The 288,358-nt window shown below is 45.9% G+C and overlaps 5 protein-coding genes across 10 annotated transcripts in view; 2 read left to right on the top strand and 3 right to left on the bottom strand.

Moving 5' to 3' along the window:
* cac (calcium voltage-gated channel subunit cacophony) overlaps positions 1-77,521 on the top strand; it is a 618,385-nt gene extending 540,864 nt beyond the window's left edge. The window contains exons 21-46 of the mRNA XM_070530231.1: positions 1-88; positions 1,284-1,420; positions 1,499-1,572; positions 2,569-2,668; positions 5,328-5,517; positions 5,585-5,691; positions 7,168-7,267; positions 7,392-7,552; positions 10,415-10,558; positions 12,940-13,141; positions 18,571-18,735; positions 29,332-29,442; positions 36,465-36,548; positions 36,889-37,005; positions 38,882-38,947; positions 41,828-41,919; positions 45,856-46,006; positions 47,286-47,413; positions 48,388-48,484; positions 48,999-49,104; positions 49,545-49,649; positions 50,294-50,403; positions 51,479-51,514; positions 56,228-56,379; positions 70,427-70,953; positions 76,875-77,521. The exon at positions 1-88 is cut by the window's left edge and continues 13 nt beyond it. Of these exons, the coding sequence (XP_070386332.1) occupies positions 1-88; positions 1,284-1,420; positions 1,499-1,572; positions 2,569-2,668; positions 5,328-5,517; positions 5,585-5,691; positions 7,168-7,267; positions 7,392-7,552; positions 10,415-10,558; positions 12,940-13,141; positions 18,571-18,735; positions 29,332-29,442; positions 36,465-36,548; positions 36,889-37,005; positions 38,882-38,947; positions 41,828-41,919; positions 45,856-46,006; positions 47,286-47,413; positions 48,388-48,484; positions 48,999-49,104; positions 49,545-49,649; positions 50,294-50,403; positions 51,479-51,514; positions 56,228-56,379; positions 70,427-70,953; positions 76,875-77,347 (3,823 nt within the window). The 3' untranslated portion in view covers positions 77,348-77,521. The remainder of the gene's footprint in view (positions 89-1,283; positions 1,421-1,498; positions 1,573-2,568; positions 2,669-5,327; positions 5,518-5,584; positions 5,692-7,167; positions 7,268-7,391; positions 7,553-10,414; positions 10,559-12,939; positions 13,142-18,570; positions 18,736-29,331; positions 29,443-36,464; positions 36,549-36,888; positions 37,006-38,881; positions 38,948-41,827; positions 41,920-45,855; positions 46,007-47,285; positions 47,414-48,387; positions 48,485-48,998; positions 49,105-49,544; positions 49,650-50,293; positions 50,404-51,478; positions 51,515-56,227; positions 56,380-70,426; positions 70,954-76,874) is intronic.
* Positions 77,522-123,767: 46,246 nt separating this feature from the next.
* On the bottom strand, positions 123,768-125,411 carry brn (beta-1,3-galactosyltransferase brn). Its single transcript, XM_065426442.2, has one exon. It carries the CDS (start codon positions 125,186-125,188, stop codon positions 123,863-123,865), a length of 1,326 nt encoding a protein of 441 aa, XP_065282514.1. The 5' UTR covers positions 125,189-125,411; the 3' UTR covers positions 123,768-123,862.
* A 673-nt stretch (positions 125,412-126,084) lies between these two features.
* Positions 126,085-152,360, top strand: LOC135897731 (retinoic acid receptor RXR-alpha-B-like). Of its 5 annotated transcripts, none has more exons than XR_010563128.1 (4): positions 126,085-126,724; positions 128,422-129,089; positions 134,646-134,769; positions 139,062-139,288. XR_010563128.1 is itself a non-coding variant. In XM_065426446.1 (4 exons), the coding sequence occupies exons 1-3, from the start codon at positions 126,336-126,338 to the stop codon at positions 139,310-139,312; spliced, it is 1,308 nt and encodes a 435-aa protein (XP_065282518.1). In that variant the 5' UTR covers positions 126,085-126,335; the 3' UTR covers positions 139,313-139,345; positions 150,781-152,360. The 5 variants fall into 5 exon arrangements, 4 of the variants coding, with proteins under 4 accessions (XP_065282518.1, XP_065282516.1, XP_065282517.1 ...); XM_065426446.1 differs by lacking the exon at positions 134,646-134,769 and adding an exon at positions 150,781-152,360 and having other exon boundaries at positions 139,062-139,345; XM_065426444.1 differs by lacking the exon at positions 134,646-134,769 and adding an exon at positions 145,909-152,360 and having other exon boundaries at positions 139,062-139,345.
* Positions 152,361-160,431: 8,071 nt separating this feature from the next.
* On the bottom strand, positions 160,432-232,131 carry LOC135897729 (ras-specific guanine nucleotide-releasing factor RalGPS1-like). Its single transcript, XM_065426440.2, has 13 exons — positions 231,630-232,131; positions 231,058-231,167; positions 228,101-228,151; positions 225,534-225,617; positions 221,576-221,761; positions 216,858-217,034; positions 208,822-208,985; positions 189,812-189,958; positions 188,193-188,225; positions 178,441-178,575; positions 170,639-170,726; positions 165,013-165,105; positions 160,432-160,720 (listed from the first exon to the last, which is right to left on the bottom strand). Exons 1-13 carry the CDS (start codon positions 231,700-231,702, stop codon positions 160,535-160,537), a joined length of 1,527 nt encoding a protein of 508 aa, XP_065282512.1. The 5' UTR covers positions 231,703-232,131; the 3' UTR covers positions 160,432-160,534.
* Positions 232,132-248,396: 16,265 nt separating this feature from the next.
* Positions 248,397-270,544, bottom strand: LOC135897735 (stearoyl-CoA desaturase 5-like). Of its 2 annotated transcripts, none has more exons than XM_065426450.1 (5): positions 270,385-270,544; positions 269,449-269,623; positions 265,736-265,866; positions 249,454-249,659; positions 248,397-249,209 (listed from the first exon to the last, which is right to left on the bottom strand). In XM_065426450.1, the coding sequence occupies exons 2-5, from the start codon at positions 269,612-269,614 to the stop codon at positions 248,759-248,761; spliced, it is 954 nt and encodes a 317-aa protein (XP_065282522.1). In that variant the 5' UTR covers positions 269,615-269,623; positions 270,385-270,544; the 3' UTR covers positions 248,397-248,758. The 2 variants fall into 2 exon arrangements, with proteins under 2 accessions (XP_065282522.1, XP_065282523.1); XM_065426451.2 differs by lacking the exon at positions 270,385-270,544 and adding an exon at positions 270,311-270,333.
* Between the last annotated feature and the right edge of the window lie 17,814 nt (positions 270,545-288,358).

Raw genomic sequence — 288,358 nt, 5'->3', positions numbered from 1 at the left:
CGTATTCTTGGCCATCGCTGTGGACAACCTGGCAAATGCCCAGGAATTGACAGCAGCCGAGGAGGAAGACGCAGAGGAGGAGAAGGAGGTGCGTATGCCGTGAGCGGCTGTATCCCTTGGCAGTCATGTTATATGAGAGTACGCAAAAGTTCAGATACCCGCCGTGGTTGCTCAGTGGCTATGCTGTTGGGCTGCGGAGCGCGAGGTCGCGGGATCGAATCCCAGCCACGGCGGCCGCATTTCGATGGGGGCGATAAGCGAAAACACCCGTTTATATTTAGATTTAGGTGCACCTTAAAGAACCCCAGGTGGTCGAAATTTGCGGACTCCTCCATTGCGGCGTGCCTCATAATCAGAAAGTGGTTTGGCACGTAAAACCCCATAATTTAATTTAAAAGTTAAGAGCTACTGGCGCGTCATTAGATCCACTCACTGTAATTGTGCAGGGAGAGAGAGAGATGCAAAGGAGAGAAAGGCAATGAGGTTACCCAGAGTTAAAGCCTCCAGTTTGCTACCTTGCACTAGGGGAATAGAAACGGGGAGTAAAGATGGAAAGTAGAGCGGGTACAAAAAGAAAGGCGCGAACAAAAAAAAAAATGGGGACGGGATGGGATCATTATAGTCTAAGAGGCCACTGGAGTTCTTTTATTTTCATTGTGCTAACCGTAGGGGTACAGCCTCCATTCACGGAGAGAATAATTGCTGTTCACTTTACTTGCCTTTCACGCCGGCCACCGTTCACAAGGTGACTGCTGGTCATGAGTGAAAATTAGTATAGTACCTTATGGAGGGTAGATGTACTATTAAGCTCTGTGGCTGTGCAGCTGCACTATATGCGTGGGCTGCTGGGGAGAACGCAGCGGTACAGTGTTTTTTGTCCTCTGTGCATACAGCCTGGGGCTGTCGAGTCAGCGCAGGCGTAAGTTTCCTTTAGACAGTACACACCGACAAGACCGATATTTCAAGCTATGAAGCGATGGCTTCATTAGAATTTCGATAAGAGATTGTTATGCACCTAGCACTTCTGTGGCGCAGAAAAGCCGTTCTTTGTGCAGGTGTTAACAAAATCGGGATCGTGGTAATATGTATAATTAACACCTGCTCAATCCAGCGCGATCAGCTATCCCTCTTGTCGCAGTCTTCTATTCCTTATCAACCGCGCGATGAGCAGTGCTTCAAGTGTCGTGTACCTCGGGTATGCCTCAACCCCCCGTTTCAGTACCCTAAAAATAGTTACTTTTGGTTCGCTAAATGGGTCTATTTTTATTGCACCACCTTTGCAGAGAGCTAAGGAGGAGCTGGAGAAGGAAATTGCTGATCTGCAAATGGCAACAACGGGTAGTCTAGATCCACCGCAAGTAAACATCTGCCCGCCGTCGCCTCAGAGCGCCGCGCCGGGCAAAGGGAAAACTTTCCCTTTGTAAGTGTCGCACAATTCTCTTACCCCGTGACAACGTTGGGCACAATAACATTGCCGCTCTTTTTGTGGTCTTTGCAGTCAAGAAAATCAGTTAGAAGCTGGATCTAAATTCAAGGGAACCAATGACAATAACAACATTGATGTTGATGAAGGTACGTAATTGCTTGCTTAGTAATATTCAGCAAAACGTATAGCGCGGGCAAACATTACGAAAGGGAGGGCACACTACACAGGTGCTGCGTGTCTTCAACATGACATGACACCTGCAGCGTTCAACCGCTATATTTTTCGTTTTGTTCTTTATCTTGTTGCTTTTATTGCGATAGCAATTGTATAAACACTTCAGGTGCATTTCTGCCGTCGGCGTCGCCGTGACGTTGCATATAAAGTCCAAGCGCGACAAAACCGACGCTGAGTGCCGCTTGCTGTATGTCCGAGTGAAAGCGCGCGAGGGTCAGCCGGCGATCGTGGCTCCTCCTCGCGCACACAACGGACGAAAGCGGGGAGGAAGCGCGTCGCCTTCCGTCGCGCACGAGGCTTGGGAGAGAGGGTAGAGAGCGGGGGAGGGTGCCTCCTACTCCGGGCGGGCCGGGCGGCCGCGTGCACCCGGCCGGGCCGCTGCATCTTGAAAGCCATCTGCGGCGGGTACAGAGTCCGCGCTGCGCTGTGTTTTCGCGCCTTACTTCGCGTTGATACGAGCGGCAGCACGAAGGTCAATTCGCTCGCTGCTGCTGCCGCGTTTCCTCACTGCAGCGTTTTGACAGCGAGTTTCCGCGCTCATCGAATGATATGTGTTCCTGCATGCTTGTGCGCGCGTGACACCGTGATTGCTAAGTTAGTTAGTAGGCCTGTGTTTACAAGTTGATACGACCGACAAAACTACTATCCTTACTTCGTATTACTGTCCACTAATTTGCTATCGCAATCGATGCTTCGCCTTTCGGGCGAAATTGTGACTTCTTATGCATCTGTGTACACCGTCGATTCTTTGCCGGATGAAAAAGTGTCTTAATTTAAACTACCTTGATAAAACCCGCTGTTGATTGTGACACTATCACTGTACTCGGATATGAGCCCTATACTATAGCATAGACTTCTTGCGTGCCAAGTACTGCGTCTATACCTCCATAAATTTGCTCAATTTGCAGATTATGCACCTCCTAGAGAGGATGACGATGAAGACGATATAACTGGTCCAAAGCCAATGATGCCGTACTCTTGCATGTTCGTCTGTTCTCCGACAAATCCGTGAGTCAAACATTCTTTTGGCGTGATCTATTGTGCTTGTTCTGTCTATTTGCACTTGTTCTGTCATTTAATACTGAGAAATTTACTCATGGAATGTCTCGAAGTGCAAGTTAGTTCAGCTTTTATTCAGCAAAAATATTTTGCTATTATAGGCAGTGGTGTTTAAGCGTGTTGAAGAACACCAAACTTTAGTTGCATTATTCCGTGCCGAGTCAGGGAAGCTTCGCTGCCTATATGTGTAAATTATGGCTGTATATAAAATTATTCGTTAAATAAATGGAGAGGTAAACTTATCTTCATTGATGGTTTTCAATAGTTAATAATATTTAATTATAAACACTTATCAATATCCATAAATATGAAACTCTTTAAACATTAGCTTTTAGATTCTATCACTTATGGCTTCTATAAGAAACAGTTCCCAACTCTTAGCGTTGCTTGAGTGCACCAGAAGCCCTGCCAACGGTCTAAAAGCGCAGAAACCGCGTGTTGATTCTATCCATTAATAATATCGCGTCTGATATTATTTGAAGCTCTCAGACGGTTGTCTTTATATTTAGAGCTTTACACTGAGAGCTTGTAGAGGCTTCGTACAGAAGTTTCCCAAGTCCGGTGGATGTGAACGGGGCAAGCGTGAACCTACACTCAGAAACAGTTAATCACTCTGAGAACATCGTGAACCCTAGGACGGGCTGTCAAACTCGGAATATTGAAAGCTATTGGCACAAAATGAAACGCCGTCTCGCGAGAAATTGTCAGATGGTCCCGTATGTGCTACTGGAGTCGTACCTGCCGTGGGTCCGGTGGATTTCGATTAGCCATCGTAAACGTCGCCGTGATCCGTACCTGAGGCTTCTCGAAGTCATTTCCCGTGGTAAGACTTCGCAGGCGTCACCGGTGCCATTCGCTTCTTTCTTTTTTCAACGGCCCAGCCACCAAAGTGATACATGGGCAGAGTTCGGGCTAGTTCGTGCCGTGCTCTCCGACCGCGATTCCTCTCTGTTCGCGTCCGCTGAAGATGCAGGGCCATGACCCCGAAACAACGGTTTTAATGGCCACAGCCACGTCATAAACAGCTCTGAAGGCCTACCAGTACACTTATTAGACGTCTCTGTACTCGTACCATGACCGAGACGACACGTGCAACTCGTACTAGACCCCGTGACACTGCCCCCTTGTCGCTCTTTGTATGCTTTACTGCACGACAAATATGCTTCATTGCACTACAGGGGGAATGTTTCATCACATCACATAACTTTATTGTGGTGAAGCTGATTAAAAAAAACCGCTTATGGAATGAATGCAAGACCCTTGCCCACTATTCCGAGGAACCAAGCCGAGGGGTGTGTTCACCAAGTGGCTGTAGTTAAAGAAGAACTGAGAGAGCGAATATATGCAAAGTTAACAAAAACCTGAAGGGAAAGAACCGTCGAAACGGGCTCACACTATCCCGAAGACGCAGTGGACGAACGGCAAGCTAAATGCGAGGATTTCTCAAAGCAATTTCGGCGACAATGATGGTCGCCAATTATTGAAAAATGTGAGCTGGCGTCGACACTTGGGGAGTAAATGGTTCCAACGAGAAAAAAAAATGCACGCAGTAACTTGTCTTAGTGTTGCCTAAGTATGCGTAAGCATTGTGTCACTTGCTCACCTCCACGCAGCCTGGTGTCATTATTATCAATGTTATGAAACTTGATCTGACTCGTATAAACGATAGCGCTGCGGCGACACGAACTGCTGCGGACGGTGGCACAAGGTGAATTTATGAGGCAAGAAAACTACTTCAGGTGGCGGCGCCAGGAGTGCTGATGATGTTCTGATTATCATAAGCCATTATCGCTCTTTAGCGCCTTATCCACCCGCGTAGAACCATTATCAACCGTCACCAACCGTACGGCGCGGCCGCGCGGGCCCTATCTTGAAAACGATTGCGACGGGGATGCACTGCGACGAGTGCTGATAGCTTCGTGCGCCCTGTGTTCTCGTCGCTTAGTTCGCGTTGAAGCGAGAGGCAGCACAAATGTCAATTCGCTCGCTGCTGCGGGCCCTGTCTTGAGGGCAACCGCCTTACGTGAGGGAGGACGCAGAGGCGGACGGACGGACGTATTTCCTAGTTTGGTAGGCATAGAAATGCTTGCGCATCTAAAACTCTTGTCTTTGTCTTGCCCTGTGGCTGGCTATGGAATCTTCGAGAGAAAGAGAGATAAACGGGGTCAGAAAGGCAGGGAGGTTAAATGTCGTTCTATACATCCCAGCTGATCGTGTTCAACCCTGTTGACACCATTGAGGTAGTCGGTCTAAGACAGTCACTTTTTAATGCGATAGCATGAATGGAGTGTTTAAGGTCACCCGTGACGTACACGCGCGCAGCTGTGGAGACGTCCCAATCATCACAAAATCTATATATGCGCTATATAATGCTTAGAGATAGCGGAGCCAAATTCAGGCCCAATTCTTTTTTTTTTGCGTGCGTGTGCGCGTGCGTGTATGTGTTCATAACTTTTGTATTAAAAATGTAGAGACTTTTTTTACTAATATTATCTGTCTTTACTGCCAAAGTGAAATTTCTTATTCCGTTGTGTTGAACAGTTGCGATGCGATGTCTGTGTTTCGAATGCTTTAATGTGACTGTGCATTTTGTTTTTCTCCTTCGTAGGATCCGACGAGCCGCCCATTTCATTGTTAATCTTCGTTACTTCGAGTTGTTCATCATGATCACCATAACGCTTAGTAGCATTGCCTTAGCCGCAGAAGACCCAGTGGAGGAAGACTCGACAAAGAATAGAATCTTGAACTACTTCGACTATGCGTTTACGGGGGTGTTCACTGTCGAGATGCTTCTAAAGGTAAAACTCTTCACCCGGCAACTTTTTTTGCACACGATGCACACGTTTTTTTTTTTTCAATTTTCAGATCGCCGATCAGGGCGTCATCTTTCATCCAGGAGCCTACTGCAGAGACTCCTGGAACATTTTAGATGCCATTGTTGTCATTTGCGCACTCATTGCCTTCGCATTTGCGTAAGTTTTTTCTGCTATGCGTAAGAAAAGAGCTTTCGTGACAGCATTTTTTGCTCTGTTTCTTTTTCTACTTTGAGACTAGAGTATTTAGATAGTTTCTGCAATTTCACAGCCGTGGACTTGGCTGTTGGCTGCACTTTTATAGGAATTTTGTTGCGCATGTGCTGTTCTTTGCCTTGATTAGGCATAAATCAGTGAGGCCGCATTTTCATTATGCGACAGTTTGCTGGCCGTCCCGCATGGCGTTCCCCTCGAGCTTTCATCTCCTTGAGCTTTTTGCTGAGAGATGAAGAGAGAGAGAGAGAGAAAGAGGCAGGCAGGTTGACAAATGCCGCGCCCGGTTGGCTACCCTTCACTTGGGGAATGGGGTGAGAAAAAGAAAGAGTCAGCGCGCACACACAGCCATAGGAAGGTTTACTTACATAATCGCCGGCGGTTGTCTCGCCTTCAAGAATTAAAATAGCGCTTTAGTGGATTTGCGCATGCATGAGCACCTCGACCAAGGTCCCAGAATTTCTTATCATCAAAATGCTCTTTCGTCAAAGTGGCTGAGATTAGCAGGAACAGAATCTCGTTAACAAATGAAAGAAGGCCAGTAACACCAAAACGTGTTCAATAATTTCTTCACCACCGCATGAACTGAATGCACCACTGTCGGCTATTTAGATGAGGAGTGAATAAGAGTTCGCAGATGTGACGCGCAACCACATGCGACGCAATAAAGTTGTATCGCGACGGGAGACTCCAGTTGGCAGGCGAAGTCGAAAGCAAAAGTCCAGTGAATAGAAGCGATAGTTGGTGACACCTGGTGCATTCCGTTGCCGAAGCGTAGTAATGCAGTGAGCAAAGCCGTGCGGCATCCGTTCTTGACAGCGGCATAGCCAGGCAGAGGTGTTTTTGGTGGGCCAAGCGCGCAGCTTTATCTGCGCTGACGTTAACGACAATTCCGCGGCGACCCGGCAGCTATACAAATTGCATAACGTGTCCGTTGTCGACACCTTGCCGATGAAACTGCCTCATTTCATGCACTAGCTTCTCGCGAGAACCGTGATGCAGGGTAAGCTGCAGAGAATGTAGGTCTCCATTAGAATCGCAAAAATCACCCATCGATTAGGTGGCTGTTAATTCACGTAACCGACGGTATCTTGAACAGCCATAATTCCTGCTGTGGTGAATGTCGTAGGGCGAAAATTTCAACTGTGAAAAGACCAAGCTCAGATAGTAAACCACAGTTCCGGTAGACCTGTTAGGTGTGCTAGAATCGTTCTTGTAAACATGTAACTGAAGCAACTAAAAACCTACTGACCGTAATCGCTTTCTCTTGTTTTAAGACATCACGGCCACTGGGTATTTTCAGTGTTACTATGCTTAAGTTATGCGTGGCGTGTATCGCGGATTACTCTTGTTCTATTTTCTACTTTTCAGTCTTAAACAAGTTGAACATAAGTGCGTAATTTGTTGTTATTATTATTACAGGGGAAGCTCCACAGGTCAGAACCTTAGCACCATCAAATCACTGAGGGTTCTACGAGTCTTGCGGCCACTAAAAACTATTAAACGCGTCCCCAAGCTAAAGGTAACATGCCTTCTCATTTATTCTGTTTCTGGTGCATTTGCTGAGCGCATAGCTTTCTGTCGTTTGTTGTCTTTCCGTACTGTTTAATGCGCGTGGTAACACAACTTATGATTCTTTTTTATAGGCCGTGTTCGACTGCGTAGTCACATCCCTCAAGAATGTGTTCAACATACTCATCGTGTACATTTTGTTCCAATTTATCTTTGCTGTGATATCCGTTCAACTATTCAATGGCAAGTTTCACTATTGCACTGACGCATCCAAGCTCACGCAAAGTGAATGCAAGTACGTACCCTATTAGTTCGTGTTGTTCAACTAACATTCATGAAAGCACTGAAAGGTTGGCGAGTTCGTGCGGATTCGTTATTGAAATGTGTAGCGCGACACAAGTAGATCACATGGAAAAGCAGGCACGCGTTTTCTATTTTAATGATCATCGCTATGCCGCACTGCGTATTTCATTGATAAACAATTCAGAAATTTCGTATTGCGCGTGTTGCTTGAAATTTTACAAAGCTTGAGCAGCGGGTCGTTTTTCATAGCCTTTCTGAGATACACATTCGTCAGCAATCAATGACCGCACCGTACTGTAAGAGTTAATCACTAATAACTGACACTATATTTCTCAAAATATAACTATGGGGCTGCTGTCTCTGACTGAGGCGCTCTGTGGCAATGGTCTAAGGAATTTGCAAGCACCCACATGCGCTTGCATGGATCCGCAGAAAGTGTACCGAGTTCCTGGGAACAGCCCACTCAAGTTAAAACCACAGAGTAGCACAGAATACTTCTAGGCAGCGACCGCCGCACGTATGTAGCACCCTTCGAAAAAACGTTTACAGGCCACTGCCTACCGGTGATCAGAACTGCTGCTTGCTACTGAATTCGCGGAACTGCCAAAACTGATCAACAAGGCGAAAATAAGTGATATTCGAAACTATAACGTGAGAAAGACTGAAAAGCCGTAAAAAATGGACCGAGCCTGAAATCAGTGAGAAAGAAACTTGCCATAGGACAAACCAAGATGTATGCACTGAAAGATAAGCAGGGTAATATCATCAGCAATCTCGAAGATATAGTAAAAGAAGCGGAAGAATTCTATACTGACCTGTACAATACCCAGAGGAGTCAGGATACCTCCATTAGAAAGAGTAATGAACAGGATACAGAAACTCCTCCTATAACTAGCGATGAGGTCAGAAGGGCCTTGCAAGACATGAAACGAGGAAGCGCGGCCGGAGAAGATGGAATAACAGTCGATTTAATTACAGATGGAGGAGACATAATGCTTTGAAAAATGGCGGCTCTTTATACGAAGTGTCTTCCGACTGCAAGGGTCCCAGAAAACTGGAAGAATGCAAACATTATACTAATCCACAAAAAGGGAGACATTAAAGAATTGAAAAATTATAGGCCCGTCAGCTTACTCCCAGTATTATATAAAATATTTACCAGAATAACCTCCAACAGAATAAGGGTATCACTGGACTTTAGTCAACCAAGGGAACAGGCTGGCTTCAGGAAGGGATACCTTACAATGGATCACATCCATGTCATCAATCAGGTTATCGAGAAATCCACAGAGTACAATAAGCCTCTCCGTGTGGCTTTCGTATATTACGAAACGGCATTTGGTTCAGTAGAGATACCAGCAGTAATAGAGGCATTACGTAATCAAGGAGTACAGAACGCTTACGTAAATACGTTGGAAATAATCTACAGAGGTTCAACAGCTACCTTAATTCTGAACAAGAACAGCAGGAAGGTACCTATAAAGATAGGGGTCAGACAGGGAGACACAATCTCTGCAATGCTATTCACTGCGTGCTTGGAAGAAGTAGTCAAGCTATTAAACTGGGAAGGCTTAGGAGTAAGGATCGACGGCGAATATCTCGGCAACCTTCTGTTTACCAATGGCATTGTACTGTTCAGCAACAATGCAGACGAGTTACAACAAATGATTGAGGACCTTAACAGAGAGAGTGTAAGAGTGGGGTTGAATATTAATATGCAGAAGACAAAGATAATGATGAATAGCTGGGCAAAGGAACAAGAGTTCAGGATCGCCAGCCAGCCTCTAGAGTCTGTGAAGGAGTACGTTTACATAGACCAAATAATCACCGGGAACCCTGATTATTAGAAGGAAATTCATAGAAGAATAAAAATGGGTTGGATCGCCTACGGCAGACATTGTCAGCTCCAGACTGGAAGCTTTCCATTATCATTGAAAAGGAGGGTGTACAATCAGTGCATTTTACCAGTGCTGATATATGGGGCAGGAAGTTGGAGACTGACGATGAAGCTTGAGAATAAATTAAGGACCGCGCAAAAGGCGATGGAACGAATATTGCTGGGCATACTGTTAACCGACAGAAAGAGAGCGGTTTGGATCAGAGAGTAAACGGGTATAGACGATATTCTAATTTACATCAAGAGAAAAAAAGGAGCTGGGCAGGTCATGTAATGCGCCGGTTATATAACCGTTGGACCATTAGTGTTACAGGATGGGTACCAAGAGACGGGAAACGCAAATGAGGACAGCAGAAGACTAGGTGGAGCGGTGGAATTAGGAAATTCACGGGCACTAGTGGGAATCGGTTGGCGCAGGACACGGGTAATTAGAGATCGCAGGGAGAGGCCCTTTGTCCTGCAGTGGACATAAAGTAGGATTATTGTTGTTGTTATTATTATTATTATTATTATTATTATTATTATTATTATTATTATTATTATTATTGTTGTTGTTGTTGTTGTTGTTGTTGTTGTTGTTGTTGTTGTTGTTGTTGTTGTTGTTGTTGTTGTTGTGCTCTGAAGCAGTGTTCTAGCATATCTAAGACTCAAGAGTGTGAAGACCATTTCCTCTATTTCTTTTGAGCTCTGGAACTCTATAGAGCCGTATGTCTTGTAGCCTGTATATATATATATATATATATATATATATATATATATATATATATATATATATATATATATATATATATATATATGTGTGTGTGTGTGTGTGTGTGTGTGTGTGTGTGTGTGTGTGTGTGTGTGTGTGTGTGTGTGTGTGTGTGTGTGTGTGTGTGTGTGTGTCGTGGTAGTGGTACGGCGGCATAGCGTACCCAACACTGAGGTGCATGCCCTTTCGCTATGCTTTCCGCCCAGGGGAGAATACTACGTGTTCAGCGACGCGGACAAGCCACCTAGGGTGGAGCGGCGTCAGTGGAAGCACCAGCCTTTTCATTACGACAACGTGATGGCGGCCATGCTGACCTTATTCACCGTGCAGACGGGCGAGGGCTGGCCACAGTGAGTAACCGGAAAACCCATTCGTCGTTTACTCTAGTAGCTTGAGGCTGAGCTGTTTGACGAAAACTGTGCGTAAAGATTGTTCTTTATTGGAACTGATGTGTGTCTGTCCGCAAACATCACGTGTTTACTGTGATTATGTTGACTTAAAGAAAAGAAGAAAGCACACACATGTATATGCCCTTTTTTGGTTCACGCATTCCCACATTTCAGATTGAATTAGAAAATGTTACATTGCATATTATAGTGCATATCTTTCGGTGTGCTGATCAAGAAGTTGAGTGGCACTTGCCGTTAAACAAGCTCGGTGGTGGGCGCTCTTGTTCGAAGCACGTGAAGCGCGCTCCACTGCAGTGTATACCGAGGACCACTTCAAAGTGGCCCTCGTTTTTTGCATTTTTCTGCATATATCTAAGAGGCATGTGCGCGGGCAACGATTTCCTGTGTTTGCCTTCTTGCGTGATTTTAGACTCTCTGACACAATAATATGACTTCTTCGAATCATTGATCACCTCTAATTAAGGCAAATAACGCATGCATTTGGGGTGCATGATGAGCCATTGCGACGGGGAAAGCATTATCGAATCTCTAGAAGCCAGGCTGACAGTTACTGTATTACGTGCATGGCTGTTGTATTGTGTTTGTGGAACATTAGCTCGCGTTGCCTGCTGCGTCTCTTATATGAGGCAGGTGCGGGCGGAGGCCAGGCAGGAGAGGGTGCGCACAGTGCGCCTTAGCCACGAACGGCAGGAAGACGCACCACAGGTGCTGGCTTCATTGACGGGCGGCCACGCGCCGCCGTAATAGTGGGCCGACTTTGTTTCAATGGACGATACGTTGGTCTGGAGTTCGAGTACTGTGAATAAATACAGTGGAATGTCGCCCATTGGACTCTGCATAATACGCTTTTCGGCATAGTACGAATGAAATTTCATGGGGTTATTGCGATCGCGTTTTCACTTTAAATTGGATAATACAACTGCAGAAGAGGGTTTTTACTGGTATGTTTACAACTGATAGCTTTATATTCTAGTGTGCTACCATAAAGTATATTCCAATGACCCAGGAACAACGGGTTAAGCCCCAGCCACACTGAGAAAAAACGCACGCGGCGCGCCGCCATCGGTAAAATGCTACTGCGGCAGTTTAACCACATCGACTGGCCGTGAGCCGCTGCTGAGTTGAGTGAGGAAACGGCGGTTTCTTTTTTTAAGTTCCAGAACTTTTTACGGGCATTGAAAAGAAGAAAGTTCAGCGCAAATTGGCGAGCTTTTTCGACGTTGCTAAATAAAAGTGCTTCAGAACAACATTCATTTGGGCTAGATGGTGCATACTTGAACTAGGAAAGAACAGTGCCAACTAAGACAATCACGAGCGGGAGAACGACACAGGATGGCGCTTGTCCTGCGTCATTCTCCCCTCATGATTGTCTTAATTGGCGCTATTCTTTCCTAGTTCAAATAAAAGTGCAGTGGCTGCGATTCGTGCGGCGGTGAGTGATGGTGCTCCGCATAATTTGTTATTCGGAGCAGTATCACATAAGCATGTGCTATTGAGTTTGTCATTGAATACGCCTATTTTCATACTTTTGGGAGGTTTCTCCGGATAACACGAGTATTAGATAATACGTTTGATTTTCCGGTTGCAGCGAAGGTAGTATCAACGAGATTCCACTGTATACTGTTTATGAATATAAAAATGATAGGACGTCGTTTCCCAAGTCGAACCGCACTGCCGACAGTACAAAGTGCGCTGCATGCATCGATCAGCAGTGTGTCAAACCACTTCACTTGTAAGAAAGGCTTACCAAAACCTGCCCAAGATACTGGTAACTGTGATGGAGAAGCTAGATAGACGGAGATGCTCGCATTAATGAGACGTTGGAGATGCTATAGCATGGCTGGTAGCCTTGCATGTTACTCTAGGTGTTGAATGAGAAAAATGGAACTACTGCGAACAGCTGAACTAATTGTAAACACGGTGCGAAATTAGGCAGTCGGTGTTCTTTGCATCGTCTGCACAACACCGCCTTGTGGACTCCACCACCGCCTTGTTCTACAGAAATAAAGAATGTGGTTAGTACAATTTATCGGCAGAAATAATGTAATAAAGTTAAGAAAGCTGGGTTGTGAATATGGACGCCTTCCCATTTCGTTGTCAAACGCGCGCGCTAAGCTTACGCACCAGAGTGCGGCAGTCAGAAAGTTTCCCAATTATCAGCCAAGTGTTCAAAAAGGCAGCGCCCAGCAAGCTTTATTATAACAGTTTTCTTCTCGAAAGGAAGTTTTGCAGCCCGCCTGTTTCTAAATGTTTACTTATAACGTGAGCGTTATGTAGCCTCTCCCGGCAGCTTCTGACGAGTTCGCTGTTCTCTTCTGCAGAGTGCTTCAGAACTCGATGGACTCCACGGACGAGGGCAAGGGGCCCCTGCCTAGATACCGAATTGAGATGTCCATTTTCTACGTCGTCTTCTTCATCGTGTTCCCTTTCTTCTTTGTAAATATCTTCGTAGCGCTCATCATCATCACTTTTCAAGAGCAGGGTGAGAAAGAGCTCGAAGAAGGCGAGCTTGATAAAAACCAGGTAAGCTATTTCGGTTTTTCTCAGTGAAAGTCAATAGATTTAAACGCCTTTATTACAAATTGCTCGGGACCTCCGAAATTCTTCGTTATACATATCACTTCGTTGTAAAGGTCGCGCACTTCAGCATTCCAAGCATGTTCAACAAGAGATAATCTTTATTTAACATGCATTCAAGAAAGTTGGTGAGATAAGTCACTAATATTTTGTGTACACTTCGTCTAAGGGACTGTGCGACCGCAGCCGAACTTAATGTGCAGAAGGTGAAGGTACGCTCCGCGGCGAAACGTGGGAGCTACGCAAGATAAAGCTGCAGATTGTCGCTATAGCCTCCCTTGCCATAAAAATTATCACTTTGTTTACAGGCTGTTTATCACTGTCGCCTTCGTTGAGATAATATGGCTAATAATATAATATGGCCGCCTAATATGGCTTTGAAGACATCGTCGGTCATCAGTTGCGGTAGAGTGAGGGAAGGAAAGGTTAACCAGACGGCACGTCCGGTTTGCTGCCCTGCACTGGGGGATGGGGTTGAAAAGAGATAAAGAACGGAAGAAAGAGAGCAGCAGCAGTCGCGCACACACTCCAAGGAACGCACCAAGTCTACAAACAGTCGCAGAGACCTGTCGTCTTGAAGTACTGTAACAACGCCTTCGTTGCTTTCTGAGCCAGCGACGCGCACGGCCATGGTCCAACAATGTTGACTTCTGAACACGGTCTTGAGTCTAGTCAGTTTAATGTTGTCCGGAGAGGGCGGCGCTGGACGTCATAACGATAACAGAAGCATAGGAGATGTTCAATATTTGCTTCGATGCTGCAGAAGTTGCATGTAGGTGTGTCAGATATTCCAATGCAGAGTGAATATGCTTTCGGGTATGCAACCCCGATCCAGAGGCGGCATTACAACGTTGCACTAGAGCATGGAATTCTTGATGACAGTTGCAGCTTTAGGGAAAGATTAAGTTTATGTAGGAGACACTTTAGAGAACTAGGAGACGACCAATAATCGTACGTGGTAGTCTGAGTGCGGAAATTAATTCTCCTTACATCGAGCGTTCTTCATAGTGGGATCACAACCACATGGGTTTCTTAATGGGCGGACGGGCCGTTTCACCGGCGAAGTCATTGCTAGTAATACTCGTATTTCATGACTGCCACTGAATTGTTATGTCGCGTTCTTTCTCACGAGTTTGATGGTAATCATTTCTTATCTCCTGCAGCAGTTGCTCGTGATTCTGTGGCGTAGGGCCAATTGCAAACCCTGACGGGCTTCCTTTGAATAGCAAAATATGACCCATTTGCGTGGTCTCTCTTGTAGGACATGTACTGCAGCACGCAGAGCAGCAATCTCTACCGCCGTCTATGTTATATGCAACAATTTCAATTTCATTGTGACTAGCATAGCCGGAATGACAGGCACCTATTGAGCTGGTAGATGCGATCGACCTATCAGTATAGACGTGCATTCGGTCCCCCTATCTATCATTTTGCAGGCGAAGCGCCTTTCCTTCTGAGTTGTTGATAAATTCAACTTCGCCTGCTATCTGCTAGCCGCCTGGTTAGCTCAGATGGTAGAGCGGCTGCCCGGAAAGGCGGTGGTCTGGGGTTCGAGTCCCGGACCAGGACTAATTTTTCTTCACCTGCGAAGCTTTAATTTCGAGGAACCCATACGAGTTTCCTTTGTAGCACTTAGCTACGTTTGGGTGGATGTCTTATTTTCCGTTTATTAATTACTCCTCTCAACCTTACGGGTTTCCGCAGAACTATTGCGAGAAACTCCTCCTATAACTAGCGATGAGGTCAGAAGGGCCTTGCAAGACGTGAAAAGGGGGAAAGCGGCAAGAGAAGATGGAATAACAGTCGATTTAATCAAAGATGGAGGAGACATAATGCTAGAAAAACTGGAGCCTCTCTATACGAAGTGTCTATCGACTGCAAGGGTCCCACAGAACTGGAAGAATGCAAACATTATACTAATCCACAAAAAGGGAGACGTTAAAGAACTGAAAAATTATAGGCCCATTAACTTACTCCCAGTATTACTATATAAAATATTTACCACAATAATCTCCAATAGAAAAAGGCAACACTGGACTTAGTCAACCAAGGGAAGACTGGCTTCAGGAAGGGGTACTCTACAATGGATCGGCAGAGTACAATAAGCCTCTCTATGTGACTTTCATAGATTACGAAAAGGCATTTGATTCAGTAGAGATACCAGCAGTCATAGAGGCATTATGCAATCAAGGAGTACAGACCGCTTACGTAAATACCTTGGAAAATATCTACAGAGATTCCACAGCCACCTTAATTCTACACAACAAAAGTAGGAAGATACCTATAAAGAAAGGGGTCAGACAAGGAGACACAATATCTCCAATGCTATTCACTGAGTGCTTGGGAGAAGTATTCAAGCTATTAAACTGGGAAGGCTTAGGAGTAAGGGTCGACGGCAAATACATCAGCAACCTTTGGTTTGCTGATGGCATTGTACTATTCAGTAACACTGCAGACGAGTTACAACAAATGATTGAGGACCTTAACAGGGGGAGTGTAAGAGTGGGGTTGAAGATTAATAAGCAGAATACAAAGATAATGATAAATAACCGAACAAGTGAACAAGAGTTCAGGATCGCAAGTCAGCCTCTAGAGTCTGTGAAGGAGTGCGTTTACCTAGGTCAGCTAATCACAGGGAACCCTGACCATGAGAAGAAAATTCACTGGAGAATAATAATGGGTTGGATTGCATATGGCAGACATCGTTAGCGCCCAAGTGGAAGCTTACCGTTATTATTGAAAAGGAAGGTATACAATCAGTGCATTTTACCGGTGCTGACATATGGGACAGAGACTTGGAGACTGACAAAGAAGCTTGAGAACAGTTAAGGACCGCGCAAAGAGCGATAGAACGAAGAATGCTACGCATAACTTTAACAGACAGAAAGAGTGTCTGAAGTAGAAGCTTAGCGCGAATAAAACCACAGACATGGTTGTCCGTGGTTTTATTCGCGCTAAGCTTCTACTTCAAATATGGACGACCAACTAGTCCAACAGTCAACTCTTCTAGAAAAAGAGTGGTTCGGATCAGAGAGAAAACGGGTGTAGACGTTATTCTAATGGACATAAAGAGGGAAAAATGGCGCTGGGCAGGTTATGTAAGGCGCAAATTAGATAATCGTTGGACCATTAGGGTGTCACAATGGGTACCAAGAGAAGGGAAGCGCAGTAGAGGACGGCAGAAGACTAGGTGGTGCGCCAAAATCAGGAAATTTGCGGATGCCAGTTGGAATCGGTTGGCGTAGGACAGATCGCAGGGAGAGGCCTTCGTCCTGCATAGACCTTCAACTAGCCTTGAGCTACAGGTCCGACAAGTGATTGTTACTTGTGTATAATAACTTGGAAAAAAATAAACATCTTTCTTTCTTAAAAGATTATGATGATGATGATGATGATGATGATGATGATTCATTCAATAGCAGCAGCGTCGTTTGTTTTATTCTTGGGTGATCGGCCTTCTTAGTTATCCCCGGAATAATAAGGTACACCTGTGGCTGCGGGAGACACCACAAGGGAGTTGAAGACTTCGCTGCTGGTGTATTCCCTGATGGAATACTGTCTTGATGAATTGCGACAACTTGGAAAATGTTACTCGAAGTCTTTGTGAGAGCAAGATGGCTAGCTGGTGAGCGGGAATGCGAGAAATATGTCGAATGCGCCCTGAGAAAATCAAGATTGATACATGTTGTAATTGGATTATATCTGGCAAGCACGATTATTGCAGAAGTTGAAGCACTTCGAGGCAGTCCCAGACAGGCGCGCAGTGCCTGGCCCTGTAAGCATTCCAATGAACGAACATTGGACTTGCGCACATTGGCCGGCACTGGCAGTCGGTAACCTAATAATCCTACAAATAAAGCACTGTATATATAACTGCAGCAAGTGGCGTACAGATGTTCTCCATGATTTTCCGCACATTAATTTTAGGACATGTGCAAAAAACAAGTATATTCCTCAGGTATGTGCAATGGGGGCTCCGTGAAAGGCTCCTGTTGATTACGATGCCTAAAAATCGACGACTCATTTCATAATTGATAGTCTGTCCGTTAATGTAGACTCGCTATGGCATCATGGGTTTGCGCGCGAATGCAATCAACGCACACTTATCGGTGGCTATCGTTAGGCCGTGTGTTTGAAGGGAGGCTGATATCATGGTTGCTGCCCGCTGCAGTCACACATGCACGATAACATCATGTCGTTGTCATCAACTGCAACGTATTCGTCATCCGTCGCACCCGCTACAGTGTTAGAACAAGCAGCGTACGAGTTGAGCAATTCTTGTAACAGTGTAGCAGGACATCGGCACGCTCTTCAAGTGCGACGCTAGAACTGCCGTTAGTGCTAGCGCAGAGCGCAGCTCAGTGACTCGCCTGAGGAGGGCCGAGGAGGCACCGCTACGTGGCGTTCGTTGTAAAGCAACAATTCAGCCGTCAGTAACGCCTAAATTCCTTCATGGCACAGGCAAATACGTTGTAGTGATCTTCGTTGTAGAGACGTTCACCGTACATAGAAAAGATATGAATTTGGCCGGCCCCTAATTAATTCTTATACTGGTCATTGCGTCGTAGAGGCGTCCGACTGTATTCCTGTCTTCGGTATTGTCATAATACCTAAATTTTTTCTTCAAGTTCACTCTTTGCGATGACATAAAAAGGTGCTCCAGGAAAATGGGTAGCGCGTATCATGTTCACCATCTCCCGTACTTGAACAGTCGTACTCAACTATGCGTTTTTTTTTAGCTGTACATGCCTTTTTTAATAGATTTATGTGTATCTTTATCTTCAACTAGACACTTTTCTAAATGTGCTCTCTTTTAGCGCTCAAAGAAGAAGCCTGACAAGGGTGACTTTCATCGATTAGTGGGGTCATCGATCGTCGTCAACATCAATGACGCGGTTGCATGTCTACTGGCACAAATGCTTCCTGAAAGGGTTGTAAAGGACAGAAACGTTGGAAAGGGTGGACAGAAACCCTTCTGCGTGAAGCTCTGCTCGATTCGCTTCTAGTATTTGACGACGACGTCACAACAGCGCCGTGTCGACTTGGTGCTATCCGCACTGAAGCCTTTGTGGCCTTATCACATTTACACTTTTCCACTGCTAGACTAACGCAGTAGCCTTACTTAGGCAACTGCCCACTTCTCTGCTTACAATTTCGCACAAGGATTTATGAAAGAAAAAGCATGGATTTACCATGTCCACGACAGCTTGAACAAGAAAGAACATCCAAGTTTCTTCCCGTTGAGTTAACTTGGCAGCCCATGCTTTCTTTTCCTAAGCTGCGTTCCACAACCGCCTCGTGCGCACGTTGCTGCGTACATTTTTGACGGTTGGGCGCAGCAACCGCAACGCACTTGTTCTTTTTTCCCGTTCCAGAAATCCTGTATAGATTTTGCCATTCAAGCCAAGCCACTGCAGAGGTATATGCCAAAGAACAAAGACAGTTTTAAATACAAAGTGTGGAAGATAGTCGTTTCAACTCCCTTTGAATACTTTATCATGGTATTAATTGTGCTCAACACCGTTCTGCTCATGATGAAGGTAAGTTGGAAGCTGCAACTTTCTTGTCCGACTGTGGTTTAACCCGCTGGACAGGCAACTGCTGCGAGGTCGCAGTGACCAGCGGCCGCGCGGCCCCGGCTCGCGACCACGTGGACTCGGGGTCGCGCGATCGCGCTTGCCGCAGCGGAGTCCCTGGTTGATGATGATGATGATGATGACAATGCGGCATGAGGCGGCGGGCGGCGGCCTGCATGAGGCCCCCTTGGTGTGTGCATCGGGGCCCGAATACGGCTGGGCTCGGCGGCCAAGGGCGCGCCGCCCCTGCATGCGGCCCCGCCCTGCTTCCTCCCTTACATATGTATATATGTACATATACATAGCGCTTGCTCTGTCATGGTCAGCCGGCGCGCACGCGCGCACTGCCCGCGGCCCAGGCGCACGCACAGCAGCACCAGCACAGCACACGCGCGCACCGCACGCCGCCTGAGCCGAGCTGCCCCCGTGCTAGGGGATCGCGGGCCCATGGCCACACTGCCATGCACGGCGTCCGAGCCATATTTCCACAGCGGACGACTCCGTGGCCAAAGCCTCGTATTCGCCAAGTGATGCCACTGATCAATTACCGGGATGAAGACTAGCCGGATTTGTTTTCTTTCTTGTACGTGAAGCACACAGGTTAACCGTCCCTGCTCTTCAAAAAATGACGGGTTCTTTCTTTCTTGTTAGTCGTGGAGTTGTTCGGTGCGCTGTATCGCGAAGTTCACGTGGCCGCACGTGGAGTTGAGGCCACCGCTGGATGAGGTTCACACGATGACGCGTTCGGAGCCAAAAGAGGCGCCAACACAAATTACGCAGCCCCTAGCTTTAGGCTTTGGTGCTTACGAAAGCAATTTTCATATACGGGTCTCCACATTTTTCCGAGCTCTATATTTTTCTGTATGATTGACTTTAAGAGGAAAACAGTCCCGTCTTGTTAAAGTCAATCCTACAATATTGCATGTTTGCTTTCTAACAAAAATTCAGGAAACAATGACTCGACCATTATACACAATGGTGGCATATACCCGTAGCCAAAAGTGTTTTCGAACGACGCGCCACACCTCCCATTGATTTATTAGTATTCCATAGCTATTTCCAAGAGACAAGAACCCTCGTTCTCACCCTCAATGGTTCCAAAAGCGGCACAGAGCTCGCACCATAGAGAACGTTCTAGGACCACATTGTGGAAAGGTGATGTTCGACGATTCTTTCAACTAACGTGACGCAACGTTCTGCGTGACGTCAGCTTGCGGCGAAGGGCACTCATTCACGTCGCGATGTTTCTGCCGCCTATCCTGTCATCACTTTTAATAACTATGCGCTGCGAAAATAATGCCGAAAGAAGAATGCGCCCAGGCACGATTCGTTTTGCAACTTTCTTTTTCTTTGCGTTAACCAATCAGTCTGAGCTGAAAGCAATATCACTAAAGATATTTTTACTGACCCTTCCATTTCCCAGTGCTCATTTGGACATGCACTGTTACAAGGAATCTACAACCGCCTGCGATTAGCTAATATTTAAACTAATTAAACGAAGCTACTAAAATGAAATAATTGAAATATCGACTGGTCATGTGATATGTGCACAGTGGTTGCAAGGTATATCCTTCTCAATTTTTGCGCCAGTACTTCAAGCTCATTATGTCTGAACTACCCTGTCCTTTCGGGACAAAGTCACTTGCGTGTTTACTGCAAGTTACACAAGTTCTAAGCGCTGTGGAGCAGCTCATTCCCACTTAGCTTCGATCAGTAATCGTGTTCTTTTTGGTCACCTCCAACTAAGCCTTTGTATTAATATTAGCAGTCCTTAGGATGCGATTCTCAGTCCTGGGAAAAGATAACAATGGTATTCTGCAATTACGTAAATTGAACCGCCCGCCAACTATTGTCAGCCGCGTACGATGACAGTGCGTGAGATGGCCCGCGACATCACGGGAACTTGTTGCACATGTTTCCATTGCACGCTGATTTGAATTTTCACGAGTTGTTTCCTTTCAAAGGAAGATCGAGCGCTTCTCGTTCGAGGCACTGATTCCGTGCTGTCATGCGCTGCCGTAGTATCCAACTTCGTTTTGCCAAAGTCTTAGATCAGTACACCAGTAGTGAGTGATTAACTTCTACTGATTGCGAGGTGCGCAGGCGCGTGTGGGTTTCGTGCATACATTGGCTGCACAAGTGTAGGAAGCACGAGTAGCTTCGTCAAGGTTCGAGCGCCGCGTGAACGCACAGCACCACAGTGTACTAACAAGCTCCGGCTGGCGCTGCGTGCGTCGTGGGCGGTGCCATGCGCGCGCGCGCAGCCCGTGACCATGGCATTGAGCTGGGCTGCTCCCCCAGCAGCATCTGCGGTACTCCGCGGAGGGTATGCCAGGCCCCGCAGCAGGTGTCACTTGTGCATCGCGTGCTTGCATGCCGACGCCCCGCCCAGAGGTTCAGCGCCCTGGTCTCACTGAGGACGTGCTCGACTTTGTCTCCATAGGAACTGAACCGTGTGCTCATTTGCGAGCCTTCGCACTCGAGTCGCCACTCTCGAATGTGAACCAACTCATAGCCTCGTGTCTGGCATGGGCGTTTCACTGCCGCTCAACACATCTCACGCAGAGCATGCTGTCGTGTTACGCTCTTCGGAGTTGCCCCAAGTGTCCGCGACTTAAAAGCTCCGACAGAGGGCGGCAGAAAAGCATCCCCCCCCCCGTAGTCGGTAATTTGACTCAAAAGAAGCTGGTTGCTTGGATGAGGCTATGTTGCGAATACAGTAGCAATTCACTCTTTTTGAGGAGTGTCACAACGAACGCAGACGGGCGAGCCGCTGTTGGGCAACCTATATGCTGACGTCAGTCGTTATAAATGTTAATAATAATAATATATGGGGTTTTACGTGCCAAAACCACTTTCTGATTATGAGGCACGCCGTAGTGGGGGACTCCGGAAATTTTGACCACCTGGGGTTCTTTAACGTGCACCTAAATCTAAGTACACGGGTGTTTTCGCATTTCGCCCCCATCGAAATGCGGCCGCCGTGGCCGGGATTCGATCCCGCGACCTCGTGCTCAGCAGCCTAACACCATAGCCACTGAGCAACCGCGGCGGGTTTATAAATGTTAGGACAGACCTGTCGGTTGTTTGAACCTGACTTCGAGAAGTGAATCTGGCAGCCACCTGTCGCTCGGCCCACCGAGGAAACAGAGCTTATCGGAGGCACTTCTAGCCATAAACGAAATGTGTTTCGCCGTGTTGAACATCCCACGTGCAGACCAGAGGATACTCATGGCAACTCCAAAAAGCGTAAGGCCATGTATACTGATCGATGCTGCATCATGTCGTGAGCCTTGCTATAGACATAAAGATACGCGCACATGAAAGCTTGTCGCGGAAGGAGCGACGTAACTTCACTTCAGGGATTGGTTATCAGACACTGCATGTTCTGCAGTAATACGGCTGAGGTCTGGAACAGATTATTGCCCATGTAAGATGGGTTACGCAGGCACGTAACAACGTATATTTTTAACAGCTAATAGCAAGAGTAGCCATACAGACACATGCTACATATCTGCCTCACCCACGCAGTTTACGCTGCAGCAGTGTAGGGACTTTACATTCCGTATTCAGAAACCAAGCCTCCTTAATTCTTTTTGAAATCCGCTGAGAAACGAAATGCTATATCTTTATTGACGCCCCACGTTTAAATGATATTTCACCTGTTCATACTGACCTGAAGACAACCGACTGGCACCTCATTAGAAAACGAAGTCACGGTGCCGGTGACCATCATTGTCATCCATGGGTGTACCCTCGCGCATTTTTGCCTCACAGTATCTGTCTTGCTGTATGTAGCAACATCCGTCTGCAGCAAAGAAACACACATTTGTTAAAACACTTTTATCTGCTCACCCTGCTTGTCACTCTGTTATATCTCGTCCTGTATGAGTCGCTCTCATTGAGCCATAGTTTGCAATCTTCGACAGTCAACGCGGTGAGCCTTTTACGTCCCACCCTTTGGTCGGCACGCACATAGTCTGAGCACTGTCTGAGCACCTGCAAAAACGGTTACTTCTAGAAGACATTATCCTGTCGTGAGTCATGCATGCGCACGGTAAAGCCGCATGTCAGAAGTGCGACTCAAACATGGACCTCAGGCTGGCTACTGTAGTAGCTGCATTACGAAAAGGTGTCTTGCTTTTTCAACGTTGAGACATTCATCGGCGTATCATGCTGGTGCATTGGCATGGCTGAACAGAGTTATAACTGCCTGTACAGGCTCAGACTTGGGGTCTATCCCGGCTTACATACAGGTAAAGGCTCATGGGCGATAGCCGTGCCCTTTATATGCTCGCTTCACGGCCTTCATCACAGCCCCGGATACTGCAATATCACTTCATTTCCTACGCTGGGATGTCAGCTATAGATAAAAAATAGTTATAATAACTGTCTGACCATAAACAGCTGCGAATGACTATCGTCCAGTATTTTTGTTTATCGTTAATATCGATTACTAGGCAGATATTGTTATTATGTGGCGCCCAGGAAACCCCTGTGATCGTCGTTTCATTAAATTCAAATGCATGGCAACGCTGCCAGACGCACATCATATAATGCCTTGCACGTGTAACCTCGTAAGGATCAAACCAAGGTCCATACTTCTAAACATTGAGCGTAATAAAGTCAAAATTACGCGCATAATTTTAATGTAATTATGCCTGAAACCCCTGCGTGGCAGCAGGAAAGCACTGTTGCTTCTTCGTATGATAACGCTATTCAGAAATTATTCGTCTCAGATGCATTCAACAAGGTGTAAAAGGTTGCTTTTTTTTTCTCTCGCTTATTTTCTTATGGACAGTCAATTCGCTTTATTACTTCAGTGCCGTTAAAATAAGGTGGCTTAGTAACAATAAGGTGGCTTAAACGAGCATCGTTTCAGTAAAGGCTAAAACGCTTAAAATGCCATTTTCGAAAAGAAATTGAGGACTGCAATTGCTTACAGGACTTAATTAATGTTTCCCTATCTTGCGTGTATTTGATTGGATGCTATGTACAGATACTATAATGCTTTGTTTTTTAAAGAAATCTATCCGCCCTGCTTCGCTGTCCCAGTCGCTACGACTGCAAAAGCACCGCTACGTGCTCTGGTTATGTTACTACACTATTTCAATTCGTTTTAATGCGAAATAATTTGGTAAAATAAACAAGTCAAGCTCGGTGGGAACAAGTCTACATACCAGTATGGTTACCAGGCAGGGGTGACAAAGTCAGAGGATACACTGAAACTTTCTTTCTTTTTTTTTGCAGGTTTCAATTTTCAAGCTCAACGTCTAATATATTAATATGTGTATATCGTGTCAATCTGCAGCAGAAGCAAAAAATAATCATTCGCTCTTTTTTGCCGCAGACAGCATCTTTCGATTTGTCGAATTATCGTGTGTTTTATTTCGAAACACCGCTTAAATTAAATGCTTGTTCACAGGAGCACTGCCAACTTTAGATGTTATTTTTGTTTTCGTGCAAATATCCTGGATATCTCTCGCCAAGAGATCGCGTGGACTGAGAATAGCTTTGCTGTCACTGCCGCAAATTCTGCCTGTAAGAGCTCAGGCAATCAAGGCATCCACTTCGCCTACAGTTTGTTCCCATTATGTCATGCCCTGTTCGTAATACGCAATAAGTAAACGCTATTTCATAGCGCAGCGCCAGCTCTCTTTGGTTGACGTTAGTTTTAAAAAAAGGAATTCTTTGTGTAAACTTTATAGTGTCCAAACTCAACAGCGCACTATTATTATTTTTTACACTTGCATAGTCCAAATTACATGGCACCCCAATCAAAAGTGTGCGCTTGTTTTGAAGCAATGGCAGCAGTTGTTTATCAGGCGTGTCAGCTGACGCCCATCTTGAATTATGTGCAGCACAACTAAACGTTGATTATGGACGAGTGAATTCGTTACGATGGTTCGCTATTGTTACAACCAGTAAAAAGAATATCCTTTGTTGTTCGCATTAAAAAAAGATGTAGGGCCAGTCATGACTAAGACAATTGTAATCGACAATTGTAATCGGGCACCGGAAACGCGTAAATAAAAGAACAACGAAATTTTACTGGTCCACAGATGTACATATTGTTTCGGTCACGCTTGCCGTGATGAATAATGACGGAAAGTTCGGGAGACTATAGTAGAGCGAGTAAATGTGAGGAGGATATTTACGATTAGGTTGGTTCCTGAATACGGGTGTAAGTAGACCTTGTCAGTGGAATAAATACGTCGACAACCCCATTAGATAAACGTTTGTTCACCGTCTCGTTGAAACATTACTCACAAAGTTGATTACGAATTAAGTGGCCATCTTAAGTGGCAACATATCTCACTTTCGAAACCTGTCTGTCTGTTCAACACGTGTTACGGAGCTTCGTTTTCACATTTGCGACTCTGAAGCAGAGTGTACACTGGTACTTCAAAAGTCCACAAGCCACTGCGCACGTGACCAGAGGTGTTTCTTTGGGCCACCACGCTTCAGCTGGCGCTTTGAATCTCGGGGCGGCTTCGAATGACAAAGAGCACACGTCATCCTTCGAACCGGAGATTTCGATTGCTGGGCATTCTACCCCAATGCTCGGTCCGCATTCAGCTCTGCTCACAAGCTCCAGTGGCTTCAGAGAGATCGGAAATGTTTGTACCCATGATTTGCGATGACCGCATAGTTGGAATGCATTTTGAAGCGTTCTACTGCGTATTTAGTTGTTGGGGTAAGCTTTGAGCACAAGGCCACAATGTGTACACAAATTATTCTTCAAGAAAAAGATAGGCCTTAACTGTTCAAAAGTACAGTCTGCTGCAAGGTCAAAAGTGTAGCAAGTGCCAAGTGATTTGCGAACATCTAGTGAATAAACCAAATTTAGTTTTTTCTTCGCATATAGAAACTCAAGTTTAATTGGAGCTCTTTACAATAGAGTTTGAACGACAGAATTCTACATGACCTAGTGCACATAATCTGCTACTCTGCTCTGGGAAAGGGAAAACAAAAGAGGGATGAAAGGTGATTGTGGCACACTTGTTAATAGTTTCATTTCTACCTGTGAGATTATTTAGGTGGATTCCCAATTATTCAAACGGGACGGTGGCAAACAAGAGTGAGTAAGCACACGTCTAGCCTGTTGGTCAGACATGTTTTCCTCGCCCCACTTTTCGCTTAACCAGTAGATGGGCGAATATGACGTTCCTGGCCGGGCCAATCAGCCAAACTCCGCCCGTGTTGTGCATGGCTCGCGCTCAGATATCAGGGCATCGATGTTTGTTGAGTGTGTGTCTGTGTGGCGGAAAGCCGCCACAACAAGTGTTGAGCGCTGTGCCTAGCTGCCGTGCCCTCACCACGCGTGGTCGGCGGCCCGGAATAAACGCGCACCTCAGCATGCTTCTCTGCCAGGCGCGATCGCCGCTTCTTCCCACGTTGCGCAGCTTGCTGCCCAGCACAAGCACACAACGGTGCACACGCGTTATCGCTCCGCTGAAAGCGCACGGGGGCCGCCGCCTCCCGCGGGCGCCGGAGGCCAGCCGCCAGAGGGCAGCGGCGCATTACGAGTCCGTAGTTGTAGCCTCCGAGGAGAGCATTGCTGTAGAAGGTTGTTTCTTTCTGTTTCATTTGCTTGGCTTTTGTTTTTCTTTCTCTTTCTCTGTGACCCTCCCCCGTGCTTATTCCTTGGTTGGGGTCCTGTGCATCTCTTCGTGGCCGGCGGCTAGTTTTACAATCAAAGCAAGACGCTGAAGAACACGCTCCACTACATGAACGCTGCCTTCACCGCGCTTTTCACGATTGAATGCGTTCTCAAGGTGGCCGCATTCGGAGTCCGGGTAAGGCTCCCGCCTTAGGCAGCGCTTGGCCGACTGGGACAGCCAGCGAACTCCGGCCGCGCTCCAGACGCGGAGCTCGCTGGTTGGACCCGTCGGCTTCTAGAACTGTGTAGCTCCTGTTGCAAGCTGGGCAGTGGGCGCCGCCCGAGAAGCACTTAGTGTCTTTTGCTGTGACGCTGCCCTGGGCTGCGCGCTGGTGACTAGCGCCTCTTGAACATGTCCGTCAGTGTCAGCTCAGTGGCGGTAGCACGACAGATGGCGCCACCGGCAGGCCTGCTCTGGACCCAGCCGCCCCTCCCAGGCAACAGACGCTGCCGCCTAGGTTGTGCAGCGGGCGCCCGCGCACGCATGCGGCGTTGCCTCTCCCCGTAGTGCGCAGAGAGAGCGCGGCCTCTGAGCGAGAGCTTGGCCGCGATCTCCCTGCACAGCAGCGGACGGGTAAGAGCAGGCCTGTGCAAGCAGCCCGATGCGCTCCTGTGCCGTGCGAGGGCGAAAAACCGCAGCTGCCCTCATGGTGTCGTCCGACAAAACAAAATGAAACTGAGCTAGCTTCCCTTGAACGAGGGTGCAATTTGCTGCATGTGACATGGTGAAAGTGTGACATGAGTTTGTGCTAGCAGCATTGTAAGCATCTTCTAGGACCTCGACGCTCGCCCCATGGAAGGCCCCGTCAGGAGTGGCGTCTCTACCTGCCCTACATGTACACACCGCCCCTCCCTACCCCCCGTCCATGCTTCACCTCTCTTTACCCTCTTTCATTTTCACATAACGCCGGTAGTTTTTAGTTCCCTCCGTGTTTCCGCTTTATTTCGTTCTCCTAAGTTGGCGTACGTTTTCGGTTCCCCTCAGTCTGCCCTTGGAAGAACCCTTACCACGGAGTTCTGAGGCGCTGTCCACCTATATAGCCTCCCTCTCTGCGTGCCTCTCTATCCGCGCCTGCCATCGAGCACCGAGGCGGTGCCGATGGCAGATGCCGCCGGGGCGCCTTCCCTCAGTAGACCGCGAGGGGTTGTGGCGGGCTAGTCACGGTAGGCCATGCCGAGCCATCCCGCTATGTGTCGACGCGCCTTCCCGGCTGCCGGGAGAAGCCGTTTCCCCTCAGTTCAAGCCCCGTTGGTCAGACGCCCTTTGTTCTGCTCTCTTGGGAACATCCCACTTACTGCCTGCCCATGTCCTGCACGCCAAACTGCATGCCAAGCATCTTCAGCACCTGCTGCCGTGTGGAGCACCCGCGACGGGTCGCCGGACGCTTGCCTGCCGCCCTGCTCGTTTCTTGAGCATGATCGCTGCACGTTATTGCTGCCGCCGTCATAAAAGAATGGCTCTTGGGAGGGGGGAGGGGGGAGCGCCTTCTGCGCACATGGCGCCGCCGACAAGGTTCCGAAGCGCCCCTTGGGTCTGCTCCCTCATGAGCAGAGGCTCACAGCGGCCCGTAGCGCTGCTACAGACGTGTCTCGACACCGATGTAGGAAGAACGTCACTCCCCAGCCGTGACGCATCCCCAGGAGAAAGCCTAGCGCTACGAGTCTGCTTGAGGTGCTCCACTGAAACGCGGTGCCTTCTACCAGCAAACGCTTGCAGCTACTCGGCAGTGTTTGATGCACATTAAGGTATACTTTGCTTTTTTTGTTTTATTTACAGACCAATTTAAGGTGTCTCCGACAACTTCTTCATTACGTGAACGAACAGCACTAGCCAGAAATAAGGGCTAAATTTGCAAAGCCTCTCAGAATTGGCCCACGTTGTATGTTACACGAACTCTGTTTGAGGTGCGACCTAAAGTCGTGCAGATCAAGACTGCTGTCCCTTGTCATATATCATGAATGTTTCGTTTGACGACAAATGTTAAGAAGTATAGCCGGACAATATGGAAGCCCAGATCAAGCTCACTGCTAGAATACGAAGTCAGTGGTTATTATATTACACGGCTCGCGTGCAGCGCACCTAGGCTTTCCCCTTTTTTTTTGGGGTAATTTTCACGCTGACTGTACTGGATGAGTGGTCTACAACTTGCGCTAGTAGCCATAGCAATAAAGATCGCATGGTGTACAACTTCCGACGCTTCAAAATTTCGCATTATTTCTTGGCTACTCCACAGTTTTCACCATAAGTAGAGAGAGAGAGAGAGAGAGAGGAATAGAAAACAGGAAATGCAGGGAGGTTAACCAAACGCACGTCCGGTTTGCTACCCTGCACTGGGGAAGGAGGTATGGGGGTGAAGAGAGAGAGAGGGGGGGGGAGAGATAGTGGTGTAAAAAGTAATGCGGTGTCAGCACTCTCAAGCGTGAGCCAGTATGGCATATGGGCGAAAGTATAGGTCACTTGCTTGCTTACAGAAAGCAAAGCACCGTGCATCTGTGGGTTCGCATCATTACGCAAAAGAGAAAGAAAGACCCTCGCACGAAAAAAAAAAGAGATGGCATATGAAGTTTTGTTCTAATTTAAATCGCAGGGAGTTTGCGAACAGCTTGCGAGGCACCTGCACAGTGTAGTATATTTTCCAGTGCGCACCCATGTGTACAGAGCCGCTAGCCAAGGGGCGTCTCGCGCAGAACCTGTGGTGCGGACGCTGCCTCCACGCCTCCGCCGGCCCCGCGACGAGGCGTCCTCGCGCGGCGCCCGCGGACGCGCGCATCGGAAGCAGCGTCCGCCGTCGGCCGTCGCCGGGCAAGGGCATCGTTGTTTTGTGGGGTCGCGCTCCTCCTCGGTGGCTCATTACCGCCCTTCTGGTTTCTTCCCTTCCCTCCTGGTGGACCTCTAGTTCCATTATGCCAGCGATTTATATTCCGACATACTAAGCTACTTAAACATGGCCTTCACTATCCTTTTCCTGCTGGAATGTATATTCAAGTTCATGGCTTATGGATGCAAGGTTTGGGAAAATCATATTTTTTATCGTTCCGTTCCGTTTCGTTTCTTTTTTCTCTCTTATTTCTGCTGTGGTTGACTGAAAGTGTGCGCAGCCCGAGAAACGCGCAGCTTCCTCGTATCGCCGCGCTTGCCGCCCTTTCTTTGCGCCTTTCTCAACTGCGATCCAACGCGAAGCGGTCCGCTGAATGGGGACCGCGTTCGCGTTGCGCTAACCTTGCTAGGAAGGTCAGGGACGCTTCTTTTATCGCCGGCCGCGTGCGCTGAGCTCCGTCCTTTACCCGCATCATGCCAAGTGGTTGGGAGATACATTTCATTGGCCACTGCTTTCGACGTGTCGCCGGCACGCCGCCTCTCGGCCGACCTTATCGGTCACTCGGAGCGACGTGTGGTATGGAGAGAGAAAGTGAAATCGATCGTTACAAAGTACGGCCACTTCCGGCTCTGTTAATGGGGCTGCAGCGTTTCTAGAATTTGTCCTTTCAAACGAGAAGCACCCCATTTGCCTAGTCTATGCACTAACTCGTTCCGAACGGATATCACAAAAGCTAAACTACGTTTCGTGAAAGTAGCCGCAAAATGTGCTACCTTTACACTGAGATCAAGCACAGTTGTGGAGCCGCGTACTTGGCAGCTGGCGTACGCGTTCAAGCTATTTGTAGTATTGTACGCTTTATGTAACACATTACACTTCTCTGGTAAAGACTAGCTCATGCAGCCGAAAAATAACGACGAACTGCAGCGTCCTCTACTGGCAAGAAGGGTTGGCTGAAAGGAAACTAAAGGCTAGCATTAAACCATGCTAAACTAGTGCATTGCTACTTTGAAACTCTGTCAGCGTTGGCTTGATGCGGGAAGGCGACTTAGTTGGCTGGATTTTCCCTTCACAATTTATTCCACATGCAGACTGCAGAACCGATGAAGTCATTACGTTGTGAACGAATCTCATTACCTTCCCACTTGTTCAAGCACTATTTTCTCCTACGAGGAATGGCTAGAAATATTGTTGGGCTCAAAATTCCTTTTATTTTTCGCATTCTGTGCAATCATTTCTTTTGTCATTCAATAAATGGCTTCTGCCGGTCGTTTCCACAGCTTGTAACGTCGTAGTAAGCGCTTCGGTGATTCGAAAATGGCGTCGTCATGCTTACTGCAATTTGGTCGCGTACCAGACGTGTAATTTTAGGCGAATGTGACTTTCTTTCGCTGTTTAGTAACTGTAATCTACCAATTCAGGTGTATTTAATACTTTCCTTTAGTGCCCCTTTATACAGAAGGCATCGTTAATTCCTATCGCCAAGGGTTGCCCATCTTCGAAAAAAATAGTTTTTGATATTAAGATTTCCGGCAGCATCCTGGGGAGGTATTCTGTAAGAGTCGACCTAGTCGACATGTCCATTTCGTCTGCTGCTGAAGTGCTAATTGGATGTGACGCCTGCTTGCTGCGTACGCGCAACCCAGCCCAGCCAATCAGAAATTCAACAGCAGACGTGTCCACTAGCTAGACTCTTACAGAGTACCTCCCCTGCACAGTGCGATAGCTGTGCCTCGCGCCGTTTATGGTGCGCCGTCGTAATTCCGGGCACGATAAAGGAATAGGCACCTGTCACAAAGCGAGGTCTGTTTCTCCTGGCAAGGTTAATTAGCATGGGCGGCTACAGGTTGCTGCTGTACATTACCACGCATCGATGACTGACTGTTTGTGTGAAAGGTATGTAAGGCGTGATGCCAGAGAGATCGTAATTGTGCCTTGGTCTAACGTGCAGAAAAGCACTAAGGTGTTCTTACGCCGCAGTCAACGGTTCCTGGGCGTAGTGCGTTTCCTTTTGTTCCCTTGCAAGCAGACTTCGTGCCCGGTCTTCAATGTATCAGAGCCGATTGGTATTTCGGGACTGATACGCAACCCTGTTGTGAAAGCAAAGGCGAGTAGCCGAAAATGTGTTCTTCTCAGCGCCCGCGGGAGCAAACAGCAGGATCAGGCAGTCGCCGCAGCAGATGCTAAGAATGCAACAAAAGCTGGTAAAATTTAAACCACCGTAGTCAACCGGGCAAGATGTTACATCTGAGCTTATTACTTCACTTGCCAAAACTGCAGGGTTTAGCTGTGCCATGTACGTTGTTGCGTCATGAACGCTGTGTTACGTGCGGTAATACTTGCACGCCATGCTTTCATACAGACAAAGAGGTAATGTTTTGTTATTCCTGCATTATTTCTGATTACTGGTTTCCTTCTGCGTTTTCCTGGGGTTTAAATTAGTTTACTTGTTAGTTTCAGTCAGGAATGCGCAATTATACGATCAATTTGTCCTTGCTGCTAGGTGTAACTCTATACAATAATATTAGCACTTGAAAAAGTTCACGGAACAATGTATCAGTCTCCTTCAAATTTGTGCGCATAGTAGTCAGCCGTGCAGAATTTCTTTGTAAGCCTCGAATTTTGTCGAAAACGAACTCCTGTGCCATTAGGAGAGATCCCCTCTCCTATTAGATGCTCTCAGGTAAGTGGGAAGAATGTAGGTACGTGGAAAGGTCTGAAAAAGTAATCGTCATTCTTATCGCATTTTTGTAAAACAGCCTGTTAGTGTATGGTGGGAGAAACAAACGAAATTAAAATATAATCCAATATAGTCACCTCTCCTCCCTCACACACAAATCATGAATTATACCATAAGATTTATCTAATTTGCGTATTTGTCTACACACGTTCTACTTAAGGGAGACCCGCTAAACTCATTCAAAACAAATATGCTCACTTCATTCTTTTTCGCTATGCACAGCTCAAACACACTAATCTTGGTAGTGTCTAAGGAGAAATGAATGCCTGTTTAGCGTACACTCAGTTTACAAGAGGTAATGACTGTGCAGGCATGGTATACTCAGGTGATCTTGTGGTAAACTACGTTAATGTTTCTCCCAGAGAATGTCCTCTTCCGCAAATAGAGGACAGTTGGTTTCTGCACCCGAAGTTTCCGTAGAACGCAGGACTACCTGATGTCACATTTTACTCCTAGTATGGAAACCTAACCTCAGAATGGTATTGGGAGTTTTACTTATCATGACCCACGTTCAGCCCACAGTGAAGACACGCGGCGCAGTGTAGAGAGTGTTCCTGTTTGCAGTTTCATAACGTTCAAACACGGAACCTTCCGCGTCCTAGAAGAAGAGGCCCTGTAAAGAAAGGTTATGTTTATTCTCTGATGTGCATAAATTAAACTGAGAAAAAAAACAATAACAACAGATTCAAACCAAAATATACAGAGAGGCTATGCACACGCATGAGGTGTGGCGACTTTCAGGCGCTGTTCAATTATTCGGGGCGGTCGACGAAGAACTAACGAGTAACTGACGCAGTAGCAGGTAATCCTTCATTCTGTCCTTTCGGGAAAGCGCACCCTTCCAACAAATTGTTCTTCGGCGATAAAGACACTGATGGCTTGCTGTATGCAATGACCTCCAGGTTCTGGTTTTGTTGCTTCAGCGATTCCACGCGTACACTCCGTATTAAAAGAAAATGCACACATCCACAACACATCTCATAACCTCCATATTCCATAATTCTGTATTACTATATGGGGTTACTGAGTGTGAAAGCTTCGGGGCAAATGAATTTTTCAATAAGGGTCGCGCTTGATTTGGTCCACGGTAATGTAACTATCACAAGGCAGGAGACCACAAGTTTCTTTGTTTTTTTGTTTTTTCTCCAGCAACCTTCTCTGTTGGCACGTCTATCACGTTTTCATAGCCTGTCGTTTAGGTATCTGCGCGTTAGCGCATCATTTCCTTCTCATTAGTTTTGTTTAAATACTGTCGACCCGGGTTTCAGAACTTAAGCACGAGTAATTTATTTTTAATTCATACAGCTTGCCCTGCGGCATTTATGTGAATCCAAATGAAGGCGTGCCGGCTCTCCCCTTGCGAGAATTGAACTCATTCAATTCAGGGGATCTTCAGCCCAACAAGTATAACCGCCAATTTGATCAGTTCGAGGCTTGGCAGCTCTTAAAATTTCCCCTACGCAGAGGACAGAACCACAAACGCAAAAATAGCCGCCCCAAGAACAAAACAGAGAGAAACAGCTCGTCCAACCAAAAAAATTTTGTGCACAAAAAAAAACAAGTAAAACAACATAGCTAGAAATAAAAAAATAAATAAGACACCATAATGAATCCGCTGTGCACTATGTAATAAGAACGCAGAATGAAGTTGCCTGGTGGTACATGGTGTAAAGCCTGAGGCTCAACAAGGCTTCAACAATATTGAAGGTCGCATCCCATCTAGAGCTTGCATGAAAGAAGACACTATCGGGTATTCACCAACATCGGTGTGCAAAATATTCCAATTGTTTGCGATTCGTAGAAAAAGATTTTTCTGACGGTGTTAGTATGAAACTATCGTTAAACGATTCTCTTAGGATGGTATGACCGTGTTCTAGGTGAGGTAGTAGCGCTGATGTACCTAGTTTTATTTACCAGGAACTTTATCATGGCAAAGCATGTAGGAAATTCTCAACTCTCAAGCTCAGTATCTTAGTGTCTCTAGCTTTCTAAGATGTGCCTTTAATAACAGAGCTGTAGGTGAACTCGGCCAACTGTAACTATTACACATGAACCTAACTGATTTTCTTTTCAAATTTTGACGAGCGTGTAGCTTTTTGCGCAGCAATTTTACACGACAGCAGTATATCCCCCCCCCCCCCAAACGCTCCTAATACACTTTGAGATTGTCCTTCGCGCTACTTTTAGTCCTGAGCGCTTGCGGGTTCTCCTGTCGCGAACTTAATGTTGATTCACTTAATGATAGCTCTCCTTCGCGAGAGCGAATAATGGACGAGACCCGATGCGCAGTCGACTGATTTGGCGGTTCCTGTCATTCTTGGCCGGCTAGCTCTGGCACAGACGTCGCGTTTATGTTCGTCTGTCGCTTTCGAATACCCCGACAGTTGCCATTTCACGACCGCATATAGTCTCGGTGCGTTGTTTTCACCGCGTATATTCTATTGAAATGAAACCATAATAATGCCTAATTACCCTACATGTTGTCATAACAATTATTTACAATTGTGACAGTGCATAGCGCGTCAATAAAAGTTAAATTTTCAATTCAATTCAATTCAAGTTTATTTGCATCTATAGATGTACAGATGATCAAGAATTAACTTCGTGCACAGTAAAGCGATCACCCTTTTACGTGCGAGCACCATTGAAATGCGTTAGCCAGTATAACTTTATATAGTTTCTTTTCTTTAGAGAACAACCACATCTTTCCCGTAAATTTGATCCCGGTTCAATTTTTCTAGCTTCTGTGTTTTGTTTTTCATGAAGCACTGAAGTTGAAACCGATGCCATTTGGCTCCACTACATAGGCGCCTTTCCGTTTTCTGCTGCCCGTGATCGGTGAGGAGAGAGGAACCAAGAGGATAGCACGCGAAGTTTCTGTCAAATCGTATCGGACAGGCGTGTTACACGTGCGCTACATACATACGCCCAGGAACCGTTGAACGTGACTGTGTCGGGATGGTCTTCAGTGCCTTCCTGTTGACGCAAAGAGACGCAAGGCAAGAGAGGCACGACGTTTGACCTCTCAGCCTCGTTCAAATGGCAAGGGCTTGAAACGCTACTGCGAGCTTTAAAAAAAAAAAAGGAAGAGAGGGCTGTTCATTTCGAGAGGAAGTAAGCAGTCGATATAAAACCGTTGCACATGCAGCAAAGTACTCTTGAGAAGCCAAGAGTTGCTTGCCAACTCTTGGGTTCTCTTTTATGTTTAGGGCTTCAGGAATGAGCCATGTTTCGTTTGGCGTTAATACCACTCTTGAATTGGAGTGCAACGGGCAGTGTATTTTTTACTATTATTGTTTATTATTATTAGATACCAGGAAATTGTTCTCACTTGCATGACTTTTGCGCATCTTCGAGGGTTGTTCAAAGCGTAGTGTCCCATGCATCTTCATTTCATCATTGAGACAGAACGACGAAAACATACGCGTTGTGGCAGCGGTGTGTCCTGTATCCGCATGCGCAAATGCTTGTGTCCCCGCAGGCTATAGTAGTCTGAGGAATTCGTGCATACCTGTCTGTGACACGCGTCACGAGCAATGATTTGTGGCAAAAATTATCTTCCCGTTGGAGAAATTTCGAAAAAAAAAAAAGAAGCACTTCCGGGCATTTATCGACGGCGGTGTGCAGAGGCTTACCGCTCGACCAGGGCACGTGCCTTCGCTGAGCTGCAAGAATTCGTTTTTTTTTTGTTTTTGTCACCACGCACACAGCTAGATGTGGCGAGGTCTTCCCAGGCGTTCAGTCTCAGCCATTACTGCAGGTATCCCGTTGCACGTTGCAAAATATAATTTGAAACACTTAATGTTGGTGCGACGCGTACAGTTCTGTACGAGGCTACACCCTTCAAAAACTGAAAAGATTACTGGTAGCTAGCGAATGCGAAGTTCGATGAGCACAGCGGCGTTCTTAATCGGCACAACACCCGCCCTTACACAAGGTTAATACTCTCGAAACAACTACAGAACTGATGTGTTTTTTTGTTTTGTTTTTTGTTCATTCACCATACAGTTTTGATCCCATATCGTAATAGTTTACTTTGACGAGATGTACCGCGCAATGAAAGTATCCAGGTTTCGAAGATGTAATCTGCAGCGTGAGGACGTTCGCCACTCTACGTGAAGAGGGCTCCAGCTTGAACTGTAGGGAGTCCTGCATTGTATTGTTTCACACTTACCTAAGTATCTATAATTCAACGAACTTTATACATATGAATGCGTGGAGCTTCCACTAAATGGCTTTTTTAAAAAAAAACGCATGGGGCACTGTTATTTGAACAACTCTGGTAAAACTGCCTTGCCTATCGTTTTTTCTGCGAGCCTGATAAATGTATATGAATGACGTGGAAAATTTGTATTTAAAAGTCAGACGCACTAAGAAAGTGCCGCGATGCATGAATGCATGTAAGTGTCATAATAGTTTGCCAGTCACTCACAATCGTCTCTCTTGCCCTTCTATTTCTACAAAAAAAAAGAACTTCTTCAAGAATCCATGGCATACTTTTGATTTCATCACCGTTATCGGAAGCATCATCGATGTTCTAGTCATGGAGACGGGGGTAAGTATGAACACTCGTCCTTGGAAATTACACTAGCTCTCGTAAGCGTGACTATAACTTTTATTTAAGTAAATCGTTACCGCTCTGTATCAAAAGTGGGCTTCTGTGGCCAAAAAATAATATCGTCAAACGAAACGCAATCTTTGGCACGAAACAAGTGAGTTCATTCACTTAGCACTGTAGAATTTCGTACATAACACTCCTCGTTCTTGGTTTCTTGTTGTTGTTTTTTTCTTGTTTAAATAACTTTCAAGTTAGGCCATATTTACCAGTGCTGGAGTTGCTATAAGGGATTTGAGAAACGTCATGTAGCACTCATCAGTCTGTCGTTACGTTTCAGCTGAATTTTTTCAGTGTGGGGTTCTTAAGGCTATTTCGAGCAGCCCGCCTGATCAAGCTTCTCAGGCAAGGCTACACCATACGAATTCTCCTTTGGACGTTTATTCAGTCTTTCAAAGTGAGTACCCACTCTGTGTATAATACTCGTGATCCTCGCACCAGACTGCTTGGCTACGCGAATGTCGGCGAGCTCGCGCTCCAAACGTGATGCAGTGGATGTTGGTTGCAAAATTAGTGATATGCAGCGAACTAGGAACGGAACTGCTGAAAGTAAACCGGCTCCATAATTTATGGCCCACAAAGCTTGAAAACGAAAATGCTGCGGTCGTTCACGCGGTTACGCTATCAGGGCACCCTCAGTGTTTTTAGTGGTAGTAGGATTCAGTGCACCGATGTCGCACTACGGGCACTATACGCAAGGATACTACGGATATTACCCAATAAGAGCTCGTCAGCACAGAAGATGGTAACGCTAGTTCATTGTTCGACAGCACTTGCGCAGTATACCACAAAGAAAATTTAGGAGGTATTGTGTGTTTTACTTACTCTAAATCTTGGTAAGTTTGCCTATTCGGGGGCAGAAATTATCAATTAAAAAGGAGTGCAAGTCGTATATTACAAATGTTTAGCATAAAGGAACTCAGAACTGGCTGATATAAACATGTTATATATAGGAGATTATGTGGACAATGAAAATATTGTCCTTTATATTCATTAGAATCGGACTCAATGTTAGCGATTGAACGAGTAACCTTACTTTTATATCGCCACAGAGGGTCGCGTAAAACTGCAGCCGCACTCCGCTCTGAATATTCGTGCAGTTCAGCGCCTATCGCCAGTAAAAAGTGCGCCGCCTGAGTCATCGTTTTCATTTCATTCTGGTGGCAGCCGCATGAAAATCGGTATTGCTGTCTGAAAACATGTAGGTGCGACTTAGGCAGCATTCACACCGGGGAATGACAAAGGTCCGCCCGCGACCGACGGCCATGGAGTGACGCACAGGGGCCGATGTGTCACTCCGGCAAGCGCGACGTCCGCCCCTCGCCGCACCAAAACGTCTCGCGACTGGTGCCGTTCTCGTCTGCTCGCGCAGCCACCTCCACGTCAAACAACAGTCAGCGTATTCCGACGTCTATTTCTTGCGCCGCTGATTGGTTTAGCAGCTTTGCGACTCCAGCTGCGGAGCTGGAAAAAGAACCGAGGCGCGAGCGATTTGCCCGAAACGATCGCGTTTTGTCCAAAGCGACTATTTGCGATTCGCCGGTGTGAATGCACGCGTGCGTGCGATGGCTTTCTTACAGCGCTATTTTTCAGCCCTGCATCGTGCATGACTTCCTTGTGCAGCAGCGGCGACTGGCGCTGCTGTCGACCGTTAGGCCGATTAATTAAAAATTAAACTATGGGGTCTTACGTGCCAAAACCACGATCTGATCATGAGGCACGCCGTAGTGGAGGACTCTATAAATTTCGACCAGCTGGGGTTCTTTAACGTGCACCTAAATCTACGTACACGGGTGTTTTCGCATTTCGCCCCCATCGAAATGCAGCCGCCGTGGCCGGGATTCGATCCCGCGACCTCGCGCTCAGCAGCCCAACACCATAGCCACTGAGCAATCGCGGCGGGTCCCGTTAGACCGATCTGTGGTCTATATATACTGTCCTCATCTTCGGTGCGAAATGCTCCTCGTAGGTCGACCATCCACTGCCTTGTCGCAAGGTCGCAGATTTGTGCGCGAACTTGTCCGTCATGTCCGCCGTAAACTCGTCTGTCTGTCAGCGAAACGAGCAGAGCCATATCAGCAAAACGAAATGAAAGCATAAAATTCTGGAAGCTCATTCTTTCGGTAGAAAGTGGCAGATACATCCACAGAGCACAGTCCCCTGCGTCTTCTGTCAAGCCGTCTGTCTGCTAAGACAGAGAAGTGTGTTTTCTGTCAAGTAACTTATTTACCGAAGTGGGTTTTAATTCTTCCTCTCTGTCTCCCTTCTTCTAGGCTTTGCCTTACGTTTGCTTGCTCATAGCGATGCTATTCTTCATCTACGCCATAATCGGCATGCAGGTGAGTCACATCCTTCTATTTCTTTTCTTTCTTCGTTTTCTTATTTTCCGCCCAAATAATGAAACTATACGGAGTCATTCGGCTAGGTAACTTGCGCAAAAATTATGCAATGGCATAGACGTTTGTCTGTGCTTGCTTGCGAACGTCAAGAATGCTGAAGCGCAAGATTTTTTGCGTAATAAAGGGAAGACTTTCTCTGCAAGTATATATCAATTGTGTCTTATCCTTATGCAAGCGGGAGAATATAATAATAATTTAAATATTAATGACTTGCCGTCAACGAATGCCTTGATAATAGGATACGGAAGGAAGCTACTGAAGTGTTTGTTTGTTTGTTCAGACCACAGAACCAAATTTATTTAGCACTGATTTGAGGCTTCCAGATTGGTAATCAACTTTACCTGAATGTTTTTCATGGCTCCATTGCATGCGAACGCTAACCTGCGTGCGATTTTTGCTAACACCCTACTAACATGCTCGGGAAGAAAGCTTTATAGCATTCTTTTGAATTACACCATCAAGATTAGATCGTACGATGTTTAAAACCAGTACTTGCCTCTACAAAGACACTAATGACTCCTGCGCATTTTTTTCTTTTTGCAATCTGCACACGCACTAGCCCCGAGAGAAAACTAAATGACGCGGTGTCTGCAATACCTGTCAGGAATATTTTGAAACACCGCAAGATTAAGTGTGCAGATTATTCCGAATTGTGCCCAAAATTTGGCCTGATTAAATGCTAGGTAATTTAACGTGCCTAAGTCATTATGAAGAAAACAAACAGTAACGCATGTGGACGACTTATTGGCAACTGCAGAAAGCGTGGCCGCGGGCGCGCAACAGTAAAGTGAACGATTTGTTGGCGGAGATCAGTTATCGAATCGTGAAAAAAAGCGAGCAGGTTTAGAGAGACAGTACCTTGATGGGCGGCAGTCTCATAATAGCCAATGAGTGTCTGTGCAAGAGCAGCAAACATAGCAGGTGCTGCGTGCTAATTTGCATAAAGAAAAGTGTGAACAAGAAAGTGTATGCCTTTAGTGCAACGAGGTAACGGCTTAATTGGCATTACAATAAATATTATGTAATTATATGTAAATTATACATTACATAATATTATACCTAATTAAGAACTATAAGAATTGCGATAAGAAATAATCACAAAGTACGCGATTTAATTAGTGGGGCTGATATTAAGTCGTTTCCCCGTGTAAAATGGTCACTCATCCATTTTCAAGGTATACCTAAAGACATACAGACTAAATTTCTGATCTCTAACGGCAAGATTACCTTAATTTTAAGTCCAATTGAAGGTAATTTCATGCTTGATTATTCTGTGCGCTCGATTCGAAAGCGGACTGCGTAAAGGGGAGCAGAAAATACACATGTTCAGCGAAACTTCTTTAGTTTCAGCGACAATCATAGCACGCAGTGCTTGCATTGAGGACTAGGATCATGCTTTACAGCTAGCATTGATATACATATCTATATAAAGTAACAAAGGTCCATTTCGCAGCACACCTGGACTTTCATCGCCTAATCGGAGTGGGCGCATTAACACTGAGCATATATGTACCTCGATGCTGCCGCGCAAATTAATGGCAAATCAGTTCTGCGAAAGTCCGCAAGGTCGAGGGAAGTACACGAAAAGGAAAAACTGGCATACACCCGAATTGTAGCACGAAGCTGCAAAAGAAATCCATACTGGTTTCTCAGAACAACAACAAAAGAAAAAGCCTCGCAGTTGAAGAAAAATTCGTCCTTGTCTGGGACTCGAACACGGGACCAACGCCTTTCCAGAGCAGCTTAATGTATGACAAAGACGCATTTATTTTCGGAGATGTATTATGATGAGTGCGTTTCATTCGGATACATATGTGGTATATTCCACACAGAAAAAGTATCAGAAGCCACTGTTCACTGTAATTATGAGCGTGAAAATCTGCTCGCCGTATTCTTGTCAAAGCAAAAAGCAGATTGTCTAGACGAATTAGAAACGCCTCCCAGAAGTAAGTCGCAAACATATGGATGAACAATTAAACTGCACCAGCGAAATGCTGGATGTTGTTTTCTTCTCATGTATTGGTATTCTGAAAGGGAAAGATTGTAATCCACCTGAATTGTAGCACGAAGCTACGAAGGACATCGGACCAAGACAAATTTTTCTTCGGCTGCGAAGCTTTCTTTCCGAGAAACGCGTACGGGTTTCTTTTGTAGCTTCGTGCTACAATTTAGGCGCATGACAATTTTCCCTTTCATGACACTTTCTCCACCTCCACCTTTCGGTATTCTGCAGAAATGATTTGCCATATTGGTATTCTATGTTGAATATTACCAAAATAACTGCCAAAAAGGGAAAAGAAATGTGCTTGAGGAGCAATCCGTATTGATTTCAGTGATGCCGGTGGCAGGGAAGTGTATTATACGTTATCAGCTCAACTCAGCTCAAAATTGATGATACCTGGACTAATCAATGTCCTCAGTTCTGCCAGATGGCAGTGCTTAGGTGACAAAATGTGCTGGCTAGGCAGTTCCTGGGGCTCCTCATGCCGCAAGACTTTGGGGGGATTCCGCGCTTCTTTAGGACGTACAGCTGTTGTTCCCCGCCATGGGTAAAGACAGAGCAGTACTAGAAAAGATGAGGGAAACCAGACTGACCTTTCCGAAAGGTCACATTGGCACCGCGAGGAAATAGACGCCACTCTAGTGCATAGGAGAAGTGCTTTTGTGTCTGTGTGATGTCTCACAAGCTGCCGAGCAGCCGTGGAGGGTCGCGCGCGGCCAGGCCACGGCTGCGCGCGGGTTTTCCCCAAGGCGGCGCGATACCGCAGTGCCTGCATCCCTTGTGACGCCCGTGTTTTGGTCTTGACCCCGTGCCCGCAGGTTTTCGGCAATATCAGGTTTGACCCTGACACAGAGATCAATCGGCACAACAACTTTCAGTCCTTCTTTCAGTCCTTAATACTGTTGTTTCGGTGAGTGCCCCTGGACGGCAGTGCACCGATGGCGCCTCTAGCTAGAAGCCTCGGCAGCAGCCGCAACGGGCCGGCAGCACGGTCCGTCCGCGTAGCAGCGGCGGCAGCGTAGCGTCCCCCCACATAGAGAGAAGGCGGCGCACACAAAATGCCGCCGACGGCGTAGGGTCTGTGTGTGCGTAGCAGCCGCGAATGCTCTCTGGCCCGAGGCGCCGAGAGCGCGTAGCGTTTGCCCTCCCCCACTTTGCCTCCCCGCCCACACTCCCTCGCGGCTTCCTCCGTGACGCTGTTTGTGTTTTTTGTCCAGGTCTTTGGAAATATTATGCTGGCGTCGGACAGTCAAATAACGAGGCACAATAACTTCCGAACTTTCTTTCAAGGTCTAATGCTTCTGTTCAGGCAAGTGGAATCCTAACCTAAGCACATGTATACCGGCTCCAAGGGCATCCACGCCTTTGCTGCACAAGCTGTTTGCGCTCACGCGTGCCATGTTAAGCCCTGTATCTGGCCACACGTTTGGGTCTTCCTAATTTTTTTTTTGCATTTCTGTGCATTCTTTTCTTTTCTATGTGTGCGCCTTCCGTTCCTTGTTTATTATGTTATACATTTATATATATATATCTATATACAAACATTACTCCATTCCAACGCGCTCTGCCCAAGACACCACCAGGCTGCTCCTCGAAGGAAGGCTTGCATGGCGCCTTCCGCAGTTACCGTTCGTTCGTGACACGTTTCGTTTCGATCGGCTGCCCGCGCAAAGCGCCCCACAGCCCATCGCCAGGCCTCTTTGCGCCGGTCGAGGAACCCACACTCCGCCAGTTTACAGGCGTCACATCCAAACTTCCAAGACCAGTCGCGCTGCAGAAGCGTCCAACTGGTTCGTAATCGTGAAGAACATCATTTCCACAGGTATCGAAATAGCCGACCAGTACTCCTCCAGTTTCAGTTCTAACGCATTCTTACAATATACTCTCTAGCTAGTTTTTTTTTTACCTAACACTCTCCCGACTTCCTTCGACCCCCACGAACACTGTAGTGCCGAGTGCTGTCCCGAGCCCGTGGTTTCCACTCGTGATTGAAGTGACCGGTGAGCGCGGCTCTGATGCAATTGCCTACAACGTTTTATGGCGTCAGCGCGCTTCTGTGCGGTAGATCATCACACGTCTCGGACGTGAGCCGGCCTACAAACAGATATTTTACAGAAAAGACGTCGCGCCGTGTTCTCAAAACAGAATTTTAAAAAATGCGATCGCGAGCAGCTTGAGCGATGTACTATAACCACAAGCAATGTACCACAAATGTGAGGGCAACGCAAGGCGGTCTTTTTCATTGACAACCGTAGTTCTTAACGGACAAGGAACTTTATGGTGTAGTGGTCGGGATTAAGTTAAACGAACGATCTGTTGAACGTTTTCTTTGTTTCTTTTTTTTTCTTCTTAATTTTATTGCGCGGTGCTAAAACCTCCGGAGTCAAGGTGTGTTTTTGCCCGGAAAACGGTGCCATGAAAACGGTGCCATGAAAACACTGCGAAAACGATGCTTCGGTAATTGCTGTTTCTGGCTCCTCAACATAACGCTACAGGCGCGGCGCAATCGCGTCCCTCTCACGTACCGAATTCTGCAATTATAGATTGCTAAATGTGGGATCTAATTCGGTGATACGGCGAGACCGCGCCCGTCTTCCCTTGTCTGGCCACAAACCTGGAAGGCAGGTTCTCTGAATCTGTGCTCGGTCTCGTCTATTCTTAATTCGCCCGTAATTTAGTAAGCCTTCAAAATTGAATCATTTCGTTGCCAGGAAAGGCCAGGGTGCCTTTATTTTCGTTAAGTGCTAATCTATCTAAGAGCAAAAGTCTTGCCTGTAACGTATTTGGGTGAAGTTTCAAACCAAGTAACTTTATGTGCGTGATAAAATCTCTAGTATTTTTTATAATTATTATTCGTAAGACGTTTTAGCGGCACACAAGCATTAACCGTTCTCTAAGTTGCAACCCTGGTAAAATGTTCTCGAAGTATAATTACAGCCGGCGCGAAAGTGTGCAGACGTTCCGAGCAGCATTAGGATGTGTTGGCCGGTTGGTTGGTTACTGCCACAGTGCGTTCAAATAATGGACGAAGGCACAGAAAGAGGGCAGATCAAAGTGGTGAGTTCTTAACGCTGCTCTGTCTTCTCCTCTTGCCTTCATCCGTTGTGCGAGCGTGCTGCGATGTGTACCCAAGCATCACACCATAACCACATACGACGTTTCCAGGGCAGTGTAGTAAAAAAATCTACGTCCTCTGAATGGTCTCCGCAAATATTGAATCGGCTTCACTTGAAACGCTTAACGCGTACCCGCGCTAGGCAAAGCCTCGCACTCAAGAGCAGCTGGCGCTAGGGTGGTTCATCGGATGGCTATCACTCCGTCGCGCGTGGGAACCTGGGTCGGCTCCATCGGCCGCGGACCCCTTAGGCGCCCAAGCGCCCCCGCAGTAGGATCCGCACTGGCCGCGCCGACGAGTCCCAGGTCACCTCGAGTGAGGCCGCCGGTCGCCTGCGCAGCGGGAAAGCGTGCGCCTGCTCTTTTCTCCGGTCGCCCTTGAGGTGCACGCTGGGGCTCCGAGAGGCGGGCAGTGCGCGCCCGAGGTCTGCGTTAGTTGCACTGTATAGGAACCCTAATGCGTAGGATGGGACACGACCATGTCTGCCCTCGGCGGCTCAGGCCTTCCACACCGCTTGAGCTTTGCTGCGCATGCTTCTCCGCTTCGTGCCTGGCTAACACCTCTGGCTGTCCACTGCATCCTGCTTAGCATGAACCACGCACACCGCTTCTGCACCCATGCACTGGCACAAACACGCGCGCGCGCAGAGCCCTTCTCATCCGGAGTCGCTTTAACCCGCGGCGCTCTGGCGATATCGGTTCGGTGTCCCACGTGACTGGACCGCCTAGCGCTGAGAGAAACTGCCGCGTGGGGTTCCTCTTGGCACCGAAGCATGAGAATGGCTCCGCGTGTGCGCCGACGCGCTGCACACTGATCACATAGAGTGCTGCTATCACGAAGCGCGCTCATTGCTTCGCAGTGTTGCGAGCAACGCAGCGGTGTAATACATTTCGGCATTGTACATTATTGTGGAGGCAAAAAAGGAAATTGGGTGACGTGACGTAGCTCGCTAGCAACTTGAATACCGTTGGCTAATGCAGTTTAAGTAATTATTATCCAAACGCCACCGTTACACTTCCTCCTTTCCTATAAAATTCGCGGAGCATTAGTGAGCTACAGCTCTGTCTGCATCCAACTTAAAAATTCCGCACGCGTATTTTCCCTAGCTGCGTTGCCGCAACGTCTGCATGATAAAACGTGTACCAGTAACCATGCTTGAGGTGAAGTAACCCTAACTGCAGGAGAAATGTATGTACAGAGGAAGTGAATATAACTCAGCACTTTTCGCACGTAATTCAGCAATTATGAAAGCCTGAGTCATTTTTCTTATTTGGAGGCAACTTGGAAAGTAGTTCGTGGATAACTTGCTCTCATTTTATGAAGGACAGATTGATGCGATAGGTTAACAGCGTTTGTGTGCTTTGAATTGGCGGAATATGTCGTAATACAGTTATTTCATGTGTCAAGAGAGCGGCCCGAATAAAAAAGACAATGTCTCCTTTAATGTTTATCGTTTCTTGCATCACGACTTCCCGCTATCGACCATAGTCAGTCGTTAAATAAAGCCACTAGCTCAAGCGTACGAAATAGTTTAAATAATAATGTAGCATCCGTTTATTCAGCACTTTGCACATAAGCACGAAACGTTAACTATGTGAGTGTATAATATTCAACGAGAACTGCGGACTAGTAAATATTGAAGAGCCGTATCTACGGACGCCAATTTTTATTCTGCACACTTAGCACCGCTTCGCTGGCCTAACATTTGCTTTGTCTACGGTACCTGTCCAGATGCGCCACTGGTGAAGCGTGGCAAGCTATCATGATGGCTTGCGTAAAGGGTCGCCCCTGCGACCCTCTTTCCAAGAAGGAGAAACCTGAGTGCGGCAGCAACATGGCCTACGCCTACTTTGTCAGCTTCATCTTCTTCTGCTCTTTCTTGGTACGTATCCCTCTGCGTCGTCTTGAGGAAGTGAGCGCCTCTGCTTCGCTTACAGAAGCGAAACCTCAAGACAATGTTTACGCGCACTTTATTCGCTTCGACGCTTCATGTTCTGCCTGCACTTCCTGTAAATCATTGACATCTGTCGATCGTAATCAGCATCACTTTATTCAGCGATAACAACGCTGCTGAGATTGCGAGGAAAGTATTGTAGATGGGTTGATTGCGCGAGCGCCTTTCAACACAACCTTCACTTGCGAAACTACAAACAAACTATACAAACATCTGGCTTTCATCCACTCGTACCAGCTGCTCCGTATGCGGAACTCCTACTTACCGAGTTCACGTACAAGACTAACCTGACGATGACAGCGTATTACCATCAGCCACACGTGACCAAAACTGGCGCAAGATCGTATATATGCCTACTATAGACCCATCTGGCACGAATAATGTGTAAAAAACTGACACTTTCGTTTTTTGTTGCGCCTCACTGATAACAAAAAGGAACAAGTAGGTTAGATGAGGCTTAGGTACCAATACAATGTAAGCAACCACATAGATGGCGTGATCACGTTGATAAGTGTCGAAATTACCCTATGGACTATCTCACAGTCAACCAAGACATACAATAACATATTATATATCCTCTTTAGCATGGAATACGAATGTGTGCGAGTCGCGGGTGGCATTTAAACATCTTTACGTAACGGCTTAAGATGCTTCCAACAGCAACAATCTGTTATTTTTTGCATATTGACGAAAAATGCTTATCACGTGCTCTAATGTCGCCATGTTGAATACTGCCGATCCTCCCACCGCCTGCATTTCGGCACTCCAGTGCAAAAAGTGACCACCTCACACATTCCCTCCTTTTTATTTATTGTCGTTGTCTTGGTGGGCGATTTCTCGGTACTGTAAATGCAGTTTTGGAGACGTGTAGTCGACGAGTGCGCTTTAAATATCTATTCTCTTGCAAACGGAGTTTTTCAGTTACAGTGCCTTGCACAGGCCACGCTGGGCCCACCACCTTCCGAAAATCGTCAGTGTTTGTCTTTTACAGCTTCTCTGGATAAATGAAGTACGTAGAAGCTTGTATAGTGTTTAAGCATTGTGGAGGCCATATGCTAGGTAACCTACGATCAGTGTGAATTTTAACGACGCTCTGCTCGTTACATTCGTCACCCTTTTATGGCATACTTCTTCGACGTCGTGGGATCGACGTAGTGTGCGGCTGTTAGCAATTCATATGGTAAACGACGCGTACTCTCATTTTCAGATGCTCAACCTGTTCGTCGCCGTCATTATGGACAATTTCGACTACCTGACGCGCGACTCATCCATTCTCGGGGCCCACCATTTAGACGAGTTTATACGGGTCTGGGCCGAGTATGACCCGAACGCCACGTGAGTTACCGCTTCCCCAGCAAGATCTAGTAGCTGTTGTAGCCGGACGGCGCCGGTCACTGGCGCCATCTTTCTTTTATAGCGTTATAGTTATGTCACCGTTAGATGCATTGGAGAACGTGTAGACGAAATGGAATGTGTAGACTAAAATTCATTGAGAGAATCATTGTAGTTAGTGCAGTTCAATTTAGAGGATACGTTGGGCATTTCAAGGGCCATGTGTGGGCAAAGTTAAGGTGTTCTGCATGATTAGGGACGTTGTGGCATGTTGTTAAAGTTGTGTTAAATACACTTTGATCTCTAGGAAGTTGTCAACAGTGTGTTTGTTTCAGAAATATACAGTTTCTTGAGATGAAAATATAGTGACATGCTCGAGAAAGTTTAAGGTTGTAGGTTCACTATATAATATCAAATTTGTGACAACTGGGTTTCGTATTCTAACCGGTCTGTGTATCAAACTTAATCGTTGTGGAAATAGCGTGCGTTAGGAGGAACATGCTGGAGAAATATCAAATATGAGGCTGCATTGGGGATGCGAAATTTTCAATGCGCCCGGCGCAGCCTTTATAACGCTTGTTCGAGCAGTAAATTAAATTTTAAAATTGCTGTTCTAAGGAAACGGGCTCACCGTTTCAATTGGAGACCTCGCGCACATATATGGGAGACCCTCTATGCTTATGATAATTGAAAATTTATTTTAGTACAGGAGTCTTCATTTGAGAGCGTTAATGGTAAGCGGTCACACGTTCTAAGATCGCGTTGCTGACGCAACAGCTGTGGGCGGCTCGTGCACGATATCTGGGAGCTGCTACCGGAACCGTAAACGCGTCTCTTTGGCGGTAAATTGCTTTGAGGCTGTGGCAAAGAGCGCACCGGGTGCCATGACCGCTCTGCCTCAGACTACTCTGTGTGGCTGGAATTTGGGTTTTGCTTCTGCAATGCTGTACAAATCTGCTACGTTTTTTGTTTTACAGGGGCTATATTCACTATACGGAAATGTATGACATGTTGCGTAACATGGACCCTCCCCTGGGTTTCGGGAACAAGTGCCCTTACCGACTGGCCTACAAGGTGAGTGCACAGCTCGTGCTCTTTTACGTTTGGAGCTCGCGTGCGACGAAACACGCCCGAAAACGCGTGCGCCAGCCTGGGTCCAGGACAAAGCTGTGTTAGCTGATGGAACTTCGTCCCACCACAGAGTGTTGGAAGGCAAAAACAAGGAAAACTTCACTGCGAAAGGGAAGCAATGTTTAATATAGTCGCGGTGGTTTCCTAGTACCAAAGCAGTGCTAGAAATGAACACAGAGAAATGTTTGCCTGCGTTGTTTCTCATGGGCGCGGTTTGGCTTTCGCGCTGCCTTGCTGCCATGAAAGAGCGTCGCGGGACACTAAGCCTGTGCGAACTTTATTTGTGTTCCAAACGGAGGGTATAGTCTGCTTAACCTCGCTATATTTTCTTCGCTTGTATCTCTCTCTCTTGATTTGTGCCCACGATTGCTGAAAGGATCAAGGAGGACCTATAGAAACAGAACTCGACATCATTCTTGCTCTTCCTTATCTGACCAAGTTCTCATCTTTCTTTCAGAAATTGATTCGTATGAACATGCCTGTGACTGAAGAAGGAAAAGTGAACTTCAGCACTACATTGTTTGCACTCATTCGAGAAAATCTGAGCATCAAAATGAGACCAGGTAAGGCCGATCGCTCAGATGCCTCAGTGTGAGCGATGCACAAAAAGAAGGGGCAAAAGAAAGCTGCGCATGTGGGACCTCATTCACGCAGGAAGTCCCAGCGCGAGGTGCTATGCGGACGAGTTCGTGCTGCTAGTTCTCATTGTCTTAAATTTTCCAAGTGGAGCTTCGAGCTCAAAATGAGTAAAGGTAGCGATTGCTAAATTTGCTTCGTATCATCAGAGGAGCTAAATTATTCACCCGCAGCAGAGACGAAGTGAAAAGTTGTGTTGGGAACCTTGACTCGCCATGCGCGAGCGTCGCAAAAACGAGAGCCGCGCCACTGTTCAGTGCACGCTTGAAAGATGGTTGTCCGCTATTTACGGCGGTGCGGCTTTTTCCTGCTGTGATTCGCGCACGAGTCTCGCTCACGAGTGCACACTGCATGCCCACCCTTGCAGCAGAGGAAATGGACCAGGCAGACAAAGAGCTCAAGGATACCATCCGCAAGTTGTGGCCGCTGCACGCGCGCAAAGTCACGGACAAATTCATGCCGCCTGATTCCGGTAAGTACCGCCACCTCGCACGTGGTGTCCGCGTGTTTGTGTGCCACTGTATAGTGAACAAACGCAAGCTTCACGCCCCAGCAAAACCGCAGTAACAATACTCTTTGGCGTAGCCAGCGTCCGCGGCGATGAAGTGCTATAGTTCCGCGACTGCGTGCCGAAATGTTTTCCATTCAAGTTGTTCGCTCTTGTCCTTGTTTTGTTCTGCTCGCCTCGTTCGCTAGACCTCACACCAGCCCTCGTCCTTACGGGTGCGAAAAATCGACCATTCATGTAAACATAAGAAAGTCATATTATGTTTCGCGATGTAGAGCAACGTGAGTGCACGCCGAATATATTCGATGTGGATCCATACGTATATCACACCTAGAGAAATGTTTGCCAGCTAAAATTTATTATGTTCGACGACGCAGATTAGCTGCCGCTCAGAGTTTGTTTTCCATTACTGGTTCCCCAAAATAAATTTCTCTCATAAGAAGTGTTCGCCATTGGCCTGTCGCATTTGTTAAAAATATCTTCGCTGTTGGCGGTTGGTCACTGCGTGTTCTTACGAATTGCTCTTGCGTACGAAGGATTTGCTAATACGGTCCCTGTTCTTTTTTTTTCTCCTCTTTAATCATTTCTTTCTTTTTCCACCTCTCTAGAATTGGGAGCAGGCAAGCTAACTGTCGGAAAAATCTATGGTGGTCTCCTTATTCTCGAAAACTGGAGAACCACAAGATTCGGACAGGCTCCCGGAGCAGGGAGTCTAACGGTAAGAATAGTGACTGCAGCTTTAGTGCAAAATAATTCCGTATAACGAAGACATTTTTGCGCGTCAAAAGAGCAAACCGCGAATATGGAAAATATTTTTGTATGTTTTCCTTTTGTTGCTTGTGCAGATGTGTACGAAAATAAATTATGATCGAAAAGCGAATTATTTGTTGTTTCAAATAATTGGCAGGAGCAACGACCGTAATTTTCTTTTGTCCGCGCTTAAAGTTCTACTTCGGGATTTCAGTGACTTTGGCCTTTTATGCTTGAGATCAACTAGATGTAATCGCCTGTGCCTGTCCCGCTCTGTGCCCTTACACTAACTGTAGTCTTAACAGTTGTCGTTGTCGCAAACGTTACAAATCACTGTATATTTCGACAGTATGATAAAATCTGCCTAAATGGGTGCATATTTCGACGAGTACAGTTACTCAGTTGCACTTACCTTTCTTCGTGGCGTCAAGGTGAAAGCGTGCGAAAAACGTCATCTGCATTTCGCACTTGCAAAGTTATAAAAAAGGAAAAAAGACGGTTACAGCGCCTCACTCCAAGCCAGTGAAGCGAAGAATCAGGTAACGTGCGCGACTTGGTGCGTACCTCTGTGTCTGGTTCTCCGGCAGCGCACACCAGGCACGAAGCCTGCCGCTATCAGGACGCCGAGAGTGAGGCAAAAACGACCCTTGACCCTGCCTTCACTGACCCTGTCTAGATGAGAGAGCGCCCCATAGCTGCGTCTCGTGCATCCTCTGACGCGCGGCTCCAGTGCCGCAGAGTGCGCTCGGCGCGCGCATAGGTAGAATGGCGAGAGACCTCCGGCCCGGCGCGTGGCACGGCGGCGGCGCAGCACCGGGTGCCCGCCCCGCCCGAGAGGCGCACCCGTGGCTGCGCCGCCGCGCGTGCCGCAGAGGAGAGCAGGCGCACGTGCACGAGGCGCCCTAGCGCGCCTTGCTCGTATCGGTGTGGTGTACAGTCGTCGCTTTGTGCTTGGTTTGCTGCTCTTGTTGCCTCGTTGTGCGTCTTTGCCCGAATGCCTCTGTAGTGGATCAATGTGGGCTCTCTGTGTTTCTTGTTTGCAGGAAAAGGCGAGTCCGCCATCGCCGCCAGATTCTCCGGTAGTATAGATATTGTTGCTCTTTTCCTCGCTTAAGAAAAACATGCCCCAGTGTCTATATAGTGTCTGTCACCCGCCCCCGGCGGCTCGGGCACGGCGAAAGAGCTCGACGTCACCGGCCGGCAGCTCCGCCGGTGCATCGAGCCGCTCGCCCCAGCCGCCGGGGGCAGTGAAGCCTTCATTGTTGGCTGTGTTACGCCTTGTCCCGAGTGGAGTGCCTCCGTCGGAACGCAGCCAAGGCTGGTCCGGCGCCCGTGCGGCACGACAGAGTCCCACCCACGCAGCTTGCGCGCGCTCTGCCCTGCCGCACGGTCGCCGGAAGTGTGTTAAGTAGTGTCATTACTGTTGCCGAGACATATATTGCATGAATGTTAACTCCCATGCTGTTCGATGTGGTCCAATATGGCGGTGCTGACAGGCAAAAAAAAAATGAGAGGGAGGCAGACGTGGAGAAACTTGGAGCACATGTAGCTGTTCTTTTGCATCAAAACAGGTCCGTAAAGTGAGAGAAAAGCCAAATTCACTCTTTGACTGCCTACTGCTGGCGTGCTGGAGATTGCACTCACGAAAATTCTTATGAGACTACCTGGGCGGTATACTCTAATTACAGGGTGACCATCGCTACTCTGGATGAATCAAATCATTCGCTCCTACGCCTCTGTACAACTTATGAACTCTTCTTCCCCTCAAATGGTGAGGGCAACTATGCCTCCTCCTGTTAACCGAAAGAAGCACTGCATAAATGACAGACGAAGCCCATTTCGTGGCCAATAAGTTTCTTTCTTAAGTCTCACCGCCTACCCACTCCTTTCCGACAACATGTAGCCATTTCTCATACGCCTATACTTGCAACAGGTGACATTACATAATAGATACAGGTAGCGTGTACAAATTTCAACTGAGAAAAATACCGCTGGGTATAATAGTATGTCATTTAGTCGTTAGAAGGGAGACAAGGTAGGCAGTGTAGTTTAACAATGTTTGCAGCTGCTCTTTAAACTACGCTCGGGTTAATCTCATAATCTGTTTGCACTTTGAACAGTTGGTCGCCGAACAGGCTTAGGCTAGCTCGGAAAGAAGGGCAACGAGTGACGACGTACTCCATAGTTTCAGCTGCAAGGATTACACGCGGCACTTTTGGTCATACCAATATTATATATGCTATGATCGAACTTATAGAACGACACTGGTAAAGTGCATACGAAATTTGAATCACTTAACGTGTGTGTACGTAGCCACTTTTGAATAACGCCATCGGCGTGAGACGTCACGGCCGGCGATACTCAATCAGCCACACACGACATGCTCATTACGTTCCGCAGCTAAGGCTGTAACCCATTTCTGTGATTCTTGTGGTATTTTACCTCGTTGTAACCGATGAACGCATATTCACACGCCAGAGTAAACTTTGCTCCTCGCCGCGCGCCCTGTGGAGCCCATCCATTCTCGTGAGTGCATTTTCGAACACGCCGCCCCGAGCTGCCGCAAGGCTCAACAGTGCGCCGTCATCATTCGGTGTTGCATTTCTGTTAATTGTTGTTTGGCTTGTATGTGGGTGTGCGCTGATTGGGCCCGAAAGTGTCTTGTGCTGGTGGTCGGAGGGCGTTGTTGAGTAGCAGTTAGCGGAGCGCCTAAATTAGCGTGAGGCAGGTGTCCTTGATACGCACATAACGAAGCGGGAACACAGCGTAAAGAAAATTTCTGACAAAGACTCCATTGTTGGGGGTATGAGTGACCACGAGCAACATTGGGCGCACCTTGCCTTCGGACGACAGGTGTAGATAGAGAGGTGTGAGAGACGGTAGCCATAGCCGCAGGTGCAGCGGTGGCCGCCGCGCGCCGTCAGCAGCGCCTTACGCCCGTTTCCGCGTGGCGGCCGCCGCTGCTCTGCGCCGTTGCTCGGCCCGTTAGTGAGGGCGCGCTCCTTGCGGGGGGCGTGCCCGTAGAAGAGTGCACTCGTGGCCACGCGGCGTGCTCGCCGCCGGGCAGAGAAGGCCCGCTCCCGAGCCGGGCGAGTGTGTCTGGCCTCGGGGGCGTCGGTGAGCGGATGGAACCTAGGGCATGCCCCCTTCTCCCGTAGCTCTAGCGTCTTTTCTCATTACCCTAGGGCTGCTCGTGCAGCGGTGCATGGCCCGTAGTCAGGCATGCCTGCATCTCCTAGTGCCTTGCGGACAGCCCTGCGTAGCCCTCTCCCGCAGGAGAAATCCACCTTTTCCTCTCCCGCTGGGCGCGCGGCTGCGGGCGCGCAGCCCCACCGCGCGCACGGCGTTCGACTGACGACCGCGCGCGCCACCCGCGATCGGATCGCGGCCGTTCGAAGCCGGCCCCAAAGGCCAGGCAGCGCGCGAGCATGCCTCTCGTCAGACCCGATTACGAGGCGGTCGTCGACAACCAGGAACGCCAAAGGTTATGCGCATATTTTACGTACGTTCTCCTTTATCAATTATCGATCAGTATGCGGTGGGGCTTTCTTTCTGGTCTTTATCTTGCTTTCAATCTCACGCTATGTTCTCTGTTGTCACTGAGTTATCTTAAACACCCTATATGAACTTTGTCTTGTGCGAGGGCTGCTTCACACGTCGCGAAACTAAACGCAAGTTCTTAAGCGGCGGCACTGTACGGAGTCCTTAATTCGACCGCAGATGCTTTGCCGTCATTAAAGCTCTCCGTCCGTCGCGAGCTCGCCTTGTGCGAAGCAGCCCTCATGCTCCGTTGCACGCAATGACCAACGCCAGCGCTGTGAATCCTACCGATCCTCGCCTTAGATCTCTGCACTGCAGGCCTTGGGTGCACATTATCAGTCGCGAGGACATGTTCGCCATTGGTAGTCTGCACAGCGCTGCCTATTTAATAGGCACTTCGAAAGAATCTACTGCAACGTAGCTCATACGTTAAAGGAGCTGTGAAATATTCAGCATTGAGATCTCAGTCGGAAACTCTGCAGAAACATTATCTGTACTATTGATGTACTTAGTGCCACACTGTATTAGTGTTTAAAGAAACACCAAAGTCATCACGTGCTGTAGCGGCGACTTTCGTCTCCGCTTAATGCATCTTGTGTTCGCGTTGGCCATAATAATTAGCATTTGCGAAGACCACGCATCAGGGATAACTCACTCATTGATAACAAATAAGCCACAACCAATTTTCAAAAAGCGTTTAAAGAATGTGTCAAAAAGTTAGTGTGAGAAATGAGCTTGTTCTTCAGCCACGTTACCCTCTACGCGCAGCAGAGCCCTGACGACGGTTTAAACGAGACACTGTATGGGAAAAAAAGAAAAATAAACGGCGCAATAGCTGACTTCAAAGCTATCGCCGTTCTTGGTGCAGATAAATAAAAGAGATTACTTACTGCGTCGTTCGCGTAAAGCTGTGGCCTACTAAGATTGCAAAATGTGCTAAAAGAAAGCACTACTATTTAAAACCTTTAAAATATGACTGATAAGTCTAAGGAGTGATGCAGAACTAAAATTCGCGTGGTACCTGCATTTGTCGTCGAGATACGCGTCTGTGAAAAAATGAAGCGAGGTGCGCAAGATTAGTCGCGCATACGCGTACAAACAGCTGCTAGAATAAATAAACAGTTTTATCGCGTAGGTTTACCCACGCTTTACACTTTACCACTCCCAGCAGCGACCAAGACCTAAGTATAGCGATTGCAAAAAGCAGACTAAGTACGCATGTAAGTTAATTTTCTATTGGATACTGTGACACCCGCAATTACACGGCGAGTACCACTGCCTACCTTTCACCGCTGCGCTTACTTAGTCATAGTGCTAATAATAAAAGGTGAGGGAGCAATAAAATCACTCGCTGATTTCAGGCATATCTTGCTGATGACATTCGCAACGATTTCTCGTGAAACTTCAAGCAGTGCTACAGCTCTTTCCTGAATTATGGCACATTAACGTTGATACTTTGCGCCAGCAAATAACGGAAGTAAGCATATTTTGCCGTTCCACATATCAGTAGCGGCTGTCTAGCAGAAATTCTAGTCAGCGCAAACAGATACCTTGGCAACTAGCATTCGCCAACGGCAACGCAAACCAAGTCCACATGAAACGTGTTACAATTCGCTACATGGCTCAAAAGTCAATAGTGGTCTTCTTTGCCACGGCTTTGCTGCATCGGAGCACCTGTTTTGTTCGTTTGTTTGTGTTTGTGTCTCTTTGATGTGTTCCTCCAAATATTTTTTTGTTTGTGGGACATGCAAGCTGAACCACTGATCTGCCTTCCCCTTGACATCCTAACTGACAGCCCTCGACATTTACTGCGTACACAGAGCACTGCCACTTTTGGAACAACGTATCTAGACTTTTTTGAATCGACAGTCGCACGCGTTTCATGTGAACGGACAACGCGGGCTACAGATTTATAAAACGAAGGTTTCACGAAAACATGACACGATGAAGTAAGCGTCACGCGCATGTTTAACAACGATTCGCTCGCCGGTTGGCGTGTACAGATGGCATTTCAAGTGGCACATGGCGAAAGCCAGTGCAGCATCAGCAGGTGGCACGTATCGGCACTTTCGCGTCCCGCACAGTATACGAAGGTGCCCATGCACGCCGCCCAGTAGGCGCAGTGTCGCACTGAAGGGGAAGGCAGCGTGGCGGCGCTTGCGGCGACGGCCGCGGCCAGCGGCAGCAGCTCTATACAGCGCGTGCGTATTTCCTCGCCGGGTCCTCCTCTGCCGACGCGTGCGCGGCCGCAGCGACCGTCCCTGCTCCAGCGCTTGATGGGCGCCGTGCGCAACTCCAACACCCGAGCCAGCCACGGCAGCCTGAACCAGGACGAGGTACACCTGGACGACGGACACCTACAGCCGCCTTCCAGGCACGGGTCGCTGCACCGATCGAGCCTCAGGTGAGTCATTGCTTCCGCCTACTGCGCGCCGGGCGTGGCGAGTGCGAAACAGGACGGCCAAGGCGAACTTGAGCCAGTGTTATGTGATTGGATTTGATTGGATTTAAAAGAGCCATCGATTCCCGCCGTGTTAGAGGCGGTAGAGATCGGCTGCATCGAAGAGGTCGGAGTTGTGAGTTGGTTAGCTGAGCATTGCCGTGAATTCTCCCCGCCAGTCCGCTTTTCTTGAAGACGAGGTTGGTGAATAAAGTCCGCAGCTAGTAGCTCCGCGACTTATATTTGTGTTGCCAGCGGTTCAATCTCCCCATTACTAAGGCCTGTTATCTTCCACGATGCTACCCACATCCTCCTTGTCTTTATTTTATATTAGTTTTTTATTTTTGCGCTGTAGCGGGCAGACTCAAGCTAGGAGTTCAGGAGTGACGATCTGCTTGCAATCTCGACGCAATTCACGTTCTGACTCGCCGCCACAGAAATTGTCCCCGTGAAGACATCGCCGCATATGTGGCGAACCTTCGCATAAGTCTTTGTGGCCTGTGGTAGCCTATGAGCATCACTTGAAGAAGAGGCTGCAGATCCATTGTATGTGCTGCTTTCCTCTCTTTTCCTTGTTGGGCGACCTGTTCCTTGCCGGCTGGCCTAATTGCGGTCAAGTTGCGGGCAAATGCATGAAAGGAGATGACCATCTACTCCAGCCGTGACTTTCTTTAGAAACTACTTTCAGCAGTGAAGCTGCGTGTATCACGACCTTCCTTTTCCTCAAAGCAGTCCGCAAAGCCCTCTTTTCGAGCGGAACCGAAACATCCTTTGTGCTGCACAAGTCCAGATGCTTAGGTGTGCTGTTTTTCCTGCTATGCTCACGAAGAGCGAGTGCGTCTAAATATAACGATGCCGTCTTCCCTTTGTCCGAAGACGAATTCGTGTCATTTGTCTTGAACCTGACTTTGATGCCAATTTTCTACGCCAATCGAAAGATTCGTGCAGTGTGTGTGTGCACTATGCTATAGGGTCACGACTCGTGTTCAAGTCATATTCACTTACAGTTATGTTATAGTCATCGCACAACTGTTGTTACTTAAGGAGGTGGTGGGTGGTGGTGGTGGTGCAGCAGGCGGGTTAGCCTGGCATACATAGCCGGCAATTGTTCCGCCTGAACCTCCTGTGAGTGCCACTCTGTGTGTCACCAGGTGTCGAAGAGCCCGGTGTCTCGCATGAAGACAATCAGCAGTCGTTGCACTCTCTTCCTGTTTGCCGTGGGCCCTCCGGGGAAAACGACGTCTTCAAAGGTCCTGTACAAAAGACCATTCTTCGGCAAGCTGTCGACCATCGCTTTTCTTTCTGTGTCGAACTGCAGGCAGCATAGCCAAATGAAATGTTCGATGTCGCTGATATCACCACAGAAGGCACAGAGCTGGGAAGCACATCGCCCAGTCTTGAATAACCAATCCTGGTACGCTGAGTTGGTTGTGATGTGGCACAGCAGCGTTGCTTCTTCGAGAGTCCATGGTCCATGCTTCTTCGAAGTCCATGGGTCACACAGGCTTGGTGTAGAGCCTGGTGGATCGCCCTAAAGTGAATGCGGATTGCATCGTTAGGGTTCTGAAAATCTTTGGCGCTCTTACTTTTGGGTCACGTGTTAGGGCTAGGAGTGCAAGAGGGTCAGCTTTTTCATTTCCTTCAATTCCTACGTGCGATGGGATCCCTTGAAATTTTACGTTAAATCTCTTGCTCATTAGAACTTTAATCAGTGCCAGAGATTGCCTTGTAAACTTCTCTCGGGGTACGCGACGGTTTAATTGTTGTAGCAATGACTTTGAGTCCATGAGCACCACGACGTCACGTGCGGAATAGGCGACAACAGCGCATGAAACTTAGTTTTTATTGAGTCACGCTCAAAACAGTAAACTGCATCTCTTGTTTCGTCACTGCTGTCAACGCCACTGATAGATAAAGCGCGTTCATCCCTGTCCTCACGGTTGTCATTCGTCTTTTTGTTCGTCAGGGTGATCACTGGTGCAAAATATGTTTTCTTTTTCTTAGCACCGCGTATGGAATTACAACCTTCCGTGCGTCATCAATCTGCATACGCACAGCAGTGCCACATACGGTCTTCAGATTCGGCCTGTTGGCGCTTGATTTTAACTACGCACGCGAGTAGAATTATGGCCAACGCCCCCACAAGGATAGAAATCTTTTTGAGCTGACACCTCTCCGAAAATACTTCCAGCAGCTCAAGCATGAGTTATGCAACCCGGAACAACGACATTGTTCTGTGGCGGCAAAACTCCACCTTATCAGTTTCATGTTCACTGAAGCACTTTATTATTAGTATCGACGTCGCTGCGTTCTGACATCACACTATGCCTCTTTCGCCACACTTTATTTAGACAATATGTATGAGGTCCTCCAATTCATCTATATTATGGTGCGCGGGTAACTGCTGATGATATTCTGAGGAACTTCATTATTCTCGAAGTTTCTGAGGCACGGTCCAAGAACCAAGTTTTATCGATGTCGGAGAGGTGGAATGGAACTTTCAGAGTTTTCGAAAATTGTCCCACCTATTGCTGTCGCTTACTCGATCGTGGTTCTCGAGCCAGTGACTAGACATTGCAGCAAACGGTCGGTTGATGCGACGACCTGAGCTGTAACGTGCCAAGGGAGACGACGCTTACAGCAGCATGGTCAGTGCAGGAAAGAACGAAGGTTTATTGAGAGCGTGGCTTATAAAGGCATGAATGCAGCGCGCTGTACAACTGCGCATCACAGATGCGCATCCGCGCTGATATAATCAGTACACACGTCCGATACATCCTCCCTCGGGCAACAAACAAAACAGATTGAGATACATATACACATTTGCCAAAACTTATGACACTTGCTTAAAATGTTCATCATAATGAAGCTTCTGGGGAGGCCGGACGACACGAGTCGACCTTCTAGTAGCATGCGTCGGTTGGATGCCAGGCGAAGGATCGCCGTCACTTGCTGGTAGCATTGATCCTACGGCTGTTTGTAGAGATGACGTCTCGGTGGCTTGCGCTGTTGGTTCAGCTGGTGCTGCAGGCGCCGGCGCACCAGAACTTTCGCATGGTGGAACCTCCTCGCAGTCGTCATCACTTTCACTGCTATACAGTTCACCCGTCCTAAGTAGATGTCGGCGGTTGCGCCGCAGAACACGTCGATCTTGCGTGCGTACCAAATAGGAACGTGGAGCATTTTCACCAACGACTTTCGCTTTTGGGGACCACGCAGTCGCATCCTGAAGCCTCACCTTCGTGCCTCTGCGCAGTATTGGCAAAGGCCTCCCGTCCTTGGCTTGGTGGTGCTTCCTCACAGGGATCCGGGACACCCTACCGAAGTCAGGAAGGTTAGAACGAAGTCGCCTTCTTTGCAGAAGCTCACCCGGAGAATGCCCATCTTCCAGTGGTGTTGAGCGATAGGCTAGTAAACCCAGCCAGAAGTCCTCCCTCGCCTCTCGAGTCTTTTTCAGGATGCGCTTTACGATTTGCACACCTTTCTCAGCCAAGCCGTTCGACTGCGGATAACGGGGGCTGGAGGTTACATGCTTGAAATCGTATGTTTTGGCAAATCTGGCAAATTCATGGCTTGAAAACTGGGGTCCGTTATCCGTGCAAACTTCTACAGGTACGCCGTACCTGGCGAACATGGCGCTAAGGGCTGCGATCGTAGTTGCTGCAGTTGTGTCGTCAAGTTTCTCAACCTCAGGGAAATTTGAAAAGGCGTCGTAAGCAACCACGTACGAATCTCCAGCATAAGAAAAGATATCTACGCCGACCCTATACCAAGCACATTTTGGAACTGGCCGCATTAAAAGTGGTTCATGCGGTTGCCTGTACGCGTAGACTGAGCTGTCGTCGCCTGTGCTCAAACAACTGTCTCTGCTTCTTCTGCACGAGAGGTACGCGGATAGTGCACATATTTATACAGATGGTTCCACAAACATCCAGTGTTCGTCCGGTGCTGTGGTCGTCCCAGCAAGAGGTATTACCATCAGCTTTAGGACTGACCACCCAACGACATCTACATCTGCGGAACTAGCTGCTCTTCGCGCTGCTCTTAGTTTCGTCAATCGGGAACCACCTCGACAATGGTCAATTTTCAGTGACTCAAAGGCAGCCCTCCAATCTGTGCTATCAGCTCTGCGTCGCGGGCCATTCGAACAGCTCGTGCTCGATATTCGATACCTGCTTCATACATCACATGAGAAAGGGCATCACGTGACGTTTCAGTGGCTGCCAAGTCACTGCGGCGTCATAGGAAATGAAGACGCTGATAAAGCCGCTCGGACAGCTCTTGAAGACACACAGGAAGAGGCCATACCACATTCGCGGTCCGACGCAGCCAGCAGACTTCAAGTGCTTGCACGGGAGATCACGCTCTCTCTATGGTGCACACCAAGCAGCCCGACCAACCGCAGCAATCATCAACACGACCTGCCCTCATTGATGCGTCTCTGTATGCCAACTGGACTCCGCCGAAGTGAGGCCACCCTGCTTTATCGCTTATGGCTAGGGGTGGCCTTCACGAAATCCTACTCGTTTCGCATTGGAATGGCCGATAACGCTCTCTGCAATGCCTGTCTTTGCGAGGAGACGCTGGAACACATTCTGTGCGACTGTCCTGAATATAATGTTCAGAGACAGTCCATGGCATCTGTTCTAGCGCACCTGGACAATAGACCATTGTCAGTTGCAACCATTTTCACACATCGCCGACAGAAGACATCGCAGCTGAAGGCGACGAAGGGACTACTTCGGTTTATGAAGGATACGGGCTTGGACAAGCGGCTGTGACAGTGATATCGCGTACTGCGCAAGAGTGACGGACTGTAACTGACGATGTGTTCGCTGTGTTATGTGCTCTCTCTCTCTCTCTCTCTCCTCCCATCTTTCATCTCCCCCATCCCGCTCCCATGTGTAGGGTAGCAAACCGGTTAAGCGAAACTGGTTAACCTCCCTGCCTTCCTTCTCCACTTTTTCCTTCCTACTTTCGGCAGGTTGCGCAGCTTTCTACTAGGGCAGCTATTTCGCCGTTCAGACCGGGCCAAAATACGAGAGTTCGGGCCCTCTCTTTGCACTTTTGCAACCCGAGGTGGCCAGCATGTATCCTGTTCAGGATGCTTTGTCTCATACTCCTCGGTATTACAACTTTCGAGCCCTTCAACACTATTCCATTAACGACTGACAGCTCTTTCGCAAAAGGCTTGAGTTCCCCGGTCACCGGCTGTCCGCTTGTTAAGCTCTTCCTCACGGCCTGTAAGTATACGTCACGAGACGTTTCTTGTTGCAGTAGCCGCTGCGTTTCAGAAGTGACCATGTAGCCCAAGGACTGCACCGCATGGATCTCCACGTCGTCGGTGGTACCAGAAGTGGTGCCAACTTGATCTTTGCCCTGGTCAGCCGTTGAGCGTGACAACATGTCAGCGAGAACCAGCTGTTTCCCGGGAATGTACTGCAAGACAAAGTTGTATTTTAGTAGCCGCAAAAAGAATCTTTGCACTCGCGGTGGCATGTCGGCGATTTCCTTTTGCGCGATCGCTATAAGCGGCTTATGGTCTGTTTCGATAAGCACTTTTCTTCCGTACACAAACTCGTGAAACCTTTCACAGCCAAAACAAATTCCGAGTGCCTCCTTTTCAATTTGTGCATAGCTTTGCTCGGCTCGGGTTAATACACGAGATGCATACGCTACCGGTCGCCATTCACCATTGTAGCCTTGCAATAATGCTGCACCGACACCTTCCTTTGATGCGTCGCACGTTATCTTAGTTTCTCGGTGCGGATCAAAGATTGCAAGCAGGGGGGCGGTAGTCAAAACTTGCGTTAAGATTTGCCACTCTTTCGCGTGGTTTTCCGTCCATTGGAACTCTGCGCGGGACTTGATAAGCTCTCGTAAAAGCGTCGTTCGCTCGGACAACAGTGGCACGAATTTGCTGAAATAGTTCAGCACTCCCAGCATCCGCTGGACGTCAGTCTTGGACGTTGGTGTCGGCATGTTCGCCAGGCTTTCGATAAGCTTTGGGTCAGGCGATATGCCCGTTCGGCTTATGACGTCACCAAGGAATTTGACTGATTTCACGCCGAACTTGCATTTCTGCGCGTTGAAAGTCAATCCTGCTTTCTCGGCAGCCTTAAGCACTTCCGTCAACCGTTCATCGTGTTCTTTTTTACTGGAACCCCAAACTAAAATGTCGTCAATGTATACCAGCACCCCAGGTAGGCCCTCGAATACTTGACTCATGGTTTGTTGAAATACCTCCGGTGCGGACGAAATGCCGAAAGGCAGACGCAGAAAACGGTATCTCCCAAACGGTGAAGAGAAAGTGCAGATCTTAGATGTGCGCTCGTCAAGCGGTATCTGATGATAGCCGGAGTTCGCGTCAAGACAGCTGAAGTACGCGGCATTGGTTAAACGGGCTTCCAAATCTTCGCGCCTAGGAAGCGGGAAATGCTGCCGCTTTATGTACTTGTTAACAGCTCTGGGGTCCATGCACACCCGTAGTGTGCCATCTTTCTTTTTTGCCAGAACTAAAGGACTGGCCCAGTCGGTAGGCTCGTTCACTTTGACAATTATGCCAGCACGCACCATTCTTTCAAGTTCCTTCTTTAGAGGCTCTTCCAGTGCCAAAGGAACTCGTCGAGCTGGTTGCACGACTGGCACCGCTTCAGGTTGCAGGACCATGCTGTATGCCTGCTGCAAACAACCGAGGCCCTCGAAGACATGCCTGAATTTCTTGAGAAGTCCTTCGTAGGAAATTTTGTCTACGGCGCCTACTTTACGCTGGACCAGCCCCAAAGCCTCACTAGCTTCTAGCCCGAGTATGGCCTGACGGCCATTTTTCACAACAAAAAATGTGACTGTAGCAGAAGTATTACGAAGCCTTACTTCCTGCGTAGACATTCCATAGCACGCTATGGTACCGCCGTTATACGCCCTCAGCACCGAATTCGTTGGCTTCAACTCTTCAGCTCCCCTCAGTTGGCGGTAAATTGACATGGGAAACAGGCTTGCCTGCGACCCCGTATCCACTTTAAAGCTTATCTCACGATTGCGAACTTGGGCTTTAACAGTCCAATCCCTTTCGTGACTAGATGTTGTGATCTCGAGAATGTCGAAGTCATCGTCTTGCTGTTTTTGGACTTCGCTGACTACCGCTGACGCGCAACTACTTGCAAAGTGGTTCAGCTTGTGGCACAAACGACACCTCTTGCCAAACGCTGGGCATTGCTTCGGTTTATGCCAGTGGTTGCACTTACGACAGTGAAATTGTTCGTTGCCTTGCTTCCGCTCTTTTGAGGGTGGCGCCGTGCGCCTCGATACGGCATCGACTCTGTCTTCCCCGCTACGCCATACTTCGTTTCGCTGTGCTGCAGTCTCCGCTGCTTTACACATTTGCTCTGCTTTTTGCAAAGTCAGTTGGCTGTCACGAAGCATTTTCTCCCGTAGTCTAGGATCGTGCGTGCCAAATACGATCTGGTCCCTTATCATGGATTCTTGCAAAACGCCAAAATTACACTGCGCTGCTTGCTTTTTCAGGTCACGAAAAAATTTTTCAAATGGTTCTCCCTCCGCTTGCTTTCTTGAACGGAATACATATCTCTCGTGCACTTCATTGCTCACTTCGGCGCAATAGGCATCAAATTTTCTCACCACTGTACTGTAGTCGGTCTTGTCTTCATCCATCGCGAACTGGAAGTTGTTGAAGACGTCCAGCGCGTCGTCACCCGCCATGCTCAGCAGGAGGGCTGCCTTCGATGCTTCCGTTTTCGGCTGGTCCTTTGACGCCGTTGCCTGCAGAAATAACTCAAATTTCTGCTTGAAACGCTTCCAGTTTTCCGTGACGTTACCCGTCAGCCGCAATGGCTGTGGTGCCTTCAGCAGGTCCATAACGCGTTCTTCGCGGGAACGGTTCCCCTCAGGCGTCGACAGGCAGCGCAGCAACTTCTGACACCATGTAACGTGCCAAGGGAGACGACGCTTACAGCAGCATGGTCAGTGCAGGAAAGAACGAAGGTTTATTGAGAGCGTGGCTTATAAAGGCATGAATGCAGCGCGCTGTACAACTGCGCATCACAGATGCGCATCCGCGCTGATATAATCAGTACACACGTCCGATACATGAGCGGAGCTCCAAGGAGGAACGGTGAGAGGACTTGGGGAACAAGAAGCAACCTCAACAACTTCTAAGGAGCTTCTTTATTCTCGAAGATTCCTAGCCGCGACGACAAATAAGTTGCGGCTAGTGGTGATGATACGTGCAGACGAGGAAGATGAAATGTAAACATTGTGCTTACAGTATGTTTTATATAATGATTATTATGAAAGATAACACATACCTATTGACAAAAACCCAATGACCCAAGTTGGTGTCAAATATATTTATTAAAGAGCGGCACGTACTCAGTGGCAAATACCCTGCGACCCAAGTTGGTGTCAAAGTCTGGTTCATTGAAGAGCACCATGTACCTAGAGTTACACACCCAGTGAGCTCATAGATATCCGGAAATTTATACTTCGTTATAAATTGGAATAATTCACCCGTTTCTTGGCAATCCCTCATAGTGGGTAGGAGCCACATACGTGATAGGAAACAACAACGACCCAAGCTCGCGTGAAAGAGAGTCATCGCAGAATGGCTCGTACCAAGTGGCACATACTGAGTGACCAAAGCTGACATCAGAGAGGTTCATTGAAGGGCTCCACATACCCGGAGTTACGCTCCCAGTAACCCAAGTTGGTCCGACGGTTGGTTTTCAACTCACTTGTATGCCCGGTGCTCTACCCATTTGACCATGGAATATATAGTGACCCAATGGCTGGTAAGAGGTTAGGTGCGGACACAGATATGTGGATACATTAAGACATAGAGACGTACCGCTAACTAGAGTAAGTATCTGAAAGATGCTAATAGGCATTAACGGGAAGACACGACGTCAAATTCGACGGGAGTTTTCCCCGCTTTTTGCGGTGTTATCAACTTACCATCCGACTTGACTTTCCCTGATATTGGACAGTGGCAATGTGCAATGTAAAGTAGGTCAGTATCGCTCTTGCTGCCTCTTGTCCAAGATGTCACTGGGCGACATATGCAATATCATGAGAGCCTGAACAAGAATGTTTAGTGGCAACCAGGATACCTTCGAGTTGTTTTCGTTGTAAAAGGAACGTCCATTTCCGAGACGCGGGTCGCACTTTTACAATTGCTAGTAGGTACAGCGAGGCGTGACTCCTCCATGACTCCCTTGAGTCTACGAAACCCAGCGAAGTGTTAGGGAGCACCTCCGGCTTGATGTTTCCATTATGCATTGTTTTCTGTCGCCGTTTAAAAGCATTACTGTGGCAGCGTAGCTTTGCGCGCTGTACGGAGATCGTTATTTCTGAATACAGCGTATGCGTGACCTTTTTTGGCAGCTTTAAGGACGCGAAATGCTTTGCGACAGCGACTTGTGGTTTGTTTCCTCGCCTTTCACATCTGCGCGCGCGGCTCATCAACGTCGTATTTTTGATGCGCTGTCGTCTCGCCGATATCTTGGGCTAAATTTAGTTTTCAACTATGCGCTACTTCTTGACTGCTGCCATGAAGTCCGCCTACAGTAAAAAAAAAAGCAAATTCAGCATGTGAGCTTCCTCGCAAAGCACGCTACTGGAAAACAACTCGCCTTGGTTTATGAAAACCTCACTCACGAGGTTTCCTTCGGCCGCACAGTATTTTTTTCGCGACCCACCGTCCGACAATAAAGTTCCAGGACTGCGCGTAGTTCATAGAGAGCGAAACGGGCTGCGAAAACGCCTTGACGTAGTTATTGGAGGCGATGCCCTCTCTTATCAAAGCTCACTCTTGATCGATCCATCATGTGACTGACGGTGTTTTTCAAGACATTCACTAAGAAATTTGAGCTCTTTCATCCGTAGCGTTCTCTAAGCCCTAAAAATTCATAAAACTTCTTTTCTGCCAAGCCCACAAATCGTACAGGCTTTCCTTAGAACTCCGTATGGAGTATCGTGCTTGTCATACGATTGCCCGTATGACACGAGTATGAGATTATCAGTTGAATTCAATTGATGGTCACCTATATTTCTGTTATTTTCCTCGCGTACAATTCGCCCAGGGATTTTTCTTTATTTTGTTAAGTTTCGCGTATGTACGCTGGACAGTGGCTGCGAACCCGTGGACTGGTACCTATAGTCGTCTAGGCAAAGCCAACTGCATGCAATCAACCTTGCGTGAATCTTTGTTCTCTAGCCACTTCTTTTCTAGTTTGTTTCTTTTTTTTATTGACAAACTGGTCGTACATTTGATACATGTCATTCTAAAAAAATTTGCACTCTTAAGGGTGTTGGCATTTCCTATGGGTAACAACCCTACCGTTAAGGTTTTACAAAACAAAGACGAGCTGTAACTAGACGTTCGATGAGGAAAGGCGCGGTTGAAAACTAATAATTCTGACGGCCTTGGATGCACTGAAATATGTAACAAGATAATTTGCCAACGGTAGCTTTCAAAGTTTACTTAATGCACTTTTTGTGTCGTCTATCACAGCTATTATCATTTTCACTTGCCAGAAAAAGTAGGCAAACAAGATACCTTCATTGGTCCCCACCAACGATTCAATTTTATCCCTCAAACGTGAGACGCCGAAATCTGCAATTATATCAGTCTCATTTCAGAGAATCGCGCGTCGCGGATATGGTCGGACGCTTCACGTATACGGCGATATGCAATGCTAGCGCGCTACACAGAATAGCCGTGCACCAGACTTAACACCTTATCAGCTGGCTATAGGGAATATCATGGCCAACCGAGGTGCCAATCTAATCGATAAAGGCCAGAATCGAGGACTGTCTTTCTCTTGTGCACTGCATCCATCGAGAATTTTCCTCGCAATTGCAGCAGAGTATATCACTTGCCGTGGTGACTTTGTGGCTATGTCATTGTGCTATTAAGAAGGAGGTCTCGCTTTGGATCCCCGGCTACGGCGATGGAGGCGATATCCTAAAATTGCGATGGTGACGAAGTGCGAGAACGCTCCTGTATCGTGCATACGGGAGGACGTTAAATAAACCCAGGTGTCCCGATTAATCCGACGTTGCCCGCTATGGTGTGCCTGATAACCAGATCGTAGTTTCGGCACATAAAACCCCAGAATTTAATTTTTTTTTTAGCAGCGCATCTTTTGTCACATAATCGCACTAGATATATTTTACAAAATGGAATCGGTCCTTGGAGAATGGCGGGTTTCAATTCGGCTGCACCAATACGTACTCCGAGCTCTTTATTTAGAAAGTTCGTTAGCGATTACATTGTTTTGCCATTGTTTTGATTTGCCGTGGAGGTTATATCCGCCGCTTCACATTACCCTGCTGAGGAGGCAGAATTGTGATATACGCCACAGAAAAAAAAATTCTCAAATTTGTTAGCATTTCCTTTAATACGTATGTAGTTCTTCCTCCGGACGATCTGGCTGCAGCAGATCGCGCACTTTCGCGGCCGTGTCTTCATGATGGGCTGCTAATTATTGTCATCTTGTTGGGTCGGCTAGTATATGTTCCCTTTCCTTATATATATATATATATATATATATATATATATATATATATGTTGCGAACGTTACCCTTTGAGATACGTTGGTGCATTGCAGTGCAGTTCCACAGGAGGGAGGGAAGAGAAAAGTAGAAGGCAAGGAGGTTAACCAGAATAACGTCCGGTTGGCTACCCTAGACCGGGGGAATGGGAAAGGGGAAAACAAAGATTACAGGGAGAGAGAGGAGGGAAGGAAAGAAGGAAATTGCGGCGAGTTCGCTGACGCGTGTGGTCTTACAGAAATTGCATTAAAAGTCACAGATGGTCGCACACACCCGTCGTCCTTAAGAAACACAAAAGCGCCTTCACCGCTTTATGGGCCGACGGGTGATGGGGGCGGTGTTCCAGCAGCACTTGCACAGAACGTGGCCGATTGTCCAGTTTTTGGATAGCTTTGACAAGTTCTTGTCTCTCTGGGGCATATCTTGGACAGTGGCACAGCAGGTGGTCGATGTTTTCTTCGGTGCCACATACCTCGCATGCTGCGCTGTCAGTAATTCCAGTTAATGTAGAGTATGCTTCCACAGATTGCCAAAGGGGCAATGTTCAAAATTCCTGGACATGGAATCGGGCACGGGAAGGGGCAATTTTAGCACAAGCAGCTTTGGTCACTGCGAAGGTCATCACCTTTGGTCATCATCTTACATCAAATTGTGGCATTCCCAGTAACTGTTCAAACTAAACCCCTCACAGTAGTAAGCTGGGTATATTCACTGAAACAGATATAGAATTGGTGATGTCTTCATCTTCAAGAATGACTGCCCTATATTTCTTTTGAAAATAACGAAACGTATTCACTATTTGACACCTAGTTATTAGCTTTTTTGTCACTTATATTACAGGACCAAAGGAAGCGCTCCTGGAATCTTATTATCTGACGGCATGTTGTTTGTCCATCTGAGAATTTCTTTTTCGAAGCCGGTCCCAATGCATATAGTATTACAGGTAGTACAATTATATTTTATGGTCGTATAGTACATTCAGAAGAAATCCTCAAAGTTTTCAGCTTTGACATAAAAATTACCTTACGCGCCTTTTCCCTCAAAATGCCATTTAGCTATTTTCTTTTCTTCGTCAAAATACTGCCCAGATAATATTTGAAAAAATGAGAAGTGTGTAAAAAACATAAAGAGAATGTACTTTCAGTACTGCACTAAACTATTCTAAAAATCTCTAGACATTCCTATTCCATTGTCTATCAGGCGTTTTATTGTACTCTCAGAATGTTTCGAGAATAGGCTGGCTTATGAACATCGCATATCTGTTATTGCGGAGTCTCTATGATATGCGGCGCGACTTGCCAAGATACTGCACTCAGTGTAGAGTTCGTATAAACTACACGCGTTCTAGTTATCTTTAAACTGGAGTCCTTCAGGGAGAGGTAATGCTAGCAAAGATACATATGTGAAGCAGTGCAATACGCTACCGCACTGGGTGCGACTACAGAACAGAGGCTACTGGGAGGTGTACCGCGTTACATTGTGCTATGGGATCTTATAATGACACATATATATTGTAAAATAGCGTCTGTTAGGTTCTCGTTTTCGTCATTTATATGTCGCAAACATCAAGAAAAAGTAGTAGATGCGAGTAACTAAGGTCATAATGCTAAGTACGACAGGTTACAATTACAAAATAAGTTAACCCGCTGTGGAGGGTTTCGACAAAATATCGCTCGTGGCACTTAGCACTGAACGCCACAGTACTTGTTCGTACTATGGGGTGCCAGTCGCCCGGAGAAGAGAACTTTCTTTATATGTTTAATATGTTTATATGTTTAAAAATTTCAATGCATCCGTGACTGTCTCCAAAGGTAGCTTCATCCGATAACCTTAACTGACACCTGATGGAGCTTCAGGGAAGATGACATTGATGGTTCAGCACTCCTTGTGGCTCTGGCTCTTTTTTGCTCGCCATCTGCACTGTTATGGTGCGAAGATTGTCCTGAAATTTCCCAAGCAAAGTTCATCCTGCGTGCGTTAAAGGACGAGACGCGAGGATGGAACAGGGTGTCTTTCATGGCGACAAACCGCGGTGACTGAAGGACTGAAGGCTATCAACACTGTGTAAACCGTGAGAACGTGCAGCTCGTGAGATTAGTATACAACATACGTTAAGGCATTTTATGGGTCGTTATACTTGCCCTCTCTCTAGCTTGTAGGTAGCACGTTACAGTGCGATTCGCCTTGCTAAAAGACTCACGCAATAAACGATATGCGATAACCGGGAAGCAGGCTTCTGCGCACAGCTGGAACGTTACCAGCAAGAAGGAGGTGCTCCAAGCGGAAGCGTACCGCTCTTGAATTTCCATTTCCCGCTCTGTGTTTTGAGCTTCGCCACAATAATGATAACGCTGTGGAGAAGCCCGCTTGCGGTACAATGCCGAAGCATCTGAGGGGCGGGTGTGTCTGAGTCGGTGCCACGTCTCTCTGCCCCCGACAGCATGGAGCGCAACGGCCAGTCATCGGAGAAGCCGTGGCAGCGGTCCCTGAGCTTCCTTCGTCGGGGTAGCAGCCGGCGGCACCGGCCCCAGGCGGGGCCCCCGCCGCTGCCGCCCACCGCCCCGCCGCCGGCCACCGAGAAGGTGGGCGCCGGCCCTGCGGGCGCCGGCTTGCCTGCCGCCGTTGCACGCTGCATGCGCCGCACCTGCACGCCTCCCGGGGGGGCCTCAGCCGCGCCGCCGCCGACGCCCCCAGGGCAGCACCCGCCGCACTGTGCACGCGAGCGCGAACTGCCGCCGCGCGAGCCCCCGCGCCTGACGCTGCGGCGCCGCGCGCAGGGCGACCGGCCGCCGGCCCGCCTGAGGCCAGACTCCATCGCCCTGGGGCCGTCGCCGCAAGGGAGCCGCTGTGCGTCGCCGCTGCGCCGGTCACCGTCGCCGCGACGGTCGGCCGCGGGGTTCTCGGACGCTGTCAGCGACCTGGTCGACAAGGTCAAGTACGAGACAAGTCGCCGGGGCCGAGCCAGAGGTACGCCGTCCACCCTGTCAACGCTTAGTACGCCTTCGCGTCCCCGCTAGACATACAAACAGATGACTCTGTCGACATCCCATCTCGTCCAAGAAATAACTACGCTGGTTGTAAAACGCTTCCAGTCTTACGCGTCCTTGAAGTTAAGCCAAGAGTAAGAAACACGCTTCAAACCACTAAAGTGTTACACTGAAGCGCACCAAATGTGTGACACCTTTAGCTGAAAACGCACTTGTGCGCGCGTGTGCTATCTTGCTCATGCGTTATTTTCTTTTAAATATGCTAGGAAAAAGACCACAAATATTGGCCGACATAGTGTGACCGAACTTTATCAAACAGTGCTGTTCACACAGACACTGTCCTTAGCTTCATAAAATGTCTATGTACATGCCTCTGAGAACCAGTAGAATCAGTAGATGATGTCATTAAGTGAAATCAGCGGGAAGCGTTTCATGCAGCGCAGTTTACGACGCAGCTACTCCATGAATTAAAGTAGCTCTCATCGTGAAGTACGTGAAAGAAATACAAGAAATCAACGGCACATTTTATTCATCACCTGAATATAAAATACACCTGCAGTAATTGTAACGATTTTCTACAAGGTCCTCAATGATAAATTTACATGTAAAGTGGCAGTTCATGAACTCTTCATCAATGTATCTGTTCAAGAAAAAATCGTACACGGTAGCTAGAAGTTCCTGCTTAGTTATCTTTATACGTAATTCCCATCAGCCAAGGATTCGTTACTTACTCAGCATCGCCGGTGTTCAGCAAGTAACGGAGAGCAACATCTCAATGATCCAAAGCATGGTGTCTTTGCACGCTGCCACGGCCAAGCGAATGCCATATCCATACAGTCCATATCCAGATTTTACGAGCAGAAACTTTTTTTTTTTTTGCGCAGTGTTCAAGGTATATGAAGATGCATCATATCTGCAGTTCATACGTGAGTGGTCCACTGTTGAGATATTTTTAGGCAAAATTGAAGCAAAGAAAAATTTTCGATCAGTAGGGTAAAGCGGGGTAAAATGAGACAAAAATTTGCAAACTGAGGTTAACGTTCAGCACAGTGTGTTGGCGGGCTAGTTGGTGCGAATCCATAATTGCTTTATGTCGTATTTCTTGTGTCCGTCGTTTTGCACTAAACAAACTAATTATCAGATTAATGTATCTGTTTTTTAACAACTGTGTCAAAAATTCAATGACTACATTGGGCTTTTGCCTTGGTCTGAGAAAATAGTGGCACTGGAATAGTTTAAGTACTAAATAAAAATTATTTTGGAAAAAGTATGCAATGTCTCCTTTTCCCCGTCCACCGGAGGAAAATAACACAGGTCGAGGGGGCCCGTAAAATGAGACAACCTCAAAACAATTCGCAGCTTCCAAACGAGGCACTTGTAGTAGGCCCCATGGGCCACCAAGCAGGGCCCCGTCGCTGCAACTTCTGCTTTGTATCCACACAGAGCCTGTTCTTCTTGAACACAAGAAGCTGACAGTTCCCTTTGGTACAAGTCATGTGACTGGCAGCTTTTTCTTGACCTGCTTGCACGCTGCATGGATAGCAAAAAGAAGGGTTCTCACTCGAAAGCTGTGACAAGGACAGACGGCACGACGGCGCGCCGCTGGAAGGAGGTGCTCCTCGTCTCATCTGTCCTTGTCAGTGCTTTCAGCTGGAAACCTTTCTTGCTATGTGCAACCAACAAGCTCAGGAACAGGAAAACACTATACTGAATGTATACTTGCGCCTTCGCTTCATTTGGCCTTCCTCTACGATTTCTACACTTTGGGCAAGAATGCATGCCGTCTGACAGCCTTTGCGAACCAATGGGCCTTGCGAGTAGACGAGGATGAAAATTAAGCTCAGCTCTGTATTCTCTCCTTCGGATTTTTTTTTTCTTGGCGCTGGAGAAATTTCGTGATTTTTTTATCACATTTAATATGATCGTCCTTGTTCACAGGGTTTATGCGAATGCCTCAGCAGGTTATATTTTGGCACATCGATAACATTCGGTGCAGCTCGAATAAAGTCGGATACGTGAGAAAATGTTCCAAAAGCCAGGGGAACTCATGCTTCAAAGTGTTGTTTTCACTGGCTTTCACTTGTTGTTGAGTAAAGCCAGTGAAAACAACACTTTGAAGCTCGAATAAAGTCATCCCCCTGATGAAAGGCTCCAGTGGCTCTTTGAATCTAATTTGCGGCTATTTAAGCACTCAATGTCTTTCTCTTGTACGTCCGGACCATCCTAGACAAGAGCATGAAAATTGTTTGGAGCTGTAACAAACAAGACGCTCCATGAAATTATTTTAAGGCTGCTTGGCACGTCTTGCCCCTTCCTTAGGATGTTGTTCAAATAATTGTACTACAGCGCATGTTCATATATAACATGCTGAAATTTCACGTAAGTGTAGCTGGTGAAGGCAACAAATCAAATAAAATAGAAACTTTCATTGACAAAGAACAGTACCAGTGCTGCAGTGTACACGCCCGAAAAAACGAACTGATTTCTGCGATTTTTTTTTGTCAGGCCACCAACTGACAGGCAATTGGTGCGCATATTATTTCCTCCGGTGTACCTCGCCCTATTATGACAATTTTCTAGTAGAGGAAAGTAGAGAAATAGTGTCACCTGTTCGCAAAATATTATGCCACTTTGACTGCGCAGTTTGAAGATGGGGAGCGTTAAGCTTAAAATGACCCGTCTTGTCCATGTCTCATTTTGCGCCGCCTTACCTTGTGGAAACTGGATCATTGCATGGCACCAGTCCGAAATTGCGCATTGGTCACGAGAGAGGCCATAAAGGAAATAAAAAAATATATATATCCAGACTGCAGTGAATCTGTTCTTGACTCAGATGCTGTTAACACAAGTTACGATATTTACTCGTGGGCACGTTTGGAGACTCCGACTTGATGTTCAGAACCCTGTGGTACTCCTGAAACGCTCGGAGAATATTAGGGCTACCTGAAAAACTGAAAACGCCTGGGCGACGCTAACATTACTTTCTTCTAGACTGTTTCCCGTATACAAGAGCATATGCCAGACTCAAATCTTGTCTCTTGGGTGTTTGCTAGTGGGGTGTACTTAATTTACTTTTAGCTCAACTTTCAACAAATTGATTGTAACTGTAGACTCTGTGAAAGCGACTTTTATATATACAACGAAGTATACAATCGAACAAATGTTTGGTGATTTAGAAACTTCTCGTGAATAAATTTGTTCATGTGAGAGTGAAATGGAAATTATACCACGGAATAAGGGAAAGAAATTCAAATTTCACTTAGAACATGGGGAAGATAAACGCGAAAATCTAGCAACACTTACCTGACCGAAGCCATGAAAAAAAGAATTAAAGAAAAATCAGACGCCCGCTTCAGCTAGCACTCACTTTAAGATCACAAGCACGATTTTCAATATATTCTACTGCTGTATATGTCTCTCTCTTTGTCGTTAAGTATTGTATATTCTCCAAGGTTATATTCTGTGTACATTTTGTGGTTAGGTTTGTTTCGTCTAGAAAAAAAAATAGCGACCATGGCATAGTTTTCGGAATGATCATTGGTGCAATCCCAGAAAGAGCTGCTCGTGTTTCTATCGTTCGTTCCTTTTTTTTCTTAACGTTAAGTCGTGTCTGGACTGAACTAAAGCGCGACAAACGAATGAACATGATCAGCCCATTGCCTATAGCCTGAGAAATGGTTTCCTGCATAAGTCTTCCGAGGCAATCAAAGAACTAATGCGGCCCGACCATCAAATGTGATTCGATGGCTGCTTGCGGAGGCACTTTTGAAGATGTCACTGTATTGAACTGCACCGAGCGCATTAAGTTTATACAACGCTATTACCTTGCATTTCGTCGTGGCACTGACGGAACACTAAAGAGAAAAACCGCGATGGGCTTGTGTTTCTACAGATTCTATTCTATAGATTCTATTATGTGAAAACAAAAGATACAGCCAACAAATGAGACTCAAGAGTGCGGTCTAACAGCTTTGAAAAACCTTCTTGAGGAGAGGCATAGCTCGGCGCTATTAGCAGATCTACATGCAGCTTACAGTCATTTCTAAAAGTGTTGTTCGTACGAGTGTTTTATTTTTATTGTCATTCTGCGCCGTGTGAGTTAGGGGGTAGCGCTATTCAGTTCACGCAGTTATATTGAGAGATTCTTTGTTATGTTGGCGGCGTTATTTATACTGTTACGTATAAAAATGCATATTATACGTAGACTATGTTACGCGTATAAGGTCATATACGTATATGTACAGTACGTTAATGTATACGTTACGTGCGCAGTATTATCAGTGTGTAGCGCCATATGCATAAAACACTAAGTCTTAATGAAAAAGGAACCAGCCGGAGCCGCAGTCGTGCGCAAACATCTCATCTCTATCATGCCAGTAAAAAATTTAAAAAAAACGTACCGCTTTCAGTGAGATTAGGGAGAGACCAAATTCTCCTTGCTCACATCATAGCGACGACCTCGAGTCTGGCTGCCTTGATGGTACGGGGTAGCGTACGAGTGCTTATTCGCCAGTTGCCTGCTCCTAAATTTCCCGTTCTACGTGACGCCGGCGGCTGAAAGAATGTTGCGCATCCGCCACCATGTCCGTGATCGGCGCTGGCTAACACTCCCAGGGCTAGGTAGAGTACGCATACGCAGTGGCGTAGCAACAGGGGGGGCCGGGGGGCCGTGGGCCCCAGGTGCACGGGGCCAGTAGGGGGGGTGTCATATACGTCTGAAGACACCCGAAAATTGTCGATATCCTCGCCTTCCTCGACTACACCCGGGGGGGGGGGGGGGGGGGGTGACAGAAGAGCGAAGGGCCCCGGGTGCCAGACGACCTAGCTACGCCACTGCGCATACACAAACGAACGAGAAAGCGTAAGGGGAGACAGCAGTCAACGTGCCCCTATTGGTATGGAACAGCGCACGCTTAATGCGGAAGATGTGGGTCCGGCTCCCACCGGCGGCAGAGTTGTGTTTTCGTCCACTTACATTTCCCTTTTCCTATTATCTCTGCATTTCGTTTAAAAGAACGCTTAACTTTCCTCGTGCTTTCCTGGGCTTCGCTGCCGGTTCGCGTCATGTAGTTGTAACAAACAAAAGACCGAGCCCCTCGGTTCCTCTTCTGGCTCAGAGGGCAGAATGTGCGACAATAGGCGGGCGACGATGCCACCCGCAAGTGTCCGCGCCTGTCTATCGCAGAGGATATGTCAGCTTCGAGGATTGTACGAGGTTGACTTGAGACACGCGCCCATCACAAGCAAAAAAAAAAGGGGAGGTGGGGAGGCAGCTTGGTCATTGAATTTCGTTTTCTTTTCTCTCCGTGCTCAGCTTCCCATGCTCAGTTTCCCGAAGGCCATACGCACAAACTGAAGCGTAGTGATGGTGAAATTGTTTTGTTTGCTTTTTCGCAGTTCTTGCTCGAAAAAAATTTTGCAAATAGAAATTACACTTCTGGTCCCGCTTCCCTCCGCTAATAACTTTTTTTTTCCTCGCGCGCAAATGCTAACTGACTTTCAGGAGTCAATGTAATCGCCCAGAGATGCGTCGACAATTGCCTTTGGCGTCCTTTCAACATCCGCTCCCTGTCAGCTGCACTGCTTTATCCGTACACTGAACCAGATGGTTACAGAGAGGGGAGAGGAGGCGGGTGTGTTGTTACACTAAGGCTGGAGGAAATTTCTTTCCGCAAACGCCTCAACTCTCTCCAGATGGATATCCGAAATATTTTGGGGCAGAAGAGCTGCCGTCGGCACGTGCGTGTTACCAGGGAATCTCCTCCCAAGGACTGAATGAACATTAAATGCTGCACGACGTCCGCGATCCGACGAGAGCCGGCGCATTCGGCACACGCTCTCTGTGCCTTCCCGCGTGGCGTGCACTGTCGACGACTAACCCGCCCTGTCTCCGTGTCGCAGCGCGGCTCCACGGCGACGAGTTCCTGCGGGACTCGCCCCTGCGCGGCCGCCGCGGGTCGGCGGAGTACCGCAGCAGCACGTGGCTGGGCCAGCGGTCGCGCAGCCCTTCGCCCAGCCGCGCGGGCGCCGGGGCCGAGCGCCACTACGGTGGCGCGCGGTCCGCGAGTCCCGCGGCATCGGCGCAGAGCCTGCCGGCCCAGCGGCGCCGGCTACCGCCAACGCCGGCCAAACCGTCGCGGCTACGGCTCGACGCACGATCCATGGAGGCCGGCATCAACTTCCCCAGCGTGTCGCAGTCGCCCACGCTGCCGGGCGCCCGCTCGCCGGCCGCCATCAACTTCCCCAAAGTGAACGCCTCGCCAACCCACTGCCCCCGACAGCTGCCCTCGCCGCTGCTGCCCAACGGCTACAAGCCGCGCCGCACGCCGCGCCGCCGGCGCAGTGGCGACATCGACGACGACGACTGGTGCTAGCCGCCGCCGCCCGTTGTCGCCGCCGCGCGCCTCCCGATGCAACAAAAATATCGCCGCCGAGATATAAGAAAATAAGAAAAAAAAGAAAAAAAAAGTTTTATTACCTGAACGAAAACGAAAAAAAAATCTACTGCGCAAATAAACTAAACAAGTTACATATAACGCACTGGCTCCTGTCTCAATCATCTGGCGGATGTGTGCGGGTACACGGCGTGTGCTTACTTGACCGCTTCGGATCAGGAGCGAAGGTTCGCTACGGCTGCACTTCCTCGGCGATTAGCGCTGCGGCGTTAATGCGGCGCCCGCTCTGCCTGCCGGTGAGTACGGGTTATGAATCGGCGTTCTTCCCAGCGAGGTCTCCAGACGGCGTCTCACGTGTCCGTTATACGACGCCTAACAGTTGGATGCCACAGCAATGCGCTTTGTAACTATACGCTCGCTTATTTACGTGTAGTTCAACGACGAGATTAATGAGGCGAATACGTATCACTTTATGCTGCTGCATCTCTCGTGCTAATGCACTCATTTATTATCGAGGGCCACTGACACAACCACTCAGGCGCCTCGATCCAAGCATTTTCGCTAGTCATGTAATTTGCGCGTGGTGACGAGAGGCGGCGGCCTGCACAGTTTTCGCTCCTGCGGTCGCCTTCATGAGCCACGCACGCAGAATTTTCTCTCGTTGTGTCGCAATTGCTTTTGTTCACCACTGTCTTCATCGGGTACCCGGCAGTATAATTCGTGTCGCTCTCAAGTAGCACGCCAAGTAATCCGCCAGGCAAAACTCTTCAGATGCCATTAAAGTCTCTCCAGTGAAGACAGCCACCGTTCAGTGCAAAAATAGTGCATGAAGCTTTCGGGAAGCTAAAACTACTACTGAGCGAGACTTTGTGTTATTTACATTGCATAACGTTGCTACAAGGAATGCTTATTCGCCAATTTCAGCGCAGCGCTAAACTTTAGTGACGCCAGAGTAACCTTTTATAAATTGTGAACTAAACTTAGTTTTCTTCAGTTGGAGCAGTAACACCGGAAATAAAATTACTCACGTCCGAAAAAAAAAAACGCAGCACGTAGCAATGTGGGCGTTATGTCTTGTGCATTGCACGAAAAATCAAAAACCGACACGATAACACGCACGTTGATGAAGCTGTGGAAAACGGAAGGTCGGCGTTGCGCGCTCTGAAAGCAAAATTATTCTTCAGTTGTGAAAAAATGTAGCAACGCGGCAAGTTTTTCGTTATTACCGTGCATAAATTTTTAGTGTTGACGACCATATGTTGGTGCGTCTTCCAAGTCGATTAATCCCGGCCACGGCGGCCGCATTTAGATGGGGGCGAAATGCGAAAACACCCGTGCACTTAGATTTAGGTGCACGTTAAAGAACCCCAGGAGGTCGAAATTTCTGGAGTCCTCCAATACGGCGTGCCTCATAATCAGAAAGTGGTTTTGGCATGTAAAACCCCATAGTTTAATTTTTTTCCAAGTCGATTCTTATATTTTTGCAAGCGTTGTGGTTGCAATGTGCTGATACTTCTGAAGTATCAGATTAGATGATTTCGTGACGACAAAGCAACCTTTAAGGTTATCCGCTTCTGTTGAATCCGAGTAATCAGATCCGACTTCGCTGTAACAAGAAAAAAAAAAGGCCAACCACACTGTAGTAGCTTTAAAAACAGCTTGCTTCCCCAGGCACAAAGCTAACGTTGCTCGCTGACATTGGCTCCTTCAATTTAACTTTCCTTTATCATTAATCTCAGAGCGTATTTCGAGTCCGGTGCAATGTGCTTATGTGCACGCCGCGTGGTAGTCATATGAAAATTCACCAGCAGTGAGTATCAAGGCACTGTTACGACTGGGGGTCCGAAGATGTGGAATGTTCAAGAGGGGAAATGAGGTTCAAGAGGGGTTCAAGAAATCAGGTTCAATCAGGTTCAAGACCGTTCGTCCTGTCCACTCCTTCGTGTTACGTCTCGTTTGAAGTCGCGGTTCTTTTCCTCTTTAAACATGTGGGAATTTACTTTACTCGTGGAGGAGTAAGGGAGCGTGGGGCTGGGCCCGATATCCAAGACGTTTTACACATGCGTTCATATTTACATATTTACAAGAAAATTCAAAGTTGTACAGAAAAAGCTCATGAAGAAGTTGTAGCATCTGCTCGCTACCGCCGTCCGTTGCTTTTTTTATTCCCTGCGTGCTCATTGTTCAGTCACTTCCCCCAATCCGACGTCAGGAGACCGATGACATCAGGTTCCACCAATCCGGAGGTCTGGTTCCCTCCGAAGGGAGCTTTGTCGGAAACACACACACATCACTGGGCACAAACAGGGGAAGGGGGATCGTACACTGACTCCGATCGTACACTAATTCCGTCCCCGGCGTAGACGTGCTAATTTGGGCGGCTGACAGGTGATGGCCCATGTCCTTGCACTATTTGCCCAAATCTCTCCTGACCGAGGTACTCCCGTGCTTGCCATCCGTTTTGAGAACCATTTTGACGAGGCCGTCGGTCCGTTCCTCATAATCGCGCTAGCCATGACCGGGGGTAGTCGCGCGGTGAACGGCCGACCACTACAGCACCAAGTGCGGAGGCGCTTCGCTTCAAGCTATAGGTTGTGTGACATAAGTAGCCGCCAGCGTTAAGGACTGGGAACTCCCACATTCTGTCTGCATTTCTTTTTCGGAATTTTGCTTCAGTGATCACTCATGGTGCATAACAGCGCAAAACTTGCCAACGCGCAATAGTTGAAATACGCGCACTGCCGCTTCGATAGCGAGACATCGGCGTTCTTCAAGACCCCGTAATCACAGCAGCCAGACTGCAGGCCAATCATGAAGTTAGGCTTGGTTGCTGGCTTCCGGAAACTGAAGTTACTGAGTAGAAAAGAAATTGTGAAGACTATTGTGGAATTGGACATTGTGCTACGCGATTCCGCTTCCGTTTTTCAAAGCGGGAAAAGAAAAAAAAGAAACGGCAGATGACATTTAAGTCCTTGAACCAACTGCGGTAGCGTGGAACGCTCTCAAAGCGAGCACATTTGCTCAATAGGTGTCAAGGTGATCGCCCTCGACAGGTACGGTGACAGGGATAGAAAAAAAGAGACGTCGCCAAGCGCACAGAGGGCTTGTCAATTAACCTTACCACGATCACTGTGCTCTCAAAATCTGTTGGGTCATTGTCGTAGAGCAAATGCTTGCGAGCAAGTATTTTTGTTACAGCGCACGTTATCTAGTCGTGGAGGCTTTGCACTTCACCTTTATCTACTGCAAAAGTTACGCATCGCATTCGTTCCGTCTGTATGCTATGTATGAATCGCCGCCGTTGTCATTTCGTCTGTATTAAAAAAAAAACTACGCTTTTTTTCTTTTGTCTAACTTATTTCACTCTCTCCTATGCACATACCCAGTGCATTCAAGGCGCAGCTCGCTAAAACGTTGGCATGAAAGGCGTTCATTGAAAAGCGGCACATTCAAAGCGCATTTATGGTGCAGCCTGCAAATGCATCGGGTTGCTGTGCTATAGGAACCCTTGTGACGCGGGTTCAATTCCGCTCAGCATCAGCGGAACTTAAGAGATCATTTTTGCCATTTTAGAATGGCACACGTTCAGTGGAACGTACCCAGTTACCGAAGTTGGCGTCACAGACGTTCATTGGGGAGAGGCGCACACCCGCTCGCACATACCCATTCACCGAAGTTGGCATCAAAGAGGTTCATTAAGACCGAATGGTTAACACTGAGACTGAGTGGTTCATACCATAGAGAGAGAGAGAGAGAGATAAGGAAGCCAGGAACGTTAACCAGTCAGGACTCCTGTTGGGTACCCTACGCTGTGGGAAGGGAGACAGAGAGGAGCGTATAGAGACGTAAACGGACATTACTAGAGTGAAAGACGCTTGTGCAAACCAGACGTTTTCAAAAAGCACAAAAGGTCAGTGCCTTCCAACATGGACCCAAACCTCCACACGGCGCGAAGGGACGCAAGGGCGAAATACGTCGAAAAGTACCTGGCCACAAAAAACACAACAGTATACACAGATGGTGCAGTATACGCCAAGCAAAGAGGCACAAACATAGTAAAGACAGCTGCGATAGTAATAAGCCAAGACTACAAAGAGATCAGCAGCGCGTCAATGAAGGACTGCTCGGTAACGGAAGCTGAGGAAATAGCCGTAGCTCTAGGGGCAGTGGAGGGCTACCGATCCGAAAGGTCCTTAACAATACTCACCGACTCGCAAACTACGTGTCGGAATTACATGAACGGCAGAATAGGACGCAGAGCGCTTCACATCCTCCGCTCCTGCAGGGCTAACAACAAAGTCAGGCATACAATTTTCTGGGTACCGGGACACGCTGGAATAGAAAGGAACCTAAGGGCGGACAAGACAGCTCGAGAGCACACAAACCGAGCGGCCACAAGCACCGATCCTGAGGAACCCATACCAGTCAACCCAAGCTACTCAGACATATTGAATTACTATAAGGGGGTCCGAATCAAATACCCTCCACCCCACAACAGCCTAAATCAGCATGAAGCAACCTCTTGGAGGAGGCTGCAAACAGGAACATATCCAAACCTAAACACACTAAGCAAGATGTTTCCCACCCAATATAGAGACATTTGCCCCTGGTGCGGCGCCAAGCCCACCTTATATCACGTTACATGGGAATGCGTTCAGAATCAGCAATTCCTTCAAATAAAAGACCCGAGTGTGGAGCAGTGGGAGAGGGTGCTTTCCAGCAGCGACCCGAAAGTCCAGCATGGACTAGTAAGGCACGCTCGCCGAGTAGCCACCCTCAGTGGTGCCCTGGAATAGGGGCGTCGACCCTGCGCAGATGGGGAAGAAGACCGTGAAGATGGCCGACCACATCTGCCACCGCTAATTTCTACCCAATTAGAGCAAATAAAGTTTTTCCTCCTCCTCCAAGCCGATGATCGGTGGGGAAGGTATTCTAGTATTGCCTGCTCACTCAGAGGACAGTCATCTAGTTTCCTGAATACGTCGGACATAAATTGTCTTTGTGCTTGAGATTGAGGACAGCGATACAATAAGTGGTCAATGTTCTCCTCACATCCACAGACATCACATGCAGGACTGTCAGTCATTCTAATCAGTGCAGAATAAGCTTTCTTAAAGGCAACTCCCAACCACAACCGACACAGAAGAGACGCTTCGCGTCAGTGCAGTCCAGCTGGAGGTCAGAATTGCTGCGAAGGGTTGAGTCTGTGCATCCTTGTGCGCCTTGTCTGTGCGGTATTCCACTCAGCTAACTAGAGTGAGCGTGCTAGAATGCGAAGCTGTCTCGCAGCGCCGGTCCTTGGGAGAGGTGGGGGACGCAGTGGTCTCCTTGGTTTGACGTCCGAGCTGCCTTATCTGCGTCATCATTTCCAATGATAGCGCAATTGCCTGGTATCCATTCAACAGCGGTATCATGGCCTTTTTCTGTGAAGTGATGGATAAGTTTCACGATTCCGCTCGTCAGCGGATCGTGAGTTCCATTACAATGCGTTGGCAGGTTAGTTGGCGCGAATCCATAATTACTTTGTTTAGCGCAACACAACGGACACGAGAAAGACGACAGGACAAGGCGCTACTCTCAACTGACATCATTTTATTGCGTCACTCCTTTATAGAGAGCAGAATCTAGAAGAACAAGCGCAGTGAGCACCATGTGCAGTAACCACCAACATCCGATCATCAGAGCGCACGCATGCGACAGAATAAAAAAAAAACATATTCAGCGCTGTACAAGGTTAAAGAAGGCACACTAATGCACTGTGACCGCAATGACTGTATGAAGAAAGCTTCCGATAGTGAGTTCCACGTCGGAGAAACGACTGCACACATCGCAAGGCCGGCCTTGAAAAGCAGAACACTGCCCATTTTCTAGGACTCTCTGTATTTATCCCATGAAGCGCATCGCGAAGAGCTGCAAGCTCTGCAGCTGTAGACGTAGTGATATGGTAAGCCTTGAACCGTTGGGTTATTCTCATTGTTGGTATAACTGCAGCACCACCGGAACTGGTTGATGTACGTAGTTGGGCCATTAGTATAAACATGTGTGCAGTCGCTATATTTATCGTGCAAGAAAAGTAATGTTGCTTTAGTGCAGTTAGCAGTAAGTCGGACTTTATGTGAAGTCCTGGTATTGTGAGGTTTACTTGAGTACGGCTCACACACCATGGAGGAATCGAAGGTCTGGCCGCAGGTGCGTTAGCTGGCCTAAGAGAGGCACGGTGCGCGAAGACAGTTGCACTGAATGTCGTGTGGGGCCATTCTACAGGGAGATTTGCAAGGTGGTGGGTAGTGGTCCGTTTGAAGTGTCTTATGTGCACACACATTGTTTCAATAATAATGTGCGTTCTAATAGTGTAATCTTGAGCGACTGCAATAACTTCAGTCGTTGACGAGCTCCGCAGTAAACCAAGCCATATCCTGAGGGCTTGGGATTGGATACCTTGGATTATATTCAGGTTAGTCCTCCAGGTGTTGGAGAAGACCGGTAGGCTGTACCGCAGGAATCCCATATAGAGGAGAGAGAGAGAGAGAATAAACATTTTTATTAGGTAAATGCAGCTTTGGAGAGGCGTTCTCATTCCAGAATGCTTTGAGCTCGGGCCGCGTCCTGGGCCCTCACAATCAGCCGTTGCTGATCCTCGAGGTCGGAGCTGGCCAAGGCTCTCTCCCAAAGCTCGTTGGTGTGGTAAGGGTTCGGAGGATTTAATGGTGCCGCTCTGCAACCCCCTACTATGTGCCTGAGGGACCCGGGCTCTGCGCAGAAGTGGCATTGCGGAGAGAATTGTGTAGGGGCTATGAGATGATTTCTGGTTGGGTGGGGGAATGTATTAACCTGTAGAGCTCGGAGGACTCGCTCCTGCTCTAGGTAGTGACTTGTGTGGGGGTGCACCAATAAAGAGGACCCTGTATAGCTGCAGCATAGAATGTATTGACACTCCCCAGGTATTTCCTGCCAGGAACCTAAACATATGGCGAATTCCCGTGAGACGTTTTCTCACATAATTCACATGAGGGGTCCAAGAGAGATTTTTGTCAATAAGCTGTACGAGATCAGTTGTCCGTTGACAAAATCACGTATGGGGTCATTGGTTTCCTGGTAAATGCCACCACTGCACGCTCTTCACATGATACTTGAAATCCTTATTCTCGAAGGTAGGATGGTGTGAAAGTGCCTGCCTTCTAAAGCCGCGCGCGAAGCTTAGGTCACGTCACACCCGACGTCCAAATACATATGTCGTCGGCAAAGATGGAGAACCTAACGGTGCATGGAAGGATGTTGGCGAGTCCAGTGAGTGTTAGATTGAAGACGGTTGGGCTCAGTATTCAGCCATGAGGGACCCCAGGGTTACTGTAATGCTGGGAGGTTGCGCCATCTTCGGTAAGTATGAAAAAGAATCTCTTTTGTAGGTAGCTACTAATCCAGAAATAGATCTTGCCGCCAAGTCCTACTATATCTAACGCGCTTAAAATCATTTCGCGTGTTACGCTATCGTATGCTCCTTTAACATCCAGAAACAGGGCATCAGATAATTGTTTGCGGGACTTCAGGGCCTCGACGTACGTCACCAAGTCGATAACGTTGTCTATGGAAGAACGGCCACTCCTGAAACCAGCCATTGCGTCTGGATTTACCTTGTAATATTCGAGGTACCATTCTAATCGTGCTAGAAACATCCTCTCCATTAGTTTTCAGATGCAGCTGGCAAGTCTACAGTCTGGCAAGTCTACAGGCGACTTGCCAGACTTGAGCAGCGGAATTAGGCGACTGGTCTTCCATTCCTGGGGAACTGTACCTGTCTGCCAGGAGCTGTTGAACAATAGCAGGAGCACTTTCCGAGCCTCTTCGCAAATATTACACGAAAGGCACGGTAGGTTATACCGTCGGGTCCTGGCGTTGGCGAATGCTTGCACAAGGCAAGTGCAGCTTCGAGTTTGTGGACGGTCCATGCGGGGATCGCAGTTTCGCCAGCAATCCTCCTGTAGAAATCGTCAGCAACGTCAATCTCTCTACATTGTTGAAGAAGGGCCAAAGACTTGAAATGGCGGCGATGCTGAGGCGTTCCACGGAGACCACGAACAGTTCTCCATGTGTGAGACAAGGGTTTCGTTGGATCCAAAAACTCGCAAAATTACATCCATCTTTGCGATGCGACTTTGTCCATGCGACGCTGAATTTTCTTTTGAGTTCTTCTGGCCGTCGTTTTCACATGACGTGATCTTATAGGTCTGCCTCCTGGGTGAATTTCAGAAGCAGCCGAGTCAGAGGACCATACGTCCAGCGCCTTAAGTCAGGTGGTCGACCTGGGTAGTAGCTCAGGCCGCGCAGCTGGCGGGTCGTGAAAGAGCGGAAAGATCCCCAGGAGGTGATCCAGCGTTGCCTCTGCAGGGTTGAGACAGTGCAGGAGGGACAAACCAGAGGGGGAAGCTATGCACTGGACGTCCAAGTAGCCCGAATTGCAGGAGTCAAGGCGATGTCTCCACTGTCCCTCCACCCGACACCACCGCTTTTTACACTGACGTCCTGTTCATCTCCGAGGGCAACGAACGTTGGGCAACTGCAGACGTCCATCGAAAGAATATAGGCACCTCACATTCTCGCACATTTACATCAGGCGATCATTGTCTTGATGTCACACATATATAGCTAATGGCCGTCTTACACGCTCTCACTGTAGCGACACAGCAACCACCCAAAGCACGACACCTAAGCTATCTTACAGACAGTCAGGCTGCCATACAATGTTTTCAAAAGCACACTCAACAGGGCACAGTAGATCACGCACGCAATCAAACAACAAGCGCTTCATTTAGCACAACACCACAACATCCAGGTCGGAATTCACTAGGTATCAGGACACACGGGTATTTTCGGGAACGATGCAGCCCACACCGCCGCGACGCCTCCGAGATCCTTCGACTCCCGTCTCCTCTCCTGCCCCAGTCTTCCCACCCACAAGCGCAATATCCAGAGGCAAATACATGCAGCCGTTCCTGCGGGTCCAGACCCATTACCTCGGGGCTTGCTCTCAGAGCCTGTGAATTGTGTCTTCGAGGCCAGGACCGGGAATACTTACACTCCCGACGTCCTGGCCAAGTGTAGACAGCTACTGGCCGGACGAACAAAAGGCGATACCAGCCACAGCGAGGACGACGTGGGCCAGACGGAAACGGGCATCCCTACTTGCCCCGTATGTCATTAGCAAGTCCAAGCTGACAGCCGCCGCCTCCTGTCGGAGTGCCCGGAAATACTGAGCACCTGAGTGGACCATCTGACGCCTGGCATCAGCACCTTTGAAGAATGTGTTTGACGGCGCGAGGATCATCGAGCCCAACTTCTGGGCTTGCTGGACTTCGCCCGAGCGGTCAACACACTTCCTCTCACCCGAGATGACTATAGTGTAATTAAGCAGACGCGCCCCTGTGTATGTGCCGACTAAGAGGAAGACGAAGGATCGTGCCGTGATCGCGATCGAGCCCCGAGTCTGCAGACGCACTAGCAGCGGCATCTCTTAAAGGCCCGGTACTGAGGATCCTAAAACCTTCGGCATAGGTCACTTCTGCAAGATTTTAAAAATTTTCCATTCAAGAAGAACACGCCAAATCATGTGAATTAGATAACGCCAATTTTCAGCACCTTACATATCCTTGGCACAGCGGATAGTGTGTAACAAGAAAATTTGAAGTTTCATTTACGCGTATGCGTTGCCGAATACCAAGGCTTAATTTGTATTCCCATAGGTCTGGTTTGGTACCTTCTCCTAGATGTTTCTACTGCAGTGGAGCCCTGGAATAGGGCCCACCCTTGCTGAAGAGAAGTCTCCAGTCGCCAGCGCCAAGAAGATGAAGACGACGGAGACCTCATAACCGCGAAACTCTCGAAAGACTCAAAAGTTTTCCCTCCCTCCCTCCCTCTACTGCAATGAACCCGAAACTATGGATCATTTCTTTATAGAGTGTCGTAGGTTTAACGTACATAGAAAACGACTTCTAGAAGGTCCCTACCGCCAACTTGGATTAACCATTACGCTACCTATCATTCTGTCTCTGAGGGCGTCGGCACTAGGACACTGTAATAGGAACGTACGTGATGCCGTATATAATTTTGTAATGGAAACAAGGAGACTTCCATGCTAATTTTACTGTTTTATTTTCCACAACAAGAAACCAAAAGTATTAACTTGTAACTTTAAGAAACTATATAGCATGAAAATTATTATTAACGATTAGAATTCATTTAATATCTCATTACGCAGATTACGCAGTTAGGGCGAGGCACGCAGAACGTTACAGCCGACAGTAACCGCGGACAGGAGAAGACGTTGTGACTTCTCCTGTCAATTATGGGAAGTACACGAATGTGCCAGAACTTCGTCCTTCTGGCTTCAAACGGCTTCGTGGCTTTGTAAGCTCATGATATTCGAGAAAGTACTGCGCAATAAATAATTAGATAAACATTTCAGTAACAAAAAATCCTATTTAGGTATTTATTCTTTTTCTACCCACTGCCGCCCGATTCATGGCCAATCCTCCGTAGTTGGTGGTGCTATAACTACAGGCACCAAACCAAACCCAACCAAACCAAAGCCCCGTGCTACGAACAGCCCTTGTAGTGCCTTGAGATACCTAGCGTTCCACAACGTTGTGAATGACAATAAACCTCGTCGCATTTGGTGGAGGTTGCTCAGATCCTTCGCCTCGTCCTGGAGCTCCGCACTCGAACCCTGCCAACAAGATCGCCCTGCACTACGCCTGATCCCGCCACTTCGTTGCCTGCACCACCGGCTGCCACTGTCATCTGCGCCGGCGTCCCTCGTCAACGCGACCCACCCATTTTCATTGGGACCGCCGAACACGACGTGGAAGACTGGCTGTTATTTTACGAAGGTGTAAGTGCCCATAACAAATGGGATGACCAGTCTAAGCTGGCCCACGTGCATTTCTACCTCGCCGACGTAGCCAGACTTTGGTTCTTCAACCCCGAATCCGATTTTACAAGCTGGTCCGCGTTTAAGACTCTTTTTGCCGAAGTGTTTGATCGCCCAGCTGTGCGTAAGCTACGCGCTGGACATTGTCTATGCCAGCGCGCACAGCAGCCATGGAGAGACATTCCCCAGCTACATCGAGGATGTTCTCGATTTGTGCAAGCGGGTAAATCCAAGCATGTCAGAGGATGACAAGTTCAAGCATATCCTAAAGGGCATCGAGGACAGTGCATTCCCGATTTTGCTGGCCAAAAGCCCAACTAGCGTATCCGTCCTGATTAACCTCTGCCAGAGCTATGACGAGCTGCGCCGCCAACGTTCCATCGCACGCCAGAACGTTCAGCAAGCCGATTCCGTCTCGAGCATCGCGGTTTCTACCGACATGACCAATTTGACCCTCTCGCAGCATATCAAAGATTTTATTCGTGAAGAGGTGGCCAGGCAGCTCTCGCTGCTACCTCACAGCGACGCACCTACGGCAGCTTTGCCTCCAACGCTGCAGCAAGCCATCCGGACTCAGATATCTGAAGCGCTTCCTGCAGATTCTACAGCCCCCCCCCCCCCAATCCTATGAGTGTGCCGCCGTCCCATACCGACTTTGCCACTCACCCTACGTCGCTGCCGCTCAGTTATGCAGCCGTGGTTGCACGGCCACCTGCGCCGACAGCTTTCTTTTCATCGCCCATGCACCGGGCTTCATTTCCAGTTGCCCGACCGTCACCACAGTTTTTTTGTCCCACCAAGACGTGACGCGCTCAAGACAACAGGCCTATCTCCTTCGTCTGCGGCATTGCTGGTCATGTGGCGCGCTTCTGTCGCCCCCGCGCCCCAACTACGCGCACCACCTTTGACACGCCCAGCTACACACCACAATACGCCGCCACGCTTCCATTTTCACCGCGTCATCTTGACAGTGATCACCGGTCGGAAACTCGGCGTTCCCCTTCCCCCCGTCGGCATTCGATTTCGTCCCTGCGTCGTCGAGCTCCCACTTAAGAGGGAAGCTGACTGGTGCAGTTCCTGAGGCAAGAACTGCAAATACATCGACGTTTTCAAGACCTCAATCTTCGCCGCAAAATGTTGTTACCGTTTTGTGGAGGGTATACCCGCAGTGGCACTAGTCGACACTTGAGCAGCCGTTTCCGTCATTCACGAGAACCTTTGTCGCAAGCTGCGAAAAGTGACTACAGCTCCCTCTGGCCTGGTGCTCGCCACTGCCAGCGCGCAGCGAATTCACCTTTCAGCTGTATGCACGGCCCGTGTCGTCATCAACGACGGTCTGTACATAATCGAGTGTTTCGTGCTACCATCGTGCTCTCACGACCTCATCCTTGGTTGGGATTTCCTGTCACGTCATCATGCTGTCGTTGACTGTTCGCGTGCAGAAGTGTCGCTTTTACCACTATGCGAATCATCATCATCATCATCATCATCATCATCATCATCATCAGCCTGGTTACGCCCACTGCAGGGCAAAGGCCTCTCCCATATTTCTCCAACAACCCCGGTCATGTACTAATTGTGGCCATGCCGTCCCTGCAAATTTCTTAATCTCATCCGCCCACCTAACTTTCTGCCGTCCCCTGCTACGCTTCCCTTCCGTTTGAATCCAGTCCGTAACCCTTAATGACCATCGGTTATCTTCCCTCCTCATTACATGTCCTTCCCATGCCCATTTCTTTTTCTTGATTTCAATTAAGATGTCATTAACTCGCGTTTGTTCCCTCACCCAATCTGCTCTTATCCCTTAACGTTACACCTATCATTCTTCTTTCCATAGCTCGTTGCGTCGTCCTCAATTTGAGTAGAACCCTTTTCGTAAGCCTCCAGGTTTCTGCCCCGTAGGTGAGTACTGGTAAGACACAGCTATTATACACTTTTCTTTTGAGGGATAATGGCAACCTGCTGTTCATGATCTGAGAATGCCTGCCAAACGCACCCCAGCCCATTCTTATTCTTCTGATTATTTCAGTCTCATGATCCGGATCCGCAGTCACTACCTGCCCTAAGTAGATGTATTCCCTTACGACTTCCAGTGCCTCGCTGCCTATTGTAAACTGCTGTTCTCTTCCGAGACTGTTAAACATTACTTTAGTTTTCTGCAGATTAATTTTTAGACCCACTCTTCTGCTTTGCCTCTCCAGGTCAGTGAGCATGCATTGCAGTTGGTCCCCTGAGTTACTAAGCAAGGCAATATCATCATGCGAATCACTACTGTGCGAATCACTACTGACCAGCTCTCATCACTTTGCCGACAAACTCACTGTTGATGCCGACACAACCATACCCCCTGAGTCGTCGATGGCTGTTGTCCTGTCGTCTGGTGCCGCATCTGACGCCACTGTAGTGTTCACGCCGTCCGATGTGTTTGCTCAGTGCAAGGGCACTGTTCTTCCGTTTGCCGTGCTCACTATAACATCTAGGTCAACTGTGATGCTTGTCACCAACTACTACCAATACCCGATCAGCCTACTGCGTGTAGAGGCCGTAGGATACTCCCGGGCGGTCAACTACGTTGACGATCTCGATGTTCCTACCGACTCCCTCCTTTACGTTGACGCCATCGCTTCGGTCTCAGACTCATCACCTTCAGTGGATTTTGACAACGCCATCGACCCTGCTCTTCCCCCATCTCATCGCCGCCAACTTCTCGCTCTCTTTCACAAGTTTCACTCTTATTTCGACTGTCATCAGACGTCATTGGGCCGTGCCACCGGTGTTGCTCACACCATCGACACCAGTTCCCACTTCCCCTTGCGACAGCAACCATATCGTGTCTCCGCCGAAGAGCGCCGAATCATCACAGAGCAAGTGGACGACATGCTCAAACGTAGAGTCATCCGTCCCTCTCAAAGTCCTTGGCCTTCACCTGTCGTATTGGTAAGAAAAAAAGATGGCTCCATTCGCTTTTGTGTCGACTACAGACGCTTAAACAAGATAACGAGAAAAGACTTTTATCCACTATCTCGGATCGATGACGCTCTATAGACTGTTTACAAGGCGCAGAATATTTCAGTTCCTTGGATCTACGCTCCGGGTACTGGCGAGTTCCGATGGCCGAACCTAGCTGACCATCCGAAAACCGCATTAGTTATACCCAATGGCCTCTACGAGTTTAACGTAATGCCCTTCGGTTGTGCAACACGCCTGCTACTTTTGAGCGCGTGATCGACACCATCTTTCGCGGCCACAAATGGAAGACCTGTTTATGTTACCTCGACGACATCGTCGTCTTCTCAACCGATTTTCCGACACACCTTCCTCGCCTGCATGACATTCTGACCTGTCTCGCATATGCCGGCCTACAGCTTAACCTCAATAAGTGCCGTTTTGCTGCAAGCAAGCTAACCATCTTGGGTCACGTTATCTCAAAAGACGGCGTCCTCCAGGACCCAGACAAGCTCCGCGCCATTGCAGACTTCCCAACGCCTACGTCTATCAAAACCCTCAGAAGTTTTATTGGCTTATGTTCCTATTTTCGTCGCTTCGTACGCAATTTCGCATCCATCATGGCGCCCTTGACAAGTTTACTTTCCGCCAGTAACGGCATAGCAGCGTGGTCACCTGAATGTGATGCATCATTTCAGCAGTTGCGCCACTTGTTGACCTCACCACCGTTTCTTCGCCACTACGACCGTGATGCTCCCACGGAAGTTCATACTGACGCCAGCGGAGTTGGCCTTGGCGCGGTCTTAGCGCAACGGAAAGCTGGCTATGATGAATACGTCGTTGCTTATGCGAGCCGTACTCTAAAGAAAGCAGAATTAAATTACACCTTCACAGAAAAGAAGTGCCTAGCGATCATTAGGGCACTAAGCAAGTTTCGCCCATACCTTTGCGGCCGTTCTTTCACCCTAGTTACTGACCACCATGCCCTTTGTTGGCTTTCTTCCTTGAAAGACCCGTCGGGACGCACGGGACGTTGGGCGCTTGTCTTGCAAGAGTACGACATCCGCGTCATGTACCGCTCCGGTCGCAAGCACTACGACGCTGATGTGCTCTCTCGCTCCCCACTGACGCCTGATTTGGCGTCTTTGTCAGCTTCCTCGTCCACCCTGTCACCGTTAACCATCACTGGCATGCTCACAGAGCAGCGCAAGGACCTAACACTTGTAATCTTACTTGACAACCTTGCCGCTCCATCTGATGTCCCTTCGACACGAGCACTGCGTCGCCAAGCAACCCACTTTTCCGTGCGGGACAACATTCTGTATCGCTGCAACTACATGCCCGACGGTCGGAAATGGTTCCTTGCTATACCTCGTCATATGCGCTCTGACATCTGCGCGTCATTTCACGCTGATCCTCTCAGCGCTCATGCCGGCGTCCTCAAAACTTACACAAGGTTGCGTCAGCGCTATTATTGGCGGGGCATGTACAACTTTGTGCAAAAGTACATTCAGTCTTGTACTACATGCCAACAAGGCAAGACACCTACCCAGCGTTTCACAAGACCGTTGCAGCCGCTACCATGCCCGTCTCGTCCGTTCGACCGCGTCGGCATTAACCTTTACGGACTGCTTCCATGCAGTGGGTGTGGAAATCGGTGGATTATTATTGGCGTAGATCACCTTACTCGCTACGATGAGACTGCAGCTGTGCCAGCAGCGACCGCCCGTGAAGTTGGTTTTTTTATCCTTCGCAATTTTGTTCTTCCCCACGGTGCTCCCCGAGAACTACTGAGTGATAGAGGCCGTGTCTTCCTGTCGGAGGGCATCCAAGCTCTCCTCGCTGAGTGCAGGATAATTCGCAAATCGACCGCGTACCATCCCCAAACCAACGGTCTGACCGAGCGGTTCAATCGCACACTTGGCGACATGTTGCGGATGTATATGTCATCCAACCACTTCAACTGGGACACCGTACTCCCCTTTGTTACGTTCGCATACAACACCGCGACGCAAACGACCGGCTTTTCCCCCTTTTTTATTGTGTATGGCCGTGAGCTTTCATGCCCTTTGGGCACCATACTGCCGTACCAACCTGACGCTACAGAGTATACTCCACTTTCCGAAGTCGCCAAATATGCTGAAGATTGCCGTCAGCTGGCACGCACGTGCCCTGACTAGTGAGACTCAAGAACGTCAAAAGACAAGACACGACCGTACTCATCAATCACCGCACGACTTTGCTCCTGGTTCGCTTGTGTGGCTACATAGATACCAGCCCACATTCCTGGCCTTTCTTCCAAGCTCCTGGCGCGTTATCACGGTCCATACCGTATCATCGAGGCCACTTCTCCGGTCAACTACATCATCGAGCCGCTCACAGTGTCAACAGACCAGCGTCGTCGTGGGCGAGAGACAGTACATATCAAGCAGTGGCGTAGCCAGAAATTTCGTTCGGGGGGGGCTCACGTTGCAGGTGGACCCCCTCCTTAAGAGGAAACATTAGGTCGTATGCGCCTATCTAAATACATGTAGAAGGAGAATTCGTTTTTCTCGACAACCACTGCACCATATTTGACGAGGTTTGTTGCATTTAAAAAAAAAATCTACATTCTAGTGACTGTTTGTTTCGAATTTTCGATTTAGGTCATCAATATTTTATTAAGAAGTGGCGAAAATCGAAAATTTTCAGAAAACGATGCAATTTGGTTTACAACTCTGTAAATCAGCAATTATAATTGATATCACAATTCTGTGAATTGCACATAATAGTACATCTACAATGGACAAAATTGATATGTTACACATGAGTCTCAAAAAATTAAGTATTATGGAAATACGGCTTTTGCAGAACCTATGCATATAACATAACCAATTCACGTAAGATACAAATTGACATATCGAATTTCTCCGCTTTGAATATTGTAATGGATGCCGTTTACAGAACCGCGATATCTGTTCTCGATGCAGAACTATTAATATTTAAACATCGTGCTTACATTTTTCTCGAACTTCCGAATTTTTCAAAATATTTTAAACAAAGTTCAGGCCCTAAATCGAAATTCCACTTCCAACAGACACTAGAATTTAACATACTCTCTCAAATGCAACAAATTTCATGAAAACCGATTCAGGAGTTATCTCAGAAAACCGTTTCTGCGTTTTACATGTATCTGAATAGGCCGCGTCGCAGATGGGCCCGAGCTAAAGCTTCCTCTTAAACAATTTGCCTAGGGGTCAAATACACGAATAATAACTGCATTGCCATTGCCAAAGATGCTGCAAACGAATTGCTGTACGCTACGCACTGTCAGTACAAGTAAAATATGTATTTTTTTATAAAAGAATATACTCATATGTGCCAAAAATTGTGGCCAACATAACTATTTATTAAGTAAAGAAAATATCACACGAACTTTAGAACTACGTCACTTCGAAGCCAGCAAAGCAGTGCATGCCGCTGATATGAAAAATGTAAAGGCCATGAAATGAACAAGTTGAGGACAAGTATGTTAATGACACTTTGTCATTCAAGATCCTTGTTTACATTCTTGTACATATGCAACGGCCAGTGAAAAATCTCTATGACGCTGCCATTTGTTCTAATGTATTTTGCAGCAGCAGCTGTCACCGGTCGTGTATCGTGAGTAATTGCACCGAAATTATAGTCGCAACAGAGACCACGTATAAAAACCAGGAGTTCTGCAGAATATTCGAGGGCGAGTCAAATGAAAGTGAGCCAATGCGAATATATAACAAACGGGGTACTTTAATAAAAAGTAGCCCCCATGAGCATTTAGACATTTGTCCCATTGACTAAAGAGTCGCGCAATTCCCGTCTCATAAAGCTCCTTGGGTTGTTGCTTCAAAACGTCTGCAACTGACTTTCACGACATCGTCCGAGCCGAATCTGGTTCCCTTGAGCTGTTTTTTCGATTGCCCCAAAATGTGGAAGCAGCAAAGTGACAGGTCCGAGCTGTATGGCGGATGCTGCAGCGTTTCCCGCTTGAACATTGCCAGTTTTGTATTAACCACGTCAGCGACGTGGGAATGGGCATTGTCGTGGAAGAAGATGACCCCATTCGTCAATTTTCCACGTAGTTTGTTGTTGATTGCGACACGCAGCCCATCCGGCGTTTCATAATATCGGAAACAATTGATAGTCTCTCAAGATTCAGCAAATTCTATCAGTAATGGCCCCTGACGATCGAAAAATAAAAGTCAACAACACCTTCCCGGCGGAAATGACGGCCTTTGCTTTCTTTGGAGAAGGTGAATTTGAATGTTTCCATTGTAAGCTTTGCCGTTGTGTTTCAGGCTCTTAGTAGTGGCATGATGGCTCGTCTCCGATCACAATTGCAGACAAGAAATCGTCACCTTTACTGTGACACCGGGTCAGATGAGTAAAGGCAGCGCTAATCTTCTCTGTATTCTGGCAGTGGTTCAAAATCTTGCGCATCCATTGCGCACATAAGAGCCGATAACCGAGATGTTCATGAATGATGGCGTGCACCAAACCGTGACTGATGTTCACACGCTCTGCCAGTTCATCGATGCTTATCCTCCGTTCTTGTTTCATCAGCTCATCAACCTTTGCAATTTTGTTAGGGGTGATTGCACGATGGCTATGGCCCGTTCTGGGATCGTCTTTGCAAATTTCACGTCCTTCTTGTAACCGTTTATTCCAACGCTTCACAATGGCCAATAAAATGCAATGTTCCATGTACACGGCAGTCATACGGTGACTAATTTCTTTTTGGGAAACACCTTCAGCTGTCAAAAACATCACAGCATTACGCTGCTTCACTTCTGGGGAGTCCATTACGGCACGCAATCATGTTCAACCCAGTGTATGAGAGCATTAAAGAAAATTTATCCTCACACCTGCGTGTCACTTTTGTAAATAAGAGATGCCTGTGTGCTACGCGCAGGCCTTGCAGATAATGAACTGAACCATAATTTCGCGGCGTGGGTAGGCTCACTTTCATTTGACTAGCCCTCGTACATTAGAAATGCTAAAATGCAATGGAATATACAAATGCGAAGATACAGCTTGATAAAGAGCAAAAAAGTGCCACTGGAAATGCCACTGCACGTACACACAAAACCTCGCAACAAGATATTTGAATATACGTATAAGTCTCCAATAAATCTACGTATCTGAGAAAACGTCACGGTACATAATGCGTCAAACAAGGCAAATAAACATGTTGCGCAATCACAGATTAACAGCATCCTAGATCCTGCCCCCATTTCATCCACTCCCCCCAATGTAACGCGCGCGACGGAAGGCGGCGCACTTGCTCCTCACTTTGTGAGCCAGAGTGAGCCACTATCGTCGGCTCACCATTCCCCCCCCCCCTCCCCCCACACGCTTTCACTCGCACATACAGCATGCGGCGCGGGGTCACGATGTTATCGCACTTGGACTTTATGCGGAACATGAGGGCGACGGCGATGGCAGGAATGCGCCTAGTGTCCGTATAATTGCTATCACACTATTATAATAAGAGTATCCGGCAGCTGAAGACGAAGAAGACGAGTTCTCGATCAGCTGCTACTCCTGCTTCGCTCTGGTTTTTTCGGTGAAATTTGTGCGTACCGACGCCCCTGTGGCGGGTACGATGTCAAAAGAAATGCCGGACATTCCGCCTCCTCTGCCGCCAAGGTTGGGGCCTGGCCTCCAAGATGCAAGTCGGTCTGCTGTGCCCGACCACCTAAACGCGACTCTGCCAAGGTCATCGAGCTGCTCGGACGTCGACGACATGGATTCTGACGGCGGATATACCGAGGTCACAAGTCGTCGGTTGAAGAGGAAACTTCGTAGGACATCAAGCGTGAGTGAGCTTAACTACAATAAGCCGCCCACACAGCAAGCGTACACAATCGCCTACGTCCCCGTCGCTGCTACAGGCAACCTCAATTCCCTCAATAGGCAAACTCTCACTGCCTATCTCGAGAGGCTGGCTCCAGGGCAAATCAGAGAGATCCGAATTAATCCCAGAAGAAACATACTTACTGTTGATGTAACTACACGAACCATCGTCGACACTTTGAAAGCTATAACTGAGCTAGGAAATATACTTGTCCGTTCATTCATCGTACATGGAGGCAGCACCACCGCCGGTGTTATCTACGATGTCGATACAGATATCGATAATGACGATCTCGCAACGCTAATCTCCTCGACTGTCCATATCACAGATATACACCGTTTGGGACGGTCGAGGTGCATAAAACTCATTTTTGAGGGAGAGACCTTACCAACACATGTAAAAGTGGGTTATGTGCGCCATCCTGTCCGTCCGTACATCCCTAGGCCCTTGCAGTGCCGTAAATGCCAGAAAATCGGGCATGTCAGTGCTGTGTGCATGAACAAGATGACATGTCCGCGTTGTGGTGGTGATCACGATGAGCTGACGTGTGCTGACTCTGACTTGAAGTGCCCTAACTGCGATGGGCCGCACAAGGCAACGTCGAAGGACTGTCCAAAATTAAAGACTGAAATGTCTGTGCTAAGGAAAATGGTACGAGATCGATCTACCCACAGAGAAGCGGCTACCAAGGTCCACCGTCGCCAGAGGCGCTCACGTAATCGCAGAAGGAGATCAGCATCGACCAGAAGACGATCAGCATCGACAACAGGACAACCTGTACTCCAGGAAAAGTCGTCGCGCGCTCCTGCATGTCCTCAAACGTCAGAGCCACCTTTAACCACGTCTCCTCTCCTGAACACCAAGGACACTACTATATGGCCTTCCCTGCCATCTAGGAGAACAGAAGTGCAGCCGGAACGCCAGCGTGACCATGAACCTTCATCGTCGGATGGGCAAATCAAGGCAATGCTTGCACAGATGATTCGTTCCTTGCGAATGCTGCTCATCGGAGTTCAGACGCCCGTTGCCAAGGCTGCGGTGCAAATTCTTGAGGCACTAGAACCAGTGCTTGCTGCTGTATAAAAGCTAGCAAACGCCATGGCATCATCAACTTCAAGGTTGTCACTACAGGAAAGGATAAGCAGTTCCGTAATATTTCAGTGGAACGCACGAGGTCTACGGGGTCGCCTGGGAGATTTTAAACAGAGAGTGCTCAAGCATCGGTTTCCAGTTATCGTAATATGCGAGCCGAATATGACATCGCCATTTAGACTCTCTGGATACGAACAATTCGCGTCTGGGATAAGTGGCAATACTAGCAAAGTTTTACTATGTGTGCGATGTGACCTGACGTATTCGCTAAACCAAGTTCCGGTGCATAACAGCAACGAGTACGTCTCTATAACACTGAAGCTAAAGCGCCGGATAATCTCGATCATTGGTGGCTATATTTCCCCCAGGGGAAGATTTGACTCTCTACACCTAAAACTTGTTCTTGACTCTTGCCAAGGACCTCATATTATTGTAGGTGATTTCAACGCGCACCACCAACTTTGGGGTAGTAGGATCACAAATATTCGAGGAAGACAACTTCTTGACTTCACAAGCAGCAATGCTCTCACCATCCTGAACGACGGCTCACCAACATATCTACGTGGAACAACGTACAGCAGCTGTCTCGATTTAGCTATCGCTTCACGATGCCTTTCGTCTTCTGCTGCCTGGTGCACAGATGCTGAAACGTACAGCAGTGATCACCTACCTACGTATGTACAACTGAGGTGGTTTACAAGATTTCCAAGTTCTCATACGCGACGCACTGACTGGGATGCCTTTCAGAACAAGCTAGAAGAATCCTGCAACTCTATAATTTCACCGAAAGAGATTGAAGAGCGAATTACAGCAGCAATGCACGCAACAACATGCATCATCCAAGCATCAAATTCAAGAACATCCGTCGACGTTGTATATGAAGAGCTGCGGGCTGTTCGTCGTCGCGCCGAGAGGAAATACAGGCGAACTAAATGGATATCCGACTTGAGGACGTCACGCCGTGTGCAAAAGAAAATTCAAAGACACTTAGACAAGCTCGACAGACAACGTTGGAGGTCCTTTTGCACCAGCCTGGACCCAAGAAAACCGTTGTCCACAATATGGCATGTTGTACGAGCACTACCATCTTCTCCACAACAGCTACGTCCCTTCCGAGCTTTGGCTATCATCCAGAAGCGCAGTGAGAAGGAAATCGCGGAAGATTTCTGCGTACACCTCTCTGGATCTACAACATCGGTAGCTTCAGTGCTCAGGTGCGCTCCTCCAACAATGGACGATCGTCTCGACCTCCCATTCACGCTGCAAGAGCTGCGTGCAGCGATTTCCTCTTCAAGACACTCAAGTGCGCCTGGTCCTGATGGTATTACCTATTCTACCTTGCGCCATCTAGGCCCTCGAGCGACTGAAGAGCTCCTGGCTTTATATAATCTCTCTTGGTCCTCGGGAACTGTGCCTGCACATTGGAAGACAAGCAAAATTGTGGCATTATTGAAACCAGGCAAGACACCCCATGCTATGCTTTCCTACAGACCTGTGGCGCTTGCCAGTTGCATAGGTAAAACCATGGAACGCATGGTTTTGACGCGCCTGGAGTGGTTTTTGGAGAACCGTAATATATATCCAGACGCAATGACAGGCTTCCGAAAGGGTAGGTCGTCAATCGACAGCGTCGTCGACCTAGTAACAACTGTTCAACATCAGAAACGTCGTCGTCGATTAACGGCTGCTGTCTTTCTAGATATCAAGGGTGCTTTTGATAACGTTCTACATGATGCAATTTTAAATGCCCTAGAAGAATGTGGCGTCGGCGGACGTATACATCAGTGGATAGCCAGCTATCTTCAAGGGAGAACAATATTCATGACAACTCCAGACGGTGAAACAATGAACCACCCCGTCTATCGTGGAGTGCCTCAAGGAGGTGTATTGAGCCCAACTTTATTTAATATCGTTCTGATTGGAATGGTCAAAGAACACGCACGCACAGTCTCGGTCTCTGTGTACGCAGACGACATCTGTATGTGGACCACGAGCTTAACGCGCTTGCAAGTGCAAACGAAGCTGCAGCGCGCGGTGTCAATAACGTCGACATACCTAAACAGTCGCGGACTGCAGCTCTCACCGGAAAAAAGTGTAACCATGGCATTTACACGGAAGTCAATGGCCTGCTACCCCGTCATGATTAATGGGAAGATTATACCTGCAGTAACCCACTTCAAGTTTCTCGGAGTCACCATCGACCGTGACTTATCTTGGTCGAAGCACCTCTCTGGATTAAGAAGAAAACTGGACAGCTTTACTCAGATCATTCGACATATGTCTGGAAATTCATGGGGGCCATCCAAGTCATCTCTTCTGCAGCTCTACCAGGCACTTTTTGTTGGCTACTTCCGCTACAGTGCGCCTGTACTTTCTCGGCTAAGTACAACTGCTATACGCACGCTTGAAAGTGCTCAGGCTCGCGCACTGCGAATTTGCCTAGGTCTACCACGATGTGCGTCTACTTGGGGCACTATTGCAGAGGCACGTGCGTGCCCAGCTCGAGTTTATCTGCAACATGAGCCATTGCGAGTACATCTAAGGCTACTGACTAGACACAGGAATCATCCACTCGCGAACATCACAAGGGTACGGCCTGTGTCCGCTTACTCAGAAGCCGTGTTGTCGCAGCAAGACTTATTGCCGTCGGACTTCGAACCATATGACATACCCAAAGTTCCACCCTGGACGATGGCAAAGCCAACGGTGAGACTCTCAATCCCTGGAATAACGAAGAAGTCGAAAATGCCGCTTGCTGGTCTCAAGCATTTCGCGCTATCATACATTGCTTACATGTATGGACATTATGAACATGTTTTTACAGATGGTTCCGTGACACAGACCTCTTCCGCGGCTGCCTACACGGTGCCAGGAATGGGGATCGCACAACGGTTCAAGACAGGACACAGGACGTCGTCTACAGCGGCTGAGTTGACCGGAATTCGAGAAGCAGTTCGCTGCATACTGCAACAGAGTCTCGAGAAGTGGACAGTGTTCTGTGATTCAAAACCAGCACTGCAACTCATCAGCAATTATATGAATGACAGAACCGCATATAGTCCTCTCCTTTATGACATCATGTCTCTGCTTACTGAGGCGTCTCATTCCGGGCACACCATCGTGCTGCAGTGGATTCCTGGCCATTGTGGAATAGCTGGAAATGAACAGGCTGACGCGGAAGCAAAAAAGGCGCACACTGACGGCACCATTGTAAAAATTCATTTTTCCCGGTATGACATTAACACCTTGCTCCATAACACCATTAAAACTTCTACGGCACGACATTGGGACAACCCCGAACATCGACAGGAGCGCCTATATAGACTTGACGCTGGACTACAATTCCGGCTTCCACTTCGGTTGCGGAGAAGCCAGGAAACACTCATTCATCGATTACGGCTGGGTGTGGCATACACCCACCGATACCTTCACAAGATTGGACAAGCACGGGACCCTGAATGTAGCGTCTGTCACGCTCTCGAGACAATAGCTCACGTACTTTGCGTGTGCCCTCAATATGCGACCGAACGAAGACAACTCAAATCTACTGTTGACAGCTTGGACTCCCGCCCCTTTTCAGAAGAAAAGCTTTTGGGCGCGTGGAGGAGTGTTGACTGTGCCCAACGTGCCATAAAAGCACTTTTGAACTTTTTAAGTGAGACTGGTTTAGATGATCGCCTCTAGAAGCTGTGAGACGTGTAGTCAGTGCGAGATGTGTTTGCGCAAAAACTTTTTGTGGCAAGATTACTTTTTGTAAGGACAAGATTGCTCTTAGTGTAGTGCGTCTCCAGTGCGCATCCGCATATTGGACAACGTGTATATAGTATGTCATTGTACCATATCATAATCATCCGCCACCTACCTTTCCCTGTATTTCCCACTTCCCCATTCCCCAGTGAGGAGTAGCAGGCTAGAGACACGCTCTCCAGGCCGACCTCTCCTCCTTTCTCTTCATTAAAATCGACTCCTCCTCCTCCTCCGGCAGCTGAAGCGTCCCATGGCCCATTACTTTCCGCAAAAGAAGTAACGAAATAGCACTTTCACCATGCGACAATTCGCTGCACCGCAACAACGCTTCTTTTTTCCTTTTGTGGGGCGGGGGCACCGTAATGAAAAAAAAAAAACGCGAAGTATGTTGGTCACAATAGAATGCCTATTTTGGGCAACTGATATGGCTATTAAAGGAATATCGAAGAAAACACGAGACGCTTGGTCCACCAAGAACCATGCGCATACTGCTCGGTATCCTACACCGGCAAGACAAGACTTTCTGGAGAGGTTGCGCTCAAGCGAACGCACTGCAATCCGTCGAGTCCGCACAGTGATGGCGGCTAGCGACCATTGTTTCTCTGTCTCGTCTGCTAGCTAGAAAGCGTCGAAAGCTCTGCCAGGCGAAAATGCACTCGGCCAGAGCAAACCGAACGCACACCGATGTGCGCCGCGCGGTGGTCGGGGCAACACGAGAAAAACGCGTGCGCTCTGGCTGGCTCTGGTAGCGCGCGGGTAGGGGAGCGAGAACAAAAAAAAATTGAAGAGGCTCAATGTGTCCTCGCGATTAAAAGACAAAGTAGAAAAATAAGTTTGAACGTAGTTGCCTTGGCTGGCTTTAGTGTCTTCACTGGATGCTTTGGCGCAGGTGAAAAAGAATGATATTTCTAATGTGACATGACGGCACGAATGAACCACCACAACGCTTCGTCTCATCGGGCCTCGCTGCGGGCTTTGTCAACTTGTCTGATAGCGTGTTCATTTGGCTTGTCTCGTTGTATGGCCCGATGAGCGACTTTGGAAAAGTCAGTGCACCTTTGGCGTCAAATATTTATGGGAGCATTAAACTTACAAAGTTCCGCAATTGAAAATCTAAAGCACACGTTTGGAAATGTCAATGTACCTTTCACATCAAACATTTATGAGAACTTTATGCCCATAAAGTTTCGGAATTGATATCCACGCGCTCCGTAAATTCCATGATAGTGTGAATTCCGCGGCCTCCGCGCAATTCCGCGGTGAGCCCGTTCGCCACCAAAACCTCCTTGAAACTTTGTGCACGGATGGGGCTGCTTGCGTTATGTGGCTCCCGGTGCATGGGCGTTGGCGCGAAATTCAGCCCAAGTTCGCAATTCTTGCGGTGAAATGGCTTGTCGGGCGTGAAAAAGACGCTCTAGACAAAATCCAGAATGATTTCTGGCGCCGGGGGTTGCTTTTGTCGGCGGTGCATGGACAGCACGAAAAAATTTCGGGGGGGGGCTGAAGCCCCATAAGCCCCCCCCCCCCCCTGGCTACGCCCCTGATATCAAGCGCCTGAAACCGTATTACGACCCGCTCATCATCTCCGTGCCCTGAGTCGCCAGGATGGACGTATACGCTTCGCTCCCGGGGCATTGTAATGAAGCAGACGCGCCCCTGCGTATGTGCCGACTGAAGAGGAAGACGAAGGACCGTGCCGTGATCGCGAGCGAGCCCCGCGCTACGGACAGCCCTTGCAGTGCCTTGAGATATCTAGCGTTCCACAACGTTGTGAACGACAATAAACCTCGTCGCAATAGCTATAGGACCTCCACTTTTAATAAAGCTTTCTGACTGACTGGACACGTCATCCAGAATTTCAATTCATGTCTATGATATAGCACGGATACGCTGTTCTAAAGTTCTATGTTTAGGTGACCTATGCCACATTCACGCGGGAGCTGCTCTTCGGAGCTTGCTAGAATCTACAGCAAGGAACGTCTCCCGCACATCTTTACGCCGCCGCCAAGCTGCGGATCGGATTTGGATTTGCATTCTCCACGGTCTGTGTATCCGTTTGAAGAGTTTCTCCGCTCTCTTTTCTGCTAGAGAAGTACTTTTACAAGATTTCAAACGGGGCAGCAGTCGTAAGACTTTATGCAATAATTTAAGCTTTCTTTTGATGAATATCCCGCACTAAATATAACGTCAAACCATACACCCGCACATAACGTTATACAATAAACTCAAACTATATGTCTGGCGAATTAGAGACACCTACGAAGAAATTTTCGCAACATATTTTCTAAATCGGCCGTTAAATGGCCGTTAAATACGGTAAAATGTGAGAAGTACGAGTAAGTTATTATTTTAATTAAGCTTGATTTCACCCATTCCTCAAGCAAGTGCATGCAAATTTGACTGCCTGGCACAAGCAGGTTGGGTTCGCCTTTGTGTGATCAAAGTACTCCGTGGCGCGTCGGCCATTAGTACGTAAAATGAAGGAGAAAGACGGCCGTATTCAACCGATGCGTTCCCGGTAAGTGTGAAACGCGCGCGTCCATCTTGCTGCCTGTGCTCTGTGTGCAGAATACCCACGCCTCATCAAGCTGCCTGCGTACGTATTTAAGTCCTCAGAGACCTACAAAAGACCCGGTAAAAAAAATTTGTTTTCAATTAAGAAGGAGCTCGCGCGTATTGCGCGCTTTCCATCAAGACTGCTCGCCAGCTAGACGGCGATACGCCCACCCACTCGTCGATCCCCGTTTCGCCTCCCGTTCCTTCCTCTGTTCTCTATTATGAATATACGCGCTGCTCAAGGCATGATCTCGCGCGACATGTTTTCGCGTCAAACAGCTGCCCTTTCGTCGCGGCGCCAGTCTGCCGAGTCGCGCCACTGCTGCGTGCAGCTGAAGCGACCTCGCCAGCTGCTGAAAAGGGCACGGAGCGCACGCCAGTAAGGAAAGGCATGCGCAAACTAGTCTGCATTTCGACAAAATAATCAATGTGGTGTGCTCGAAGCCGTTTAAATGCGGTTGCAAAAATTGAAAACGAATTTTTATTGAAATGAAAACAAAAGAAATAGATTTAGTCACCCTATAATGGTCCAACACTTTTATTATTATTTGATTTCAAAGCATTACGATATACACTTGAAATTAATGGGAAAGCGAGGAGCCGGCTGGCAACTGCTACCGGAGGGGGCACTACGCCTCATTATTAAAATTAAATTATGGGGTTTTACGTGCCGAAACCACTTTCTGAGGCACGCCGTAGTGGGGGACACCGGAAATTTCGACCACCGGGGGTTCTTTCACATGTACCTAAATCTAAGTACACGGGTGTTTTCGCCCCCATCGAAATGTGGCCGCCGTGGCCGGGATTCGATCCCGCGACCTCGTGCTCAGCAGCCTAACACCATAGCCACTGAGCAACCACGGCGGGTGCCTCATTATAGTAATAATAAGAAAAATATTGTTAGGTAAGAAGAAATAGCACACGCTCGGGAAATTTAGAGCGGATTTAACTCAAGAGAGTAAATAAAGTCCACATACATGCAGTTCAATACATACACACTGGAACATACAGAGACAAAAAGTGAGGACAAGTTGCACTACACACTATATATGCCGGGCCCCTGCAAATTTACGCGTGTGTATACGCCGAGTTCAGAACTCGCACACGAGGCCACGATGCGGTCCAAGATGAACGGGCCGTACAGATGAGAAAAATGCACAGATTACGTGATGCACACACACAGACGCAGCTGTCAAAAGCGAGCTTCATCACACAAGGCCCACAAAGATGAGCACTTCACTCATGTTGACAACAAGCGCACATAAGTGCAAATGGCGGAAGTGGGTTGCGCTTACATAACGCTACTCAATGCGATACCTATAGTACACGTTTAGTATCCCCGTATCATAGTCAGCGTTAAATGCCTGTTGCCTGTTAGAGTGTTCGGCGTTTGAGTAACGTGACACGCATGAGCTATATTATACAAGGTCAGGCTTAATATAATTGCGAACCGCTAGTGCGACAGACGCGAGTGCCCCCCCCCCCCCTCTCGTCTTTCGCGCTCCTCGCAGTGTAATGCTGTTCCACATTTGCCGCCCCGGCCATTCTGCAGCACGAGTTCCTATGCATCTACTTTCTCTCCCTTTTTTGCGCCCTGGAGATTGAACGGCTGGAAAATGTTCTCGGGTTCTCGGAGGCTGGGTTAGAAATGCGCGGGGTGACAGCACCGCTGTATTCCAGTATAACCGACTCCATGCGAAACTCTTTAGGGGCGCTTCTGCGGCGCATTTGCATGACGCCGCGATGCCCCACTTTAAGACTTCAAGATCACCTTCTTGTTCGAAAAACAACCGCTCGTCGCTCAGCAGGCACATGTAAAGCCACTCACTGCAGAGCGCCGAACACGGCATTGTCACGTTGATTCTTTCAACACGTTGCGCCCGAACTAACCTTTTCAAGAGTTATTTCTTTCCGCGCACAATAACAAAGAGATAAGGACAATCTGCCTTCTTTGAAGGTGACTGAAACCCTAGTAATATAACGCATACGTCGTTTAATGTTATTGGCATTCCTGTGTTGTCACCGTTATTCGGCCATGCTTTTTTCCTCCTTAATTTCGATCTGCATGCGCATTGCTGATATTTTACCCTTCTGGTTTAGATGCTTATGTCTTGAAATACTTCTTTTGTTTATTGGTGGATTTCATATTTTACATTCTTACGCTCAGAATTTTTCTATATATAGCCTTTCGTGCGCAAGTATTACATTTTTGTGTTTTCATGTTTCCGTATGTTGTTCTATTCGGTATAATGTGTGCGAAGCTTTGAGCTGCTCGTTCGTTTATATTTCGGTGCATTTGCACTTGCGTCAGTACCCCATGTTATTTACTGGCTTTTCTGAGCTTTGTGGTGTTCGTTCGGTGCAGGGTTGTTTATATTTGGCCTGATTTCACAGCCCGAGCATATGCCGCAGGAGTAAATCCATAGAGGCGTACGTAAACAGTGCAGTTACGCTTCGACGATCCTTCCTGATTCAGCTTCGCTTGCCGTCTCCGCCGGAGTAGTCGCCGTATACGCAGCCAAAGGACTGACATGTATACAGTACCCATTTAGTGATTCAGCGCCCAACGAAGCTCTACTTTCGTAATACTTCAAGTCGAGAACGGAAGAGCTTTTATGGTCACGGCATTGACAAAGATAACGTAACGCTATTTGATAAGCCGGACCTTCACGTGCTAAACCAGAATACAAATTTGTTATTTTACGCCTTATCATTTTCTGAAAAAGATTATATCGCCTACGCTTTTACTGAAATGTGACCAGAGCGCGCGCTTTATTTTATATAATCTTCCGCAATCGGTGCGGAATAAAAAGAAAAAGAAAAAGACATCAGGATCCCGGACCATATGGAATCGAAGTTGTGCGAAGCATTATTAATGACTGCTACAAGGGTCCTTCAGGAAAGGTAGCTTGGCAAAACTGGAAGCCAAGACTTCGTTCCGTCTCCATCGCCTGTAGCCTATTCAGATAGCCTGCCTGCATGCAGCATCGACCATTCGTTCCAAGCATGTTTGAGTGCGGCGCGCAAGCGCCTATTCACGTGGTGCGTTATCAAACCTCGCGTGCTCTCTTTGAAGGTCGAAAAATTTTAACCACAGCAGCAATCTTCGTTGAAAGCAATCAGTTGGATATTGCTGCATAGCCTTACAAACCCTTCAAATGAAGGTGTTGCATTTAAACGAATGATTTAAACGTTTGTAAATTATTTTTGTTAATTACTTACTTAAGCTTACAGTAAGAATAGTACTTTGGAGTTGCTGAAGAGGACAGTGGACAATGCTAGGTTGGTTGCGTTCGTGCGGCGTACACTTACTGCTACTTAAGGTTTGGCACAAGCTATAGTATATAGCAAAATCACTTCGGGAGCTGCGCTCGTTTTTTCCGGTAATTCTTGCAGTGTCTAAACACGAGCGCCATTGGTGTAGGAGGCTGCGCCAACAATATTTCATTTTCCGTAATTCACTCGAACTCCCTTTCACTCTGGCGCTTTCGAATTTTTGTTAGTGAGCACCGCGACTTAATAATTTGCTAATCCTTCGTCGTCTCGACGGCGGCAATGAGGCAACAAGCCGCCTTGATTTCGTGTGAACGATGCTTTAAAGAAAAACTCGCCAGGTTCGCGCACGTTCTGAAATATGTAACAGGAATGAAGTGAGGCCCACCTGAAAGATCCCTGCTTCATTTGTGTCAGGCGCTATCCGTATATTACCTGCGCCGTATAGCTTGCCAGTAACACGCATTCGACCTTTCTGCCTACGTGCCTTGGAAAGTTTGCAAGCAGTGCGTATATGCCTGGCCGGTGTATCACGCTGCACCACAACAAAGCCACAAATGCGGAAGCAGGCGCCTATCCTAGCGATGTATACTGCTCATGTGAACTTCTCCTTGTTTACCTGCGCCTTGGGCAGCCGTCACAAATATAGCCCTGTTAAAACACTAAGCGATACGCGGTTAGACGATTTTTCACGAGCCATCGCTCGTCACAAACACTTTATCCCTACGAGTTCTGTCGCAGCTAAAGTTTCAAACACGCCTGCATGGGTGTTCTCCAGAGTATTGGTGCGTCTTTCAATTCCTGGTCTCAGCAACAAATCAAGCATGTGGTGAGAGGAAACTCGCACTGTGACATCCCTGTATAGCATTTGCCTGGACAGAGCATGTCTACACCGATGGATCAAGGTCATCAGCTGCCTCCTCGGCTGCTTTCGTCATCCCGGTCATTCGTCGAAGCTTCAAACTCAACCACAAGACAACGTCTGCGGCTACGGCAATTACTGCCATTCGCGAGGCACGTCACTGCATCTCCCAGGAACCACTTCAGAAGTGAACTGTATTTTGTGAAGCTAAACTATAGCCCTACGGAGCCCGTATTCACAAAGAAAACTTGTTACGCTAAAACTGCTTGTAAGAGCAAATGACAGTTAATCGTGATGACGGACGTATTATTAGCGAAGGCGACCGGCCAATGGCAAAGAGCACCTAAGATTGAAAAGCTTTGTGAATTTGGCCTCAGATTACTGACTATTCTTAAACGAGGACCTTGTTGCATGTTGATTTTTTCGGAAGTGGTCGAACTTTACGAATTCGCCTTGCGAAATGGAGATAGATAGATAGATAGATAGATAGATAGATAGATAGATAGATAGATAGATAGATAGATAGATAGATAGATAGATAGATAGATAGATAGATAGATAGATAGATAGATAGATAGATAGATAGATAGATAGATAGATAGATAGATAGATAGATAGATAGATAGATAGATAGATAGATAGATAGATAGATCTCTGTAATGAATAGATAGATAGATAGATACATAGATAGATAGATAGATAGATAGATAGATAGATAGATAGATAGATAGATAGATAGATAGATAGATAGATAGATAGATAGATAGATAGATAGATAGATAGATAGATAGATAGATAGATAGATAGATAGATAGATAGATAGATAGATAGATAGATAGATAGATAGATAGATAGATAGATCTATCTCTGTAATGAATATTGGAGAGGCTTGTCGGATGGTATGCCTAGCATATGTTACTCCAGCAGGATATGATGATATGATAAGCACAGTGCACGTCACAGATACACAACACGCACAAAACACCACCACAGCACACAACACTCAAACAAAGTATATTAGTGAAACCGTGGTCTCTAAGGAAGGTTACGAGTGCCTCCGTGGCACGAGACGTACACGTAGTGTTCGTCCATGTGGCCCAAGTATCTGTCGTGTACATAGCTCAAGGCATGAAAGTCTTTGATAAATATTCAGTGCTGACATTAGGACTGCTCCTTCTAAAGTGAATAACCTGCAAATCAAATTAATTGGGCTATGCCTCCCCGTACATTGCACACAGGGCACAGTGGTCATATTATCCGTTTAAGTTTAATTGGGAGGTATTTAGTATTCGCGGTATTTAGCCGATCGCGATGTAAACATGCGAAATAGGCACCGCATATCATTTAAATGGGTTCTCAGACACTGCAGTATTCGTGGGAATGAGCTCGCCGATGCAAATGCGATTTCTGATTTCATTTGCGGTGACAAACACCAACACTGTGCTACACGACATGATGCTCGTCGCTTAGGCAAGATACTGGTCTCCGCCAGACCACCATCGTCCTCATCTTCGTTTACTTGATCCCAAACTCCGATTCAGGACACCACGCAGCATCCAAAGAAGCCACGAAAGACTTCTACATGGACTGAGCCTTGCGCAACCCTTACTCAACGCCACGGTGCCCAACACTCATCACTAATCTCAACACTCAATACTAATGACTCCACAGCACTGTAGAAGAAAGTCTGAAAAACACAAAATTATACTGTCACCTAATAGTACAGTTCCTGGTCAGTTGGTGGTGCATACATCGTGTAAATGCATTATCACATATAGTCAGAGCAGAACAGTCAACATATACATAATCTACAAACACATACATATATACAGCGACATTGAAATAAAAGGAACATTAAAAGCGTTAATAGCGGCCAACAATGCCGCTGTCTTCGAGAAAAGCTTTTAATGCTTTCAAAGCGCTCTTCTGCAAAGCCGTTGTTGGCCAAGCACCCAAAAGTTTCCTTAAACTTAGAGGTCTGCGGTCTAATGCACATTAGAGTTGATTTAAGTCGTCGTCTTGGTATACGTCGTGATGTGGGCAATCTAGGAGAAGGTGATGTATATCTTCATCTACAAATCTACAATCACATTCTGGAGTTTCCGCAATGCCAATTCTATGTAAGAAATTTTTTGTGTAGGCAGTGCCTAGCCCTAATCGATGAATAAGGGTTTTCATATTTCTGTCTAATGACAATGGAAATTTGAATTCAATAAACGGATCAATATGATACAAATCCGATCTCTTAGACTTCTGGTCAAACCATATATTTCTACACATATTGAAAGACGTTGCCCGTATAATACAGCGTAATTGATTCTTTGATATTGGGAGCGGGACCGCATCATCTGTCAGGTGTGCTTGTCGTGCTTCTTCATCGGCTGTTGTGTTGCTAGGAATGTTGCAATGTCCTGGTATCCACTGTAATGCTATTTCATGCTTCGCTTGGCTTGCCTTTGCGAGGTGTTTAAGTGTTTCGTATATTATACTATCACTGATTGTTTTCCCCTTTGTGCTGCAGAGTGATGTTAGAGCCGCCTGTGAATCGCTGAAGATTGCCCATTTTTACGCATCTCTTACTGACGTCATAAATTTTATCGCACATAGGATTGCGAATAGCTCAGCCGGTGTGGACGGTTTGCGTCCACAATGGCTGAAAGCACTTTGTGTGTATTCACGGGCTGCTTTCACGCTCGGAAAGACACTTTTATATAGCACGTATTGAGCAACAGAAAGCTGCACCGGGAGTTTTTCATGTTCCTCTACAATTGTCTAATTGACACTTTTAATCTAACTATAATATTTGAGAAGTGGATTGATTAATTAAGACTACTTATGTTGTTAGGTGGAATGCAAAACATTATCTGAGTATTTCCAAGTGACGGCAAACAACATTACCTTGGTTCTGTCGTAGCATTTGCATATCTTTAGATCTTGGTGCATGATAGTTGGGACACCCTGCATATGAAGAAAGTACTTCTTCGGATCCGGTGTTTAATAAATTGAAAGAAGTACAGGCGCACGTAGAAAAGCAAAAACAAGGATTTAATTTCGAACCTTCCGCCGGGGTTCGACCTTCATCAACAGTGCGATTGCAAGCACCCAGAGCTCAATTTATAATTTTCTCTGTATTATAAGAGTTAGGCAAATTAAAGAGAAAGCAAGAAAAAAAAAGCGTACGGCGTCATGAGTACCAGCACGCCTACATTCACTCAGGTAAAGAAAGTTGCAGTTTCGCCTGAAAGTCGAAGCATCGATTGCGATAGCAAATTAGTGGACAGCTATACGAAGTAAGAATAGTAGTTTCATCGGCCGTATAAGCTTGTAAACATAGGCATACTGACTAAATTAACAAGCATGCATGCGTACAAGGAAACATGAACACATCTCACTCGATGACCGCGGGAACTCGCTCTAGCGGAAAACGCTGGAGTGAGAAAGCGCGGCAGCAGCAGCGAGCGAATTGACCTGTGTGCTTCGTCTCGCATCAACGCAACCTAGGCCACTGAAACACAGCACGCGGCGGGCTCTGTCCCCGGCGCAGATGGCTTTCAAGATACAGCGGCCCGGGGTAGAACGCGCCCGCCTTCCCTACCCTCCCCTTGGAGCCTTGCGCGCGACGGAAGACGGTGCGCTTCTTCATCGCTTCACTACCTTGCGTGAGCGAGATTGAGCTGTTGTCGCCGGCTCAGCTTCGCACCCTTTCACTCACACGTACATCGTACGGCGCGGGGCAACGATTTTATCGTCAGTTCACTTTATACGGAACCTCACGGCGATGGTAGAAATGCACCTGGAGTGTCCGTTTATCGCAATAAAAATATCTGAAGATACCTAAGTCTTCTTATGAGTTGCGAATGCAAAAGCAGTAATGTCCAATGGAACGCCGCTGAACGGTTCTTCAACTTATGAACTCCTCGCGGGCAAGCGAGCCAATTGAGTCGATATCTAGGAGGCGCTGTTAGATATGGGGCTGTTTCCTGCGCCTTCTTCGAGTTCCCCAGACCACATCGAATCGCAGCACAGCTAATTGAGAAGCGCAGAAACGCGGAAAGGAGCGCTCGAGCAAACAAGTTGAAGTCCCCTCCCCCCCTTGTCCGCCTTTGAAGAGCGCATTGCAAGTCAGCAAGGCAAGACCGCAGGGAGCCGCCGGGTGTGACACCGCTGCACGGGCGCCTACCATTGGCCGAAAATGGCGTCATCTGAGCGGACTCTCCCATTGGCCGAACATGACGCGACTTCCAGTCCTCGAAGGGTTTAGAAGGAGCATTCCAGAGAGACCAGAGCATTCCCTGATTCACCTCTCTCGAACTTCTTGCCGCGGGCCGCAGCGTCCGAGTTGCTGCCGGCCCGTAAGGACTGTACGACTGTTACTTGACTCTCACCTCTCTGTAAATAATGTAAAATAAACCCTCCCAAGTTTGTTTTCATCTCGAAGTCCGTCCCTCAACTCCTACAGCGCTAGTTTAACCCACTGGGTAAGACACGCGTCTTCTGAGCGTGGGATCGTAGTTTGTAAACTCCCTACTGCCAATTTTTTTCCCTTTATAATTTATTCCGTTTTTATATACATTAATTTCTTTATAATGATTGGCGAGGCAAACACTCTAAGAAAAGCTTACACCCTTTGAGTCATATCTTGCCACACAACGATAAAGGTCATCTGACCCGCCGTGGTTGCTCAGTGGCTATGGTGTTAGGATGCTGAGCACGAGGTCACGGGATCGAATCCCGGCCACGGCGGCCGCATTTCGATGGAGGCGAAATGAGAAAACACCCGTGTACTTAGATTTAGGTGCACGTTAAAGAACCCCAGGTGGTCGAAATTTCCGGAGTCCCCCACTACGGCGTGCCTCATAATCAGAAAGTGGTTTTGGCACGTAAAACCCCATAATTTAATTTTTTTTAATAAAGGTCATCTGTCTCGTCCGCATTTCCTTTCTTTGACGCTGCGAGCTCGGTACTTTCCAGTAACGAACGGCATGCACGTTATCAGCATGACATAGCATTGCCGACAGGAAAGTAGCGGGCGCGGCGTTTTTAAAATAGGAAACGCAAGCAAGGAAGATGACGATTATCGTTGTGTGGCAGATATACACCCCAAAGGGTATAAACTTTTTTTAGAGTGACGCATAGAGTGTATAGAGTGAGAGCGCAGACAAGGAACGCGCAGATAACAGTGTCGGAATGGAACGAAAACAAAAAAGCACAATATTTTTGACCAGAACGCAAACGTAGATGAAACGTTATTATTTTGTTTCGGAGTGAAACCGAAATATTTTTATCGGTTTTCAGTTTAAGGGGAAAGTCGGCAATCCGAAACAGCCGACGTCAGGCACACTCTTAGAAAAATTTACACCCTTTGGGTCGTATCTTGTCCCACAACGATAATCGTCATCTGTCTTGCCTGCGTTTCCTTTCTTTAACGCTGCGAGCCTGGTACTTCCCAGTCACGAACGGCATACGCGTTATCAGTGTGACGCAGCATTCTCGACAGGAAAGTAGTGAGCGCCGAGTTTTCAAGAAAGGAAACGCAAGCAAGGCAGATGACGACTATCGTTGTGGGACAAATATACACCTCAAAGGGTGCAATCGTTTTAAGAGTGCAACGCCAGAATTAGCGCTGTTAGATATGGAGCTGTTTCCTGCGATTACTTCCCCAGACCACATCGGATTGCAGCACAGCTAATTGAGGAATGCAGAAGCAGGAAAGCGCATTCCAGAGAAGCGGCCGAGCAAACAAGTTTAAGGCAACAAGTTCACGTGCCAACAAGTTCGTGCGTCGCCGGGATTAGAAGGGGGCCTCGTACAATGGAGCTCAATCGTCCCCCTTCGGCTTTGAAGAAGGCATCTGCTACCGCTGCGGAGCCGAGCCACCGGGTGCAGGTGGGCCCTTGTGCAATGAAGCATGAGCGCCCCCCCCTCCTTCTCCAGCCTAGAAGAAGTGGATTGCCAGTCTGCGAGGCAAGACCGCAGAGAGCCGCCAGGTGTGACACCGCGACACGGGCGCCTACCATTGGCAGAAAGTGGCGTCATCGGAGCGGACTCTCCCATTGGTCAAACATGACGTGACTTGCAGTGCTCGAAGGGTTTATAAGAAGCCTTCCAGAGAGACCTGAGCATTCTGGGACATGCCCTGATTCCCTGATTCACCTCTCTCGAACTTCTTGCCGCGGGCCGCAGCGTCCGAGTTGCTGCCGGCCCGTAATGTCTGTACGACTGTTAATTGACGCTCACCTCCCTGTATATAATGTAGAATAAACCCTCCCAAGTTTGGGTTTTCATCCCGAAGCCCGTCCTCCAACCCCTACATCTGGTTGGCAGCGGTGGGATCGCCCCCGAATGCATCAGCTGGTGGCAGCGCTACGAATCAACCTTCGTCAAGAGAGATCGTAAGGAACCGGGAAGAGCGAAGAAGAGAGAGCCTTCGTCGAAAGAGGTCCGAAGAAACTGGGAGTAGCGAAGAAGGAGCGAGCCTTCGACCCAGGGAGTCCGGAGGAACCGGCAACAGCGGACGAATGAAGCGGATGGCAGGGTGCTGTAACCGTAAGTGAGCGCGTGGTTTTTTTCCTTATGATTCGCCAGACTCAAAGGTTGTGTGTTCAATTTTGATAGTTCTGGGAATCGGGAGTTTGTTGCATTGTGTGTTTGCACAAATTAATTAAGGAAAACAGTTTTAACCACCTGTCGGGGCAGCTGCCATGGATCTTAGAAAGTTGACGAGGTTAGATTTGTTGTTGGTCTGCGACGATTTGGGAGTTGAGGCGGACGAACGGATGGAAACGCCAGCTATCATAAAGGCGATTCAAGATAGTGGCAATGATGATGAAAGCATTAAGCTTGCTTGGGAGGTGATACAGGAGCCACGGCAGCGTGAGCGTCGTGTACGTGTGCGAGAGCGTCGTGAACTTAAGAGTAAGAGTATGCGTGAAGAGCGCGAGAATGAACAGAAGCAGGAGCTTCAAGAACTTACTCTTAGGTGTGAGCGTCACGGACGTGAGAATGAACGCAAACGTGAGTATCAGGTACTTGAGCGGGAGCAAAAGTATGAGAGAGAGAAGGCAGCACTGATCAAAGAGATACAGTATTGTGATCAGTTATTGGCACAGAGACAACGGCTGTCTGAGAATTCTGTAGGTAGTACAGAGCGAAAGAATGAGGAAGCATCGAACGGATTTTCGCCAAAAGCCGACGAGAAGAGTAGTGCCTGTAAGATTGGCTGCCGATTCATAAGTGAAGGGAAAAGGCTAGCTGCTAACGATGCCTTAGTGGCAACAGAGGCCGTTAAAGGCCGCAGTGAGAGCGACGAGGTGCTGTGCCAACAGATGACTGTGGAGACAGCTAGGCCAGCTGCGAACAAATTGGCACAGTTACCGAGCGTGTGCGTCGCTGGTAATGTTAGCGAGGTTGCTAGCGAAGGAACGGGTACTGTTGACGCGACAGACGCGAGCACCCATGTCAGGCCAGATGTGCGTGCAGAAATGAAGTGCGAGCTGGACGATGCAGTTGAGAATAGTTCTCGGGGTGGCGAGCTCCGTAGCTCACGAGAGAACAACTGCATTGTTCAGGGATCGGTGCGGCTCTCCGCCAGTCTAGGTAGCCTAGAGAGGGATGATTCAGTTATTAATCATTCGGACTGTGCGCGTGAGACAGCGATCGATACCGACGGGCTGTGTGCCGATTCACAGCGTGAGCTGGGCAATGTAGTAGAGGGCAGTTCGCAAGAGTGCGAGTTGTCTTACTCGAGTAAAGCCTGCTGCATTGTTCCAGAGTCGGTTGAGCTGTCCGCCAGTCGAGGCAGAGAGAGTGTTGATTTAAATGTAAATCACTCAGACTGTGCGGGTAAGAGACCGATCCGGGCCGACGAAATGTGTACCGGCCAGCACGAGGCACGAGAAGGCGACATGAAAGCGAGTTCAAAGAGAAAGCGCCGTAAAAAGAAGCGCAGTAAAGACCGAAAGTCGGTAATTAATGTAGCGCCGCCAAAAATGGCGAGAAACCCAAAAGGGCAGGGCGCGAGGAAGAAGGTGCGGTCGTCTAGGACGATGTTGACGCATCCAGAACGTTCGAGCCACCGGTCAAAGGGGGACCGCGAAGAATGTTCTGCACGGACGCGGACAAAGGGCACGAGGCTGTTAAACACCTCGTCGTTCCGTAGTTCTTTTCATAGCTCAGCGTGCAGTTCGAAGAAACGCAAGGTGGCAGGACGAGACCAGGTGGGGAGTAGCGACGCGGTCAATCGAGTTCGTGTTGAAAGCGGGGCGCGGGGACGCAAATTGGCAGGAGACCGTAACGTCTTGAAGGAGCTGATAGTGAGTCAGCCCTTTTGTTGTCTCTCGGCAGCCGGAGTAGCTTTGAAACTTCGCCCACCGCGGGTCAGGCTGAAAGTATGAGTCAGTCGTAAGCAATCGGGAACGGGAGGCCAAGAGCGCTTCCGTAGAAATGAAGTGTTTGTTTTTTATTTTTGAGCATCGGAAAATTTCGCGATTTGAGACTAGAGTTTCTTTCAATGTGTAAGGTTTGAGCTTTGTTTATGTTTTGGTTTGAGAAAGCTCCGAGATTTGAAAGATGCGTTTTATGTAAACATGTAGTCTCGCGAGATGCTCATTAATAAGTAGATAGGCTTTTTTTTGTGTGTGTGCGAGTAACCTGAAGGTCAAGGTTATCGTCGAAAGGCCTATGGTAACGCGCGTGTGTGTTATTTAACCTTCTTTCTTTTTAAGTGTTTTTGAATTTTGTAAGGTTAAGCGCGTAGGTTTTTAGTAAGTGCATGATTTGCACGGAGAAGCGTTCTTAGTTCCATTAGCGCGTGTCCTGTGTGGACGGAAGGAAGCAGACTTTATGACTGGGTTGCTCGTGTGTTGAGGGCAGCCGTATTCTGGCTTGTCTTATAAGTACGCGTGGAACGAGTTAGTAAAAGACGCATTATTTTAAGGGTTCTGCGGAGTGTGTAAGTCCCGCAAGTTTAATTGTTCGTTTATGTCACGTGTCCTGTAGGACTTTCAGGGAAGAAACGTGAATAAGCGTAAGTGAAAAGTTTGCCTACAACGCAAGTACGCGTTTTGTTTAGTGACCACAAGGCTAGTGCGCTTGTGATTACGTACTTGTGAGGTTGACCAGATTGTTCAGTGGCACCATTACGTGCGATAAGTACGCCACTGCGATAGATTGGAAACATGCTGTTCGTGTGGTTAGGCCACTTAAGTTATGTTCGGCTGTTTTCATTTGTTGTTTGCATCGTCAACGACCTTTTTGTTTTGCAACAACAATAATAGTCTGGTCTTGTGGGCAATCGAGGAGAAATGGATAGCTGTTTGGAAGGGTGGTTGGAACTGCTTTGTCAAAATTGGGGAACTAAAAGATCAGGGTTGATTTTGACTCAGTAATAGCCTGGCGAGTCAGGGGTGAAGAGCCTGCGCTTACGCGTGGTGCAGCGCTGTGTTGTTTGGTTTGTTTGACGTACGTTCTCCAGGGCCCAGGATCCCGAGGGTTGTCAAACGATGCTCGACCCCAGTACCCTGCAGCTTCTTTCAGCGTTCCTCATGGCCAGCGAATTGAGTTCACCGGCCATTCAGAACAACCGGGGCGAGGACGAGCTGTTAGATATGGAGCTGTTTCCTGCGATTACTTCCCCAGACCACATCGGATTGCAGCACAGCTAATTGAGGAATGCAGAAGCAGGAAAGCGCATTCCAGAGAAGCGGCCGAGCAAACAAGTTTAAGGCAACAAGTTCACGTGCCAACAAGTTCGTGCGTCGCCGGGATTAGAAGGGGGCCTCGTACAATGGAGCTCAATCGTCCCCCTTCGGCTTTGAAGAAGGCATCTGCTACCGCTGCGGAGCCGAGCCACCGGGTGCAGGTGGGCCCTTGTGCAATGAAGCATGAGCGCCCCCCCCCTCCTTCTCCAGCCTAGAAGAAGTGGATTGCCAGTCTGCGAGGCAAGACCGCAGAGAGCCGCCAGGTGTGACACCGCGACACGGGCGCCTACCATTGGCAGAAAGTGGCGTCATCGGAGCGGACTCTCCCATTGGTCAAACATGACGTGACTTGCAGTGCTCGAAGGGTTTATAAGAAGCCTTCCAGAGAGACCTGAGCATTCTGGGACATGCCCTGATTTCCTGATTCACCTCTCTCGAACTTCTTGCCGCGGGCCGCAGCGTCCGAGTTGCTGCCGGCCCGTAATGTCTGTACGACTGTTAATTGACGCTCACCTCCTTGTACATAATGTAGAATAAATACTCCCAAGTTTTTGGTTTTCATCCTGAAGCCCGTCCCTCAACCCCTACAGCGCGTATCTCAGGGGCCCGCATAAGCGCGTATCTCAGGGAGGGGTAGTGCGAGCGATAGCTGGTCTGGCGCTCCCATGGGCGCTCCACTAATCTAATGGCGAATTCAGCAAATCGCACAGATGCGCACGGGGGCGCTCTGGTGCGGCCATGATTATCGTTTCGTTTTCTACGGGTACAACGCTTTGTTACCGAAGTTCTATCGCGCGTTTAAGTTCGTTGTGTCAGAACAGAGCCCTCGCATTTCGGCGAGTACACACTCTAAAAACAATTGCACCATTTAGGGTGTATATTTTCCACACAACGATAATCGTCATCTGTCTTGTCCGCATTTCCTTTCTTTTTTTAGTGGAACGAAACAAAAACCAGAGCGAAAAATTGGCAGTGGCTTAGCTCGGCTATGCCAGGATATACGTAGCGAAAGCTAAGGCATAGCATGGTTAGCCTTAGCTAAGCTTGATTGCAAGTCCAGATTAGTCTGGTTGTCTGGCTATGTTGCGGCGTTTAGCCAGTCGTTCGCCGCTCTGTTAGTCTGTTTCCTGGGCGATTCGTTTCCTCTTCATCTCGCTCCAATGTCGATTCCAGGCCTCCTCCTGATTATTAGAATTGTCGCCGTCCATACTGCCGCCTCAATTCTGGTTGCGGCGCACGCGAACTCTCCTTTTCAATCCTCCGACATGTTATCAGGCATGCGACGCAGCTGGCGAAGCGAGCGGAGGTGAACGCAACGACGAGGAACGCGGGGTGACGTCATGTGCCTCCTCGGAGCACGGCCACGGCGAAATCGCAAGTTCGCGCGGCCAGTAATGCTTTCGCTTTAAAAAACATTTTGTTCCGACATCCTGCGGATAACACACACTTGCAAGAGTGTGTTGGTGACACTTGGTGACGTGGCGTCGAGGCGACGCCCTCTCCACTCATGCAACACATGGCGCGCCAGTGCCGGAGCAGGTGTTTCATTTCGTCCGCTCTGCTCTGTTGAGGCGCGCACGTGACGTCGCGTCGCAGCCAATGGGGATTTTGGTGCACCTTCACTGCTACAGACGCCGGCTTTCTCGCTGAATGGGCCAGTTGATGCTTTCGCATCAAATAGAAAAAAAAAGACAAGAGTAGGTAACCTATGAATCTAAACAGGCATCATAAATACGAGGTCTGTTTTAAAAGTATCCGACCTTTTTTTTTTTTGCAAACATCTTAGGGATATGAAACAAGCGCGCTTGCATCAGCTGACCTTGAACCTTCGTGCGCATGCGCGAACTTTCCCCGCCTGCCGATAGCATCAGTCGCTGGGACGCAGCGTTTGAGTGAGGTAGTGCACAGTACTCTCAACGGTTTTTGATTGCAAGGAAAGTGGCGGAGTGACTGGAGCAGCCTTACTGCATCAAATATTGCCAGAAACTGGGTGACAGCCAAGTGGAAACCATTCGGAAGATTCAGACGGCTTTCGGTGGTGATGCTATGAGCAGCACACAGATTAAGGAGTGGTACAACCGGTTTAAAGATGGCCGCACATCGGTGGAGAGCGAGCCACGCTCTGGTTGGCCATCAACATGCCGAAATGACCAGGTCATTGCCGAAGTGAACGCTGTGGTGATGCGGGACCCTCACGTGACTGTCCGAGAAATTGCGGAAGAGGTGGGCATCAGCACTTTTTCAGCACATTCCATTGTGACCAAAGATTTGGCCATGAAGCGAGTTACGGTGAAATTCGTGCCGAAGCTGCTCATGGTGGAGCAAAAGCAACTTTGTGTTGAAGTCTCACAGGACATGCTGTATTCCACAAAAAGTGACCCCGACTTCATGAACACCATAATCACTGGTGACGAGTCTTGGCTGTATGGGTACAACCCGGAAACCAAATCCATGTCGTCACAGTGGAAGCATTCCACATCAACAAGATCAAAGAAGGCCCGCCAAGTTCACAGCAACATCAAAGTGATGCTGACTGCTTCCTTTGACTCCTGTGGTGTTGTACACCACGAGTACGCACCACAGGGTCAAACAACCACCAAAGAGTACTACAGGGATGTCCTCCATCCCCTATGTAACGCTGTGCGGCGCAAGAGACCAGAGTTGTGGTCAACATGAAATTGGCGCATCCATCACGACAATGCCCTGCACATTCCTCGCACTTGATTCAGACTTTTTTGGTATAAAACCAGACTCCTGTAGTTCAACAGGCTCCTTACTCTCCTGATATGGCCTCCTGCTCTTCTGGCTGTTTCCAAAAACCAAGAGGCTATTGAAACGAGCGCGATTTCAAACAAGAGACAGCTGAGCTAAACTTCATTTTGAAAGGCCTTCTCGGAATGCTTCCAACAATGACAGCATCACTGGAAGAAGTGTGTGGAGTCCCAAGGAGGGTACTTTAAGGGTGATTAGGTTTCCAACACTCCAGTTATGCCAGTTTTTTTTTCTTCGGCCAAAGATCGGATACTTTTCTTACAGACCTCGTATGGCGTCATGAATACCAATATGCGTTCACACTCAAGATCCACCAACAACCCACGTAGATCCACTCAAGTCAAAACAAACAAACAAAAATCGGCAGAGTGCTTACATGTGGCAATGAGAAAGCATATACATATAGGCCCTCTGGCAAAATATTTTTTTCCGCGCGCTCCTTGTTCACACACGCTCTTGCCTGCATCCTAACTGCACCTCGGTAAGGCCAAATCAAAACGCACCAAATGTCTCAATGCGCTCACTTGATCGACTCAAGTTAAAACAAACCAACAAAAATCGGTAGAGTGCTTAAGTGTTGCAATGAGAAAGCATTATAGGCCCTCTGGCGACATGTTTCATTTCAGCGTGTTCTTTGTCCTCATCTCAATGCGCTCACTTGCCCACGAGTTCATAACTCGAAAGACCGCTCAGATGCATACAACAATTATATGGACACTCTAAGCGAGGTAATTAAACTGGTTTTTCTCTTTATTACTGGAAACTGCAAGAACAAAAAGAAACAGGCCTTTTTAAATTATTGCTACATATAGCTCTACTGTGCAAAACTTCCCCAAGTTCATCCATCATACCTAAAATGTCATTGTATACACGGCACTCAACTTACACTACCAATGTATGCATGCACAGGTTGCAGGTCTAAATCCCTGTTCCTCACAGCTACGTGACTGCCCCAGATGCTGTGGACGCCAAGGAGAATAAACAGCCACATTTTAAACGATTGCGTTCAAATGTCAGCAAGTAGGCCTTGTGCGCAGCCCAAGACATGTCTTAAATGCCCACCGAAGCATGTCCCAGAAAAAGGCCTCCTCAGAATTTGACGAAAACATGCTCCATGAACATTGACTCAAGTTTCCTGCTCAACCAGTAATTGGTGCTCTGTGCATTTTTTTCTCCAAGCCAGTTTTGGATAAAAAGAAAAAAAGAAAAGTCCCTGGCACTTCCCGGCCAGTGTGTGCAAAATTCTGGCACCCCCTGGTATCAATTTGCAAGTTTCACACATAATATTATACTACCTGCTGGATAAAATGCCACTATTGATGAGCAATATACATTATGCACACCTTATACATTACTAACATTTAGTCACTCCAGAGTCGCCAGAGTAAGTGCCGTGTACTCCACATTTCTTAATCAATGTATGCGACTTACGTACAGAGCAACTGTTAAATGTCAATGAAGGGAACAAGCTACCCTATATCAGCTATCACATAATGGGTTTGCTACGTATGTACTTTGAAGGCAGTTAAAAAAATGCGCAATGATGTTTGGTGCATTCATGACGCTCAACCTGAATGAGTGCACGAGCATATCTCAGCTGCTACTGTCCATGTTCTCACAGGTTATTTCCTCAGTGTTCTCAGAGACTCAGGTTTACTTTCTTTTACTGTTGAAGTTGTGCTTTCATAAGGCACAAATACCATATGTGCGGATAAAGGAACTAAGTGAACGTACTCAAATACATGTCAAAATGCATTATGAATCAGTGACGAGGCAAACACAGCAAGATGTGCACATGTAAACGTGTCAGATGTAACAAGCTTTATGATGTTATGTAATGTGTACAGGGCCAGTGTTCTTGTAATTTTCTATTTCATTTTCCCTTTCTTATTGTGCATCACACTAAATGGCTGATACTGGCCATAATAGCAGCAGCTGAGCCATTGACAAAAGGCGGAAAGGGTGGAAATGAAAATGAGTCACTATAAATATCGCCTCATGTCTACATTTAGCCTTAGCCAAGCCAAGGTGTTTTGCACTTAAATTTGTATCACATTTTGGAGTCTAAACAATTGTGACATATTGAACAAAATACTTGTGGCTCAACTCTCAAATAATTTTTCTTCTTGGAAAAATTTGATTCTAGTATTTGCATGGCATGTGCATGACACGAAAAATCTGGTGCTGTACATTCACTTTCTGCCATATGCTACAGTAGCAGTAAATTACTTGTTTTAATAAGCAAAGCAAAGCTGGAGCTACATCCATATAATGTATTGATAGGTGTCAAGTCAGCTTTAAGTCAATGTTTCCCACAAGAGCGAGCAACTTTGGGCCATCTCTGTCATCGTACAGCTGACTACGAAAGTTTATGAACCATGGGATCTGACAAAAAGCTTGGATATATCTGCAGCTTCACATTGCGGCCTGGAATTTGCATTTCCAGCTTCTACTAGCATATGCAAACAACATTGTGATGTATGGTTTTACTCACTACTGTTAAAAGCTGCTTGGAAATTCGTTTTCTGGGTTCCTGTGGTCAGTAAACTTTTGTGGCAGGCCATACATGCCAGATATCCATGATGTACCTTCAGTGCTGCTTCTAGACATGATGCAGACACCTGCTGGGTGGATAGTGGACACTAAACAGTACACAAAACAGCTAACAAGAATTTATTGTCACAGTTAAACGCAGTTCAGAACTAAAGAACAGAGTCCCGTTGAAAACCTGAATATCTAACACAAATAATCAAGCCTGGCCACGGCTCTTTTGCTGCTCCCAGACACGCACTAATAGTTCAGGATCGCTGAAGCCATGAGCAGCCACCAATCCTTCAAAGTCTTGCGGGGACTCGGGCCGGCCCCAGAAGCGGAATGCGTCGCTATGCAAAGGCTGCAGACCAGCTTTTCGTGCCACGATCCCAAGAAATATGTCGTCAAAACGAAAAGGGCGCGTATACTGAGACACTTGGTACAAGTCCACCAGTGCCGGCTGGGAAAGTACAAATGCGCCTGCTGTCACGTAAGGTGGAAATCTCGAAAAGGGGTACTCATCCAACGATAGATACCACTTGCTCCAACGATGCCGCATCGGGCGTGATCGGGCGAACACAAAGCCTGCCCAAAGACGACCATCTCCAATAAATGTTGTGGGTGTGTTCTCCTCCTCGGATTCCACCGCTGACAGGCCCCACGGATTTCTAATAAATTTGAGAAGATTCTTCACAGAAACGTAGTAGTCATCGTCTACACACAACACGAATTCAGCTTTCCGACAGTGCTGAAATGCCCACCGGAACCCCAACATCGTTTTGATAGTATTGTTGTAATAAGCGTCAATGAAATCTGCCTGAACGAGGTCCTTATGACGGGCATACTCAGCGTCAACTTCGTCTTGCGTCTCCGGCTTGCCAGTACCAAGCATGAAAACGCGCCGTATGACGACGTCTGAAAATCGGGACTCGAAGCCCCAGCTCCGACGGATGGCATCCCGCCGGGATCTGTGTTGCAGAGCGGACTTCACAAGCAAGAGTAGGCGCACAGTGCCGTTCACTTCCGCACACTTGCGGTCGTTGCGAATTTTGAAGCGGTAGCGCTCGCAAGAGTTGATAGGGCGCACAGCAGGCGCGCGGCCATCCTCGAGGGCACGTAGGAGTTCGCGTGCATCCACCTCTAGTGGATAGGTGAATTGTGCGTAGGGCGTTTCCCAACACATTGTGTACAGTCCTGTAGTTTCGATGAACAATACTATCGCTGAAGCAATGACTAACCATTTTACTTTCGGCGACTGCAAAGCACGCACAAACCTAGCACGCCGAACCATGGGCGTTACGCACTCACTGAAAGCCGTCATCAGCATCGCCTTGACATCGCCGCAGTTCAGTATCACATTTGCAAGTCGTTTCCAAGCGGGCCTCACAAACACAACAGCGGCCAAAACTGAAACGCTTACTAGGACAACACGAGGACCTAACACAACGACGCCTCCGAACACAAAACATGCCACAACCGTAGAATAAAGACAATAAAGAACCGCAACTGAGCAACGGACACACGCTCCCGACGTAGGCGGCATGCCGCGGCCGCACCTACGCGAATAGCAGGCTCATGCTGGCGCACTATACATCCATCCACTATCTCGCTGCACACTCCCCAGATGGCGTTACAACGACGACCCAGAATTCCGCTTTGATGCTGTCGGCTGGTCACCGCAACTAAATGACGGTGACTTTGATCAGGATATTGAAAACGAATATGTTTACGGATTGAGCTTGACCCGAGCCCATGGCCACCCAGGAACGAGGTGAGATCGGGCACGCCGCTCACATAAAGCGCTTGCAGCAGACGCGCTTTTTCCTGTTGTTATTAGGTTCACTGACCCAGTGTTGGGCTGATGTCCTTCAAGGGCGGCCGTCTATGTTTATCAAAAGCGGTTAGAGTGACTTATAACATCACTTACCGCTGACGAATTTTGCGGCGATGGTGTGTACTACATACATAGAGCATTTAAGCTTGCTGTCGTGAAATTCAGGAGCTGCGAGTTCGCGCACGCACATTCACGTCAAGCAGCAAGTGCTAACGCGGACTCGCTCATACAAACTCCAGTCACTTGCATAGATACTCTTTCATTCCTTTCTGCTGGGGTACAGTAGTGCTGCCGCACGCCCTCCGCCAAACGAAGTTTTTGCAAAACGATCGCGCGATCGCGTGCGCAATGAGAATATGCGGGCGCCTGTTCGTGGCGCTATACTCAACCAGCCTCCGTCGCTCTGCAGCGCGGCTGCAGCCGCGCGTATTCACGGTCGAGGAGTCAAAGACGCGCGGTGCTCGCTCCCGGGGCGCCGTTGCGTTCGTCACCTTTGGCGTTCCTCCCACGAGGGAGAGAGTTCGGACAGCTGCGCAGCGAGGGTCGGCTGTACTACCTGTACACGGTCGCCAACTCAAGGACAACCGACTGGTCCTGAGGTGCGTCACTGCGCTTCCCCGGTGCCTGGGGCAGGGTGCCACTCATCCGCCACTAGTGATCACTGAACTTTTGTGGTTGACTCGCGGTTGTGATCAAGTGCACCCGGGTCTCAAGGTCGAACCCGAGCGTTGCCGACGCGTGCTCGCGGCCAAGGCCGCTTCGTGGCGCCTCCCCAGCGGCCGTTTAGTATACGATCAGGTAGTGGTGCGGAGCGCGGCAGCCGGTTCTCGTGTGCGCACCTGTTGCCGTCGGCAGCATGTACAAGAAGGAGCGGCCCAAGCTTTCTGTAACTGCTCTGTTGTACGGCTCTGCGGGGCCTGCGGCCTCGTGGCCGACGCGACCGCTGCAGCCTCCTGATATTTCTCCCCCGGGCATCCGCGCAGCGCCGGGCTTGAACGGCGGGGCTTCCAACGGGGTCTCAAGCAGCCTTCCGCCGCAGCCGTCATTCCTGCTGAGCGGCTACGGCGCACCTTCGGCCAGTCGATCACCGTTGGACGGTCGTCAGCTGAACAACGGACCTCCGGCCACTCCGCAACAGCAACAACAAGCCACGCGCTATCCTCCTAACCACCCGCTGAGCGGCTCCAAGCACCTCTGCTCCATTTGCGGAGATCGGGCTTCGGGAAAGCACTATGGGGTGTACAGGCGAGTGATTTCGTGTGCATTCGCGTTACATTGGCTACAAGATTGAGACTGTGTGCGTACACAAGTAATCAGTGTGTGCTTTCAGTTTCCACTTGGTTGCCAGCTAGAAGTGCCTCTTTCAGCATGCTGGACTAGAAACTGTAGGTTAAAAGCAGCCTGTGCAAAAAAAATTCAGACCATATTATGCTTACCTCGCACCTAACATATCATTAGTATTAGTATTAATTGCATTCAAGACATGCTGCCAGTACAATTAAAAGTGTCCCCCTAATACAGGCCGACTACGACCATTTCGAAGGATGAATCAACAGAGAAGAAGAGTAGCACAACATTGCAAGCTAAATGTATGCAGCAAAATGTTTAGCGACCACAGCGTGATTCGCTTACACTACTCGGTTATGTTTTAGAATTTTTTCAGTATGAACTACGATGCAAATAGGTGCTTCACGATAATGGTGTCCCTACTTTTGAATCCTTGTGACTTTGAAACAAAGGACAAGTCAGTGTTAGATTGGGTGAGAAACATGGTACTTAAAATGCTATTTGTAGCTTCAGTAGCCTACAGTAGTCTACAGTAGCCTACATTGTAACCATTGGTGTATTACAGTTTATTGAAACACTCATACAGGTGGCATTTCACAAAACTGTTGAACTCTTATTTCGCATAAGGAAGTAAACGACATGTAGCAAATTGTTGACCTAGTCACATATTGTTTTTATGATGTGTGATGTTTTATCTTAAATATTGCTGTGTTTATTTGTTCCTGTTATTTATTCTCCCAATTAGAAAGGTACACATATCCTTCTATATCTGAAAATTTTTGTTGAGTGAACATTCAATTGCAGTGTCACAGCTTCGGGAGATAAATATTGTATAAGCACTGAAAGTTGAGCTAATCACAATGAGTTCATTGTGGCTAAACAATGCATGAAAACACATACATGAAAAAAGGGACAAAGCAATGTGCTTAACATGTGCATATTTTTTTGCACTGTTCAGCCCCAGGATAAATAATATTCAGTGTGGGAGATGAGGTTCTAGCACAAAGTTGCCAAAGGTCTAACCAGGCAGGACACTTGGAGTTAATGGATCTGAATACATTGTTATGCAAAGAAAAAGAGCTTGAGCCCATTAAATCTCATATATATATATATATATATATATATATATATATATATATATATACCATGTGCTAACTTGCATTGGCAAATTGTTGGTTTTTTTGCTTATTATTATAGTTATTAGACACATCTTATTAGTTTTTATTTTTCTTGATGTTTCTGTTTACTGTTTACACGATGGCAAAAATTAGTGCAAGTATTGCTCTTAAGTTACTTGACATTGAAAATGTAGTGCTGTGTAAAATTTATTGGTGGTACATTGATGGTCGGCACACATTTCCTTTTTCTTTTTTTATGAGCCTTGCTGTTTTTTTCTGTATGGTCACCATTCTTCAATTGCCCGTTTAAGCTAGTGGTGCTTATAATTGTCTTATTTGCATGACGGCCACATTTTAATGGGGGGTGAAATGCAAAAATGCCCATGTGCATTGGGTGTACATTAAAGAGCCCCAGGTGGTCAGATTAATCTGGAGTCCCTCACTATGGCATGCCTCATAATCAAATCGTGGTTTCGGCACGTAAAATCCGGTACTTTAATTTTTGAGTTGACTTATGTGGCATTGTTCTGTGTGCAGCTGTGAAGGATGTAAGGGCTTCTTCAAGCGCACGGTGCGGAAAGACTTGACATATGCCTGCCGAGAGGAGCGAAATTGTGTCATAGACAAACGGCAGCGTAACCGGTGTCAGTACTGTCGCTATCAGAAGTGCCTCTCTTGTGGCATGAAGCGGGAGGCAGTGCAAGAGGAACGGCAGCGCACAAAGGACCGTGCTGACAGTGAAGTGGAGAGCACGAGCGGTGGAGTGCCCCCCGAGATGCCCCTGGAACGCATACTGGAAGCTGAGTTGCGAGTTGAGCCACACACTGGCACCCTGTCGGAGAGTGTCCAGCAGCAGGACCCTGTGAGCAGCATTTGCCAAGCGGCTGACCGGCAGCTTCATCAGTTGGTCCAGTGGGCCAAGCACATTCCACATTTTGAAGAGCTTCCCCTCGAGGACCGCATGGTGCTGCTTAAGGCCGGCTGGAATGAGCTGCTCATTGCCGCCTTTTCGCACCGGTCCATAGATGTGCGTGATGGCATTGTGCTGGCAACAGGCCTCGTGGTGCAGCGACATAGTGCTCACAGCGCTGGCGTTGGAGCCATCTTCGACCGGGTACTCACTGAATTGGTGGCCAAGATGCGCGAGATGAAAATGGATCGCACCGAGCTTGGCTGCCTGCGTGCTGTGGTCCTTTTTAATCCTGGTAAGCAGCACCTTCAGCTTTGCTTATCTTATATTTTCTGCTGTTTAATACCCCTGTCGCACATGCACTTTTGAGTGTGCCTAAATCACAATTGACCCGCCGTGGTTGCTCAGTAGCTATGGTGTTAGGCTGCTGAGCACAACGTTGCGGGATCAAATCCTGTGCCGCATTTCGATGGAGGCGAAATGCGAAAACACCCGTATACTTAGATTTAGGTGCACGTTAAAGAACCCTAGGTGGTCAAAACTTCCGGAATCCTCCACTACGACGTGGCTCATAATCAGAAAGTGGTTTTGGCACGTAAAACCCCATAATTAAAAAAAAATTACAATTGAGCACTGCTCCATAGTCCTCTCCATGCATGCCTAACTTCACCTCTGCTCAGTGCAACTATGCTTCATCAATCATGATTGAAGACTGGTGTTGACATACTCAAACTTAGTTGGCACATGCAATATATAAAGAGTCATCACAGTGAATGTCAAAAAAGAATAAGCACATTAATGAATCACAATAAGTTTTTCGCTTAATATGGTACCTAAATTTGCAAATCTGTGCTTTCATTTGCTACACACATGAAATTTAAAGATGAATAAATAAATAGTGTTTTTCTGATAAAGTTACCTTCTGCACTAGTTTTACATATCAAAGGCATGTTTTTCAACTAAGCTTTCGGTTTCCAATGCATCTAGCTGCATCTGCTAGAAGGAAATGCTCGCAGGAAATCAACCAGGATCAATATCTCAGTGAGCTGAGTTAAACTTCTTAGCAGTGTTTCTTAGCAGCATTTCAATGAAAGTCAACCTGATAAGCATTGCCCATGTAACAGGGTTGTAACACTTTTCCAGATTCTGCTTTCACATGGGTTAAATGTAGATGTCCGGCACTATTACTAAACTCTTTAGGTCATCAAGTAATAAATATGCAGAAATGTAAACCTCAGTGACCATTATTTTCTGTACTTTAATGCATATTGACGAACAGTGACCTTCGACCTTGTGAAAGTGAAAAAGGCACACATTAACACTGAGTGATAGAAGCAGCAAAAAAAAAAATTGTGCATTACTGCAAAGTTTAGTGTGCAGGCATTTTTCAAAGTCATCACAAACTTGTTCTGATCAAATCCTGATTTCTCAAAAATAAAAAGAAGAAAAAAGAAACTCAATATTCACAACGGAATTATACAAATATGACGGGCAACAAGTCTGGGCAAGTACATGTACAGGGTCGTCCTTTTTGAAAGGGAACACGCGAGCGCGTGGCCTGTGCTCTGCGGCGGCTGCCTAGAGCGCCGGTCATTGGCAGCGAGAGGAAGCACGTCCGCTTTTGGCGTCATCTATTGACGGTCAGAATGACTAGGCATGGCCGATTGGAAGCGCCTACTAGACTTCCCTTCCCCGTATTACTGATGCGCAAGGAGTGGGGCCTGCAGTGCGAGCGCGATTTGCTAGCTGCAGGCCCTGCTCCTTGCGCATCAGTAAAACGGGGAGGGGAGTCCAGTAGGCGCTTCCAATCGGCCATGCCTAGTCATTCTGACCGTCAATAGATGACGCCAAAAGCGGACGTGCTTCCTCTTGCTGCCACTGACCGGCGCTCTACGCAGCCGCCGCAGAGCACAGGCCACGCGCTCGCGTGTTCCCTTTCAAAAAGGACGACCCTGTACATGCACAGAGAGAAGAAAAATTTCACTATTCAGAATTTAAAAATACGTGGTTTTCACCTGTGACAACATAGTCACATTTAGACACAGCACAGATATCCAGAGTGGGAACCTGCTGAGCTGTGAAATTCTTTTCAGGAAAGCAAACACTGTTTCTTCCTGCTAATATGCAGGTCTACAAAATGTCTATTTAAAATATTAGTTTGGATGAACTAAGGTGTGGCCCATGAATGCATTCTGAATCATGGCTGTATGGGATGTGGAAAAAATGTGCACATAAAGGCAAGCTGGGTGTTAAATGCCCAGCTTGCCTTGCTGCTCAGGCCACAGTACCTGGTAGAAGCAGTGAAGTTTTGATGCTGGAGTGGTTGCTTAAAGTAAGGACTGGTTCGTTTGACATTGCCAAGCAGTATTGCAGTCTCTGCTCAAAAAAAAAAAAAAAGCTGGGTTTGTGTAGTGATGCTGTTAGGATTAGGACCACTTTTCATATAATGGCAAGGCATTGATTTATCTGTAGCATTGCACTTCCCATCATTCTTTCTTTGGCGAATGCTATGAGAAAACCGCAAGCATTGGTATTTTGTGTGATTTGTGTCTATGCTGTCCTGTAAAGGACGGTCACATGAGCACATTGTCTTGGGTACACACCAGAGTGAACCTGCTGTTTCACGGATAGTAGTTGCTGTGTCCAGTTTGTAGCATTTTACTGCAGATAGCTTTTGCTGTTGGACTAGCTCCTAATTTAGTGATAAAACAAAAGGGACCTGCTGAATTGTTTTTCAGGGAGGGTCTGGTGTTGTGGTGAATAATGCCTGTACATGGGTGAGCACAGTAACAATGGTAATCACCATTGATTACAGTGGCTGTCCATCATTAATATCTGATGCTGTGGCAACGCAGCTTGCATGCTAGCACTGTGTTCCTGCCATTAGCATCACCATTACTTGTGATAGGGTGTCACGCTTCTCGGCAGAAAGTGATGTGAAGTAAAACATGCTACCGTAGAATCCCGAATTGTGTTCAAACAATACATGGGTACAACATATTGATTCAATGCAACACGTAAGGCAACTCCTGCTGGGTAGAAACAACAACACCTTGGCAGCTTAAAAACGTCTCTTGCACATGTGAATGTTCGAATGCTTAGTGTATCTGGCTTTTGTGCTTCAGAGGCTCTGTTTGAATCTGGCCATTGGGACAATTTTTCATCGTCATCATCATCATCATCATCATATTTTATGTCCACTGCAAGACGAAGGCCTCTCCCTGCGATCCCCTGTTACCCCTGTCCTGCACCTACTGATTCCAACTAGCGCCTGCGAATTTCCTCATTTCATCGCTCCACCTGGTCTTCTGCTGTCCTCGACTGCATTTTCCTTCTCTTGGTACCCATTCTGTAACCCTAATGGTCCAATGGTTATCAAACCTGCGCATTGCATGACCTGCCCAGTTCCATTTTTTTTTTCTCTTAATGTCCATTGGAATATCAGGTATACCCGTTTGTTCTCTGATCCAAACTGCTCTCTTTCTGTCTCTTAACATTATGCCTAGCATTCTTCGTTCCATCACTTTTTGTGCGGTCCTTAACTTGGTCTCAAGCTACTTCGTCAATTTCTGCCCCTTATTTCAGCGCCGGTAAAATGCACTGATTGTGCACCTTCCTTTTCAGTGATAATGGTAAACTTCCATTCAGGAGCTGATAATGTCTGCTGTATGTGATTCAACCCATTTTTATTCTTCTGTGAATTTCCTTCTCATGATCAGGAGTCCCTGTGATTAATTGACCTCGGTAAACGTACTCCTTCACAGACTCTAGAGGCCTACTGGCGATCCTGAACTCTTGTTCCTTTGCCTGGCTATTCATCATTATCTTTGTTTTCCGCATATTGATCTTCAACCCCACTCTTACACTCTCTCTGTTAAGGTCCTCAATCATTTTTTGTAACTCGTCTACAGTGTTGCTGAATAGAACAATGTTGTCGGCATACCGAAGGTTGCTGAGATATTCGCTGTCGATACATACTCCTAAGCATTTCCAGTTTAATAGCTTGAATACTTCTTCCATACACGCATTGAATAGCAATGGAGAGATTGTGTCTCCCTGTCTGATCCCTTTCTTTATAGGTATCTTCCTACTTTTCTTGTGTAGAATTAAGGTAGCTGTGGAATCTCTGTAGATATTTTCCAAGGCATTTACGAAAGCGATCTATACTCCTTGATTGCATAATGCCTCTATGACTGCTGGTATCTCTACTGAATTAAATGCCTTTTTGTAATCTACAAAAGCCATATAGAGAGGCTTATTTTACTCTGTGAATTTCTCGATAACCTGATTAATTGCATGGATGTGATCCATTCTAGAGTATCCCTTCCTGAAGTCAGCCTGTTCCCTTGGTTGACTAAAGTCCAGTGTTGCCCTTACTCTCTTGGAGATTATTTTGGTGAATATTTTATATACAGTAATACTGGGAGTAAGCTAATGGGCCTATAATTTTTGAATTCTTTAACGTCTCCCTTTTTGTGGATTAGTTTAATGCTTGCATTCTTCCGGTTTTCTGGGTCGATAGACACCTCGTATAAAGAGCCGCCAGTTTTCCAAGCATTATGTCTCCTCCATCTTTGATTAAATCGACTGTTATTCCATCTTCTCCTGCCACTCTTCCTCGTTTCATGTCGTGTAAGGCCCTTCTCACCTCATCGCTAGTTATAGGAGGAGTTTCTGTATCCTGTTCATTACTGTTTCAATTGGAGGTATCCTGACTCCTCTGGGCACTGTACAGGTCAGTATACAATTCTTCCGCAGCTTTTACTATACCTTGTTGATCAATTTTGATAGTTCCGTGAATTCTAGTTTATCTCTTGGGTTTGACACTTTCATTCTTTGTCGTTTCTTTATTAGGTCGTCTGTTACTTGGGAGAGCTTCAGTTGCTGCTTCTGAAGCCAGCCTAGTTATGGTTTCATTCATTACCTCTATGTCATCATCATCTGTCTGTTCTAAGGCTGCATATTTGTTTGCAAGTACCAGCCTGATTTTGTCTGCTTTTACCCTTACTGCCTCTAGGTTGACCTGTTTCTTCTTGGCCAATTTTGCTCTTTCTCTCTTCAAATTGAGGTGAATCCTAGCCCTCACTAACTGTGATCACTCCACTTCACCCTACCTATCACTTCTACGTCCTGTACTATGCTGGTGTCGGCAGAAAATATAAAGTCAGTTTCATTTCTTGTTTCGCCATTAGGGCTTTTCCATGTCCACTTTCTGTTGCTACGCATCCTGAAAAAGGTGTTCACTGTTTGAAGCTTATTCCTTTCTGTGAATTCTACCAGCATCTCTCCTCCAGCGTTCCTAGAATCGGCGCCGTAGTTTCCAATTGCTTGTTCCCCAGCCTGCTCTTTCCCCACTTTTGCATTGAAGTTGCCCATTAGTACAGTATACTGAGTTTGCACTTTTTGCATTGCTAATTCAACATCTTCATAAAACTATTCTATTTCTTCATAATCGTGACTGGTGGTTTGAGCATAGGTTTGTACTACCTTTATTCTATACCTCCTATTCAGGTTTATTACAACTACTGCTACCCTCTCAATAATGCTGCAGAATTTGTCAATGTTGCCCACTATGTCCTTATGGATTAGGAATCCTATCCCGTATTGCTTCTTATCTGGGGGACCTCTATAGCAGAGGACATGGCCATTATTCAGCAATGTGTAAGCCTCACCAGTTCTTCTAATCTCACTGAGGCCGATGATATCCCAAACAATGTTTGATAGTTGTTCAAGGAGTCCTGCTAAGCTAGCTTCACTCGACAGAGTTCAGCAATTAAAGGTTGACAGGGTCAGTTTCCATTGGCGCCCTGTCCAGACCCAGAGATTCTTAGCACCCCCTGCTGCGTTGCAGGTCTGACCGCCGCCTTGGTCAGGTGCTCCGCAGCTGCTGGGGACTGAGGGCCATGGGTTAATTATAGGAATCATCAGGAAGGTAGTGGCTGAATACTGCACCAGGGAGGCCAGTTCCAGTTCTGGTGAGGGAGTGTCTTTGTTCAAGCTTAGTGGGCCTTCCTAATTTGGTTGTACCTTGCTTAGTATAGCCCCACTCGCTCTCGGCATCTTTTACCGGTGTCAGGTGTCACTCCAAACCTGCAGGTGTAGTGCACTGGGCCCGTATTCTGAAACGTTAGCCTTCTGCGAAACTATCGCCTTGACCACGCCTCCGCCAACGGTGTGCACGGATTGGCTGTTTTAGCAAAACTGGAAAATAAACAGCGCCACCTAGTAAATCCGGCCTACATCATTTTAATGTCATGGTGTCGATGGGTGCTCTCGTCATGTATTGAATAGAAGAACACATCTTTTGGCGTTTGGTTGGTGGTGGAGTAGTAGATATGAGTAGTAGATATGAGAGGTAGTAGTTTATAGTAGTTCTTTCGGTGGCGCCTTACACGCCTTGTATCGCAGCAGTATTTGTTGATTCATTTAAAATAAAAGATTTCACACTTCCTTTTTCAACTTCTTTTACCTAAAGCAGCCGTTTCCAACCGTAGTCAGCGCGCAGAACCCGTACGGCGGCCACTACACTCGAACACAACACACTCGAACTGCTCTGCACTCGCGCGGCACAGTCTCTCATTCAATGTGAAGCGTTCAAGAGCGCATGTTGGTAGTGCATGCCGACGTCACGGGTAAGCAGCCGCTTGATTTACTGAATGTGACTATCGCGGTGGCGAAACTATTGCAGAAGGCAAACGTTTCAGAATACAGCCCCTGAAGGAGTGAAATTCAAATGAGGTATTAAATACACGGATCTCTATGGGGATTTCAAGGGGAATTTTATTTATTTTGTTCTATCCGTTTTTATTATAACGAGGTTCGAGTGTATAATGCAAGCCATTTCCCAAGTCTCTTCATCGCTTACCTGAAGTCCCCATGAATCAAGGATAATGAAACTGACCAAACATGGAACACCAAATCGTGTGCTCACTCACCATGGTCTCGCATTTATTTATTTATTTATTTATTTAAATATATATATTGTTATATATTGTATATCTGAAACATCATGGCAACGGCACATATTCGCCTGGAATGTCCATATAATTGTCATTGCAATAAAATGTAGACATGAGAAACAGCGTCATCTTGTGATACTGAGTTCAACTGCAATTGCAGTTACCATATTGTGCCAACAGGTGCTGGTGTAAAGGTGTTGATAAAAATCATTAACGTATAGTGCCAACCACTTCTTTCTTTTCTTCCTTCAATAAGAACATTCTTGCAACACAAGATCTTTTGTAATTCATCGTGGTTAAACAAAGTGTCAATATTGGTGCTGTTGCTGCTGGATGCATAGATATATATCCTGTGTTTCATACATGGTTATAGAGTGTAGACAGGCTACAACTTTCTATGCTTGCAGACAACTTTCTGTGGCAAGGAAAGGAAAGCTACGGTGATGGAGATTCCGCATGTGTTTTGCTTCACCAAGTATTCCAGCAGCATTTGACAGCGTAGCTTCCACATGTGACGGTATCACATTTGCCCAAACATCAAATTGGAAAAGCAGAAAAATAAATAAATTAAACATTCAGTGATATATTTTGTTTTATTTCGCTGTTGTAAATACAATGTTTATGTCTTCGCTTCGCCAGCCTAATCTAATGTGGATGAGAATGTGGGACTTCTTTCAGCAGCACTCCTACTTGTGTGTGTTCTGCCTTCATAGCTTTCCCTCCATTGCCGCAGAAAGCTTTCCGTGAGTATATCACTCCCCACGTCTGGTCATGACGAGTTTCTACAATCGATTGTCTGTCTTCTCACTTTGCACGAGCACTTCTCACGTGGCAGTGACTATGTGATTTTAGTTGCTGAAGAAAGATATAAACACTAATTCTCAATATGCAGGAATGCCTTCTTAAAGGGGCCCTGAACCACATTTTATCGAAGTCGAGAAACCAATTTGATGTTAAAATAGATTATCTGAGAAATACTTTGCTGCAAAAAAGTACTTCAATGCGTTCAGCAGAAGCTAAGTTATTGGCAATCAAACATCCTCTACGCAGTGCTTCAGCTCCTTCTGGAATTACTTGCACCCCGAAGGCTACGGCGGAGCAGGGCATGCCCACAATGCTTTGCCTACTGAATGTCACTGTGGCACGCAGTTCTAATTTGATTTTGGATGTTAACGTAGATACCAGTACTTCCAATTTTGGCACCTATGACGTGCCACACATGGTTGTCCTCAGCGAGTTGCAATGTGCGTAGTCAGTGGACTCGTCGCGGCACCCCACGGCAGCCCCGGTATCTACACTATGTAGCAGACCACAGCTACATGCAACTGTAGTGCATGTGTGCAGCTTTTGCTTTGTGCATGACAGGGCTTGAGTGCACAATCGCACTCACATGCTGCTTGCAATCTGGCTGTGCTGTGTGGCGCGGTCCGGCTCTGTCCAGCTACAGCTTGACTGGTGGATGGTAGCCACATCCAACTTGGGCATTTCGGAGCGCTTTAGAGAAGTCTGCCAAGGCATGTAACCAGGAGAGAGCAGGAGCGAGTATGTGTGGTCTGACCATAAGTATTGCATGGTTTGAGGCTAGTTGAGCATTCAGAACTAGTCGAAATTAGCTAGCCTGGACGGTTACAACACCGATAAGCAGGGTGGCCAAAGTTTAACTCCTATGTGGGCAGCCACGGCTAAGCATGAGCAGACGATAGTTGGCTTCTTCTGGAAGTACATAACTCGAAATTTGAAAGATTTTCACTTACTTCAGCCTGTTTGTTAAACTGTGTCAATAAATATACACAGTAACGGTAAGAAGAAGTACACTGACCCAAATGCCCTTCTTGATTGATGTCATCTACTGGCCAATAGCAGCCGCCTATGGGAGTCTGCTATATTGCGAAATAGAGCATCCAGAAAAGAGTGAGGAGCAGGCTTCTGTTGAAAAGAGCATTTGAGAAAAAGATGACTTTGTGCTCCGCTTGCTAGCTCCACGCACTGTGCACGACTGCAAAATTTGGCTGAGGTGTTCACCAAGCCGAAGGGTGGTTCAGGACCCCTGTAATGAAAAGTGAAATTAGATGCTGCGAGTCAGTAACATTGCTTGTTTCACCAAGCACGAAAGCAGGTGTGAGCATATGCTAGTCACAGATAGCGGAATTTACTCCAGCTCTGATTAAGTTGGAACTACCTCTGTTTGTTGATTTTATCATTTGATATTAAACATATAATGCCGGAAGCAAGACAGGAAAAAGTCAATATGTCATTCTGTGCTTATCTCAACAGTGATCAGCCACTTGGCATGTGGAGGATTTGACTGTCGCAAAAATGTACCTGACATCACCTTGGCTGGCCAAGGGGTAGTTATACCAGCATTGGAGAGACGGTACTCTCTCACTTCATTTCATGTTTATTTTGTGGCCTCCTAGTAAATGCAATATTTTGCAAATATAATTACAGCCATATTATCTACGCGCTGTGCTTGTTCATTCAATCTGTTAAAATCTGCTTAGGGCCCCTTTAACAAGTGAAGGTGAAGACAACATGCTTTCCTAAAGATTTAAATTTCATGAACAAAGGGCTGTATGGTGTAGACATCACTACATTAAACGTGGTAAGACATGCAAGCCCTCTTGCAGTCAGAGCTCCCAAAAATGGAAAAAGCTTGCCACACTAAAGAAACACACTTTGCATCAAAAGTTAATAGTAAAACATCCTTCAATCTAAATCTCAAATGTGCACTAAAGGGTAGTAGTAGTAGCCTCCTAAGCTGGGATGGTTGATCACACTTATGGAATAACAAATTAGTAACTATTACTAACATTAGAGGATTGGTGTGGGAACCATACCAGCCTTCATAGAGTGCTCAGGAACCCTCATGTCCCTGCATCCTCTCGCCTCTTCTCCTCTTTTTAAGCCTATTTATGTGTGGCCATAAAGCTTCTCACAATACTACTTGGAGGGAAATCAGGCACTGCCAAATATGTGAGTCCTTTTAGGGGCACTGTGACTCCATGAGAATCCTGGGTTGTGAAAACTTTGGCTTGTCTTTAACTTGGCTTGGTGTCAATATGATCATGGCTGCATAAATAAAGCGTTCTTAGTATATTTCTTGCAGGATGTTTTGGTTCTATCATAGTACATATTTCTATGTTTTCTCATATATAATGTAGAAAGTAAACAAAGGAAATGAGAACGTATGACCGAAACCAGTACGATTGTACATAGATATCCTCATTCCTTCTCCAAATTTAGCAACCCATATCTGTGAGTAAGTCAATGTCACTGAAAATGGCCGACTGTTTTTGCCGACCATGCAGAGGCGAAGGGTCTACGCAGCACTGCCCAAGTGGAGGCCCTAAGGGAGAAAGTATACGCTGCCTTGGAAGAGCACTGCCGGCAGCAGTACCCCGACCAGCCAGGACGCTTTGCCAAGCTGCTTTTGCGACTTCCAGCCCTGCGCAGCATCGGCCTGAAGTGCCTCGAGCACCTCTTTTTCTTCAAGCTCATTGGGGACACCCCAATCGACAATTTCCTCTTATCCATGCTGGAGGCCCCATCTGACCCATGAGGAATTGCACTGTACAGGCTCTCTGGGAGAGTGGTATGCCCCTGTAACTTTTTTTGTTGAATTTTCATCCTGCTACCTCAGGGTGGGATCAGGGCTCTGACTTCACAGCCCTGTGTCTCAGCCGTGAGGGGAAAGAAGCTCTGTGATGCCATTTATTTAACATGTTAATTACTGGCCTGTAAACAGAAGGCTTTCCATTAATCCTGCACAAATTAGAGATAACAGCAATGTGATATGATGTCTGATGGGCCAGTTTCAGGAATGGAAGATTTTAAAGAAGTAACAAAAACATATAGTTGTTATGAAGCTGTCACTCTTCCAGATGCCACTCAGAGTAATAGTTTTCTTGCATATTCCTATAGGTTTTAACATTCACAGGGTATTCATTTCAAGAATTGCTATTGGACATGTCAGCTTCAGTTGGCGCATAAAATTCTTATAAGAGTAGTTTTAGCGAGTTGGCAATGCTATATTTCAATAAAGTAGTACAGGGTGAGTAGGGACAAGAGAGTAAGAATATTTACTCACAATGCTAGCTTCCAGCTGTATTTATTCTTGTGGTGTGATTTTATAGAGAATCAATAGTGCAAGCACAGTTCGCATAAATTGAAGTCAAGCTCTTTTGTGGATAATGCAGTTCCCTTAAACATGCAGTGGTTGCCAAGGCCTGCTACTTGTTTAGCCTCAGTTATCTTGGGGAATGGGTGGATGTAGTTCACCCTTACAGTGACAGATTTAGTCAAGAGTTTGCGCTGCATGCCAGAAAATTCAGCGTTGATTTTGGATCTTGTTTCACTGCTCTCTAATGTAATCATTCATGGTTCTTTCAATTTGACTCCAAAGCAGCACACGGATGTCACCATTTCTCATTGTTGTAGTATTTTCAAAAGCGACCATTTGTGTACGAGGGTGAATCAGAAAGTCTCTGCCCCTATTTTTTATTAGCCAAAATAAGGTACATACAGGTAATTACAAATACACATGCTATTCTATAAACCTTACACTATTTTTCCACATAGTCCCCGCACGTGTTTAGATGTTTGTCCGGTCCCGGCACTAAACTTGAGATGCCCCTGTGGTAGAATTCATCCCGCTGACTGTGAAACCACCGTTGGACTGTTGTCTTGGCTTCACGGCCTTTTACAAACTCACAACACCACCACCTGACACTTCTCAAAGCGAGACACCTTTCCCCACACGGGGGCTGCATTTCCCTGTGAATTTTGATGGGCATTCATCCCTTGCTCCATAGCACAACTGCCATCTTCAACAACTGACAGCAGCGCCGTGCCACAAAGCTACTGGTAAATAAGGCCGGGCCTGTCCAAGAAAGGTGCACCGCTGGGAATGGATATGATGACTTTGCATTTGCAGCCATAGTTTGGCTAAAAAGAAAAAAGGGGTAAAGACTTTATGATTCATTCTTGTATCTTCCTTTTACTGCAAAGTTGATAAAAAGAGTTTCACAGGTTTTCGTGAGATGGCGTGCAATAGCATGGTTGATATAAAATGTAAATGCAACGCAACGTGTGCCAAAGCCCTGAATGGGCTTTAAGATGTAATGATTTATTATTATAAAACAAAATTTATCTTGCATATATCTCATTCAAATTGAAAACAACATATATGTGCAGTTTCTTTAACCAGTGATCCGTAATTTTTGTTTCTCACATCACATTATACCGGTCCCACATTGGAGGTCAGCCAGCAGTTTGTATGGCTGCGGCAATGAAAGCAGGATGCTGCCATAGTGCTGCAATGCAGCTCGCATAGGAGCCATCAATAAGACCAGCCAGCCACGGCCTCACTCGAATGCAGCAACATAGAAGTAACTGCTGCTTTTGGCTGTGGCGGTGAAAGCTAATGCTGTGGTGCTGCAACGCGGCTTGTGTGGGTCCCATCAATAAGACCAGCCAGCCGCAGCCACGCTCGAACATAGCAGCAATTCCGCTGTGTTGCTGCTGCATTCGAGTGAGGCCACAAGCCACCAAGTGGATGCTTGGTAGTTCCAAAGAGTGTCCTTGTCTTTGATGTATCAGCTGTCGGATCGGCATACATCCGTCAAGAATTTTTTGCTAACATGGTGCTGATTGCAAAGAAAGCAAATGTAATACACATGCTGTTATTCTGTGACTGGCGCTATGTTGGTTGTACAGGCAGTTGTGTGAACAATTGCCTTGGAATGCACCGCAGCAATATCGAGAAACAATGGTGAACCGCTTTACATTTAATTCAGGGTTTACAAATGTCAGTCGTTCTTCGATAAATCTGAGTAATCTGCAGTGCTGTTGAAGCAGTAAAGATAGTAAGCTTTGGTGGCCATTGTGTGTCTGGGGCTGTTTTTATAATGATCACATTATTGGGAAATATTAATTAAACTCTTTGAGAGTATACATACATTCATTTCACTTGCGCAGATGCTTTCATATGAAGGTGTTCTTGGCTAAGAAGAATAGACATGGGCTAGAGATGTGTCTGTGTCTACTTATTTTCTTGTCCTCAGTCATTCTGGGCTTTGCCTAAAATAAATATTGCATGTGCTCTAATTCACTGAGAGGTGATACCTAGAAGAATAATGATGACATGGATGTACTGCCTGATTTATACTATAAATGGGCGTTTATGGCCGGTTCTGAGGGCACTTATTCTAACGGGAAAAGGGACGTGTCACTTACGACCTTTTTCTCTTGCAGAATTGGTCATGGGCATTCATAAAAATGTATTTCAAAAGGTGTGTACCAAGCAAGTGTCCACACCAAGTGCAAGAGAACAAGTCAGACCAGGATGAGCCTTGGCAGTGATACAGAACACGTTCTGTATGATATGCAGGCGAAATTACAAAAGTGTGGGTTAAAGGCCAGCTGCAATTAAATTGTAGACTACATATAAGGCATAGTTTTATGTAGCGTAGATGGCAGCCTCCATGCAAAATTTTACTTCCAAAATTGGAGAGGGGAAAAAAAGAAAGCTGCCAATACTGCTCACTTGAAGCGATTCATGGCCGAGAATGCAGAGCTTTTCGGCCTGACCTCCGAGATTAGGCAACACACTGAAAAATCTTGGAGGCAACATGCTGGGACTTTCAGGATATCTGCTAAACACAAGGTATATGCATTGTCTGCTAAGATGCTGTTTAAAGGCTACTAATAAGGAAATCGTTCCTTTACCAGCACTGCGGATTAGCAAGGATTGCTTCAAAGTAGAAGACTACTCATCTAATGATCAATTTAGCCAAAGTTAAATTTCGTTGCAATTGGCTTCTAACAATAGTAGGAAGCACAACAATTGTTGAGTCTCGTTAAATCAAATAGCACTTGCCATGACATTTGAAAGAATCACTGCAAGATAACAAGTCAGATCGGAATGAAACATTGAAGTAGTCGAGTGGGTGCATTGCAGGACATACTGGAGGAGTTACAAAGATGTGGCATAATTTGGAGTCTCAAGAAATCAAAACTGCACTGATTAGTCTGCACCACACATATTATGGAGGTATGAAAACAATAGCCTTATAAAAATTAAAAGGCGGAAGGAAACTGCAGGAATATCTGCAGGAATATTTTCAAGTGTGTTGGCTGATTAAGAAATTAACAAAGCACCGCAGGGCCCAAGTACTGTAAAAAGGAGTGAAATAATTTATGCTATAAGCAGGGGAATATAAGCTTTGAGCTGCAGTTGTGCACAGTCATAGCAGAATCTCCCTGCGAGCCAATGTGGGCATTGAAAATCTCTTTACGAAAGCAAAACGTCCACTTAAGCTTGGTAGTAAGAGTGAGGTGCTCTGGGTGATGGCAGCAGAGAAGCGATCACATGAGCAACATTTGTCATAGGAATGAAATTGTGTCCACGGAGTACAGTTCACCATGATGGCATGATCCTCTCTGGCAGAAAGGTGTGACAGCTTCATTTGTTTTTCATCTCCGATTCTGCACAGTCATGTACGTCTGCCATGAGTTTTTATTGGTGCATTGATATTGTGAAGACCTTGACTATATGTGTATTTTGCCATGCTAAATTCAAGTTATATGCAATCAGTTCTCTTGCACAGCTAATATTTTGCAGTCATATCACGTATGCTGTCTGGAAGTGAACTATTTATTAAACAGTATGTGGCATGAAAGAGACTGGCACAATGAAAGAATTGAATTATGTATCAGAAGGTCTAATAAAGCAAGTATGAATGCTCTAAACCATTTGGAACCAAGTTATAGCATCTAAAACTCTAGTGCGAAGAATGACATGTAAGGCAGATGTGAATGTTTCCTTCTGATAGCTATACAACAATAAGTAAAGGGACTATGACTGTAGCAGAAACGCCACAGATGTACATGTCCCCAAAATTGCAATATTAATATTGATGCTTCCATAAACGAAGGATTTAAAAGTGTTTCAGGGCCTTTTTAAAGAGTGTACAGTAATGTGGACATAAGTTTACTGCATTTTACTGACCCACTTGTTGCAAGTGAGCACAAAATTGCGGGTTCAATCTAAGCCACTGCGGCTGCATTCTAATGGGGGCAGAAGAGCAAAATGCTTGTGTACCGTGCATTGGGTGCACGTTAAACAAACCCAGCTGGTCAGAATTAATCCGGAGCCCTCCACTACGACGTGCCATCAAATCATACTTTTGGCATGTAAAACTCCAGAACTTCACTTGTAGCAAGGAAAATGGTTATAAGCAAAAAAAGCCATTTTGCCATCTAAGGCAGAAAATGTTTTGGTAAATTTGTCATTTCTGTGTGCACATATCTCAGTCTTGGTGCACTCTTCATTGCTTGCATATAAAGTAACTAACATAAAACATATTTTAAACAATGACAACAATGGGTTGTATTTTTTTGTAGGTATTCGTTTTCTTCGCTTTTCGTTTTTTTTTTTTATCATTCATCACATTGAGCAGCCGCTTCTTGCAGCATGGTGACATGCAAGCCTACGACAAAGGGCAAAAAGAATGAAAGAAAGAAGAGAATTGCTGCATAGTATAGCCCCAGATATTGTGATACTACTTCGAAACTTGCAACTTTCTGGACATCATATGTTGTAATAGTGAAAACATTTTTTGGCTGTGCACTATAACTGATTGCATATTTGAAATGGGCATGTTGAGATATGTCAATGGTACAAATTCCACGTTACAAAAATTTTAAGACACTGTGGTCCAGTGGGTGTGGTATTTCATCCTTGAATTGAGGTACTACAACATATATGTGCTATTTTTTAATTAAATTGCACACAAGTGCAAAAGTTTACAATGAACACACACAGAAAACGTGATTTTTGTGCAATTTTCAATCCCCAAGAGTCATGTCCCCTGCTTTAAAGATCCCCTGAAATGATGGCAGTAAATCAGTAAGTGATGGGACCGAAATTAATTGTGCATATTGTTGATGTAACGCTTTTTACTACTCAAAAATACAGTAGATCATAGAACTTAGCACTGGTGTCTTGCCCACCCTTGTAGCATGAAGAAAACTACAGTATCAAGCATTTGGAACATTACCCCATAGAGTTTCTGACTATATTGTCCAGGGGGAAATCTAGCACTACTGCACTGTTGTATGCATAGGAATGCCTGTATATAGTGACTTTGGTTTGGCAACATTCTCGGAGAGCCAGGACATCTTAAAGACACACCTGGCCAGCACCCTTCCATCTGTCACAATTCATTTCCTACAAAAACAGTATGTAAAGAGCTCTGTTAGCTTTATTATTACACAAAAACATGTTTTGTTTATTTATAAGGACTTGTGAGTGGATGTACTAGAATTATATGAAACGCAAAAAGGTATCAATGGGTCGCTAAAGTTGAAGAACAGACAAGATTTGCGCTCGCTTTGGAACAATTTGTTGCCTGTTGCTTTTCTTCGCTTGATTATGCATTGTAGGTGAGTAAACTTTGTTGAAAAATGTAATATGGGTGAATGAAAACCTTTTATGAACATTTTATTTTAAGAACGCATTATCTGTATAGCCATATCCATGTTTTAGATAAAGCCTCATACAACTGCAGCCAACACAAGCCTTGCACACCCATATACTGTCATTCCCATGACGGCACTGTGCTCATTAGAAAACTCACATAAATGGTGGTGCCAGATTTACGTCTAGGTAATATGGTGAGAAACTCTATGCATTAGCCACCCATTAAACTGTGGCAATATACTGTTAATAGCTCTGCTTCTGGTACTTGCTTAGAAAAGGTGTTGTCTTGTGTGCCATTGTTTAGTAAAGTGGAAGTCCTTATTAATCTACCTGAATGAATTGCTGTGCCAGCCAATCTTATGTCACCATTTAATGGTCCTTTAGGAACAGTCGAGGTCTATAGTAAAATATTATAAGAAGGAATTCAAATTAACTGGTAGACCTTCAGAATCATGTCTCTATCTTTAATAAGGAGGCATATGCGAATGAAACTTTGGCTGGCACTCTGCTCTTGTGTTTAAAGATTTCATTTGCGGAAAAAAATGTAATAAAAAAACAAGGACATCTAAAATTAAATGCATGAATTGAAGGCACTTTTAACGAACTTACTTAAATATAAATCAGTCCTTACTGATTTTTTTTTTTTAATGACATCAATTATCCTTAATTTATAGGTGCCCTGCTTATTTTGGTTATCTTGTACAAACCTAGCCTGAATCGGAGCATGCTGGCAACAACTGCTTCTAAAGTTCTATGCTGGTTCTGTTAACTGCCACATGGCCATCCCAGGGTGACTGTATACGGGTAAATATATACTACATTTCCTTGATGGAACTGCTTTCCATCACTTTTGACTGCAGTGGGTGTCGGGCACTTCAGTAATATGACTTGCCCTTGTTATGTAGACCCTTTTCATTATTGTAAAGCTTACTTCCGTGCAAAAGAGTTTTCCCAACTAATGGCGGGATAGTCATTTTTGCAAACAGCGTGTACAAGCTCAGTTTGCTTGTATTATTATGTGGAAAATGTAGATGTGGCTCTCCTGATGAAACCATGTGCATGAGACAAGCCCCAGCATGTGCAGCTAGCACTTCTTCATTTGAACAATGGCTGGTGCTGCCATTAGTTGGGCAAATGTGGAGTGCAGAGAAGTGCACTTGTGAATTTTGAAAGGACTTTACATGTTGAATGTATGTCTGCAAGGTTAGCTTCCACAATAGTCTTAACACTGTTCTCAAATCTAATGTTAAGAGACTGCCCCCTTTTTTTTCGCTTAAGTAATGCAATGTAGAGGACGCTTAAGAAACTACATGTGTGTTGTCGTATTGCATACAAGGCATTATTTTCTTTGCTGTCTTACTTAGGACAGGTAGACCAAAAAGAGAACTTATCAAAAGGTCAAGTTTGGTTGCCGTGCACTCATTTCTACAGTTTTTTTCCTCTCTGTGTGTGAAATTGGATCGTGTGCAAAGGCCACCTATATTTTCGAAACCAGCTATCATTATGAAAAATTGACAAAACAGGAAGACTGTATATGCTTGCACCACAGTGGCTTCTTATTAATGTCGCAGCAAAAAAATGAATGTTTTAGGATATTATGGCTATGTTTTCATCCTTTTAAGATGTTAAATCTGTGACCTGCTGTAATTTAATGGCTCTGGGGACCATATTCTGTATTAACAGATGGGTTCCACCCTCAGAACATGTCAGTTGCCTTTATTTATGTATATATTTTTCATGGTGCAGTATGATATATAACATGAGTTATGTCTCTCATGAAATTACTAGTTATACATAGTGTGGCTCTGCTTGCATTTATTGAGCTAATGTTTGGTTCAGTGTGTTTTTGGTACCTGGCTATAAGAAAAGAAAGCGCACACTTATGTTGGCCAGCCTTCATGAAGCAACTCACCAGTTGTCGTCAGCACAACTGTTTCAGCACAAAGTTTGTTTAGTAAGCATGTATGTGAAGTGGTGAAGTAGACATGTTAAAGGCACATTAGTTTGCTTATTTTTATTATGTTTTTTGTTGTGGTTGCCTGTAGAGCACTGGCTAGTAGTGGAACAGTCGGGAGTAAGTGGAAAATAGTTGTATGTGAATGCTGTGCTGCTAGAAGCTTTATACTTTATTCTGTGTTGTGGAGGAATGACCTTTTTTGGTGGATTTCCAGTGCATGCACGACAGTCAAGTACAGGCAGCTTCAGATCACTCGTCACAACCAAAACTCTTTGGCAAACAATGTGCTATGTTGTTAAAGTCAAGATAGTAGCCAGCAGTAATTGTACTTTTTTCACTGGCCTCTGCTTGTGTTTCTGTGTTGTTATTCATATGAATTTCTGAAACTGTGATTTGCAGACACTACAGTTGAACCTCACAATAACGAAATGGGTGGAGAAAGCAAAAAAAATCGCATTCACGAGAATTTCGTTGTTGCGAAATGAGACAGCACAGATAGGTAATGCGTCGCAGAACGAAACTCTACTGTCAAAATTCCGTTAGCCTACTTTGGCAAGCTTTGCTTGAGCATATAGAACCGCATTGCTGACAGTACAAGTGCACCACATGCGTCAATCATTAGTGGCAGCACTGCCGTGGAGCAGTATTCTCGGGCAATTGCTTTCGGAAATACAATTACTTTTGTGAGATTTTGCGTAACTCGGCACCGGACGCAGAGCAGCAGCGCTCCACACATGCAGTAGCATTTCTTCAGCACACGCTGTCACCCGTAAGCACCACCACAACCGGTGCCGAGTGCGAAAGTGATCGTATCTCGTATAGCCGAAGGCAGTTGGGGGGGGATCGAGATTATGGCCCCTCTGCGAAAATCTATGTTCGCTGCCGAATCTGCACGTGATGCCTGTCAGATGGCACCAAAACCAGTGTTCTGGAAGCAAGAGATGCGTATTCCCAGATGATCGCTCAATCACGGCACGATGCGTGGCACTCCATGCTGCGACCGCCATCGCTAGCGCTATAAACAATTCAACATCGATGGGACGTGGATTTCCTTGATTTTGCTGCATTTTTCACACCAAGGTGCACATACGCACTGCACTAGGTGTGCAAAAACTGTTGTCGCATGCCGGTAGCAACATGTGTGCCGCTTCAAACAGGCAGTCAACCCAAGATGGTGGCCGTGACGTGTTTCCAGCGCATGCAATCGCTTTGGGCGCTTGGTTGTTTTTGTAAGCAAAATTGGCGGCCCCCACACAAGCGTAATGTGGTGGTATTGTACACAATTTTAGTGCAAGGCAATCACATTTGAGCACATTTTGGAGCCTGCTAGCCTTACCTGAACAGGTAATATGTGGGGTTACGTTCTGGCAAATTTCCTTGGTGCAGAATTGTAGTACAGCAACATTTCGTCGTCGAGAGGTACGAAATGCATTGAATCCTATGGGCGTTCACTGGGGATTTGAAAATATTTATTTCTCGCGGGATTTCGTTATCGAAGGTTTTGACTGTATTGTCAATTGTGTAGGCATTGTGTAGGCAGCGTGCTAGACTACTCTTGTAAGTGAGTGGTTTAAGCACCTTTGTGCGACCATAAAGTATGGCAGTGCAGGAAAGTTGTAGATTTTGAGCACCTACTACTTGCTTTTAATCTTTTAGCAAAGCAAACTTTAAAACTAGTTTCTGTGTTATGTCCCTCTAGACAGTGTGGTCTGAGGCACTTCATTTCTGAAGGTCTAGAGATGCGTGGCAAGTTGATATATACGTACATTGCTTGAAGCAGCGAATCTCATTGCTCGTCTTGGAGTCCAGCAAGTGCTTTCCTTCCATATGTGGCATGTGTTACAGTGTATGGATGCTTCCTCACTGATGTTAGCATTCATTTTACAGTACCATCTGGCATGTCAAAATGTGCACAGTTCCTTTTTTATTCACAAACTGGTGATGTATATCTTATACATAAACCATGCCATTCATGACATGCATAGCACTTCAGCACTACGCTCACTTTTATTTTTTTTCCTTCAAGCAGTTTTAATGCAATTGTGTACTGTCATGCAAAAACATTTTTTTTTAAATTTTTAATAATAAGGTCTGAAAGGCACCGCTCTTCGATTTCTTAAAGGGCCCCTCACCAGGTCTGGTCATTTTGAGCTGACAAGCGCTGCGCATACAATTTGTGCTCACAATCATCTCTGCTAAGTATTGCATTGCTACGTGCTACAGAAAGAGCTGGAATTTCAAACCAAATGCCATTTACCATTCTCCTCGCAAGCGCCATGCTCCAAACAGTAGGGATGACGTACATGTGCAAGTGCGCCTATGTACATGTGTCTGTGCTGTGACATCACTCAGTGACACGCGACTTCAATAATTATTCAAGGCAACATCTGTTATCTGTGTCATCTGTTGCTTCAATAGACGAATTAAAGTTTAGAGAAACATTAAAACCCACAAACCAAATGTATGCGTCTTTTGTTTTAATTCGTATCGCAGCAAGAGACATTTACGTCCCTTTCATCTGCTTATTCCCATGTCATGCTCGCGCACGCAGACGTCGAAACTATGTCATTTTCTACTGTGTTCCAGTGCGCGATCATGCTCTGTGATCCGCTTGTGTCTGCCTCAGTGTTGTGTAGCACTTATACCGCTAGTGAAGTGTTCTTGTGCACAGCATGCAAAATCGTGCGCTGCGCAATACAAGACTAATGTAACAGCTCACGCACGACACCATCAGTGGAAGTGCGCCGTGCAGCAAAAAAGCGAGGAAAAAAAATGAAGGTGGGGCCCGCGACATATGCATCACGCGATCCTCAAGCTCTGGTACGGGAGAACACAAAGAAGGAATTCCGCTTGCAGAGGCTAGGCAGCACAAGTGGAGAGAGTGTCTCTCTTGGCAGTGGCACTCGCTTCCCGAAATCATGGGCTTGCGGCACTGGAATATTTCTATCTCGGCTATTAATGAACCAATTTGGAAAATTCCTGCAGCGGAACGCTCCATAGAGGGCATGTAACAACTTCGAGCATATAACCAAAATTTGCTACGTGGCCTGGTGAGGGGCCCTTTAAGTGAAAATTGGATGTGGCAGTATACCTTCAGACTTGACCATCTCTGCACTTTCATTGAAAACTTGCATAATTAGCATCACACTTTTTACCTTGTATGGCAAATCCTTAGAACTTTTGTTTTCACATTCATTCTGCTGTTGCCTCTACACAAAAAGGTAACAGAAAAGAAATTGTGCAAGTCCAACACAATCTTAGCATCTAAATGAAGCGAAGCTTTCATCCTATGGTTAGGTGCATTTCCCAATGTCGGACAAAGCCACATTGAAGGGCGCACCCATCTTCCATTGAAGATGCAAATGCGTGACCTTGACTGAAATGCAGAAACTGCGAGTTAAAAGCCGATGTGTTTATATTTTCTTGCACAGTGTAGTGTCTTTTTTGCAGTTCAGGAAAATTAATTATTTACTCGCGTAGTATATATGCGGGGTTTTGAGGGTGGCAACTTAAGAGGGAGCATGCTCATGTAGCGATGCGGTCACTACATTGCACACGCTTGAATGAGTTCCTCCTCATCTTCCCGCAGAAGGAGTGCGGGGAAATTCTAGCAGGATGCTCAAGGTGGTCCGGTGCACGGAGTAGTACGAGCTGTACTTCAACTCACTTAGGGTATCCAACCTGCGAGCAAAAACGTGGTCTATTGCATACCCCCTGCAAAACATGATAGCAAACTGGCTTGGGGGCATATTGAAATGCAATATCAACTTGAGACCGTAGGTGACCTTCATGAAATTGAGGATCCACGTGCTTTGGGGTTTGTGAAGATCTACATTAAGGTCCCCATGACAATTAGAGGCATCTTCATGTCTGTGTTGTTGTCGTAGCCCAGAGTTATACTGAAAAGGGCAAACTGAACTAAACATTATTCCCTCCTTCCCCCTTAGCCCTACTCCTTCTTCTGAGGAAAGGGGGGGGGGGGGATTCGCTGAGGCTTCCCTCTGAGCCCTACTCAGCAAGACAGGACTCTACGACAAGAAGCAAGGAATACTTGACAAAGAAAGCTTCACAATGCATTGATATGCTTAATGTTACACCTGTGGTCGATATGCTAGGGCTAGTCAGTGCGGAATAGCACTCTTCTTTGCTGAAAATAGATACAAGGAAATTTGCACTAGCGACTAGCATAGAAATGAATAGGCCTAGTGGCATATTTGCCAAGAGCAATAACAGTCCTTCACTTGGGTGCGCAAGCTCTGCCAGAGTGAAAAATATACCTGCCTCCTGGCAAGCCTATGTCATGCAACATTTTAATAGATGACCACAAGATTGCATATATATTATCTTGCAAGTTTAACCTTGACAGTGCAGGCCAAGCACAATATTTATTTGTAAAAAGAATGGGACAAGCTGCTGAATACAGATTTTAATGTGCATAGCATTGTTCTTTGACAAAAACTTAGCTACCATTTTGTTTCTGACAAAGTTTTGCTGCTCAAAGCTCTACTCCTGAGCACAGTGTGCTGCATACTGGGCAGCACGTGCCAACTGTTATGGCTAGTTAGTGATCCCGGTGCTGTGACTTCTGTCACTTTATTTTGCTTGTTGAAGATGTTTCTTTGTAGCACTGCATGTCTGTGCTCGTGTTTTTCATACTAGTGCACTTCACAAAGAGTTCATGTCACATGGTTTACACCAGCATGGAGTCGTTGTGGTCGTCACATTTTCACATAAGCATCTTGTAGATAGAATTGAATGCATTGTTTTGTTGTTGTGTGGGTGCTCTATTGAGGCCCTGTCTTGGAGCTTTCCACTTGTTAATTTTGTGGTGTCAAAACCCAATGCTTCTCTGTTAGTTTCTGTCATAGTAGATCTTACAATCATGTTCTTGTTCGACACTGCCCTGTAGAAGTCCACCTGATTGTGCCAGCATTCTTTATTCACTGAGAGCATCACTGTGGTGCTGAGTTGCAGCTGAGTCTGGCTCAAGTGATAAAGCCGCCAAGGCTGTGGCAGCACTAATACAGAAGTGTCTTATATGCATGAAAAAAAAAAATGTTTTGTGGTTCTCATCTGTCAGGCTTGTGACCTTTGCAAGCAGTTTCTTGGCAGAGTTCTGCATCATTGTTTTGTACACACAATAGTTATTAAAATGATTTAAATACCGAAGGATTGTATTTTTCGGTGTGTATGTGTGCTTTCTTAGCATTTTGACGGTGGGGCAGCATTTGTGAGTTCAACTGCACCATGATGCAGTACTCGTAATGGTGATTACTTTTACTGGTTCTTCAAGGGTAGAATATGCACATGTAGCTGTAACAGGAAGGTCTGTCAACAGATCTTGTACTACCAGGGAGTGTGTCAATAGCAGATTTCTTGTCCAGTACAGAAAGTATAAATAATTCATTAACCAAATTCAGCAGAAGAAATTGTATGTGATTAGTCAGTTCGCAGCTTGTTAAAATGGTACATATCATGCCTTTGGCCATTTGTATTTACTGTTTGTCTAGTAAAGTGGCAGCATTTCTTAAGTGCCAAACAGCTATTTTGTGTACAGCAGGTGTGTGTACTGTGGCAGTCTGGAGTGGGAATTTGAGACACCTTTATTTTTCAATTTACAATTGGCACGGAATTTTTCTACATTTAAGTTATCCTGCAAATCACTGCAGCTCCCGAACCTGGAACTCCATTCTGGACAACTTATGCTGGCATGTGCCCAGTGTTGAGCCATCACAGCAACAAATTTCTGGAAATATATTTACACTGAGAAAAAAAATATCTTGCGTAGAACACATCCCGGATGTCTCCATGTAAGTGAATCTTTGTTAGTTTTGGAGAACAGCTCATTTAAAGACAACACGTCGTATGTACAATGTGCAGGTCTCTTTATTTATGGATTAGAGTACTGTGGCACCACAGTGCCATAGTACAATGAGAGATGTGCTGCAAATTCCCTCAACCACTGTGGTAGACCTTGCATATCAAGCAGAAGTGTTATTCAGCATTAAAATGTGTTATATCACAAGACGCGATGTGCTCGACCTTGTAGAACTGCACCAAAGTATTACAAGAGACTCTGCAAATTTCAGCAACGAATGCATCCTGTAACTTTTATCTTCGTCAGCTAGAAGATGCATGTACTCACTTTTTATAAGTAATTTGTTGCTATGCAATGTAACTAACATGCAAAGCATCTCAAAGCGCTAGCTTGCACAAGGGAATTCGTAAGGGTGTTTTATTCCACCTTTTTAGGCATGCATCCGTGGCCTTATGGTTAGAACATCAGGCTTGTATGTTGGGGAACCAGGTTCGAAACCAACAGTTAGTAATGTAATTTCTTCACATATATATGTGTGATTTACATTAGTTATGCAAGCACAGCATTTGTGCACCTGCACAGTCAGTAGAGGTTAGATAGATTACAGACACCGCCAAACCACCGGAAGAGGCTAGGAAAGCTTCACTTTAAAAAATAATAACCAAAGGCACACTGACAGCCATGGTGCACTCTTACTCTGAGCGTTCTGTGGTTGGGCGTACCTGGTGCTGCCAGTTCACACCAGCAAAATCTTGTAAACACTTGCACTATGTCCTTAAGAAAGTGCAAGACTGCCAAACAGAAGTCTGGCATCTTCTGGGAGTACTTTGTTCTTCAAGTACAATGACAAGCTTCATGCTTGGCAACTGGCAACAGTGATAGCACCTTCTGTCTGCTCCTGTGTGTCGCTGTATACCTAATGTGTTGCTAAGAAGCACTACTTTCCACTTTTTTTTTTTATGCAGGAAAGCTAATGCGGGAACGCTGCCAGATCGTAGTGTATTTTTATTGGTAAATGCTTGAAAGCACAGACCATTTTCTGCATTTTACAATTTGGTGTGAGCAGAGCAACCAATGGCATGACTCATGCAAATGGTCATCGCTCTCAGGTACTGTACCTACTGTCAACGTCCAAGAGGGTGGTGTCTAGATGTAAATACTATAAGTACCATACTTTTGCATAACAGCATAATGACTAGCAGCTATTTATGATGAAATAGTATGCAAAACTCATAATTACTCATGTGAACAAGACCGGGACAGGAGGACAAACACAGATAGGACTTGTCCACGTCTACCCTAACAGAGCTCCACAAGCAGGGTTTGCCACACAACTTCAACACCATCGCCGAGATAGCGATGCTTGCGCTGCTGCATATGCTACTTTCCTGTTCCTGACTCACAATCTTAGTGGTAGTGTTTGAGCCATGTGAAGCAGCCTACCAGGGCGTGCCTTCAAAACTACAGTGAAAGCTCGTTAATTCGAACTTCAATAATTCGAATTTATGGATAATTCGAACTGTACGATTTGGTCCGGCCAAGCTCCACAGAAGTCTATGTATAAAAAAGTCCGTTAATTCGAACGCGAGAAGGTTCCCTCACGGATAATTCGAACTACGCTCACCTGGCACACGGCCAGAGAAAAGCGCCTACTGCCTACACGCAAGGCTGTATTGCCTCCGAAACGGAGAGAACGGCGAGAGAAGGCAAAATTGGAAAAAAACCTAACCCACGCGGGGTCAGCCAGAAGGCAGTGGCGGCTGCCGCCTCTCCGTTCTACGTAACCTCCAAGACTTCTTGCCCGTTGCGAATCTCGGAGGCTTTGCAAATCTTGTACAGCTGCTAATGTTGTGCGGAGATGGCATGGCAAGCGCCAAAACACAGCGAATCAAGTACGTCGCAGCTGCGCTTGCAATCAAGAACCAACGAATCAGGGCCTTCACCACCTTCACATGTTCAGTGTCTTTGTCTCGGCAGTCTTCATCGGTTGTGCACCTCTGTTTTCAGCTTAGGAGGTATCGGCCGTCGCGAATCATTGTGATCGTGTTAAGCCTCGGCTAACGTTCGTTTCGGTGGACATCCGTGGTGTGGCACAGTCGGACCTAGAGCTTCGACTTGAAGATGGCGTGTGCCCGCGGCACACGCCATCTTCACGCCAAATTTCTGACATGCCCTACTGCTTCCAAATCGCAGTGTACTGTTGCTCTCCTTCACTTTCGTTAGTTCGAACTTTCGTTAATTCGAACTGAAGCGGCTTCTCCTTGCGGTTCGAATTAACGAGCTTTTACTGTATATAAAAGGCCAGTGGTCTGTCTTGCAAGAGCACCAAGGCAGTGCAAGAATGCACACCAAGTATGCATAGCATTTCAAAAAGCTTTAACTGAGTGCAAATCAGTCATGCATGACGATGTGCTGAGAAAGAAACCAGAACGTTGGATTGGCAGCAAAATTGCTGCACTTGACCAGCAGCCCAGATCTCACTACCAAAAGCCCACTCACATCAGTGGTTGTGGCAGGTTCGATTCTCAGGCACAGTGGCAGCATTCCAATACGGGTGGATTGCAACAATGCCTATATACTGAAATGTGGACACTGAAGGACTCCTCAGTGTGCTAGAATGGTAAAAACAAAGGTCAATCCACTGTGGCTTTCTTTATAGCCTGTGCACAGCTTTCAGATATAATGTCCCATGAACCAACTGCCCAATGGCTGATTTCAGTGATGTAGCCCCAGATTGACACCCATGTCGAGAACAGCGTTAGCAACGTCTTGTGTAAAATAACTTTTTCTTGGGCAAGTTGGCGCCAGGTCTGCTGACGGTGTTCAAAGTGTTGGTTCCAAAACTACACGTCACTTGGGAAAAGCACCATTAAAATTGGGACCTGCAAAAGCCATGGATTTTTGCTCATGGCATATCAAAACAATTTAACAGTACATAGTATCATTAGGAAGTCTCCACTTTCATTGCTCCTCCTCCTTGTACACTGCAATACCTACTTTTATCCCTTATAGTATTGAAACAGAATGAATATTTAATAATTCTAAATAGTGAAATACGAATCAAATAAAGACTATTTGAATATGTGCACACCCCTACTTTATTCATTTACCTCTTTTACATACCTTCAAGGCCTAGAGGACGGAGCTTATGGGTACAATATCGTTCAGCTATTCCTTTCAAAAGTGGTTCCTAATACATGTAGCAGACTCGGATGAAGTGCCTTCCATGGCAGGTCTGGAAGCTTTCCACTACATAACAATTGGCATGTGAGAGAAACATGCACAAAGTGCAACACCCAGCTGGAATTATCTCAAGCAGGTGTTTGGTTACACACAAAATGGATCCTCACTGTGGCTTTCCTTCACTGTCCTGCTTGAGGAAAGTCAAGCTCCTTTGTTTGGGAGTACCACCAGTCTAATGTGGTAGCCTCCACCATGTATTATTACTGCTAAAATGTTTGAAACAACTTGTCACCAGAGGACAACATTAAAATATGATGAAAAGGTATTCACCACATGAGTTTTCTGTTGTAAACAGCACACCATCCCTTGAAGAAACTTCATCCCATTTTATTCCATCGGCTATGGAGGCCTGTACTTGTCTCAGGGGGGGGGGGGGGGGGGGAGGGGTTAACTCCTCCAACCCATGCCGAAATCTTGACTATGATGCAGATGACACCTAAGATAAGTATGGCTGACTAAACGTTGATTTATATTAGGCCAGCTGAGAAACCTTTCTTGAACACAATGATGGCCTCTATGGGATTGGGCTTTATTATCTAGCCACACCTAGCAGAGTTAGAGAGAGAGAAAACATTTATTTGGACCATTGAGGTCATTGCTCTTGAGGTAGAGTGGGTGGTGTCCTCATTCCAGGACTCCACTGGCCATGGCTGCTCGACGTACTTGCTGGACAAAGCTCCTTGTCCCGCCAGGGTATTGCTGGTCAGCTGTACCTCCCACAGCTCAAATGATGTGCTAGGTGTCTAAGTGTTGAGGTTTGCCCTCGCACCCCCACGAGATGTGAAAGAGGGTAACGCGTGTGTCGCCGCACCAGGGTCAGATGCTGCGATATGCATGTGGGAACATTTTACTGTATCTGTGTAGGTTTGGAAATGTGTTGGTCTGAATAAGTCTGAGAGCTAGTGCCTCTTCAGTGCTGAGCTTTCTGTGAGGGGGAGGATAAATCCTGCAGTTGATTCGCTGGATATCGAGTCGGTCGCAGTAATTGGATGGCAGGGGCACGAAGGTAAATGCTGGGGATTGATGAAATGATTGGTCTTGCCCCACTCAGTTGATTAGCGCTCGAGCTAGGGCATTCGCCCTTTTGTTCCCTCCAGACCCGCATCGCCTGGCGTCCATGTGATTTGATGGGATTTTTGCAGCCTCGGGCCTAGAATCTGAGCCGCCAGCAGCAGTGTTCTTCCGTTCGTAAAGTTACGGCAGGCCTGTTGCGAGTCAGTAATGACATGAACTTCCCTGCCTACCCTGTCTTATTGCTTTATTACCAGCGCCGCGGCTATGGTCTCAGCCACAGCTGGGGTCTCTGCCTTGACGGAAGCTGCGAGGGTCAAGGAGTCGTCTCTCCCGTTCACGGCGGCTACTGCAAAGAGGCCCCCTACAGGGTATACCGCCACGTCCACGTACATTACGCACGAGTCACCATTGAATTGTTGGCGCTGTCTGTCGATGCGAGCCTTGCATCGTCCTTCATAAAGTTCATGACTCATGTGCTTCGGTATCGGGTTCGCCTTGATCTTGCCTCTGACCTCAGGTGGGAGTGATCGTTGCCCATCAAGGGCACGGAGCTCCGTTGCCGTTCCGGTTCGGTCCTGTGGAGGATGGCTCTGCCCGCCGCCATGTTCTGTAGTCTGGCTTTTTGCGAAGCTATAACCGTGTCCGACAGCTCAGCGAAGGTGTTGTGGATCCCGAGGGCCGCTAACTTTGAGGTGGTGACAGGGAGACCCAGGGTCGTTTTGTACGCGCCTCTGATGATGGCGCCGACTTATGTTCTTGGTCGCGTTTGTTTAGCGAGTGGTAGTGATACGGCATGCTGTATGTTACTCTGCCGATCACTAGAGCCTGGACGAGGCGAAGCGTGTCCTCTTTTAGCATGCCCTTGCAGAGAATGTCATCGTAGATGGTGTTGGAAGCTTGACCTCAGCAACAATCCAGGATGCATGGTTAACATAAAAGACTGAGTTAATTTTGGCCCACTTTGAAGCTTCCTTGAAGAAAGACACAAAGACACCATGAGGCCTCTAAGATGTGTGATCTTCATATGTGGCAAGTTGGAAAAGCCAGTCTGTTGTCAACAATGATAACAACCGGCAGGCTCTGGCATGAGCACACACATTGCAAAAGAATAATGTCGAATCATTAACATATTTCACAGCATTTTGAAAAGGGAGGGAAAATTGCATTGGATGAGGTGTAAGGGAGTAGACCAGCTGCGGAACAGAGGCTCAGGCTGCAAGCCCGAGTAAAGCTTCTACTGGTGACCATTCACGAGGCTGCTCTTTGGTCTTCATGCCTTTCCATGTGTGCTATTCAGGCATGACTCAATGCTGGTGGCAGCAAGAACTTCGCCTGCTCATCCTGCACTACCTTGACGAAGCTGCAAACCTATCGCAGAGCACCAAGCACCTCAACATAAGCCTATGCTACATGCACCCTGCCATTGTACCACCTCTTCACAATTCCAAGTGAAGTAAAGACAAGTTACTGGGCTAGTTGGCACATAGCAGTGAATAAATAAATGCTTGTGCAAAACAGATGACCACAAATGCAATACACACGGACAGGACAGTACTTGCCCTGTCTACGAGTGTATTCCTTTTCTAGCCATCTGTTTCGCACAATAATCTACTTATTTACTGTCCAACCAAAGTGTCATTGACTTTTTCTGTTCAGTTATAAAGCGCAGCTTTTTTTTCCAAACCCTCCCAGACTTTCCAGACCGTGGCTGCTGGGTGCTGCTGCTGTCTTGCTGAATAGCTCACGCTTAAAAAAAATATCCTTGAATTACATGCCAGATGGTGGGACGTTCCGGAACCTCGGTCGCCCAGTACAGCAGCCTGATGCTCTAACCATTAGGCCACAATTGTACGTATGCTTCTATCATGCCAACACCAACTAGCTCTGTGAGATGACGGCCGCATGTGTCACATTGCATAGCATGGGTGCACGAGAGCATGTGCATGACAGTTTCCTTTATGCCAAAGAAACAAATGAAATGGGCAAATTTATAGCATTTAATTGCTTCACAAAAGCTTCACTTCACATAGATTCCAAGATGTGCATTGGATCTGCATAATTTTTTTAGCTAGTTCCAGAGCAGACAGAGCTGCTATGCAGCACTGCTAGTGCAGGCAAAGAGTAATACGACTGAGAGCTGCAAATCCCAAACGATAGACTGACATTTATTACATATTTCTTCGGGCAGTGGCAGAGAGCCTTCTCGCCACACTCCGTCTCACTATGTAGTCTTTCTTTCGTGCCTTAGTCTATTGCGGGGAGAAACGCACAACCAATTTCCTTGGCAGTTGACGTTGAGAGTGGCGTGCAGATGGAGTTCACTGCACATTCTTGCATTATCTTTCTTATAATTAAATCTTTTAACTTGTGCTTGCAACCATCTCCATACATGTTTTCCGCTACTCTGGAACACCCAGCAACCCTCCCTGAACTGCTACTTTCTGCAGCTGCTGGCAGGTGGCGACACAAGTTTGAGCTAGCACTCTCACAGGACTTGTTTGCGACACAAGTTTACGCTAGCGCTGTCACGGCAGTTGTTTGCATCCCCATAAATGAAGGCAACTTGGGAATTGACTGTGCCAAGTGTTACACTGAACGACGTAGACACCAAAATGCAAATTTTCTGCAAAATTTGAACAAGAACAGTGCTCTTTCTTTAAACATGTTAAGCGAAATATGCACATACCTGTATATGCATGCCTCAGTTTCTAATAAACAATTTGCGAATGTGAACATTTCTGTTATGTCCTCGCTGTTTATCCTAGCTTTACTGCACTATAAACTCATCTACATCAATCTTATGAATCCAATCAATAACATAAGACTATTTTTTGTGGCTGGCATCTTGTTTATCCAAACTTGACTGTACTTGATTTCCACATACTAATACTGTACATGGGTTGGTTGAACAACAGTAATTACTCTTCTCAAGTTACACAACACTCACATTATATGCTTTCATGCGGACAACTGAATGTTATTATTAAATAAAATATTACAAAAGAATTAGTCTTATCTGGGAACATTTTGTTAAATGTTTTCATGATACCTTCCGAGTCTAAAAGATCAACCCACAATGTAGTGGTAAAATACAAAACTAGGAATGCTTAGCAAAGAATGACCCAGATGTTTGGTCCACAGCACAAGTGAAATCAAGTCAGTAAATAGTATCAAAATAATTTATGATACTTTTCAGTATAATACAGTGGCGGCTGATAGCACTGGCTTAATGCATCCACCAGCATTCATTGCACACCTCAGGAGCTGTCTAGAGTGTTGTGCCAGCAGAAGCACTTAGACAGGCACACCAATCATGGGCTGAGCTGCCCACAGCTGGCCGGAACTTGTAACGACTTCCTCGAGCAGGGTCCAACAACTGGAAGGAGTCCGACTCTGGGCAGGCGAGCACCACCCAGCCCGCAATGCAGCTCTGCTTACAGGGTTGACGCTTGAACTGAAAAAGAGTCGTTCATTCAACTTCTGCACAGTTTTGTATGGCTTTAGAACAATTAAGCTATACTCTCTGTTTCAGCACCTCTCAGCATTGTGGAAGCTACAGTCATCCTCGACCAATTAGAAAGGCAAGCACATCTGAAAGGGACTGACAACCAATTTTCATGGTGCCCATTTTTTTTAGTGTAATAGAAAGCTTACCAGTCAGAGTGTCTAATCATGAAGTGGTAACAATTTCAATTTTTCGATCTGCAGCGAGTATCTAGTCGTTCACTGGAAGCATGATGAAAACAATGATCGGCGAGCATGATAGCAATTATATGCCGGCATTGGTGGGAGACAGAAAAGTCCAGCAATGGCTGAGGGAAAGTATTTTGTTTATCAAGCTGATGTTCCTGCAATTAATGTTTTCCAAAGTGTTAAATTATTTCTACAATAATAGCTACATGTTTTTGTCGTTTCCTGTCCAACTGCTTTCATCATTAACCAGCCAAGAGTGTTCTTTAGCCAAGACAAGTTAAGTTCTTGAAAGCGAAACAATGCTTTTACACATGATACACAGTTCAGCATGTTGTCGTAGCCATGCGCTTGCTAATTATGTAGAGCTGGCACCCATTTATGAACCAGTCAATGGTATTTTGTATCTCGCAGGGAGACCACACAACCCTAGGTACCTACTCGCAAACTCGCGCGTGTACAACAGCATGTGCGCCGCCATGCATTGTGGGACGTGTGTGCTGCTCGTTTGCATAAACTTTGCTTACTTCACAATAAGCATACAAACTGCAACTTTAAGCAATAAGTATACTGTGCTTAATAACAGCTGGCTCACGTACAGTAATATTGTATACTACATCTGGAGTAACAAGATTTCATTGCCAGGCCATGTTGCCTACTGGTTTTTGAGGCTTTCTTTGCCAATAGCACGCAGGTGACAGCAGCATCTAACACTGGAACTGTACAATGAGATCTGCTGTTGTGATAGCAGCAGTGGAAAATTCGCTCTGATACCGATAAGGCATGCATATTCGAGATACCAGAGTCTAATACTTCAAGATACAAAGGAGAAGGAGAGTTGTGGAGTATTCAGAATAAACACTCGACCAGCGTGTACCATGGCACAGGATAGTGGCACCATTACTCGATCCCCTATAGTATGCGCTGCACTTGCCAATTTGTAAGTGCAGCTGTTCTCTTAATTACAGATTCGTGCTTGCACCTTTCCGCACTCCTGCCACACTGTTCCAAGCGCATTCAATGCCAGCTGCTTCATTCCTTTAGTGCAAAAGAGCAGCTTGGAATGATACCGCACAGGCGAGTCTGCAGACGCTAGGGTGCCTTGATGTCAACGCCGCCTCCCGCCATTCACGGTGATCACACCCTCTGACCAGGCCTGCGCCACACTGCACCTCCGCCATATTGCGTCGGAGCTGTTGAAGCAGCCATACGTGTGCATGTATTAGTCAATGCAGTGCTGTCGTGTTGCCTGATGGTTGCAATTTCCATAGGGCTGAGGATGTGTTCATTAGGTTGACTTTTCAGGCTCGTGATACGAGATCAAAAATGTGTGACAGTTTTATAGCTAAAAACACTCCATCATGCCCATTTACTGCGCACCTTTGTGCACGAGATCAGTGGAAAAATTACACCTAGTCTTGTATTTCCCGACAACCAAGAACGTAGGAAAAAGCCAGCAAGAACTTCGTTCATGTAAGCCATAACGCTTAAATTCGTGTCTTTATGTGAAACGGTTTTCGCTAAATTTTCTGATGCACTAGGCAATGAGAAGCCTCCTCAAACCCGATGTGCCATTTTCAACAATCGAATGCAGTGAGCACCTAAATGTTAGGAAAATGTTCTTTGGGAGTTTTGTCATGTTGCAGCTCAGCATTTACTTACCCTAATTGTGCCAGCCAGATTTAATGAGAAGGATGTAATATGGCTGTATTCCGCTTACACTGATACCTAAATGGTAGCAATGTAAGAGTGTTTTCGACCACATGCTTTGTATTATTTTTACTTTTCACACACACAATTTGTATCTCGATAACTACAGTAGCTAAATTATTGGTAACGCTGCCATATTTATTCACCTCGTTTTATGCTATGGCTTCTTACATGTCTGAGTGGCGACATTACGCAGCCATAATTTTAGGGGTTAAAGTTGCGCCAGTCTTTTTTAATGGCAACCACTAAAACCTGAAGTATACACCATATGTCCGTATGTGTCAACTTTGTTTTCTCAACAAATTTGTGAACATAAGTGAAAGCGGGGCAAAAACGACTAGTTATAAACTGGGCTCAAAATGTATTCTAGCAGCGCTTTACTCTAAGCATTCGACCTCCATTTCTAAGGTGAAAGGTAAATGTTACAATGCATGTAAGTGTACAAACTGTGCAAATTACGAACTTTTACAATGTCAATGGGCGCAGAGCCTACGTTCCTACTGTCCGTCATAGTGCACCTTTACATGTTCCGACACAACATCGCGGCGCAACAAGACATGTCACCACCCTGTACCTCTGGAGAAGTGCAATATCAAAGCACCATAGCGGATGGCATTCTCATGAAGGATGAAGCACTACCCAGGAGGGGGCCATCCGCAATGCTGTGGCTGTGCAGGCTCTACCTTTGAATTTAGCCACTGTCAAAGCAATTAACTGTTTGCACCTTTTAAATGCAAATTATTGTCTATACGGCAGCATCGAATTAATTTTTTTCTTTCGAGGTTTTCAGCAATAGTGCGCAAAGAAATCGCAGCTGCAAGTTGCAGAGAAGCTTCCCAGTACACCCCTGCCAACGAGACCATTTGTCAAGAAAATTTAGTCAAGCAACAGGTTCCGAACTATGGCACATCTCGCTGTGCAAGAATTCGCACTCGCAGGCCTTGTAGCGTTGGCTCCGCTGCAAGGAACTACTAAAACAGAGTATAGTTAAACCTTGTCATAACAAATTTGAAGGGGCAGTGCAATTACTTTTTCATGACCATGCATTTGACTGCAAATATTATACCATGGCTGCCATGACTTAAAACAACTAAGTTGATGTGCCATCACTGTGGCCTATCTGACAGCTGGGCAACCGTGCTCGTGCAAACTGTTTTGAGAAGTATCAGTGCATGTGGGTATCAACTCTCTGCAGGTCTGTCAGTGCATGCACCTAGAGCACAGCAGCAAAAATGACATTAGTCATGTGGTCTTTTGTAACAAGGTCAGCAGTTAATGCAGTTTATTTTTGTCTAGTGTCTCATTAAACAACATAAATAATAATTATTCTTGTACTTTTACTTGTAGATTACTTCTGTGTCAAAATAATGATTCAGGAAAATTTGGACATGCTCTCATCATGACCTAATGACAAGTGGTGACTGCAGGGGATCTGATGCATCCATACATGCTTGGAGGCACTTAGCTGTGCTTTCAGAAGCTTTATGACTGGTCAATTCTTGATAGGGTGAGGCTCTATCGCAGGCATGGCAACAAAAATAAAGAGCATTGACCTTCACTACCACCAGCCCACTTTTGAGGAGAAAGTGGCATGAAAACCATTTCCCTGCCGGAAATATGAACTGTGACTAAGATGAGGCAGAGCAAAATAAGGTTGTATTAACAAAGCCAAATACTGCTGCGGAAATATAGCTTGCATACCACGGGGTTTCAAAAGTTCTGGCCTTGAGGAATTGAACTGGTTTTGATAACTACAATGGAACTTACACATTCTTGCACCTTGGATATGCATGAAGAAAACAGCACTAATGGAATGCCCTTTAATAAACATACTAAGTAAATCAAATTAGTTACACAATGTTAACTATACATACGCAAAATGAAAATGGCACACATTTTAATATGGAGGATATGGAGGGCAGGGTGTGCAAGTATCCGTAAGTAGCTTTGCAATTGTGAAGAAAACTTAAAACAGACCCCGCCCTCTTGAAAAGATAAGTAATCCATTGAAGCCAACAGTTCACAACTCGATCACAAGAAGAACCCGGCACCTCCATAGCGCCTATGCAATTCGTAGCAACTGCCGGAGGAGGTCAACCCAATGTGCTTCGCGTGGCCACAGCATTCAATCTGATTTTGACGGCGGCTTTTTCCAAAAAAAGAAATGCATATAGGTTATAAAAAGCACCGAAGAGAAATTCAGAAAAAAGAAAAACGCGGCTTATACACTGGAAAATACAGTAAACGTACTTCTACCTTTATCTGCCAGTGCAACTGCAGCTGGCTAATTCCTGTACATGGTGAATGAGATTTGCTCTGCAAAGTTTGTGCAGTGATATCACTCACATCGGAGCGCTCTTTGGCCAGCAGTGACTTGGGAGAGTAGAAGACTAAGGAGTTTCCCCGCAGCTCCACCCAGTAGCGCAGCCATGAGGACATCTGCAGAAGATGACACAGCATTCAACAGAGCACTAGGAGCTTCCCCTAAACTAGGTGTTTCCAAACTTCCTGCCTCTGGGGATTGACACAAGCCTTCACCAGAGCGCCAAAAAAGAGCCCCACTCCATTTCACCAATGTGCTATGCACAGCCTCCCAATAAATGTTGGAATAAATCTGTCACAATGAGCACAAAAACAGTCGATAAATTGCTGTAAATAGAAATTTAATGTGTAACACAGTGCCCTTAATCTCAAGTTTGCTACTACATATACCAGGTGCGCGAGGTATTTGAGAACACTATTCCTTATCGCCACAGACACCAGCAGGCTCATCAATCTATCTAGTCGTGCGGATTCTTGTTGGTTGACCCCTTATCATTTATACTGCAATTTGTTCAAAGATGGAAGCATACAGGTTGATGCAGGAAATGAAACACCATGCAGTCCTCGTCGCCCTGGCCGCACACCACAACTTGGAAACTGCCACCTTTCTGAACGTAGCTAAGTCTTTCGTTTACAAGGTGCGGAGAGAACTGATGTGTTCTGGCAGTGACATGGCATCTGTGGCGAAAAGGAAAAAGCACAGTCAGCGGTCAGACGTCGTCAGAACTACTGATTTTCTCTGGCAGTTGCAAGTGATCGTGAGTGATGACCGAGGGAAATCAATGCGGGCCACTGCAAAGGAGCTCCAAGTCGTCGCAGAGTCGACTGTCAGGCTCACTGAGCACCAGGACTTGAGGTACCATTCCTACGTCATGAGGAGGGGGCAATTCATATTCGATAAAACTCGGGAGAATCATCTGCTCTGGTCCAAGCGCTTGCTAAGCAAGCTGAAGAAGCCCGAGGAGCCTGGAATGCTCTGGTTTCTTTCAGATGAAAAGAACCCTGACCAAGACCAAAAAGTTAACCGCTGTAAAGACAGGTGGGTTTGCACAAATGCTAATGAGGCACCTACTCCTCATCACCCAGGACAGGAAGAGACGAAGACACACGCTGTGTCGTCGTCTTTTCCTGTCCTTGTCAGATTGTTCAGTTGGAAACAAATTGTGCTATGTGCAACCAACAAGCTCAGGCAAACACTATTCTATGGTGATGGCCGTCGTCAGCAACGAGGGTGACGTCATGCCTCCACACTTTTTTGCAGAGGGACTCCACGTTAATACTGCCGCTTACATGGAGCTGCTCGCCACCATTCTAAAGCCCTGGATAGAGAGTGTTTCAAAAGGAAGACCTTATGTCTTTCTGCAAGAGAAAGCTCCCACCCACACTGCCTGCATTACCCAGGAGTGGCTGGCTGACAACTTTTATGACCACATCACTCCCAACTTGTGGCCTCCTAGTTCGGCAGATTTAAATTTGCTCGACTACTACGCCTGGGGCGTCGTTGAGGGAGAGGCCAACAAACGAGCCTTTTGTATTACAAAAGACTTGTTGAAGGCCACCATTAATGACTCAATGACCAACATTTCTAAGGACCACCTGATACGTGCATGCAGCCATTTCCAAAGCCAAATTGAAGCAGTTATTGCTGCGGATGGCGGATTCATTGACTAATTGTGGAAATAAACCATAAGATAAGTATTTCCCAAAGTTTGGTGAAAATATGTCCATTTTTGCTGGACATGTTCTCCTCTGCCTGAAACTAACAGTGTGTTCTCAAATGCCTCGTACACCCAGTAAAAAACCTGGGTCTAAAGTTGCGCTTGCAAATAAAAATTCCATTAACTCAACTTTATCAAAGTAATGTTTCTGTGTTCGGCAGCCAACCTGATGATTTGGAAATTCATAAAACTATCGCGGCAGGGGCGGGTGGGGGGAGGGGAACGGAAAGATTGACTCCAAGTCAATCTTTCCGTTTCAAGCTTTTCTCTAAGTAAAAAAAATGTCAACCAAAGCCTCATCAACCTTTACAGGAAAACATGAAGCTCCTTTTCGGGCGGCCAAGTTTATGAGATGGCACGGGCAACCAACCCCTATCAAACCTGGTTGAGCCTCCCTCAATACAGTAGAAACACTGTTTTTCTTGCTGATCATGACATCAGCATTGTCCGAACACGTAGCCAATAGGTTTCCAACAGGCGAATTCCGAGACTTCATGTCGTCCAGAACCAGATTTGCAATCTTGTGACCCGTCGCTTCCCCTTGGATTGTCCCGAGGCAAAGAAGGTGGCTTTCGACTCTACTTGTTTCTTTTAACGGAATATGTCACAACAATAGGGTAAAACTGCATATCCCTACTGTTACTGCCATCTACAGTGATCGAAAATACTTGCTGTTTTAGGGCACCCAGCAAAAGAGTCTCCGCGCTGCCGGCCATTTCCAGAACAATTGACGTCGTCTTTGTTTATCCACAGGCGTAGTGTTTTGCTTCTTCGTACTTGGGGAACGTCTTCCGGAGAAGCGGTCTGGCATGATCGCTGGCACTCAGCGGGATGTTGTGTTCAACTAAAAACACAGTGAAGAGGCATTCTGCACGAATAACACCAAGGTCGCTGTCGCTGCGTACAAAACTTGCTAGGGTTGGCTGGCTGTTTGCGGCTCACACAACATATAACTGATGCTTTTTCGAAGCGACGTGCACCTTGATGTCAGACTTGCCGCCATGCAAGATGTTCACATCACAGGCACACGTGGTGCAGAATCTGAACTTCTCCCCTTTCTTCGACGGCACGAAGCACGGAAGTTCTGCCGTGTACGATTTCAAGAACACTTGGAAGTACTGTCGGGGCTTCGAGCCCTCCATTGCACTGCGAAGCAGCAATGTCACACTGCGTCCGACGTGGCAGCTAGTCACACAAAAGGTGAGGCCAACACTGCAGTGACTGAAGCTGACTGAAGTCCAAACCTGTGCATCTGTGCGAACAAAGGCAACAGCATGGCAACAGGTTTGCGGAGGCGCTAGAGAGCTTTGGATATGGATTCGTGATCCCCCTAGTAGACGACAGAAGCCACTACAACCTTGCAGCTGCTGATGATATCATGCATACGTATTGCTCTCTCGTGGTGGCGCAAGGTACCAGGGTACTACATTTTCACAGTTTTTCTTTTCGCAAATAAAATGTTTTCCGTAAAATTTCAAGCACGACTCGTAAAATTGTAAGACTGCTCGAAATTCGTACATTTTACGGAAAATTCTGAAGAGTTGGCAGATATGCGGCAGTGAACTCGACAAACTGCCATAACAATCCTATTCATTACCAAATTTGGATGTTGATTGCATTAATGTGATTGCGTAGGTCTTTCTTGCAAAAGGCATCTTAGTGTCAATACAAAGTGTGATGGCTCTGTTGAACCCAAACTGCAACATAAAATTTTTTCTCTGAATACAGAAGGCGGAAATTAAAGGTGAAGGAGGTGGAATCAAATTCGTCTTGGCTGTTTGTGGAACCTTAAAATTCCACAAGGTGAATCCCAGATTGGAAACCTTTGCTCTAAGCTATTTACTTTGGTTCCAATGTTACAGACTGTAACCAATAAAGAAAGATACTTGTATTCAGGTGTTATAAATTCAAAAGGAAGAACAGGCACACAAACAACAAAATTTTACCTAAGGTCTCCTTTGTTACTGCTCTGTTGGCACGTCTACGTGTGTACATACATGCATACGAGTGTGTGCGATAGACAGTGGGCCTTTAGATTTTTCATTTCTGGCTACTCGAGGGCTGCCAGAGCCAGCCAGAGCACCTTCTTTTTTCTCGAGCTGCTCCGCTCACTGCCCGATACACTTTCGCCGCGCATTCGTTTTACTCGGGCTGGACAGTATTGGCTACCCGGGGACGATTTTGGTCAAGCTGCTCTCTGCAGTTCTCTGACTAGCAGACAACAAAAAGAGGTGACGAGCACTCACTGCCATCTTTGTGGGGACTTGACAGACTAAAATGCGCTTGAGGACTTTTACATCACTCAACCAACTGGCTATGGTCAGCTTCGGATTTTATTACTTCTAGTGTTATCTTCTAAGGCACTAACATACTGTCCCGCCTTGAAAGGCAGTGCGATACGAGCGGCGGCGAACCATTTGAAGATTTTTCGTCCCGGGAAGGCTTCTTCCTGGTTGTGAACAGTGCACTGTGCTCTCATGCGTGCTTGCTATATCTGCATCGTGTTCTGCAAAAGTTGTAGACGCTTATTCCCACACATTGCAATGCCTTCACGGTTCAATTTCTCCGGTGAAATCCCTTTCCACATCTCTCGCACATATGATATCTCCCTTTTCTGTAGTTAGCAAAAGGCATCGCAGCTAGCCATTGTTTGCTATGTTTCTCTGTCATATATTTGGGTGGCAGCTTGAAACCAATGTGTTCTAATTAGGTTGTTGATGTCAAAAGAATGCACTAGTTGAGTAATGGCCATACATAGATTAGCTTATTGCTCTCGTGATCAATCAAAACTGTTTTTCGAGTAAAACTTTCGCTGGTTACAGGCAGCGTGCATTTTCATGCGCCAGCCGCAGCCCCAGCTCCTTCGGCACAGGGGCAGAAGAAACGCACCATCAGCCAAAATAAGTTTTCTGAAATCAAAGCCCAAGCAGGTTGGCACAAGATTTTATGCATATAATGCGTATCTGATATCCTGCTTTTTCGTGTCTTGTCAAATGATGACAAAACACCAACTCATAAATGCTGCTGGTAGGTGACATGATCGCTGCGAGCAGGCATCCTCGAGCGATCGCTTTCGAGTATGTGCGATTTCGCATCTTGGCATCGGACATATTGGAGGCCATTTGTTGCGCTGCACAAAGTGAAGTTGGCCCAGTGCACGTCCTGTGCCGAGTCATGCGAAACCTTGCTAAAGTGAACATATGCCTAAATGCAACTATATATTTTCAAGCTGGAAACGCAGAAATGGGTCAACTATGCCGAGCTTGCGCCGGCCGCCGCCAAGCTGGTAGCATGTTTACATTTATCCCGCGGCCAGCTGTCCCAGTGTTCAATTTTGCAAACTTCTGGCAGCTTCGGGTTGTCTTGGGATTCCTACTTCCGTGACTTCCTCTCAGGACTAGAACTAGCTGGCTGCCAGTGGCTGCCAGAACTAAAAAAATCGAAGAGGCCTCTGTGTTTGTGTGTGTGTTGCCAAGTAGGTGGGGAGCACAGTGATGAGCATGCAGTGAGAAGTGCCCTTGGTAGTACTACTAGGAGCTAGTCGGGCAAAAGTGGCAGCATTGTCAAACACAGGTTGTTATTGCATTGTAGCATTGTCAAACCACACAAATTTTGAAATGTGTTAGGCTTCAAGCATTGAACATGCACAATATACTTGCAACATGCACCATCACATCAAAATGAAACACAGACAAGAAAACAAAGTAGATGGTAACCATTGAAAGGTATTTGTATAGCACAACAAAGCAAGGACACAAGAAGAAACGAAGACGAAGACAGATACCTTTCAATGATGACCGTCCAACTAGCCCATATCGCCACCCTCGTAGATGGTAACATTCACCGGCGCATGGAAAACCAGTCCGATTCTTGAAGCTAACTTTTACCAGCGCGAAGAAAACGAGGCGAAGGCACAATGAGGGGACACTTACAGCAGGTCGACGACCATCCTTAAGAAGAGTTTTTCTGCGCACACAACCCTGGCAGCTAGCTGGCTGAGTGGCCAGCTCTTCCTCCCACCTGAAAAAAGGAATACAAGATGAAGCACATAACAAACCAAGAAACAAAAATATAGTACTAGTATAGTAAGGAGGCAGTCTGTGATCCAGCATTGTTAACAGATATTTCAACACATTATTCTCAGTACAAGAATGCTTCTCTTGCACAATTATTGCTTTCAACTCTGATGAGTGCAGCAGTGCCCTCAACACCGCATTTCCATCACAGTACATACCCAACCCAACCCAATATAGCTCCAAGTGAAGAAAACCAGAGATGCCAGGCCACACGAACACATAATTCAGTTCATGGTGCCTCTTTTCTCTTCATTATTTAACAAGAAAGTGTTTTATGCAGGGGTCCACCATCAACTTCTTGTAACGGATGTGACGTCGGTGCTGACGCATAAAATATGCTCTATCTTGATAGGGACGGTGCCACCATCTAGGAGCGGTGAAGCGAAGTACTGTATCATGACACTAACAAGTACCGACAGTGAGCGCTTCAGAAGTCTCAGCGCAGCAGGGGCTACAATGCGGTCCAGCCAGGTGTAGGTAGTGTAGGCCTTCTGCTGAGGTGACGACGCAGTTTTCGCACATGGTTTGTCTTTCACATCAAATTAGCCTATGACGCCTCATCGCTTACAGAGTGCAGCTTCAACATGCAACAGCAGTATGCAGTACATGCAGTGAACTCTGCCACTCACATTCCTGAAGCCGAGCGCTTTGCAACTCAACTGGCTGCCCAAGACACTATGGAGCCACAAAAATTCTCATACCTACGCCGAACGTACTCGGCAGCAGGACGCCATGCGCTAAGCAAACCTGCAACACGGTCGCCGACCCGCAAATCGTGCATCTTTCACTGCAGTGGACTGTGAGTTCACTAAGTGATTTACTAACAACTCGTTTGGTTTCACTTGTACAGTTTGTGAATGCCTCTGGTTCATGGTGTATTTGCTCAGTGCTTTGGCACGTGCAATGAACAGCTTCTGTGAAGACACATTTCCCTTTCGTGCTAAAAAAAAATTAAATTATGGGGTTTCACGTGCCAAAACCACTTTCTGATTATGAGGCACGCCATAGCGGGGGACTACGGAAATTTAGACCACCTGGGGTTCTTTAACGTGCACCTAAATCGAAGTACACGGGTGTTTTCGCATTTTGCCTCTATCGAAATGCGGCCGCCAAGGCCGGGATTCGAACCCGCGACCTCATGCTTAGCAGCCCAACAGCATAGCCATCACTTTCATGTTCTTCCGATTTTTATGAAAGAGGGATCAACCATAATTTTTTTATTATTTATTTTAATATGTTTGAGGTTCAAATGGTGGTTTACACGGCATAGTGACTGACTGACGGCAGCCAGCATTTTTACCTACAACAGTTACACAAGTAAGCAACTGTGCCTTCAAGCTTTTTTTTTTTATCTCTCGCCTTTATTGCGATAGCAATTATATGGACACTGAAGAAATGTTTGCGCTGTCACCATTGGCACTGCCACCGTGCTGTCGCAGGTGTGACGGTGCATGTGCGGCTGGCTCGGTTCACATGGCCAAGCAAGTACACATGGTCTTGCCTAATTGCACATGCAACCCGCTCGTCATGTTAGAGGTCACATGATCTACTGTGGGTTCCAAGGCAGGCATGCTGGGGAGAGCTGAGAAGGCTAATGGCTTGATGCGCGCTTGTCTCCCCACATGCCCAGAGTTGAAGGTCACATGATTTGCTGAGTTTCAGAGGTGTGGAACAGTTGAAATAGTGAAGGGAGCGACAGCATGGAACGTTTGCTTTGGGACAAGCATGCATTTCCCACTCATCACGCAAGTGCTGTGACCACGAGTGCTCGGGGTCATCAAGTACTCTGTTCATGTGTGTGTTTAGGCACGTGACACCACACATGCTTAGTTAGTAAGCAAATGTTTACTGCTATCTATGGAAAAATTTTTTTTTCTACTCATAAGCAGCACCATCCGGGCTGTTCCATGAACTACTTAGATTTGTGTTCAGTGACATCAAACTAACCAGGTCATGAAACATCTACTGCATATGTACAACCATTTTCATGCATGCTATTCGACTGTAGTATCGTGCATTTGGTTGCTAAAGATAATTGTAATACTGAGGTTTCACGTGCCAAAACAATGATATCTTGCTAATCAGCACAGAAGCTATACAGGGAACTCCAGATAAAATTTTGACTACCTGAGGTTCTTCAATGTGCACCTAACACACGGTACAAAGGTGTTATTGCATTTTGCCCCCATAGAAATGCAGCTGCCATGTCCAGGATGTGTTGCCGCCGTGCTCTCGGGCTTATCAGCGCAGCATCAGTCACTATGCCACTACGGCGGTACACTACAGATAGTAAATGGTAGCATTAATAGCCCAAGATAGTGGCTGCTTATAAAACTATGAGCCTTACTTTGTATAATAGTATACTTTGCTATCTCTGTCAATGCTTTGCCTTTCAGACTAAACTTTGGATAGAAAATTTTCTCGGCTCTTTCTTTTGGCCGAGAAAAAGACTGTACACGTATTATTGAAGAAAGACACAAAAAGCAAAATTAACTTTTCCATACATTCAGACCATACATTCAGATGATGACATAGAGCTAATGAATGAAACCGTAACTAGGTTGGCTTCAGAGGCAGCAATTGAAGTGGGAGGCAACAACCAGTAGGCAAGCTCTCCCAAGTAACAAAGGACCTAATAAAGAAATGACAAAAAATAAAAGTGTCCAACTCAAGATATAAGAGAGTTCGCGGTACTGTCAAAACTGATCAACAAGGCGAAAGTAAGCGATATTCGAAATTATAACGTGAGAAAGACTGAGGAAGCCGTAAAAAATGGACACTGCCTGAAATCAGTTAGAAGGAAACTTGGCATAGGACAAACCAAGATGCACGCACTGAAAGATAAGCAGAGTAATATCAACAGCAATCTCGAAGGTATAATAAATGCAGCGGAAGAATTCTATACTGACCTGTACAGTAGCCAGAGGACTCAGGAGAATCCCATTCGAAATGATAATGAACAGGATACAGAAACTCCTCATATAACTAGAGATGACGTCAGAAGGGCTTTGCAAGACATGAAACGGGGAAAAGCGACAGGAGAACATGGAATAACAGTCAATTTAATCAAATATGGAGGAGTAATAATGCTTGAAAAACTGGCGGCTCTCTAACGAAATGTCTATCAACTGCAAGGGTGCCAGAAAACTGGAGGAATGCAAACGTTATACTAATCCACAAAAAGGGAGACGTTAAAAAAATGAAAAATTATAGGCCCATTAGCTTACTCCGAGTATTATATAAAATATTCACCAAAATAATCTCCAAAGAAAATGGGCAACACTGGACCTTAGTCAACCAAGGGAACAGGCTGGCTTCAGGAAGGGATACTCTACAATGGATCGCATCCATGTCATTAATCAGGCAATCGAGAAATCTGCAGAGTACAATAAGCCTCTCTATATGGCTTTCATAGATTATGAAAAGGCATTTGATTCAGTAGAGATACCAGCAGTCATAGAGGCATTATGCAATCAAGGAGTACAAACCGCTTACGAAAATACCTTGGAAAATATCTACAGAGATTCTACAGCTACCTTAATTCTACACAAGTAGGAAGATACCTATAAATAAAGGGGTCAGACAGGGAGGCACAATCTCTCCATTGCAATTCAATGCGTGTTTGGAAGAAGTATTCAAGCTTTTAAACTGGGAAGGCTTAGGAGTATGTATTGACGGCGAATATCTCGGCAACCTTCAGTATGCCGACGACATTGTTCTATTCAGCAACACTGCAGACGAGTTACAACAAATGATTGAGGACCTTAAGAGAGAGAGTGTAAGAGTGGGATTGAAGATTAATATGTGGAAAACAAAGATAATGATGAATAGCCGGGCAAAGGAACAAGAGTTCAGGATCGCCAGTCAGCCTCTAGAGTCTGTGAAGGAGTACTAACTTAGCGAGGTCAATTAATCACAGGGACTCCTGACCATGAGAAGGAAATTCACAGATAAAAATGGGTTGGATCGCATACAGCAGACATTTCCAGCTCCTGACTGGATGCTTACCATTATCACTGAAAAGGAAGGTTCACAATCAGCGCATTTTACCAGTGCTGACATATGGGGCAGAGACCTGGAGACTGACAAAGAAGCGTGATAACAAGTTAAGGATCGCGCAAAGAGCGCTGGAACGTAGATTGCTAGGCATAACATTAAGAGACAGAAAGAGAGCGGTTTTGATAAGAGAGCAAACGGGTATAGACGATATTCTAATTGACATCAAGGGAAAAAAATGGAGCTGGGCAGGTCATGTAATGTGCCGGTTAGATAACCGTTGGACCATCAGGGTTACAGAATGGGTATCTAGAGAAGGGAAACGCAATCGAGGACGACAGAAGGCTTGGTGGAGCGATGAAATTAGGAAATTCGCGGGCGCTATTTGCAATCTGTTGGCACAGGACAGGGGTAATTGGAGATCGCAGGGAGACCCCTTCGTCCTTCAGTGGACATAAAGCAGGCTGATGATGATGATGATGACATTCAGACCACGTTCATGCACGTAAACTAGAAGAATGAATGGAATACTAGTTGGTAATGCAATGTTTGCCCATTTATTAAGTTGCAAACAAAACAACGAAGAAATTGACCTAGATCGAACACCCCACATACCGTATTTACTTGCATAATGATCGCACTCTCGTAATGATCGCACCCCTTAATTTTGTTGTCAAAATTCTATCTTTTTTCTTTCCCATGTAATGTTCGCACCCCGGACTTGCCGCAGCAATACGTTGTGTGCCAAGTCTAGCTAATGATGACCACGCTTACCATTTGTCGAATGCTGTCGAATGCTACGTAAACGACTCAAGACATACCAAGCGGTGTGCACGCACCAAACATTCTTAAGCAGATGCCCCATTTTATTCCTTTCATCACTTTCCACATTTCTATGAAGAAAAAAAAAAAGCTACAACCAAACTTGCCTTGGCTTTATTATTTGTAGGCTTTATAATGGTTGTTGGTTGTGGTCAACAACAAAAAAGGCGCCTTTAGATTCTTTTCGTCCGCACTCGTGGGCACACAACAAATCGCAAGCGGCAACGATTGTAGCCACTTGTGGGCATGCAACAAATCACAAGCGGCAACGATTGTAGCTGTGTTTACACTGATGTTAGAAATGTACCCTATTCATACGCCGATGCTTGTAACACAGCTAAGATATTCGTCCACCCTGAGCGGAAACGTGCCATATTAGGATAGCAGTGAAGACAAATGCCACAGTTTCCGCTTCACACCCGCCATGTGTTTCTATGTCACTGGCAGCTAAGCACGCCCATCTCTGTTCCTGTCCCCTCCAAGTGGACATGGCTACGTTATTGCCACAGACTTGCTGATATTAGCGATATTATTCCTGACTGATATGGAAGAAAGTGTTTCGATGTGTGAAATGTACTCACGAAAAGAAAGAAATTGCATTCGGCGCGTTCAGCTTGCTCCGCCGGCTGCCATGTTTGTTTTGCCGTCCTGCACTGGTACAGTGGCAGCCGTCTGTTTGTTCACCTGTTGTCATCCCGCAGCAAATGCGGGATAAAAAAAAATGCTTTCTTTTCACGGGAAATTTAACCCGCGTAATGATCGCACCCCTGAATTTGCGGCAATTTTTTTTTTACAAGAAAAGTGTGATTATTATACGAATAGATACGGTAATCGGTTTGAAGTGACACAAATGCCAAGTAAATGGGAACACATACAAGGGCTCATGCCAGAGGAACTCTGCCAACATGTTAAGGAAGGGATCTGAGTGTGAAAAAAGAAGTCACAGCTTCGCCCGACAGGCGAAGCATTGATTGTGATAGCAAATATGCTATATGAAGTGCTATATGACAGCTATATGAAATAAGGTTAGTAGTTTTATCATCTGCATAAACTGCTGTAACCATTCCCTTACTAACTAAATTAACAAGCACGTCATGCACGCACAGGCAAACACAAACACATCTCGCTTTATGACCATGAACACTCGGTCAGAATGCTGGCAGAATAAAGAGCAGTAGCAGTGGCGATCAAATTCCCCTTCAAATTTCTCTTCAACCTGAACTAGCAGATTGCCTCCAAGATAGGACATGCACGGCCACGCTCAGCCGCTGCAGCTGGAGTAGTTGAGGAGATCCGCACTAATGGCGAATTCCAGTGGGAGAACAAGAGCACTGAAAAGCACACTGAAAGTGCTCTTTCCAGGCGCGGCGTGTTTCAGTGGTCGAACAGGAGTGGGAGTGTTGTCATCCAGTGGTAGAACAAGAGCAGTTTCGCTGCACCGAGAGCAGCTGGGAGCAGTCCGCACTGCCCTCGCCTGAAAAACGGTGTACGTAGAAAGTCACGTGATTCAAGCCGTCAGATGCAAACAATTCAACGACAGATACTGGCATTCCTAGTCCACCGTGCTTCTCATCGGATAGGCGGAGGATAGCGGTAGCAAAGCATCTTCACCTTGCTGAAGTGCTTGAGACACTCGACGGCGAGAGCAGCAGCGAAAGCTGCTGTCACTGGATGCGTCGGCGTTGCACAAATGTATGTTATATGTTGCCACGAACCAGTGAACACCCGATGACCACAACACAATTACACATGTTTTGCCGCTTTCCCACAGAGAATGCTGGGACGTTGATTGCTTGTGTCACATGGTACATTTCACCTCACACGTCCCCCTCCAACCTGCTCTCCGGATGTACGCCGCATTCCAGTGGCGGGCCAAGTGTTCCAGCTTTCACTGCGTTGCCACCCAACTTCGCACTGCACCGCGCTCTCCCTCTGTTCTCTCAATGGAATTCGCCATAACGACCCACCCCCTCCCACTTCTAGCACGCACAAATCTCCCTGTTGGTGCACACCCTCCCAGCCTTTCTCCCTTGTAAACACAAGAAGACACCATCTCATCAAGCCACAATCCTTCTCGGATCACGTTTGAAAGCTTTCACTTGCACCAATAGCATATGGTGCACGGCCACAATGCACTTAGACATTATACGGAACATCATGGCGCCGGCGACGCCAGAAGAAATTCGCCTGGAGTCAATATAATTGTTATTGTAATAAAAACACACACACAAGGTGGAAGTCAACGAGGGCACACATTTGACCTCCTTCATGTGCATGATTTGTTTTGCACTTAGATTCCTTTCTTTCTTTAACCAGCTCACCTAACAATGGCACTGTCAGGAACACACTTAATGCTAATCAGCATAGAAGCCGTAGACTCTTGTTAAACCTTATAGTTCTTTGCATATAGGGTGCACAATTAAAGCGTGCCCAGGGCCTCACACAACTGTTAAGTTTGCTGGTACAAAGCTCCCTATTCACCTGTACTCCCTCGAGCTAGCTTAACAGGACATGCAAGACTCATATCTGCTTGTACTTACACTTGCAGGGAACGTTATTACTCGCACATACCGAGAACCAGACTAACTGCGAGTCTGCACGAGTCCAAGCGAGCATTCATGAGTTTGCGAAACTGTGATGCAAATGCAAAGCATTGCTTTGTGCTGGGCAGCCTCTGGAACTCTTGAGCATGGGACTACTACCGAGCAATTCTATTTTTCGTGCTTCTTCCAAGTTTTCAGCGAATGAGGTGCAGAGCCAAGAGCATGAATAGTTCTCCAACAAATGTGCAGCACAGTGCTTCTGTAGAGCATCACACATTCTGGCCACCCAGTACTAACCCATAGAGTGGTGCCGGAGGCTCCCAAAGCTCCAGGGCTGCTGGCCGCCACAGAACAGTGCCGGCACCTTCAGCCACACTGTCATCCAGCAGCAGGCGACCCTTCTGCTCAGGGGCTGCAGCATCCCCCCATCCACTGTACGAAGAATTGCACAGGTACTAGTTAGAGCTTTAAGTCCACGCTAACTGAAGAAATGCAGTTCGGCTCTTTGGTCAGTCATAGCTTCTAAACAGTCCCATCAAATACACAGGGCCAAAAAGACAAGGTAAATACAGTAGACTTCCGCTAATTCAACCGTGATGGAACCATCTGAGTTGATCGAATTATCTAGCAAGTTAAGAGGCAGAAAAAACATCCAGACACACTGCCACTTCATTTGGTCTTATTTAGCTACATAATGTACCCCTAAATATAACTTACTGTTTTTACGGATTTGATGTAGAAAATGTATGCCCACCCCTAACGTACACCCAATTTTATATATATAAAAAAAGCATGCCTTCGATTCTGGCATTCAGAATAAAGATGAAAGCTGCAGCATTTGCCTTCATATAATGAAAATTTGCACCTAATGTTTATCACCACTGCTCTCAGAAAGCTCTTTATCACTAAAGGCCACATGTTGTCCTCTGCATTGACCAGTCAAGTTTGAATTATCTGGCAAGGGCCAATTTCAAGACTGAAATAATGAACATCTTAGCCCATATAAATGTATGAGCACCGCCTGGCATAAAATTAACTGAAAAACCAAATTAACCAGAGTCGAATAAACAAAAGTAGATAGTATAAGGTGCACTAACAGCACAAAGTTTATTCCTTGACTGCACGAAATATACTGACTTACGAGCAAATCTGCATAAAATCTACTTTTCTTTCGTTTTTACCACCTAAAACTTCTAGAGAAGCAATTATAATGCTCTGCATATGCCTAGGCAAAACTGAGTGCATCAAAATGCTGGTGAGGACATGCCTGTGAATCTGAATTTTCGTGTCCTCCAAACTGCGCACAGTGTGATGAGGCCACTCAGTACAGCCCCAATGACTGGAGGGGATGCTACATGTTTTCAAATAAAATAAATATGCTGAGTACAATCAGATCTCTATTCGACAACAGAATCTCCCAGCCAGCAGTCACAGTCGGGAAAGTCTGGTATGGTTCGCAAAGAAAGCTTCACTTCAAACAGTCTCAGTGCCACCTTTCATCTCTGCTGTATGTACAAATTAAAGAACTTCGTATCATTTTTCACAGTACTGGCAACTTCAACACTAATGCCCTGTTTCAATGTAGTAACAATATCTGCGCTGAAAGTTTTTTCATTTTCTTATTTTCTTTTTTTTTTCACACTGCTTTTAAGCAATGTTCAATTCCGCTGAAAATATATAGTGTATCTAGCTGCGTTCATGACCGCTTGGAGTACAGGAGACTTCGAAACTACGATGTTAGAACCATTGAGAAATACTATGCCGTGCCACCTGCCGCAATCATCAAAACCCGTATACCGCAGATAATTCAAGCATGTTCTCAGGCATTTGAGATATACTGAACGGACTTAAACTGCCTCTAGCGATGTGCCTCAAGCTAACTATCTAGTGAGAGCCCTCCCCCCACCCTCCCCCCCAAGAAGAAGAAGAGAAAAAGTGACGAGAAGGTTTGCAGTAACACGTAAACAATAAGAAAAAAAAAACGTAATGACAATAGTTGCAAAGTTCACATACAGATTTTCATTAAGTAAAAAAGGTAGTAGTTTGCATCCAGTTACTTCTACATTTGCACTTACATTCGTTTTCGCGGGTTTCCCTTCGTACTCCTGTAGATCACAAGCATGTATTCGCAACTGTGAAAAGTTGCCGGTATGCCTGTAGGGTTTGCCTAGCTGAGTTCACAGCCGTCTGCGCACGTGCGATTCCAGAACTACGAGGCCAGAACCATTTAGAAATCGTTCTATATTGAGTTACCCATCGTGATCAGGAAAAACACATCTATCACGGATACATCAAATAAGTCATTAGGCACGTAAGGGCCCTCTGGGATGCAATTGTCGGCGATAAGGTAGCGTCGCCGCCTACTGGATTATCTGACTGAGCTATGTGGAATGCTGGGTTGCCACAGTTAGAAGTTCGAATCCTTCTACCAGTTCTTTTTTTTAATTTGATGATGGTGAGCTTGAAATTCACCTCCTCCAGTGCACATCTGCAGGCTTGGAGTGACGCCTGACACTGGCAAAAGATGCCGAGAGCTTGCGGGGCTATACTAACCCAGGTACAACCAAATTAGGAAGGCCCACTAAGCTTCAACAATGACACTCCCTCACAGAACAGGAATTGGCTTCCCTGGTGCAGTATTAGACCACAACCTCTCGAATGATTCCCCTCAATAAACCCATGGCCCTCAGTCCCCAGCAGCTTCGGAGCACCTGACCAAGGCGGTGGTCAGACCTGTAACACGGCAGAGGGTGCTAAGAATCTCTGGGTCTGGACAGGGCACCAATGGAAACTCACCTCGTCAACCTTTAATTGCTGAACTCTGTCGAGCGAGGCTAGCTTAGCAGGACTCTTTGAACAACTATCAAACATTGTTTGGGATATCATCGGCCTCAGTGAGATTAGAAGAACTGGTGAGGCTTACACATTGCTAAATAACGGCCATGTCCTCTGCTATAGAGGTCTCACAGGTAAGAAGCAATACGGGATAGGATTCCTAATCCATAAGAACATAGCGGGCAGCATTGACGAATTCTACAGCATTTATGAGAGGGCAGCTGTAGTCGTAATCAAACTTAATAAGAGGTATAGATTAAGGGTAGTACAAGCCTATGCTCCAACATCGAGTCACGATGATGAGGAAGTAGATCAGTGTTATGAAGATGTTGAATTAGTGATGAGAAACGCGCAAACTCAGTACACTGTAATAATGGGAAGCTTCAGTGCAAAAGTGGGGAAAAAACAGGCTGGTGAACAAGCAATTGGCAACTGCGGCGTCGATTCTAGGAATGCTAGAGGAGAGATGCTGGTAGAATTCGCAGAAAGGAATAAGCTTTGAATAATGAACACCTTTTTCAGGAAGCGTAGCAACAGAAAGCGGACCTGGAAAATCCCTAATGGTTAAACAAGAAATGAATTTGACTTCATACTTTGTGCTGATCCCAGCAGAGTGCAGGATGTAGAAGTAATAGATAGGGTAAAGTGCAGTGATCATAGGTTAGTGAGGGCTAGGGTTCACCTCAATTTGAAGAGAGAAAGAGCAAACTGGTCAAGAAGAAACAGGTCAACCTAGAGGCAGTAAGGGTAAAAGCAGACAAATTCAGTCTGGTACAGTCGACTCCCGATAATTCGAAGCCGCTTAATTGGAATTTTCGGTTAATTAGAAGTGAAGTGCTGGTCCCGTCAGTTTTGCATGTAATCCTATAGCAGAAATTGCTCGATAATTCGAAGTCCTCATCCAGTAATATTGTTTAATTGGAAGTTAATTTTCAGCCGGGATCCTCGAGGTGAACTCAGTGAATAGGCTGTTGCGTGAACCTGGCACTGAACTTGTCGTTATCCCAGGTGGGATGACGTCTCAGCTGCAGCCTTTAGATGTTTGCGTGAACAAGCCGTTCAAGGACGCGGTCAAGCGGTGTTATGCAATTGGATGCGCTCAGGTGAGCCTGCAGTGACGCCGACCGGGCAGCTGAAGCGGGCTTTGCCAGCCAGAGGATCTTGTGCGTCACGCATTCAAGAAGTGCGGCATCTTGAACACGCTCGATGGCACAGAGGCTGAGTGCCTCTGGGAAGATATGACCGACAAAGAACTATCCGAAGAGAGCGCAGCTGAGGAAGACAGTGATTGAAGTGCAGAGTGCAATTTAAATAAATGTTTTCCTCGAGTTTTCCTAACTCGTATTATACGCGGATGAAACTTTTTTTTTCCATTTCACGTCCCAAAAATTTCACTTCGTACTATATGCGGGTTCGTATTATATGCGGGTTTTTACAGCAATTGGAGATCACAGGGAGAGGCCTTCGTCCTGCAGTGGACATAAAACAGGCTGATGATGATGATGATGATGAACAATATCTTGAACATACAAAGTGTTTTCCTTACAATACAGATTTTTTTAGGAAGTAATGAGTGCAGCAACCGTGGCATTTTTGCAGATGAGTTCCTAGGCGAGGCGGACATACTTTGCCACTAACAACCTGAGCTTCAGAAGAATAATCAACAAAAATTTAATTAACATTTTGTTAGTGCCTTGGGGGCAGTTGTCTAGACAGTTCATCTGGAAGCAGTGACATTTTCATGCACACTTATCTTTTAGACATTTTGTATATCACACCTAAGTCAATACATTCACCATCAAATTTCGAAGCTTAACCGTGCAATATAGAGATTGAGCACCTCCCACTCCGCGCCAGACAGCAAGGCCCCGTAAGGAAGTGAGGGACAAAGTTTGAATTCTGACCCAACATACAGTCGCACAGACTTGACAGGCAAAGCGTGCTGCATCAGCAGCTGCCGCAACTGGCCAAGACGTTCAGTTTTCAACTTCCTTGCACTTGTCGTCACAGGGCTTTTCATTCTGGTATGATAGCGAGGTCGCCTACTCTGCACTCCTGTGGTGTGCGGTTTCGGTATTGCCTGAATTTACCGTTGAAATTTGATGATAAATATCTTGAATCAGGTGTAACTTTCAGGATTTAAAAAAATAAGGGTGCATTAAAATGTGACTGCCCGCAAATTCGCCATTTATGCAACTGCTCCTAAGGTACTAATAAAAAAGTGAATAATTTTTTTAATCAGTCTTCTGAAGCTCACATTATTAGCAGCAAAGTATCTCCGCCTTGCCTAGGAACTCATCGACAAAAACACCACGTTTGCTACACTTATAGCCTTTTGATAAAAAATCTGTATTGTCTAAATAAAACACCCTGTATAACTATTTCATTATAACCTTGTCATCTTAATATAAGAGCAAATAATAAAATCAACTTACGAGTTCATTATTCTAATCTGTCATTAAACACAAAATTGTACCAGATCTGCTACTAACAAATATTTTTCTACTTTCTATGGCTCTAACTACCGCCAATCTGCCTCAGCCTTCACAACATTCAACCTATGGAATAACTTGCCATATACATTAATCTTACTTCTTCACTTAACAGTACTCAGGAACTCTTTAAAGTTATTTATTAAATACAGTAATCAATCGTTATAACAAAATCACTTCTTGAAATGTCGCTTTATTCGAAATTTATTCTGGTCCTGACCCAAATGCATGCATTTTAAGCCACATTACTCGAAGCACACGAAGAACTTGACCTGTCTAGAACAATGTTGCGAGCGGAGGCCTCGCCGACCCTTTTGCACATGCAGGGTCAAATTAATACTGCTGACGAATTAGTCTCATGCAGGCTCAGAACAGGCCACAAAAGTACCAAACCCATGACCAATGACCGCCTATTTAACGGGTACCAAGCAAGTGCCGAGTGCTCCCAGCTGTTTACTGCGGAGTGAACGGAAGCTGTCAAATTGCATGGTTCAGAGCGCCCGAACCGTTAATCTCGGTCGCAATCGCATTGCTGGTGACCCCCGTGACAGAATCCACACGGAAACAAAAAATCCTGAAGCTTTGCAATGGCAGAAAAACGCGATTTCTGAGATGCCGAAAAGTGCCAAAAGACCGCGGGCAGACTTGCACCGTAGCATTCCATGGGGTGCGCTCAATCAGCAAAGTTTTACCCCTCTAAAGAGCACTTCTGGTGCTGAAACGTGCTGAAAAGCACAAAAGAAGTGTCCATCCAATTATAAGTGCCGTGTTCAACGCGAGCAGCTACGTTAACAAAACGGGAAAATGACTTTGGGGAAGTCGGTCTAGCAATTTGCTCGCTGCTCGCCATAATCGGCCTGCAGTGCAATAAGACACCACCCCTAGCTTCGTTGCACTTTTGACGTTGCAAATCAACCGGTAACTTGCCAAAAACATGAAAAATCCAAGCGTCGCCAGCGGCGAGTCAGGCTATCCACATGGCGGGTTAACGCAAGCTGGTGTTCCCCTGCCACTTTTCTCAAGCTGGTCATGCTAGATTCATGCCATCTGACTTTAGACAAACGGTCTAAATGCTTGGCAGGGTCATTGAATTTTGTTCCTACACATTTGTCAATGGCGCGGACGCGACGAAGTGCAAACACCAACACTCGAACCATAGAATTAGCCCAGTGTTGTCGATGACAGTGTGCCAAAAAACTATTGTTTTGCAATCTTCACAGCTGCACACCTCAGGAAAAAAACTGCCCAGTGATCATGCAAAGCCAATACTGCAAGACCGTTCAGTTTTAACGATCGCGCTGCGTACCCACAATGAGCGGCTAATTGTTTTTTGAGCACAACAAACACAACCTCAGACTCGAGCCAGTGCACTTGTGACGCCTTCCAGCAAGATACTCTCGTAGTCCTCCGTGACATCCGCACCCCCCCCCCCTCCCTATACAAGCGGCCACTGCCTTCTCCTCCTCCTTCGCTGTCCAGTCTGCAAGCCGTTTGGATGCCAGTCACTCCTCTCACTTGCCTTCATGTCAACCTTCTCACCTCCTCACTGTCAGTTTCGATGTCGCTGCTCTTTCCAAGCTGCCCTCCCGAGCACAATCTTCCAACAACGGGTTCCAGCTTCTTGGTCTCCACAACTCCGATTGCCTTTCTTCCGCTACACGTGAAGCCAGTGCCAAGCCCGCCATTGCAACCATCGCCATCACCAGCGTGCACTGACGAGGAAAGCAAGATGCCCCAATGACATTTTGAAGGTTCTGCCTGGTGCGTTGCTCGCCGCATTCAGTCATTTTGGTGCCAACGGCGCGGGCATTTGGATCTGTGCTGCAGGCCATATGATTGTGTGTTATACGGTGTGCTTTTGTGATGTACAGTGATAAATAGCTCCATCAGTCTCCTGGTGAAGGTGTCTGACTTTGGAGCAGAAATTTCTGCTGATAAAAGAAGTGCAAAAAGGCGGCCGGCAGAAAACTGACGTCGTGAAGGAATTCAGCATACCGCCGTCTACTTTATCAACTGCATTGAAAAACAAAGAAGCTGTGCTGGATTGCTTTGAAAATAGCTTCTTGGCAAAGAGAAAGAGGAATCGCGATTCGAATACCCTGAAGTGGAAGGTGGACTTCTACAGTGGCTGAAGAACGCCATGAGTGCAAATCTCCCCGTATATGACCTGCACTTACTGCAAAAGGCAAAGTTCTTGCCCTCCAAACCGGCCATAAAGATTTCAAGTGCAGGAATGGCTGGCTTGCGTGGCTCAAGAAATGACACTGCGTGACCTTGAAGTTAATCGTTGGCAAAAGCACAGCCGTGAACCGTGACAGTGTATAGACGTATGGCGCTCACACTGGCTCCAAGCTCTACTTGAAAAGTATGAAGACAGAAACCTCTACAACCTAGATGAGGCTGTATTTTTATACAAGATGCTACCGAATCGCACGTTCAGTATTGCTTGCAGATCCTCATCCAGAGGAAAACAGAGCAAGGAGCATGTCATGGTGCTGTTTGGTGCCAATGCAACAAGGGAGGACAAGCTTCCCTTGTTGACACTGGGGAACATAGAAAAGCCGCAGTGGTTCCAAATTGCAACTATTCCCAAGGAAAGCATCTGCAGAAGTAACAAGCGAGCATGGATGACTGCTGCTATTTTTGAATACATACGCCTTCTGGTTGAACGGTCTGACGCTAAGAATCGGCAAGTGCTTTTCATAACCCACAATTATCCAAGTCACGGGAGGATCAACAACCTCAAGACGATCGCTGTTGAATTTTTGCCTGCATGCACGACTGCGGCACTGCAACCGATGGATCAGGGCATTATTGAGACGACCCGGAAGCTGTACCGCAAGCAAAAAAAGAGGTGAGGCATGCAGACAGGACACAAGGGTAGAGAAGTGGACAACACGAACGCCTTTCACGGTGTTCCTGTTGTCCTTTCCTTTCACAGCGTTCGTGTTGTCCACTTCTCTACTGTTGTGTCCTGTCTGCACGCCTCACCTCTTCTTTTGCATAATGAATCCTTACCAACTAGCTCAACTTTCTGTCGTTCTAATGTACCGCAAGGCTCTTTCGCAGCACATGCTCACAGCGTATTATGCCAGCAAGAGGTACAACATTGGTTTGCTTGGTGTGATTCTTTTGCCGAACTTTTCATGGAAAGAATTCGCACCTTCGAAGGTTGCTAACTGCTTTGTGCATGCCGGCTTTTCCCGCGCCATTGTCAGCGACCCTGACAATGCCCAGCTTGACTATGACTGGACTTGCAGCAATCTGTACGAGGCTGTTCATAAAGTTGCTGGCCAAGAGGTAGAAGGCAACTTCGAGATATTCGCGATGGCTGACGCTGCTGCTCCTGTGGTTGCCCCAGCGACGGATGCGGAGATACTAATTGATACTGTTGGTGGCCCCGACAAGGACGAAGAGCCATGTGGTGTACAGTATGGTACAGATGCGGGAGTACTACCTACGCCTGCTGCAAAATAAGGTTGAATGCATGGGCGGTGACCGTGGCCTCGTGCAATGCTTGGTCAAATTATAGTAGGGGTTGCTCACGCCCAGTACAAACTTGAATCAGCCAAAGCTCACTGCCTTTTTTGCGCCTGAATAAAGTTTTGCTTCACTGAATACATTGTATTTTGGCTTTCTCGCAGTTGTGGCGCAATTAAAGCTAGACTGCTTTAGCTTTTCTCAAGTGGTTGCTTATGTCAAATTACCGCTTATAACGAATTTTTTCGCCTTCCCACTGACTGTTATAACTAGGGATTATTGTACGTAATTTCATGCTTCTATAATTTGTTGTATTATAGTGGTTCACTGTTGCTTTATGTGACTTCTATGTTCATGTGTTCATGCTTCTTTTTTTATGTTGTTTGCATTGTCGTAACTTTGCTTTCTTCTATGCTGCATTATTCTATGTAATTTACTAAATTCATCAAGGGTCACAGTACAGCCACTATGAACTCTACATCTGTATATACATAGTATATATGAATTCTATCTTCTCGAAACCTAATAATAAAGATTGATTTATCGATTGAGATTTACTTATTTATTGAAGAAAGAAAAAGAGTACAACAGAATGATTAGCAATATGGTGCACTGGAGAAATAGAAATGTGAACACAACTTACTTGATCCATTTAGGATAACCAAAAACATGTCAATGATTGCCTGCAAATGGCCTGGGCAATCAATAAAAATTCTGGGATTTTATGTGCTAAAACTACAATCTGATATGAGGCACACCATAGTGGGGGACTCCGGATTAATTTCAGCCACTTGGGGTTCTTTAACGTGTACCTTATGCACGGTACATGGGTGTTATTGTATTTCGCCTGCATCGAAATGCAGCTGCCGCGGCTGGGATTGTGCTTAGCAGCGTAACGCGAAAGAAACTAAGCAACCATGGCCGGTAATCAATCAATAAAACAACAGGCGGATAAGGAAGTGCTTGGCCCATGCATTATAGTGTATGTAGCATGTGAGCCTTCGCTCACATGCCGTTACTTTGGCAAGCAACAGATGATGTAACAGCAAACCCGATCAAGTCACTGGCTTTGTTCGTTCTATTATGCAGCTTCTTTGTTAACTTCAGTAAGCCAGAAAGTTCAGTAAGCCAGAAAACTAAATTCAGTAAGCCAGAAAGTGCTTTGGTTTTTTTTCTTGAAATCACAGAAGCACCACCAATTCGCAGTCACGCTGCTGATACAGCTTTTATTAGACCACTTACTTGCTTGTGGTTGATGGGCCACTCAGCAACACACTGCAAGAAAAACAGAAGGCAGTCATCACACAACTTTCAATGGCTGCACAGAAGTACAAGTCTATCCAGTAAAATGAAATAAGTATGTCATTGGTACATTTCAGAAGACTGGTGAATAAAAGGCAATGCAACTCTGCGACAAGGTACATACCACACCTGTCTGCACTTTTACTTAGCATCTGCCCAATTTTAAGAACTAGTTAACCCTTTGACGGTCAATGACGTAAAGATACGGCGCCGCGAACATGTCCGAAAATGGTCGATGCCGTATATTTACGGCGCCGTCTGTATGTTCAAAAAGCGCGCCAATTTCCCAACTTTTTCTTTTCTGTCATGTGCTGCCACTATGTGGGGATACAGGAAATTTTTTTCGCGCGCCTCCCTTTCTTGGTTTTCGTTGCATGGTTTGTTTTAGCGCTAGTTTGCTCCCGCGCGTCTATATACTACCGCTCGCGCATTGGTGCGCGTGCGTGCAGGCGGCTGTTTGGATTTTGTTTTGCGGGCGGTTTTGGCTTTTTGCACTTTCAAACCTGATGGCTGTCTCGTTACTAATCGCTCAAAGGGCAACCCTTTGTTTCTCGCTCATTTAGTGCTCACAGGGGTGCGCATAGGAAGGATGCCACCGTGCATGCATTTCCGTTTCTTTTCCTTTTTTTTTTTAAGACTCACGAAAACTAATTGCCCTAGCTGGTTGGCGATAAGATGAAGATTAGCGGAAGTTTGTCACACGTGTTGCTTTATTTGATGGGCACACAACCAAACAGTGTTCTTGAGTGCGCGCACCTATGCAGTTCAATTACGCTATGGACGTACATATTAGTGTAAGAGCAGGAACATTTGAGACTAGCGAAATATTCTCGTGTGCGGATTTTCAAAGCCTTAAACTATGTGCATAAAAATGCATGAAATTTTTAATTCTGATAAGTTTATTTCCTTTTTTTATTGTTGTTATTCATGAATTAAGAGAGCATATATACCAATGCGAAAGATTTTTTGCTCAATTTACAGTCACCCCAGAAAAATTATGGTAAATTTTTTTCGAAATAAGTCCCTAAGAAGAATAGGAATCTGCAATAAGAAAATCGACCCTGGGCGGTCGCATATGGCGAAAAAAAATTGACCCTCAGAGGGTTAACTCCTGGTCTTAAATTTGTGATACACACTGCAGTACAGTGTAGCTCAAGTATTATAAAGAATGTGTCTTTACCACAGGAACTTGTAACATTTCTCTATTTTGATGTTTACCAACAGAACTTAAAATTGAAACATGACTTTTTCTTCACTGCCACCCTTACCTGAATTTGACAACACAACACCATCACTACTTAAAACATGAAAACAGCAGTAGTCACAAAGGGTTAACGTCTGTTTATGCCATTGTAGGAAGTGAGGATCAGGTTGTGAAAATGATTGATTTTGGGATGCCATTCTTTTCAGCATCTGCGACACCTAATCTAATCATTTTAGTTGAACACACTGTCCCAAAATTTCTCTCCTATCCCCTTTACATGCCTCATCATCATCACTGATGTAGCAAGGAGTAGCTCTCCAGCCTGCCAGTCCAGTTTTGGCTTTAAGACACTTACTTAGTACCTAAGCTGCGAGCTTTTCTATGACCAGGAATGAAGCGAGGAGGCCTGTTGGCACTTCCTGAAGGTGGACTGGGTTCTGATGGCGGTGCCAGCAGTGTCAAGCTTGCTTGTCGCCCAGGAGGCTCCAGACGCAGAGACTCTCTACACAGAGCAAATTCAGTTCCAGGTCAAAGCAATGTAAACATCAAGAATAATGAGCAATGACGTCAAGCATTGGTGGGACCAGGTGTATTCAGGCCAAAAACAGGGTAAGGTTTTCATAACATGCCCAGATATGCAGCATTTCTTGTCCAAAAATAGCTCAAAACAAATAAAATACTTCATCCGAAGCACCTATTAAGATATACTACTCGTAAGCACAAAAAAGTCACTTTGTAAATATATTTTTAAATATATTTAGAGGTGGCTCTATTTGCTAATGATATTGCTAAGGAACAGTCAATAGCCAGTTGACATAGATTACAATGCTATGTTTACACTATGCAGTAAACGTGATAGCCCTTGGGTTGCTCTTCTTTCTGATAAAGATTGCATATCTGTCCTGCTGCGATCAGCAAAACCTGCATGCCGCGGATAATTACGAAATTGGTTTAGACTGACTCTACCGTCATACCTTGCGCTTGTAATGGATGTCGCATTGACCCTGGTTGTATCAAAGGGTGTCGGTATGCTGTCGGCTCCGGATAGGATGCCGAGCAAGCTGGCGTGCTTCTTTGGCTCTTTGTACAAGCTCTTCCGTGTGTTCGCTGGTCGGGCTATTATCAGCCAGAGGTAGCATGGCGGCAAGTGTTGACGTGACGTGGCGCCCGTATACAAGTTCGAACGGCGTAAACTGTGCAGCTCCTGTACAGCAGTGTTATACGCAAAGGTCACATAGTGTAAAATCTCATCCCACGTCTTGTGCTCTACGTCAATATACATGGAGAGCATAGCGTTCTGCTGAGACATTCAGTTAATCCATTGGTTTGAGGGTGATACGCAGTGCTCTTGCGGTGGGAGCAATGCGTCAGCTGGAGAACGTCCTGCATAAGTTCAGCTGTAAATGCTGTACCGCGGTCAGTGATGAGAACAGACGGTACACCATGTCGTAGGACGATGTGGCATACAAAGAACTTGGCCATTTCGTACGAGTTTGCTTGCAGAATAGCTTCGGTTTCGGCGTACCGGATTAAGTAGTCGGTAGCAACGACTATCCATTTGTTGCGCAAAGAGGTCACTGGGAATGGCCCAAGTAGATCCAATCCTATTTGTTGGAACGGTGCTTAAGGAGGGTCCACAGGGTGGAGAAAGCCAGCCAGTTTTTGCGGCACTGACAATCACGGCAGGTCTTCACGTACCGTTGCACAGAAGAAAAAGCCAGGGCCAGTAATACTTTTGTCGTATCCTTGCTAATGTCTTAGCGAATCCCAGGTGTCCTGCGCATGACTCATCATGGCAGGCTTGCAAAATGTCTTGGCGCAGCGCTGACGGCACGACAAGGAGGTATGTATTTGGACCGCTTTCGCAGTTTTTCTGTGAAGGACGTTGTTGTGCAAATAGTATGATGATAAGCCACGTACGAGCGAGTGGGGTAAAATACCTTCAACTCCTTGAAGGTGCTCGATCAGCGGCAGCAGCTCAGGGTCAGCGCTCAGCTATCTTTATGGCGTCGATAACGCCAACAAATGGTAAGTCATGGTCAGGGTCCGATGACGTAGTAGGGAGTAGCGCAAGTGGCCAACAGTCAGCATCGCTGTGCTTCCTTCCAGATTGGTAGAAAACTGTAATGTCGTACTCTTGTAAGTGCAGGTTCCAACAGGCTAGTCTGCCTGAAGGAACCTTGAGGTTGGCAAGCCAGCACAGGGCATGGTGATTGCTGACAGCATTAAAGGGTCTACTGTACAAGTAGGGTCGGAATTTACCAATTGCCCACATAACTGCTAAGCATTCTTTTTCAGTGGTTGAGTAGTTTTTGACAGTCTTGATGGGACTGCGGCTTGCATAAGCAATGGGGTGTTCCACACCAGCTTGCCACTGCACAAGAACTGCGCCGAGACCCGTATTGCTGGCATCAGTGTGAATTTAAGTGCAAGCGTTTTCGTATAAATGAGCAAGTATTGGGGCCACTTGCAAACGCTTGCACAATTCATTGAATGACTGCTGCTGCTCGTTTGTCCTAATGAAAGGCACATAGTTGCATGTAGGCCGTGTCAGAGGCTCAGCAATTCTCGAAAATCCCTCGACGAAACGCCTATAATATGCGCACAAACCAAGAAAGCGTAGGACAGCCTTGTCTGTGTGTGGCGAAAACTCGGCGACGGCAGCTAACTTGTCGGGGTCTGGTTGGACGCCTTTAGGACCAGCGACATGGCCAAGAAATTTGAGCTCTTGGAACCTAAAGCATCATTTTTCAGGCTTGATGGTGAGGCCGGCAGTACGGATCACAGCGAAGACACTCTCGAGTCGTGCGAGATGTTTGTCAAACGTGCTCGAGAACACGACGACGACGTCCAAGTATACGAGGCAGGTTTGCCATTTGAGTTTAGCAAGCATGGTATCCATCATCCGCTGAAAGGTGGCAGGTGCAGAACAGACACCGAAGGTAAGAACTTTGAACTCATAAAGCCCGTCAGGTGTCACAAACGCTGTTTTTTCATGATCCTGTTCATCAATTTCGATTTGCCAATACCCTGATTTAAGATCCAACGAAGAAAAAGACTTGGCATGTTGTAGACGATCTAATGCCTCGTCGATGCGTGGCAATGGATAAACATCATTGCTTGGTGACACGGTTCAACTTTCTATAATCTACACAGAAGCGTAGTGTGTTGTCTTTCTTTCTGACTAACACTACAGGGCAGCCCCACGGGCTTGTGGACGGCTGGATCACGTCGTCTTGGAGCACCTCTTTCACCTGATGCTTGATCGCTTCCTTTTCCACTGGAGACACTCTGTAAGGATGCTGACGAACAGAATGTGCAGACCGGTCTGTAATAATGCGGTGCTTTGTGATGGACGTGCGCCATACTTTGGACGACGTTGAAAAACAGTTTGCAAATTCATTCACGAGACTCAGTAGACTGTCTTTCTGATGGTCTGGCAGAGCAGCATTAACATGAATCTGTTCTTTTAGGCTGGGTAACTCGGATTGCTGAGGCGATGCGATTTCCAATGTGGCAATATCAGTAAGATCAATGATTTCGCAAAGAAATGCGATTGTTGTACCTCGCAGTACATGCCGATACTCGTTGCTAAAGTTTGTTAGCAAAATGACTGAACATTTGTTTCGCACCTGAAGAAGCCCTCTGGCTATGCAGGGGATGTTTGCCTCAGCAATTCCTTCGGCGTCGTCCTCTATATCACATCGGACAAGGTTAAGCACGCTGCTCTTGGGTGGCAACATGACGTGATCGTCAGCAATGCTAAGCGCGATGTCACGGTCGTTGTCATTACTGTTCGCTATAGCTTGCGTAGTAGTGAAGCTGACTCTAGACTCTTGCAGGTCGATGATGGCATCGTTCGCCTGAAGGAAATCCATGCCGAGTATAAGGTCCTTTAAACATTCAGGAAGAATGACGAGGTTGCCGATGTACGTAAAGCTCCGAATGTTGACTCTTGCCATGCACCGGCCCATTGGAGTTATGAGGTGCCACCCTACAGTACGAATCCGAGTCCCGGTCCATTGCGTTAAAGCTTTGTTCAGCATACACACAAGATTCTGGCTCATAACAGACGTGTCCGCACCTGTGTCAATTAACACCGCGACTTCGTGGTCATCTATGGTAACTGGTACGTCGCAAGATACTGACACCGAACTGCACTGCTTTCTCTGCGTCTCAATTATGTCATATCGCGGTTGTCGTAGTGGAGGATCTTCAGTGTTTGCAACGTCAGCAACCTCACCTCTGCAGGTTGCTGGACTAAGTTTTCCCAGGAGGCAGGGCTGGGTGAGCGACACCTTGTTGCGCTCAGCGTGACAACGGGGCTGGAAGACCTGTTTCAGGTGGGTAACAGTGACCGGGGTTCACGGAATCATGGGGCAAACGAGCTCCTGGCGTCCACGAGATAGGCTTCAATCTCCAGGGGGTGTTCATCATTGTGCGGGCACGGTGCATTCAGTGAAAATCCTCAGAGCCCAGCTCAGCGGTAAGGACACGCTCTGTAGAGGTGATCAGCTTCACCGCAATGAAAACACAAGGGCCTCCGGTCTGCAGTGCGCCGTACATCGCTCTTACGGGATGGTTGTGTTTCAGCCATGAATGGCGTGCAGCGAGTCCTGAAGCCACCAGTTGCTTGTTCAACGGCGCGCACACCATGAAAGTCTGGGACATCACACACATCGTGAAAAATCGGGGACAACGAACTTCGCGCAGCTTCCGCATATGACATGCGAGGCTGTGGCTGCCGTACCTCGTGCTGTGGTGTCTCGCTTCGCTCCGGGACTTGTACTGCCTGCCTGATTTCCTCCCGGACGACCTCAGCCAGAATGAGTCACGGTACCGATACCGGAGCCACCTGAAGCTTTTGAAGCTCTTCTCGAGCAACAAGCCTAATGAGCTCCCGCAAGGCGTTGGCATTTCCAAAGGTATAGCGAGAGGGTCACTCGATAGGGTCGACACGTCACGGTTGTACTGCCTTGTTCTCTGCTGCAGTGCCTTTTCCATTGATATGGCTTCCGCGAGAAACTCTGCAATAGTCTTTGGTGGGTTGTGTATTAGGCCACCGAATAACTCTTGCTTGACACCGCGCATCAAGTTCCTAAGCTTTTTTTCTTCCGGCATGGATAGACCCACGTGTCGGAAAAGTCAGCACATATCTTCAACAAACACTGCGACACTTTCGTTCGGCTGCTGTACTCTCACCTGAATTGCAGATGCAGGGGCCGTATTCCGAAACGTTCGCCTTCCATGATAGTTTCGCCGCCGCGATAGTTACGTTTAATAAACCAAATGACTGCGTACCCGTGACGTCAGCGTGCACTACCAACACGCGCTGTTGAACGTTTCACATTGTATGAGAGAGCACACCATGCGAGTGCAGAGTTGCTCGGGTGTTTTGTTATTGAGTGCAGTGGCCACAGTACGGGTTCTGCACACTGACTACAATTGGTTACGGCCGCTTTAGGTAAAATAAATTGAATAAGGAAGTGCGAAATGTTTTACTTTAAATGAATGAACAAATATCGCCGCGAAACAACACGTGCAAGACGCCACCAAAAAGACTACTATAAACTACCACCTATCTTATCGCCACTAAGCTCCACCACCAACCGCACGCCAAAAGACGCCAAAAGAAGTGTTCGTTTATTCAATATATGTCGAGAGTACCCATCGACACCATGACGTTAAAATGACGTAGACTGGAAATACTAGATGGCGCTGTTTATTTTCCAGTTTTGCTCAAACCGCAAATCAGCATGCGCCTGTGGCGGAGGCATGGCCAAGGCAATAGTTTTGCGGAAGGCAAATGTTTCAGAATACGGGCCCAGCTCGCTCCTTGCAATCGAGGCTGGCGTATGTGCTGGTTAGCTGCCGTCGGAATTCGTCCCATGTCGATAGGGCCGCCTCACGGTTCTCAAACCATGTCCACGCATAGTCCTTGAGGGCAAAGTAGGTGTTGCATAGCTTGTGCTCTGAAGTCCAGCCGTTGAATTCTGTGTCACGCTCAAAATGATCGAGCCAGTCCTCAACATCCTCGAAGGTGTCCCCATGGAAGGATGTGGGGATTCGCGGCTGGTTAAGGACGACCTCAGTCGGTGCCGTTGAGGAAGAAGACGAAACTGATGTACTCATCCTTCCGACTCGATTGGGTAGAGGCTCGTGCTCAGGTGGCAGTCCTTGAAGTCGACGGCTTGTCATACGTGAACAGGAGTCAGCTCGACCGGACTTCATAATGGGATTGTAGACGGTGTTCGATCTGGGAGTGGTAGCATGTACCCCGCACCTTCACCAGAAAAATATAACGTAGACTGAAGAAGGAGTCTTGTAAAATAGACGCTTCTCTTTAATGGCAGGCCACAAGAACGTGCAGCTTACGCTCTTCATCGTCTTTCATGGAGCTGACCTTTGCGCGCGCCGTCCCATGGTGCGGGAGCCCCACATCATTGTGTCAGTATTAGCGCTTTCCAAGAATAGAGCAAGGCCGCTTGCAAGGTTGCCTATTTTACGCGCAGCTCAGAACCATATTGTTCTGGCGGCCCATCTCGCCACTCTGAGGATTTGCCCTTTGAGCGAAAGTCTCTGCCAATGCACCCTCCTCACATCCAACGCCTTCAGCCTTGGGCGGTGCTTCAGTATCAGTTCCGTCTCGTTCAGAAAGACTTCTCCGATGCCTGAGGCAGGCAGACAAGACCATAAGCTGTTTGGTGTACCTCCGTCCATACACGACTCATGAATTCCGGTAAGCTCTGAAAGTTTTTTTTTTTCTCATTTGCTTTTTTTTTTCCACACTACTTTCCACCACACTACTACAAATTTGCCGAAAATATATAGTGTTTCTAGCCGCACTCATGGCCGCATGCGTACAGGAGACTCCGAAACCATTGTTAGAACCATTGTTAGAACCATTGTTAGAACCACTGAGAAATGTTATGTTGCACCACCTGCTGTGATCAGCAAAACCTGTATATCGCGGACAATTCAAGCATGTTTCCAGGCACGTAGGATCGTCTGGGCTGGAATTCTCCGACGTAAGGTGGCCTGACAGCCCGCAGGGTTACGTGATTGAGCTAGCTTGGTTGCTCGGTTGCCACACTTAAAAGTTCGAATCCTTGCGTATTTTTTTTTCCCCTGAAGGTAGGAAACTCGAATTAACCTCCCCCAGCAAACTACATCTCCAGGCTTGGAGTGGCACCTGACACCAGCAACAATGCCGAGAGCAAGTGGGGCCATACTAATCCAGGTACAACCAAATTAGGAAGACCCACTAGGCTTTAACAAGACACTCCCTCACCAAAACAGGAATTGGCCTCCCTGGTGCAGTATTCGGCCACTCCCTCCCAAATGACTCATTCAATTATCCAATGGCCCTCAGTCCCTAGCAGCTGTGGAGCACCTGACCAAGGCAGCGGTCAGACCTACAATGCAGCAGAGGGTGCCAAGAATCTCTGGACCCGGACAGGCCACCAATGGAAACTGACGCTTGCAATGTTTAACACCTGAACCCTCTCGAGTGAAGCTAGCCTAGCAGGACTATTTGAGGAACTACCAAGCATTGCTTGGGATATCACTGGCCTTAGTGAGATTAGAAGAACTGGTGAGGCTTGTACAGTACTGACAAATGGCCACACCCACAGCTACAGAGGACTACCAGATAAGAACCAGTTCGGAGTAGGATTCCTAATCCATAAGGATATAGCGGGCAACGTTGACGAATTCTACAGCATTATTGAGAGGGTAGCAGTAGTAGTAATAAACCTGAATAGGAGGTATAGAATAAAGGTAGTACAAACCTATGCTCAAACCACCAGTCACGATTATGAAGAAATAGTAGAATAGTTTTATGAAGATGTTGAATTAGCAATGCGGAAAGTGCAAACTAAATATACTGTAGTTATGGGTGGTTTCAAAGCAAAAGTGGGGGAAAAGCAGGCAGGTGAACAAGCAATTGGCAACTACGGCGTGAATTCTAGAAACACTCGAGGAGAGATGTTGGTAGAATTTGCGGACAGGAATAAGCTATGAGTAATGAATACCTTCTTCAACAAGCAATGTAAAAAAAAGTGGACCTGGAAAAGCCCCAATTGTGAAACAAGCAATGAAACCGATTTCATACTTTCTGCCGATCCCCGCATAGTGCAGGATGTAGAAGTGTTAGGTAGGGTAAGGTACAGTGATCATACGTCAGTGAGGGCTAGGATTCGCCTCAATTTGAAGAGAGAAAGAGTAAAATTGGCCAAGAGGAAACAGGCCAACATAGACACAGTAAGGGTAAAAGAAGACCAATTCAGATTGACACTTGCAAACAAATATGCAGCCTTAAAACAGAGAGATGAAGATGACATAGAGGCAATGAATGAAACCGTAACTAGACTGGCTTCAGAACCAGCAACTGAAGTGGGAGGTAAGGCAACAAGGCAACCAATAGGTAAACTCTCCCAAGTAACAATGGACTTAATAAAGAACCTACAAAGAATGAAAGTGTCCAACTCAAGTGAGCTGACAGAATTCGTAGAACTGTCAAAACTAATCAACAAGGAGAAAATAAGGGACATTCGAAATTATTATAACATGAGAAAGACTGTGGAAGCAGTAAAAAATGGATGCAACCTAGAAACAGTAAGAAGGAAACTAAGCATCGGACAAACCAAGATGTATGCACTGAAAGATAGCCAGGGCAATATATCATAATATAATAAATAATCTCATCAGCAGTCTCAAAGATATAGTAAAAGCAGCGAAAGAATTCTATACTGACCTGTACAGTGCCCAAAGCAGCCATGATACCTCCTTTAAAATAGTAATGAACAGGTTACAGAGGCTCCTTCTATAACTAGCGATGAAGTTAGAAGGGCCTTGCAAGACGTGAAATGGGGCAAAGCAGCAGGAGAAAATAGACTACCAGTCGATTTAATCAAAGATGGTGGAGACATAATGCTTGCAAAACTAGCAGCCCTTTATCCTAACTGTCGAACGACTTCAGGGGTCCCAGAGAACTGGAAGAATGCCAACATTATACTAATCCACAAAAAGGGAGACATTAAAGAATTGAAAAATTATAGGCCCATTAGCTTATTCCCAGTACCGTATTTACTCGCATAATATAGGCACTTTTTTTTTTTTCAGAAAATCCGGCTCGAAGTTAGGGGTGCGCCTATTACACGGGGTAAAATTTACGAAATTTTTCAAACTCGCAATCTCGCACTTTAAATTTTAACATATGTCAGGAATATGGCTACTCTCACATAATTTACCAATAAATCCAGCATAAAAGGGAAAATAAAAGCTACCTACTTACCTTTTAATGAACAGGCGAGAGGTGTTGACTGAACACACACGTAAAATTTATTAAGACTATTCAGAGTCCGAGTCCGAGAGAACATCCTCATCAGCGCCGGGTGGAGACTCGTCTTCTTTGTCTGAGCTCCACAGCATGTCTTCGCTCGCATCCAGTGCATTGGAGATCCCAGTCTTCTTTAAACTTTTCCTGACGACGTCATCGGAGATCTCTCGCCAAGCTTCCACGATCCATTCACACATTTCCATAGGCGGCCTCTTAATTTTACCACCGGGGGTTAGTTGACACTGTCCTCCAGCCATCCAATCGGTGTACAGCCTTCAAACGTTGTCCTTAAAAGGCTTATTTAGCGAAACGTCAAAAGGTTGCAGCACGGAAGTGAGGCCTCCCGGAATCACGGCAATATCCGTACGCAGCTCTGACAACTGCTCTCGTACACGTTCTACAAGGTGCCCGCGAAAACTGTCTAAAACGAGCATGGCCGGATACAACAGGCCGCCCGGCCGCCGGCCCCAGAGGGTCTTGACCCAGTCCACCATCAATTCCGCGGACATCCAACCTTTCTCCTGGACCCTCACGTAGATGTCTCGAGGGAAATTTCCCTTTGGGAGCGTCTTTCTCTTAAAAATACCACATAAGACAGTAGTTTGCGCCCATCCGCAATCACTGCCAACATGACAGTAGACCTTTGTTTCTCTGTGCCAGATGTTCAAATAAGCACACTTCGTGCACCTTTTTTCTCTACTGTTGTATTTCTCGGCATGTCGAAACAGAGAGGAGTCTGATCTGCATTACCTATCTGTGACAAAATGAAGCTTTTTTGCTGCCGGAGCCATATGACAAAACGGTGGAACTCGAGTACCTTGTCCTCGTATGCTGAGGGCAAGCGCTGGCACAATGGTGTGCGCCTCCTCAGGGTAAGTCCGTGGCGCCGCATGAAGCGCGTTGTCCATCCAGAGCTTGCTTTGAAGTCTTTCGCTTCGATGCCCTGCGCTCGGGCAATTCTGCACGCCTCCGTTTGCACTATGTTGAGAGACACTGCACAACCGTCCTGTCGAAGGCCCCGTATGTGTTGAACTAGTTGATCTTCCACTTACGGATACTTTCCCGACTTTGCACCGCGGAAGGCCCGTCGCGACTTCTTTGTGGCCTGAAGTTTTTCTTCCTGACCTCGCCAGTAGCGAATGCTTGTTTCTCCGACACTGAAATGCCTGCTTGCAGCACGGTTCCCATGCTCGAGTGCATACTGCACAGCTTTCAGTTTGAATGCAGCCGTGTAGCTGCCGTACTTGCCCATTGCGGAACACACGACCACATGAACTGCACACCGCTTGCAAAATGGCGAGATGTGGCGTTTTATCTTTTCTTTGCCTGTGTCAGCCTGTGTAGAGCACTGATGGTGATGGCACTGTCACTTGTGTCCAGTCGCCCGGCCACCGAGATTCGCCCAGCTTTTAAATGCTATAAAGCTATTAAATGGGGCGGCTTAGGGGTAAGGATCAACGGCGACCATCTCAGCAACCTTCGGTTTGCAGATCACTGGGGACGAGTTACAACAAATGATTGAGGACCTTAACAGAGAGAGTATAAGAGTGGGGCAGAAGATCAATATGCAGAAGACAAAGATGATGATCAATAGCCAGGCAAGGGAACCAGAGTTCAGGATTGCCAGTCAGTCTCTAGAGTCTGTGAAGGAGTATGTTTACCTAGGTCAATTACTCACAGGGGACCCTGATCATGATAAGGAAATTTACAGAAGAATAAAAATGGGTTGGTGCACATTCGGCTGGCATTGTCAGATCCTGACTGGAAGTTTACCATTACCATTAAAAAGATGTACGATCAATTTATTCTGTCGGTGCTGACATATGGTGCAGAAATTTGGAGACTGACAAAGAAGCTCGAAAACAAGTTAAGGATTGCGCAAAGAGCAATGGAACGAAGAATGTTAGACATAACAGACAGGAAGAGAGCGGAGTGGATCAGAGAGCAAACAGGGATAGCCAATATTCTAATTGACACTAAGAGAAAGAAATGGAGCTGGGCAGGTCATCTAATGCGTAGGTTAGATATTTAGTGGACCATTAGGGTTACAGAATGGGTGCCAAGAGAAGGGAAGCACAGTTGAGGATGGCAGAAGACTAGGAGGGGTGATGAAATTAAGAAATTTGCAGGCACTAGCTGGAATTGGTTGTCACAGGACAGGGGTAATTGGAGATCGTAGGGAGAGGCCTTCGTCCGACAGTGGACATAAAATAAGCTGATGATGATGTAAAGTTACCTTACAGAAATCCTCGAATACTTACAAAGCCAAAAAACTCAACGAATGTGAGGACAGTCATGTAAAATCAGGTGACTACCAAGTTGACATTTTCAAATTCCCAGAGTTTTCTAGGTTTTCCCTGAGCGATACAGAACTTTATTTTATGCCAAGACAGGCTGACACCACGTCGGCCGATGCTATCTCTCTCACGTAAGCATATTAAAAATAAAAGAAAAACTTAATCCAGTTTGAATAGTAAGGAGTAGTGTTTATTTTATTCAAAATAGAAAACAGAAGGTAGGGGATAGCAAAATGCACAGCAAATAAAATATCTTCAAAAAAGAAAAATGATCAAGCCCATTGTAAATTGAATCGAACATTCTCAAAAACAAATAAAAAGAGATGCATACAGAGGCAAATATTTTCAAAAATGAGCTATTTCTATCAAGTGATAGCAAGATCATTGATATTAGGCTCGAACTTTGTCAGAAGTGAGATTTTATTAGCAGCAGGAAAGTCAACCTCGACTGTCCTGACATACTCCCAGCCCGCATGCAGCGCCTCAGTGTTGCGTTTCACTGCTTTCAATAGTTTATATTGGTTTGGATGAAGGTCACCAGCATCTCAGCATCAGCCAACACTTTACTTTTTGAGATCAAGCGCCTCCACAGAAGTAACAGCACACTTCATTTTCCGTTCATTCCTCAATGCGTTGGCCCTTTGTGTTCTCGTCCTCCTTCCACCGCGCATTCACCCCGTGGACCAATTGAAGCATTCTCTTGGATTGTTGTACAGTCAACTTGCGATTTTTCGGACTCCCTAGAAGCCACAAAAACGTCCAAAAAAATGAATGCATGTCTTATACTTCTCAAACCACCACAGGCACATCCGGAAAAGCTCTGAAGGCCTGTCAGTACACTTATTAGTCATATCGGTGCTCATACTGGGACCGGAGATGGCAGATGAATGTGTGTGCAATTAAGGAATTCATACTGAGCCCCTTACCCCACTTGTTAAGCTTCACCGCAATACTTCACGTAAGCTTCACCGCGTAACATCGCTGTGCTGAGGTGAAGCTAGCTTTTGGGAACCGGTATTATGCAAAGCGCCATGCTTTCCAAGCTTCAAAGCCAATCACGGGGATTATAGAGGCGGAGTCGGTGCCATTACTGACAGCAGCAAATTCTTTAAATGAAAAACACGGCACCGAACGGCCAGAACCTTAATAGCGAACGTCGAAGCAACTAACCCTAGCCTTGCCGCGGTGGTGGCTACGGCTGTCAGATATATGACCCTGCCTAGGCACTACAGAAATTTCTTAGCATGCGTTGTATGCGTTTGTCCCCTAGACATGCCGGCATTGTGGAGTGCGATCAAGTTTGTTTACGCTCCGCCGCTGGCTGCCCCGCGCGGTGAGGCAGTGGGCACGGACTCCCCATTTGGTGGTTGCTGTGTCTGAAGGGGCAAGGTTGTGACTGGTATTGTATAAGTCGCGGGTCGCCTTTTTTCGGTGCGACGATTAGATTTTTTACAAGCAGTGCTCCAGGAGGGCACATGTAACCGGCAAACAGAGGCCTCAGGAGAGCACCTGAGGTTATAATAAAGCAAGCGGCGCAGGATCTCCAGGGCACCCAAGGGGTAAGGGGGAGATCAAAGCTGGAAGCCGGTGATAGATCGAAGCTGGATCAAAGCAGGGCAGCCCGTAGGTTGGGGTTGCGGAGGCCAAATTGTGACGGGGTGTTCGCATAAAAAATTGGCTGTCCACAATAGCGGACAGCCGATCTTACAGTCAAACCCAGCTGTATCGAACTCGCAAAAAAATGCCTATCAGTTCGATGTAGAGCATAATTCGATATAAGCCTGCTAAATAATTGGATGTCATAAAAGCACATACCACTTATAAGATCACTTTATTGATGAAACTAGCTTAGTTTCGCATGCAATAGTCCTGCATTTTCTTCAGCTTGAGCAATTTTGTTGCCTGTGATGCACACACTTCTCCACATTGTCTAAGGAGTCGGAGCAGCTGAGGCCACAACTTTCCGCATTCGCGCAGAAGCACCAGACTAGTGCAGGCGCACCAATCACTTCAGAGGATGAGGGCAAAGGACCGTCGTTGCTTTCCTCATTATGCCCACTTTCACTTGTGGTCGGTACGATGTCGGCAATGTAGTCTTGGTTTTTGGGTTTTCCCGTAGTCACGACACCATCATTTGCACTCACAAACTCGTCCACTGTCGATTTGCCAACAGCTTCTGGAAATTCTGACAGCTCGGTCCAAACTTCGACAACACCGGCAACGGCTTCGTTGCATCCATCAGAATTGACAGTCGTCACCGAGCACGCGGAAGCCGGCATGGTTGAAGCAATTTTGGATGAACCACTCGTGCATGGCCACGCGTACGCGTCGGGCGGCACGGGCACCGGGTCGCGAGTTTGGCCACTTTAACCCTAATCTCCACCTTATTCTTCAAGATCGTGCTGAGAGTGCTCTTCGGAATCTAGCACGCTGCGGGGACATCCGACTTCTGACCGCGTGTGACCTGATTTATGATTTCGAGCTTCACGACGAAAGGCGAATTCTGCCGCTTTATCACGGCAAGACTGCAGGAGAAGGCCCACAAGGTGCACACACAATGAACCAAAAAAGCAGCGAGACAACTCGCACCTTCGCCACCTTGCACGACGAGGGCACAAGTGCCCTTGATTGGCTATCTGAGCAAGCGCTGCAGGCGGGCCACAATAATTTTTTGCAGGGGGGTGTCGACGGCTCGTCCGAGGCAGCGCGGTCACAATAGGGAGAGCGGTTGGTTGGATGGATGGAAAACCAACTTCTGGGGGCACTTTTCCGCCATTTAAAGGGATACAGAACAAAAATCGAAGAATATAGAGAAAGCCCCACAATTGCATTCCTAAGACACGATTGCTATAGTATATAGTCATTATTCGGGTTACTTTTGAGCGGATGGCTTTATTTTTGACTCTCTATGAGCGGCCACCGCGTCACTCGCAAAGCGCTCCCGACAACAAGCCGGCGGATCTGACGTCACACCTACCCTCAACAGCCGTGGAGCGAGCTGGCCGGCTGCGCAGTTTTGTTTTCCTCGCGCTGCGCAATGCAAAATGCAAAGTTCTAGTGAGAGCGATAGCATGAGCGGAACTTATGACTCCGACTTGGATGAGCGGCCTACTGAACGACCACGAACGATAAAGGTGTATGCCTACGATCCGTCCGCGTCGTCAAGCGAAATTGACGACGACCCGCCGCAGCAGTCCCCTTCCGCGATGCCGAGAGAGTCTGGACCAGCAAAATGGTGTTTACACTGTGCATTCCATGTACACACGTTCGCCTCGAGAGATCAGGGGCGACATCATAGGTGGAAGCCAGATATAAACGCGGTTCCTGCGGCTCGGATCGCAAGCTCGCACCTGTCACGAATGAGTTAGCGAGACCAGAGGCGCACGCCTCATTGACAGTGTTGCATCCGTGGCGGTGCGCCCAGCGTGATTCACTCACACAAATGCTTTGCCATGTTTGGCTTCAACAGAACGAGGACGCTTATGCCTCAGGCTATGCAATGTCAGGCGACGTAAGGAATTTACTCTGCGTTCTGCGCAATGCGGCTTGCTCCGCCCGCTTTGATGGGTAGCTGCTAGCGCGTAAAACATGAAACCCACCAATGCACAATACAGGTGCCGTGAGTATACACTGTAAAAAAAAAAAAGAAACGTAGAAATCGAAAAGATATTGACGCGTGTAGACCTCCCTGTACCTACGCCATCGGAGCAGGTGTGGCCAGCGGCGTGAGCATAACAGTCGGCTGCCGACTCTCGCGCGGCAGGTGCTTGATGCGCGCAAGTAGCTGTTCTGAGAATAGATACGACGAAGCAACGGGTGAGGATTGAAGCCAGGCATGTGCAGTGACTGAAATGCGCCTCTGTGAGCAGGGAACGTCTTGTTATTCACGGAGTGAACAAGTACATGCGCAGCGGTTTCTGCGTCCCGTTGTTTCATCGCAGCCGAGCACTCCTTCCCTTGGTGCACATGAGATGGCGCCACCAGTCTCATGTCGGCGAATTTTTTTTCGTCAGCAGTCGCTTCAGACGAGGCGGATTTCGATTCATTCTGGCAGAATTGGCCAAACATCTGGCTCAGAACGTCGTACAAACGACAAATTACGGTCAAACGGCACCTGTGCGCTAAACTACAGCGTAAACAAGTACGCGAGAAAAAGACTACCACTGCCTGCCGTTTTCACATGCGCACAGCAGACCCTCGGCATTTTGCAGCGTTGACACGGCTGCTCCACACATCAAACCACAAATCCACGAGATGAAAGACGAGGTTTTCGAACAGCTCACACGAGGAAGCGGTACGAATAGAACAGTCGAACAAAGAAAGCGTGTTGCTGCAAACGTCAACTCGCCCCTTCGCGCGCCCAGTGTGGACGATCGCTCGCAATGGGCCTCGAGGTGGGTAAGCGTGACGTGACATCCGGTTTTGCCAGAGCTTTCGGAGGAGGCCGGTAGGTGCTGTGATTTGAGAAATATTCATTAAAATAATTACTTTTCGCTCACTTCTCCTCAGAAAGAGTGCTGTTTTGGTCGCTCTCGGTGTGACAGCTATCACTGGAGACAGAAATCTCGGCGACAAATTTTTTATTCACTATCCCTTTAACGGTTGATATATCGGGAGTTGCTGGTATTTTTGCTGGATGTAAGCATAATTTTTGCTATACACTTAAATCTCGTTATAGCGAAACGGCTTATAATTAAATAATGGATATAACGAAAGAATTGTACTTCCCCTTGAAAGTCCCCATAGAAACCCATGTGTTTAAAATTTCGTTTTAACGAAAAAAGATTCATTGATCAATGGATATAATGAAAAATCTTCATTCCGAAATCGCACCTAACAAGCCACTTTGTACACAACATATAGATTTCTTAAATTGCGTGACCCGTTGCAGCCCTCCGATGCAGCAGTTCAAATCTCCCGCGGCGGCCCGTCATCATCTGGCAACGCTCCAAGCTAAGCCAAGCCGGCAAAGCAGCCAAGCCACTCCATCTGTTGCGTGCAGTTGAACCACGACACGAAGGCCAATTTGTATATGGCAATAGAGATGCTTAATGCGGCATGGATGGATGTGACAACCAGCACCATCGCCAACTGCTTTCGATGTGCATCATTTGCTGCCAACGAAAGCAACCCCGACACCGACGAGTAAATGGACCGAATAGCCTTACCTAGCGGTGCCGCTGTATCAGACGAAGCTTTAGCAAAATGGAGGGTGCTCCCCGATGTCGGTGTCGCGTGTGAAGGTGAAACCTTCTGCGACTACGTGAGCGTGGATGCCGACGTTCTGGCAATGGAGGAGCTGACAGACGACGACTTTGTGCTTGCTGCCCGGGAGCACGAAGGAAGCGACGATGAAGGTGCCGCAGGGGACGACGACACTCCACCCTGTGCTTACGACGTACCGACATCATCCCAGGCGCTGGACGCGGTGGACCTGCTGTGCCGCTACTTCGGCGGCCACAAAGACAGTGCAGATGGGCTTGAGATAGCTGCTGCTGCCGAGAAGGCCGTCCTTCGGTTAAGGAAGACACAGCAGCGAAGCATAACCAATTATTTTGCGCGGTCAACATGAAAGGCTCGCACCATCGACATGGAAGACAATAAAATCAGTTCTTATGTGTTTGATTCCAGTTTCTCCCTGTGTGCAATATCGGTAAGGACGATTAGCACTTGCCGTGGACGCAGCCACTTGGCCGCGACGGGAGCCGATACCTCAGCGATGGCTTACTTGTACTAAGTGCACGCTTGTGCGCAATAAGTTAGTCTCAAATTATTAGTCAGTGGCTATAATGAACAAAATTTAGCGCCCTTTCGACTTCGTTGTAACAAGATATAAGTGTATATACTTATTGTAACTATATACCGTGTCCAGAAATTGATATATAGAATGATTCGATGTAAACGGGTTCGATATAGTCGGGTTCGACTGTATACACCCTTGGCACGCGCAGGCCTTGGAGAGCCCCAACCCACGGACCAGTCCGGGTTCTAGCCTTAGTGTGTGTGTGTGTGTGTGTATCCCCCCCCCGTTGCCGCTTTTGTGTCCTGGAGGGGCCCGCCAATGATGCGAAATAATGACACATTGTTACAATTAGTAAAAAACATGACTGAATAAATACAATAACATCCAGCCACCAACTTGTGACACTAAGTTCAGCACTACCACGCGCTGCGACTTCTGCAACACCAGTCGGAACTTTGCCTCTGAAAGGTACGTACAGACGTTTTTCGCACCTGCGGCGCTAGTGCTGCGTCAGTCGTCACCGGTAGCCTTTCAGCCACTTGCGTTCAACCGCGGTTGCTAAGGCGCTCTGCCTTCTAGATTTTCAATATATGCGGCTCGGGCTCTACTACCGTCACTACTGCTACCACAGACACATCTATGATGTTATTTATAAGGTACATTGCCGTAAGGTGCGAGAGAGCTATGATCCGCCACGACTGACTTTGCACGAGCGCCGCAGGTGTGAGACAGTCTGTCCAACACAGTGGTCACCAAATCGGGCGTCAGTGCCCACTGCTTCACCTATTTCACCACACCGGCAGCCAGCGTCTGAGCATAAACAAACTCAACCCCACTCCGCAATGCCGGCACACCTAGGGACAAATGCCTACAACGCGCTCTAAGAAACCTCCTCCATAGTGCCTAAGCAGAGTGATAATATATTCAAGGAGCAAAAGCCCCCAGATAACTCTCTCGCGCCCGCTCTTACACGCACCGGCGCACAAATGGCTGGTGATCCCTCAAATGAACATCTCGTCAGCTGCCAGCGCATCTATGTGCGAGAGCGCTTGTTCGACGAGGTGGCGTGAAAATCAAAATGGCGGTGTTGGCTTTGCTTAATGCAGTTTCGGACCTGCGGTCGTGGCAAAGTCAGGAAAATCGGACAGTGAAGGATTCTTGTGTCCAAAATTGCAGACTTTCTTATACATTGACCCTATGGGGCACGTGGTGGTGCCGCGAAATTATCCGCATTATTGGGGATTTCACAAAGATCGGGCATCTGGAAAACCAGTCGTTGACTGTACACTGGCAGCTCCTCCAGCCGATGAGACAGTGTCAAAGACAATTCGTTACGGTTCTTCTCTTTTACTCGAGCCAGCAGTAGGGCGACGTTTGTTCCCTTTCATTAAAATGACAGCTAATTTTCCCTGATTGAAGCACAAATTCCCCGAGTTTTTGCAGATGATTCAATATCCCTGAGAATTCCCAGTTTTCCCGGTTGGTAGACACTCTGAAAATGAGTATTTTTGTACATAAAGAAAGGGGGGGTGGGGGCAGTACACAAGTTGCTGAACAGTTTTACAAGCAACGTCATCAAAACATGCCAAAACCTGCTTATAAGGGAAACCAGTCACCCTGTTAAACACCAGAAGTGGTAGCCCTTGGTATGGCCTCTTATCTGCTAAAAATGGAGGATGCATTTAAACCTATGAAAACACTCTGGGGGTGTTGGTCATGCTTCATGCTAAGGTTCCCCAAGAAAAATTTTACACCTGTGTGGACAACCAAGTTTGAAAATCAAAGTGAAACTGGCCAAGTAATTCTACTTCTAGATTTTCAGGAGCCAGGCCTACAAATAATTTAATGCACCCGTAAGGTATTCATGCTAGTGTGGCCATAAAGATTTGCAAATTAGTGCATGTCATTTTGCTTGCCCTGGAAGTCATGCTACTTTGCAACTACACAATGCTTCCACAACAGCCTGTTTATCAGAAAGTGCATACCGGTATGAATCTTCCTGAAGGAACTTCTGTAGTTCTTCAAGGTAGAAGGGCTGCATAAGTTGTGCCTGGAGGCTTGCGTTTGGGTTCAGAGTGAAGCGCTGGCAGGAACTCTGTAGAGCACCCAAGCAGCCCAGAAGGGAGACATTTGCTGCTCCTCGATCGTTCTGCAACCAGCAATGCACACAATAAGTCTCCACCAAAGGAACTCTTCACCTTAGAATTATTGCATTCAGCAAAGCCATAATGCCCAAATTATTGCTTGTAAACAGAGGAAAGAAAGAAATCTCCTTGAAAATCTGAAGTAAAAATATAGAAGTGGTGCGGGCTTGTATTGAGTTTCATCCTGCAGGTCCTTTGATGTATTGAACTACGCATAGTGCTGTGCCCCAGAAAAGTGCGCTATCCCAACCACAATCTTCTACTCACAATGGTGCTATTTCAGGGACTGTGGTCAGCTATCATTGCCACAATCTTGCTTCAGAGGCACTTGATGCTCCACAGGTGCTATAAACAATTTGCAAGTGAACGTTGCTTTGCAGTGTAGCATGTATGTAAAAGTCGTAGCAGTTAAGAGGGATTTTCTTCTGTCTCTGTGGTTTCTAATTTCTGGTGGATGATTATCACCTGCGTTCCCTAGTGTACAGAATGTGAAGCACATTAACACTTGGGAGACCTATGCAACTTTATAGAGTCATTGATCAAAGACCAGTGCAACTGTCAAACTTTCTCGCCAAATAGGATCGTGCTACTGTAATGCACTGTGCCTTCTTGACGCTATTTAATTTCTACAACATGTGCTGATGCCTCTTACTTTTATGTTGCCAAGTGTACAGTGCTCTGAATAATGTGCTTATTTAAAGATTTTTGACTTCAAAAGAGAATTTTCAATGCTCACATCGGCTCAAAATGAAATTCAACTATATATCTATGCAAAGTTTCAGCTCATGATCTTCCTTGCCAGATAATTACATCACCCCTTTGTTTTAGTGGGCCCATGTTCTTTGTTAATTTCCTGTGCATCTTCTAAATGACCCACACACTTGAAATTTTACCCATGCAATGCTGTGCAATGTCTTTCATATTTTTTAAAAGTTCCATTCAGATTTTTTAGATTTAATATAGCTATTGTTTTATTCCCTCCACGATCTCTGCAGCACACGCCATTAATAAATTTACGTGACTCGGCCAATTTACCTGTTTCTTTGCGATTCATGCAGTATGTTATGCAATAAGCCCATCCCTTCAAAGTTTCATCCCAATCTGACATTTACTTCCCATACAGCAACAAGCTGGTGTTATTTGCAATTAGTGAGAGCTCGATAATTTCCTGTGACCCTCACAATTATATCACATGTTTACGCTTTTGCCTGCATATCCTAAATGTTTGCCTGCACAATGCCCTGCATAACTCTTCTAAGGTCCCCCCCCCCCCCCCCTTAATCCAATCTATTATTCTCTTGCACTAGGCGTGGATGCTTGTAAAGTATATACTTTTATCAAACACCATTATCTGTACGCTTATGACTGATTCTAGTATTTAGCTTCGCTATGAAAGAAGGAATTGTTGGATTGCCACGTGCATTCAATGCACCATGTGTTATATATGTACTGCCCAAGTGAAACCAAAACACAAAAGAGAAGTCACAGATGTCCATTGCTGGGAGGATTTGTATACTCCCTCAGTTTGAACACATCAAGATAGTGAGCATAGTGAGAGCAAGAAAATATCAGGATACGGACAAACAGTCATGAATTGAAAGAAGCATTTGCCATGGGAATGAATTACATCAGTGCCACTTTGCCACTTCTGCTAGCTGAAGGTAGACTGTCTGTATGACGTGCACACGAAATCCCAAATAAGTTGGTGCCGTTACGCTGTACATGTAAATTATATAATAGAAACAATGCATGCCACAAATCAATCAAGGGGCCCCCACATGAGACATGGTACAAGACACAAGATGCACATTGTACAAAACACAATATGCACTTCCCTTGCTTTTGTGCAATGTGTTGCTTAAGCCCAGACCACACGTACACTTGCGGACGCGAGCATGCTCGCGTCCACACGCCTACGCATGTGCGGACGGTGCGGCATGGCTCGTACACGTCGAAACACAGCATGATCTCGAGGGAACAGCTCCTCTTTGTTATCGCGCACTTGGGTTGCCTCGTGTCGGTGCGCCTCGCTAGGCGGCTACGGAACGGAACATTCAACTCTTGGTGAAGCACTCATATCATGCAAGAAAGTGCTTCTTTCCTTTTTGTGCTGATCTAACAGCTATAAAGATATAACAATTACGTTTATAGATATTGTAGCATTTTGAAACACTGCCAATAACAAAGTACGAAGCGGCATCTGTCAAGGCGTCTGCGAGTGAGCCCAGTGAGCACGCGCTGTCGCGCGTCTTTGTTGACGCAAACCACCATTCCTCGCGAAGTGCAGCAGGCGCTACGCACGTGGACGCAAGCTTGCATGCGTCCGCAAGTGTACGTATGGTCTCGGCTTTACATGAATGCTGCCCACATATGGCCTCCACAAACCATGTGCTTCCGACCCTCTCAATAACCAAACATTGCCTCATTGAGGGCCAAGTAAATCTGATTAAGTTAAAACAAGAGGACACAGGTTCAAGTCATTATGGTTTCATTTTCGAAAGCGCACTGACAACAAACATTCATGTTTTTTTACTTGTTTGCTTAAGAGCTAGCTGTTTATTCAGTATTCACTTGTATAAAGCTTCAATTTCTCTCGTATGCTATGAATAATTATAGCACCATTCTTAAATGTGACAAGTTCAAAACGGGTGCCATAGATGATCATTATATAAGCACGGGCACGTAATCTAATGAATTTCTTCTTAAAAAGTGCCGCCGCATGACTTCAAGCTCGAAGTGACAATGCCAATCGGAGGTGGTGATTATGAGCTATCAGGAACTACTGAGGTCCATGCCAGTCATCCCGGTAAAGAATGCGAGCCCAAATTGCATACAATCAATCAATAGCAGTGCTGTGACATACCTAACTTTTCAATCACCTAAGGTGACAAATGTATAGCCATGCCAATATTCAAAATTCCGATTATGAACTGATTATATTTTTAACATTTGTCTTTGAGTCAGAAACCATATACTTAATAATTGTTAATATTTGACATGACATAAATAGTCCAAATTAATCCAATATTCAAGAGTGCATTTGCGAGCACTAGCTCTAATCTTTTTCTTAGAAGGCTTGTCAGCATAACGGCAAAGCACTGTTGGAAATCGTTCATAGTTATATTTCTAGCTGTGCTGTTGCAAGAGCTGTCTTTTGCATTTGTTTCTATGTAACCTGCAAGAGTGTACTCACTTTCATGCTGCATCGTACACTCGTGTCGTGGCATGTAGAATGATTAAGGTGAGCTGCCTATGGGCCACTCTCCGTGATGTTTGCACTCATGAGTTCACATGAAAACTAACATGCATTTACACATAGCAGGGCATGACAACAGAAAACAAAGCTGAATTCGGAGCCACTAGCCCATGTAGAGAAGCAAGTTGGAGTAGTTGGCGCATACTCCAGGACAGACTATTTCAACTATCACTAAATACAAGCAGGACCAGGACAAGAAGCACACTGGCCACAACAGAACAGAAAGGGAAAGCATTGTGAACAGTGTTCTTGGCACTTTTCATAAGTGCGCACAAAGACTGAGGTTAGTCCATGAGATACTGGTTGAAGGTTGCTTACGATTCCTGGTTCTCTGCATTAATTCTAAAGGTGGTCAACTCAGCTAAATATAATTCTAAAAGAAAAAGAATGTTATTTTCACCCATAATTCAGCTAACTCTAAGATTGTCAAAAGGGGAATAGCTCCAAACTGCCTTCAAGCAACTATGCAAAAGTCCTGTGAAAAAGTCCAACAAAGAGAGAGAGAGAGAAAGAAAGATGCTTATTAATGGTTTATTTGATTCCGGTGTGGTGTGGCAAGCGCTACACCAGCCAAATGGGCCGGTGATTAAATATAGCTTGAGGCAGCAGTTTAAATTATTGCTGGGGAAGCAATTAGTGCTCACTTATCACTGGCAAAAGTGCCAGTGCACCCCATTGTTTCACAGCTCTTGGGCCGTATAACATAAGACCATTCCAATATGTTTTTATTCCAATCTCCTGACAACAAATTTGCATAACCACTGACGCAAGCATCTGGCGGTCACCTGCAGGGTTGTCTGAACAAACCAATTAAATGCTCCCCTCATTCATAAGTCACTTTTGTTTGCTTGAAAAATGAATAACATTGCCTCCACTGAGCAGCTTGTCTTATCTAATTGGCTCACAAGAGGCAAGGAGCATGCTCAAGTGGGGAAGGATTCGATGGGGCCGAGCCACCACAGTGAATATCGATAACCGGATGAAGAGGGTGGTGCCGGCGTCTGCGATTGGTCCGCTTTCTCTTACTTAGCTTGCGGCGGCATGCAACGGAAGCTTAAGAATGACGCTAAAAGGGATCCTCAGCGAAGAAGAGTTGGCAGAACGAGGTCGCAAACATGCCGAAAGTTCTCGAAAACATTACATGGCCACGCAAAAAGTTTTATCACACACAAATAAACCCATGCTCTCTGGCGGCGGCGAGTAGCTAGTGCCGGAGTGATCAGCGGCAGCCATCTTTTATGCCTTTCGGAATGGGGCAACCTGCGGCTATTCAGAAGATAATCCACTTTTGTTCGGCATATTAATGCACCTTTAACATGTACACATCACTCTGACGCGGTAAGTTTTCGCAGCTTTGCGAGGTTGCGTGAGAGGCAGGTGAAGTGGGTGCAGCCCGAAAACTTTTGACCAATAGTTGAGGGCTAATGGCGAAAAGGCGTTCAATCAGAAATAACTATTTTTGTTTTGTTTGGTCAAATTATGCATAATCAGTGTGTACACGTCATATCAGACGGGGGGCTATCGCGGTTTTCGTGACGTCGCGGGACAGACAGGTGAAGTGGGGGTGGTCCAAAAATGTTTTTGACCAATCGCGATGGGCTGATTGCAGAATTGGTATAGAAAAGTTTGGAATAGTTTTACGTTATAGTGCCTCTTGTGTGTTTCATGGGCTTCAGAGTCTAGTAGATAAGAAGTTCTTTGCATCAAGAACCAGGAGGCAGGTCTGTAAACATACCGTCTATGGCCCTCGCTACGAAAGACTACCTGTCTGGAAAATAGCCTGCATTTAGACATTCTAAATAAAATTAAATTACATGAGTTTTAACACCCCCCAGCTGGCACAGTGGGCCACGAGGGAAACTGTAGTGGAACTATATTTTAACCACATGGGGCTCTTTAACATGCACCTAAATACAAGTACGTACGGTACTCACGAATGAAACGTGTCAATTCAGGGCTAATATGCATACTTTCATTTTTGCTGTCTTGAGTTTATGTTACGTGGTGTAATTACGGCTCTTCCGCTTGGAGCAGAGTTCTTACTACCTTTATCGGCCAGATGCGTAACAATGCGACATCGCAGTCGAGTGACTGGGCCTACTTGGTGTTCTAGTTTAAATTTTCCTGTCACATTTAATTCTGTGATATAGTACACAAGCATTCTTGCATTCAGTGCCTATCGGAATGTGGCTGCCACAGCCAGGAATCGAATCCACAACCTTGTGCACAGCAGCACAATACCATAGCCTCTGTGGCAGTTGTATAGACATTATGACGGCTTACATGCCATAAGAGGAAAATCAAGGTTGCCTCTGTATGTTGAAGTTCCATGCATCCCATGAATTGTGTGTTTTCTGTAAAAGATCAGTTGAAGTCCAGCATCATGCGCCGAGTACTTCTCGTTCAGGTCCCGTGTCTCTTCAGCCCTAGTTGAGAGGTCTTAATCCTGATAGCCTCACTGCAATCTCGTGGCCATATTGGAGACTGTACGTGTGCCAAGTCAAGCCGAGCCATGGCACTTCAAACACCCAGAAGAGAAGACGGTTTGGGAGCAGACAATGCAAAATCAAAGACCAATGATCAGCATACTCATTCCAAAATCATAGGAATCACTGTCATGAATGTCCAATAGAATCTCGCGACTTCCACAAGGCAATGAAGGCAATGGCATGACAAGTGAGTCTTTATTACAAGAAACTCCCTTTCACAGTAGAGTGCACCTCCGGATCATTTTCTTGAGATAGCCTGACACCTCGCACTGAACTTTTCACAGAGAAATAATTTTGTTTAAAACAGCAGGAATGAAGGAACAACAGGAATGGAGTGGGGAGATGTCATGACATGTGCTGCAATCGTGAACAAAAGACTACGAAGACGACGAAGACACCTTCTTGATCGTGAAACGGCACGGGAAAAAAAAAGCATGAATGATAAAGAACTTCAAGAGAGCCTCGAGGCGTGAGCATAGAACCAGGATGCAGCACCATTGTGAAAGGATAAGCCAAGAGAGGAAGGCAGCAGCAGCCGAAGTAGCAGCCTGAGAGACCTGGTGCTCCTGAGACTGCAGCTCAACGTTTTAAAGCGTTTGAGGCATCCAGCAGAACATTGAACAGAGGCTTTCAGCACTTGGCCTGTGTTCCTGGTGTTCCCTCGCAAGTGACCACTCCTGCCACATCACCTGGCCACTCGGTCTGTGGTTGCAATACTTCAGCCACAACAGAAAACAGATGTCTGCATCACTCCAGCCATGGAACTTCCCTAATGAAATCATGAATGGTGCCATGTGAACATTCGAATTTTATTCACATAGTTTGAAGGTTGAGACTTTATAGTTAAGTGTTTCTAATTTACATCTTAATTATGTATTAAGCTCTTTAGCAATGACACGAACAGTCCAGGCGCAATTCTGCTGTCGTGCTCGCCGTGATGTTCCATATAAAGTCCAAAGGTGATAACATCGTCCTCGCATGCCATAAGCTGTGTGTGTGAGTGAAAGCGTGCGACGGTGAGCCGAATCACGCACAAGGGAGGAAATCGGGAAGGCAGCGTGGGAGGGAGGGAGGCTCGTACTCCGATAGCAACCGCATAGTTTGCCCAGTGATGCGCGCCGTTTTTTGAAAGCGACCTGCAGATGCGACGACTTCGGAGCCGGTCGACTTATGGTCAGCCTGCTGCCACTTGCGTTGCTGCTCCGTCCTTCTCGCATGACGCTCGGCAACTCGATCACGAGAAGAACCCGGTACCTCCACAGCGGGCACACAACCCGTAGCAACTACCAGAGGAGGTCAACCCAGCATGCTTCGCATGGCCATAGCATCCAATCCAATCTTGACAGCAGTTTTCTTCCGAAAAAACAAAAAAAATGTACACGAGTCCTGTAAAACGCACCGGCAAAAAATTTAGAAAAAAACTGCGACTTATACACCGGAAAATACGGTACCTACACCGTGACGAGCGAGTCAAGTCCAAGTCGAGTTGCGAGATATAGAGATACAAGAAGAAAAAACACAAAGTGTACCCAGTGCCTTTCCAAGAGATTGTGACTACAGCAACGCATACATTTGCACCTAAATTCAGCTTGACACAAGCACAGCTTTTCCATCACCCGCTTACCGTCACTTTTGCGGTGCATGCCACATGCCATGTTTTTGTCATGTGGCAACATATGTGATGCACAACCAATTGCCTCCAAGTTGATGAACATTTGATACTGTTGAAAATGCACAAGCTTGTGTGACTTCAACATGAATTACATTTAATTTTCAAAATTATTGAAGGTCAAATAAGCAAGCCTTTTCCATAATGGCTTACTAATTCATCTTTATTCTTGTCACATTTCTATCCCATTTTAACATGTTAATACAAAAAGTTGTGGTAAATAAATGAAACTGCATTTGATTATTCAAAATTTGAAGCTATGTATTCATATTCCATTCATAAATTTGAGAAATCCAATACTATTGACTTGCTTCTAATGTGGACAAGAATGTGCATTAGTTAGTAAATGATAAGCTTTCACCATAATTTTCACAAGCACCAGTTTTACAAACACATCTATCTACAATTGGCCCAACATCCTGATTAGGCATGGTTTCCTTATGTATATAGAAGTGGCAGCCACCTGGGGAGCACAAAGTTCCATGTGGAGCAAGTCTCGCAAGTAGGGTCCCAGATGTGGTACAAACGGGCTGCCACGAGCCAGAGCACTCCGCAGCCGACTCCGCTGGGAACCAAAGTTATCCTCTTCCGAAAAAAGGGAAGCAAGACGTTGCAGCAGCTGGCGCTCACGACGGCCCACCTACACAATTGCCAGCAGGTGTCACATGTACTACAGTAGCCCGGCAAAACAATGGTTAAAAAATAATGATAAGCAAACACACTGCAATTAGTATAACTACCGAATAAAAATGCAGCTAAACTAAAACAAAAAGACTAATTATGAAGAAAACAAGAAAAACCGATTCTATATCTTCATATTTACAGAACAGCATGAACAACCACAATGGTGTAGGAAACCGCACAGCATTGCAGGTTTTCAAGACCTGTGCATTATCTTCCATGCTGTTCTCCTAATATCCACACCAACTTGCCCCTTTTCTCACTCTTCTGAAGCACAATGTACTTAAACAGGAATCTTGGCAACAACAATACTTTTTTTTGTCACTTATATCACTGCCATTATAGTCCTAGCCATCAAAATTATGAAAGTGCAAGATGCTATTTGAACAGTTTAGCGCAGTGCAAAGCATGATCCACTACAACAATGCATTGCACTAGAGGGTTAGGCATGTATGTAGTTGTCTTGGCAAACACTTGCCACCTTGAGGCACTGCACAGACATAGAAGGAAATGCAGGTAAGATCTTGCCTTGACTATAGTAGGATGCAAATTAAAAAAACAGCAGTTGGCCACCAAGGCACACAAACCATGCAGGGTTGTGTTAGTCCACCAGTCAATCATAGAAGCAAACAAAATCGTCATCTTGCGACGTTTTCAAAATGGAGTCGTACTTGACACCTCCAGACTGTCTGCTGTTCTTGAAGAGTCTTTTCATCAGAAGAAGTGATGAGGTGTGCAACAGACATTGACAAAGTGTACGGAGTCTGAGCATTTCACTCTTCAAAAGTCTGCGGTACAGTTAATTTCATTGCTGAGCCTGTTTACTCATGAAACTTCACTGCTAACTGAAGTGAACCTTGACAATAAGTAGTTACCGCGAACAAGCATTTTATTTCAGTTCAATGAAGAATTAGGCTTTCACCCTTACACTTTAATAGACAATGCAAAACGTATAAAATTATGCACTTGTAATTTTGTTTTTGTGGTTACCGCCTTATTTAGGTAACAGGGAAACTTTGAAGTACAAACTATTTGCAGCCTCGTGGAGGAACCATGGCAAGCAGTTATGATGGCATGGGCGGGGCTTCGCTGCAAACTTAAGTATCCGACTACTACAGGCACTGACAGATGGTGTCATTTCCTGCTGCAGCTTGTTGTAAATTTCATTTTATTTTTCTCCACAATATGTGAAACATGATATGATCCATGCAAATAAAGTGCTACTAAAGCTTTAAATTAAGGACACACAAGAGGGCCATAATAATGATAGTAACACAAATATATATACATACTATAGAAAGAGCTGGGGTACAATCCCACTGCCGGTTAACCCCCATAAAGGGCACTGAAAAATATTTCCTAGAAGCCTGCACAACATACAGGATTGAGTGTGATGCCTTTAGGAAGTATGTTCCCAAACAACTTAAAGACCTAATAAGGACAGAGATATATGGAGTTAACTTCTGTCAACCCATTGACTCCTTTCAGCTGGGGCTGCACTGACAGCTGTGTCTTGCCTATTGCTCCTTTCTTTTTTTTCTTTCTGTAGTGTGCTTATAGTAGTAACCTTTCAAGGCTGGCATCGGACAAAGGCTGGACCCGCGTTAACAACTGCCATTTCCCCATTTTCTGGATCAGGAATGGTTAGGGTTGCCAAATCTGGTCAGAGAGGATTGGGCTGGCGACGACCAACCCTGTCAGTGACAGGAGTTGCCAGTCTGTATATGTCACAAGGATAATCAATTTTGTTGTCTTACCGTGTAATGATGTACAACAAGAAAGATGCACTATAGTACACAGCTACCAATACAGATAGAGGCACTGTGAAATGTTAGGGGCAACAACAGAACTAGAACCACAACAAAAACAAAACAGCCTTTATGTACCTTTAGGCCAATGAGCCATGCCTAGTAAATAAAACTTGATCATCATCATGTTTATGACAAAGCAACAGAAGAGAATAATGTGCACCGTGTCAAGCATTGTAAAAAGGAAATTATGTCTATTTATTGTTAATCAACAGGGAAAATAAGAAAGTAGGGACATTTGGCCATCCCTACTGGGTCCCGCAAACTGTGGGTCCAGAACTGTCCCGCAAAATTCGGAATGGTTGGCAACCATTAGAAAGGGTATACATGTGCGTGCATAGTTTGTGCTCATGGGAAATTATTGGTCACAAATGAATGTCCAAAAGCTGACATCTATGGGCTGCGGCCAGCCACCTAATGTCAGCTGGCAGGCATTTTGAAAAATGACGAGGAGAAAACCTGCCTAATAATCCTTCGTGCCCACTGTAATGTCATCACTGATGCTGCAAAGAGTGAAAAAAAAAATGGGGCCCTTGAAAGCCACAGAAGAGAGCAAGTGATCTATTATGTGAAATTGTAGGTTCCCTGCTGCATGCAATGGAGTAATATTTGCTTGCATGCTCACAGTAGCATTTTTTTACAGATTGGGACTGTTTTCTTAACGAGTTCAAAAAGCATTTTCAGTGGCCCTTTAAAAAATATTGGCAGCAATGTTACCTAGTCACCTTTAATGCCACTTTCACAATTCACAATGCACCCTTCATCACAATAATATTTGTGCCCCCACATGAACATGCCCACTCTTCGTTTTTCCTGTCTCGCGCGTTTTTCACGTGTTGAAAATTTGAATGATCTTGTTTGTGCAGCTACAAAGAAGCGAAACAATTGCGTCAATTATTTTATAGAAAGGACTTTAGAGAATTATTTTACAGAAGGAATTTGGTGTCTGTTTGTTACTCTCAGGTCACCTGAACCACAAAAAAGATTTGGTCTTTTTTATGACCTATGCTTTTCAAAAAGCGTACCATTTGTTTGTTTGCATGCATGAGCGTGACTATTTCTTCCCACAAGAATGATTCTTATCACCGTATCTATTCGAATCTAGGCCGATAGTTTTTGCTGAATAATCATATACAAAACTCTAGGGTCGGCTTAGATTCGAGGATTTTTAAAAAATGCACCTGTTTGTAACTGAAAATGGTAAATGTGGTCCATAGCTAGCACCATCTAGAAAAGTCAGTATCGCAGCCACTACTAGCCGGGCCAGTAGCCAACCGAAGTACATGAGCGATGTCATCGCTTTGACCTGTGTCCTATCGGAGTTGTTTCTATGGTACCGGCGTGCAGCGTGGCATTATCGTAATGGCACACTTATAGTGTCGCTTTCAAGTGAAAAGTTGTGCTAACCGCAGAGGCATAGTAAGCCAGGCAGGACTTCAGCGTCAATGAGAAAAACGTCCGTCGTTGAAAGGGGCAACTGGAGACACTTTTGCGTGTCGCAACGAGAAGATGACAGCGATAAGGAAGCGCGCTATAACAGAGAGGAGCTGTTCACCAAGATTGCGCTGCGTTTCGATGCGTGCACTGCCACACTGTCTACGTATGCATGTGCGCACAAACGCTACTTTGTGCACGTCCGCAAGCGCGTGTGTAGTCTGGGCTATAGTGACGAGGCTAACGGTGGTGACAACGTAAAGTGAGCTCGGCATGTTCATATTAAATAAATGCTGTTATCGTTTTGCGAACGCTGTCCTCACTTTTCTTTGTTCGGCCTACATTCGAGGTAAGCTCATTATTTTTTCTGCCTTCGGTCATTCAGGGGTCGGCTTAGAATCAGGGCCGGCCTAGATTCGAGTAAAATATGGCTTTTCATACTTATGTTGATACTACTAATTTAGAAATGTTAGTGATACTTTTACGAGTTACTTATAAAACTGAGTAACAATGGCACAAAAAAAATTGTACCGTGTACATGTTACTGCATCTCACACAAATTCACAAACATAATTTTCTACATTTCTTTTACCGTAGCGAATAACAAAGCCCCTGAGCCACAGTTAAATATTTTGTGTCATTGATACTGATGGCTCAAAAGAATCCATCTTTGCTTACTTCACTAGCAATGGATGATGAGCCATGAAAGAGGATGGACATGGCATGATTTCACTCTGGCGTCATGACTAGCGTTGAATTGACTTTGCCATAACCTGTCAAATTGAGGCTTCATAAGGATGAGTTGATCCTATTTATGTTATATATTTAAAATGACCTAGATTTTTTACCACAAGCTCTGCAGAGACAATAACAAGATTCAGCTTTGATCAAGTGATATGTCTGTGCTAGCTGAAAGCTGTACAATTTATGCAATGAACTTGAATGTTCTGGTGATGTGGGGTGCCAGTATCAGCTGTGACCCTCAAGGACTATTTTGAGACACACAGTATTACCTAAGTTTAATGCCTCTTGCTAGGAATATATCCACCGGTTTGCCAATCAGCAGCTCAGAGCCAATGATTCTTAAGGGAGTTCAAACTGCCACTGCATATCATATACGGTGAACACAGTGACACAGTGAAAACACAGCCCAACACAGTGAAAATGCCAACGCTAGGAAGCCAGGTAACACAATTACAAACACTGCACTCAACTTTGACAAAATTGACACACACCCCTCGGCAGAGGACCACATTACCTGTGCCCAGGTCTTAGTGAGCCGAAAAAGTGGAGCACTCTGCAGGGCTGAAACGATGGCACAAGCACAATGCAGGTTGCCCAGCTGCTGCAGTTGCTGAGCCAGCCGCACAAAATAGCCCAGCAGCTCCGCCCGTCGTCCAACCGACCGCTCGCACAACACTGACTGCACCACCCACAAGCTCACCTGCAAACCAAACACAAGAGGCATCTTCCTTTCACAAGTTCAGTCATAAAACCCTTCAACGTAGCGACAATTTCATTGTATGGCTCTGGAAGCATATGCGCTAAAGTCTGGTACACTACATCCCCAAGTCATGCAAAACTAAGCAGCATCTTTATTTTTATTGTTCTCTCTCACACCAATGAGTCTGCTCTATTTTCCTGCTAAAGGTACGTTGGGAGAAAATATCTTTAAAGACATACTTCTGCACATTTCTACAAAAACGTTTTGAATGATCATAAACGGGTGAAATACAGGGAACAGCTGAAAGGGTTGCTATTGACCCCTTTATAAGCAGGGCCATTGTGCAAAGAAATTAATTGGCGGAACATGAAGTGCACTAACAGTAGCAGTTTTGTGTAAAAACCACATTAGACAGTTTTAGTATAGCGCACGCTATTCCATTGCGGACGCTAAAAAATAGCGGGTCGTCACTGCGCATGCGCAAAACGCTAAACGAAATAGCGGGTATAGCGGGCGTACGCAACGCAAACGAGTTAGCGTTAGCGTTCTTGCGGGGTTTGCGGAGCTTGCGGGAAACATGGCGGCGGTCCCGGCTGCCCGCTTCGAATTGAATTTGGCGTTGCTTTTGTAAAATGCACTTCGTTCGTAGCAAATGACTGTGTAAACGGCTTTCGCTTAGTCTCAGGCCGCTTCGACGACAGAGTATTATGGATAACCTCGTGGTGTTTTCGAGATCGCTTCTCGTTTCGAACGAGTCGAAGCCTAACAAAACAAACGTTTGAGATGTCAGCGCCACCTGTCGCTAAAGGCGCAAAATAGCCGTAACGACGGCATATGGCCTCTGAGATCGGAAGATATCGCCGGTCAACTAAAACTGTAGAAAACGTGCGCTGCTTAGCGTACGCTATATTATAGCGTATAGCGTACGCTATAGTTGCGGACGCTAAACTAAAACTGTCTATTCATGGATCACTGATGCCATCCTTCAGCATTTGCAAAGGAAGAGATATTTCTGCTGCAGAGCTTGCAACCACCAGGGGATGTATTCTGAAACGTTCGCCGCGGCGAAGTTTTCGCACTGGCCACGCCTCCGCCGTTGCGGCGCGCTCTGAATGGCTGCTTTGACAAAACCGGAAATTCAGGTGGCGCAAGTGAATTTCCGGTTTTGTCAAAGCAGCCATTCAGCGCGCGCCGCAACGGCGGAGGCGTGGCCAGTGCGAAAACTTCGCCGCGGCGAACGTTTCAGAATACGTCCCCAGTATGACAACCTTTTCCTAACTGATGAGGGCCAGCACCAATTCCTCCAAAGGCAGAACAACATTTTGCCAAATAAGCACATCTGAACATGAATATATGCCTTTATAGTAACTTACTATGTTACTGTTGACAGAAGAAAGTGTCTGCAGTAACAAAAAATGGTCATGTGAACAAAGAAAAAAGGTATTTTCTTCTTGAGCATAGCACAGAGTAAACAGACAAGATAAAAATTACAGTTACAGGAACAGCTGTCAAGCAGGAAGACAGCACATTTCATAGAGCACTTTAGACAACATCTTGTGAACAAAGCGCCAACAGATGAAGTTGAAGAAATCTATACCAACCCACCCAGATTTCAGCTCCTTCAGCAACAGCCAACAAGCCTACAAGAATTACTGCAATAGAGCTACGAATGCCAAAGCTGCTTGAGTAACTCACACAGATGACAACAAAGCTGCAAAATCGTGCTTGGTATTACCGTATCTGCACGATTCTACCACACCATCAATTGTAATGCGCAGTTATATTACCGCCCAAATATAAAGAAAAAAAATAACTTGACGCCGATTCTACTCTGCACATCCGAATAACGAAACCCGAGTCAACACGTATCATGTTGAAACAATTTCATGGAACATACAAAGGCACACTTACATGCATACAGCTGAATCTCAACAACTAGTCACTATCTGAGTCTGACACCACCTTCTCGCTGTCTACCGACCACAGGAAGTTATCTTCAGTTCCATCTAGTGCATTAGAAATGCCACACTTCTTGAAGGCTCATGCAATCACCGTCCGAGTCCGAGGGAGGGCATTCCACGCATCTACCTTGCGATATCTCCGAGCATCGCTTTCTTCAGACGACCCGCTCGATGGCAGTGTGGCCGGCTACCTTCCATTGAGCTTTTTCTTTCTTTTTTTTTGTAAGAATCGGTTTCATTCCTGATATTCAGTAGAATTAGTTACAATTGTAAAGCACATGCAAATTTGAAGGCACTTTTTATTAAAAAAAGGCGCGTGTTAGAATCAAGCAAATACAGTATCTCTACTCACAGGTGTTGCTTTAGTAATGGTATTGTTACAAACTAAAAATATTTATATGCAATAATAGTAATAATAGACAATGCAAAGCATACAAGCACAAAACGAAGTAGGCTGTCCAATTAGACTTCGCTGTGTGCTTGCCTGCTTTGCACTGTTTCTTTTTTTTCTTTCGAAAAGCACCAACTTGCCGAGCTTTCCATCCTACTGTTGTCTTGCAATGTACCAAACAGTGACATATACGCGATAAAAAAATGTTCCTGAATAAAACTGTGCAGTCAAATTATGCATGTAAGAATGCATCAGAAAAGTGTTACTCTTGCTGTACCACTGACCACTAAGCTGCATCTACAGTATGGAAATGTCAAACAGAAAACCCATAACCTTAAAAAAGTGCAGCGAAGTGCTCTAGATGGAGTGCCTCTATTTCGAGCAACACACAAGCCTTAACCAGTTTATTAAAGTATTCTTTGCCTAGCCCCAGGCCTTTTGAGTGGCTGCTGGACTGGTCACTATCTTACTAGATGCTCTGGCTTATATAGCATGGAATTTCAACCAACAAAGTAGTGCCAGTGTGCGCATCTCTGCTCTGGATATTAAAACAATAAGTCGCAACATAAACTGTGCATATATAATGTGGACTGATAGGCACCTATAAAGAACACCAACCTGTTAATGGAATATAGCACATGATATTCAAGAGCTTTTTTTTATTTTCCTAAATTTCTTATACTTGGGCTACGCCATTCTTGGGCCATTGATATGTGCCCCTATTTCAAAAGGTGTATATAACACTTATGTATTTAGATATGTGTCATACCTCCTCTGTGCTATACACCTCTCATCACCATTCTTCCCTTGACAAGCACCACAGATCGCCTTTGTCCTTGTGACATTGCTCCGACACTGTCTCACACTATGCATCAACCTGATTTGGTGTTTGCAATTCGGCACAGCTTGTGAATGGTGTAGCACATAAATAAGTCCAGAGTCAAGTAAGATTAAAAGTGCTTTGCATCAAAAAGAACAGTAGGTAGGTATGTAAGCATCCCATCTCTGGCTCTCAATACAAAAGATTACCTATCTGAAAAAGAGTCTGCACTTAGACATTATAAATTCAAATTATATAGTGGGTTTTAATGTTCTGAAGCTGCACAGTGGGCCATGAGATTGCATGAGATTTAAGTTGTGACCTGTGCGATGCATAAGCATAAACAGTGCATGAGATTGCATGTTGCATAGAATGAAAATTAAGACACTTGTATGCATTGCATTCACTTGTATAGCATTTAATTAATAACTTCGCAAAACCATTTCTTTACATAGACTTCAACATGTGCACTGGATCCCCATAATTTTTTATTACAAATATATGTGCAATTATCTTTTCTGCAGCAAATCCATTCACGAACAGCTGATGGTAAAAAAATTGTTTGCCCCCTACTATTCAGTGGTAATGTGCAATACTTGCATGGTTGAATCGGCCAGTCAGAGCAACAACATTAGGAGCTAGCTGAACCTTTTCTCGCCTGTTCCAGCCACAGCCAGCCAGCTCCTATATGGAAAAAAAAAAGGAAGGATTATTCAAATGCCCTTTTAACATATCCTACAACTTGCATTAAAAATATAGTTATTGCTGCCAATATTAATTTAACGTAGTCATATTTGCAAACAGTTGTATACCTGCCAGCAGAAGCTCCTGAGTGTTTCAAATTATGCCACTACTGCAGCCACAAGGTGCACAATCAGCACACAATGAAGTTCAATGAACTGTAACTCATAACACTAAATTAAGACAGACTCGTTTATTACTTTTAGTATTATACCTTCATTTGTTCACTAAAGAAAAGGTGGCTTATTATCGAAATGGAGGAACTCCCATTTTGCAATTTCATGCAACTATGCATCTCTGCAATATCTCACATTTTGCAACATTTTCCTGCACTTTATTCGGCCTTCATTATGCGAGAAAACGCTTCAGAAGTTTCCGGGTTGAGCTTTCGTTCATTTACGGGACTGCAGTGTGCATGTGTTCCATTCTCAGTAGCTAAGCTGCATTCTGTAAAGTGTAACCTGCCATCTAGCTTAAGCAAACAGTTTCTCTTGTGCCCCTTCAATATAACAGCTACTCAAAAGCCTGACTTTCAGAGTAAAAGCAACTGCCTGCAGCTTAAAGGGACATTAAAGAGAAACACTAAATCAGTTTAGACAAAGTATTCTTTCAAAACCGTTTGTTACTTCCATAGAGTGAGGTTGATTACTATAATAGAAAATGAAAGCAGAAGTTTCATTTTTCAAATTTTGTGCCGTAACCCCAGCTTCGGTACATCCCCAGTGTGACGTCATTGATTTCAAAAACAAATTTTCGCGTTTGGGCCATTGTGGCTCAGTAAAGGTTCTTGAAACTTGCTAAATGTATTCTCTGGCTCTTTTATAATATGGATCTGTGCCGATAAAAATGAACTACGCCCATGCAGATGCCATCAAAACCCATGATGTCATGGCGAGCTGGTGCAGGTACTTCTCCCCAAGGCAGCGTTGCCCACCAGTGTTGAATTTCTGTGTCTTTTCTGGCTCACCAAGCCTCTTCTTATCATGGTAGAAGCGGGTTTTTTTGGTACTGAAGAAAGGTAAATTATAAAAACAGCTCAAGTTACTTTTTTTCTCTTTAGTGTCCCTTTAACTCTGTCGCAAGTGAAATCATTAAAGTTTTGCTAAAGCCTATCATAATTTGTCACTGAAAGAGACACCGTAAATCTCTGTGAAAATTTACCAAAGATAACATACAAAAGCCTAATGGTTAACGAGAGTAATGATTGGGCATACATATGGGACTACTTTTTTGCATGATACCCTGCAGCCACAAAAATAATGAATGACAAATGGCAAGCGAACATATCTCCAAATGAAAAAAAAATGTATTAGTAAGTCTATTATAAATGCAGTGCAACAATGTGCATGGCTTCTTGCGGCTCGAGGTGGCGTCCAGGCCAGGAATCCACCAAGCCCACAGAAGAGTACGTCCGGTAGTAGGAATGAAGGAAAAAGTATTTATTTTACATTATTTACACTGGCTCCAGATACGCAAGCCCACTCTATGCAAGAGCATATTAAATGTGAGTTCACATCAGGCCACGTCAGCCCCTTCACTGCACCAAAGGTCTCCACTTTTAATACCATCACCTTCCTTAGGAGACTAGACTAGGGAATCTGATGACTGTATCTCGGCCAATCACAATCGTTGAATCAGTCACGATATCTCTCCCAGGACGTCGCATCGTTCTGCCGGCTCTGCCTCCTATATTGCACCTTCACAACAGCATATGGCCCAAGAGCATAGCAATCTGAGAAACTGAGGTCAACACTGTTCTGACGTCAGCCTTCAGCGTTGGCCCCTTTCATCACTTAGTTCAGCTTGTCAGAGTGAGATTCAGGTAGAGTGATCTTCACAGTAATCGCTGCTTCTACGGAGGGCAGCAGCTGTTGTTGCCTCAAAGTGAGTCCCTTTGTTTGTGCATCACAGTCTATGTCGACGTGCGGGCGCACGCTGATGACAGGACGGCCTCGTGGAAAATGTCAATGCTCATCGCCGTATTGAGATGTAACAGGCTTTAGTGTAATTACAAGGGATCCTCAGTTCATGCCTCATTATTACTTTCACTCAATAACAGTGCTTAAGAACCATTACAAACGTTAGTATCTAAGATGACTACATGACACTTTTGCAGCAAAAAAAGATTTCCCAATAGCAACCAAGACGCTAGAAAAACTTTTTTTTGCATGTTGCATGTGTGTCAAGGGCTTGTCATCTTTAAAAAAAATTTAATTGCTGAGAAATTTGTTTCCAGAAAAAGAGGAAAAGAAAGGAAAAAGAAAAAAAGAAAGAAAACAATTGTGAGGATATGTTTGTTTTACTTGGAACCAAAATATAACCGAGGTGATTCCTCGGGTTAACCAGCGTTAGCCTAATGCAACTCTCAAGTTATAGCAACACCACCATCACTTTTTTTTCTACATTTAAGAAGTACTCCAACTTACCTGTGGGTGAACTTTCAAGAACACTTGCACATCTAGGAGCGTTAACTGGTTCTGAAATGTTGACACAATAATGAACCTATTTTGAATGGAAATCTATGCGAAGATAAACAATATTACAGCAGTGGAAAAAAAGTTTATCAAACATGGATTGTAACACAAGCTAACCTGAAATCCTAATTTTCACAACACAAATAAGAACTGTAAATAAAAAAATCAGTCTGTTCACTAATCTGCATGCAAGCTAAATATAGATGGGTCTATATCATTCTGCAGTGAGATTTTGATGTAAACCACTACACAACTTTGTTTCTCAGCAAGTGTCAGTAAACACGCCTGTGCACAAGCTTGCTTCCAATCCACTTTCTTTTCTTTTCCTTCATGACCATGGTGATAGGTTTGACATGCAAGCATGTAATCGGAATGAACTTGTTGGTTCCCTGACTTTGCTTTGTTTGCAGTGAAATGCAATAAGAAATTGCCTACCAAAGGAATCAATTTACCTTCCGAGAGACAGATTGTAGATTGTATTTTTTTTAAAGAAAATAAATAGTTCACCAACAGCCTCTACTTCAGCGATGCCACCCAAAGTGTGCATAAGTGGTTTTCATAGCTGGAATCAGCAGAGATGTTTAAATAATTCCATGTGTTGCGCCTTTTGCTAATAATAACTACACACCACAATGGCTTAGCGGCTATGGCATTGCACTGCAAAGCACGAGGTCGTGGGTTTAATTGCCAGCCGAGGTGGCCGCATTTCATGGGGGCAAAATGCAAAAGTGATTGTGTACTTAGATTAGATGCATGTTAAAGAACACCAGATGGTGAAAATTAATCCTGAGTCACTCACTACAGCATGCCTGATAATGCTATCATAATTTTGGCACATAAGACCCCAGCATTTATTTTTAAATTTTGTTATAACTATACACTATTTCATAATCATAGGGCACTGGTGAGGAAGCTGCGAGGTGTGCTTTGGCACTTGATAGTGTGCTCAAGACTGAACTGATGACCGACAAGGAGAGACACCCATGGATTCCCACAATTGCATATTTCACTGGCTCATGCTAGCAGAACCTCGCAATCCATTGCCGAATTGTGAAATGGAGTGCAGGTGTGTGAGGCAAGTTTGGGCATGTGCATATTTACTGGCAAGTATGCAGTAATACATTTGTGCTATTACTGCCACTAGTTCTAGCAAATGCCAGCACATGTGCCATGAACGCAACATGGACTAACATTCTGTTACAACATGCTACCTCTGGCAATACTTTCCCATACAAAACTTCATATGGAGTCCAACAATGTGATCTCCTTTCGTAAAGGTAAAAAAAAAAGTTAGGCCACACACAGCGAGAGTAAAAAGTACCCCACAAGCAGAGTAAGTAACGGTTTGCATTGTTAGCTGAACTAACGAAAGTAATTATAAAAAATATTCACAGAAATCAATGCAACTGAGTTAGAATAATTATGAGTGTCAGCATGCCCTATTGTTACAATCATATGTTTTATATTTTGTATCTGAGATGATTTTATGCACCTTCAATATCAAATGTACAAGAAGCTCATCACTATAACCAGCCATCATAAGTGTCATATAAGCCATCATATAATTAACTTCCTTGATACTAACAATTTCTTTAACCAATCCCAGCACGAATTCTGGAAGGGACTAACTTGCGAAACACAATTAGCTATTTTTCTTCATGACCAAACTCAAATCTCAATATTAAGATACAAACTGATGCAATTTTCCTTGACTGTACAAAAGCATTCGACAAAGTACCTCATCAACAACTTCTCATAAAACTTTCACAGCTGAATCTACATCCTGCAGTTTTAACATGAATCGAACAATTCCTTACAGGTTGCATGCAGTTGGTGTACATTAATAACAATACTTCTGAGCCCCTACCCACAACGTCAGGCGTACCTCAGGGTTCTGTATTAGACCCCCTTCTTTTAATATATATTAATGATTTACCATTATAAATGTCATGCAAAATCTACATGTACACTGGTGATTGTGTTATTTATCGCTCAGTTACTAACAATAATGACCAAATCGCTCCTCAGGAAGACAAACAACATTCAAAATTGGTGTGAACATTGGTTAATGGTCCTAAACCCTACTAAATGTAAATCAATCTCATTCTCTCGCTGTTGTAACCCCTTGGTATTTCAATATGAAATTGCCAACCAGCAAATTGAGACTGTCACTAATTATAAGTACTCGGGTGTTACCGTTTCAAATGATCTCGACTGGCGACTAACTTATCTCATGAGCTAACAAATCACTTGGGTTCTTACGACGTCACTTAAAAAATGCTTCACAGCATGTGAAACTATTAGCTTATAAGACACTTATATGACCCAAACTAGAATATGCATCAGCCATTTGGAGCCCTCACCAGAATTTCCTCATCAGCGCCCTTGAGGCTTTTCAGAATCGTGCCATCCGGTTCATTCACTCTGCTTTTTCATCAGCGTAACTTCGTTAAAAGCAGAATCTGGCATACAAACCCTTTCCCATTGCCATTTAATTACCAGCTTATCATTATTTCATAAATTTTACCACAGCGTATCCCATCGCATAGGACATTCCTTAAACGTAGCTCGTCCACATGTGCATACTATCACCTTTGCATCTTTTTTTCCCTCGAACAGCCAAAGACTGGTACGACCTTGCACACAGCATCATTCCTATGCCCAGCTCATTTGCCTTCATAGAAGCATTTGCATTGCATTACGCCTAATAATAATGCTCATTTGACATTCTTTGTATTTCATATTATTTGTAACCCACCCCTTATGTAATACCCCCAAGGGAGGCCTTTAAGGAAATAAAGTGAATGTGAAAGTGCCATCACTTCAGGCGCACTGCAGAGTAATACTTTTGGGAAACATTCACTCATACAGAAGGGCAAAAAGGAAGTGCAACTCTCTTGGCAACTCACAGCAAGCTCATCAGTATCCAGCTTGAGCACATCCAAGGTGCTGCTCTCACAGCTGGGCGTGGGCTGCTCCGAACGCAAGCTCCACACTGAACCATCACAAGGCCAGCGTTCTGCCTGCAGAGATAGGCAACTAGACGTTAGATGCACCATTATTTTGCACAGCATGCCGTCAGCATTGTTGCACTATATTGCTCAAAACATGTCAGCCACTCAGTGCAAAGACACTTAGATCTGACGCAGAACATGCATTAAACGATTTTCGATAGCATACCTTGCCACTTAATGACCTAATTTACTAGGCAATTAAGTCTTCAGTACAAAGCTCGAACAAATTGTACTGTGCTCGTAGGCGACTAGATAAGAGCTGCGTCATCACGAACTAAATCACCTTAAAGTAGTACATATCTGATGACATGCCTTTAAAACAAGGCTGCTCATTTTTCTTTCCACCTGCTTTACAGGAGCGCAAACGCCAGAAATTAGGGGGCTTCCTCTTTTCTTATTTTCTCTACTATGCACTTAAGCTAGTGAAATGTTAAATCCACGGTCTGTACTTCTCAAGAAAAGTTTACTTGCCTCGGCATTGTGCGAGCTGTCAGTCTGGACTCCGCGCACATCCGCGGGAACCATAGCGCTGTATTTCATTCAGATAAAAATTTCACACTTCGTGATCATGTGGTAAATAAGTGACATCGTTCAAATCAATGGCACTATAGTCCCGACGTAACTTCTTTAGATCCGCTGATTAGATATGGGCGGAAACACGGCACGGACGCGACACCGGTCGTGCATGGTTACTTTTACCATTTGACGGATCGTACCCAACACAGGCTGCGCATAGTAAGATTGAGTGGCGGTTTCTCATGCCACATGTATTGTGCCAAAGACAATGCGCAAGTCTTGGCCTTGAAATACTGCTGACCAACGCGAATCCGTATTGCTACACGCATTTAGTCGACCTATCGAACTGCCAGACTCGGACCCAGTCAACTCCTCGTACCACCAACATCACGAACCACACGACTCCGACTGAACTGCTGCTGCTGACGGACGCCGAGCGGATTACGTATTGGCTTGTACCGGCGTCACAAGCAGTCGCAAGACGAGACATTCATTTGAGGGATCGCCAGCCGTTTGTGCGCAGGCACGAGTAAGAGCAGACGCAAGAGAGAAAATTTGGGGGCTTTTGCTCCTGGAATGACTCTGCCTAGGCACTACAGAGAAGATTTCTTAGCGCGGGTTGTAGGCGTTTGTCCCTAGGCGTGCTGGCATTGTGGACGAAACGTTAATTGGAGGATTGGAGGCACGACCGGCTTTATTACTCGCGACCTGCTCACTACGCGTATCCGCGTAAATATCACTTGACTGTTCAGGAGGGACGGCGCGCCGCAACAGGTGGCGCCACAAGCTACCCTCAATTCGGCAGCGCCCGCCGTACGCTTCTGTTAGCTTCAGTACGCTTGCGTTACCATGTAGCCGGTAGGCCGAGTTAAACCGCATCGTTTAAGCACGCACCGCAAAGATGTGTTAATATTCATCAGATGCAATAATCGCGGACAGCTTTCTGTATACAGCGGTAGTTAAGAGCGCGAGCTCTCAGCTAACGCGCCTAATCTGGCTCATGAGCGCGCGAGAACAGCGCAGAAGCAAGCGTCTCGATCGCGCTCGTAGCAATTCCCCTGCATAGCCACAAAAAGCTGTACCCGACTAAAGGCTGATAGCGGTAATATTTTTCTTTCTCAGCGCAGCAGTTTTGCAGCTAAAACAAGCTAAAAGAGCGGTTGTAGTGGTGGGCGCGGCTCTGGTGCTACTCAAGCGGCGCTTTTTTTTTTATTTGTGCGCACAGCTGCACAACCTGAACACGATTGCTTCTGCTCTGCAGCTAGCAGCATCCCAGGGCGAAGCCGTGCTACTTTCCACCAATTTACGACAAAAAGCGCGCTATGCACACTGACTCGTTTTCAGGAGCATTCACCCGATTGTTAATCATTTCAAGACGCACTCTAGATGAAAAATGAATAAAACCAGACTAGAAAAGCTTGTTTGCCAGACACAATAGCTGGTCGTGGCCAGAACTTTATTTCAGGTCAGCCAGATTCTTACACTTTTAGGACCGTTCGTGATTTCGGTTTGGCATTAACTAATTTTCGTTTGGAGTGCTCTTCTGTGAGATCAGAGGAAAAATTGGACAAAAATGGCCTCATAAACTTGTGGACAATCAGCTTTAGCTGGGCCCTTCTGTGAAGCTCTGTGGTGTCCTTCAAGCACACAAACAACGGATTCTTTATAAGTGACGGCAGCACTAGGTCTGCAAACTTCTTAAGCGGCGTTGGCCCCCTAACAAGCACAGGAGCGCCACACTTGATGCAGCACCTTCCAGGCGGCTGACGAACCCTACGAAAGCCAAGGTAGGGTACTGATAGCCCTCCCCGGTCCATGCCTGCTATGATGGCAGTAGTAGTAGACTGAGAGGCTGGTGCCCTCAAATTAATGAGACAGCCCTCACATGTGATACCCTTCGCTGTGCGCCCGCTCGATTTGCAGAACGGAACGCAGCAATACACCATCGCGGGCGATGATTTTTACGGCCTACGAAATGTAAAAGCTCTCAGCAGTAATTGCGTTCTTGGCACGTATGCGGACAGCAATCAGAACAGCCGGAAACACGGTATTCAGACAAGCACAATAACACAACGAAGAAGCTGCCACTGCTACCGCTACGCCAGCCCGCACTCGGCGTGGGGGTAAGTTCTGGCGCCACGGAGAGCAGCGGCGGTCGGGCGAACTAAGAATGAACTAAACAAGCAGTAAAAAATCAGCGGCTACGAAGGCGGTGCCGGTGAACAGGTCGCGAAGTAATAAAGCCGGTCGTGATTGGAGGGATCGCCAGCTGCTTGTGCGCAGGCGCGAGTAAGAGCGAAATAGGCACTATGGAGGAGGCTTTTATGTAGGCGTATGGTAGGCGTTTGTCCCTAGGCATGCCGGCGTTGCGGAGTCGGGTGTGGGGTCGTTTGTTTACGCTCGGACGCCGGCTGCTGGCGTGGTAAAATAGGCATATATTGAAAATCTAGAAGGCAGAGCGCCTTAGCAACAGCAGTTTAACGCAAGTGGGTGAAAGGCCGCCCGTGACGATTACTGACTCGGCACCAGCGCCGCAGGCGCGAGAAAGTCTCACCGACGTATGTGTACCTTCAGAAGTGAAGTTCTGACTAATGTTGCACAAGTCGCGGGGTGTTGTAGTGGTGAACTTAGCGTCACAAGTTAGCGGCTGGACGTAATTATGCTTACTCAATCGTGTTTTTTTCTTTACTAATTGTAACAACGTGCCATTATTTAGCATGATTGGCGGCGCCTCCACGACAACAAAGCAGCAACTTTTTTTTTTTTTTTTAACTGATGGTAGCGCTAAAAAGGAACGGACACACGAAGAAAAGACGACACGACGACAAAGAAAAGCGTTTCTTTGTCGTCGTGTCGTCTTTTCTTCGTGTGTCCGTTCCTTTTTAGCGCTACCATCAGTTTTAAAGAATGCATCACCAACTAGCCCAGCACCAAGTTTTATTGAAAGCAGCAACGGGGACACCAAAGCTAGAACCCGGACTGGTCCGTTGTTGGGGGCTCGCCGACGCCAGCGCGTGCCAGGGGTGTATGAGATCGGCTGTCTGCTATCGCGGACAGCCAATTTTTTATGCGAACTCCCCCGGAACGCTTCGGCCTCCGCGGCCCCAACCCACGTGCTCCCCTGCTTCCTGCTTTTATCCTCCGCTACCCTTTGGGTGCCCTGGAGATCCAGCGCCGCCAACTAATTATTATAACCTGAGGTGCTCTCCTGAGGCCTCCGTTTGCCGGCTACATGCGCTCGCCTGGAGCAGTGCTTGTCAAAAAAACAATATATCGTGACGACGAAAAAAGCGACCCGCGACTTGCCGTATTTACTCGATTCTAAGCACCCCCTTTTTTTCACGATCGCGATGCCCGAAATGCGGGGGGTGCTTAGATTACAAAAATCTAGAATGACCCCCCCCCCTCCCTTTTTTCGCTGCGACATCGCGACGAGATGGATGCGAGAAATAACATTTTATTTTGCAAACATTCAAAAGAAAAATCGGTGCAGATAGTAAACCCACCGCTTGTGTAGGATGCTCAGTCACTATCACTGCCACTCGAGTTTGTCGCATTGCTTGAACCGCTGCTCTCAGTATCCCAAAGAAGGTCGTCTTCCGTTCGGTCGAAGTTGTTTGTGATCGAGCACTTCTTAAATGATTTGACCACAACATCCACTTGGACCCTCTTCCACACGTCCGAAATCCACTTTGCGATGATTGATGGGAACACTTTCTGCAGCTTACTCATCGGCGTCTTCCGGTCAGGGTATCGCACACACACTTCGTACTCCTGTCGGAGATTGGCTTTAAAGGGCTTGTTGACTGAAACGTCGAGGGGTTGCAGCACTGGCGTCATGCCACCCGGAATCACAACCACGTCGCTAGTGAAGTTCCGAAGCTTTGTCTTTACCTCCGTGGTCAGATGGCCACGGAACGCGTCCAACGGAAGCATCAACCCCGTGTCTGCGGGTCTTCTGAGCAATGATTCCAAAGTGAGCAAGTGCGTTTGGCGGCCTTGGCTATGCGCTCTACCTAACAAATAGGGGGGTGCTTAGATTCGCATGCAAACTTTTTTCCTAACTTTTTTGCGAAAATAGAGGGGGGGTGCTTAGAATTGCGAAAATACGGTATACAACACCAGTCAGAACCTTGCCCCTTCAGACGCAGCGATCACCAAATGGGGCGTCCGTGACCACTGCCTCACCTCGCGGGCAGCCAGCCACATATAAACAAACTTGACCGCACTCCGCAACGCCGGCATGCCTAGGAAGAAACGCATATAACACGCGCTTAGAAACCTCCTCCGTAGTATAGCCCCTCCATCCACGCGCCACAAAGTGGCGGTGGCGCATGGATGGAGGGGCTTTACTCCGTAGTGCCTAGGCAGAGTCATATAGGAGCAAAAGCCCCCGGGTTTTCTCTCTTACTCGCGCCTGCGCATGAACAGCTGGCGATCCCTCAAATGAACGTTGAACATCTCGTAGTCACAAGGGCCAAGGTGGCTACAGCGAACGTTGGCTACAGCAGCTACAAGCTGCTTATCTAGAAGCATAGAGTTTCATACAATCAGAACCCGTCAGATCCGCCGCGGTTACTGGCGGTTACCTAAAATCCCTTAAACCATACTTAAACTTCGTAAAGTAGCGACACTCTCCTCCTCCGCCTTCACTCCTCGTTTCTCCTCTCTTTCGAGCTCCCTCCTCGACCGTGGCGCGGCCTACACTGCTCAAGCGTAGCAACGGCGCCAACATGCACTCCTCGCCACTCTGTAGACGCTTATCGAGCACAAATGGCACTGATGCACGGCGCGAGGGCCTATGTGATGCTTAGGCCAATAGCGACGCGGCGTCGGCCTCAACCAGAGCACACGAGGAGGAGGCGGCATTCTTCAAAGCGTGGCACTACATTACGAAGTTTAAGGGGCTTTACGGTTTCCCTGCCCCCAGCTACCTCAGCGACGGCTCTCTCTGGGGAACAATTTAAAGCCAGTCTCGAAAGCCATGGTTTTGCTGACCGCGTGCGCCAGAAGGAGTAGCAGAGCCAGAAACGCGTCGTACGCGCCATGTTTTGAACATTATTATTTTGGAAATAAATTTTAATTAACCCTTCGAAGGCGATGCTTCTGGGATACTTCGTGTTGTTATGTGTCTGTTGTGTACTCCCTGTACCCCCCTGCTCGCATATATCTGCGGTGTCCAAAACAGAACGCCTGTGACATATTTTGGGCCACTAAAATCACTTCCGCCGCATTCAACCAGCGAAAGCATAGCCTTCAAGATTTGCACTCTAGAGAGTGCTGAGAGTGACACAATGGTCCGTCGATTTGGACACCCAATCACAGAACACCTAGATATGACCCAAGTTCTACAACGAACAATGCATCCAGAGTGCAGTCAAGATGGCGCTACCGACTCCGACTTTGCTTCGCTGCGATGGAGGAAGGAAAACGTGGGAAAACCATGTTCGCTGCTTACAACGCCAGACTTGTGGCCAGACCACAGAATATTTTATGCCATACGACGCCTTCTGCGTGCAGCCGAATGCCTGCATCACCTCAAAAGGGAAATAGACTTGCGCTAACTCTGTTGACTGTATAGGATAACATGTTACAGACATAAAGTAAAGTGTAGTGTGGTATACCCGAAAAAGTATCCTCTGACACTGCGAGTTCACAAGCTGTGTGGACACTGCACTTAAGAACATAAACAATTGTCTGTCATAGATTAAGTATTTCTATAGATTAGACTGGTCAGCTTTGAAAAAAGAAGGGGGGAGGATGAGTGTGAGTGAGCTAGGAACAATTATGTGGCCTCATGCACTTTTAATGAGTCCGCATTGTCTGGCTTCTTTACGAAGATGTCGCGTCCAGTAATGCGCATTTATTTAACAGCATGAGACTAGTCATGGCTCGTACATACACGTAATCACACTGAGCTGTGCATGCAGTCGTAATGATAAACCAAAGATGCCTCCCGTATAAACATGTATTCATATGTTATGGCAAACACCGGAATTTAAAAAGCGTTGTGTCACTGCAAATGTTGTTTTGAGCACAGAAATTAAAGCATAATGAAATACCCTGAACTGACTGCAGTTTTGTTTCAGCGCAACACACCAAGGTATTTTGGGCACAAAACTTTAATTACTCTTATCCTTTATTTATTATCGAAATGGCTAATTTAGTGAAAAATGAGCTATTATAATAATAGCATAGCTAAGTGGGCAGACTTCCATATATATTTAGCGCTGACTGCTCTCACTGCTTGTGCATCGCTACTCAAGGAAGAATTCTTCCTTGAGTATGAATTACCAATAGGCCCAACAGTCAGTATGTACTTCTAAATTATGCATCTTCGAGGATCGACTATCAATGCCTTGCATGTTTAGAACTGATGGTAGTGAGAGGCAGTGAAAACAACAACGATATATATATTTAATGGCCTTGAAGACAATATTATTGACAGATTGCTCACACATACAGTTGAACACCTCTACAACGAAATGACCTGTATAACAAAATGTTTCATTTGTCCCAGCTTGAATTCCTGTCTGTCATGTGTACTTTGAACGCCTCCACAGTGAACGTCCCTACAATTTCCCCAAAAAAGAAAGGAATCTAGGCAACCCCAAGGGCTGATTTGGTGCTTTACAGTGAACATTCATAGCAGTGCTGCCAATTGCCTCCGTAGCCGCCGCACCGCAGCGGTGCACATGGTGCAGGAGAGTCTGGAAACTGTAGTAGCTATGGTAGTCCATGATGGTAGCAACAGAGGAGAACCAGAATCGATCGGAGACTGCGCAAAAATGTTGCACATCCGAAACCCGGTTAAGAGCTTCATCGTGGTGCTACAAAGGCACCCCGATAGGATTTTTACAATTGTGCACAAATTAAATAATTCGTTAGTAAGAATCCTCATGAACATTATAGAGATTTAACTTGTGTATAAACGTATGGTACAGTTGCCGGAATAACGAAACACTACGAACATTAAGGTGAACAGTGGTGATAGTGGAGGCATTTTGAAACACTGGCATTAGCCAGTCATGACCGTGTTCTGCCTATCTGATGGTGCAAAGGCGTCAGCAGCAGCAAGCCAGATTTATTTCTCTTTTTCATCCCTTCTATGCGAACAACGGCACAACATGAAAATGTTTCTCAGGCGTTGTGGTCGAAGAGAGTGCCATGAGATCGTCACCAGTGCTTCTGTAGATGCCTGGATCTGGTGTCCCAGTATTCTACAATCTGTAATATGTTACACAGACAAGCCGAAGCTCTCTAGTAAGGGTCAATTTCAAATGCCTGGCATAAACATGGGAAAACACAGTGAAGGCGGGAGATGGAAATTCAAGATGATGATTTTACTTTGTTCTCGTTTTGCTCATCGTCTGGCATAAACATTGGAATATATAATTGCATTTCAAAGATTTCACATCCCTGCTGATCAAAACAACACCTTTATGCACATTTTCTCCGTAGAATGGTTGAGTGATACGGCACTTGGATGAGCATTGGTTGGATGAGCACTTGGATGAGCAATCTCATTGGTTTCCCCTGTGACGTCATCTAGAGTATTGTCAGCCTGGCAGTGCTGATCCAATTTTTTTAGGGGCATATTTTTACAAACAGCATTTGACTGATTGGACACAACATTGCTTTCAAAGGCAAAGATTCTAGGACAATTGTCATGTGCGTTGCTAGAACAGAATACCATGAGAGCACTACTGCAGTTCAAGTTGACTGACACCTGCAACTGTTTATAGACTTGGCGTGTACCTTCGTGCATGCGCGCAGTTAGTGCCTCTCTTTTCATGTCTTCATCCCCTTCACTGCCAGGTAGCAAACCGGACATGCTTCTGGTTACTTCCCTGCCTCTCCTCAATTCTCTCTTGTTTTAACTAACCTTGATGTTTAAGAACAACTTCAAAAGACTGAATTTTAAAGCTTCTATGGAAGAATTTCCTTACTTTAACCAACCAGAAATATTTTCACTTTCCAAGAAAATTTGTGAAACACTCAACCTACCCACCAACTCCTATAAAAAAAAAGATTCCTAATGCAATCTTGAAGACATATGTAAAGTCCCTCTTTGAAAAACATGTACAAGGTCTAGTGCTGCAAGCCAGGATTGTGCTATCAACAGGCTATCTACCATCCTTCTTCCTTAGTATTTACAACTATTTTTGGAGGGCTTCCAGTACACTTCAGTTCCAATTGGCTCTTCTTGTTGAAAGCAGCAGTAAAATGGTTTGTAACTGTCACAGGATGTACTTGTGGATATACTGCAGGAAAGTATGTAGCATAGTGGGCACACAGCACTATGATTAAGGTAGCCACCTGACCGGTTTTTCCGTCGTGGTGCCAGCTGCCAGCTCAACCCTCCACACCAGCAACCCATTTACCAAATTTCCAGTTCTCCCTTAATCGACCCACTACATAGCTACTTCAATTATTTGTATTTTTGCATACATTTTGCAACTCCCCCCCCCCCCAACCCCCTCTCAGTGCCACATTCTTTATGGCGACCATACTCGTAAAGCAAGGGAAGAGAAATGCAAAACAGTGTTTTGTGTATTAGCCATTCTCGCTCTGTGTGGTCATAGCACCTCACATAACAATTTGTAGGCTCTCACTAAAAAAAATAACATTCCTCAGCACCTAATGCAAATTTAACAGATTATTCAAAAATTAAGAGGTTCTACTCAATGTGGTGATCGTATCACAGCCTATGTTGCTGTTTTTTGCCACATTTGAATGCAGCACTTGAAGAAAAATTTCCACCTACCTTGTGGGCGAAGTTCTTTTGATTTTAGATTTGGATGTTTAATGCTGCCAATTACCAGCAGCCATTCGTCCCTCCAGTTCAGCTCGACTCCATCTGTGGTCCTACTTGAAGCAGCAGCCAACTTCGTTGAAAAGCAGTCACTTGCCAGGTTTACGAGAAGACTGACTGCTTGAAAAGCAAAGCGCAAAATGAAAGCTGCGGTGCCAAAAGCTCTGAATTCTTCTGCTGATAACTGACGGCAGCTCTAACTTTGTTCTGAAGAGGACCTATAAGGCATGTACGTCACAGTTTGGACAAGGGCAGCTGACATGTTATTGGTTCTTTAAAAAGCTGTGGTTTTACGTGCCAAAACCACAATGATTGAGGCATGCTACAATGGCGGACTCTGGATTAATTTTGACCACCTGAGTTTCTTTAACATGCACCCAATGTATGATACACGGGTGTTTTTGCATTTTGCCCCGACTGAAATGCGCCCGCTGTGGCCGGTATCTAATCTCGCACCCTCGGGCTTAGCAGTGCAACGCCAAAGACACCATGGCAGGTCCGTTACTGTTTCTTCGCTCCTGTATGCGTTACACCCTGGGCACCAAAATCATGGTTTGTAGTGGCACCTATTACCACTACAAACCAGGATGGTGTTACTAGGTCTTAGTGAGGGGAGCTGCTCCTATAGTATATGCATTGCTTATCACATGGTCAGTTTTATGTGCAACTGATGCTCAATGAGCGACCTAGCCATGTAATAAATGTCACAGCAAGTCTCGATGCCAAACACAGGGTTATTTAGAGCTGCAAAACCAGCTGCTTTCCAGTAACATTTTAATACTCATTTGTAACAGTGACAAGTTTTGCACAAATTCAAAATATTTAATAGATGCCACCACTGTTACCATGATGCAGGTTCTCCAACTAGGGTGCAAAAATGTAATGCACAGCAGTCAAACACAAAAGCAGCAAGACGCACAGGCTCAAGAGAACCTGGTCATTAATTCACACTTTCAGGTGTGTCACTTTTCCACGAGCAAGAAAACTGCTTGAAGTCGCACCCAAACTGGCACCTATAATGTTTGCAACAGTAAACGTAGATGCTGCACGTAAATTACGTCTACACACAGCTTGCAAATTGGCAGCCAGAAATTGTTTATTCATCAAGTAGCAAATGTGGTTTTTTTTTTCCTTAACTGTGTGTGTGCGTGTAGCTCGCAAACCTTAGAAATGTCTGTGCTGTGGGCTATAAATAGGGCTCTGTGTTTTTGGATAAATCCAAAAAAATCTGATAAACACTCGCCAGTAAAATTTTAAACAATTCGGAGTTATCCGATAAACTCCGATTTTAACGGCCAACATGACCCTGTTCCGTTCTTTATCGAAAGCCTTTTAATAAAGGGCATGTTTAAAGCGGTCTCCGATACATCAGCCAGCTTGGCCAATATAAACATTTCTTCACGTCAGCAGTATCTCGTAGACTGCACTCATTGCACATTTAACAAAGGGCTTGTCGCCCCCGGTAGAGCGAGGCATCTTGATACACGGTCCCCTGGTGGCACTCGTGTGCCAGGGGACCGAATCAAGTGCAGAAAGCCTGGTGGCAGAAAGCATGGCATGCTCACATGACGCATGTCTGTAGTGCGTGAACAGAACTTTTGCGAAAGCAAAATGGGTATGGAACGAAAGCTTTCCAGTGACAAAGTAAAGGATTTTAGCGATATTGAAGAGTCATCATCTCAAGGAGTCACTGTTTGCAAGTTTTGTCGTGTGACAGTTAGCATTCCCAACAGCAAAGGCACCTCGAGAATTGCAGAGCATCTACAATCACAACGCCACGTCCAGCTGAAGAAGCCCCGTGAAAACACAGGCGAGTCTGTCTTTAACTGTTGGTGCTCCGAATTTACGGCTATGTGAGAGTGTATGAAGCATACTTCGTACAGCCTGACACGGTTTCTCCGTTTATTGTGCAGCTTTCTCCTATGCCAGGTGTTTTAACAGACTTCACCTGGTCGCAATACATCCTGCGCCAGTTTTGCCGTGCACTCTCATGATGGGATTTCAGGCCGATAGACCTTTTGGCAGCCTCTTTCGAAGCAAGTGTTTGGCGGCACGCACGATACTAGGTATAGTGATCAACTATATCATAAATACCTACGTGAGGTCAGTGCGAAAGACATTGCGACGATAAGCTCTTTGATGAAAGACCGCCCCGTTTCCATCACCATTGACGAGTCGCTGGAAGTCTGTAGACGTCTGGCAGTGGCAGTGCTTGCAACCTTCTATGACGATGAGGTTCCTGAACGTAGGGCACTCATGATAGACTTGCAAGTAGTTCAGCAGTGTAACACAGTATCGATTGGCGCGTTGACGCAAACCGCTTTTCAGAAGGTTGGAAAGGCCTTAGTTAACGTAGCTGTCATCATCAGCCTGGTTACGCCCACTGCAAGGCAGAGGCCTCTCCCATACTTCTCCAACTACCCCGGTCATGTACTAATTGTGGCCATGTTGTCCCTGCAAACTTTTTAATCTCATCTGCCCACCTAACTTTCTGCCGTCCCCTGCTACGCTTCCCTTTCCTTGTGATCCAGTCTGTAACCCTTAATGACTATCGGTTATCTTCCCTCCTCATTTCGTGTCCTGCCCATGCCCATTTCTTTTTCTTGATTTCAACTAAGATGTCATTAACTGGAATTTGTTCCCTCACCCAATCTGCTCTTTTCTTATCCCTTAACATTACACTTATCATTCTTTTTTCCATAGCTCGTTGCGTCGTCCTCAATTTAAGTAAAACCCTTTTTGCAAGCCTCCAGATTTCTGCCCCATACAGGAGTAATGGTAAGAGACAGCTGTTATACACTTTCCTCTTGAGGAATAATGGCAACCTGCTGTTCATGATCTGAGAATGCCTGCCAAATGCACCACAGCCCATTATTATTATTCTGATGATTTCAATCTCATGATCCGGATCTGTGGTCACTACCTGTCCTAAGTAGATGTATTCCCTTACCACTTCCAGTGCCTCGCTACCTATCGTAAACTGCTGTTCTCTTCTGAGACTGTTGAACATTACTTTAAATTTCTGCAGATTAATTTTCAGACCTAACCTTCTGCTTTGCCTCTCCAGGTCAGTGCAGCATGCATTGCAATTCGTCCCCCAAGTTACTAAGCAAAGCAATATCATCAGCGAATCGCAAGTTACTAAGGTATTCTCCATTAACCTTTATCTCCAATTCTTCCCAATCCAGGTCTCTGAATACCTCCTGTAAACACGCTGTGAATAGCATCGAAGAGATCGTATCTCCCTGCCCGACGCCTTTCTTTATTGGGATTTTGTTGCTTTCTTTATGGAGGACTACGGTGGCTGTGGAGCCGCTATAGATATCTTTCAGTATTTTTACATACGGCTCGTCTACACCCTGATCCTGCAATGCCTCCATGACTGCTGAGGTTTCGACTGAATCAAATGCTTTCTCGTAATCAATGTAAGCTATATATAAAGGTTGGTTATATTCTGCACATTTTTCTATCACCTGATTGATAGTGTGAATATGGTCTATTATTGAGTAACCTTTACGGAATCCTGCCTGGTCCTTTGGTTGACAGAAGACTAAGGTGTTCCTGATTCTATTTGCGATTACCTTAGTAAATACTTTGTAGACAACGGACAGTAAGCTGATCGGTCTATAATTTTTCAAGTCTTTGTCGTCCCCTTTCTTATGGATTAGGATTGTGTTAGCGCTCTTCCAAGATTCCGGTATGCTCGAAGTCATGAGGCATTGCATATACAGGGTGGCCAGTTTCTCTAGAACAATCTGCCCACCATCCTTCAACAAATCGGCTGTTACCTGATCCTCCCCAGCTGCCTTCCCCCTTTGCATAGCTCCCAAGGCTTTCTTTACTTCTTCCGGCGTTACCTGTGGGATTTCGAATTCCTCTAGACTATTCTCTCATCCATTATTGTCGTGGGTGCCACTGGTACTGTATAAATCTCTATAGAACTCCTCAGCTACTTGAACTATCTCATCCATATTAGTAATGATATTGCCGGCTTTGTCTCTTAATGCATACATCTGATTCTTGCCAATCCCTAGTTTCTTCTTCACTGCTTTTAGGCTTCCTCCGTTCCTGAGAGCATGTTCAATTCTATCCATATTATACTTCCTTATGTCAGCTGTCTTACGCTTCTTGATTAACTTGGAAAGTTCTGCCAGTTCTATTCTAGCTGTAGGGTTAGAGGTTTTCATACATTCGTGCTTCTTGATCAGATCTTTCGTCTCCTGCGATAGCTTACTGGCATCCTGTCTAACGGAGTTACCGCCGACTTCTATTGCATACTCCTTAATGATGCCCATAAGATTGTCGTTCATATCTTCAAAAATAAGGTCCTCTTCCCGAGTTAAAGCCAAATACCCGTTCTGTAGCTTGATCCAGAATTCCTCTATTTTCCCTCTTACCGCTAACTCATTGATCGGCTTATGTACCTGTTTCTTCCGTTCCCTCCTCAAGTCTATGCTAATTCGAGTTCTTACCCTGCTATGGTCACTGCAGCATACTATGCCAAGCACGTCCACATCTTGTACGATGCCAGGGTTAACGCAGAGTATAAAGTCTATTTCTAGTCTCGTCATTCGGGCTCCTCCATGTCCACTTTCGGCTATCCTACTTGCGGAAGAAGGTATTCATTATCCGCATATTATTCTGTTCTGCAAACTCTACTAATAACTCTCCTCTGCTATTCCTAGGGCCTATGCCATATTCCCCCAACGACTTGTCTCCAGCCTGCTTCTTGCCTACCCTGGCATTGAAGTCGCCCATCAGTATAGTGTATTTTGTTTTGACTTTACCCATCGCCGATTCCACGTCTTCATAGAAGCTTTCGACTTCCTGGTCATCATGACTGGATGCAGGGGCGTAGACCTGTACGACCTTCAATTTGTACCTCTTATTAAGGTTCACAAGACCTGCCACCCTCTCGTTAATGCTATAGAATTCCTCTATGTTACCTGCTATATCCCTATTGATCAGGAATCAGACTCCTAGCTCTCGTCTCTCCACTAAGCCCTGGTAGCACAGGACATGCCTGCTGTTTAGCACTGTATATGCTTCTTTTGTCCTCCCGACTTCACTGAGCCCTATTATATCCCATTTACTGCCCTCTAATTCCTCCAATAGCACTGCTAGACTCGCTTCACTAGATAACGTTTCAGCATTAAACGTTGCCAGATTCAGATTCCAATGGCGGCCTGTCCGGAAACTGTGTTGTGCTCCAATTCAGCTTCCTACATGCAGAACCTTCACGACTCAACTCTCCAGCCCCAATTTCAAGGCACTTCACTTCAAAGATACGTGCCACCTAATTAACGACACTCTGGAGGATGGAATTAAGACGAGCTCATTTAAGGTAGTTCACAATCTTGTTGTGCACTTTCCTGCCCTGTTGAAGTCGTTGCGGGAGCTGCGTTGTAAGGTTGGTCTTGTGTGCGTGGCCATGGGCATGACCATGAAGTCGCTGAAGACTGAATGTCCCTCTAGGTGGCTCTTATCTTTATGAAGCCCTAGAAGATGTTCTGTACCTTCGGCATGCCATTTTGTCTTTCTTGAGAAGCAATGATGCCAAGGGAAATAAGTGTGAGAAGCTGAACACTTTTGTTTCATCGCCTGAAGTTGTGCACGACTTGCTGATTAAGCTGAGGTTTCTTAAGATGAATTCATGTGCTGTGCTCTTAATCGTTAAGGAATTTGAGGCACAGGGTACCCTGGTACACCAGGTTTACTCCATACTGGGAGTTTGCACGCGCTCCTCGGTTAATGGCGTGACCCACCTGAGGTCTTCACATTCACAAGTTTGTTGGATCTCCTTGACGAGAATGACCACTCAATGACTGCCGCAGACCTTCATGGATACTACGCTGCTGTCGCTGAAAAGTGGAGACAGTCGAGAGGAATCTTTGCAATGCACTCCAGTACATCAGTGAATCGTTTTGGTAGTGTTCAAACTGTGAATCCAAATGTGAAGCTTTAGCTACCCTGCGCATTTGAAACCTATGTGCCGATTTTTAAGTTAGTGTTTCGACACGAGTAAGCTGAAGAGTGATTTTGCAAACTATCAGAGCTATGAAATCGGCAACATTGTTGAACCCCTGTCGTTTTGAAGACTTCACACTGTCCAGTGTTTCCTCACTGCATGCCGAGTCTTCTGGCTTTCCCTGCTTCTAGCGCAAACGTTGAAAGGGCATTTTCAAAGCTGAGAATCAATCAAAAGGAGCACGCTTCCATCAGTGACAGCAACCTTGTAAAGTATGCTCGTGTCTATTACAACAAGCCTTAAGGTTGTAATGCTCACATAGTTATTTTGTATTTAGGTATTTGTGATCGTGTGTATGTGTTTGTGCGTTTAAACCTTCCAGACAACTAAAATACGCTTCCTGGGTTCTTATGTTTTTGTGTTCAGATATCATTTCATCTAAGATTTTGGAGTACTGAGAATAATCCAAAATTAAATTCTGAATTTCAGAGAATTGGGGATTTATGAGAAATAAACTCCGATAAACGCCGAATTTCTGCCAAAAAATAAATTAACAAAAAAAACACCCTTCTAATTTCAAGAAAAATTAACTCCAAAAACACAGAGCCCTAGCTATAAATGAAAAGAAATTTTTATCTTACCTTCCTCCCCCCCTCCCCCCCCGCTTGTTCTTATTACATATATAAAGCAGAAATTTGACGAATTCCCGACTGGGTGTACAACACCCTAGCATCTTTGTTCCAAACCTACTGCAAAAATGTCCCAGGAAATGGTAAAATGCTGCTAAATTCCCCGACAGCGTACAGTGAAAAATAACAACAGACAACATTTCGAAAGAGGAACATTTATACAAGACTTGTTGCACACAATGACAATTGCTTGCTGAATTTGTGCTTCAATCTTCTTCACAAGCTTGGTTAGTTCTGCTAGTGGACGATTTTCTTGTGCCAAAAGTAAATGCAGTGCATTCATTGCAGTGAGCTTGCACACTCGCTGCTGTGTCAGGACATATAACCATGCTGCGGTCACATAGCTTAAATCATTTCATGGATGAGTGCGTGATATAGTTAAACTTTCTCAATTTACATGTCATTCCTGCCGTTCTCTTGCCATTGTTTTTGTTATGGTTTCTTGTTTCATTCTTCATAGCTATAATGCACCCTTTGTTGTACTTAAGTTTTCATTAAAGCACTGAGGTACACGACTAGGGTAAGCTGGCATTGTTGAACACCTTGATTTAACAACTACTGTAATGCCTTCCCTTAAATGCATGCTAACAAGTTGTTACTTGCTAGCCACAGCAAAGTCAAACATGTGCTAGTCAAAGTGCACACAACATTAACTCAAACAATATGGTAAAACTATCACAGAATAGGGAAACATCTATTTTTTATTATATCATATATGATGGCCACTGTGTAAACAAAGGAAGCTAATGATCTCTAATGCAATGAACAATTTTGAACCAGCCCACTGTGCAATAACCAAAACCCTGGGAGTTTAGGTCTAGTCAGAAATAATTGTGTAGCAGAAATTTGGTTCCCAGAGTTTTACGTGCGTCTATTAAGCGCTCACTTAAATGGGAACACAAATTTCTTTTTTCACTGTATCCATGTCTATGCTTTAGACTCACAGATGGCATGTGTTTCTGTTTCATGTTTTTGAGTGTGTTCAGCCTATCAGCCTACAGCAGTAAATTTAACATACAACACATGTGAGGCATATGATAAAGGTTTCGCACCAATTTACAATGGCTTTGACAGGAACCTTTCTTTTCAACCTTGTGCAACTAACCTCTGTGGACTCAAATTTAGTCAGCATAGTAGGAAAACTAAAGCAAACCACTCAACAGCTCTTTCAATAGGCTCTAAAGGTAGCTTGCAAAATTCAAGCCTAGTGAGCATAATAGGAATAAAAGACCACTGAACAACTATCTCACAGGAGACTCTAATGAGGGTTTTATTTCACTCAACCTAGCCTAGTTGTGCTTTCACATGCAAGGATACAGTGTTGATCAAAATATCACCGGGTCTGACGAGGCGATGTCCAGCAGGAGACAATGAACAGCCAAAAAAAGATGGTTGCCAACACACTAACAATGGAAGCATTCACCTACACTTCCTGATAAATAGCGAGTCTGCATAAACCAAGTGACATTACTTCACAGTGTGACATCAACTATAAATAACAAGTCCCAAATGACAGAAAGGGCCGAGGTGGTTGACTTGTCAGATCACACCCCCATAATAGAGGAACAGAGGAGGCAGAAGAGACAGGTGGTTGACGCAGCCACACAGTCACCAGCTGCGCGTGCCTGCTGTCAGGCCTCGGGAACCATCACCAGTACGCTCCATACGCCGCTCCACAACATTCGTGGGCACCTCTTTGCGATCGTACACCTGACCAAGCCAGGCAAAAAAGTCAATGAACCATGTGGTTGTGTTGATACGGCAGCCCAGCTCGCTGGTGCGGTAGTCATAGGGAAATGTGTGATGATAGTTATGGAAGCCTTCACCATGAGCCCCAACAATAGTCACCAGGTTCTGCCGTGGGCTAATATGCCGGTCATATGGTCTGTTTCCCCAGATGTGTGCGGCGCTGTTCACCAGCCACGTCATGTTGAGTGTGAAGCAGTAGCGAGTCAAAGAGCAGACCAGAAACGAGTTCCACAGAGTCTCCCCCCACAGCCACCATGGCAACACAGCCGGAAGGATGAAGCAAAGGGACACCATCAGGGGCAAGTAGTACCTGTAAAACAAAGAACATGCAGCTTGGTTTGTAATGAAAATACATTTAGAATACTTTAAGGTATCTTCATATTCTGGCAACATGTTTACTTCATGCATATGCACTGGCCACATAAACGACCTTATTTTTAAAGTTTTTATTCAGCTTCAAAATGCACACTGTGCCATGCCATTGTTAGCTGCCATACTACTGTTACAAGGTATCCTCAATATGACAGATAAAGTTGCCAAACAGTGACACATACCTTCTTTGAAAGCGGACAACTGGGTCAGCCAGCAGATCACTCATGTCAATGTTCTTGCCCTTGTTACGTACATCTGGATGCTTGCGCACAAGAAGCCAGCCAACGTGTGAGAAGAAGAAGCCTCGTGTCGCATCATGTGGGTCAGCGGTTGTCTCAGAGTACTTGTGGTGCATCCTATGATCTCTAGCCCAGTCAAATATATCATTCTGAAAGAAGCCACAAAGACAAGTCAACTTCAGCACATTTCTACATCAATCTAACCCTTTGGCAGCAGTTCCTTACTGGTTCTGCACAACATCGCTCGTATGGATGAGCTAACGAGTAGCGTGCATCACCTTTAGTTGGTGACACTCTAAGAATACAGTGGCAAATATAGAAGACTTCCATTAATTCAGTCCCAACCCAAGGTCCCAGCCGGCCCCCATGCATTTCTACAGGCGTAAACTTTAGTTATTTCTATCCTAAAATTGTCCTTTGCCAGATAATTCAAACTTGGCCAGTCAGAATGCACACACCTGGCCCCTATGGTGACCCCAATAGCGAATCCTTTAGTGGCAGTCTGTCGCAGCGGAGCTTAGGGGACAGTGAATATGCTGAACACGTCAATCGCCCATCAAAAATGCCTATTTTCAGCCACCACTAGAAAGATTTTCAAGCAATAATCGTAGCTCACAATGTTCGATTACGGTATTTACCCGATTCTCATGAGATTTTTTTTCTTCAAGAAAATATAGACGAAAATTGACTGCGTGGTGCAATCGGATACAAAACCGCTTTTGCAGCGTTTGTATGCTCTATCACATCACACAAATGTACTGCGGCAAAGCTGATTTTAAGAAATCAGCAGCCATTGTGCAACAAAATTTTTTTTGCTATAGAATCAGGTGCACATTAGATTTCTACTTTCTTTAGGAGCTTTAGTGCATTTCTACATTAATTTTCTACTTTAGATACACAGAAATCTGGCACGCATTTGATTATGGGGGCGTGTTAGACTGGCAAATACTGCCAATTTAATTGGCTGCGTGTTTTAGATTTTTTTATGCATTTTTTTTGTTCGACCAGCCGGATAATTCAATCAATTTTGTCGGTGTGGTCAGGGTCAAATTAACAGAAGTCGATTTTACATGATTGTTCAACTTGGAAAAAGTGCATAAATGTGCCAGTCAATTAGGTTAGCAAATTTATGTGATGTTATGGTGGAAATTACCTTAAATTTATCAGTCTCTCTCAAGAACTATGTTTTGAAACACTGATGCACAGGGGGCTTGTGCAGTGGACAGATATGGAAGCAGCCAAGGGAGTTTTGGAGCAGCTCTAGCAGGAGCGAATTTGGCACATTGTAGCAAGTTTGGAGCAGAAGATATGCTTTAGGAACAGCTTGGTAAAGCTCAAGATGAGTGAAATAAAGGCGGATCAAGAAAAGGTGTTCTTTATTTGACTTTGCAAAACACTATTAAGTTGCGGCACATCAGTTCTGTGGAAGCCCGCAAGGTGGAGGAGAGTTCATGAGATGGAAAAATTGCCATCTGCCCGAAAAACGAAACCCAGATGGGTTTCTCAGAAACCACAATTAATGAAGTTACATACCAGAAGTGCCCGACTAAACGTAACCAAGGAAAAGTAACTGAGGGCTTTACGGGAACAGCATCCACTGTATGTTGATAGGCGTCTGTTAATGCTAGTCAATAGTTTTTTTCGTTGTGCACAAGCAACTAATATTTAAGTTTAATTAGCTAACGTTTATTAACTTACTTATTGGATAAGTTGCCAATGCAAAGTTTGTGGAGGACGTTGAGAAATGACCAATGAAGTGTTCAAAGCAATCTAGGTAATTTGTGGTCCCTGTTTCTGACAAAAGTGAAAGAAAAAAAAAAGAAGCCCACAAAATTTTTAAAAATTAATGTGACAATGCATCACTGCACCAGTGATATCAGCGCTGTCAGACATAAATGTCTTCATCAAGTACAATGTTTATATTACTCATGTGCGAACTAGGGGCACGGTCTTGCAACGGTTCAGTCCAGTACAGTTTATTTCCAACACAATGTTGGGAGTCCTCCAGGCAAAAAGTTGTCAGACAACTTGAGGGGACCTGGGGACCATACAGACAGCAGGCAAAGCGATACATTTACAAAAGCACAATTTGAAAGGCTTTACATCACAGGGCATTTAGAAATAGTGAAAATAATATATGATGAAAGATAAAATCAAATACAGATATGGCAACTACGAACATACAATGAAAACATAGAAACATGAAAAAATGAATACGCACTTGCGTTAAAGGGTTCTTCACTCATTCAACAAAAAACGTCTTATTTGAGACTTAAAGTTATTGTTTCATGCTGAAATTTATTTGTGAATTCACACAATTTATTAGTGCGGTGGGTATTTCATAAGCGAGGACAGCCCTTCCGAAATTTGTAAGTGTTCGTGGTGTTGTTATCTGTTCGTTACGCAGTGCATAACGAGCTGACGTGTGTGCCGAATGTAACAGGTTATGTTTACGTATGTGCAGCAGGAGTTTGTAGTCATATAATGTACTTGCATTGAGCAAATTGTGTTTAATAAACAAAGGATTAGTTGGTAGATCTTTAGGTTCACCATGGTAATTCTCAAGAATCCTCAGCACTTTCTTCTGCAATACCTCCAGTTTGTTATAATTCGTAGTCATTGTAGTACCCCAAACTAGTGTGCAGTAGGATAAATGTGAGTAGAAGTGGGCATAATATATCGCTTTCTTTAGCTGCAGAGGAATTAGATCTAATAATTTGAATAATAAACCAACTGTTCAGCTTAGTTCTGAGGTTAGTTTGTTTAGGTGTGTATTTCACAGCATACTTCAAACCACACACCTAGAAATTTCTGACATTTTACGCAGGCTATGACGGTGTCCAGCGTGAGTTCACTGTCACATGTTTTGTTAGTAAGTTTGAATAAGACGTAGTTAGTTTTTTTAGGTTCAGTGCTAATTTATTTGCATGAAGCCAACTTTCAAGCTCAATTAGGTAGTCGTTAATCGTGTTCTGAAAGTCATTAAGTGTACACACAGAAAAAAATATATTGGTTTCATCTGCGTAAATGACTAACTTTGGGGAGTTAGGGATATCAAATGTATCATTTATGTAAAGTATAAATAACAAGGGCCCTAGAATCGACCCCTGAGGTACTCCTTGTTTTACTGTAGTAGTTGAGGAAATAACATCACCAATTTTTATACACTGTTTTCTGTGGGAAAGATAATTTTTTAAAAGATCTAAGGCAATGCCATGAATGCCGTAATTGTGAAGTTTAACTAATAAAATCTCATGGTTAACACAATCAAATGCTTTCATAAGATCAATGACGAGACCAACGGTATAAAGCTTATTTTCAATGTCATTCATTATTTTATCTTTAACACATAATAATGCTAGTTCAGTTGTTTTATTTTTCTGAAAACCGTACTGTGCGTCATTTATTATGTGGTGCTTAGTTATAAAATTCACGAGACACGTGTTAATAACATTTTCAAAGACTTTGGATAGCACGGGCAGCACCGAGATTGGCCTGTAATTGCATACGGCACTAAGGGCCCCACACTTGTGTATTGGGCATGTGCCTGCAAGCTTAAGATCGGAGGGGAACATTCCAGTTTCCAGCATTCGATTAATTATATGCGTTATTAATTATCGCTTTCCGAACTATTACAAGACCGCGCTACTTTGCGTTTGATAATGACCGAAGATACGTGCCCGAAGTGTGTGACGCATCGACAACAGTGCTCGGTCGGTCGTTCTCATTGCCCGTATATGACAACGTTTGCGTTGAGATTGATGCAATCTATGGCATGCAGAAATGTCACGGGACTAGAACAAATGTCCGTATAAATCCTAGCTTGCTTTAAATACTGCTATCGGCTGTTCTGTTAACGTACTCCACAACTCTTTCATTGACATCTCATTGGTTGGGGAAGTTATAAAGTTAGCTAATTAATCGTGCTGGGGTACAATGAACAATACTCACATTAACCACCATGAACAACACCCATCAATATACAGTGAATGCCATTCACGTAATGCCTTCTGTTATTTTTCAAGTCTTGTCAACATTCAGATGGGCCTCCCAGCACAAATGAATGTACACAAGGCTAGGCCCACGAGATCCTGGACTAGGGTTGCCGCCAACGTCGGATGATTCCACCGCTGGCTCATCTTTATAAAATAAAGTTCATTCCAGTGGGAGAGCAGAATACCGCAGAATAAATGTGAAATTATATCCCTGGTCATTGCTTGTTTGCCAATGTTACACACTGCTTGCCGAGCAAAAAGCTTTTTTTTTTCCTCTTAAAAATCAAGTGAAAAAATTGTTCACTGGCTCTCAGATCAACGTTGTCGACCAATATTTTGCACAAGCTTGGTTATTTGGGCTTATGTAAAACAGCAACCGATATTTTGAACGCCGAATCAAGGCTTATTAAAATTTTCAGATTCCATTTGCACAATTGGCATCGTTATCATCATTATTGTGAATGCAATTTCTGACGTTCGCGCAGTCTCCGACCTTTTACGACTGCCATTTGACCACCGAGATTGACTACAGCCATAACTTTACGTCCTCAGCTTGCACTTTGCAGTGGCAAAAGTCTTATCTTGTGCGGTGTTGTGCAGCAAACAGAATACCTCGAGTCCAAACTTCAGCGATGATTACAGTTGCCATAGGATATTTCTAACAAAAGCAAGCAGGTCATTTGTCAGCATGCCGCATTACCATACCGTTAACTGGACGTGGTGCACATGCGAATTATATTTTAAACGTTACATGCATGAGTGCTTGCCATTACATGGCACAGATTTACCAATAGGGTGCACAGGTGAGCCCTAACATGTTTTAACTGCCGAGCTACACAGTGAACAGACTGATTTATTCATTCAGATGAAAGCACAGTTTTCTTTCCCAACTGTCCCACAAATTGAGCACCAGATCAAATCATCTTTAGCTGGTCTGCACATTATGCAAATGCATTAGACTTATATAAAACATTCGTAATGCACAGTACAACACAATATAATTTTGATTTTCCTGCGGCCAAGTTACAATGCTCCACCAAACACATCTACACTCCAAAAACTCTGATGACGAAACTGATTGCTTAGGCTTGGATTTCAGGGCTCAGCGCTAGCTAATACATAGCTGTGTGGTTGCCACACAACACACACATCCTACAAAATTTAGCGATTTCATTCGATATTAGCGTTTTTGCACAGATTGGCACAAGGTGGCACGATTGGTACAGCACTTCCATCCCCGAGTGTGGTTTTATGGACAGAGATTGCCCTGAATTCTTAGCTGTCACAGGACTTAGTGCTAGCTAAAATGCACTGATTTGCATATGTTACAAAAAATCATTATAACTCATATTACAATTCAATTACAAGTCCAGAAGTGCAATACATGTATTTTGTCATTCATGTGTTTTTCTGATTTAAATGTCTTCAATTACAGAGCAAAGTCATAAAATAAAGCCAAACAAACATTTGAGCTTATTTTTTTATTTGAGCTTATAGTACTTGCTATTTGTTAAGGAGGAAAATGATGAGTAATCTGCAGTATTCTGATGTCACAGGGACCCATAATAGACCATTAGACTTGCACTTTTTAATCTAAAGTTACTGATTTACGCCATATAAGGGTGACGCAAAGTACAAAGACACTGCTAAACAAGTGTAGAACAAAAACATGCCATAGTTCTACCATCCACTACTTGGGTGACGAACACTGTTTTCACATGACACTGTTTCTGGGAGAAGTTCAGCAATTTGTAGAAATTAGTGGGCAGTGTGGTCCTCATTTGCATGTGCATTTAGTTACATGCTGGAACTTGCCAGTCCATTGTACTGTAGATTGTTAGTTTATGCCTAAAACAAACTAAATTACTGCAGTGCCGACGCTGTTGACCCTGCAACGACTACATGTTCTGTTGCACTGACAAGAGACTGCATGCTGATCAGTGAGTTAATCAAGGAAAACACAGAAATGCCATATGCCTGCTTAACTAGGGGCACAACAGGGGACTCTTCTAATTCTCAGCAGCAGACTGGGCATGGTCGAGCAGCAGCAGCGATGAGGTCGCTCAATCTAATTTGCTTTTTCGTACAGATGCTGTATGCCTGTGGCGCATGACCTACACCATCGGTGGTGCCAGAATACCCCCTGTGGTTACAACCAGGAGCATGTTCAAACCTTTCACTACCACCGGCGCTTCCCTCCCTCCCGAATCTGGCTTGGCATTCTGATGGGCCAACCACAACGAAACTCCGTTCTTTCGGGACAACCGCATCGACACAGACTGCGCCGTGCCTATGGAATAAAGGCAGCGCGCCATCTGATATGCACTTACGTGGGCGTGGTCGAGCGGCAGCAGCAATGAGGTCGCTTAATCCAATTTGCCTCTTTGTACAGGTTGGTTCATGTTGTCTTTATTCTAAACGAACCAGCAATCGATGTTTGCTGCTCGTACCATACCCAAGCTTTGTTCACGATTGCTGCTGACTGCTTTTCTGTAGCGAAGTTGCTAATTTGTTCCAGTGACATCGAACTTAATCCTGGGCCTCCTAAATTAGACCCTAATCACAACGGAGGTGTAATAGCTGTAATAGCCACTCCCACTAACACTATGAAATCTAGTCACGCCGAAATGATGGCCTCGCTTAACGAGGTCAAAGCTAACCAGAAGATTCTAGAAGACCATGTTACCGATCTGAGTGTTAGACTGTCAGCTGTAGTGTATAAAGTAAGCGCAATAGAGCAACTTCGTGACAATGCTAACATACACTATGCCGTTTCAGACACCCAAAGGCAAAATGCCACCTTCCAGTCATGTTTAGACAACTATGAAAATCAGTCACATAGAAGTAACTAGGTTTTCTACAGTATAGCTGACAATCCGAATGAAACATGAGTGAGATCAGAGGAAATACTGCGCAAAGTTCTGCAGGAAAATTCTGCATTGCAACTTCCGCTAGAAGCTATAGCACATGCACATCATTTAGGCACTTATCTTTCAAACCAAAACCACCCGCTTATCGTACAATTTCCTTCTTTCAAGCTTAAAGATTCAGTATTTTCTCAGAAATCTAAACTCAAGAGGAACCGAATTACTGTGCACAAGGACTTGTGTAAAGCTAGTAGGCGTTCACGCAGCAGACTAACTGATTTCGGTAAGAGAAGCTAACAGAAATTTGCTGTAAAATACAATAAGCTCTACATAAACAAACAATGATACGTGTACTGTTCACTCACAGACAGGATTTGTGAAAATGAAACACAGAATACCCCGGCTGTAAGTGGTGGGCCTTGTGCCTCCTTTACTTCAGCCCAAGCTTCTAGGTATGCCCAGCAACCCACGGCCACTGAGGCGAAACGTAGCTGTGACTTTTCTTTTTACAAATACAAGAAGTATCATAAAAAAATGTGATGCCCTTTGCTCACTCATTGACACCTCCTGCATTGATGTTGTCGCCTTGATTGCAACATGGCTATCTGCCAAGATCAACAGCTGCGAGCTCTTTACTTGTGCAAATGATTATAGAGTTTAGAGGCACGACTGTTGTGATCGTTCTGGTGGCATTATTTTGATAGCAGTACCTCATTATTTAGATTCTTAGAAAATCCCCGTGCAATCACCCATTGAATTGATTTGTACGTGTATTTGCCTCAATCACAAAGATATGATTTTTTGTACTTGTTATCGACCACCAAATTATTCTACTACTTTTTGCGATGACTTGCATGACTGCCTAAAAAAATTTGTGTCTGATTTCCAAATGCAACACTGTTCCTTCTCGGTGATCTTAATTTTCCTGGAATTTTGTGGTCCAGCTCTTTTCATACAACCACTACAAATTTTTCACAGTGTTCTCTTTTTGTTGATTTGTGTGCCACATTTAATCTTACCCAAATGGTTAACAAACCCACTCATGTTAATTCATTATCAGCAAAAAGCAAATATACTTAATCTAGTACTAACCACGTCTCCACATGCCATCTTGTCTTTAGCGGTTTTACCAGGGTTAAGTGACCATTCAGTGATACATTTCACTATGCCAACGTGTTCACCCCGCCCCTCCAAACAGTATAAATTTCTTCGTAACTTCAACAGAGCGGACTTCCTAACCATTAACATTGAGCTTCAAATCTTTTCAGATGCCCATTTCCCAAGGTTCTGGGAAACAACTGTTGAGAAAAACTGGTTATTATTTAAATATGCGGTATCGGAACTTACAAACAAATATATATACCCTTCGTAGAATACCCAGTGCAAAGAAATCGCCGTTGTCCAATGCATCTTTAAAGCGGCTTTTAAACAAGAAAAAACATGTTTTTCACAGTTGTAAAGCCGGTCTCAATCTGCACAGGTGGTCTGTTTATCTTACTATAATCTCAGAGTATAAAAAAGCCCTTTGAGATGCCAAACACAAGTTTTTTCACAGGACTTTACCCAACTTGCTGACTACTAACCCTTGCAAATTCTGGAGTGTCGCAAGCGTGCGCAAAGTGGTTGACAAATGGCTGAAATCTGATAGCAGATCTTTTGTGCCAAAACATGTGCTGTGATCTTCTAAACAACATTTTTTTCTTTGTCCTTTAATCATGATGTATTATCTACTGTTCCATTGTTTAATGCTCCAGTTTTTCTTCAAATGGAATGTATTACTGTTGACTGGGTCGGGACATGAAATCTTATCCGTCATGCAAAAGTGTCGTCATCCGCTGGTGTTGGTGATATTAACTACAAATTTCTTAAAAAACACTGAAACATACTCTTCTAATATATTGCCCTCTATCTTCACTAAGTCATTACAGATGAACATGCTAGGGGGCAACTGGAAGGTGATTCCGGTACACAAGTTGGGTGACGTCTTTTTTGCCTCTGAACTACAGACCCAATTTATAACATCTATACATTGTAAACTTACAGAGTACATAATTTATTGCATCTTAGTCAAGTGTTCGACGAAAACTCGTCTGGCGAGGAAACATAATGGTGCCAAAAAACGTGCACTCGCCAAGAATGAAATAAAAATAAAGAGAAAGAACCGACGTTTCGGGCCCCGTACGGGTCCCTTGATCACAATGAAGATGTAAGCATGGGCGCGCGGCTATTTATGGGTGAGGTGGCGCAGTGTTCGTGTGTATATCTCGGGAAGATTACCCCGCGTCCTGTTTATCGTGTGTCTAGTTGATTGTATGTGAAATGATTCTAAAAGCAAACGGGCAGATATGTGTTTTTCTTTTGCGATGATGGCTGCCGAGTCCCAGTCAATGATGTGTCCGGTTAGTTCGTGATGCTCCGCCAGGGCGTTCGCGGTTGTGTGGCCCTTGGCGACGTCATTCATGTGTTGTCTCAAGCGCCGTCTAAAATTTTTGCTCTCGCCGATATACGACACGTCACACTCCTTGCAGGGTATCTTGTAGATCACTCCCGGGTAGTCCGCGTGTTGCAAAGGGTCTTTTGCGCGTACCAGCTGTTGGCCAAGTTTTCGGGAAGGCACGTGGGCGATCTGAACTCCGTAGCCCTTAAAAATTCGTGCCAGGGCTTCGCTTGTTCCCACTGTGTAGGGTATCGCTGCGCGCTTCCCTGTTTCTTTCGCCGTTTCACGGCGTGGCTTCGCTGCTTTGCGCTCCTGCGTTCTGAGCAGTTGTCGAGGGTAGCCATTGCTCAGCAGGTCTCTTTTTACAACCTGTAGCTCTTGCCGACGTTTCGTGGGGCTAGAGCAGACGCGGAAGGCCCGGGAGAAAAGTGCTGCTGCGACGGATCGTTTTTGCCCAATTGGGTGCGCCGAGTCGAAGCTCAGGTACTTTCCGGTGTGCGTTGGTTTCCTGTAGACACTAGTCTTCAAGCCGCCTGAAGTTCTCTCTACGAGGACATCCAGGAAGGGAATTCGCCCATTGTTTTCCTCTTCAGCCGTGAACTGTATACTCGGCTTAAAGGAATTTAGGTGCTCGAGGAAATGTGCTGCGTGCCGGCGAGGGATAATGCAGAAGCAGTCGTCCACGTATCTTAGAAATAGCTTTGGCCGCGTTCCGAATGAAGATAAGGCGGCACTTTCCAGATCCTCTAGAGCAATGTTCGCGCAAACGACGGAAACAGAGGCTCCCATTGCTGTGCCGAATACTTGCTTGTAATACTGCTTGTTAAAGACGAAGTACGTATTCTCAAGGCAAAATTTTAGAAGGCGACAAATGTCGTGGGATTCCAATGGCGTGCGTTCAGGCAAAGAAGAGTCAGCCTCGAGAAGTTTCCTGCAGCACTCGACCGCGTACTCAATAGGCACACATGTAAACATTGACTTTACGTCAAAGGAGATCATGACTTCGTCATCGTCAATGCAAGTGCTACTTATTAGCTCAATAAAGTGAGCGGAGTCTTTGACGAAAGTGGGCGTGAGTCCTGCAAGCGGCCTAAGAATACGGTGCAGGTAGCCGGACAGTTCATACAGCGGAGAGCGTGTGTAGTCCACAATCGGTCGTACCGGGACGTCCGGCTTGTGAATTTTAGGCAGTCCGTAGAGCGCGGGAGCCGATCCTCGAAACAAAGGCAACAATCAAGCGCCTGGAAAACGACATCTTCTTCGCCCAACGTCGGCTCGAAAACCAGCTGCCCATCGAATTTCACGATGTTCTACTTCACGCCAACAGCACTGCTGCCGCCACGCGGGAAAAAAGGTCAGAGTGCCAAGATTCCAAGTTCTCCCTTCTTTTACGAAGAAATGCCGATAGTTCAGGCGCACTAGGTGTTCGGAACTTATCTTCTTACAGGCTCGACCCGGCAGAGCATGCTCTGCTCAGCCGCGGCCTTAAGTACAACATCGGCACACGACCAAATGTCGGCCAGCTGACTTGCGCCGTGGAACAAGCGGTACGACTTGTTGAGCCCAGTCTACGGGACGAAGCTCGGTCGCGTGCAATTGGGGTCGTCTCGAAGGTTGCGAGGACAAATCCTACGACCCTGCCGGCAGCAGAAACAAGCGCGTTGAAACGGTTACAAGAAAACGAGAACATAGTCATCCTCCCTGCGGACAAGGGAAATGCCACTGTGGTTTTGGACCATGTGGACTACATCAACAAGATAAATGGGCTGCTCGTGGACACGTCGACCTATGCCAAACTGGCTAAGGATCCAACAAAGAAGGTTGAATCGGAGCTCCAGAAGCTGCTTACTGAAGTTTTCAAGTTTGTCCCCCCCGAAAGAAAGAATCTCTACTACAGGTTGCTCTGCCACAATGGATCGGCTCCCGCGCTCTACGGACTGCCTAAAATTCACAAGCCGGACGTCCCGGTACGACCGATTGTGGACTACACACGCTCTCCGCTGTATGAACTGTCCGGCTACCTGCACCGTATTCTTAGGCCGCTTGCAGGACTCACGCCCACTTTCGTCAAAGACTCCGCTCACTTTATTGAGCTAATAAGTAGCACTTGCATTGACGATGACGAAGTCATGATCTCCTTTGACGTAAAGTCAATGTTTACATGTGTGCCTATTGAGTACGCGGTCGAGTGCTGCAGGAAACTTCTCGAGGCTGACTCTTCTTTGCCTGAACGCACGCCATTGGAATCCCACGACATTTGTCGCCTTCTAAAATTTTGCCTTGAGAATACGTACTTCGTCTTTAACAAGCAGTATTACAAGCAAGTATTCGGCACAGCAATGGGAGCCTCTGTTTCCGTCGTTTGCGCGAACATTGCTCTAGAGGATCTGGAAAGTGCCGCCTTATCTTCATTCGGAACGCGGCCAAAGCTATTTCTAAGATACGTGGACGACTGCTTCTGCATTATCCCTCGCCGGCACGCAGCACATTTCCTCGAGCACCTAAATTCCTTTAAGCCGAGTATACAGTTCACGGCTGAAGAGGAAAACAATGGGCGAATTCCCTTCCTGGATGTCCTCGTAGAGAGAACTTCAGGCGGCTTGAAGACTAGTGTCTACAGGAAACCAACGCACACCGGAAAGTACCTGAGCTTCGACTCGGCGCACCCAATTGGGCAAAAACGATCCGTCGCAGCAGCACTTTTCTCCCGGGCCTTCCGCGTCTGCTCTAGCCCCACGAAACGTCGGCAAGAGCTACAGGTTGTAAAAAGAGACCTGCTGAGCAATGGCTACCCTCGACAACTGCTCAGAACGCAGGAGCGCAAAGCAGCGAAGCCACGCCGTGAAACGGCGAAAGAAACAGGGAAGCGCGCAGCGATACCCTACACAGTGGGAACAAGCGAAGCCCTGGCACGAATTTTTAAGGGCTACGGAGTTCAGATCGCCCACGTGCCTTCCCGAAAACTTGGCCAACAGCTGGTACGCGCAAAAGACCCTTTGCAACACGCGGACTACCCGGGAGTGATCTACAAGATACCCTGCAAGGAGTGTGACGTGTCGTATATCGGCGAGAGCAAAAATTTTAGACGGCGCTTGAGACAACACATGAATGACGTCGCCAAGGGCCACACAACCGCGAACGCCCTGGCGGAGCATCACGAACTAACCGGACACATCATTGACTGGGACTCGGCAGCCATCATCGCAAAAGAAAAACACATATCTGCCCGTTTGCTTTTAGAATCATTTCACATACAATCAACTAGACACACGATAAACAGGACGCGGGGTAATCTTCCCGAGATATACACACGAACACTGCGCCACCTCACCCATAAATAGCCGCGCGCCCATGCTTACATCTTCATTGTGATCAAGGGACCCGTACGGGGCCCGAAACGTCGGTTCTTTCTCTTTATTTTTATTTCATTCTTGGCGAGTGCACGTTTTTTGGCACCTTTATTGCATCTAGTTACTTTTCTAGAGACTAACCAGCTTTTTTTCTTCTTTGCAGCATGGTTTTCGAAACCACCATTCTTGTGAAGCACAATTAATAGCATTTACTAATGACTTGTTAGCAGCTTTAGACTGCTCACTAGATGTAGATTGCATTTTTGTAGACTGCCAAAGCGTTTGGCACTGTGTCCTATAAACTACTGCTCCTCAAACTTAACATCCTTAATATTGATGTCATTATTAAATGGATAGGGTGTTTTTTACACAATCGCACACAATATGTGATAGCTAATGAACATAACTCCCATTATTGTCCAGTGGCGTCAGGGGTTCCTCATTGTTCCGTGTTCACGCCGCTTCTTTTTCTCATTTACATCAACGATCTCCCCACATCAGTTCTCTCTAATATAGGATAATTTGCTGATGACTGCACACTTTACAGTCAAATTACTAACTTATCTGATGCCTGCATATTGCAATCTGATCTCAATAACATTTCTCATTCGTGCGACACTTGGCAAATGAAACTGAACACTAACGAGTGTAAATCAATGAGAATAACATGGCTTGCTATCGATTCTAATCCCAATTCTTATTAATGGTTCCCTTCTAACTACGGTGAGTTCGTACAAGTACCTGGGCATTCACATCACTAATGATCTTTCGTGGAATGTGCATGTCAAATACATTATTACGAATGCCAATCGCATAATTGGTTTCTTTCGCAGGAACTTTTCCAAAGCCCTAGTATCCTTAAAATTGCTACTATACAATACCCTAGTCCGATCCATGGTAGAATAAGCCTTGTCTGTCTGGTATCCCCCAACTAGATCACTAATCACGTCCCTAGAATCACTTCAATATTGTTCTGCATGCTTCATTCTCTAACTATTCATGCCATCCTAGTATTTCACAGATGAAAAAAAACTTTAGATCTACCTGACTTTTCCGCATGACGCCGCCAAGCCCAACTATGCGTCTATCACAAACTGATTACTTAACTGAAAACTTGAAACAACTTCTGTTCACCTCCCCTCATTATGTAGCATGGCACGTTGACCATCATCTCAAAGTTGGGGTGCCGAATTGCCACACTAAATTTTATTGCAGAACCTTTGTTCCAAAAACCAGTATCGACTGGAATCACCTGCCTACCTCCGTCGTTTCCCTCGCAGCACTCGCACCCTTTAAAACTGCAACTGAAGAAATTTGTAATCAAGTGTATCTGCCCTTATATATATATATATATATATATATATATATATATATATATATATATATATATATATATATATATATATATCATCATCAGCCTGGTTACGCCCACTGCAGCGCAAAGACCTCTCCCATACTTCTCCAACTATCCCGGTCATGCACTAATTGTGGCCATGTTGTCCCTGCAAATTTCTTAATCTCGTCTGCCCACCTAACTTTCTGCCTCCCTCTGCTACGCTTCCCTTCCCTTGGAATCCAGAAACCAGTCCGTAACTCTTAATGACCATCGGTTATCTTCCCTCCTCATTACGTGTCCTGCCCATGCCCATTTCTTTTTCTTGATTTCAACTAAGATGTCATTAACTGGAATTTGTTCCCTCACCCAATCTGCTCTTTTCTTATCCCTTAACGTTACACCTATCATTCTTCTTTCCATAGCTCGTTGCGTCGTCCTCAATTTAAGTAGAACCCTTTTCGTAAGCCTCCAGGTTTCTTCCCCATACGTGAGTACTGGTAAGACACCGACTGTTATAAACTTTTCTCTTGAGGGATAATGGCAACCTGCTGTTCATGATCTGAGAATGCCTGCCAAACGCACCCCAGCCCATTCTTATTCTTCTGATTATTTCAGTCTCATGATCCGGATCTGCAGTCACTACCTGTCCTAAGTAGATGTATTCCCTTACCACTTCCAGTGCCTCACTGCCTATCGTAAACTGCTGTTCTCTTCAGAGACTGTTAAACATTACTTAAGATTTCTGCAGATTAATCTTTAGACCCACCCTTCGGCTTTGCCTCTCCAGGTCAGTGAGCATGCATTGCAGTTGGTCCCCTGAGTTACTAAGCAAGGCAATATCATCAGCGAATTGCAAGTTAGTTACGTATTCTCCATTAACTCTTATCCCCAATTCTTCCCAATCCAGGTCTTTGAATACCACCTGTAAACACACTGTGAATAGCATTGGAGAAATCGTATCTCCCTGCCTGATGCCTTTCTTTATTGGGATTTTGTTGCTTTCTTTATGGAGGACTACGGTGGCTGTGGAGCCGCTATAGATATCTCTCAGTATTTTTACATACGGCTCGTCTACACCCTGATTCTGCAATGCCTCCATGACTGCTGAGGTTTCGACTGAATCAAACGCTTTCTCGTAATCAATGAAAGCTATATATAAAGGTTGGTTATATTCTGCACATTTTTCTATCACCTGATTGATAGTGTGAATATGGTCTATTGTTGCGTAGCTTTTGCGGAATCCTGCCTGGTCCTTTGGTTGACGGAAGTCTAAGGTGTTCCTGATTCTATTTGCAATTACCTTAGTAAATACTTTGTAGGCAACGGACAGTAAGCTGATCGGTCTATAATTTTTCAAGTCCTTGGCGTCCCCTTTCTTATGGATTAGGATTATGTTAGCGATTTTCCAAGATTCCGGTACGCTCGAAGTCATGAGGCATTGCGTATACAGGGTGGCCAGTTTCGCTAGAACAATCTGCGCACCATCCTTCAACAAATCTGCTGTTACCTGATCCTCCCCAGCTGCCTTCTCCTTTGCATAGCTCCTAAGGCTTTCTTTACTTCTTCTGGCGCTACCTGTGGGATTTCGAATTCTTCTAGACTATTCTCTCTTCAACTACCTTCGTGGGTGCCACTCGTACTGTATAAGTCTCTATAGAACTCCTCAGCCACTTGAACTATCTCATTCATATTAGTAATGATATTGCCGGCTTTGTCTCTTAATGCATACATCTGATTCTTGCCAATCCCTAGTTTCTTCTTCACTGCTTTTAGGCTTCCTCTGTTCCTATGAGCATGTTCAATTCTATCCATATAATACTTCCTTATGTCAGCTGTCTTACGCTTGTTGATTAACTTCGAAAGTTTTGCCAGTTCTATTCTAGCTGCAGGGTTAGAGGCTTTCATACACTGGCGTTTCTTGATCAGATCTTTCGTCTCCTGCGATAGCTTACTGGTATCCTGTCTAACGGAGTTACCACCATCATATATATATATGTATATTTCTATGTTTGTTCACACTACCAGTCCTCTCTGTAATACCTCACGACCTTGAGAGTACCTGAATACACAAATAAAAAATAAATTAATGTACAATTCAGTTCACAATGCAGAAAACTATGTGCAGATTTTTTTTTTTAGTATACAGTATGTGCACTTTTTTTTCAAGCGCCCTTGACACATCAAATTGTACACACAAACAAGTTACTGTACAGCCATGAGAACAAATGTTACTCGCTCACCTGAAATGCCATGGTCTGGAAAATCATCACCATGATTCGGTAGGGCAATTTAGCTTTGTATGACTTGTGAGACCACAGGCGGTGGGAACCAGCTGTCACTCCAATGCCAGACACCGTGTAGAGGACATAGGCTGGACAAGTAGTACACAAAACATAAGACACTCTGTTGCCTGTTTAAACATGTCGTAACATAATGAAATGCACATCTGCCGATTATGGCACAATCAAAGAATTGTGACACGTAATGATATGCTACCATCACAATATACCACACCACTGACCGACACATCGACATTCTGGCTGCACACAAAAATAAAGAAAATATTAATTGATGCCTTTGCACCTTCTTTTTTTCAATCTTGCTATGCCACATGTGCACTTCGTTAGAAACTTTAATGCAATATGACTGGCTTTTTTCACTTCAGGATCCTCACTCTCTAACACAACATGCTATGCATAACAAGCAGCTTTAGCCTTGTTCATTGGTTTAGTGAACAATGATAGCAGATATTGATATGACATTTAGGGTGATGTCAAACCATGTAACATGTTGCACAACACTTCCTGCAAACAAAGTTATTGCTGTCCCTGTCTACAACATTTGCCAGGAAACATGCCCCATGTCCTAGAGCCAATAACTTGCACGGCGACAGCCCCAATTTCGGAGAATGGATCACTGATACTGATGATAAGTACCACAATGTGAAAAGGCACTCAGCAATACTCTACATTACCATTAAATGGCCATACTTCTTACAGGATCCTCATGAACAAGCCAATGTGTAGCTACAGTGGAACCCACATATAACAAATTATTTTGTATAATGAACAGCAGTCCCCATGAAATTTTTTGCGTAACATTTTTATTTTATATATTGAATTACCTATATATCGAACTTTGTTGTGGTCCCCTTCAGGTTCAATATATCTGGGTTAGGCTGCATTGCATGGATAATAATGCAAAGCCTTTTTTTTAGCTAGCGACTTATATAAAAAGCTAAACCAGTTGATCTTCAAAAAAGAAAAAAAAAGCACCAGAAGTTGATATAGCAGAAAAAACACGAACATACGATTGTGGCAACAACTACACATGACTAATTATAAGCTAGCTTTTGTGTTTTCTTTTTCTTTATTCATTTAGATTTTTTTCCCCATGGAAACATGGTTACAAAGTTCAAAAATATTTTCTGGGAAAGTATTGAGCAAAGTTCAAGGTGAAGCTGCACTTTACTTATGACACATAGCTCTTCCTAGGCCAGAACTCAATCAAGCAAGACTGATTTACAGTAACACGGTACAAGCACAAGTAAAATAGCTAATTACAAAAATTTCTCGCAAATACAGCAGGTGCCCCAGGTTCACTCAAAAAAGAAAACATGCCACTGGTAAAGTAAATCAAGTGAGCACATCATTAAGCACACGATGCATATAAAGTGCAAAAAACTAACGATTTTCTGAATGACAAAGGTTTTGCTGAAGACCACACCATATATACCGCTTGTAAAGAGTAAATGAAAAAAAAAAGCACACGAAGGCATAATAAGCTGTTATTTTAAAAGCTATCAAGCATTGTCAGTAACTTTCCAGTTCCCAAATGAGGTGCATTAGACATCTTGTGACACAGTCGTGATGCGCTAACTGCGCGAAAAGACAAGTTATGCGCCTTGTCCTACATAGAAACACATTACATTAAGCTCTAAGCATAAAACTGAATAATGTGGCCTAGCAACAACACTGCGTACCGTGTTTATATGAATATGATGATGCCATTATTGTTGAACAGATTTTTATACTTAAAGACAGCATGAGGACTGCGATAAACACCACTGCAGACGCAAGGCGCGTTAGAGCTGCCACCAATGATTTTATCTGCAACCTCGAAGCTTGACAATGCTATGTCATGGTTGCTGCACTCCTACTGTACAGTGAAACACTCTCATGTGTGGCATTTCTAAGTATCAGAATGTCACTGACAAGCCATGTTCCTTTCTTTTATTCTATGGTTCTGATGGCATTACTCACTGCTTATAGAATATTGAGGCATGAATATATTGAGCAGCTGCTTTTAATTTCCCTCTTTCCATGAGCATTATATCTCACATTGGGGTCTCATGCATCAAGCTACTTGTAGGGCCACATCAGGGTGTGTCCAGGAAAGTGTCCAAGAAGAAATTCCAAATGCCTTGGGAAAATTATAGCTGGCAAATTTTGCCTTTATAAGTTAAAATGGGCCTATAACTCCACCAATTTTAGTGTCTGTAGCCAAATCCATGTTAATTGAAACACAATGGCTGCATGGCTCAAAAAGATAATCCTTCAACCTCATGCAGCTTGGCAACAAACAAAATGATAGCATGTTTGCTATTACTGAATGCATGTTAAGAAATCTTAAAACAGTGAAATTTCTGTTTCAACTTTCACCTACTACAATGAGCAAGACACTGGTACATTTGATGGATGCAATTAAAAGTGATATGACTGTTAAATTTTCTCAGGAAAAAAAATATTATAGAAAAGACCACAGTCATAACTCAGTTCAGAGGAAATAGGAAAATAAGTATTTTTTCGAATTGATGCCCTACCCAGTTCCGTTGAATGGTGTGCGTTGATCAATGGTGTGCGACTGAATTATGCTGCTCATAAAATGAATTTAACATAGCTTTACTAGATAAGAAGAATAAATGTTCATAAACCCCGAACATGTTGCTACCCACATATTACATAACTAATGTGTTACTTTTAGCCATCTGCTACAAAGAGAAACTAAACGGCCGAGCAGGCAGCAGTTGCTAATGTTTCACAAAAATAAAAATAAAAGTTGACTTTGAAGCGAGAAAATGCGTGTGAAGTAGGCACGCATTACAAATTGAAGAGCGCAGGATCACGCTACTACGTTTGTTGCTTGCTTGCTTGGCAGTAGCAAGCTATCCCTGTATTTAGCATCAGGGCAGGTTTCTGACCATTAAATTTCCAGGGCTTCTACTAGCATGACTATCAAGGTAGCTAGACACCTCCAATCAAATGTGGCACATAGTGGTGAATAGTTATAAAAAGTCATAGCGACGAGGATATCCTTGCATTAAGTGCCTGATCTACTGTCATAATTGCTTCATGCACGTCAAGCAGCTTTTATGTTCAGCGCTGACAGACAAAATGCAGAACATCAGGAACGAGTATCCACACATGACTTATCTGCAGTTGTAATCGCTCACTTTACCAAAATGAATCATCACTTGTTTTGAACATTTTCGAGCTAGTCCAGTGACAAATGCAGCAGGCATATTAAGATCAACCACTGCACTTGTGATAAGGAATAATCTGAAGAACACTGCATAACTGTCCTACCAATTAAGAAAGGTCTACAGCATTTTCGACTCCCCCCCCCCCCCCCCACCTCGTTTTATATACCTGCTTGCTAGCTGCCATTCAATTGAGCAAAAATAATAAACGGAAAACGAAAAAGAAACTAGCGGTTCATATACGTTTTATGACAGTGCCACGGTCTCCACAGAAATTGCAACTGCATGGGCTCGAAGCAAGAAAGGAGAAAAAGCGAGAAGGCTAGAGTGACGGACAGAGAGAGAGAGAAAAGGAAAGGCAAGTGGCCTGGCTCGTGATGCTGCGCAGACAGCGGTGCGCTGCAGCACGCGCAAGCTTGCGGCGGCTGCGGCGAATGAATGAAACATCCGTCAGCCACCAGAAGCCAACCTTACCGGCGAGCACGGTCTTCCATTGTACGGCGAAAAAAATCAAGTAGAAACCGTAGATGGAGATGAGGTGCAGGCTTCCCATTAGGATCACATTGCGCCATACAATCTCCATCTTGTGCTGCTTGGGGGCAGGCCGCTCCTGCGTCACGGTCTCCGTCACTGTCGACATGACTTGCTTCTGCGAATATTAATAGGAAAAATCTATCTTAGTGAAATACTCGCACAACAGCCGATAAATTTGAATAAAGGCTCCAAACTACGTACGCAGGAGGTATCTAAGGCACGGTGTTAATTATAAGCGCCGCTCATCAGCTCAGCTCAGTGCAGCGCGAGCATCTGTGGCACCTACCGGGAAGATCCCGCACGGCCAGTTCGTGCTGCCTCACAAGATCAAGGCGCTATGCAGGAAAGCCAACATCTCCATTGCTGCACAGCTACGAGCACTGCACACGGCCACTACGCTGCAGGCTATATATCCTTCGGGGTAAACGGCCGTGCGACGTCGCCAAGGATAGAAAGCCGACATGTTGGACGGCTATTTAATGTTTTTACACTTCAAAGCAATGCAAATCGGTGGAACAACGTCATACAGATGATGTAATAATGCATGTGTAGGTGGTTTATGTGAAATTATGATTCACCGCTGTCTTACAAAGCGGCAGCTCAAAGCTCAGAATGCGAACACAGATGTCGCGGACCGTGCCAAGTGTGCGCAGCACATACATCCACAGCTAAGAGTTAATCTAAAGATTCATATTAAGCGTATGAGGCCTATGCAATCTGACATACTAGAAAAACTGTGACAATCGACATTAGGCCAAGTAGCGCCGGCTGTGCCTGTACATCTACTACTCGTTGGGCTTACTGTGTCGCCAAGCCCTGCGGGCCTTGCTGGCGGGCAAGCACATTCAAACGAAACTCCACGAAAGAAGCACTTGCCGGGGGTTATTTCAGGTGGCAGACGGTATCCAACGTGACAGCTTCGAAGGCGCTACCACAGCACTAATTTCAGAGACGTGTAAACGTTGGTTTAGGTGATAGAGAAAGAGAGGATCACTGTTCCATAGACCGACCGGCAGCACAGGAGAGAGGAAGCCGGGCGTCACGTGAGGATTGCTTTCGGCCTTCTGATTGGACGAACAACGCCGGAACCGACTTGCCCCCTCCCCCGCCATGTAGTGGGCGAGCGGAAGACGGCCAGACCGTGAAGCAGACGACGCTGCTTGCAACTCGCGTTCGATACCCAAAATAATAAAATTCTTATTAGTTACAACATGTCTTCACAATAGAAGTCTCCTGATGCCGCTAAATGTTGTTTTAGTGTTGGAAACAGAATAAAACCGTTTCCGTGCTCCCATGGCAGCCATGCTCGTAGCCGCAGTGAACGCTGGTTGGTAGCAAAGGGGTGGCGTGATGCCAGTGGCGTGAGCTGATCAGATGATGCGCGCCCTCTCCTCGAAGGTGCTCGCTTTCTCCGCGCTTCGCGTGGCTCAGCACGGCGCAGCGGCGGAGAGAGGTAAAGGACAAGGGACATGAAACGCTTCTTTCGAAAAGGAAAAGCTGACGCGCGCTCAGGTTTCCCCGTGCACATATTTCACATCGTGGTACATGGTTTTGCTTGTACAGAGCGCTAATATCAACAGGGCCTCGGGGCCAGCTCCGATTCCGGCTATTCAAATACGTGTAAAATGGCAGAAATGTTCTCATTGGACAACCGCTGAACCGATTTCAATGAAATTTGTTGCGTCTAAGGGAAATATCTGAATTCTACCAACATCACTAAGCAAGGTATTGATTTAGAGTCCCGATTTTTTTTTTTAAGTTTCCGAAGGTAGATTTAAGCAGATATCGCAGTTCTGTAGATTACATCGGTTAGAGCGTCTAAGGCAGACAAATTTGATACATAAGTTTACAGCTTACATGAATTTGTTACAATGCTTACAAGGGTTTTGCAAAAGTCCATTTCACAAATTAGTGGAGTACTTCAGAGCGGTGTATAAGACATCAATTTTGTCCGCTTTAGGTGTCTCAATAGGTGCAGTTGACAGAATATTGTTTTTTATTGCTAATTTACAGAGTTGTAAACTTCATTTTTAACATTTTCTTGTGATATTCAAGAATATTTGTAAAAATTTAGATGGCCGAAATAAAAATTGTGCTTGATACAGTCGGTAGATTATAACTTTCAATTTTAATTGCAACAAGCATCATTCAATCCGGCACAGTAGATCCCGAGGAAAACGAGGGGCTTCTGAGGTGAAGCTTCCTCTTAACTGTGCACAGCCGCATATTTAGGCGTTTACATTTAAGCTTTGCTGTAGCATCTGATAGCAAGGGCTAAACGAGCACACACTGTTATTCCCGTAGGTGCAAGTACACCTAAAAGCACGGGAAGAAGGCTTTGCATCCGGAGGTTAGTGTGCGCGCGCTCCGTTTCTTCAACACCAGCACAAGTGCATGGTGCTGAGAGTAATGAGCCAGAGTAATTGGAAGAAACACAAGCGGGTTAGGCAGCACCTTCGAAAGTCATGGACAGTTGAAGTCCAAATGAAAAAGGAACTGCGGCAACAGAAGGGAAAGGGGAGAAGCGTGCTGCGCGTGGCCAGCTCGATGGTGATGCGAGAGCACAAATGGATGCTGTGAATGTTCGTCGAGCACTGTATTTCAGAGTGGATCTATGGTCCGTGTGGATCTAGACTCAAACTGAAACAGTGGGATCCTCCGCGAAGTCAAGGGAGGCCTGGAATGCTCCCTTATGCAGCGCCCATGACGCTGCGCGCAGTGTTGAAGCAAACTAACAAAAAACGTGTCCACAGACGTCACTTCGGAGACACTCCAACAGCCGATGCAAAGGTTCCTAGCTGCTGTCGGTTCAGTTGTACCGCTGCAAGGAGCTAAACAAGTTCTAGTGTTTATACTGGCGCACTGCATGTGTAATGTTCACGTTGTACAAAAGCGTGTTCTGTTGCAGTCCATCAGTTTAAATGTGCCGCGTAGGAATTTTACTGCGCTTGCCATTAATGTCGCGCTCTAGTTTTCGACGTAAATCTCATCGTGTTCGAATCCTATTGGATGCACTATGTATTATATAAGTTAACAAATAAGTATCGTTGTTTGCCATGTGGAAGAGGGAACTGAAGCAAGCATTGCATACTTTTCGTTAGGGCTTGCCCGGATCCTCCTGACGCAAGGCCAAACTGAAATAATCGTTACTTCAGCTTTTCTTGTTCGATTTTTAAGTCCTGCAGAGAGCCTGCAATCGGCTCATTTCTATTCTTTTTTTTTACTTTTTCTTTCTATCGCACACTTTCTCAAAGCAACGTGCCAGTTATGGGGCGTCTTATCCACTTTGCGCTATGCAAGTGACGTGGACAGCAGCTGCGCGCTCTAGACAATGCACTGTAAAAAAAAAATCCTTTATTATTATGTTTTTTTTACACACACGGTTTCTGCCATAACAATAACGGTACCGTGAATGCAATGAGAGAAAATGGAACGATTCCGTTTATCACGCCGCACGCATGCTCATCGTCTGAAAAGGGAGAAAGACGGATAAAAAGGAAACGATGGAATGAAGCATGTAAGGAAATGCTTGACGAAAAAAGAAAAAAAAAGCACATGTATTTCACGCATTTTGGGGATTGGTTTAAGCGAAGAACGCTGTTTTTGTTTAGCGGCCAATTGCAAGTATACGAGGTGTTTCAGCTAACTCGATCGCGCTAAGCTTTAAAAAATCCACGCGTGTCTTACGAGAATACAACCAACTTAGGATAGTTCACTGTTCTCTTTGGGAACTCGGAGTATTTTTGCTATTACCTTAGGTAAATAGTTAAGAATAAGTAATTAACCAACTTTTAAGGTATGTCTTTGAACGCAAAATCTTCTAAGGAGAAGTGGAACCTGTTCACAAATATTCTGTCAGGATGGTTGATGCTTCCTGGCTGAAAAGAAAAAGCGCGAGATTTTAAAAACCGTCGCTTGGCTAGGTACTTAGATGCAGCGGCATTAGTGCCCTCAAACATGCTACGAAGGGTTGATCGATGCTGCACGTAGACCGAAGGCAAAAAAAATAAATAAAGGATTTCGGTTCAGGTTGGCCACTTTTTCTGGAGCTTTTCATCCATGCATTGAAAACACTTGTGGCTCAACTACGCTACATATCATTTGTAAATACACAGCATCTTCCTTCCACTTTCATTTTCATTCATTTATCATTTCTTTATTTCAATTAATAAGTGCGTGTAATTTCCCCTATGATGTCCTTGGTGTTCCTGTTTATTGGCTTCTTACGATATGACAAATAAAAATTGGGCGCTCTGTTTCCTTTCTTCTCGTTCATTACATAGCGAGACCTCGAAACCGGCAGCATTGATGCCTTTAGGTAGCATGTGTGGGTTTATTAGCCAGGTACCTTCACACAATAATATCACGTATAAGTGACCCTTGCGACAAAAAAAAAAAAAAGATGTTCCACATCCGCCGTCAAGGTCGTAAGGTGTGGTACTGGTTAATACTCCCATATTTAGTTCTAGTAGTACTTCAGAAAGTGGATGGGAAAACGGCGCGCCGCGGTAGCTCAATTGGTAAGAGTATCGCATGCGTAATGCGAAGACTTGGGCTCGGGCCCCACCTGAGGCCAGTTGTTCTTTCATCCACTTTCATTTCCATGAATTTATCAATTCTTTATTTCACTTAATATATGTACATGTAACTTCTCCTATGCTGTCCTTGGTGTTTTTGCTTTTTGGTTTCTTATGATCCAACATCTTCCTGTAATTTTGAAAGTAGCCGCACCGTCAGTACGGTTTTCAACATATTGCGTCAGGGGGCAGGTTGTAGGTGTTGTGTTAACGCGAAAATATTTGCATAGCATCCTACGCGTAGACTCGCCAGACTGTGATGCGTTCAAACTACCTGAGACTGTGGGGCGCGTATACTTGTGCTTGTCCCAACGGCAGGCACAAGCTACGTCGCTAGTGCCACTTAACTTTCAGAGAAATATCAATGAAGCGAGTCATCAAGGCTCTCGTAGAATAATTAATTAACACAGGTCTAGATGCAAGGCTGTCAACGGGCCCCTCGAACCCGAAAGTGTATATAATCGCCATGCTGCTGTCCTCATGATTACTCACCAGACCACTATTTTTCTCCTCTTCCCTTCCCCCCTGAGCAGCGTAGCAGGCGGGAGTACTCTGCGTTTCCTCAGTATATGCTCTCTCTCTCTCTCTCTCTCTCTCTCTCTCTCTCTCTCTCTCTCTCTCTCTCTCTCTCAATAAAGCATCGCTTCACGTTAAGCCCAGCATTAGTATTATACGGGGGGATCATTTTTAAGTTTTCCGGACTCTTTAAAAATCGTCTGCTGCAGATAACATAATTCTTGATCTTGATCTGGATTATTCGAAGAGGCGAAGAATACTAGCACGAGAATTCGAAACACACTTTCAACAAATTAACGAAAAATTCACAGATGAACTTGTTAATTAGGCACTTCACGGCACATATCGCAATTTATAATTTGCAAGACGGATCCACTTGAAATGAATCGACAGGGAATGAATGTCCATGTGTATTTGTTGGGCTCTCTTGTGCTTCAATGCAAGACAACGACGTTTAGTTAAGAAAGTAACTGGAATGCCAATGAATTTCTCCGCAAAGTTCGGGAATTAGTCTTGTTTTTTTTTTAATTATGGGGTTTTACGTGCCAAAACCACTTTCTGATTATGAGGCACGCCGTAGTGGAGGGCTCCGGAAATTTTGACCACCTGGGGTTCTTTAACGTGCACCTAAATCTAAGTACACGGGTGTTTTCGCATTTCGCCCCCATCGAAATGCGGCCGCCGTGGCCGGGATTCGATCCCGCGACCTCGTGCTCAGCAGCCCAACACCATAGCCAGGAATTAGTATTGTTAAGGAGCAGCGGGGCACAGTGTTATACTGTGAACAAGGACGGCGATTTGGCGAAGCGAGCATGCGGCTGTTTCGGGCAGCCATCTTGTGTATCCACGTTGCCGCAATTTGTAAATACCTGCAAATACACCTTCGCTTGACTATTTCTGCTCTGTGGCAACATATCGAAACTGGTGTACCCTGAGAATTATTTCCAAGTGGAACCACCTTGCGAACTCCACGGCTCCGTGTAACGAAAAACGATTGAATAAATCGACTCCCCTTTAAGTTACCTGGAAGAATATCAGAATCCAAATATGACTTCAAGGCTTACATTTGATGTCCTTGAATATGTAATTAAGAGGCACGCAGCAAGCGCATATCTAATCCAAGTGAAGCAATCCAGTCTGTCGCGCATGACTTTTAGAAATATCATACATTGTATCTTAAAAAAAAGAAAAAGAAAAAAAAGCTGGTATCTTCTTTTTTTTTTCTCCGTGCTTCGCCGCGTATTATCGGCATCTGTGACGGGGAGGCTTTCTAATCACACTTACTAATCATGCACGTCTAAGCACGTCTTCAACTATGGTCGCTGACATCATCTTTGACGTCTGATGCATGCAGCAGCAGCAGCGCCTATCGCTCTCCGCCCGCAAAACTTCAGATCCTCCGTGAAATAGTTTCGGTCGGTTGAATGAGCATACAACCGCTTCGCAAAGTTCATCCATATGTGGTCGGGTGTTTAAGGCTCTATTTACGACTCAAGCAGATTGAAGGCTCTAGAAGGCGCTTAGTTAATAAAAAAAAAAAATAGCCAGAACACCTCCTGAACAAGCAGCTGTCACGTGCCTGGAATGAAATCTGCATTCGAGTATTTTCGAGAGCCATTGCTGCGCGTGGTGAGCGAAACTGAGTCGCCAGTATATACACTGGCGTGTCAATTTTCTCGCGAATAAATTTTGATGATGATGTATAGGGTTTTGTGGCGCAAGGGCCAGTCATGGCCAAAGAGCGCCAAGCAATGGTGTTATGTACTCGGTGAGAAAAGTAACAACAAAGGGTATGGTGGTTGTCTATGACGACATAGTGTGGCTGTATAGATGCAGAAGACAAGAAGCAGTATATAAACATGTTAACATAATGACAATGGCTTGTGAGGTGTGCTGTTAACCTAAAAGTTATACCATGAAGGTGTGAGGTACTAAAAATGTATACATGTCAGTAGCACTACTGCCTCAACGAGGTCCTTAACTGAAAGGGCCCGGAGGCAAGTGCTATACAAAGCGCTGCTTTCGCAGCAGGAGCCTCTGATTAGAGGCCGTGCTGCGAAACCGCGAATAAATTTTAAGTACGAGGAAAAGGGAGCTCAAGGACATACTTGAAAGGCTCGTATAAAGTCGAGTATATATCCATGGAAAGCCGGTGCAGTGCGGAACCCCTCTTCACACATTGCGTACTGATGCGACTCAAGCTCGTCCTCTTTCTGTTAAGTCAACCTTGGGACGGTATGACAGGTCCCTTAACACAGCTGTTAAAAAAAAAATTGAACAGGCGCTTATTGAGCGAGAGAATACACGTATGACTGTTTTCTCATGAGGGCTAAAATAATTTGACGTTCTGCTATGCTGTTCTAGGACAGGTGTTTCAAAATATTTTTTCCCACGTGACAATTACCATTGCATGGAATTTATTAACAGTATAAACGTCGTGGGTCGACGATGCCGGTGTTTCTATTTCGTCGCGTTATGGTTCTTGTCACGCGTGACTGTGAGGAGCTGCAGGTTGTTAGTATGCGGTGCGTACGGCACAGAAGAAGACGCTGTGCCGCACGCGAAGAGAGTGGTTTGAAGAGGTTCACACGTGGCTCTGAAAAAATCTCGCCCGTCGTTCGCCCACTTTTCAGTGCTTCGCAATATTCAGTTCAGTTTTGCGTCCGTGAAGGTCGACGGAAGCCAACTTCGGCCGGTTCACATCACGCGGGGGAACATGGGCACCGGAGAACAGAGAAGCACCGCTACGCATGACGGACCGAGCACTGCCGGCGTTGTATGTGTACTACAACGCGCATTCTACGTGCACCAGGTTCCGGTACCATTTAATCAGCCCTAAAAATAAAAGAATAAAACCGTATAAAGATGTAACGACGTCTAAATCGCTCGTATACTGTACACCTCTCAACTATTCAGAGATGTATGGAGCACATTTCTGTACGAATTATTATACCGCATAAAGTTTTTTTGTATGGTGCATGCAGGGATAACTTTTCGACTAACGCGATGCAGTCACCGCCGTTCCACGGATTTCGGAAAGATATTACGCGCAAGACGTCGTGGTACTCATGGGCTCAAGGGCAGCGCTACGACTGCATCGTGTCCTGGCTCCTGTTTTCTGAGCATTCCCTGGCGACCTTAGTGACCTCAAGATCAGGGTTCTCCGGGGGTGAAATCCGTCTAACGTTGGAATTACAGGAAATGCGGAAAATGACGCTCTTGCGCGCGAAGCGCTGTCACGTGCCTCAAGAGGGAGAGCCGCAAAGAACCTGGAACACACAGGGGACACAATCCGCCACCATTTTAGGGCGCTCTACAAGCCTCCCCATCAACCTTGTGTGGTCAGAGAACTTAACCGCCGTACACCCTCACGTATCGCACTCGAATTGGCTGTGTGACCCGCTGCGGTAGCCTAACTGGTGACCACGGCGCTGCACTGCTGTGTTCAAGGTCGCGGGCTCGATCCCGGCTCCGGCGGCCGCATTTCGATGGGGGATGAAATGCAAAGATGCTCGTTTACTCAGATTCATGGGCACGTTAAACAAGCCCAGCTGGTCAAAATTAATCCAGAGACCTCCGCTACGGCGTATACCACACGATAATATGGTGGTTTTGGCACGTCAAACTCCCCAATTTGTTTTATTTTTAAACATGGCTCTGACTATTTGGTTATTTAAGAGGAGAGGGAGAGAGAGAAAACATATTGTTACGAATGATGTTTATTTACAGGGTGAAACGAGGTCCGAGAGGGAAGCTACAGGCCAGGCCCAGCCGGCGCAGAGTACCCCGAGATCACGCGCGCACACAATTTCTCTGCCCCAGTCGCGCAGTGCTGCGACAATATATTAAACGAAAGGGAAACCGCACAGGGTCCTTCGACGGGGCGCGGGTGGAGTCCTCATTCCAGGGCCCCATGAGCCGCGGCCGCCCGGCGCGCTCGTGACGGTCCCGGGCGGTGACGCTAGACAGCGAGGCTCGTTGCGTGGCGGGGCGTGGGATTCCAGGGTTGGCGCTCATGAACTGGCACGCCCAAGTGGCGTGGTAGATCATGGCCGGGGCACTGCAATCTGGGCACTGCAGCGGTATTGTGGGGGACACATGACGTGACATTGCGCGCGGTGCGGAAAGGTGTCTGCCTTCACGAAACTGCTTCGGCGCGCGTGAGAGATTCCTGCGGTGGGGGACACTTCCTGCGCTGTGGTCTGTCGTGCTGTGGCGTGGCGTGAAATTGCTTTGGAATCGGTTCCGCACTTTCCTCGTCGTGGTTGTCCCGCCGTGAGGCTCGGTGAGTGTGCGCTCGAGCCAAGACGCGGGCCCTCAGGTTCCCAGCGAGAGAGTCCGAGAGAAGCTTTAGCTCGTGGCCGACTCCGATGCCGCCTTTTTAAACGCACGCAAAACGCAGAAATGCTTTTACAACCGCTGGACCGATTTGAATGAACTTTGTTGCATTTGAGAGAGAAAGTTATATTCTAGCAAGTCTGGGAATCAAGCACAATTTTGATTTAATGCCTGAAATGTCCTACAATAATATCCGAAAATTGATCACCTTAAAGCTCGAAATTTGCAAGTGCATAGCTCTGCACTAAAAACATGTATCACAGTTACGCAAACTGCATCCGCCAGACCATCTAAAGCGGACAAATTTCATATATGAATTTCTGTGAATTTGTTGCAATGTTTTCAAGGGTTTTCCAAAAAGTCCCACTCACAAATATGTGGTATATTTTGGTGTATAACAGATCAATTTTGTCCGCTTTAGATGTATCATTAGGTGCACTTTACAGAATTGTGATATAGCTTTTCAATTGTGAGTTACAAAATTGTAAACCTGATAGTTTTGGTTTTAACAATCTTGAAATTTTCATCAATTATTATTAAAACATCAACGGCCTAGACAAAAAATCCGCTTCCTACAGTCACTATATTTGAACTTTCCCTCACTCTTGAAAGTGCAACAAATCTCATCAAATTTGGTGCAGTAGTTGCCGAGAAAAACTATCTCTCCATTCTCAAGTGTTTAGATGGTAACCCCCGAGCTAGAGTCGGCATGATCTGATTCTCCTGCTTTGTGCCTTATGTGCACGGTGAAATGGGTGATGTGGAACACTTTATCTGGATGTTCCCACAGACCGACGTGTAAAGAAAAACGCTGATTCTCAACCTACGGAGGAAGGGTGTTCCCGACGCGAGCTTCCAAGTCATACTGTTGATAGTGCTTTCCCCAAGTGCCTGGAGTGACGAAGAAAATAGCTGTAGGCTTGTTGACTGCCTTCCTTCGGGACAATGAGTTGATCAACGTTTGGTGAAGCAGCCATGTTAATGACGTAAGAGGTGCTCAGGCGGAACAATTGCTGGTCAGCACGTCAGGCTAACAACACCAGTTGCACCACTACCACCACCAGATGAGAACTGATTGACTTATTATTTACCAAAACCAAACAACCTGTTAATCGGTTAATAAATAAATAAATAAATAAATAAATAAATAAATAAATAAATAAATAAATAATAAGCAGTGGCAGACCAAGCTCATTAGCCTCAACCGTGATTGCTAGCGTCATGCTGGCGAAGAGGCCGAGGCAGGCGGCCAGGTCACATAGCTTGCTGGACTGAGGACCCGCAGGGAAGGCGACCAAGCAAGTTCGTCTGCTCTCAATAAAGTTCAAAATTAATTAAATTTAAATTGTGGGATTTTACATGCAAGAACCCCGATATGATTATGAGGCACGCTGTAGTGGGGGAATACGGATTAATTTCGACCACTTGGGATTTTTCAGCGTACACCCAATGCAGGGTACACGGGCGTTTTAATCCGTAAGCATTCTTTGGTGAGCACCCCAGCAAAAGTCTGTCCATCCCGTGACGCCTTATATCTGCAAGATATAGGCATAATTGGTAAAGTTAACGCATTCAATCCTTATAATATTTATAGTGTAGTAGATGATTGGTAGCAATCGGTAGACATACATAAGCTAGCTAAATGAGTAAGCAAAAGCGAAGAAGTAGCAGCGGAGCCAAAGAATGCTTGCGCATTAGTAGACAATTCTGAGAATTTCTGTAGCATTCTCTTGCATTTCGCCTCCATCCAACTGCGGTCTCCGCTGCCGGGATTTGAGCCCGCGACCTCGAGCTTAGCGGCGCAACGCCGAAGCCACCAAGCAAACCGCGGCTCAATACAGTTAAATCATCATCATTGAGTAGACTTTGACAGCGTTAGCGGACAGTCTGAGACTGCTATGACCCCAGGGCTGCGAATGATTCGTGCATCAGGTTCCACAGATCACGCGGTTAACAATATTGCTGCGGCGTGTCCATTTCACATTTCGCGCCACGCCGCGGCTCTGAAGTGTCGTGCTCCCTTCGCGCATGCAGCGTACGGCTTGGATGGGCGCACCTAAACGTAGTTCGCGTCCCGTCGCACCACCGTTGCTGGGGTCACCGTTTATAGAGCTTTATAAACGGTGGCTGGGGTGGCATCGCGACGTCCCCTGTAGGTGGTCGCGCCGCGCCACCGACCCATGGAGCTCCAGGGTCGCGCAAGTTGGTTCGTATTGGCGGCGAGGAGTTACGGAGTCGCCATCTATCGGAAGCGCCTCGCTGGCGTAGTATGAGGGATCACGTGGCGCGCTCCTCATAGGTTTTGCTGTCAGCGCTTACTGAAAACACCACGCGCGAGCTCTCCCGGACATTTCTGTAAGTACTTTCGAAACGAGAGAAGTTTCTTAGTGTCTAAATAATAATCTTGGGCAAACTGAAAGCACACAATCGTTTACAGACGCTATATCTTTACCGAAAACGTACAGTGAACGCCACTGTGCGCGGTCGCCGTGATGGAGTCTCCCGAACCGGCTTCTTGCGTGAAAGGTAGGTAAACGCTGAGAGCAAACTATGTGAAATATGTTCTTATAGTGTTTGTATAACTAAATGGAGTGTACTAGAACGAAGCCTCAATGCAGCGATCGCGCAGATTCGCAGCGACCGACTGCGCGTCTGCATGCTTGTCCGCGCACTGTTTCGCTTTCTCCGCGCGCGCGTTTTCGCACCGTGCCATGAGCTTCAGGCCGCAGAATATGAGCATTTAACAGTATACAAGCAACCATTGTTGCGTGGGCGCTATCAGCGCTGTTCAAAAATAATGTCTTGTAGGGACTTCGATGCCTACGGGGACTCTGATGTGCCATCGCGACGATTCAATCTTTTTTTTTTCTTCTAAATTCTTTGACCTTTCAATATTATTTCTCGAGTTGCGTCGCACTGTATGTTTATCGGTGTTCTCAGCGTGCAATTTCCCGCTGCTCCTCTTTGTAATCCAGTGCATTAATTCATAACACAAACATGACCATATGCCATGCTTCTTTAAAATGTGCTTCTTACCGCTCCCTTTCCATTCCACTGAACTTGCCAGTATCTATAGCATCGACAAGTTCATAGACCAAACCGTCATGACATTAGTCGGGCAGCTGACTCGGGCGAGCGTCTCAGTGCGCGTTTTCAGAACATCGCAGACCGGGCGCCGTAGCAGAAATCTTCCTCGCGTCTGTGCTTGCTGCATACCCGAGTTGTAGCCGATGACTGTTTGCCGGTTTTATGTTTCGCGAGCCAAGGTTCACGCAGCTTCTTGTCCTGCGGCTACGTGTGAATAAGGCTGACACCGGCCTCCCTTACGAGCGTCCGGCCCTGCGGCACCGAGTAGTAGCCTGCCATGTTGCGCGCCTTCAAGGGCAGCCACTACCTATTGTAGTGCTTTCAAGCGTTGTAAAGGAGACACTCGAAGCGGGAAAATTTCGCCACTAAATGAGGACCGCAGTGTACGAGGGAATTTATACTCGTTTTCAGCTCGCTTCGGCGCGCCCGAAGCAGCCGACGCGGCCGCTATGTCCACGTGATCCCTCCTAGCACGTCACGCCGACGGTGGCGCCAGCTTTTCCAGTGGTGGAGCTCGAGGCCAATACATGAAGACAACTCATGGCAGGGTGCATCGTGGGCTTGAAATGTTACTCGCATGGTTTTCAGTTGGCCGCCACTGCCGGGAGTTAGACCTCCAAGCTTCTTTCGGAGTCTGCAACGTCACGTACGCACCAGCGGCATTGCTGCCATCTATATGCGCCGCGTGCATAGTGCGCGTCTGCAGTGTCTCTGGACGCGGTCGCGTGGACTGCGTGGGGCCTAAGCGGCTGCAAACAGGCGCGCTCCCAGCAACAGCGATCCAACTCCGTCCCTCTGGGGATAGAGCGGATGGCAGTGAAAATGCTCTCGGCAAATTCCGCAGCTGCACGCTCGCACAAACGGGGACAGCGCCAGCCGGGAGGCGCCGCCTCGTATACACTCCGTTGAGGTCGATGAGCCGCCCGTACCACGCGTTGCCGCACGCATGGTGCAGCTGCTGGTGGTTGTGCAATTTTCTCTATAGCGCAGCTCAGCAATTTCACGCGTACAAAGGTAACGGAAATCGGCCACGCAACGAAGTATACTTTGTGCTGGGCGGCCGTTCTTCGATGGCACAATAAAATGTTGAAAATGTACAGGGTGCGGCACAAGTTCCCGCGGAGCTGCGCGTTTTTTTTAATTATTCGAAAATACAAAATCTGTTTTTATATTTATTCATTTATAAGTTGTCCTGCTTTCTTTTGCATATGTGCAATTAAGCTTTCTTCCACACAGCCTTGCCTGATGCGCAAACGAGGAATGCGAAACGAGAAGACGAAGACGTGGCGGTCATGACAGCGCATGGCTGCGAAGAACGTGTCTTTTTAATAAAATCACTTCAGTATGCGCGACGTCGCGGAGAGTCACCACCTCCCTGTCCCGTCGTGGACGGAGCCACCAACTTGATCGGGGAGCCTTCGGTTCCCCCCAATCAAGTTCCTCAGGACACTGTAATAAAGTTCTTGTCACTGTCACTGTCACTTCAGTATGCAGGCCTATCAAAGTATTTTGTAGGCGCATTTTTAAACGGCAGATAATTTTTTTGCTCTGAATGCGGACTGCCCTTACAAAAAAAAAGTTTGGATTGTCTATAGAAAGTCTATAGACTTTTTATAGACGACCTTGCTTTTCTATAGATTTGGTCTTTTGTTGATACAAGGTCTATAGACTGTCTATAGACGAAAGTCGATAAGGTTTCTATTTACCTTTGTCTATTCTTTGTCTATAGGCTCTATAGACGAAAGTTCATAAGGTTTATATTTCCTTTTGTCTACTCACATCTTTAGATGGTCTATAGAAAAAAGTCGATAAGATGTTTGTTTCTTTTTGTCTATGTCCCCTCTATAGACTGTCCATAGACGAAAGTAAATAGTGTTTCTATTTACTTTTGCCCATTCTTTGTCTATAGACTGTCTATAGACGAGAGTCGATAAAGTTTCTATGTCTTTTTGTCTACTCGAGTTCTATAGACAGTCTGTTGAAAAAAGTCGTTAAGGTGTTTGTTTCTTTTTGTCTACTTCCCCTCTACAGACTACCCAAATACTCCAGTCACTCTTCTGAGCATATCACTCTGCGCGGGCATATTTAATTACCAGCCGAAAAATGAACAGACAATCCAACTCGGTAACCTTGTTTCAGCAATTAATATAGAGATCATTTGGGATAATTACAATAATCTGTCATATACGAACTTGTCTTAAAATCAACATACTGTTGCTGTAGCACCAGCAGCAGTTGGGACTGTTTAATTGTTCATCATGCCATAATATGAAACATTGCATAATAGTACCGATTTTGTATACACAAAACTATTACGTCAGACTCTTGCCTTTGCTTCGAGTTGTTGACAAATCCGACTTCGCCTTGCCATCTGCTAGCCGCCTGGTTAGCTCAGATGGTAGAGCGGCTGCCCCGGAGAGGCGGTGGTCCTACGTTCGAGTCCCGGACCAGGACGAATATTTCTTCAACTGCGAAGCCTTTCTTTCGAGGAACCTGTATGGGTTTCCTTTGTAGTAATTGCTACGGACAGGCGGATGTCTGATTTTCCCTTTATTAATTACTTCTCTCCACCTTGCGGGTTTCCGCAGAACTATTACGTCAGCAGCCATTAGTTATACTTAAACCGCATTGAGTATTGACTTAAGTGGTTTGAGTAAATATATTAGGCTGCTTAATGAACATACGAAGAATACAATATTGTTATTCTTGCCTCACTTTGTTGTATCGACTTATTCTTCGCAGCATGCACTTGCAGCATCTTTGGAACATATTGCACGAAGGTCAAGGCCGGCCTGGCGGCCTTGCTTACCTTGCTTAAATCGGTAAATTGTCTTTTTCTATCATAGCGTAAGACCTGCCTTTTAAGAAAACTAATATATCGCGCAATAAAAAAGAATTAATTCAATATCGGCGCACTTGTTTTCTTTTTTTTGCACTGCATGATTCAGCACTAGAGGAATTGCTTCAACTTTTTTTTCGGTTTATGCAACATATGAGAGTGCAGCTGGTTCAGGAGCATTATTAAGCTGTCGACATTAATGCATAAGTACAGATGAGAAGCAACACGTGAACATACATAATATACATTCAAAATTTGTTTGCCGCCATATGTAAACAAAAATGTAAACTAACTTGTAGAAAGCAGATAGCTAGAAATTTCGTTCAACCGGATGCATTGCATGCAACTGCAACACTTCTTAAATGTGCTCGTGCACAAATGCTCATACAGCCTTGCATAAAGATTCACGGCTACATGCATTTGAGATTTTTCGACTGCTTCCATCCGCATGCATGATTTTCAATATACAGTTCCCTGGGTACTGTACATAGAAAATCATGCATGCGGATGGAAGCAGTCGAAAAATCTCAAATGCATGTAGCCGTGAATCTTTATGCAAGGCTGCATGAGCATTTGTGCATGAGCACATTTAAGAAATGTTGCAGTTGCAGTTCCCTGGGTAGGAGGCGACGACGAAGTTGCTGTGCTCGGTTGCTGGTTTTCTTCTGGTGCTGCAGTTTTTCTCTATTTACATTATTTTTGTGCATCAGTAACAGGCAACGACGTTTGTGCTGCACCCTGAAGTCTTCTACTCTGCTGGGAGATACTCCCCGCGGAGCTTGCCATGGAAGATATGGTATTGGACGCGTCTGGCGGTCAGCATAGACCGCCCACGGCTCGGGAGCGGCTCAGTTCGGCAGTAGGGCCGGTCCGACGCTACTGATTCCGAGCTTTCTGACTCAAGATCGGAAGATTCGGATGCTTTCATACCTGTCAAGCACCGCCGCCCACGATGGACGTCTCCGGCGTCGTCCTCAAGTGAAGGGACTATCATATACAGCACCATCAAGACTACGACAGTAGCTTTCATTCCCATCGACGCGATGGTAAGCCTGAAAGCTATTTCTCGACAGAAACTTAATGATTCCTTCTTCAAACTTGCCCCTGGACTAATCCAAGAGGTTCGCGTGAACCCCTGGAAAAATGTCATTGCCGTTGACACGACTGATGATAAGATGGTGCAAACTCTACTTGGTTTGTCTGAAATCTGTGGGGTCCACACACGTCCCTACATACCACAGGGTACAAATGTAGTGGCTGGTGTCGTATCTTATGTGGACTTGGATCTCAAAGACGACGTTTTTAAGAACATGATCGTTTGCACGCCACCATGCAAAATAATTAGCGTTCGAAGGCTGGGCACGTCAAAGTGCATGAAGATACTTTTCGCCTCTGGAAAGCTGCCTAGTCATATAAAGGCTGGACTTGTGCGCTATCCTGTTCGACCTTTCGTACCACGGCCTTTGCAATGCCATAAATGTTACAAGATTGGTCATGTTCAGGGCTTTTGCACCAGAGATCTGGTCTGTGCCAAATGCGGTGGGAATCACCATGTAGATTCCTATGAAAGTCAGGCATATCGGTGTCCTAACTGCAATGGTGAACATTTGGCAACGGATAAAGGATGTCCCTCATTGAAGAATGAACTAAAGGCACTAAAAGAGGAAGCTATAAAGAAGGCAGCAGGAGATGAGAGCTCCCGTCGCCGTAGTGCTGCCCCAGCGACTGGAAAAGCAGCGCGTTCAAAGAGTGACAAAGAAACAACGCATCAGAAAGTAGGGGGGCGGACCTTCTGCCTCTCAGACACATCGTGGCCACCACTTCCATCGAAACCGCCGGAACAAGTATTTACAAAGACTTTGACCACAGTGGAAAGCACTGCAAACACAGTACCTAAACCGGTATCAGCCAACGACGATGTGCAACTTGTCAATCTTCTAAAGGTGCTTGTCAACGCCATCAGATCTCTAATCGCCGGTCGCCAGACACCAGCAGCGTCAGCAGCAGAGCAACTTTTGGAGGCACTCGTTCCTGTCCTCGACGGCCTTCGCTAGATGTTTTACCGGAAACAATTCTAACAGTTGTCAGCAGCCTCGCCCCTTTGTGCTGCAATGGAATGTCCGGTCGATGCGACCGCGGCACGCTGATTTAGTCCTTCGACTAGTCGCTATGAAGACTCCACCAGACGTTGTAGCGCTTCAGGATACTAACGTAAGGAAAGACGAATATCGATTGCTTCGTGGGTGTCCACAGTAACACTCGATGCGCGGAACCAGCTTGTGACTCCTTCCAGTGTGTGGAGGCGGTGCATGCGCGCAATGCTTCAAAAGCATCAGTGTACGTTCGGGCTGACTTGGACTTCGCGGTTATTGACACAGACAGCATCTGTGACGATGAGTTTGAGTGTGTAGCTGTTACTGTGAGCCTCAGGGGTGTGTGTACGACGGTGGCAAGCATATACAACAGGCGTACACGTTCTTCCGATACCTCGCTACTTGAGTGCTTAGTGTCTCGGTGTGGTGGCTCGTTTGTGTTATGCGGGGACTTTAATGCCCACCATCCACGATGGTGCAGCCGTCCCCAAGACAATCGTGGGGCAGAGATTAAAGAGTTCATTATCAAGAATGATCTCCAAATACTGAATGACGGTTCAGCTACATTTATTGGTAGAGGAAAGGAGCACTCCACTATAGACCTTGCGATAACAACGAGAGATGTGTTCTTAGCCTGGTCATGTGAACCCGACCCGTGGGGCTCAGATCACCTACCCATTTTGTTAACACCAACACATACTGCGGGTCGCCAGGATGTCGTTCATACAGTTACTAACTGGGACAAGTTCCGACAACTGATCTCAGAGGCACCATCTCAAGAGAGCCTATTTAAGCTTATGAGTGAGCGCTTACAAAAAGCTACAGTACAACAAAGACGGAATATCGGCAAACCAAACCCCGATCTAAAGCTTTTGCGGCTCCGTACATGTCGACGGCGCGCTTATAGACGGGCACAGCGCTCTAAACGATGCACCGACTGGACTATATACAATCGCCTTGATGCAGCCATACGACGGCATACAAAACATCTTCGTCGCAAGAGCTGGGAAGCTTTGTGTAGTTCGTTGCATACTGGAAGTGGTTTTGGAAATGTATGGCGCATACTGAAGGCTCTCCACACTCCTGAAATCTGCAAGAATCCTACGGCTACATTGAGCATAGCGACTGGCCAGTCACCAAAAGTAATAGCAGAGGCATTTGCAGACATTTTCGTCTCTCCTGCATCCAGTGACACCACAATTAGCGACCTTCCTTCTTTGACAAATCACAGCACCGTAACCGCTCCCTACGGTCCAGCTTGCCAGATGGACGAGGCAGATTTCACTCTTGAGGAGCTGCGACACGCGCTGAGCCACCCCAAATGCCGCACTGCTCCAGGCGCAGATGGTATGACGTACCAAGCATTGCGGAACGTTGATAAGAGTTTCCATGACCGTATA

Source organism: Dermacentor albipictus, chromosome 1, assembly GCF_038994185.2.
Source record: "Dermacentor albipictus isolate Rhodes 1998 colony chromosome 1, USDA_Dalb.pri_finalv2, whole genome shotgun sequence".
In the NCBI taxonomy this organism is placed as follows: Eukaryota; Metazoa; Arthropoda; class Arachnida; order Ixodida; family Ixodidae; genus Dermacentor; species Dermacentor albipictus.
Note: the sequence above shows the minus strand (reverse complement) of the source record. Positions and strands in the feature narration are given on the sequence as shown.

What these genes read in the sequence shown, in the direction of transcription:
- brn (XM_065426442.2), bottom strand. Translation starts at nt 125,188, where the DNA reads ATGCCGCCTACGTCGGGAGCGTGTGTCCGTTGCTCAGTTGCGGTTCTT.
- LOC135897731 (XM_065426446.1), top strand. Translation starts at nt 126,336, where the DNA reads ATGTACAAGAAGGAGCGGCCCAAGCTTTCTGTAACTGCTCTGTTGTAC. An exon ending in AAGCACTATGGGGTGTACAG is followed by an intron (nt 126,725 to 128,421) that starts GCGAGTGATTTC and finishes TTCTGTGTGCAG; the next exon opens with CTGTGAAGGATGTAAGGGCT. An exon ending in TGTGGTCCTTTTTAATCCTG is followed by an intron (nt 129,090 to 139,061) that starts GTAAGCAGCACC and finishes CCGACCATGCAG; the next exon opens with AGGCGAAGGGTCTACGCAGC.
- LOC135897729 (XM_065426440.2), bottom strand. Translation starts at nt 231,702, where the DNA reads ATGAAATACAGCGCTATGGTTCCCGCGGATGTGCGCGGAGTCCAGACT. An exon ending in TGGATACTGATGAGCTTGCT is followed by an intron (nt 228,152 to 231,057) that starts GTGAGTTGCCAA and finishes TCAACATTTCAG; the next exon opens with AACCAGTTAACGCTCCTAGA. An exon ending in TCACTAAGACCTGGGCACAG is followed by an intron (nt 217,035 to 221,575) that starts GTAATGTGGTCC and finishes GCAATTGTGTAG; the next exon opens with GTGGGCCGTCGTGAGCGCCA.
- LOC135897735 (XM_065426450.1), bottom strand. Translation starts at nt 269,614, where the DNA reads ATGTCGACAGTGACGGAGACCGTGACGCAGGAGCGGCCTGCCCCCAAG. An exon ending in ATGGAAGACCGTGCTCGCCG is followed by an intron (nt 265,867 to 269,448) that starts GTAAGGTTGGCT and finishes CTACTTGTCCAG; the next exon opens with CCTATGTCCTCTACACGGTG. An exon ending in TCCAGACCATGGCATTTCAG is followed by an intron (nt 249,660 to 265,735) that starts GTGAGCGAGTAA and finishes GGCTTCTTTCAG; the next exon opens with AATGATATATTTGACTGGGC.